This window comes from Salmo trutta, chromosome 17, assembly GCF_901001165.1.
Source record: "Salmo trutta chromosome 17, fSalTru1.1, whole genome shotgun sequence".
Classification (NCBI taxonomy): domain Eukaryota; kingdom Metazoa; phylum Chordata; class Actinopteri; order Salmoniformes; family Salmonidae; genus Salmo; species Salmo trutta.
The window spans coordinates 13,497,425-13,752,833 of record NC_042973.1 but is presented as its reverse complement, the minus strand read 5'-3'; the positions used below and the strand labels follow the sequence as shown (position 1 = coordinate 13,752,833).

The 255,409-nt window shown below is 42.3% G+C and overlaps 12 protein-coding genes, 1 non-coding gene and 1 pseudogene across 27 annotated transcripts; 8 read left to right on the top strand and 6 right to left on the bottom strand.

Annotated features, from left to right (window-relative positions):
- The first annotated feature begins 8,226 nt into the window (after positions 1-8,226).
- On the top strand, positions 8,227-24,801 carry LOC115151638 (multidrug and toxin extrusion protein 1). Of its 2 annotated transcripts, XM_029695738.1 has the most exons (16): positions 8,227-8,595; positions 8,826-8,927; positions 9,181-9,249; positions 9,452-9,600; positions 16,071-16,113; positions 16,213-16,257; positions 18,018-18,115; positions 18,214-18,311; positions 18,738-18,851; positions 21,945-22,012; positions 22,613-22,721; positions 23,044-23,119; positions 23,280-23,349; positions 24,197-24,329; positions 24,424-24,518; positions 24,676-24,801. In XM_029695738.1, exons 1-16 carry the CDS (start codon positions 8,260-8,262, stop codon positions 24,754-24,756), a joined length of 1,686 nt encoding a protein of 561 aa, XP_029551598.1. In that variant the 5' UTR covers positions 8,227-8,259; the 3' UTR covers positions 24,757-24,801. The 2 variants fall into 2 exon arrangements, with proteins under 2 accessions (XP_029551598.1, XP_029551599.1); XM_029695739.1 differs by lacking the exons at positions 24,424-24,518; positions 24,676-24,801 and having other exon boundaries at positions 23,280-23,444; positions 24,197-24,285.
- A 6,467-nt stretch (positions 24,802-31,268) lies between these two features.
- On the bottom strand, positions 31,269-38,101 carry LOC115151636 (B-cadherin). 2 transcript variants are annotated; one of them, XM_029695735.1, is made up of 13 exons: positions 37,915-38,101; positions 34,849-34,933; positions 34,698-34,735; positions 34,455-34,595; positions 34,210-34,365; positions 33,953-34,097; positions 33,651-33,823; positions 33,436-33,564; positions 33,096-33,281; positions 32,675-32,916; positions 32,329-32,468; positions 31,984-32,208; positions 31,269-31,844 (listed from the first exon to the last, which is right to left on the bottom strand). In XM_029695735.1, exons 1-13 carry the CDS (start codon positions 37,945-37,947, stop codon positions 31,681-31,683), a joined length of 1,857 nt encoding a protein of 618 aa, XP_029551595.1. In that variant the 5' UTR covers positions 37,948-38,101; the 3' UTR covers positions 31,269-31,680. The 2 variants fall into 2 exon arrangements, with proteins under 2 accessions (XP_029551595.1, XP_029551596.1); XM_029695736.1 differs by having other exon boundaries at positions 34,894-34,933; positions 37,915-38,100.
- Positions 38,102-45,777: 7,676 nt separating this feature from the next.
- LOC115151262 (B-cadherin-like) lies at positions 45,778-53,647 on the bottom strand (annotated as a pseudogene).
- A 966-nt stretch (positions 53,648-54,613) lies between these two features.
- On the top strand, positions 54,614-58,593 carry LOC115151261 (piggyBac transposable element-derived protein 4-like). The gene is made up of 4 exons (XM_029695215.1): positions 54,614-54,631; positions 55,693-55,747; positions 55,978-56,997; positions 57,569-58,593. The coding sequence occupies exons 1-4, from the start codon at positions 54,614-54,616 to the stop codon at positions 58,591-58,593; spliced, it is 2,118 nt and encodes a 705-aa protein (XP_029551075.1).
- An 8,632-nt stretch (positions 58,594-67,225) lies between these two features.
- On the top strand, positions 67,226-85,315 carry LOC115151635 (hippocampus abundant transcript 1 protein). 2 transcript variants are annotated; one of them, XM_029695733.1, is made up of 12 exons: positions 67,226-67,501; positions 71,149-71,244; positions 71,917-71,979; positions 72,076-72,203; positions 72,457-72,571; positions 72,821-73,039; positions 77,826-77,939; positions 79,510-79,581; positions 82,087-82,199; positions 82,291-82,388; positions 82,916-83,082; positions 83,843-85,315. In XM_029695733.1, exons 1-12 carry the CDS (start codon positions 67,421-67,423, stop codon positions 84,047-84,049), a joined length of 1,473 nt encoding a protein of 490 aa, XP_029551593.1. In that variant the 5' UTR covers positions 67,226-67,420; the 3' UTR covers positions 84,050-85,315. The 2 variants fall into 2 exon arrangements, with proteins under 2 accessions (XP_029551593.1, XP_029551594.1); XM_029695734.1 differs by lacking the exon at positions 67,226-67,501 and adding an exon at positions 69,727-69,820.
- A 5,912-nt stretch (positions 85,316-91,227) lies between these two features.
- Positions 91,228-103,639, bottom strand: sass6 (SAS-6 centriolar assembly protein). The gene is made up of 17 exons (XM_029695728.1): positions 103,449-103,639; positions 103,050-103,110; positions 102,381-102,460; positions 102,205-102,309; positions 101,946-102,120; positions 101,556-101,633; positions 101,305-101,424; positions 100,046-100,237; positions 99,598-99,792; positions 99,381-99,470; positions 98,965-99,144; positions 98,678-98,759; positions 98,403-98,536; positions 97,747-97,872; positions 97,310-97,413; positions 96,953-97,047; positions 91,228-91,926 (listed from the first exon to the last, which is right to left on the bottom strand). Exons 1-17 carry the CDS (start codon positions 103,511-103,513, stop codon positions 91,859-91,861), a joined length of 1,950 nt encoding a protein of 649 aa, XP_029551588.1. The 5' UTR covers positions 103,514-103,639; the 3' UTR covers positions 91,228-91,858.
- A 61-nt stretch (positions 103,640-103,700) lies between these two features.
- trmt13 (tRNA methyltransferase 13) lies at positions 103,701-116,739 on the top strand. The gene is made up of 11 exons (XM_029695729.1): positions 103,701-104,085; positions 111,458-111,507; positions 111,609-111,675; positions 113,086-113,148; positions 113,370-113,439; positions 113,531-113,637; positions 113,722-113,889; positions 114,014-114,086; positions 114,457-114,531; positions 114,711-115,134; positions 115,275-116,739. Exons 1-11 carry the CDS (start codon positions 103,951-103,953, stop codon positions 115,447-115,449), a joined length of 1,407 nt encoding a protein of 468 aa, XP_029551589.1. The 5' UTR covers positions 103,701-103,950; the 3' UTR covers positions 115,450-116,739.
- Positions 115,883-119,460, bottom strand: lrrc39 (leucine rich repeat containing 39). 2 transcript variants are annotated; one of them, XM_029695732.1, is made up of 9 exons: positions 119,213-119,304; positions 118,641-118,865; positions 118,393-118,498; positions 118,090-118,246; positions 117,734-117,870; positions 117,141-117,286; positions 116,881-117,033; positions 116,450-116,628; positions 115,883-116,060 (listed from the first exon to the last, which is right to left on the bottom strand). In XM_029695732.1, the coding sequence occupies exons 2-9, from the start codon at positions 118,760-118,762 to the stop codon at positions 115,987-115,989; spliced, it is 1,074 nt and encodes a 357-aa protein (XP_029551592.1). In that variant the 5' UTR covers positions 118,763-118,865; positions 119,213-119,304; the 3' UTR covers positions 115,883-115,986. The 2 variants fall into 2 exon arrangements, with proteins under 2 accessions (XP_029551592.1, XP_029551590.1); XM_029695730.1 differs by having other exon boundaries at positions 118,641-119,460.
- A 1,566-nt stretch (positions 119,461-121,026) lies between these two features.
- Positions 121,027-128,542, bottom strand: LOC115151630 (lipoamide acyltransferase component of branched-chain alpha-keto acid dehydrogenase complex, mitochondrial). 2 transcript variants are annotated; one of them, XM_029695726.1, is made up of 11 exons: positions 128,439-128,542; positions 127,651-127,792; positions 127,223-127,298; positions 126,862-127,043; positions 126,490-126,617; positions 125,688-125,940; positions 125,365-125,531; positions 124,915-124,992; positions 124,481-124,672; positions 124,164-124,235; positions 121,027-122,252 (listed from the first exon to the last, which is right to left on the bottom strand). In XM_029695726.1, exons 1-11 carry the CDS (start codon positions 128,481-128,483, stop codon positions 122,085-122,087), a joined length of 1,503 nt encoding a protein of 500 aa, XP_029551586.1. In that variant the 5' UTR covers positions 128,484-128,542; the 3' UTR covers positions 121,027-122,084. The 2 variants fall into 2 exon arrangements, with proteins under 2 accessions (XP_029551586.1, XP_029551587.1); XM_029695727.1 differs by having other exon boundaries at positions 127,651-127,777; positions 128,439-128,537.
- Positions 122,355-122,493, bottom strand: LOC115152531 (small nucleolar RNA SNORD94). Its single transcript, XR_003867531.1, has one exon. It is a non-coding gene; the product is annotated as a small nucleolar RNA SNORD94 (small nucleolar RNA).
- An 8,623-nt stretch (positions 128,543-137,165) lies between the features above and the next one.
- On the top strand, positions 137,166-151,764 carry LOC115151629 (RNA 3'-terminal phosphate cyclase). Its single transcript, XM_029695725.1, has 12 exons — positions 137,166-137,273; positions 137,361-137,872; positions 137,987-138,087; positions 138,617-138,760; positions 139,576-139,699; positions 141,259-141,317; positions 141,412-141,553; positions 145,675-145,796; positions 148,448-148,506; positions 149,188-149,282; positions 149,513-149,617; positions 149,736-151,764. The coding sequence occupies exons 2-12, from the start codon at positions 137,828-137,830 to the stop codon at positions 149,832-149,834; spliced, it is 1,095 nt and encodes a 364-aa protein (XP_029551585.1). The 5' UTR covers positions 137,166-137,273; positions 137,361-137,827; the 3' UTR covers positions 149,835-151,764.
- Positions 151,765-153,051: 1,287 nt separating this feature from the next.
- On the top strand, positions 153,052-219,937 carry LOC115151628 (dual specificity protein phosphatase CDC14AB). Of its 8 annotated transcripts, none has more exons than XM_029695717.1 (16): positions 153,052-153,197; positions 158,009-158,099; positions 161,865-161,940; positions 167,489-167,581; positions 171,455-171,534; positions 176,455-176,521; positions 189,866-189,928; positions 190,635-190,722; positions 191,049-191,279; positions 198,723-198,861; positions 206,972-207,140; positions 207,762-207,865; positions 208,672-208,719; positions 211,927-212,061; positions 214,484-214,883; positions 217,571-219,937. In XM_029695717.1, exons 1-16 carry the CDS (start codon positions 153,101-153,103, stop codon positions 217,598-217,600), a joined length of 1,911 nt encoding a protein of 636 aa, XP_029551577.1. In that variant the 5' UTR covers positions 153,052-153,100; the 3' UTR covers positions 217,601-219,937. The 8 variants fall into 8 exon arrangements, with proteins under 8 accessions (XP_029551577.1, XP_029551579.1, XP_029551576.1 ...); XM_029695719.1 differs by lacking the exon at positions 153,052-153,197 and adding an exon at positions 156,984-157,524 and having other exon boundaries at positions 211,930-212,061; XM_029695716.1 differs by lacking the exon at positions 153,052-153,197 and adding an exon at positions 156,984-157,524.
- Positions 219,938-224,133: 4,196 nt separating this feature from the next.
- Positions 224,134-229,888, top strand: LOC115151626 (vascular cell adhesion protein 1). Of its 3 annotated transcripts, none has more exons than XM_029695713.1 (6): positions 224,134-224,301; positions 224,402-224,689; positions 224,889-225,179; positions 225,658-225,915; positions 228,375-228,650; positions 229,181-229,888. In XM_029695713.1, exons 1-6 carry the CDS (start codon positions 224,247-224,249, stop codon positions 229,294-229,296), a joined length of 1,284 nt encoding a protein of 427 aa, XP_029551573.1. In that variant the 5' UTR covers positions 224,134-224,246; the 3' UTR covers positions 229,297-229,888. The 3 variants fall into 3 exon arrangements, with proteins under 3 accessions (XP_029551573.1, XP_029551575.1, XP_029551574.1); XM_029695715.1 differs by having other exon boundaries at positions 224,135-224,301; positions 224,589-224,689; XM_029695714.1 differs by having other exon boundaries at positions 224,135-224,301; positions 224,571-224,689.
- Positions 229,889-242,382: 12,494 nt separating this feature from the next.
- vcam1b (vascular cell adhesion molecule 1b) lies at positions 242,383-255,015 on the top strand. Its single transcript, XM_029695712.1, has 10 exons — positions 242,383-242,642; positions 242,982-243,257; positions 244,874-245,164; positions 245,561-245,821; positions 246,031-246,306; positions 247,286-247,555; positions 249,943-250,254; positions 250,602-250,877; positions 252,971-253,231; positions 253,622-255,015. Exons 1-10 carry the CDS (start codon positions 242,606-242,608, stop codon positions 253,780-253,782), a joined length of 2,421 nt encoding a protein of 806 aa, XP_029551572.1. The 5' UTR covers positions 242,383-242,605; the 3' UTR covers positions 253,783-255,015.
- Positions 255,016-255,409: the final 394 nt, after the last annotated feature.

The window sequence follows — 255,409 nt, the reverse complement described above, 5'->3', positions numbered from 1 at the left end:
TCCTGCTTAGCATTGATATTTGTTACTGACTACTACCAATGTGCTATCTTGAGAATTATTTTTGAGAGATCTCTTTATATCTGGTTCTATCGAAGTCATACCGAAGGATTAATTTAGCAGAGCAAATTAAATGTAACCATACTTTTTAGTCATATATAATCAATGATACTATACTGACCAAAAACATAAACGCAAAATGTAAAGTGTAGGTTCCATGTTTCATGAGCTGAAATAAAATATCCCAGAAATTGTCTATATGCACAAAAGTTTATTTCTCTCAAATTGGGTGCACAAATGTGTTTAAATTCCTGGTTGCACACACATTTGCTTTCATTGAATGTTCATTTCTCTACCATATGTCGTTTTAGAGAATTTGGCAGTATGTCCAATCGGCCTCACAACAGCAGACCACGTGTAACCACACCATCCCAGGACCCCCACATCTGGCTTCTTCACCTGCAGGATCGCCTGAGACCAGTCACCAGGACAGCTGACCAAACTGTGGGTTTGCACAACCAAAGAACTTCTGCACAAACTGTCAGAAACCGTCTCAGGGAAGCACATCTGCGTGCTCGTCGTCCTCACCAGGGTCTTGACCTGACTGCAATTCGAGGTCATAACTGACCCGTGGGCAAATGCTCACCTTCGATGGCCACTGGCACGCTGGAGAAGTGTGCTCTTTATGGATGAGTCCCGGTTTCAATTGGACCAGGCAGATGGCAGACAGCATGTATGGCGCCATGTGGGCGAGCAGTTTGCTGATGTCAATGCTGTGAACAGAGTGCCCCATGGTGGCAGTGGGGTTATGGTATGGGCAGGCATAAGCTATGGACAACAAACACAACTACAACCTCATGCTGTGGGGCAGCAGGTAGCCTAGTGGTTAGAGTGTTGGACTAATAACAGAAAGGTTGCAAGATCGAGTCCCTGAGCTGACAAGGTAAAAATCTATTGTTCTGCCCCTGAACAAGGTTAGTTAACCCACTGTTCTTAGGCCGTCATTGAAAATAAAAATTTGTTCTTAACTGACTTGCCTACTTAAAAAAATTAAATAATACTACAGCCTCAAAAGAGTTGTTTGGATTTCTCAAAATCAAATCTTTTCATTTCTGAATGTATATTAAAACTACATTATATCCGTGTGTTTAGCCCCTTGAAAATGTATTTTAATTAATTGTTTTGCCTTTCCTCTACCTCACTTCTGGCACTACATTGCTCCTGCCCTGGACTGGTGTATCCAGGTCTTATGTGTGAAATGCACATTCAATACAATATTCATGGACTTAGTTATGTCTTTTTCAAAACAAATATTGTACAGTTTTATCGATGGCAATTAGAATGCACAGAGATACCGTGACGAGATCCTGAGGCGCATTGTTGTGCCATTCATCTGCAGCCATCACCTCATGTTTCAGCATGATAATGCCTGGACCCATGTTGTAAGGATCTGTACACAATTCCTGAAAGCTGAAAATGTCCCAGTTCTTACATTGCCTGCGTACTCATCAGACATGTCACCCATTTAAGCATGATTGGGATGCTCTGGATCAACATGTACGACAGCATATTCCAGTTCCTGCCAATATCCAGCAACTTCGCACAGCCATTGAAGAGGAGTGGGACAACATTCCACAGGCGACAATTAACAACCTGATCAACTCTACTCGAAGGACATGTGTCGCACTGCATGAGGCAAATGGTGATCACACCAGATATTGACTGGTTTTCTGATCCACGCCCCTACCTTTTAAAGGTGTCTGAGACCTACAGGTGCATATCTGTATTCACTGTCATGTGAAATCCATAGATTAGGGCCTAATGAATTTATTTCAATTGACTGATTTCCTTACATGAACTGTAACTCAGTAAAATCTTAGAAATTGTTGCATGTTGCATTTATATTTTTGTCAGGCCTATATAGCTTTTGCGAAGTCATCAACAGCTGTTGTTTCAATTCAAACAGGGGTTCATCTAAAAATCGACAATACATATAGGCCTAGGGTTTAAAGATTTGGTTGACATCAAATGTAATCTTCAAGTTAATAATTAATATGTTGGATTCACGTCTCCATCTCAACCGAAAATCTAAGTTAAAGAATAGGTCTATATCAAAACAAACTTTATTTAAAGTGCATACATTTTTTTATTTGATTTAGTCCTATTCTTTAACATAGATTTTTGGTTGAGATGGAGACGTGAATCGAACGTATCAATTATTAATTTGTAGACAAACTGGATATTGAATTGTGTTTGGTTGTCAACGCAACTAAATATCAACATTTTAAGGAAATGTATCTTCTGCTTGGATAGTTCCATCTGTGCCACTAACTTAGTCTGACTTTAATTCCAGTTTGTCATTTGATTTAGTCCAATTCTTTAACTTTTATTTTAGGTTGAGATGGAGACCTGAATCCAATATATTAGTTTTTCATGACAAACTGGAATTAATGCCAGACTAAGTCATTGGCACAAAAAATACATCTCCTTCGAATGTTGCTATTTGGTTCTGTTGACAACGAAACCCAATTCAATATCACTTCTGCAATACAGTAAATAGCCTATTTACTTGTCGACAAGTTAACAAATTATACGTTGGATTCACGTCTCCAATTAAACCAAAAATAAAAGTTCAAGAATAGGATTAAGCCAGTGTCTCAGATGAAACTATCCAAGCATTAGATACATCTCTTTAAAATGTTGATATCTGGTTGCTTTGTCAACCAAACAATTCAATATTACTTTTGTAATACAGTAATTAGTCTAAAGTTAAGGCTATCTTACAAACTACTGTAACAGCATTTATTATAAAATGAGTAACACATCCATGGCCACATTCTGAAGTTACTGTAACTATTTTTGTCTTGTTATGTAATCATAGAAAGTATGCATGTTCAAGATGGCATGAAAGGTCACAGGTCAGTGGAGATCTTCACAATTGTTATAATAATCTGTGGAGAATCTCGAACTGCATTGATCAAATCAAATCAAATCAAATTTATTTATATAGCCCTTCGTACATCAGCTGAAATCTCAAAGTGCTGTACAGAAACCCAGCCTAAAACCCCAAACAGCAAGCAATGCATGTGAAAGAAGCACGGTGGCTGGGAAAAACTCCCTAGGAAAAACTCCTGAGAAAGGCCAAAAACCTAGGAAGAAACCTAGAGAGGAACCAGGCTATGAGGGGTGGCCAGTCCTCTTCTGGCTGTGCCGGGTGGATATTATAACAGAACATGGTCAAGATGTTAAAATGTTCGTAAATGACCAGCATGGTCAAATAATAATAATCATAGTAATTGTCGAGGGTGCAACAAGCACGTCCGGTGAACAGGTCTGGGTTCCGTAGCCGCAGGCAGAACAGTTGAAACTGGAGCAGCAGCATGGCCAGGTGGACTGGGGACAGCAAGGAGTCATCATGCCAGGTAGTCCTAGGGCTCAGGTCCTCCGAGAGAAAGAAAGAAAGAAAGAAAGAAAGAAAGAAAGAAAGAGAGAATTAGAGAGAGCATATTTACATTCACACAGGACACTGGATAAGACAAGAGAATACTCCAGATGTAACAGACTGACCCTAGCCCCCCGACACATAAACTACTGCAGCATAAATACTGGAGGCTGAGACAGGAGGGATCAGAAGACACTGTGGCCCCATCCGATGATACCCCCGGACAGGGCCAAACAGGCAGGATATAACCCCACCCACTTTGCCAAAGCACAGCCCCCACACCACTAGAGGGATATCTACAACCACCAACTTACCGTCCGAAGACAAGGCCGAGTATAGCCCACAAAGATGTCCGCCACGGCACAACCCAAGGGGGGGGCGCCAACCCAGACCGGAAGACCACGTCAGTGGCTCAACCTACTCAAGTGACGCACCCCTCCCATGGACGGCACGGAAGAACACCAGTAAGTCAGTGACTCAGCCCCTGTAAAAGGGTTAGAGGCAGAGAATCCCAGTGGGAAGAGGGGAACCGACAAGGCAGAGACAGCAAGGGCGGTTCGTTGCTCCAGCCTTTCCGTTCACCTTCACACTCCTGGGCCAGACTATACTTAATCATAGGACCTACTGAAGAGATAAGTCTTCAGTAAAGACTTAAAGGTTGAGACTGAGTCTGCGTCTCTCACATGGGTAGGCAGACCATTCCATAAAAATGGAGCTCTATAGGAGAAAGCCCTACCTCCAGCCGTTTGCTTAGAAATTCTAGGGACAATTAGGAGGCCTGCGTCTTGTGACCGTAGCGTACGTGTAGGTATGTACGGCAGGACCAAATCGGAAAGATAGGTAGGAGCAAGCCCATGTAATGCTTTGTAGGTTAGCAGTAAAACCTTGAAATCAGCCCTTGCCTTAACAGGAAGCCAGTGTAGGGAAGCTAGCACTGGAGTAATATGATCAAATTTTTTGGTTCTAGTCAGGATTCTAGCAGCCGTATTTAGCACTAACTGATTGATCACTTGCACCATGCACTTAATGTAATCTCATCTGCAATCCAGGTCATGTGGTTCTGCTATTAGATGAAGCACAGAGATAACACATTAAGTTATTGTATAAATACAAATGTCTGACATTGTATTCCCATTTGAACTTTGTTTTGCTTTTAAATGGTTGAAAGCGCAACAAAGATGACAATCATACCAACAAGCAGACATTGTTTCTCCATTGGAATTTGGTTGTGCTTTTCAAATGGTTCAAAGCATAGTGATAATACATTGGGAAACTTCTGTCTTATTTTTTTAAGTGGGCGAATAAAGGTTGAAATCTCAATGATCAACGTCTCAACCAAAAATGACCGAAATTCCACATTTAAATGATGTGGTGTGCCCAGTGGGTTCCAGTAATGAATCCAGTTAGTTAGTTAGGACATGAGGAAGACACGAGACTGAAGCCCTCGGGCGGCATGCAGGTGCAGCTGTTAGCCAGAGATTAAATCATGATGAAGACTTGGACAAACAACAAGGATTACGGAAGAGGGTCTTTAAATAAACTAGACCTTTGGGTAAATGTGGGTGTGGAAGCTACAATTGTTGTTAATGGCATGCTTTTGGCTAGTTTGCAAATCTTGTTTAGTTGTCTAATAAGGCTGAGGGTTGCATAATGCTGTCTGTGAGATGTACCTATCATGTAGGCATATAACCTTTTCTGTTACCTTCTAATTTCAGCTGATCATAGTCTGGTGGCTGTTTAGTTCAGTGGATAGGACAGTCTGGTGTTTTTCCCTCAAGATCAGGATTGGAACACAGAAAGAGGTGTCTGTCATTCTGCATCAGGGGTGGCTATAACGTCCTGAACTCAAAAGCCTGAGAGAGAAAATGTAAATTAAAGAAAGATGTTACACCAACATTAGAGTGGAAGATTTTCTCAGAGACTTGTAATGGTATAATATGTTTTAATGTACTGAATGTTCACCTGTTTCCATTTCCTGAAAAATACTGACCCCAATACCTCATGCAGATCATTACACTGGTCTCCCTCCTCTGAAGGCGGGATAGGTGAAAACTACACTATGTAATGGAACAAAGAAGGTTGTTTTATGCAGTGGAGGTTGTTGAGGGGAGGATGGCACATAATAATGGCTGGAACGGCGTGAATGAAATGGCATAAAATACATGGAAACCATGTGTTTGATGTATTTGATACCATTTCATTAATTCTGCTCCAGCCATTACCAAGAGCCTGTCCTCCCCAATTAAGGTGCCACCAACCTCCTGTGGTTTTATGTTAAAAGTATTCCATTGTTGACAAAAGGACATATCTACCCTAGTAGTGCATGTTTCCACTGGAGTACAGGAGCTGTGTGTCCAGCAGATGTCCCTGTGGTGCAGCGGATGAGGCTTAGCTGTCTTTCACCAGCCATGAACACTACATGGCCAAAAGTATGTGGACACCTGCTTGTCGAACACCTCATTCCAAAATCATGGGCATTAATATGGAGTTGGTCCCCCCCTTTCGTGCCATAATAGCCTCCACTCTTCTGGGAAGGCTTTCGACCAGATGTCGGAATATTGCTGCGGGGACTTGTTTCCATTCAGCCACAAGAGCATTAGTGAAGTCAGGTACTGATGTTGGCCGATTAGGCCTGGCTCGCAGTCAGTGTTCCAATTCATCCCAAAGGTGTTCGATGGGGTTGAAGTCAGGGCTCTGTGCAGGCCAGTCAAGTTCTTCCACACTGATCTCAAAAAAACATTTCTGTATGGACCTCGCTTTGTCGTGCTGAAACAGGAAAGGTTCTTCCCCAAACTGTTGCCACAAAGTTGGAAGCACAGAATCGTCTAGAATGTCATTGTATGCTGTAGCATTAAGATTTCCCTTCTGGAACTAAGGGGCCTAGCCAGAACCATGAAAAACAGCCCCAGACCATTATTCCTACTCCACCCAACTTTATAGCTGTCACTATGCATTCAGGCAGGTAGCATTCTCCTGGCATCCGCCAAACCCAGATTCGTCCATCGGGACTGCCAAATGGTGAAGAGTGATTCATCAGTACAGAGAACGCGTTTACACTGTTTCAGAGTCCGATTGCAGCGAACTTTACACAACTCCAGCCAATGCTTGGCATTGCGCATGGGGATCTTAGGCTTGCTTGTGGCTGCTCGGCCATGGAAACCCATTTCATGAAGCTCCTGATGAACAGTTCTTGTGCTGACGTTGCTTCCAGAGACAGTTTGGAACTCGGTAGTGAGTGTTGTAACCGTGGACAGACGATTTTTACATACTACGCGCTTCAGCACTCGACAGTCCCGTTCTGTGAGCTTGTGTGGCCTACCACTTCGCAGCTGAGCCATTGTTGCTCCTAGACGTTTCCACTTCACAATAACAGCACTGCTCTAGCAGGGCAGAAATTTGACGAACTGACTTGTTGGAAAGGTGGCATCCTATGGTGATGCCACGTTGAAAGTCACTGAGCTCTTCTGTAATGCCATTCTACTACCACTGTTTGTCTATGGAGATTGCATGGCAGTGTGCTCAATTTTATACACCTGTCAGCAACGGCTGTGGCTGAAATAGCCGAATCCACTACTTTGAATGGGTGCCCACATACTACAGCCAACGTTTGTCTATGGAGATTGCATGGATGTGTGCTCAATTTTATGCACCTGTCAGCAACGGGTGTGTCTGAAATAGATGAATCCACTAAGGTATCTGCCTTGCCTGGCTACCCAGACTCCTTGCTCCACCACGCCCACGGACATAAGTTTCTTCTCCACAATAGAGAGCAATAGTAATGGCGTCTTTTTGTAGGCAGTAACTCCGCCATAGTTCGTTGGGAAAATGTATGGAGTTTTTGTAGGGTTTTTCGATAAACGCAGGAAATAAGGTCTATGGTAAACACAGGCTTAGGAGATCTTATATGTTTTGTTCTATGACATAATCGCCATCAGCTAAAGTCACTTTTTCTGAATTTTTAAGCATTTAGGTAATAATAAAAAACACAAAGCAGAGATAAAAGCTTCATGACGGCCAAGGTCAATGCTCCTTACCAGATTGATGAGGAGAAACATGACAGCAAACCATTGTTGCCCGAACTGTCTGTGTCACTCAATCTTTACTTTGAGTGATAATGTAACATTCAACAGATAATGTAACACCCCCTTACAAAAAGTAATACAGGATTCCTGCAGGATTTGTTTGCCATTGTGAAGGAATTGCAGTGACTTGCAGGAGTCCTGTAGGGCTTTATTGTAAGAGTTAACACATAAGTTATAATGCCCTACATAAGTATATCCTCATTCATTTAGCATACAAGTGTTTTTGTAGCAAATTGTCTTGACATAAGACACACTCAGCAACTCGCGCACTCAGTCTTGACAGTCTTGGCCCTACAGGTAGAATATGTTCATGTGGACATTGGAACTCAGAGATCGACCTCTCCTGAGAGTCCCCTCATCAAGCTTCAGCCAGCAACTAAGGATTCTGGCGCGTTTGGTCGGTTTAAGGATGTGTAAAAAGACCAATGTCCCTTTCTGGTCGAAGCTGCTACTCTTTTGAATTCGAGCATTAAAAAAACAATCTGGACCAAGGCAATCTAAATATAATTAAAATGCCTTTATTTTAATGGCATGTTCAATGGAACAAAGATTTCAAAGCTCCGGCGCGTTTCGGCAGCATGGCCTTGATCATAGGCCTACAAAGATACAATGATGTCTTGTTTTTGAACAAACCATGTTCAGACCGTTTTTAGCTCCAGTAAAATAGTCACGCACACGCATTAGCGAACAGATGAAAATAGGGGTGTAATTCTAGGAAGGAAAATGGGAGGGATCTAGATGCATTTAAATAGAAACTTGTTTTCGTTGCAAAACGCAAATGTTTGGACAAATGATTGCACCCACGTTTTTGTTGGTACCAACGGCAACAATGATTTGAACTCAGCAAAATTATCAAAACGTTTTCAGTACATGGGCTGTGGTCAGTGCGGTAGTAAAATGGAAGAAGTTACAACATGTATCCCAGTGAACCCTGCCTCGAAAGGTAATCCACCAATTTATGGCTCCATCATATCTAAATTACCTGCAGAATGCGGATCTTGCAGTCGAGCAAGGAGGTGGATGTCAGTCGAAATAGAGGAGATGGTTGAAATTCTTAAACTGGCTGGACCAATGGTAAGCTTGATACTTCTAGAAAAAACGTTTAAAATGCACTTTGTAGATTTATTCTAGGCTACTTTTTTTTTTATTGGTATTATTTGATATTGAGTACCATAGCACTTTTACAACGTTTCCTTTTGATAATGACTGCATGGATTATGTATCTGCTGTTGAACGTGATGGGGAATTGTTGATTTAAAAACAAGGGAGCGTATGAATAAATTGATACAACTCTTTTCCCTCAGTTCATCTCCATGCTGATGCTCATGCTAATCAGTTTTGTTAGCACGGTGTTCTGTGGACACTTAGGCAAAACGGAGCTGGCAGCTGTGACTCTGGCCACTTCGGTAAGAGCAGCCCTTTGACTACTTTGAACTGAACAGTGTGTAGCCAATAGCCATGGCTTGCTTTGAGATCACTGTCTTCCTGAAAAAGCAATTCATACACTTCACAAGAAACATCAGCCTTTACCTGAAATCACCCAAAGTCCCTTGTGTGGTGGTGCTCAGCTAGGAGCTCATGAATAAAACAATTCTGTGCCTTCTGACCAGTGTGCATGTAATCTTAACTCATGACAGAATCTTGCCCCTATGTCAACAGGTGGTCAATATTACAGGCATATCTATCGGCACCGGGCTGGCATCAGCCTTTGACACACTGATTTCTCAGGTAAGGCGACTGACTGACTGAATTTGGGGGGGAGAGTAAGAATATTGGAATTTCAAAGGAGTTTCCTGAATTGACTTTAATTAAAATGGAATTGACCCCAAACATGTTAACTTTGTACCTAAAATGATAACATATCATTAGGGATGATCGTTGAGATCAGCAGCACCTTCACCGTCAATCCATCTCTGCTGTGTGACTGTAGATATTCGGAAGCAACAATCTGAAGTATGTGGGCGTGATAGTGCAGAGAGGGATTTTGATCCTGCTCCTGTCCTGCTTCCCCTGCTGGGCTCTCCTCATCAACACAGAGCCCATCCTACTGGCCATCCATCAGAGCCCGGAGGTCTCCAGGTCAGCCCCACCTTCACATACTATTTCACATCCCATACCTGGGTTATGTTCCAAGTAGGTGCGAAATGGGAGAACCAGTTTTAATTAGAAGAATGTGGTACTGGCTGAGCCCAGAGGTCTCCAGGTCATGCTCACTGTCACAGTCACATCCCATACCTTGGTCAAGTTCCTAGTAGGAACGAAACTGGATATTATAATTAAAGCATTTATTATAAGGACGAGGTACTGGCTGAATTTAGAATGCTCATTTAAAAATATATATTTTTTGATTAGGAGAACCAGAGATCACATTTTAATATAGGGCATTCTGAAGCCCAGTCAGACCTGACCTCCATTAATGCCTTGTTCTTTATAATTGAGCGATTGATGACAGGTCTAGACAACACGTACCAACTCCACAAGAGGGCTTAGTCCCCTAAGCTCAAACTTGAGCCCCCTCAGTTTTAGTTGCATCTCCCTATATAAAGGTAGCCAAAAAGAAGCAAATGATTGAGTGACTGGTTGGCACAAAAAAATATTCTATCTGCACTGTCAAATCAAATTTTATTAGTCACATGTGCCGAATACAACCTTCTAGTGAAATGCTTACTCACGAGCCCCTAACCATCAATGCAATTTAAAAAAATACGGATAAGAATAAGTGATAAAAGTAACAAGTAATTAAAGAGCAGCAGTAAAATAACAATAGCGAGGCTGAATACAGGGGGGTGCCGGTACAGAGTCAATGTGAGGCTAGTTGAGGTAATATGTAGGTAGAGGTATTAAAGTGACCATGCATAGATGACAACAGAGTAGCAGCAGTGTAGAAAGGGGGGGGGGGCATGCAAATAGTCTGGGTAGCCATTTTGATTAGGTGTTCAGGAGTCTTATGGCTTGGGGGTAGAAGCTGTTTAGAAGCCTCTTGGACCTAGACTTGGCGCTCCACTACCGGTTGTCTGACTAGGGTGGCTGGAGTCTTTGACAATTTTTAGGGCCTCTGTAGTGCACTACCCTCTGTAGTGCGTTGTTGTCGGAGGCCGAGCAGTTGCCATACCAGGCAGTGACGCAACCAGTCAGGATGCTCTCGATGGTGCAGCTGTAGAACCTTTTGAGGATCTGAGGACCCATGCCAAATCGTTTTAGTTTCCTGAGGGGGAATAGGTTTTGTCATGCCCTCTTCACGATTGTCTTGGTGTGTTTGGACCATGATAGTTTGTTGGTGCTGTGGACACCAAGGAACTTGAAGCTCTCAACCTGCTCCACTGCAGCCCCATCGATGAGAATGGGGGCATGCTCGGTCCTCTTTTTCCTGTAGTCCACAATCCTCTCCTTTGTTTTGATCACGTTGAGGGAGAGGTTGTTGTCCTGGCACCACACGGCCAGGTCTCTGACCTCCTCCCTGTAGGCTGGCTTGTCGGTGATCAGGCCTACCACTGTTGTCATCGGCAAACTTAATGATGGTGTTGGAGTTGTGCCTGGCCGTGCAGTCATGAGTGAACAGGGAGTACAGGAGGGGACTGAGCACGCACCCCTGAGGGGCCCCTGTGTTGAGGATCAGCATAGCGGATGTGCTGTTACCTACCCTTACCACCTGGGGTCGACCCGTCAGGAAGTCCAAGATCCAGTTGCAGAGGGAGGTGTTTAGTCCCAGGGTCCTTAGCTTATTGATGAGCTTTGAGACACTATGGTATTGAACGCTGATCTGTAGTCAATGAATAGCATTCTCACATAGGTGTTCATTTTGTCCAGGTGGGAAAGGGCAGTGTGGAGTGCAATAGAGATTGCATCATCTGTTGGGGCTGTATGCAAATTGGAGTGGGTCTAGGGTTTCTGGGATAATGGTGTTGATGTGAGCCATGCGGTGGCACCGCCTTTCGAAGCACCTTTCGAAGCACTTCATGGCCACAGACGTGAGTGCTTCGGGTCGGTAGTCATTTAGGCAGATTACCTTGGTGTTCTTGGGCACAGGCACTATGGTGGTCTGTTTAAAACATGTTGGTATTATAGACTTGGAGAGGTTGAAAATGTCAGTGAAGATACTTGCCAGTTGGTCAGCGCATGCTCGCAGTACATGTCCTGGTAATCCATCTGGCCCCATGGCCTTGTGAATGTTGACCTGTTTAAAGGTCTTACTCACATCGTCTGCGCCGAGCGTGATCAGTCTTCCAGAACAGCTGGTGCTCTCATGCATGTTTCAGTGTTATTTGCCTCGAAGCAAGCGAGCATAGAAATAGTTTAGCTCGTTTGGTAGGCTCGTGTCACTGGGCAGCTCTCGGCTGTGCTTCCCTTTGTAGTTTGTAATGGTTTGCAAGCCCTGCCACATCAAATCGAAGTTTATTTGTCACGTGCGCCGAATACAACAGGTGTAGTAGACCTTACAGTGAAATGCTTACTTACAGGCTCTAACCAATAGTACGAAAAAAAAGGTGTGTGTTAAGAAATAAAACAACAATAAAAAGACATTTGAAAATAAGAGTAGCAAGGCTATATACAGACACCGGTTAGTCAGGCTTATTGAGGTAGTATGTACATGTGGGTATGGTTAAAGTGACTATGCATATATGATGAACAGAGAGTAGCAGTAGCGTAAAAAGAGGGGTTGGCGGGTGGTGGGACACAATGCAGCTAGCCCGGTTAGCCAATGTGCGGGAGCACTGGTTGGTCAGGACAATTGAGGTAGTATGTACATGATTGTATAGTTAAAGTGACTATGCATATAAGATAAACAGAGAGTAGCAGGGGGAGGGCACACAATGCAAATAGTCCGGGTAACCATTTAGTTACCTGTCCAGGTGTCTTATGGCTTGGGGGTAAAAACTGTTGAGAAGCCTTTTTGTCCTAGACTTGGCACTCCGGTACTGCTTGCCATGCGGTAGTAGAGAGAACAGTCTATGACTGGGGTGGCTGGGGTCTTTGACAATTTTCAGGGCCTTCCTCTGACACCGCCTGGTGTAGAGGTCCTGGATGGCAGGCAGCTTTGCCCCAGTGATGTACTGGGCCGTACGCACTACCCTCTGAAGTGCCTTGTGGTCGGAGGCCGAGCAATTGCCGTACCAGACAGTGATGCAACCGGTCAGGATGATCTCGATGTTGCAACTGTAGAACCTTTTGAGGATCTCAGGACCCATGCCAAATCTTTTTAGTTTCCTGAGTGGGAATAGGCTTTGTCGTGCCCCCTTCACGACTGTCTTGGTGTGTTTTGGACCATTCTAATTTGTTGTTGATGTGGACACCAAGGAATTTGAAGCTCTCAACCTGTTCCACTGCAGCCCCGTCGATGAGAATGGGGATGTGATCGGTGCTCCTTTTCCTGTAGTCCACAATCATCTCCAATCATCTCCTTGAGCAAAAGCTCAATGCGGATGTTGCCTGTAATCCATGGCTTCTGGTTGGGGTACGTACGGTCACTGTGGGGACAACGTTATTGATGAAGCCAATGACTGATGTGGTCCCAGAACATATTCCAGTCTGTGCTAGCAAAACAGTCCTGTAGCTTAGCATCTGATTCATCTGATCACTTCTTTATTGATCTAGTCACTGGTGCTTCCTGCTTTAATTTTTGTTTGTAAGCAGGAATCAGGTGGATAGAATTATGGTCAGATTTGCCAAATGGAGGGCAAGGGAGAGCTTTATGTGCTCTGTGTGTGGAGTAAAGGTGGTCCAGAGTTTTCCCTCTGGTTGCACATTTGACATGCTGATAGAAATTTAGCAAAACAGATTTAAGTTTCCCTGCATTAAAGTCCCCGGCTACTAGGAGCGCCGCCTCTGGGTGAGTGTTTTCTTGTTTGCTTATGGCGGAATACAGCTCATTCAATGCTGTCTTGGTGCCAGCCTCTGACTGTGGTGGTGGTATGTAAACAGCTACGAAAAATACAGATGAACACTAGATAGTGTGGTCTACAGCTTATCATGAGATACTCTACCTCAGGCGAGCAATAGCTCGATACTTCCTTAGATATCGTGAATCAGCTGTTATTTACAAAAATACATAGTTCGCCGCCCCTTGTCTTACCAGACGCCACTGTTCTATCTTGCCGGTGCAGGGTATAACCAGCCAGCTGTATGTTGATGGTGTCTCCGTGAAGCATAAGATATGCTGTGTCAGCACAGTTAGGTATGACTCCTTTGGGTTTCCATAAAAAGGGGGAGGGGGGGACGCTCCTCATCTTTGATAGGGTAAGTTAATAACGTGATACGCCTCCACCAGTAACTTGATTTATAAGGGCGGGTCAAGTTTACTAGTTGGGCCCGGTTGAGGACACCGTGTAGGATGAACTCTTTCGTACTGTTCCTACAGGGGCCTGCCCTATCATGGGGTGTGTGAGGTTTTCATTCTGACATTGAATTGATAATGCCTGAGCAGTGGCGTGTATTCATGGAAGTCAAGGGACCCCCCCCAAACCCAAAAAGGTTACCAATGTATTTTGTTCAATTCGCAAAAGACGCTCAATGTATATAATATACATTCATACCATTCTCCAAGTGGAAAGTTTGTTTTGAGAGCTCACAAACTGCATAACACTCAAGATAAAGAACTTTTGGTTTATTTAATTGCATTTACTAGTTTACTGTCAAGTTCTTTGGTGAGCATGTGTCCGGTTTCTCCATGTTTAATATAGTGGCTGCAGAGACAAAGACCATGTTTGAGAGGATTTTAACAGCAATGTATCATAGGTGCGCTGTGACTGACTGATCTACAAATAATGAGTCGTTATTTAGGATGCAAGGTGATTTTGTAGATCAGTCAGTCGGAAGTCAACCTGTCATTTTGATCCTCCACACGGCCAATATTTTGCTAATTTCCTGCAACTCTACACATTTTGTCAAGGGGCTGAGATAAACAATTTCGGTTTTAAAGCTAATTTCTTACAATTCTACACATTTTGCCATGGCTTTTGCCATATTTTTATGATCTTTTGCCATATTTTTATGATCTTACACAGTTGAAGTTGGAAGTTTACATACACCTTAGCCAAATACATTTAAACTCAGTTTTTCACAATTCCTAACATTTAATCCTAGTAAAAATTCCCTGTCTTAGGTCAGTTAGGATCACCACTTTATTTTAAGAATGTGAAATGTCAGAATAATAGTAGAGAATTATTTATTTCAGCTTTTATTTCTTTCATCACATTCCCAGTGGGTCAGAAGTTTACATACACTCAATTAGTATTAGGTAGTATTGCCTTTAAATTGTTTAACTTGGGTCAAATGTTTCGGGTAGCCTTCCACAAGCTTCCCACAATAAGTTGGGTGAATTTTGGCCCATTCCTCCTGACAGAGCTGGTGTAACTGAGTCAGGTTTGTAGGCCTCCTTGCTCGCACACGCTTTTTCAGTTCTGCCCACAAAATGTTCCTTTACCTCCAAACACAACTATGGCCAAACAGTTCTATTTCTGTTTCATCAGACAAGTGGACATTTCTCCAAAAAGTACAATCTTTTTCCCCATGTGCAGTTGCAAACCATAGTCTGGCTTTTTTTTATGGTGGTTTTGGAGCAGTGGCTTCTTCCTTGCTGAGCGGCCTTTCAGGTTATGTCGATATAGGACTCGTTTTACTGTGGATATAGATACTTTTGTACCTGTTTCCTCCAGCATCTTCACAAGGTCCTTTGCTGTCGTTCTGGGATTGAATTGCACTTTTGGCACCAAAGTACGTTCATCTCTAGGAGACAGAACGCGTCTCCTTCCTGAGCGGTATGACGGCTGCGTGGTCCCATGGTGTTTATACTTGCGTACTCTTGTTTGTACAGATGAACGTGGTACCTTCAGGTGTTTGGAAGTTGCTCCCAAGGATGAACCAGACTTGTGGAGGTCTACAATATGTTTTCTGAGGTCTTGGCTGATTTCTTTTGATTTTCCCATGATGTCAAGCAAAGAGGCACTGAAGGTAGGCCTTGAAATACATCCAAAGGTACACATCCAATAGGCCATTTGACATCATGAGTCAATCAGAAGCTTCTAAAGCAATGACATTTTATGCAATTTTCCAAGCTGTTTAAAGGCACAGTCAAATTAGTGTATGTAAACTTCTGGCCCACTGGAATTGTGATGCAGTGAAATAATCTGTCTGTAAACAATTGTTGGAAAAATTTACTTGTGTCATGCACAAAGTAATGTCCTAACCCACTTGCCGAAAGTATAGTTTGTTGACAAGAAATTTGTGGCGTGGTTGAAAAACACGTTTTTATGACTCCAACCTAAGTGTATGTAAACTTCCGACTTCAACTGTAAATACTGTATGTAGCGCCATTTATGTTTTCTACATACAGTACTTTATCTGGTTTAAGTTTACACTGAACATGTTTTGCCATCCCGAACATTCTATTCGTGTGTATATATTATTTTCAGTAAATATTTTTTGGAGTGGCGACAACATTTTAGCAGCAGTGGCCCACCGCTGCTAAATGAATATAGGGGAAACACTGAGAGGACTGTTTGCTCCTGCATGTTCATTAGTTGGTATTTATTTTGTGTGTGTGTGTCCCTCAGGCTTACTCAACTCTATGTGAGGATCTTCATGCCTGCTCTGCCAGTGAGTTAACCAAGCCCGTAGTTCTTACAGAATTCTGCAAAGTGTTGGCTCATCCTACTGATATAAGATCTGCATCTCATGGCTGCAGTGTCTCCACAGGCATGCTTCATGTATCAGCTGCAAGGAAGATACCTTCAAAACCAGGTGCTGTATGCGTTTCAATGGAACTTGTTTGTCATTGTGGTCGCGACTGGGACCCAACAGACCAATCAGTGGGCGTGGTTAGGCCACCGTTTTCCCATTCCATCCTCATATGTCTAGTATATGTGCTCGTGTGTATTACTCACAATTAATTGACAGCGATTTTATATTAAGTTAAAATAAATGGCACCAAAATGCGTTGTACTTGATGCACTCACGAGCGGAAGTATTCCATACTTGTTTTGGATTACATGCCGTCTATTTTAAACGTTATGGTTATCCTTTTGAGGGGGAAATTAAAAGGGGACACCGTCTGCCCCACCCTCCGAGCTTATGAGATCTGAGGGGTATACTACAAAGCAGAACCAAATCAAATTTGATTGGTCACATTTATTTTATTTTTATTTCACCTTTATTTAACCAGGTAAGCTAGTTGAGAACAAGTTCTCATTTACAGCTGCGACCTGGTCAAGATAAAGCAAAGCAGTGCGACAGAAACAACAACAGAGTTACACACGGAATAAACAAGCGTACAGTCAATAACACAACACACACCATACACATGGTTAGCAGATGTTAATGTGAGTGTAGCGAATAACAATTCCCAACAACAACCTAATACACACATCTAAAGGGGTGAATGAGAATATGTACATATAAATATATGGATGAGCGATGGCCGAGCGGCATAGAAAGGTGCAGTAAATGGTATAAAATACATGTGATATGAGTAATGTAAGATATGTAAACATTATTTAGGGTGGCATTGTTTAAAGTGACTAGTGATCCATTTGTTAAGGAGTTAGCCAGTTAACTTGCCTGAATATTCTGAAATAACTTTTTGGTTTTTAGTGAGATACGCTTAAAATGGGCATGGTCTCTATATCTGTTAACATTAACTTGTCCAGTGCCGACATTTAGAAAGTTCGCATAGAACATTTGTTTGTTTTGAACTATCTTGTGTTGATTTAAAAACAGCTGGACGTAATGATGTCACATACAAAACATTTTTTCAAAAAAACCAACATTGTCGTTAAAAAAATAAATGTAGTTAGTGTTTCCATTATCCTTTTGGGCAAATTGCGCATTAATAAATTGGCTACAGCCTGTATGCGTTCCAACCTATCTGTTTCATGTCTCAGCTAACCTGCGAAAGCCAGCATGGATAGAATGCAATAATTGACAAAAATATGCCATATTCTTATGTGCCGACGTATCGCCACAGTCTGTGCCATGGTGAAATTCCCGTAGATCTGAAATAATTGTGTGGTGAAAGTTGCCAGCAAAGCAATTCAGGCATTCTTGAAAGTCAGGACAATCTTTATTGAAAAAAAAAAAAAAAAGTATTTAGCAAGCGGTAGGCATTTAGAATTAAACGTGGTGACATCATGATCTCCCGCATTCCTTCAAAACTATTCAGCAATCATCATTTATTCGAATAACACTGTTTCCATCATTTGTTGCAAAAAAATAAAGTTTATTCTATATCTGCCGTTTCCATTACACATGTCGCAAAGATTTTTTTGTTACGACATTTCTTTTGTAGAATAATCCTGGGTGAATGGAAACGTGCCTACTTACTCAACAACCAAAACCAAGTATATCTTTGGCTTTCTTAATGATCCAGAAAATGAACCGTTTTATAAAAAGTTAGCTGGCTAACTGATTGATTATGCTTTGTAGAATACCCCTCTGTTTCAACGCCCACTGTGACATTGTAAGAACAATGTTGTCCTGACGTTGAGACTGTATTTTTCCGACAGGGTATCATATGGCCCCAGGTGATAACTGGAGTGGTGGGAAACCTTCTAAATGCGATCACCAACTACACCTTCCTCTATCAACTCAACTTGGGCGTGGCGTGAGTTACATTTATAAAAACAAACGTTGTCATACAGCCATATCAAAAAAACATGAGAGATGGCGGTCACCCCTCATAACTTTCATCCTCCATCACAGGGGCTCTGCAGCTGCTAACACCATCTCCCAGTACACCTTGGCTATAGTCATCTATGTGTACATCCTATGGAGAGGGCTGCACAAAGCCACCTGGGACGGTGAGTCCCTGACCTCTGAATTCAGTTTGTATTGATGTGATGAAAGTCAATATATTGCTTTGCACAATAGCCAGGGGACAAGGTTGATATTGATGTGGTTAGTTTTAGATCATGTCATATAGATGGGGAAAGTCCACCAACCAACTGTAGTCAGACATTGCTGAAGCCAGTGATATAAGTGTACTTGTGAATAGAGATGATTAAAATGTATTTTCTCTTGGTCACTTGGAATTTTCATGATTAAAGTAGTTGTTTAACACCCCCCAAACCATGTGTACAATTACGATACTTCATTGACAGTGACTGATATTTTAATATGGATGTGTCCATCTAATGGCAGGCAGTCCAAATCGTAATGTATAAACAAGTGTTTGTTTACCCTGCTGTCAACTAAATGTCACCGTGCCCTGTCCTTTTGACCCCCAGGCTGGTCACGTGACTGCCTGCAGGAGTGGGGGCCTTTCCTCTACCTGGCTGTTCCCAGCATGCTCATGATGTGTCTGGAGTGGTGGACCTATGAGATTGGAGTATTCATGGCAGGTCAGGGGTCACATTAGGGCATCTACCTTCAGAACTACCATGTTTTGTTAAAAAAATATATGTATACACACACACAGCACACCTATTCTTTCCAGGTTTTTTTTTTTTAAACTATTTTCTACATTGTAGAATAGTAGTGAAGACATCAACTATGAAATAAAACATGGAATCATGTAGTAACCAAAAAAGTGTTAAACAAATAAATTATATTCGAGGTTCTTCAAAGTAGCCACTCTTTGCCTTGATGACAGCTTTGCACACTCTTGGCATTATCTCAACCAGCTTCATGAGGTGGTCCCCTGGAATGAATTTCAATTAACAGGTGTGCCTTGTTAAAAGTTAATTTGTGGAATTTCTTTCCTTCTTAATGCATTTGAGCCAATCAGTTGTGTTGTGACAAGGTAGGGTTGGTATATAGAAGATAGCCCTATTTGGTAAAATACCAAGTACATATTATGGCAAGAACAGCACAAATAAGCAAAGAGAAACAACAGTCCATTACTTTAAGACGTGAAGGTCGGTCGATACAGAACATTTAGAACGTTGAAAGTTTCTTCAAGTGCATTTGCAAAAACCATCAAGCGCTATGATGAAACTGGCTCTCATGAGGGCCGCCACAGGAAAGGAAGACCCAGAGTTACCTCTGCTGCAAAGGATAAGTTCATAGAGTTACCAGCCTCAGAAATTGCAGCTTAAATAAATGCTTCGCAGTTGAAGTAACAGACACATCTCAACATCAACTGTGTGAATCAGGCCTTCATGGTTGAATTGCTGCAAAGAAACCGTTACTAAAGCACACTAATAAGAAGAGAGCAATGGACATCATTCCAGTGGAAATTTGTCCTTTGGTCTGGAGTCCAAATTGAAGATTTTTGGTTCCAGTCACTGTCGTTGTGAGACGCGGTGTGGGTGAACGGATGACCTCTGCATGTGTATTTCCCACCGTAAAGCATGGAGGTGTTATGGTGTGTGGGTGCTTTGCTGGTGACACTGTGGTTTTATTTCGATTTCAAGGCACACTTAACCAGCATGGCTACCGCAGCGATACGCCATCCCATCTGGTTTGCGCATAGTGGGACTATCATTTGATTTTCAGCAGGACAATGACCCAACACACTTCCAGGCTGTGTAAGGGCTATTTTACCAATAAGGAGAGTGATGGAGTGCTGCATCAGATGACCTGGCCTCCACAATCCCCGACCTCAAACCAATTGAGATGGTTTGGGATGAGTCTGACCACAGAGTGAAGGAAAAGCAGCCAACGAGTGCTCAGCATATGTAGGAACTTCTTCAAGACAGTTGGAAAAGCATTCTAGGTGAAGCTGGTTGAGAGAATGCCAAGAGTGTGCAAAGCTGTCAATGGAAAGAGTGGCTATTTGAAGAATCTCAAATATAAAATATATTTTGATTTATTTAACACTTCTTTTTTTTCTCTTTTTGTCATACTACATGATTCCATATGTGTAATTTCATTGTTTTGAGGTCTTCACTATTATTCTACAATGTAAAAAAATAAAGGAAAAAACCCTTGAATGTATAGGTGTTCTAAAACTTTGGTGTGTGTATGCATGCCACACACACACACACACACACACACACACACACACAGTACGTTTGGAAAGTATTCAGACCACTTGACTTTTTTCTCATTTTGTTTCTCATGGTCTGAGAGTCCCTTAGGTGCCTTTTGGCAAACTCATAGCGGGCTGTCATGTCTCTTACTGAGGGGCTTCCATCTGGCCACTCTGCCATAAAGGCCTAATTGGTGGAGGGCTGCAGAGATGGTTGTCCTTCTGGAAGAATCACCCATGTCCACAGAGGAACTCTGGAGCTCTGTCAGATTGCCATTGGGTTCTTGGTCACCTGCCTGACCAAGGCCCTTCTCCCCTGATTGCTCAGTTTGGCCTGGCGGCCAGCTCTAGGAAGAGTCTTGGTGGTTCCAAACTTCTTCCATTGAAGAATTATGGGGGCCACTGTGTTCCTGGGGACCTTCAATGCTGCAGAATGTTTTTTTGGTACCCTTCCCAAGATCTTTGCCTCGACACAATCCTGTCTGGGAGTTCTACGGACAATTCCTTAAACCTCATGGCTTGGTTTTTGCTCTGACATGCACTGTTAACTGTGGGACCTGATATAGACAGGTGTGTGCCTTTCCAAATCATGTCCATTCAATTGAATGTACCACAGGACTCCAACGAAGTTGTAGAAACATCTCAAGGATGATCAATGGAAACAGGAGCTCAATTTTGAGTCTCGTAGCAAAGGGTCTGAATACTTATGTAAATAAGGTATTTTTGTTTTATTTTTAATACATTTGCAAAATTTTCAAACTTGTTTTCACCTTGTCATTATTGGGTATTGTGTGTAGATTGCTGAGGAAATTGTTTTATTTAATCAATTTTAGAATAAGCCTGTAAGGTACAAAATGTGGAAAACGTCAAGGGGTCTGAATACTTTCCGAAGGAAACTGTGTGTATTTACCTAAAAGGGAAGGAGAGAAACAAACAGGAATTTTCACAGAACCAGTCACAGCGACATTAGTTATGTTCAGAAAGTATTAATTTAACTGTCCAGTGAATCACACTTAAGCTCATTTTCTGTTAACCCAAATAATGTTGTTGACTTGTCCTATCGTATTTGTGGACAAAGCATGAATTGAAGAGAGAACACTTCAAAAACTTGTCTCAAACAGATTGAGGAAATAGCAAGCCTTTTTGAAACCTAGAATGTCATACTCCTGAGGAGAATGAGCTAGGAAATCAGGGTCTACTCGTATTAATATTTCGATTGACTGGTATACGCCCACACCATACTTAGTTTTCTTTCCAAATTTTATTTTATTTCACGCACATTGTAATTATTGGTCATGTTTCATATAAGTCTGGAAACACTGGACTGTTACTTTTTAAGATTACTGTTTATTTAAGGATAAAAGTGGCGTCAACTCTTGTTGGCATAAACTGGTAAAGTATATTAGTGCTTCAAATGCATTTAAGTTTTCTGTGAGCGTTTTCCTGTTTCACTTTCTCAACTTTTAGCATATTGAAAATATACTAGTTAAGTTGACAATTCCTCACATTCAGATTTCTCCAGGTCTTATCGGTGAAGCTGAGCTGGGAGCTATGTCAGCCCTCTACCAGGTGTCCAGCATCACATTTATGGTAAACTTAAAGGGATGCTCCGTAATTTCAGCCGGTAGTTTTGAAAGTAGTGCTCATTAACCAAAACGGGTCCCTGAAAAATGGTGTTCTATCTACGTTATCCATTTCGTATGATATGTTATGTCCTGCAAATCAATTCGTATGATATGTTACGAATTTGTAAGTGCTTAAGATCTCGGACTGCACCTTTTTTAAACGGATACTTCAGGATTTTGGCAATGAGGCCCTTTATCTCCTCGCCAGAGTCTGATGAACTAGTGGATACCATTTTTATATCTCTGTGTCCAGTATGATATGAGTTCGAGGTAGTTTTGCGAGCCAACGCTAGCTAGCGTTAGCGCAAATACATGGAAGTCTGTGTATATGCTAGCAGACACCCATAGATTTCCAGTCATTGCGCTAGCTCTAGTTGGCAACTTCTTTCAAATTGCACGCAGAGACATAAAAATGCTATCCATAATTTTAATCTGACTGGGGAAGTAGAAAAAAGGCCTCATTTATTTCCACTTTCTGGCTATCATGCCTGAACTTTTTTGCATTTACAACTGGTTGAGAGTTGCATGAATTAAATCATTTTAAAAAATCTCTTTCTCACACAAGTTTCCTCTAGGGTTTGCTGTAGCTGCCAATGTGAGGATGGGGAATGCTCTGGGTGCTGGGAACACAGAGCAGGCCAAGCTGTCTGGCAAGGTCTCCTTCATCTGTGCAAGTAAGAGCCCACCCCTGCTCCCTGGCTACACACTAACTTCTACTAACTAACGATAACGGAAATTAGCCACCTCACACATTTTCAGTAAAAAGGAAAAAAGGATAGTTTGATAATCTTTTGCCTGATTTAGTAACTTCTTTTAACTCGGACACCCTCTTGTAACTTCATTGTCAGCTGAATTGCAATCGTTAGGCAGTTTGTCAGATTTGGTGTTTGTCTCGGGCTTGATGCTATATTCTAACCAGCTGGTGTAAAAGTTCAACTAAACATCCTAGCCATAAAACATTCTAAATGAGCCTGTTTGCTACTTGTGCTCTGTCAGTCACAGTTTCCCTCGTCATTGCCATTATCCTTGGGTTGACTAAAGACGTGCTAGGATACATCTTCACCCAGGACCAGTGAGTAGAGCTGTGGGCTGCCGCTGGGCCAATGACAGATGATGTAGTCCTGCAAGGTCTTCAGCTGTGGCTATGTTACTGTGTATTGATAAATGTGTATAATGGGATCTGGGTATTGTTCATCACTAACTCTCGCTCTCTCGCTCTCTCTCTCGCTCAGGGATGTTATTAAAAAGGCAGCTCCGCTTTTACTGTTGTATGCCTTCCACCATGTATTCGATGCCATAGCGGTGAGGGCAGTGCTGCTTCAGCTAAAAGCCAATTGTACATCTTTACACTCATTGACTTGCTTTATTGGTGACTGAATCGTTACTCCAATTAGGATGTAAGTCCACAATGACCACCTCCCGTTGCATGTCGTGGTGGATAGGCTTGAGGTGTACAGTATATTGATGCAATCAACTACAGCCTAGAAAATAACTTTGGTCTAATAACCTCTGTGATTCAGATGACTCATCATTTTGTGCACATGATCATTGAACTTTGAAACCCCTTCATCTCTGGTCCTGCGTTATCCCACAACGCCCCTATTTTTTATGGTTAGACAAATCTAAAGGTAATTGCCAAAATAAAGGAAACCCTTGAGTAGGTCCACTCAAGGTGAACGCCAATAATTACAGAGCCATTTTGAGTGATTACCTTCAACCTATGGTGAATAATTTCTATCCTGATGGGAGTGGACAAAATTCCCCCCCCCCCCCATCCACAGGGCACAAGTGATCACTGAATGGTTTGATGAGCATGAAAATGATCTAAACCATATGCCATGGCCGTCTGTCACCAGATCTCAACCCAATTGAACACTTATGGAAGATTCTGGAGCGGCGCCTGTGACAGCGTTTTACACCACCATCAACAAAACTTAAAATTATGAAATTTCTCTTGGAATAATGGCATCGTATCCCTCCAATGGAGTTCGACCCTTGTAGAATCTATGCTAAGGCGCTTTGAAGCTCTTTTGGCAGCTCGTGGTGGCCCAATGTTTCCATTATTTTGGCAGTTACCTGTGTATGCACATATAACAGGGCATTTTTCCTCCTTGGGAAGCGAAGTAAAGCCTTCAGGGTGTTTCTACAGGTGTTGATGGGCGGCGTTGTAAGGGGAGCAGGAAAACAGATGGTTGGTGCTGTGTCCTACCTGGTTGGTTACTACATTATAGGCCTGCCCATTGCAGTGTCTCTCATGTTTCCCTTCAAAATGTGCATATTAGGTAAGGCATTAGACATTTGGAGACTGCAATAACCCATCATTGTGATGTACAGTGTAACCTTTTCTCACATGGTCATATTGCCCATTTCTCTCAGGATTTAGGATCGGGTTCTTCCTATGTAGCATTCTGCACTCTGTTTTCCTTATTGTCTACATGTGTAAACTCAACTGGAAACAAACCACCTACGAAGTAAGCAGACCCTCTTCTAACCTTTGTTCTTTTCATCCTGTTTTGAAATTGTTTTACCATCTTTACTGAACCAATGTTCTACTTCTGACGATAATACATGTGGATTGTTTGTCGGTGATGCATACTGAAGATACTTTTATAAAAAAAAAAATCTCAGGCACTGGTGAGGGCAGGAGTGCAGAGCCTTAAGGAGAACGCTCCCTGTCTGGAAAAGAGGGTAATTACAGGAACACTTTAACTTGTGCAAAGTCAACCATGTACACCAGCACTTAAAGAAACAATGAAGCTGCATTTCCTTGTCTTCTAACCCAATCTTTCCATTCCCCTCTGTCTCCTTATAGGCTCGAACCAGACCCTTTTGACCAATGAGCTGAGTCCGGTGGGTGTGGTTCTGTCTGTCAGGCATCTGGTTCTTCGGCGTGGCTTGGCTGTGGTCATCATGCTGCTCATCCTCGCCATCGGAATCGTCACCAACCAGCTGCTGACTGTTCCGCTGCCCACCATGCCTGCCCCCCAAGCCCACGTTACCCCTTCTATTCCCTAGTACAACACAAACACAACTTGCATAGACAAACTCACACAAACTTTAAACCTAGTTGGCCTTTATTATTTCAACCACATTGTGTGCTATCAGTAACTTGGCAGTAATAATGAGCCAGTAATGCCTTAATATAAAACCTGAAACTAATCCAACATTATTGCATGTTTCAGGGAGATTTCCACACACGGAATGTTTATAAAGGTTATTGATATCGTTCAGCTTAATAATGGTCTTCTGCTACGACAGCGTGGTTAGTCATTGGGGCTATGTTATGCATTGGGTCCATAGACAAGCGTTGGTGTCTGTCTCCACTCTGACTCTCATCAGATTATGGCCCTGCTGTGAAGTTATTGATTCATGAAAATAAAAAATGCACTGTTTGTCCCTGGCAAAAGACCAAACATCAGCGCTGGTCACTGTGGTCAGTCACCATTGTCATCTGATTGCTTTGAAGAAATGTGTCCGGACCATACAGTTTGTCCACTTAGTTGTGGGCTGTAGTACATATTTGCAGATTGAGCAACGTGCATTTGCAAAAACATTCATATAAGCACCTCAACAAAAACATACAATTGTTGAGTGCACTGACCTCTTACATCTAGACGTTCCGCTAGCGGAACAACCTGCTCCAATAGCCAATGATGGGCGTGGCGCGAATTACAAATTCCTCAAAAATACAAAAACTTCCATTTTTCAAACATAAGACTATTTTACACCATTTTAAAGACAAGACTCTCCTTTATCTAACCACACTGTCCGATTTCAAAAAGGCTTTACAACGAAAGCAAAACATTAGATTATGTCAGCAGAGTACCCAGCCAGAAATAATCAGACACCCATTTTTCAAGCTAGCATATGTCACATAAATCCAAACCACAGCTAAATGCAGCACTAACCTTTGATGATCTTCATCAGATGACACCCCTAGGACATTATGTTATACAATACATGCATGTTTTGTTCAATCAAGTTCATATTTATATCAAAAACCAGCTTTTTACATTAGCATGTGACATTCAGAACTAGCATACCCCCCGCAAACTTCCGGTGAATTTACTAAATTACTCACGATAAACGTTCACAAAAAACAATTATTTTAAGAATTATAGATACAGAACTCCTCTATGCACTCGCTATGTCCGATTTTAAAATGGCTTTTCGGTGAAAGCACATTTTGCAATATTCTCAGTAGATAGCCCAGCCATCACGGTTAGCTATTTAGACACCCACCAAGTTTAGCACTCACCAAAGTCAGATTTACTATAAGAAAAATGTTATTACCTTTGCTGTTCTTTGTCAGAATGCACTCCCAGGACTTCTACTTCAATAACAAATGTTGGTTTGGTCCCAAATAATCCATAGTTATATCCGAACAGCGGCGTTTTGTTTGTGCGTTCAAGACACTATCCGAAAGGGTAAATAAGGGTTACGCGCCCGACGCGTTTCGTGACAATTTTTTTTTAAATATTCCATTACCGTACTTCGAAGCATGTCAACCGCTGTTTAAAATCGATTTTTATGCCATTTTTCTCGTAAAAAAGCGATAATATTCTGACCGGGAAAGCGTGTTTACGTTCAAAGAGAGAGAAAGTAAAAGCATGGGATCCCCTTGTGCACGAGCCTCAGTCTGATGGCCCTCTGATCGACCACCATCCAAACGCGCTAAAGTTTTTCAGCCAGTGGCTGGAATTACATCATTCAGCTTTTTCCCGGGTTCTGAGAGCCTATGGGAGCCGTAGGAAGTGTCACGTTACAGCAAAGATCCTAAATTTTCTTTAAACAGAGCCAAGAAGCTCAAGGAATGGTCAGAGAGGGTACTTCCTGTTTGGAATCTTCTCAGGTTTTTGCCTGCCATATGAGTTCTGTTATACTCACAGACACCATTCAAACAGTTTTAGAAACTTTAGGGTGTTTTCTATCCAAAGCCAATAATTATATGCATATTCTAGTTTCTGGGCAGGAGTAATAATCAGATTAAATCGGGTACGTTTTTTATCCGGCCGTGAAAATACTGCCCCCTAGCCATAACAGGTTAACTGATTACATCAGCAAATGTAATTTTGATTAACTTGTTTGCATTCTTTAACAGATCTAAATACACATTTATAACTATGATTTGTTTCAAATATTAATTTAAGTGATTCTTACATTATTGTTTGCAAGTTATGCTGCATGTTACACGACTTCGTTATAATTTCCACATTCTATAACATTGACGACGCATAGCATACAAATGTGTAAGCTGTATTTACAGTTGAAGTCGGAAGTTTACATACACTTAGGTTGGAGTCTAGTTAGAGTCTAGAACTAGTTTTTCAACCACTCCACAAATTTCTTGTTAATAAACTATAGTTTTGGCAAATCAGTTAGGACATCTACTTTGTGCATAACACAAGTAATATTCCCAACAATTGTTTAGACAGATTATTTCACTGTATTACAATTCCCAGTGGGTCAAAAGTGTACATACACTAAGTTGACTGTGCCTTTAAACAGCATGGGAAATGATGTCACGGCTTTAGAAGCTTCTGATAGGCACATTGACGAGTCAATTGGATGTGTACCTGTGGATGTATTTCAAGGCCTACCTTCAAACTCAGTGCCTCTTTGCTTGATATCATGGGAAAATCAAAAGAAATCAGCCAAGACCTCAGCAAAAAATGTTGTAGACCTCCACAAGTCTGGTTCACCCTTGGGAGCATCTTCCAAACACCTGAAGGTACCACGTTCATCTGTACAAACAATAGTACACAAGTGTAAACACCATGGGACCACGCAGCTGTTATACCGCTCAGGAAGGAGAAGCGTTCTGTCTCCTAGAGATGAACGTTCTTTGGAGCGAAAAGTGCAAATCAATCCCAGAACAACAGCAAAGGACCTTGTGAAGATGCTGGAGGAAACGGGTACAAAAGTATCTATCCACAGTAAAACGAGTCCTATATCGACATATCTTGAAGGCCGCTCAGCAAGGAAGAATCCACTGCTCCAAAACCGTCATAAAAAAGCCAGACTACGGTTTGCAACTGCACATGGGGACAAAGATCATACTTTTTGGAGAAATGTCCTCTGGTCTGATGAAACAAAAATAGAACTGTTTGGCCATAATGACCATCATTATGTTTGGAGCAAATGGGGATGCTTGCAAGCTAAAGAACACCATCCCAACCGTGAAGCACGCAGGTGGCAGCATCATGTTGTGGGGGTGCTTTGCTGCAGGAGGGACTGGTGCACTTCACTAAATAGATGGCATCATGAGGTAGGAAAATAATGTGGATATATTGAAGCAACATCTCAAGACATCAGTCAGGAAGTTAAAGATTGGTCGCAAATGGGTCTTCCAAATGGACAATGACCCCAAGCATACTTCCAAAGTTGTGGCAAAATGGCTTAAGAACAACAAAGTCAAGGTATTGGAGTGGCCATCACAAAGCCCTGACCTCAATCCTATAGAACATTCGTGGGCAGAACTGAAACAGTGTGTGCGTGCAAGGAGGCCTACAAACCTGACTCGGTTACACCAGCTCTGTCAGGAGGAATGGGCCAACATTCACCCAACTGATTGTGGGAAGCTGCCTGAAACATTTGACCCGAGTTAAACAATTTAAAGGCAGTGCTACCAAATACTAATTGAGTGTATGTAAACTTCTGACCCACTGGGAATGTGATGAAAGAAATAAAAGCTGAAATAAATCATTCTCTCTACTATTATTCTGACATTTTACATTCTTAAAATAAAGTGGTGATCCTAACTGACCTAAGACAGGGACTATTTACTTGGATTAAATGTCAGGAATTGTGAAAAACATGGTTTAAATGTATTTGGCTAAGGTGTATGTAAACTTCCGACTTCAACTGTACATTTTAATATTGATCTCTGTTGGTCTCTTGATCTCTTTTTTTTTTTAAATGAGTCATTTAGCATACACCAGTGCCTTACTCAAGGGCACATCAACATATTTTTAATCTAGACTAAAGCAGCATTCACCTAAAGCTGTCATTTGAAGACATTGAACGGATGATAATCAGTGTGACAGCCCATCGTGTAAGCCTATATAGAAGTCTTTTTTTAATGTTTCTGTGATATACAGTGCATTTGGGAAAGTATTCAGACCCCTTCCCTTTTCCTACATTTTGTTAATTTACAGCCTTATTCTAAATTTGATTAAAAACACTTTTTTCCCTCAGTCTACACACAATACCCCAGAGACAAAGCGAAAACAGATTTTTGCAAATGTATTACAAATAAACAACAGAAACCTTATTTACATAGGTATCAGACCCTTTGCTATGAGACTTGAAATTGAGCTCAGGTGCATCCTGTTTCCATTGGATCATCCTTGATGTTTTTACAACTTGATTGGAGTCCACCTGTGGTGAATTTAATTGATTGGACATGATTGGGAAAGGCACACACCTGTCTATATAAGGTCCCACAGTTGACAGTGCATGTCAGAGCAAAAACCAAGCCATGAGGTCGAAGGAATTGTCCGTAGAACTCCAAGACAGGATTGTGTTGAGGCACAGATCCCGGGAAGTGTACCAAAATATTTCTGGAACATTGAAGGTCCCCAAGAACAGAGTGGCCTCCATCATTCTTCAATGGAAGTTTGGAACCACCAAGACTCTTCCTAGAGCTGACCGCCTGGCCAAACTGAACAATCGGGGGAGAAGGGCCTTGGTCAGGAAGGTGACCAAGAACCCAATGGTCACTCTGACCGAGCTCCAGAGTTCCTCTGTGAAGATGGGAGAAACTTCCAGAAGGACAACCATTTCTGCAGTACTCCAACCATGAGGCCTTTATGGTAGAGTGGCCAGACAGAAGCCAATCCTCAGTAAAAGGCACAACAGCCCGCTTGGATTCTCAGAATATGAGAAACAAGATTCTCTGGTCTGATGAAACCAAGATTGAACTCTTTGGCCTGAATACCAAGCTGCATGTCTGGAGGAAACTTGGCACCATCTCTACGCTGACGCATGGTGGTGGCAGCATCATGCTGTGGTGATTGTTTTTCAGCTGCAGAGACTGGGAGGCTAGTCCGGATTGTGGGAAAGATGAACGGAGCAAAGTAGAGAGAGATCTTTGATGAAAACCTGCTCCAGAGCACTCAGGACCTCAGACTGGGGCGAAGGTTCACCTTCCAACAGGACAACGACCCTAAGCTCACAGCCACTCGGCTTTGGGACAAGTCTGAATGTCCTTGAGTGGCCTAGCCAGAGCCCAGACTTGAACCCAATCTAACATCTCTGGAGAGACCTGAAAATAGCTGTGCAGCGAAGCTCCCCATCCAACCTGACAGAGCTTGAGAGGATCTGCAGAGAAGAATGGGAGAAACTCCCCAAATACACATGTGCCAAGCTTGTAGCGTCATACCCAAGAAGACTTGAGGCTGTAATCGCTGCTAAAAGTGCTTCAAAGTACTGAGTAAAGGGTCTGAATACTGAATAATATATTTTTTGCAAATTAAAAAAACACTTGACCTGTTTTTGCTTTGGCATTATGGGGTATTGTGTGTAGATTAATGAGGGGGAAAATGAGGCTGTAACAAATTGTGGAAAAGGTTAAGGGGTCTGAAGTTTCCAAATGCACTGTACATGTAAAAATACAACTTTGTATTTATTTCAAACCTACAAAGAGGAAAATGTGTCCTGTGACAGGCTGGTGGACTTGCCTTTTATGAGCATGGAAATTATGTTTTGCTTTGCCTTTTGAAGGGGCAAGCAGCAGTTCAATTACATTTGTTTACTTATAAATTAGTCTTGAACCTGATATTGGTGTTCATATTACTAACTGCAGAGCAATGGAGCTCCTTGTAAAAATGCTGCTGAAATCTGAATGAGGGGAATACCAGTAATAAACACATGGCTATGTTCTGAATGTTTGTAGATTCATTTGTAGAAAAGGGGGCTCACTGAAAATTAGCTCGATCTACCCATATTGAAGTTAAGCTTTCTAAATGAAACTGAAAATCAATAAATATATCAGAAAGGTTAGCTGGCTAACCTAATGATCCTGCTTTATGGAACAGCCAACAGATGGGAACTGATGTCCTACACAGTATACACAATAAGACAAAAATATCACTCCATGGTTCTGAAAAACTAGGCTATATTAAAAGGCAAGATGCAAATCAAGATTGTGTGTTGTATGAGGGCAGTTAACCAATAGGAAAGAGACACAGGTTTCAATGTACAAGGACAGAGAGACACGGTGAGAATGAACCAAATAGGCTTTATTCAACATGCATAAAGCTCTCTGCAAGCATGCAAATGATCATGTTCTCCATGGAAATAAAAAACAAGCAACCTTCTCAACAATGGTAAAATATCTCAACAGTTCCCTGGGAAATGTATACAAACCCATGTTTGCATTGAAATGTAAAAATGCACACACAACTAGCAAACACAAATAGAAAATGTGAACTAAAAAACATGTCTTGACATAAGTAATTCCGATAAATGTTCAGTACTTTGATGGAAAAAATACAGGCTAATTAGCTGTGAATTTTTCTACTAATTTCTGGCTTTGTGACATACCCCTGCTGTCAAATAAAGTGACAACCTTCCCAAAACAAGCAATCCAGCTCTGCAAGCTATAAAAATGCTAAGAAAATGTCATATATGTCAGGATATAACGCAGAAATCCCCCCAGGTCATGCAGCTGTCCTCATTCATGGTGACGTGAATGACATGGTCTTGGTTCAGCGAGCCAGCATCAGTGACCCTCAGATTAATGTAGAAGTTTCTCTGCTCCCTCATGGCCTTGAATGTCAATTCAACCACAGTTCCTGGGACAGGAGAAAAATGGGACACATTTCAACTTTGAATGTGAACAATGTTGTCAAAAGAACGTACTTGGTCTGTTGAAATTATTTTGAATACAAATGAACAGACTAATGTAGAGTGAATGTGAAAAGCAATACACACCTGTTTTGTCCATTTGGGCAGTACAATACATATTGGACCCTTCCAGAAGTTCTACACTGAAGGGTTCAGCAAAGCCTGGGCCGTCTCTGTCTGTCACAGCTAAACGCACTATACGGGGGTCTTGGTTACAGAGCTTCAACGGGGTGTCATCAATAGTCGGAGCATTGTCGTTTACATCTTCCAGCTCTATCAGAATGGTTCCAGTTCCAGTTGCAGGGATTTCATCTGATAACCCAAAACAAGATACTTTTATCAAAAGGAGTAATGAAGAAGTCAACTAAATGAACCTTGTTCCCAGGTTGAAGCCTGCTGGTGAACAAGATTACAACAAAATCAGAATTCCACCTTCGATGGCGAGAATGAGAACTTTGTATTTGCCATCTTTGACAAAGGGAGATTCTCTGTCCAGGGAGTGTTTGGTTTTGATCATTCCGGTCTCGTTGTTGATGTCCAGCCATTTAGCAGGATCTCTGTCCATGCGATACCTAGAACATACAGTATATTGAGTTAAAACGTCGCCATTCACAAGGCTTCTTGCAATCTTAATGCATATGCATCAATGTACTTTATCATAAAGGGCATGTATATCATTGAATTTACTTGTCAGAATAATGTCTCTGTCTCCATATTTATACCAGTACCTCAACTTAATTAAATCAATTGCAGATAGCAGAAAGTTTCATGAACTCACTTGAGTTTATGTGCCATGATGTCTGGATCAATGGCTGTATACAGAACCAAATCACTGTCCACTGGCAGGTGTTCAGATACGGAAAAAACCTTTTCCCCTGGGTCAAAGACAGGGACATCATTCCTATCCTCCACATTCACCTGGACTGTGGCAGTGGAGGAGGGCAGGGGGGTGGCAAATGGGACCTCATTCTCCACAGTCACCAACAGGGTGTAGTGATTGTCCTTCTCAAAGTCAAGGGGCTAAACGGGAACGAGACACAGCCAGGTTCATGACACAATGACAAAAACATCAACAATTTTGTCAAATATTTGTATTGTTCTACAGTGAAATTCAGACCTCTGTCAAATACGTATTTTCTGTAACTGGGTTCCATTCACATACTCATCTGAAAAAAGAAACAAAGAAACCAAGCAGGTACCTTGGCTGTGGTAATGATTCCTTCCAGTCTGCTAGGTCCAGTGCTTACAGTGAACATTCCACCTGGGTCTCCATCTACAATCCTGTACTTGGTGGCCCAGTTGGAAGAGTGTGGCTCATCTCCATCACTCACTGGCATTTTGACCACCAGGGCATTCACTTTATTCTCTGGGACAGACACTGTGTTCTGAAAAGAAAATACATGAAGAGAACATGTGCTGTATGCCATTCATCAAGTTCATCATATTTTCCTCACGTCAGCTCCTTCAATCAAAATATTTCCCTCTTCAAGTCACCTTTACTGTTTAATGAGCGGTACGGTTTGCTGATTGTACACTTACCGAAGACTTCTCAAATTCAGGAGCTATGTCATTGATGTCTGCTACAGTAATTATGGATTTTCCGAAAGATGTCAGACCATTACCCTCCAAATCAGCAGCTTGGATTTCCAATGTATATTTTGGAATATTCTGGAAAATGACACCAGATGGAGCACATTGTGAAATGTAGCGGTTACTGTAAGTTAAAATTGTATGCTGGTAGTATAGCCACTAACCTCTCTGTCCAGTCCAGCAGCATTGACCTGAATCACTCCTGTGACAGGGTTCATGACAAACATGTTGGGACTCGGCAGTTCAGGTTCCTGATTTATAATAGTGTATCTGACATCAGAATTGGCTGAGCCAGGCTCATCTGCATCGGTGGCTGTGACCTGCATGAACTTAAAGCCTGAGAAGAAAATATTTCAACGTAAATGATTTTCATGGATGACAATAAAAAATATATTGAATATTGATATTGTACTTTTATTCTAAAACTCAGCTGAGTGTATTTGACTCAATGTTGACTGAGACACACCTGGTACGGATGCTTCAGGGACAAGCCCTTTAAAAGTAACTAGAGTGAAAACCGGCTTGTTGTCATTCATATCAATTACTTTAACAATGATCTCCATGGGTTCTTCTGCTAAACCTGCACCAACTGCAACAGCATGAGCCAAAAGCTAAAGGGGAAAAGATAGAAAATTGTTAAAATGACATGCATTCAATGTTCTAGAATTCAAAAGGCAAAACAAACTGACATGACCAGATATTTGTCTTATTTACAAACATTACCACATAACGGTCTTGTCTCTCTCTGTCCAAAGGCTGGGTCACATTGAGAATCCCAGAGTTTCTGTCCACAGTGAACAGTCCCACAGGGGGTTGATCTGCTCCAGAACCAGTGATGTTGTACAGGATCTTCACCTCTTTATCATTGTGGGACCTAATCTGTATATATACATATTAACAATGTTAAAACCAGAGCAAAATCCTGAACCAACCATATTTCCTGCCAACATAATTCTACAATCACTCACCTGCACCATATAGTGGGGGAAAGGGCCTCTGTGGTTCTCTGGGAAGCTGACGGGAGGAATGACCCAATCCCTTTTCCTTCTCACCAGACCTACCAAAGGCTTTGGAAACTCTAGAACTGGAAGACTTGCAGGATATTTAGGCTGTGACAAAAATATTTGTACAAATGAGAAAAATTAGACCTGCCCTCTGATTAGAGTTAGAGGAATGAAACTGACACTAAGTTGTAAGATCCACATTCTCACCTGAAAGACAATGCCAGCATCCTCATGGCCGAAGCCCTCTGTGAGGAGATCAAATGAATATGAACAGTTTTAAAGCAAACAATGCCACTACAGTATGTTGCTACTACTCTGTATAATGCACTATAATATTCTAAACAGTAAAATAAGTCACCCTCAGTTTCTTCCCCTCCAGTCAGTGGATAGTCAAAGCCATTACCTGACTGTAAAGTCTCAGACATTCTCCCCAGGACCCAACCCTGAGGTTTGAAGGAAAACAATATTGAAAAACATGATATACACTTACCTTCGTATGTTATTGGACAGTGATGTTAAATGGTTTTATTTGGCTCTACATTCCAGCCTTTTACATTAGAGAGATGTTTAATATTAGGTGACAATACAGAAAGCCAGCTTTTATTTGAGCATGTTTTCATATACATCTGTTCCCCGTTTAAAGATGAAAGCACTTAAAGCATCTAGTCCCACTATTTGAAAAAGTATTTGGACATATTCACATTTAGGGCCGGTTTCATAATCTAAGCCAGGATTAGGCCTTAATGTGAACTAGTTAAATGAGGACATTTAAGTATAAAGACATGAGGCGAGACCCAGATGCAGACACTGGAGGCAGATGGTTTGAATATGATATTTATTGTATCCAAAAGGGGGTAGGCAAGAGAATGGTCCTGGACAGGCTAAAGGTCAAAACCAGTTCAGAGTCCAGGGGGTATAGTGTGGCAGGCAGGCTCAAGGTCAGGGCAGGCAGGTACAGAGTCCAGAAAACAGGCAAGTGTCAAAACCAGGAGGACTAGTAAAAGAGAATAAAAACAGGCAGGCGCACAGGAAACCCACTGGTTGACTTGGAACAAACAAGACAAACTGGCACAGAGGGAAAGATAACACAGGGCTATATACACCAGGGATAACAAGCGACACCTGGAGGGGGTGGAGACAATAACAAGGACAGGTGAAACTGATCAGGGTGTGACATGAAGTAGCTTTCATGAACGTAGCTTAGTTAGTAGGAGACTATGGAGTCCTGGAGTAAGGTAAGTAAACCTAAATGAGAACACCTGGGATTAGCCAGAGAATTTCATGAGAATGAAATGAAATATCTGAAGGAAGAACATGAAATGAAGATGACAATTCTACAAGTTGAATTGGATATGAAGTTGGAGGAGAGAGGTATGATCCCAAAAAATATGCGGTAATGAGACAATTGTGATTACCAGCCACGGTGAACAATATGACATGTAAAAAATAAATGTTTTGGATATTCATGAGTGAGTATTTTATTTATCACCACAAACTACATTTTAAACCAGCCTTGGTTTAGTCACTCATTTTAATTTTGCTGCACACTATTTTAATTTTGTACAGAACAAACATTATCAAAGCAAAAATTCAAAGCAGGTCAAAGTAGGTCATTGCCTGCCTCAGCCATGGGCACATCTGCTTGATCCTGATCTTCCATTGGAGGATCAGCACAGCAATGCTGCTTCAGGTAGTTGTGCAGCACAGCTGTAGCAATGATCACCTTGCAGCATCTTTTTGGCTTGAAACGAAGTGTATTGCGTAAACACTGGAATCGATTTTTCCGTACTCCAAACATACGTTCGACCATCCCTCTCGTGCAGATATGAGCTTGGTTGTATCTTTGCTGCTCAGTGGTTGTGGGATTTACGTATGGAGTGAATAAAAAGTTACTCTGACCATATCCACTGTCACCAAGTAGTAGTCCACTATGTTGTCCTCTCTGAAACTGAGTACCCAATGAAGAGCTGCACCTTTCCAACGAGCAACAATGTTTGAAAACTCTAAATTAGGTGTGCATACACCCTGAACATTGATGGAAAACCAGTTCTTACGGTTCCTGTACTCCTCAGCATCAGGAGTTGATGGACACTTGATGGGAACATGACATCCATCTATACAGCCAATCACTCCTGGGAAGTGCCCATATTCAGAGAATTGCACTTTATAGTTGCCTTGGCCAGCAGCATCAGGAAACTTGATGTAAAGACTCCACAGTTCACAGATGTCCCAGCAGACTTGGAACTATTCTACACAGTTGCTTCACTGGCACCACACAAATCAACAGTTTCACAATGAAAGATTCCAGATGCCAAAAACCTCAAAATGATCAGAACTTGGAGAGAATTGGGTAAAGGCCTTCCTCTTTGAGACCGAGAGGAAAGTCTAGGCTCAAGCAAAGATATTATCTCCAATGCATTTTCTCTCTACATACGAAAGTGGTAGTGTAATGGATTACTCCTATCCACAAGTACTCGTCTCGCTGGCCTCTGTAGTGCAGGTTGGTGTTCATTTAGATATTCCAAATAGTCCATACTCCCTCACAAACAGTACTAAGCAGAAGTTAAACCTGCCTCTTTGAAGGATTCATTTAAGCTGCAATTTAGTCTTAGAGTAGCTCTAATCCTCCCTCTTGCAATTAGCTTTGTTTTATCTAGATCCAGCTAAATCTACGACTATTTTATGTCGCTTTGCGTTAAGACAGCTCAAACAGACATTTTAGTCTGGGACTAGGCTTAAGCCTTGTCTAATCATGGCATTATCAGGATTTAGTTTGAAATGTTCAGAAACGTCTTAGAAGGAAATTATTTCATTCACTGTTCAGTTCCTACTGTGCAAAACAACATAAAACACAACAAAAACAAACTGCAAATGCATCCAACAAGTTTGTAGAGTCTCAAGCTTATTTTAGTCATTGCGTACATGGAATATGGGACCAAAACCTATACTTGTGACTATTTTGATACACTATAAGTGAATTTGTCCAAATACTTATGACTTACTGACATGGGGGGGACTAGATAAATAAAGTGCTTTCAGTTTTAAACTATAAACAGATATGTATAAAATAAAAGGTGACATTCTGTACTGTCACCTCAAGTCCAAAATGCTGTAGTATAGAGCCTAATTTAAATTGTAGCTTCAATGTCCAAAAATATATGGATGGGAGTGTACTTCACGTCACGCCAAAGAAGTACAGTAAATGATATCATATGCATGCATCTTCATATTCACAAATGTTGTTGTAAAGTATATAAGCACAAGGTATTGGATCACGCACCTGTGTGCCCCACATTCAGAAAAGAGTAAGAACGTAACATATCTTAATAAGCAAAACAGTTTTTAATTTCTTGATTTTACTTTGTAGTAAAATATAGACCTAAAATATAGACCTATTCATTAATCAAATTTAGCCAGAGCTCACCCAGATCAAGAAGATGGTGATGTCATATGCCATCTGTTGGAAAACGAGTAATTAAAAAACGGATTAATATTAAAAACGTGACAAAATAACTATATTTGGCTAAAGTGACAGTTCTCAACAACCAATTTTGCATTCAATGACAGTTTGTCAAGCCACAATTTCCTGATGGAAACAGGAAGTGACACTCTTCAAAAGACCACATGGTTTTGAAAAATGTTTGCATGGACTGAAGGATATATTACAAAACAATCACTACCACAATATTGAGAAAATAAATGCTGTATTAACAAGGCCTCAGATATATAAACTAATGACTGGACAAGCAGTCAGATGAAGGGCCATGATCAGTAGGGCACAACAATGTTTTGGAACAAAAAGCAAAAATGACACTGTCTTGCAGTCTTGGTAAAAAACTAATGACCAAGAGAGTAGACACATGTGTTGTGCATGTTTGCAGATTCAAGGGTTGTGTGGTAGCCACAGGCCACTGGGATACACCATGCAATTACAACAGGGATAATTGGGAGTTATTTGGTTGAGATGCTGATCAATGTGATTACAACCTATATTCACCCACTCAAAAAGACAGCCAAAAGTTAGTTGAATATCCAGTGTGTTATCACTATGCTTTCAACCATTTTTCAAATCAAATTTTATTGGTCACATACACATGGTTAGCAGATGTTATTGCGAGTGTAGTGAAATGCTTGTACTTCTAGTTCCGACAGTGCAGCAATATCTAACAAGTAATATCTATCAATTCCACAATAAATACCTAATACACACAAATCTATGTAAAGGAATGGAATAAGAATATATTAATATAAATATATGGATGAGCAATGTCAGAGTGGCATAGGCTAAGATGCAATAGATAGTATAGAAAACAGTGTATACATATGAGATGAGTAATGCAAGATATGCAAACATTATTAAAGTGGCATTATTTAAGTGTTCCATTTATTAAAGTGGCCAATGATTTCAAGGATGTACAGCCTCTCTGTGCTAGTGATGGCTTTTTAACAGTCTGATGGCCTTGAGATAGAAGCTGTTTTTCAGTCTCTCGGTCCCAGCTTTGATGCACCTGTACTGACCTCGCCTTCTGGATGGTAGGGAGTGAATAGGCAGTGGCTTGGGTGGTTGTTGTCCTTGATGATCTTTTTGGCCTTCCTGTGACATTGGGTGCTGTAGGTGTCCTGGAGGGCAGGTAGTTTGCCCCCGGTGATGCGTTGTGCAGACTGCACCACCCTCTGGAGAGCCCTGCGGTTGTGGGCGGTGCAGTTGCCATATAAGTTGGTGATACAGCCCGACAGAATGCTCTCAATTGTGCATCTGTAAAAGTTTGTGGGTTTTAGGTGACAAGTGACATTTCTTAAGCTTCCTGAGGTTGACACTGTCTGTGTGGGTGGACCATTTCAGTTTGTCAGTGATATGTACGCCGAGGAACTTAAAACTTTCCTTGTTCTCCACTGCTGTCCCGTTGATGTGGATGAGGGGTGCTCCCTCTGCTGTTTCGTGAAGTCCACGATCATCTCCTTTGTTTTGTTGATGTTGAGTGAGAGGTTATTTTCCTGACACCACACTCCAAGAGCCCTCACCTCCTCCCTGTAGCACAACCAAATTCCAATGGAAAAACAATGTCAGATTTTTTTGGTTCAGTTGTCACCCAAATGTCTATCACTGCGCTTTCAACCATTTTAAAAGTACAGAAAAGTTCAAATACAACAGATTAATTTATTATCACTGTGCTTCATCTAATAGCAGAACCAAATGACCTGGATTGCAGTTGAGATTACATTAAAAGTACATGGTGCAAGTGATCAGTACCGTTCGAGATTCTACATAGATTATTATAGCAATTATGAAGATCTCCATAGACCTGCGACGTTTGCATGCTATCTTGAACATGTTTAATCCCATTCTTTAACTTAGATTTTTGGTTGAGTTGGAGTCGGAAAGGTGAATCCAATATATGTTAACTTGTCCATGAGTTAATAGGCTATATATTGAATTTCAAAAGTGAAATTCGCATCTCCATTTCATCCAACACCCGGAATTCACTACATTGGTGTCAAAAGAGAGATGATGCCATTGGAGTGGCGAGTACAAGAGAGGGACTTGGTATAGAGAAATGACTGAATACTGTAGCGACATTAATCCAACACCTAACCACCTCATCAAGAGGTTCGGGTATTTTAGCGTAATGATTAAGGTGTTGGCTTGACAGTCACTGGACCCCGGGATGAGTCCCGGTTGGGCTACATCCTGAATTCCATTCATTGTCGTCAAAAGTGAGATGGCGCCCGTGAGGCCATCGGAGGGGTGTGTACAAGTGAGGGACTTGATTTAGAGAAGCGTGGGGACATGCTCTCCTGAAGGAAGGGCGTTCATATTGCGACCTTAACCCAAAACCTAGCGAAATCGTCAAGAGGTTCAGACCTCTTGGTGTAATGGTTAAGGTGTTGGCTTGACAGTTGATGGAACAAGGTTTGAGTCCTGGTTGGGGCTACCCCCTGAATTTGTTACAATATTGTCACATTTGAAATTAACCAGAGCTTGAAATCCTAGGCCTATTGTATGGTCTAGTTTGAGTTGAATTCTGGGTTGAATTGAAACAATAGCTGTTGATGACTAAGTAACATGTTTGATGATACAGTATATGACTCATAACGTATGGTTACATTTCATTTGCTCTGTTAAACCTACCCTTTGGAATGACTTAAATAGCAACAGTGAATCTATTTCGTTTTTAAGTGGAGATCTCTCAACAATCATTGTCGCGATAGAACTTTGGTAATAATCAGTGACAAATATCATAAACAGGGCTTGTTAAAAACCCTGGATGGGACACCAAAGGGTAGCCAAAGACAGTACAATGATAGGCAGAAACTGCTTCTACAATAGGAATCCCTGATCACACTTATAGGCGATGTCATGGCGTCATTGGCTAGCTAAACTCAGGCGCAGAAAAACGTCATTGGGTATAACGCTCATCTCGCACCAAACTGCGCATGTGCAAGCTGTCAAATCAAAGGCAGTCCTTTTGAAAGCATGTAATTTTGTCACATTCACAAGGTTGGAGTAATATGTTCAACTATTTAAGACATTTGCTCTAATCTAGGTTGTACCTTGTGCATTTAGATTTGGAGAAAAATTAACAATGAAGGGAAAGAAATCACTTCTCTCATTGACTTCTCAAACCCCAAACCCCGGCCTGGTCTGCTTGGTCTGTTTCGCAAGTGATCCCGGAAGTCTCGCGTTGTTGCTCCTCTGGGTCTAGAAACTCTGTGGGGTAGCTGTAGATAGATCAATTCTACTGTAGGAGTTGCTGCCAAGACTGTATTTTTTTCTAATAGTGGATATAAAGTTGAAGATCTGACATTGTCTCAAAGAAACAAATTCTACATATGTTATACAAGGATTGTCTATGTTGAAATGTGGCTATCATGACGACATGATCCTTTAGTAGAAATTCCCCTCTGATGACCCTGAATCCAATGTATATTCCAAGTCACAATACGTTGACAAATGACGTTGAAACAAGGCTGATTCAACCAGTTTGTGGCCAGTGGGAGGTTTCATTATACAGATTGGAGGTGACAAAGATGACTACGAACCAAACGCTTAATTCAAATTAGAATAAAAACAACAATTTTACCTTTTCCATAAAAGAGTCTGGTTTGAACATTTAGAAAAAGCATCTTGTTCTCAAAAATGATCACTGACAATGTGGAGTTTTTTAAAGAAACGTTTCCATCGTGTGGCTTTTTTGTTTTATTCAGCTCATTTACACATTTTGAGGAAGTAAGAACAGCTGTAATTTGAACTATTCAAACTGGCCTCTCATTTTCTATCTGTTAAACTCTGATGAAGTCTTCAGGCCGAAACAACATATTGGTTTTAATATTACAGAAGCATTATCAACTTCCACTGTCCTCAAAGACTTATTGTATTTCAATTTCCTCTTAACTATTCAAGCTGGACTCTTGGAAAAAAAGGATCTGCTTCATATATGGCACCATTTAAGGATCTGGTTTGGTTCCATATAAACTCAGCAAAAGGTACAGGATGGCAACAACATCTGCCTGAGTTACACCAGGAACGCACAATCCCTCCATCAGTGCTCAGACTGTCCGCAAAAGGCTGAGAGAGGCTGGACTGAGGGCTTGTAGGTCTGTTGTAAGGCAGGTCCTCACCAGACATCACCGGCAACAACGTCGCCTATGGGCACAAACCCACCGTCGCTGGACCAGACAGGACTGGCAAAAAGTGCTCTTCACTGACGAGTCGCGGTTTTGTCTCACCAGGGGTGATGGTTGGATTCGTGTTTAATGTTGAAGAAATGAGGGTTACACCGAGGCCTGTACTCTGGAGCGGGATCGATTTGGAAGTGGAGGGTCCGTCATGGTCTGGGGTGGTGTGTCACAGCATCATCGAACTGAGCTTGTTGTCATTGCAGGCTATCGCAACGCTGTGTGTTACAGGGAAGACATCCTCCTCCCTTATGTGGTACCCTTCCTGCAGGCTCATCCTGACATGACCCTCCAGCATGACAATGCCACCAGCTATTGTCCTCGTTCTGTGCGTGATTTCCTGCAAGACAGGAATGTCAGTGTTCTGCCATTGCCAGCGAAGAGCCCGGATCTCAATCCCATTGAGCACGTCTGGGACCTGTTGGATTGGAGGGTGAGGGCTAGGGCCATTCCCCCCCAGAAATGTCCGGGAACTTGCAGGTGCCTTGGTGGAAAAGTGGGGTAACATCTCACAGCAAGAACTGGCAAATCTGGTGCAGTCCATGAGGAGGAGATGCACTGCAGTACTTAATGCAGCTGGTGGCCACACCAGATACTGACTGTTACTTTTTATTTTTTCCCCCCCTTTGTTCAGGGACACATTATTAAATGTCTGTTAGTCACATGTCTGTGGAACTTCTCCAGTTTGTCTCAGTTGTTGAATCTTGTTATGGTCATACAAATATTTACACGTTAAGTTTGCTGAAAATAAATGCAGTTGACAGTGAGAGGACGTTTCTTTTCTTGCTGAGTTTCTAAACCTATATGGAACCAATTTTGGTTCACTAAAGAAGAACCCCTGGGGTTCTCAAAGAACCCTACGAAAGGGCTCTATATAGAAACTTTAGGGGTGCCATATACGAACTAAGCAATAGAACCCTTTTTGGTTAGTTTTAAGAGTGTGGGAAATAGTTTAATGTCCAAGCCAATTTCCCTGAACTACGCAGATGTCACATATTTGATTTATTCTTTAACCAGGACAGTAATTAACATGGACCACATCAGAGTTAAAATACAATTAAAGTGCACGGTGAGGACATGGGAGCAATGATAACGTGCATCTCAATCAGACATAGGTCTATACTACTCCAGGGTGGGGAAGAGGTTCCCATGGTCCCATCAGCTAACTATCTGGGATGGCACTTGGGATCTACTCTCTCTCATACTCAAATCAGTTCCAATGGAGATTAAATACAGTACAATTTATATAGAATCTCTGTGGGAGATGGCATCAATGTGTCGATGCAGATGGAACACACCATTCAGTGGATGACCAGTAGGTTCACTGCCCTTACCAGATCTGGGGAGTATGGTCATGTTCTGCTTGTGTGGTGTATTTATTTTATATTGTATTTTTATTTCACCTTTATTTAACCAGGTAGGCTAGTTGAGAATAAGTTCTCATTTACAACTGCGACCTGGCCAAGATAAAGCAAAGCTTTTCGACACATACAACAACACAGATCTACACATGGAATAAACAAACATACAGTCAATAATACAGTAGAAAAAGTCTATATACAGTGTCTGCAAATGAGGTAAGATAAGGGAGGTAAGGCAATAAATAGGCCATGGTGACGAAGTAATTACAATATACCAATTAAACACTGGAGTGATAGATGTGCCGAAGATGAATGTGCAAAAAGAGATACTGGGGTGCAAAGGAGCAAGATAAATAAATAAATAAATACAGTATGGGGATGAGGTAGTTGGATGGGCTATTTACAGATGGGCTATGTACAGGTGCAGTGATCTGTGAGCTGCTCTGACAGCTGGTGCTTAAAGCTAGTGAGGGAAATATGAGTCTCCAGCTTCAGTGATTTTTGCAGTTCATTCCAGTCATTGGCAGCAGAGAACTGGAAGGAAAGGCAGCCAAAGTAGGAATTGGCTTTGGGGGTGACCAGTGAGATTTACCTGCTGGAGCGTGTGCTACGGGTGGGTGCTGCTATGGTGACCAGTGAGCTGAGATAAGGCGGGGCTTTACCTAGCAAAGACTTCTAGATGACCTGTAGCCAGTGGGTTTGGCGACGAGTATGAAGCGAGGGCCAGCTAACGAGAGCGTACAGGTCGCAGCGGTGGGTAGTATATGGGGCTTTGGTGACAAAACGGATGGCAATGTGATAGACTGCATCCAATTTGTTGAGTAGAGTGTTGGAGGCTATTTTGTAAATGACATCGCCGAAATCGAGGATCGGTAGGATGGTCAGTTTTACGAGGGTATGTTTGGCAGCATGAGTGAAGGATGCTTTGTTGCGAAATAGGAAGCCGATTCGAGATTTAATTTTGGATTGGAGATGCTTAATGTGCGTCTGGAAGGAGAGTTTACAGTCTAGCCAGACACCTAGGTATTTGTAGTTGTCCACATATTCTAAGTCAGAACCGTCCAGAGTAGTGATGCTGGACGGGCGGGCAGGTGCGGGCAGCGATCGGTTGAAGAGCATGCATTTAGTTTTACTTGCATTTAAGAGCAGTTGGAGGCCACGGAAGGAGAGTTGTATGGCATTGAAACTCGTCTGGAGGTTAGTTAACACAGTGTCCAAAGAAGGGCCAGAGGTATACAGAATGGTGTCGTATGCGTAGAGGTGGATCAGAGAATCACCAGCAGCAAGAGCGACATCATTGATGTATACAGAGAACAGAGTCAGCCCGAGAATTGAACCCTGTGGCACCCCCATAGAGACTGCCAGAGGTCCGGACAACAGGCCCTCTGATTTGACACACTGAACTCTATCAGAGAAGTAGTTGGTGAACCAGGCGAGGCAGTCATTTGAGAAACCAAGGCTGTTGAGTCTGCCGATAAGAATGTGGTAATTGACAGAGTCAACGACTTTGTGTCATACCCCAGATGCCAAATAAATTCAACAGTCAACATTTGCAAAACAATCTAGCTCTGGTAGCTATATAAACGCTAAGAAAATGTCAAAATGATCATATGTCAGGGTCTAACACAGAAATCCCCCCAAATCATGCAGCTGTGCTCGTTTATGGTGACGTGAATGACATGGTCTTGGTTCAGCCCGCCAGCATCAGTGACCCTCAGATTAATGTAGAAATTTCTCTGCTCCCTCATGCCTTGAATGTCAATTCAACCACAGTTCCTGGGACAGGAGAATAATGGGACACATTTCAACCTTGAATGTGAAGAATATGTTGATGTTGTCAAAAGAACATGCACAAAACAATGACGTACTTGGTCTGTTGATATTATTATGAATACAAATGAACAGACTAATACAGAGTGAATATGTGAAAAGCAATGAACTGTGCACCTGCAGTGCAGTTTTAACACTAAAGATTGCAGAACCATTAACAGACACATCCCCCTATTTCTCACCTGTTTTGTCCATTTGGGCAGTGCAATACTTCTTGGACCCTTCTTGGACCCTTCTAGAAATTCTACACTGGTTTCAGTAATAATAATTTTAAAAGTATCCTTTATTTAGCTAGGCAAGTCAATTAAGAACAAATTCTTATTTACAATGACAGCATGCCGTGGAACAGTGGGTTAACTGCCTTGTTCAGGGGCAGAACGACAGATTTTTACCTTGCTAATGGCCCACTGCTCTAACCACTAGGCATCCTGCCGCCTCAAAAAGCCTGGCCCTTCTCTGTCTGTCACAGCTAAACGCACTAGGCGGGGGTCTTGGTTACAGAGCTTCAACGGGGTGTCATCAATAGTCGGAGCATTGTCGTTTACATCTTCCAACTCTATCAGAATGGTTCCAGTTCCAGTTGCAGGGATTTCATCTGATAACCCAAAACAAGATAAATTTTATCAAAAGGAGTAATGAAAAAGTCACAACTAAATTCATCTTGTTCCCAGGTTGAAGCCTGCTAGTGAACGAGATTAAAACAAAATCAAAATACCCTTTTCATTTCCGTTTACATTTACGTAATTTAGCAGACGCTCCTATCCAGAGAGACTTAGAAATTGGGGCATTCACCTTATGATATCCAGTGGAACAGCCACTTTACAATAGTACATCTATATATTTTTTGGGGGGAGGGGGGGTAAAAGGATTACTTAATCCTATCCCAGGTATTCCTTAAAGAGGTGGGGTTTCAGGTGTCTCCGGAAGGTGGTGATTGACTCCGCTGTCCTGGCGTCGTGAGGGAGCTTGTTCCACCATTGGGGTGCCAGAGCAGCAAACAGTTTTGACTGGGCTGAGCAGGAACTGTGCTTCCGCAGAGGTAGGGAGGCGAGCAGGCCAGAGGTGGCTGAACTTAGTGCCCTTCTTTGGGTGTAGGGACTGATCAGAGCCTGAAGGTACGGAGGTGCCATTCCCCTCACAGCTCCGTAGGCAAGCACCATGGTCTTGTAGCAGATGCGAGCTTCAACTGGAAGCCAGTGGAGTGCGCGGAGGAGCGGGGTGACGTGAGAGAACTTGGGAAGGTTGAACACCAGACGGGCTGCGGCGTTCTGGATGAGTTGTAGGGGTTTGATGACACAGGCAGGGAGCCCCGCCAACAGCGAGTTGCAGTAATCCAGACAGGAGATGACAAGTGCCTGGATTAGGACCTGCGCCACTTCCTGTGTGAGGCAGGGTCGTACTCTGCGAATGTTGTAGAGCATGAACCTACAGGATCGGGTCACCGCCTTGATGTTAGCGGAGAACGACAGGGTGTTGTCCAGGGTCACGCCAAGGCTCTTAGCACTCTGGGAGGAGGACACAATGGAGTTGTCAACCGTGATGGCGAGATCATGGAACGGGCAGTCCTTCCCCGGGAGGAAGAGCAGCTCCGTCTTGCCGAGGTTCAGCTTGAGGTGGTGATCCGTCATCCACACTGATATGTCTGCCAGACATGCAGAGATGCGATTCGCCACCTGGTTATCAGAAGGGGGAAAGGAGAAGATTAATTGTGTGTCATCTGCGTAGCAATTATAGAAGAGACCATGTGAGGATATGACAGAGCCAAGTGACTTGGTGTATAGCGAGAATAGGAGAGGGCCTAGAACTGAGCCCTGGGGGACACCAGTGGTGAGAGCACGTAGTGCGGAGACGGATTCTCGCCATGCCACCTGGTAGGAGCGACCTATCAGGTAGGACGCAATCCAAGAGTGAGCCGCGCCGGAGATGCCCAACTCGGAGAGGGTGGAGAGGAGGATCTGATGGTTCACAGTATCAAAGGCAGCAGATAGGTTTAAAAGGATGAGAGCAGAGGAGAGAGAGTTAGCTTTAGCAGTGCGCAGAGCCTCCGTGACACAGAGAAGAGCAGTCTCAGTTGAATGACCAGTCTTGAAACCTGACTGATTTGGATCAAGTAGGTCATTCTGAGAGAGATAGCAAGAGAGCTGGCAAAGGACGGCACGCTCAAGAGTTTTGGAGAGGAAAGAAAGAAGGGATACTGTTCTGTAGTTGTTGACATCGGAGGGATCGAGTGTAGGTTTTTTGAGAAAGGGTGCAACTTTCGCTCTCTTGAAGACGGAAGGGACGTAGCCAGCGGTCAAGAATGAGTTGATGAGGTGAGGTAAGGGAGAAGGTCTCCGGAAATGGTCTGGAGAAGAGAGGAGGGGATAGGGTCAAGCGGGCAGGTTGTTGGGCGGCCGGCCGTCACAAGTCGCAAGATTTCATCTGGAGAGAGAGGGGAGAAAGAGGTCAAAGCATAGGGTAGGGCAATGTGAGCAGGACCAGCGGTGTCGTTTGACTTAACAAACGAGGATCGGATGTCGTCAACCTTCTTTTCAAAATGGTTGACAAAGTCGTCCGCAGAGAGGGAGGAGGGGGGAGGGGGAGGAGAAGGTGGCAAAGAGCTTCCTAGGGTTAGAGGCAGATGCTTGGAATTTAGAGTGGTAGAAAATGGCTTTAGCAGCAGAAACAGAGGAAGAAAATGTGGAGAGGAGGGAGTGAAAAGATGCCAGGTCCGCAGGGAGGCTAGTTTCCCTCCATTTCCGCTCGGCTGCCCGGAGCCCTGTTCTGTGAGCTCGCAATGAGTCGTCAAGCCACAGAGCAGGAGGGGAGGACCGAGCCGGCCGGGAGGATAGGGGACATAGAGAGTCAAAGGATGCAGAAGGGAGGAGAGGAGGGTTGAGGAGGCAGAATCAGGAGATTGGTTGGAGAAGGATTGAGCAGAGGGAAGAGATGATAGGATGGAAGGGGAGAGAGTAGCAGGAGAGAGAGAGCGAAGGTTGCGACGGCGCAATACCATCTGAGTAGGGGCAGAGTGAGTAGTGTTAGAGGAGAGCGAGAGGGAAAAGGATACAAGGTAGTGGTCGGAGACTTGGAGGGGAGTTGCAGTGAGATTGGTAGAAGAACAGCATCTAGTAAAGATGAGGTCAAGCGTATTGCCTGCCTTGTGAGTAGGGGGGATGGTGAGAGGTTGAGGCCAAAAGAGGAGAGGAATGGAAAGAAGGAGGCAGAGAGAAATGAGTCAAAGGTAGACGTAGGGAGGTTAGCCTCTCTAGGGCAGGTGGCACCAAATCGTCCCACCTACGTAACAGCCAGTTGAATCCTGTGGCGCGATATTCAAATACCTTAGAAATGCTATTACTTCAATTTCTCAAACATATGACTATTTTACAGCATTTTAAAGACAAGACTCTCGTTAATCTAACCACACTGTCCGATTTCAAAAAGGCTTTACAACGAAAGCAAAACATTAGATTATGTCAGGAGAGTGCCCAGCCAGAAATAATCAGACACCCATTTTTCAAGCTAGCATATAATGTCACCAAAAACCCAAACCACAGCTAAATGCAGCACTAACCTTTTATGATCTTCATCAGATGACACACCTAGGACATTATGTTATACAATACATGCATGTCTGTTCAATCAAGTTCATATTTATATCAAAAAACAGCTTTTTACATTAGAATGTGACGTTCAGAACTAGCATACCCCCCGCAAACTTCCGGCGAATTTACTAACAATTTACTAAATTAGTCACGATAAACGTTCACAAAAAGCATAACAATTATTTTAAGAATTATAGATACAGAACTCCTCTATGCACTCGATATGTCCGATTTTAAAATATATTTTCGGTGAAAGCACATTTTGCAATATTCTAAGTAGATAGCCCGGCATCACAGGGCTAGCTATTTAGACACCCAGCAAGTTTAGCCTTCACCAAACTCCGATTTACTATTAGAAAAGTTTGATTACCTTTCCTGTTCTTCGTCAGAATGCACTCCCAGGACTTCTACTTCAATAACAAATGTTGGTTTGGTCCCAAATAATCCATAGTTATGTTCCAACAGCGGCGTTTTGTTTGTGCGTTCAAGACACTATCCGAATGGTAAATAAGGGTCACGCGCACGGCGCATTTCGTGACAAAAGATTTCTAAATATTTCATTACCGTACTTCGAAGCATGTCAACCGCTGTTTAAAATCCATTTTTATGCCATTTTTCTCGTAAAAAAGCGCTAATATTCCGACCGGGAATCTGCAATTAGGTAAACAGACGAAAGAAAATACAGCATGGGGTCGACTCGGGCACGCGCCTAAGCCCTTTGTCCTCTGATCGGCCACTTGGCAAAGGCGATAATGTGTTTCAGCCAGAGGCTGTCTCGATATCGTTCAGCTTTTTCCCGGGCTCTGAGAGCCTATGGGAGCCGTAGGAAGTGTCACGTTACAGCTAAGATCCTGAGTCTTCAATAAACAGAGGCAAGAACAACAACACCTTGTCAGACAGGCCACTTCCTGCATGAAATCTTCTCTAATTTTTGCCTGCCATATGAGTTCTGTTATACTCACAGACACCATTCAAACAGTTTTAGAAACTTTAGGGTGTTTTCTATCCAAAGCCAATAATTATATGCATATTCTAGTTACTGGGCAGGGGTAGTAACCAGATTAAATCGGGTACGTTTTTTATCCGGCCGTGTAAATACTGCCCCCTAGCCCTAACAGGTTAAAGTCACCCAGAATTGTGAGGGGTGAGCCATCCTCAGGAAAGGAACTTATCAAGGCGTCAAGCTCATTGATGAACTCTCCAAGGGAACCTGGAGGGCGATAAATGATAAGGATGTTAAGCTTGAATGGGCTAGTGATTGTGACAGCATGGAATTCAAAGGAGGAGATAGACAGATGGGTCAGGGGAGAAAGAGAGAATGTCTACTTGGGAGAGATGAGGATTCCAGTCCCGCCACCCCGCTGACCAGATGGTCTCGGGGTATGCGAGAACACGTGGTCAGACGAGGAGAGAGCAGTAGGAGTAGCAGTGTTTTCTGTGTTAATCCATGTTTCCGTCAGTGCCAAGAAGTCGATGGACTGGAGGGTAGCATAGGCTGAGATGAACTCTGCCTTGTTGGCCGCAGACCGGCAGTTCCAGAGGCTGCCGGAGACCTGGAACTCCACGTGGGTCGTGCGCGCTGGGACCACCAGGTTAGAGTGGCAGCGGCCATGCGGTGTGAAGCGTTTGTATGGCCTGTGCAGAGAGGAGAGAACAGGGATAGACAGACACATAGTTGACAGGCTACAGGAGAGGCTACGCTAATGCAAAGGAGATTGGAAAGAAAATTAACTAAACAACTGGGGAAGCGAGAGACCAGGGCCTCCCTCACTAACCATTTGCTGAAACACTCAAATATAACTATTCCAACTTCCACTTAGAAATTATAATTGATGTAAACTACAGTGGTTCAATGTTTCCAGGAATAGGCTCAAACTTAGTTTATTCAGCTAGATAACTTGGTACAGCATTCTTCCGTGAAACCCACCCAGTGCACTGTGTCTTATGACGCCGTAGCTAACTAGCATGCTAGCATCCAATAACACACGGTTAGCACCAATACTTGGTTACAACAAACTACCAATGTTTCATTCGTGTCCGTGTCTAGTTCCTTTCATAACGCAGAAGTAATTAAAGGTTGGCTAGCTAACACAAAGTCAGTCCTGCTAGCTACACAAGTGGACTACACAACTCGAAAGCTTACGTTGCAAAAATCTTATTGACTAAAAATGATACAGTACTGCTAGCTGGTAGCTGGTAGAGTTGGCTAGCTAGCAGTGGCTGCGTTTACCTTTATCTTTGATACAAAGACAACTATGTAGCTAGCTAACGGTACACTAATCAAATCGTTCCGTTGTAATGTATTTAGTTTCTACAGTACCACTAGTTGGTAAAGTTGGCTAGCTAGCAGTGGCTGTGGTGTTGTGATGTTGACGACGTTTGGAAAACGGCGCGAACGAACGAATACAGCTGGCTAAATGGCGGGAATGAGAATCTCTGTATTTGCCATCTTTGACAAAGGGAGATTCTCTGTCCAGGGGGTGTTTGGTTTTGATCATTCCGGTCTCGTTGTTGATATCCAGCCGTTTATCAGGATCTCTGTCCATGCGATACCTAGAATATACAGTATATTGACTTAAAACATCGCCATTCACAAGGCTTCTTGCAATCTTAATGCATATGCATCTAAATGTACTTTATCATAAAGGGAATGTACCGCATTGAATTGACTTGTCATTATAATGTATCTGTCTCCATATTTATACCAGGACCTCAACTTAATTAAATCAATTGCAGATAAAAGAAAGTTTCATGAACTCACATGAATTTATGTGCCATGATGTCTGGATCAATGGCTGTATACAGAACCAAATCACTGTCCACTGGCAGGTGTTCAGATACGGAAAAAACCTTTTCCACTGGGTCGAAGACAGGAACATCATTCCTATCCTCCACATTCACCTGGACTGTGGCAGTGGAGGTGGGCAGGGAGGTGGCAAATGGGACCTCATTCTTCACAGTCACCAACAGGGTGTAGCGATTGTTCTTCTCAAAGTCAAGGGGCTAAACGGGAATGAGACACAGCCAGGTTCATGAAACAATGACAAAAACATCAACAATTTTGTCAAATATTTGTATGGTTCTACGTTGAAATTCAGACCTCTGTCAAATACGTATTTTCTGTAACTGGGTTCCATTCACATACTCATCTGAAAAAAGAAACAAAGAAACCAAGCAGGTACCTTGGCTGTGGTAATGATTCCTTCCAGTCTGCTAGGTCCAGTGCTTACAGTGAACATTCCACCTGGGTCTCCATCTACAATCCTGTACTTGGTGGCCATGTTGGAAGAGTGTGGCTCATCTCCATCACTCACTGGCATTTTGACCACCAGGGCATTCACTTTATTCTCTGGGACAGACACCGTGTTCTGAAAAGAAAATACATGAAGAGAACATGTGCTGTATGCCATTCATCAAGTTCATCATATTTCCTCACATCAGCTCCTTCAATCAAAATATTTCCCTCTTCAAGTCACCTTTACTGTTTAATGAGCGGTACGGTTTGCTGATTGTACACTTACCAAAGACTTCTCAAATTCAGGAGCTATGTCATTGATGTCTGCTACAGTATTTATGGATTTTCCGAAAGATGTCAGACCATTACCCTCCAAATCAGCAGCTTGGATTTCCAATGTATATTTTGGAATATTCTGGAAAATGACACCAGATGGAGCACATTGTGATAGTAGTATAGCCACTAACCTCTCTGTCCAGTCCAGCAGCATTGACCTGAATCGCTCCTGTGACAGGGTTCATGACAAACATGTTGGGACTCGGCAGTTCAGGTTTCTTATTTATAATAGTGTATCTGACATCAGAATTGGCTGAGTCAGGCTCATCTGCATCGGTGGCTGTGACCTGCATGAACTCAAAGCCTGAAAAGAAAATATTTCAACATAAATGATTTTCATGTTGAAAACTCAGCTGAGTGTATTTGACTCAATGTCGACTGAGACACACCTGGTATGGATGCTTCAGGGACAAGCCCTTTAAAAGTAACTAGAGTGAAAACCGGCTTGTTGTCATTCATATCAATTACTTTAACAATGATCTCCATGGGGTCTTCTGCTATACCCGCACCAACTGCAACAGCATGAGCCAAAAGCTAAAGGGGAAAAGATAGAAAAATGTTAAAATAACATGCATTCAGTGTTCTAGAATTCAAAAGGCAAAACAAACTGACATGACCAGATATTTGTGTTATTTACAAACATTACCACATATTGGTCTTGTCGCTCTCTGTCCAAAGGCTGGGTCACATAGAGAATCCCAGTTTCTGTCCACAATGAACAGTCCCACAGGGATGCTGTACTGGATCTTCACCTCTTTATCATTGTGGGACCTAATCTGAATATGTACATATTAACAATGTTAAAACCAGAGCAAAATCCTGAACCAACCATATTTCCTGCCAACATAAATCTACAATCACTGACCTGCACCACAGACTTGGGGAAAGGGCCTCTGTCGTTCTCTGGGATGTTCATGGGAGGAACGACCCAATCCCTTTTCCTTCTCACCATACCTACCAAAGGCTTTGGAAACTCCAGAACTGGAAGACTTGCAGGATATTTAGGCTGTGCCAAAAATATTTGTTCAAACTAGAAAAATTAGACCAGCCCTATGATTAGAGTTAGAGGAATGAAACTGACACTAAGTTGTAAGATCCACATTCTCACCTGAAAGACAATGCCAGCATCCTCATGGCTGACGCCCTCTGTGAGGAGATCAAATGAATATGAACAGTTTTAAAGCAAACAATGCCACTACAGTATGTTGCTACTACTCTGTATAATGCACTATAATATTCTAAACAGTAAAATAAGTCACCCTCAGTTTCTTCCCCTCCAGTCAGTGGATAGTCAAAGCCATTACCTGACTGTAAAGTCTCAGACATTCTCCCCAGGACCCAACCCTGAGGTTTGAAGGAAAACAATATTGAAAAACATGATCTACACTCCCCTCCATATTTTATTGGACAGTGATGTTAAATGGTTTTATTTTGCTCTACATTCCAGCCTTTTACATTAAAGAGAATGTTTAATATTAGGTGACAATACAGAATGCCAGCTTTTTGAGCATGTTTTCAAAGATGAAAGCACTTTATGCATCTAGTCCCCCTATTTGAAAAAGTATTTGGACATATTCACTTTTAGGGCAGGTTTCATAATCTAAGCCAGGATTAGGCCTTAATGTGTACTAGTTAAACGAGGACATTTAAGTATAAAGACACGAGGAGAGACCCAGATGCAGACACTGGAGGCAGATGGTTTGAATATGATATTTATTGTATCCAAAAGGGGGTAGGCAAGAGAATGGTCCTGGACAGGCTAAAGGTCAAAACCAGATCAGAGTCCAGGAGGTATAGTGTGGCAGGCAGGCTCAAGGTCAGGGCAGGGCAGGCGGGTACAGAGTCCAGAAAACAGACAATGGTCAAAACCAGGAGGATTAGTAAAAGAGAACAGAAACAGGCATGCGCACAGGAAACCCACTGGTTGACTTGGAACAAACAAGACAAACTGGCACAGAGGGAAAGATAACACAGGGATATATACACCAGGGATAACAAGCGACACCTGGAGGGGGTGGAGACAATAACAAGGACAGGTGAAACTGATCAGGGTGTGACATGAAGTAGCTTTCATGAACGTGGCTTAGTTAGTAGGAGACTATGGAGTCCTGGAGTAAGGTAAGTAAACCTAAATGAGGACACCTGGGATTAGCCAGAGAATTTCATGAGAATTAAATGAAATATCTGAAGGAAGAACATGAAATGAAGATAGCAATTCTACAGGTTGAATTGGATATGAAGTTGGAAGAGAGAGACAGTAACGAGACAGTTGTGATTACCAGCATGGTGAACAATATGACATGTAAAAAATAAATGTTTTGTCGTTTGGATATTCATGAGTGAGTTTATTGATCACCACAAACTACATTTTAAACCAGCCTCGGTTTTGTCACTCATTTAAATTTTGCTGCACACTATTTTAATTTTGAACAGGACAAACATTATCAAAGCAAAAATTAGCCATAATGAATACATTCCATATTTAAATGCATTCCATCTAGTTGAAGTGCTGCAATGTGAAAGCAACTCTGTGCAAGTCCTCGTTGGTCATTGCCTGCCTCAGCCATGGGCACATCTGCTTGATCCTGATCTTCCATTAGAGGATCAGGACAGCAATGCTGCTTCAGGTAGTTGTGCAGCACAGCTGTAGCAATGATCACCTTGCAGCATCTTTTTGGCTTGAAACGAAGTGTATTGCGTAAACACTGGAATAGATTTTTCTGTACTCCAAACATACATTCGACCATCCCTCTCGTGCAGATATGAGCTTGGTTGTATCTTTGCTGCTCAGCGGTTGTGGTATTTACGCATGGAGTGAATAAAAAGTTACTCTGACCATATCCACTGTCAACAAGTAGGGATTTATGTTTGAATGTATTGATTAAATAATTCTACCCTTAAATTAACTAATAGGGATATGGTCTATATAGCATGTAGAATGAGTAACTAAAAGGTTAAGCATAAATCTAACAAGGTTGGACTGGGAACGAGAAGAATGTGTGTCTGTGTTTAACCACCAAGAACTGTTAAACTGTGGTTGACCTGCCCTAGCTTGAACTCTGAGGGTTTAAGATATGAGAGGGAGTACCCCTCAAGGTTTCCCTAATCTCAGGGGAATGAAACTGTTTGCTGGGTAATGATCTACAGGGATAACCCTCCCGTTGTCTCGGCCGGGTCAGAGCGACCCGCTGGCTCGGCCATGTGTTAGGAGCCATTCCCCCGCGTCCAGGCCGGGTCAGAGAGACCACCTGGCTCGGCCATGTGATAGCAATGTGTCGGCCATGTGTTAGGAGCCGTTCCCCCCCGCGTCCAGGCCGGGTCAGAGAGACCCCGGGGGAAGCGTTAGCAATTTGTATGTTATAACCCCCTCTGCAGTTGTCTAGGCCGGGTCAGAGAGACCCCCTGGCTCGGCCATGTGTTAGCAATGCGTATGTTGTAACCCCCCCTGCCGTTGGCCGGGTCAGAGCGACCCCCGGGCCGGGTGCGGTGCGTCAGCGTGCAGTCGGCCGGCCGTAGAGAGGCTACTAATATTGTCAGGAAGAAGAAGAAGAAAAAGAAGAAGAAAAAGACGAGGACGACGAGGACGACGGCGAGGAATACGACCCCGCCGAGCGTGAGGCCGACGCCTCGCCTCGGTCCCGGTTTCAGCGCGGCTCAGGTCCTGGAACAGATAGCCTCCAGTGTCGACCGAGAAGATGAAGAAGACTTTTGCGATTCCGAAGAGGAGGACGTTTCGGAAGACGAAGACGGCGAGGAATACGACCCCGAACGTGACGCGGACGACTCGGCCTTGCGGTCATGCTCCTCTTCTTCGGAGGAGGATGAGGAGGAAGAAGGAGAGCGAGAGGGAGACACGGCCGCCGCCCGAGAACGAGACAGAGAGCCAGAGCGAGAGGACACGGCGGCGGCGGCGGCCGGCCAAGCCCGAAGGGAGACGTTGCTGTCAAAAAACGGCAAAATCAAATGGTCCTCTGCGGCCTATCTGCCCCGCGCCGTCCGCCACCCCGGCCCCGCGGTGACGCCTGGCCCTACGGCCTACGCCGCGTTGCGCGCGCTCGACATCGAGTCCACCTTCCGGCTGTTTGTCACGCCGGCGATAGAAAGGATCGTCGTGGACATGACGAATCTGCAGGGGGTGAGAAAATACGGCGACGGCTGGCGACACATGGACTCAGTCGTCCTGCGCGCCTACCTAGGGCTGCTAATCCTAGCGGGCGTCTACAGGTCCCGGGGCGAGGCCGCGGCCAGCCTGTGGGACGCGGAGAGCGGCAGGACCATGTTCCGAGCCACCATGCCGCTCAAGGTCTTTCACAAGTACTCGAGGCTGCTGCGATTCGACGACCGCCGGTTGAGACCCGCGAGACTCGCCGCCGACAGACTGGCGGCCATAAGAGAGGTCTGGGACCTGTGGGAGGAGCGGCTGCCGGCCCTCTACAACCCGGGGTCCGACTTGACGGTGGACGAACAACTGGTCCCGTTCAGAGGTACCGTCTGCTCGTATCTGTGCGTATCTGTGTGTACGTACGTATGTACGTGTACTATAGAGAGGTAGCGTCGGCGGCATCATCATCGTCATCATCAGCAACAGCAGTATCAGCAGCGTCAGCGTGTAACATAAACGCTGTGCGCCCCCAATGATGAGCCAGCGGTAGTATAGAGGGGTAGCGGCATCAGCAGCAGTAGCATCATCGTCATCAGCAGCAGTAGCATCATCAGCATCAGCAGCAGTAGCATCAGCAGCAGCAGCAGTAGCATCAGCAGTAGCATCAGCAGCATGACGCTGCTAATCTCCTTCCTCTCAACCCGGGGTCTGACTTGACGGTGGACCAACAACTGGTCCCGTTCAGAGGTACTGTCTTTGTATCTGTGTATCTGTGTACGTGTAGTATAGAGAGGTAGCGTCAGCAGTAGCATCGGCAGCGGCGGCGGCGGCGTAACATAAACGCCGTTCGACCCCCGATGATGAGCCAGCGGTAGTATAGAGGGGTAGCGTCAGCGTCAGCATCAGTGACGCCGCCGCCGCCGCTAATCTCCTTCCTCTCCCTCTCCCAAAAGGGCGCTGTCCTTTCCGACAGTACATCCCCAGCAAGCCGGCCAAATACGGCATCAAGTCGTGGGTGGCCTGCGACGCCAAGTCCAGCTACGCTTGGAAGATGCAAGTCTACACCGGTAAGGCGGCCGGCGGAGCCCCCAAGAAGAACCAGGGCGCACGCGTCGTCCTCGATCTCACGCAGGGGCTTCCCGGTAGTCACAACGTCACCTGCGACAATTTCTTCACCTCCTACGAACTCGGCCAGCGGCTTCTCGAGAGGAACCTCACCATGGTCGGCACGGTGCGAAAGAACAAGCCCGAGCTCCCTCCCGCTCTGCTCCAGTCAAAGGGCAGACAGGTCTCGTCCTCCAGGTTCGCCTTCACGCCCACCGCCACTCTGGTGTCCTATCTGGCAAAGAGAAATAAGAACGTGCTACTCCTGAGCACGCTGCACACGGAGGCCGACGTTAGCGATCGCCGCGACCGGAAGCCGGCCCTCATCCTAGACTACAACCACAACAAGGGCGGTATGGACAACCTAGACAAGGTGCTCAGCACCTACAGCTGCAGACGGATGACTGCCCGCTGGCCCCTGGTCATCTTCCACAACATCCTCGACGTGTCCTCCTACAACGCCTTTGTCATATGGCGAGAGATCAAGCCCGACTGGATGCCTCGGAAGCGGAACAAGAGGAGGGTGTTCCTGGAGCAGCTGGGAAAGGCGCTTGTCAAGCCCTTGATACAAAGAAGGCAGCGTCTCCCTCGCACCGAAGCCGCGTCCGCGCTTGTCAAAGTCCTGCAGAGTGCCGAGCGCGACGCGGCTCCTCCGCCAGCCCGGGAGCACGCCGCTGGCCCGGACGCCGCTGGCCCGGCCGCCGCCCCGCTGGTGGCGAGTAAGAGGAAGAGGTGTCAGCTCTGCCCGCCCAAGAAGGACGCCAAGACACACACGGCGTGCTGCAGGTGTAAGAAATACATCTGCATAGGCTGTTCGCACGCCTACTGTCACACTTGTGCCCTCTGGGCCTTTAGCCGAGACGGGACAGGGTGACCCGCCGGGGACACGGGGAGTAGGCAAAATGGGAGGACAACGGGAGGGTTAATTATGCACAAAAGTAACTAGCCCAAAATGCTGGGCGCACCAAAATACAAACGCCCAATAATAATATCCACCACACAGAACACAGTGGAAGGAAGAATTAAGCCCGCACAAAGAGCAGGCAGGCGTACAGGCTTAAATAGCCCAACTAACAAGCCTAATACAAAACAGGTGAAACTAATTAGACCAAACAAACAGAAAAGGGATCGGTGGCAGCTAGTAGGCCGGTGACAACGACCGCCGAGCGCCACCCGAACAGGGAGAGGAGCCACCCTCGGTAGGAGTCGTGACAGCCAACTTGTAAATGCAGAGGGTCATTTACTTAATTATAAGGAATTCTTATCACTTTACAAGATTCCTGTAACATCTAAAGATTTTGCAATTGCTTTAGATGCCATTCCCTCAGGTGTTGCTTTATTATTCGGGAACGGGTCAAGACATGACCCTCAGAGCCTACCTTCCATTGACCCTGTTGACTCATCAGTAGGAAAGATTTGTTTTTCTTTAAGTCCATTGAACAACAAAGGAGCTATACGAGCCTTGTTTCAAAAGGATGTTGAATCTACACATTATGTCATGCCATATTGGAATGGGTTTTATTGATAATGTCTGTTGGGGAAAAGTTTGGATGTTGCCACACACATACCTACTTACTAACAAAATTAAGGAAGTTTCTTTTAAAATTATTCATAAATATTATCCTGCCAACCACTATATGAAGAAGTAAAAAAAAAACATAAATTGAAATTGTACCTTTTGTAATGACCACCCAGAAAAGTGTTGCATATTTTTTGCCATTGTATTCATGTAAGGAATTTGTGGCAAGACATCAGTAGATGTATAATTGAACACATTTTTGAATATTTTACACTATTATGGAGAGATCTGCTGCTTGGATTCTTTACTTTTGATAAAATAAGTTGAAACTATTTTATGTAATTAATTTCATTATTCTTTTGCCAAATGTCATATTCACAAATGTAAATTTACAAACAAAACACCACATTTTTTTACCTTGCAAAAATAAATTGAACTATATTTTAAATACTCTGCCAACAAAAAAGATGTTGGGATTGTAAATGTGTGTATGTCCCTTAAGGTCCTTGTGTAATGTGATATTGTACCCCCTAGCCCAAATGTCCTTTGTATGTTCTTTATATATACTTGTGTTCCTCATGTACTTTTTGTATTGATTTGTTGTTAATATAAGAAATTAAAAAATAGAAAAAAATTCTAATAGAAAAAATATATATATAAAAAAATGTTTAAACCTCAACGTCAATATGGAGTCAACATGCAACTGTAAGTAATAATGAATGTAAATAAGTTAGAAATTGTGCTACTAATGCACATGACGGCACAAACACGTCTCGTAAAAGTTGATGTTTTTGTTTGGTTACCTTTTGGAAATTGTAGAAATAAAACATTTTCCTTCTTCAGAAGTTCCAGCTAGGCAGACTCACGTTATTTCGCTAATTCATTTGCAAGCTATCATACAGATAGGGTTGGTCTTTTAAGTGTTTGGAATGCAGCCACCAACTCCCCTCAGCCCTCAAATTAAGTGGACACTTCTGATGACGTATTATGACATCTGACGAGTATACACTTGCAGGGCAAAGGGCAAGGGAGGAAGGAATGATTTTAAATGTTTTTAAATTTATATTATTTTTGCATTTTCCAATTAAGAACATTCAAAACAAAAGTGAAAAAATATTAGACAACAATATGACAAAGTGACAGTAACAGACGAGCATAACAAAAAATAAAAAAATTATAATAATTATATATACAAACATACTGTCACGTCCTGACCAGTAATAGGGGTTATTTGTATTGTAGTTTGGTCAGGACGTGGCAGAGGGTATTTGTTTTATGTGGTTCGGGGTGGTGGTTTGCTTAGAAGGGTGTTTGATTTACTATTTCCGGGTTTTAGGTTATGTTCTATGTTTTTGTATTTCTATGTTCTTTCTAGTTTAGTATTTCTATGTTTAGGTATTGGGTGTTGGACTCTCAATTGGAGGCAGGTGTTTCCTAGTTGCCTCTGATTGAGAGTCCTATAATTAGGTATGTGTTTGTGTTTGGAGTTTGTGGGAGATTGTTCTGTGTATAGCCTTGTGTCTTACCAGACTGTTATTCGTCGTTGTGTCTTTTGTGTACATGTTTATTTTGTTTTCCCTTATTTTCTTTAATAAAGAAGATGAGTACATACGATCTCGCTGCGTATTGGTCCGACAATGATTTCTCTTTATCGTCTGACGAAGAAGAATGTGACACATACAATAAATAAGTCATAATAAAAAATAATAATAATGAGACATTGGATCATATGGTCCTGCCGTAAGCTACATATTATACATTACGTGTGAAACACTATATAAGGATTATATAGAGATTCAATCAATGTGATGTGAGGGGAGATTCTCCATATAGTGAATAAAAGGCCAAATTCTGTAAAATGTCTTTAACTTATTCCTCAAGCAGTAAGTGATTTTCTCCAGTGGGATACAACTATTAACTTCAGATAGCCACATTGCAACTGGCAGGGGGAATCCGATTTCCATTTCAAGGCAATACATTTCTTGGCAATCGCTAGCAATATTTCTGTTAGCTTTATAGTATGACTTTGCCTAAGATTGGTGTTAGTATAGTTACCCAGTAGACAGACCTATGGGTCTAAAGGGAATGCAGCCCCGTGAATTGAGGATATGGTATTGCATACCCCCTGCCAGAAACCGTGTAGTTTTGAACACTGCCAAGTGGAATGGAGGAACTTGTCCTACCCATTCCCTCTTCAATTTCTTGTGTTCACTGGCTGTAAGATGTGTTTCTTGTAAAAACACAATGTTAGCCTTTCATTTCTTAAGGTATGTATAGACTATTTTCCTCTTTATCGGGCTGTTAAGACCCTTTATGTTGAATGTGACATATTTTAGTGGATTAAGCATAGGTTGGGTTTCAAATATGTAACCAAATGGAAATCTCTCATATGTAAATAGTCAGGAAAATTTTCAACTTTATTTTGAACACTGAAGTGACCTATGTGTCTCTTTAGGAAAGAAAAAAAAGAAACCCCACCCACCCCGATTGTCAGACTAAAACAACAATCCCAACAATCAAACATGAATACACTTGTAGAGATACGTTGTTGCTCGCTTTCCATCTTGCTCTTACTAGCTAAACCTTGGCGTAAACTAAAACCTGCGAGCTCTCTGAGTTGAAAACAAACGTTGTGAATAGACATTTATGGCTGAATATTTACTGCCCACAGTAAGGGCTGCTTGAGTCTCTTTTTAGGAGATGTTATGTCTTTGGCATCATTAAACTGAAGACATGTTTATCAAATAACTCTCTGTAATTATTATTACGCGATTAAACTGATTAATCGTGTAACTGTAATTAACTAGGAGGTCGGGGCACCAAGGAAAATATTCAGATCACAAAGTTATAATTTTCCTAATATAACTTTCAGATATTATAATATCTGATCTATTAGTCTTCTGATTAATGATGTATTAGTTTACCTCGTCAGTCTCATTCCAAACGTCGTAAATTGTTGGTTATCTGCACGATCCCAGTCTTCACTATGAGTCATCCATACATCAATTGTCTTAAAATCATTTATTTACTAACTAAGTAATTCACAGAAATGCATAACAAACAGTAGCTATGGTTACAAGGAAATGATAGGAGAATGTGCCCTAGTGGACTAAACCGGCATGGCGGCTTGTTAGACAAAAGGTTGATAAGAGTTGATAATTATAACAATTGATATGCAAATCCTTTGCACATGAACGCTCACTCATTCAGGAACAATTGCAATCAATACATATATTTACGCTCAGTGTGTCGTCGGGGTCTTTGTTGAAAAGTTTGTTCTGTTGGAGACTTTTGTCCCCGCGTTCTCTCTCTCTCTCTCTCTCTCTCTCTCGCTCTCTCTCTCTCTCTCTCTCTCTCTCTCTCTCTCTCTCTCTCTCGGTTAGAATGGATATTTCAAAGTGACATTCATTAATGTCGTTATAGGACAGATGTTTCGTCGGTCTTCGCGTTCAATGATACCGAATTCCTAGCTGCAGACTAGTAATCAATATCAAAGACTTGTTATTATTCTGTCGGTATCAATAGTCTAAGAGTTTAACCACGTGGTATGGTTAAAGTTCAGACAGAGTAATGCATGGTCTCCAACGTTTAGCCACTCGTAATGGAGGTAAGCTCGGTCTGGTGATAGAAACACTGGGTGGGGGTTATATTCGGAATTCGGAAAAAGGCTGTTTCATGACGCCAGGTCCCGTCTGTTCATGGGGGCGTGCCGATGACTTGGTGAAACTTCAAACAGAAATACAATTCTCTCACATTAACATCTTACAAGCATCCCAACATATTCCAAGTAGCTTTATCCTTATTCATTCATTTTATACAACCATTAGATGTAAGTCTCACAACTGAGGCTATTATATAAACAGAGTATATAAACAGCGCCATGGTAATATGGCCGTATTGTCTCTCATGAGTTTTACAAAATTGTACCAAACGGACCAGTTCGTAGCTGGATTCTTCACCGATCTTTTTTACCTTCTCCCGAACATAAATGTCGTTCGGTTCTCCAGTCCTGTGAGGTGGAAGAATTCATGGGTTCTTTCTATGAAACCCACTCTGTCTCAAAACTGTGGCCATGAGGCAGGACATTCTTTTAGGAATTTACGACTGCTCTCACAGAGTCTGGGTAGGGGGAGGTAGGGGGATGGTGCATAGAAAACCCAAAGAGGGCAACGTCATGACAGAGAGGAGAAACATAAATGGGGGGGAAACCAGTGGGCCTAAGCCCACTAATTTGCTTCGCCCAGTGGATATTGACTAAACCAAAATATACTCTCCTGTAAATGTAATAGAACTCACCCCGGGGAAAAAAACGGTTAGTTGAAAATGTACAACGACCGGATAGCGGGGTAACGGATCCAAATTCCAAGAAGATATCAGCAGTTCAGTCCCAGGACAGCACGGATAACAAAAAACAAACAAACTGCATCTTATCCCCCAGAGAGACCATCCTGGTTCAGACGTTGTTCAGTTCTTTGAGAAAAGTGAACACTTCTCCTGGTGTGTTGAAGAGATGGCTTCGGCCTTTGTACGGAACTTTCATCCGCTCAGGGTGGCTGAGGTAGCCGGTGATGTTCTTCTCCTTCAGTGCTTTGGCGGCAGGTCTGAACTGCTTGCGACGTCTGGCGAGATCCGCACTCATATCCGGGAAAAGGCTGACCCTCTTGCTATCGATGGTGATTTCCCCTTTGGCTCTTGGGAGTTGCAGTATCTTCTCTCTGTCCTGGAAACAGAGGAACCTGATCAGGACGGCCCGTGGGGAGTCATCTGGCCGGGGTTTCGACGCTGATGTTCTGTGGGCGCGTTCGATTTCCAGCGGCTTGGTGAAGTTGGTTATGCCTAGGACATCCGGGATCCATTGAGTGAAGAAACGGACCGGGTCACAGCCCTCGCTGTCCTCTTTCAATCCCACCACACGGATATTGCTGCGTCTGCTCTGGTTCTCCATCTGGTCTACCTTGTTTTTGAGGTAGGCATTGTCATTTTGCAGTTGTATCAGAACCTGGTCATGTCGAATGATGGTATCTTCAACTGTGTTAATGCGCAACTCAGCTTCAGTCATTCTCAAAAGGAGATCATTCATGGAGGATTTCAGTTCGTCAATGGAAGAATGGAGTTCAGCTGATTTCTTGTCAATTTTCAGAGAAAGACCTTTGCTACCATCCTGAATTTCCCGGAGGAGAGTAGCAAGCATGTCGGCAGGCTCGCTTGCTAATCTTGCTAGCTGAAGCGTTATCGTTAACTTGGGAATCAACAACGTTTTGGTCGTCCTTCTTGCCTCTCGATCGGAGGTCCCTGGCTCTTTGGGAAGGTAAGTACTTGACAATTTATCAGCCGATGTTAGAATATTGTTTCAACGTTGTTATTTAGGTAATAATGGAATAACTTTGAAGAGCTCGGTTTGTCAACGTCTGCTCAGCTCCGCGGCATCACGTGCTCCCGTAAGGAATGATTTTTAAATGGACTGCCCTTGCCCGGAAATTCGTCACTCATTCATCCCGCGATGATTGTGTTGTCAGCCACCGGTAGCTTGTGGGTGCTTTATATGCGCTACAGTCAATTATGATTGCATGTCTACTTATATTAACTATATAATTATTAATATAGGCCTACTTTGTGATAGCTAGCAAATTAATTAACTAATTGACGTTAGCCTGCCTAGCTGGAACTTCTGAAGAAGGACAATGTTTTATTTCTCCAAAAGCTAACCAAACAAAAACATAATTACTTTTACAAGACGTGTTTGTGCATTAGTAGCACAATTTCTAACTTATTTACATTTGTTTTTACTTACACTTGAATGTTGACTCCATATTGACATTGAGGTTTTAAGTTTTGGCTGACTTTTGTTAGTGGATGTACAATCATTGCAAATTTAATTATGGGGTGTTTCAGACCCCGAAGTGAACATAATTGTACACTCACAAACTCCATTAAAAACGAGGGCAGAGGGGCTTATGTAACCAATGTGAAATGGCTAGTTAGTTAGCGGTGGTGCGCGCTAATAGCATTTCAATCAGTGACGTCACTCGCTCTGAGACTTGAAGTAGGGTTTTGGGCTGTGGCTTTTGTGGCGCGATGGGTAATGATGCTTCGTGGGTGTCAGTTGTTGATGTGTGCAAGGGTCCCTGGTTCGAGCCCGGGTTGGGGCGAAGAGAGGGATGGAACCTACACTGTTACACTTACGTTGTAAACTTTTCTTGCTTGGCTAATCATTTGGACCGACGACAAAATGGCCGAGGGGATTCCCCCAAGGGCATAAGGCGAGGGTAAGTGGACTGGGTTTGTCTTTTATGAGTTTGAAATGCAGCTGGTGTGTCTGTTAAGTGTTTGGAATGCAGCCATGGTATCAAGAACAAGATTAAACGAGCTGAAACGAGTCACTTATGATTACCCACATGGCAGTTTCTATGGCCATCCAGTTGCCATATTTATACAATATAAACTTTTTTCCATAACGTTATCGAGCCAATTAAGAAGGAATATCACAGTAACTTGTAGGACGTTAGAAGCAAAATTCAGGTTTCCTCAAAATAATAAATATTGCAAGCTATGACATGACTTAATACAATCTATTTGAATAATGTTGCAAGAGAAAAAATAATTTGCCCTTATTTAGCTCGCCAGATTATTTGCACAAGGGGGTATGGTATATGGCCAACATACCATGGCTAAGGGCTGTTCTTAAGGATGCCGCAACGTTGAGTGCCTGGATACAGCCCTTAGCCGTGGTATACTGGCCATATATCACAAACCTCCGAGGTGCCTTATTGCTATTATAAACTGGTTACGAACGTAATTAGAGCAGTAAAAATAATTTTTTGGTCAAACTTGTGGTATACTGTCTGATACACCACGGCTTTCAGCCAATTCAGGGCTTGAACTACCTAGTTTATAATTGTAAATAAATCCCCTTTGTGCATGTGCATTACTATAGATAAATCCGACAGGAAAGTTTTAGGGATGAAAGTTGGACGGAGGATCTCAATCTCTGAGCAAGAAACACTTGGAAGAACATTAAAAAAAAATTATGCTAGGCTATTTTCTGGCAATTGTGCTGTCATTATGTGCCAGATGTTTTCATTTTTCTTTTATTTAACCTTTATTTAACAAGGCAAGTCAGTTAAGAACAAATTCTTATTTACAATGACGGCCTACTTGTAATGCCCCTCCGGCCAAACCCTCCCCTAACCCAGACGATGCGAGGCCAATTGTGGGCCACCCTATGGGACTGCAGATAACGGCTTCTGTGATACAGCCTGGGTTCAAACCCGGGTCTCAAGTGACGCCTCTAGCGTTGCGATGCAGTGCCTTACACCGCTGTGCCACTCGGGAGTTAAGACTTCAAACCGTTATAAATGGCCCATTTTCAAGATTTGCATTTTAATAGGCATAGGCTGCAGATTAAAATCTGGGTTTATGATTGTAATTTGACTTTGCTATGGTTTCCTTAGATAAAGGCAGGAAGCCTATAGCCCCTGATAGGCCTACATCTCATTTCAAGTAGTCTACAGTAGCCTAGAAAAGATGTAGGCAAAATGTAACCTGAACGATTAAGCAGCTTGCTTAAGATTAATTGCAAGGTAAGAAGTACTTGTTTCCCAATAGCCTGCTGGAATAGGCTACAGAGGATGGTGTCATAATTTCGATCACTGAATTAAATATGAATAATATGTATATGAACTGAATATGTTTGTCATGATTTGACCTTATATTTTTCCGAGATTCCAGTAGTTTTGAACGCGGCAATACGAGGTCAATTCATGACGTTAGTGATCTTCAGGTCTGAGCTCAAGAAAGAGGCCCGAATTCAGGAGATGGAATTCCGAGTTGGATGACCGTTCAAATGGACTTTTCCCAGTCGGAGCTCGTTTTTTTCCAAGTTCCCAGTTGTTTTGAACGCACAAGTCGGAAGTCGGAGAATTTCAAATTCGCAGTTGTTTTGAACGCGGCATAATCTTTGATCGCGGGTACATCCACGTCAGAACATCGTGTGATGAGACGTCATTACGTTTTAACAATGTTTTTGCAAAGATGGCGGTGGCTGAGTGAATGGACGAAACAGCCCTTTTAGTTGGAACATTTGATTTATTCCGTTTCTTATCCAACATAATCTGATTTAAATAGTTTGTCTTAAATTTCTTCACAGATATATTCTTATTAAACAAATAACTAGAATGGTAATATGACACAGAGCAAAAAGAAGAAACGGGCGAATCGCAGTCTCCTGCTGGCGAAAAAAATTATTATCAAGGATGGAGGAACGGTGAGTTTACACCAAAATCGCACTATTTGGCATCGAATTTCTTGAGATTAGTTTGCCGCATGTGGTATGTCTGTCTACAATATGTGAAATTTAACGCGCTAGCTCGTTCTGCTTGCCAGCGCCCTGGGGGAAGTTCCGATGCCTCTTCCTAGTCCTCTCAAAAACAACAGTGCTAGCTACGTCAGCTAGCTAACGTATCTGCTGGTGCTAACTAACGTTGGCTGCTTGTTTAGTTCCGTGTAACGTTAGCTAGTCATCCTCTAGTAAAGGTATAGCTTCTCACTCAGCAGTATGGTAGCTACACTACATGACCAAAAGTATGTGTACACCTGCTCGTCGAACATCTCATTCCAAATTCATGGGCATTAATATGGAGTTGGTCTCAACTTTGCTGCTATAACAGCCTCCACTCTTCTGAGAAGGCTTTCCACTAGATGTTGGAACATTTCTGCGGGGACATGCTTCCATTCAGCCACGAGCATTAGTGAGGTCGGGTAGTGATGTTGGGCGATTAGGCCAGACTCACAGTTGGCATTCCAAAGGTATTCGATGGGGTTGAGGTCAGGGCTCTCTGCAGGCCAGTAAGGTTCTTCCACACTGATCTCGACAAACCATTTCTGTATGGACCTCGCTTTGTGCACAGGGGCATTGTCATGCTGATACAGGAAAGAGCCTTCCCCAGACTGTTGCCACAAAGTTGGAAGTACAGAAACGTCTAGAATGTTATTGTATGCTGTAGCGTTGAGATTCCCCTTCACTGGAACTACGGGGCCTAGCTCGAACCATGAAAAACAGCCCCAGACTATTATTCCTACTCCACCAAACTTTACAGTAGGCACTATGCATTCTGGCAGGTAGCGTTCTCCAGGCATCCGCCAAATCCAGATTCTTCTTTCGGACTGCCAGATGATGAAGCATGATTCATCACTCCAGAGAACGTGTTTCCACTGCTCCAGAGTCCAATGGCAGTGAGCTTTACACCACTCCAGCCAATACTTGGCATTGCGATCTTAGGCTTGTGTGCGGCTGCTCAGCCATGGAAACCCATTTCATGATGTTCCAGACGAACAGTTCTTGTGCTGACGTTGCTTCCTGCAGCAGTTTGGAACTCTGTAATGGGTGTTGCAACCGAGGACAGGCAATTTTTATTTGTTTATTTTTTTAAACACGCGCCTCTGCACTCAGCGGTACGGTTCTGTGAGCTTGTGTGGCCTACCACTTCGGGGCTGAGCCGTTGTTGCTCCTAGATGTTTCCACTTCACGATAACAGCACTTACAGTTGACAAGGGCAGAAATTTGACAAGCTAACTTGTTGGAAAGGTGGCAGCTTATTAGGGTGCCACGTAGTGCTGGGCGATATGGCCAAAATACCATATCGCGGTATTAAAAAAAATGTTTACACTATTTTTTACTTTTTTTTTTGCTTTATAAGTAGTGCATGACCTCAGGGTGGCAACACATACATTCTAATTGATTTCAATGGGTCTTTCTCCATTCTGATTGTTTTATACTGTTCAATTCAACCCCAAATATTTTTTTGCATTTTCGTATATTTCTGCATTTACTGCACTCGTTTGAGATAATTTCCACTCTGCCATGAAGGGCTGCACTGTATAGGCAAACAATCTAAACCTTATTTTGAACCAAATATTGCAATAGCGATTTGACATATGATTTAGAGCAAAACACTCCAACAAAAGTTGGAATCATGGAAATAGAATGATTATTTTAATTCTATAGTTAGAATATGATAGTGGGCACTTTGAATAGTGTTGTTTGCCATGAAAACGAAGGAGAATGCCAGGGAGGAGTTATTGTGATAGGTAGGAACCAAAGTGTTGATAATTGTTTCCTAGGGGACCCTATAATCTTTGGCTACATTGACTGTTTTCTCTTAGCTACTTAATGTAGCTAACATATTAATGCTTCTTGTATTCCTCTTTGATTAAGAAGGTACAGTTGCACAAACAACATGCTGATTTTGAACTACACCATCACTGGTATTATCAGCCAGTATAACTAATTATGTTTATTCTGACTCCTGTACATTTATTAGCTAGCTACCTAGCGATTAGCATTAGCGGCTAACAAGATTTAGGCCCAACTTGCTAAGAAAAGACAAACTAGCTGTTTGCATATGTGAGCAAAACAAACTAATAGTGTAATTTATAGAACGCTATTGGATTTATATGAAGAAGCAGATTGAAAACAGCTTTGTTGCCATCAACATTGTTGCATGTGCTGCATTGACCATGCAGACTGAACGCAGGTGTCTTGTGGTCGAGGAACAACTAACAGTGTTGCCAACTCATTTTCAGGGTAAGTTGCTAGAGGCAGGTTGATTTGTTGCTAAATGACGTTGTGATGTCATTGCGTGATAATGTAAAACTGCGTCATTACGTAGAATACACAATAACGTTTCTCAAATTGACTGGCCATCTCAGCAAAAAATATGATTTGACATTTGTTCAGGTACAGACTCCCACTCTTTTCTGTACAATTTTGATTGAGACATGTTGATTGATGTTGTAAGTTCTGTTCAAGATCAAGCATTCGTGACCAACTATATTCATTGGGTTTGGCTCGTCGAATCTGTACTACTTCTGCTGCAGTCAGCCAACAATGATTTGCAATTTGCTGTAATTGCTGCTGGCCTGCTACTGCCAGTGTTCGAGATGAGCGCCTGCTGCTGACGTTACTCGCAATGCACTTTTGCAGCCAGGCACGTGTGTTGTGACTGATTGTGTGACAGAGAAAATCGTTTTTGTGTCATTTAGAGGGGAAATGCATGCATTTTAGCATTTGAGTCACTTTTCAAAAGTTGCTAAAAGTTCAAAATACATTTTTAAAAGTAGCTAAATTTGTTGCTAGGTGCTGTTTGAAAAAAAGGTTGCCAGGGTAGTCTGAAAAGTTGCTAAATCTAGCAACAAATTGCAAAGTTGGCATCACTGACAACAAATGCGCTTCTTGAGAGGCAGGGCGGGGCTTGGTCTGTGGAAAGCTACATGGAGAGAGAGCGGAGAGAGATGACTCAAGTAGCGAAATAAACTATAAAAATTGACATTAAACACGGCGTATCACATTTAACAAATCAAACATTCAAATGCCGTTATAGAAGGTAAAGTAAAAACCCAAATCAGTCCATGCATCAATACCGGTATATTGTAAAATACGGTACACCGCCCAGCCCTAGACTGCCATGTTGAAAGTCACTGAGCTCTTAAGTACGGTCCATTCTACTGCCAGTGTTTGTCTATGGAGATTGCATGGTAGTGTGCTCAATTTTATACACCCGTCAACAAGAGGTGTGGCTGAAACAGCTGAATCCACTAATTGGAAGGGATGTCCACATACTTTTGGCCATAGTGTATAATCATACACAGGGGACCATATTCCTGCTAACAAAAGTCAAATTTGCCAAGACTGCCACTACTGGCTCTTCCAATGTGGGAAATGTAACTTTAGAAGAGTCAATAGTGGCAGATATGAATTCTGTTGTTGATGACTGTAAGCAGGAAGTTGCCACACTGTGTATAATGATGTCCTATTGCTGAGTTTACCTTTAAATATATCTTATTTGAAAGTAAGATCATTGAGTATTGCTTGTTGACATACTTACATTGACATACTTCTACTCTGTTCACCAGGCACAAGGTTTCGGAGCTCCCAGCGTCTACCATGCTGTAATTGTCATCTTTTTGGAATTTTTTGCCTGGGGCCTTCTTACAGCACCCACTTTGGTGGTAGGTTGTCGTCTTTATTACCTATTATTTCAAACAGTATGATTTGTTGGCTGCTGATGAAACTGTTTAAACAATAAGGCCCCTGGGGGATTGGTATATGGACAATTTACAACGGCTAAGGGCTGTTTTTAATGCTCGATGCAACGCAGTGCCTTGACACAGCCCTTAGCCTTAGTATATTGGACATAGATCACAAACCCTGACGTGCCTTATTGCTATTATAAACTAGTTACCAATATAATTAGAGCAGTAAAAATACATGTTTTGTCATACCCGTGGTATACGGTCTGTTATAAACTGGGTGGTTCGAGCCCTGAATGCTGGTTGGCTGAAAGCTGTGGTATATGAGACCGTATACCACGGGTATGACAAAATATTTATTCTTACTTTTCTAATCACATTTTAACTAGTTTATAATAGCAATACGGCACCTCGGGGTTTGTGTTAAATGGCCAATATACCACGGGTAAGGGTTGTATCTAGGCACTCCGTGTTGCGTCATTCTTAAGAACAGCCCTTAGCCATGGTATATTGGCCATATACCAATCACCCTTGGGCCTTCTTGCTTAAATGTACCATGGCTGTCAGTCAGTCAGCATTCAGGGCTCGAACCACCCAGTTTATAATCACAATTAAGTCTCCACTATGTGTCCTTATCCCCTTGTTATCCAGGTCCTACATGAGACATTCCCGAAGCATACGTTTCTAATGAATGGCTTGATCCAGGGGGTAAAGGTATGGTGTTTGAACGTGTGTTATTATTTTGAACAGCACATCTAGTTACACTTCAATTCTATTTCCATTCATTGGGTGTGTCTTATTGTCTTTCAGGGCCTGCTGTCTTTCCTGAGTGCTCCTCTGATTGGTGCCCTGTCTGATGTGTGGGGTCGGAAGTCTTTTCTCCTGCTTACTGTTTTCTTCACATGCGCTCCCATTCCACTGATGAAGATAAGCCCCTGGTACGATGGCACGCAACCAGAGAGAGTCCATAGTTACTGAGATCACCATTCAAATGAATCCTAGTTCTATGGAATCTATTGTGGTTAAACAAATTGGGAAGATCTGAACTTCATGCTGAATTTCATACTGTTCTACTCTACACTATTCTATATTTTATGCAAGATTCATTAGCTAATATAATGTGATGTGTTGAGATGGAACTGAGAGTCAAGTGTAATAATAACTGAGTGCCATATCCTGCCTCTGTTTCAGGTGGTATTTTGCAGTTATATCAGTGTCCGGTGTGTTTGCTGTAACCTTCTCTGTGGTCTTTGCCTATGTGGCTGACATCACGCAGGAGCATGAACGCAGCATGGCCTATGGACTGGTGTGTATCAGACATTACCTACACAATTTATTCTAATCTTCAAGTTTACCACCTCACCTTTTTTGATTCAGTGATTTGTGGTCCATTTGTGGCTAAAATAGTTATATCCTTTAGAACCTATTTGCATTTTGGTCCCCACTAAACAAAGTAGACATTTTGCACAAACTCAAGAAAGTGAAACTCCAATTTGATTTAAAGAGTGGTAGTTGAAGATTTAGTCAGTAAACCACCTCTACTCTTGTCCGTTAGGTGTCGGCCACCTTTGCTGCTAGCCTGGTGACGAGCCCGGCCATCGGAGCCTACCTGGGCCGTGTGTATGGTGACGGCCTGGTGGTGGTGCTGGCCTCGGCCATCGCTATGCTGGACATCTGCTTCATCCTGGTGGCCGTGCCAGAGTCTCTGCCTGAGAAGATGAGGCCAGCATCCTGGGGGGCTCCCATCTCCTGGGAGCAGGCCGACCCCTTTGCTGTGAGTACATGGTCCACTTCTAAAGGCTGTCAGTTTCTGTACCCCATTAATTACCCAACTGTATTGTTTCTCTACCCCATGAATTATCCAACTGTTATGTTTATGTACCCCATTAGTGTGCTTTTAGAGTTCAATTTGGATTGGCCAAATGAGATGCCTTCTCTTGACATCAATAGGCTTTATGGCAAATTACATGAGGATTCAAGAAATAAAGGGTTAGCCTAGTCCTACCAATGTACAAATATATTGGCTTGTTTGGGAAACATTCTCAAACCTGTTGAAGATGTGTCCTTCACTTCTGCACTGATCAGTGGTAGTAGCTAGAATTTGGTGGGTCTCTGAGACCGAGGAGAACATGGACATTTCCTTTCTACCGCGTCACAGTCCTGATGATGGGGAAAGTTTAGAATTCAAAAATAACGTGTGTGGGGGGGACACAGACACACAATGGTATCAACGGAATTGGTGGTGGAGGCAGGTATTGTTCTTGGTAAAAAGAGGGCTCAGTAATAGAACGTGGTGAGAATGGCTGTGCTGCAAGACCTTGTCCTCTTGACTGACAGCCATGGCTTCCCTTATGGAAGCATTATAGCATCTGGTTGTGTGTTGACACTTTCAACTAGCTACTCATGTTACCAGTGGTCCTCTTCAGTCTTACCATTTGCCTCCACAATAACTCCATCACTTAATGTTTTCATTAGATTTCATAAAAGAACAAGACCAACTGAGATGTTGTATGCATTTGGGAAGAGAAACTGACCAATTGTAATGTGGTTAGTTGCAAGAGGTTACACCCTTACAACGAACCACATTACAATTGGTCAGTTTCTCTTCACAAATGCATACATCTCAGTTGGTCTTGTTCATGCATTTGGACTGAATTGTTTGGTACAGGCCATGTTAGTGTACCTCAGCTTTTAGTTCTGAACAATGTCTTTCTAATTGGGCATAGAAACCAACAGTGCCCTAAACTGGTTAACCGTGCTGAAATGGCACACAAACATCATTTTTTAAAACCACAATGGGATTTACCCAGCACAAGGAACAAGCGTTTAGACCAGGGTGTGTTCTACATCATGCAAACCTGACCTCTCCTAAAATGGGTTGTTTGGTGGTCCGTGCTATCTGGTATCCTTGGGATGTCCCGTCCCTAAACGTAACTCTTACCTTAACCGTTTGAAATGTAAGTTTCATTGGGGGGTAGGGACATCGCAAACTGTTGTTTGAAGGGGGGAGGGAGTGCTACATGGTATACACAGAGGCAAAACAGGGGAATTATTAACATACTATATACATAGAGAGGGGTCTGAAAAGCACATTTCATAATACTCCAAATCGCCGAGGGGCTGCGCCATTAAATGTTTGAAGCTAAATTACACAATGTACAGCAGCTACTCATGGCACAACTTAACAGGTCTTCCTCAGGCAATGTTGAGTGGGAAGGCTATGTTGCTAAAATAAATCAACATCACACAGGGCTCGACATTAACGCTTGTCCGGAACAAGAAAAGAAAATAGTCTGACTAGAAGAATTTAGATTTGAGTTGACCGAATAGATTTGTTTTACTTGTCCAAGGTCATATTAAACAATTACTCAGATCAGAATTGGGGGGGTACATTTTGTAGTTTTAAAGCAAATTTCCTGCAATTGTGCTCACTTTGTCATGGGGCTGAGAGAGAATTTCCTGAAATTCTACACATTTTGCCATGGCTTATGCCGTGTTCTTATGCTGAGTGAATCAAACATAACAATCAATGCCATGACATTTTTGGAATTTGATATTCTTCCTGACTGTCAATGTTTTATTTTGGTGGTTGTTAGTTCTCAAATATCTTGTTTTAAAAAATATATAGCGCCATAATCTTTTTCTACATACATTATATCTGGTTTTACTCATTTTAAGTTAACCCTGAAAAATTATTACAATTTTTATTTGTATAGATTTTTTGGAGTGGTCCGCAACTGCTAAATGAATATAGGGGAAACACTGAGACCCATGTGGGCACATTTGTTGATATTCCTTGCTAATTACTGAGTTATAGCTATTACTTGGTGTGCATCAGCTGTGTGTGTGCCAGAGGAGAGAGTTAGACTTTACAGCAGGTAGGCCTAGCCCATAAAAAAAATGACAGACTAAAGAGATATCCAATTCAACACATCGTGTAGCCTGGCTAGTAGTTTTTCGGTAGTTAACTATTAAGTGGGGGTGTAATGGTTCACCAAACCCACGGTTTGGTACGTATTGCAGTTTTGGGGTCACATTTCGGTACAGCGGGAAAATGAAATGCCAACAGTTACTGTCGTTAAATAAAAAATACAAAGGGCTGATATTCCTGATTCCATATATGATCATGTGTCATATAATGCCTGATGAGAACACCATCAGGAATAACAACTTTTCTTAAATGAAAACACGATTAATCAACAACACTAAAATAAAGTGCAATATGCGTGTGAAATCAATATGTAAACATGGCTCGGACATTGTATAGGCCTATGCTATAAGGTTTTCTTACAAAGACAAAAATATGCACACTTGAGACTCTCATAAAGGGGGCGTGTCTGTAGCACAGTACTTCTCCCACTCCGGGCGGGGCAATGAGATGGGCTGTCACTAAAGCCTTGTTCACACTGCAAGCCTTAATGCTCAAATCTGTTTTGTTTTTTAAATCTGTTTTGGACTACTGATGGTCAAAACAGCAAGTTACGAGTGACCAAATCAGATTTGTGTGTGTTCAGACAGCAGTCATTTACTGACAAGGCTATGCTAGTTGTCATAGTAATGACCGGTGTGCAGTGGTGTAGGCTGATTGGTGGCGGTACTTGTGCTTCCTATCACTCAGAAGTTATGTTTCAAACTAAGGTGACAACCCTTCTTATCATGGACGTTTCTCAGTTGCTTTGAATGTTCAAAATCATAGTGTAAAAACACTTTTAAAGCCTCAAAGGATAAGATGATCCAACTTTCAAAATTAGTCCTTTTTGGCTAGCCACAGCAGTCAACTAGGTAGCTGTTTAGCATTCTAGCACATTCACACATTTGTTTGTAAACAATTTACTAGGTAGTTAGCTACCACATGTTCTTGTCAAACTGTCAACAGTGTAGCTACCAAGCAACAAGATATGTTTAAGTCTAAAAACTACTTGAGGGCAAATAAATCAGATTTGACCGTTCAGACACAAGTCACATGGCCAGGAATCAGATTTCTATCTGACTTCAAACCACCTATGAAGGTGGCTTGAAATCAGATTCCAGTCTGTTCCAACTGCAGGAAAAATAACCGATTTGGAATCAGATATGCAAATAAATAGGATTAGGACTTAGGACTTACACAAGGTGCTGAAATCCCCTATTCTAAACCACCGAGAATGGGAGCATATCCGTGGCTATAGGCTAAACATACCTATCGCTATTGTAATTTATTTGGCCTTTTCAGAATCCGCTGCGAAGAGCTGATCGAATGCAGCGGGGAGATGACGTTTATTTATTTTTTGCGTTTCCGTCTTGCTCCTTCCTGGTGGTATGAATCCTTGGGTGATGTCAGCGTAAATGTGTCAACATATTTGAGGGGCTGGGAGCTGCATAGGCTATTCTGGTTGAGCAGTGGCTACATACTACTGTTAACGCTCTGTCCATTGCCAGTGTAATCTACTGTGAAGCCAAAATGTTCTCAAACTGGAGATTTAGACGATGATGGAGAATCCTGGTTTATCGACCCCACCACTCGTAATCGTACAGAACAAGTTCCCGAATTTTGATTACAACATGCATAGCCTATAGGCGTTGTTTGATTATTATAATTTATTTAATTTTATTCGGGTTCACCGTGCGGACCGAACCAAGGTCCCCATACCCAATGTTCAATACGAATACATTTACCCTTACACCCCTAATTCTCTGGATATGTTAGATGAAATAGCTTACTTTTTTAATCATAGGCTACCATCTGTTGTCTTACTTGTCACTGATAAAAAAATTATTCTACTGGCTATTGTTGATAGTCTATAAAGAGAAAGCTACAAAAAGACACCTAGCATTGGTCTTGGCTAGCCCACTGTAGGCCTTGGCTAGCCCACTGTAGGCCTTGGCTAGCCCACTGTAGGCCTTGGCTAGCCCACTGTAGGCCTTGGCTAGCCCACTGTAGGCCTTGGCTAGCCCACTGTAGGCCTTGGCTAGCCCACTGTAGGCGTACAGTATCAATATCTATTTTGCAGTCGGTCTTAAAGGGGCAACATCCTATTTTGAGATGTAATAAATAATTACAGACCTGCTTTAGAAACAAACATTTATGCAATTAATCTAATGCAGTTGTATGAAATAGAGTAATCTCTTGCATTGTAAAATTATATCATACAGCTTTTAATACATAATTAAATAATAACCACATGTAGCTGGATATAGAGAGAAAGCATACACCCCAATGCATTAACTGCCAGTGAGGGAAAAAAGTTAACATTGAACCCTGAGTAAATCTATCCAAAACAATGCAAGAACAGAAGGGCATGTGAAGATGGCTAGTCATTATTAGTCAGGTCATTTAAAAATTGGTGCGACCAAAAGGTTAGTGGAAAAAGCTAGTCTAGAGCCCTGGATTGACCTACAACAATGAGGCTAAAGGATTATTCTTTTTTTAGTCTGAGCGAAATCTCTCGCTTGCTCTCTGGTTGTGACCCAGTTCTCATAGAAGGCCTTCTTTCTGCCATGAGATGTGTGAAGGAGTGGATGGGTGTTCATTGTACATCATATTGTTATCACCAATCTAAACCTTTGCTTTCTGTCTCCAGTCTCTAAGGAAAGTGGGCCAGGATTCCACTGTGCTGCTCATCTGTATAACAGTGTTCCTGTCCTACCTTCCCGAGGCTGGCCAGTACTCCAGCTTCTTTCTCTACTTACGACAGGTCTGTCTGCAATGTATTCTGTCAAACGTGTGGCCCAAATAAACAGTGTGTGTGTGAGATGCATGTCAGATGTGTCCACCTCCTTCCTGTATTAAAATTATGCTCAAATGTTTATTCTATTCTACTACCATTTACTTTGTTTGTATTGTTATATTGTATTATTTCTTATTGTTGTTGCATTGTTGAGAAGGAACCTGCAAGTAAGAATTTCGTTGGACGGTGTATCCTGTACATAAGACAAACTTACCTTTTGAGTTGTTATTGCCATGATCAATGTCACGGAGGTCAAGTCCCCTTCAAAGTCAAAATATTTGGCAGACTTGTCGAGGGGGTTTGACTATAGTTCATTTGAAGAACATTGCAAAGTAATTTCATAAATGGTCCGTTACACTGTTCATTGCTGTTCTTTGCAGCTTGCAGCTACACTACATGCTCGTCGAACATCTCATTCCAAAATCATGGGCATTAATATGGAGATGGTCCCCCATTTGCTAACAGCCTCCACTCTTCTGGGAAGGCTTTCCACTAGGTGTTGCAACATTGCTGCAGGGTCTTGCTTCCATTTAGCCACAAGAGCGTTAGTGAGGTTGGACACTGATGTTGGACAATTAGGCCTGGCTTGCAATCAGCATCCAATTCATCCAAAAGGTGTTTGATGGGGTTGAGGTCAGGGCTTTGGCCAGTCAAGTTCTTCCACACTGATCTCGACAAACCATTTCTGTATGGAAGTCACTTTGTGCATGGGGGCATTGTCATGCTGAAACAAGAAGGGGCCTTCCCCAAAGTTGGATGCACAGAATTGTCTAGAATGTTGCTGTAGAGTTAAGATTTCCTTTCACCGGAACAACAGGGCCTAGCCGAACCATGAAAAACAGCCCCAGACCATTATTCCTCCTCCAACAAACTTTACAGTTGGCACTTTGCATTGGGGCAGGTAGCGTTCTCCTGGTATCTGCCAAACCCAGATTTTTCCGTCGGACTGCCAGATGGTAAAGCATGATTCATCACTCCAGAGAACGTGTTTCCACTGCTCCAGAGTGCAATGGCGGCGAACTTTACACCACTCCAGCTGACGCTTGGTATTGCGCATGGTGATTTTAAGCTTGTGTGTGGCTGCTCGGCCATGGAAACCCATTTCTTGGAAGCTTCCGGCAAACAGTTTTTGTGCTGACTATTTTTACGCGCTTCAGCACTCGGCGGTCCCGTACTTGAGTGGCCTACCACTTCGCAGCTGAGCCGTTGTTGCTCTTAGACGTTTCCACTTGACAATAACAGCACTTACAATTGACTGGGCAGAAATGTCAAACTTACTTGTTGGAAAGGTTGCATCCTATGGTGGTGCCACTTTGAAAGTCACTGAGCTTTTTAGTATGGGCCATTCTAATGCCAATGTTTGGCTATGGCGATTGAATGGCTGTGTGCTGAAAGAGCCAAATCCACTAATTTCAGGGGTGTCTACATGTAGTGTATATTCAGCTAAATCATTGTCTTTGCTTGATGATGGGTGTAGTTACTTTGGTCTCACTGGCAGTACAATCACATGCATTTTGTTAATTTTTTCCCCCTACAGATTATGGGATTTTCACCTGAAAGTGTTGCAGCTTTCATAGCTGTTCTAGGACTGCTTTCAATCGTTGCACAGGTTAGTTGTCATTCAATTAACATGTACAGTGCCTTCATAAAGTACTCATACCCCTTGACTTATTCTACATTTTGTTGTGTTACAGCCTGAATTCTAAATGGATTAAATAGATTATTTTCTCACCCATCTACACACAATGCCCCATAACGACAAAGTGAAAACGTGTTTAGAGATTATTTTTTTTGTGCAATTTTATTGAAAATGAAAAATAAATATTATTTTATAAGTATTCACACCCCTTTGCTATTACACTCCAAATTTAGCTTGGGTGCATCCAATTTCCTTTGATCATCCTTGGGATTTCACTACAACTTGATTGGAGTCCACGTGTTGTCAATTCAATTGTTTGAACATAATTTAGAAAGAAACTCAACTGTTTATATAAGGTACCACAGTTGACAGTGCATGTCAGAGCAGAAACTATACCATGAAGTCCAAGGAACTGTCCGTGGGGCTCTGATATAGAATTGTGATGAGGCATATACCTGGGGAAGGGTATAAAACTATTTCTACAGTGTTGAAAGTTTCCAAGAGCACAGTTGTCTCCAACATTGGGAAATAAAATTTAAAAAATATGGAACTACACAGACTGCCTAGATCTGGCTGAGCAACCAAGGAAAACATTTGTTTAACCCTTATTTTACCAGGTAAGTTGACTGACAACACATTCTCATTTACAACAACGACCTGGGGAATAGTTACAGAGGAGAGGAGTGGGGAAGAATGAGACAATTGGAAGAAGGACCTTGGTCAGGGAGGTGACCAGGAACCCAATGACCACTGACAGAACTGCATAGTTCCTTGGCTAAGATGGGAGAACCTGCCAGAAGGAGAACAATCTCTATAGCACCTCACCAATCTAGGCTTTATGGAAGAGTGGCCAGACGGAAGACACTCCTGAGAAAAAGTCACATGACCGCACGCCTAGAGTTTGCAAAAAGGCATGTGAAAGACTCTGCGAGCATAAGGCAAAATATTCTGTGGTCTGATGAGACAATGTAACTCTTTGGTCTGATTGCAAAGCGCTATGCAAAGCTAATCACCCATCTAAAACCATCCCTACCATGAAGCATGGTGGCAGCAGCATCATGCTATGGGGATGCTTTTCAGCAGCAGGGACTGAGACTGGATAGAGGAAACAATGAAAACAGGCAAATCCTTGATGAGAGCCTGCTTCAAAGTGCAAATGACCTTAGACTGGGGGCAAAGATTTACGTTCCAACAAGACAATGACCCCAAGTATACAGCCAAAGCAATGCTGGGAAGGCTTACATTTACATTACATTTAAGTCATTTAGCAGACGCTCTTATCCAGAGCGACTTACAAATTGGTGCATTCACCTATAATATCCAGTAGAACAACCACTTTACAATAGTGCATCTAAATCTTTTAAAGGGGGGGGGGGGGTTAGAAGGATTACTTTATCCTATCCCAGGTATTCCTTAAAGAGGTGGGGTTTCAGGTGTCTCCGGAAGGTGGTGGTTGACTCCGCTGTCCTGGCATCGTGAGGGAGCTTGTTCCACCATTGGGGTGCCAGAGCAGCGAACAGTTTTGATTGGGCTGAGCGGGAACTGTGCTTCCTCAGAGGTAGGGAGGCGAGCAGGCCAGAGGTGGATGAACGCAGTGCCCTTGTTTGGGTGTAGGGCCTGATCAGAGCCTGAAGGTACGGAGGTGCCGTTCCCCTCACAGCTCCGTAGGCAAGCACCATGGTCTTGTAGCGGATGCGAGCTTCAACTGGAAGCCAGTGGAGAGAGCGGAGGAGCGGGGTGACGTGAGAGAACTTGGGAAGGTTGAACACCAGACGGGCTGCGGCGTTCTGGATGAGTTGTATGGGTTTGATGGCACAGGCAGGGAGCCCAGCCAATAGCGAGTTGCAGTAATCCAGACGGGAGATGACAAGTGCCTGGATTAGGACCTGCGCCGCTTCCTGTGTGAGGCAGGGTCGTACTCTGCGAATGTTGTAGAGCATGAACCTACAGGATCGGGTCACCGGCTTCAGAACAAGAATGTTAAAGTCCTTGAGTGGCCCAGCCACAGTCCAGACTTGAATCCCACTGAAAATCTGTGGAAAGACTTGAAGATTGCTGTTCACTGCCACTCCCCATCTAACTTAACAGAGCTTGTGAAAATATGCAAGAAAGAATGGGGGGGAGAGAAATCCCCAAATCCAGATTAATAAATATAAGCAAAGGTGATGCAGACATGTCCAAGATAACTGAAAGCTGCTTCTACAAATTATTGACTCTTCAAAATAAATGTGTTAAAATTTATAAAAGTTTCCACTTAGTCATTATGGGGTATTTCATCCATTTTGAATTCAGGCTGCAACACAACAAAACGTGGAATAAGCGGTATGAATACTGTCTGAAGGCGCTGTAATCCCAATCTCTGCCATGTTATGTTAACCTGGTTTGGGCATTAATGAGAACATTCATTATATGCAATATTAACATTCAAATAAATGGTTTCCAATTTTATATATATCTTTTTCTTTCTTTTGTCAGACAGTAGTATTAAGTTTACTCATGCGTTCCATCGGGAACAAGAACACTATCTTGCTCGGCCTCGGGTTCCAGATACTACAGCTCGCCTGGTATGGGTTTGGCTCCGAGCCATGGTAAGCTTTTTTAAAGTGACTCATCTGATTCAGGTCAATGAAGAGATACTCTTTCAAGTGAATTAATCTGTTTTCTCTCATCTCTCTACAGGATGATGTGGGCAGCAGGGGCTCTAGCAGCCATGTCAAGCATCACTTTCCCAGCAATCAGTGCTTTGGTTTCCCGCACTGCTGAACCAGACCAACAAGGTTTGTACTTTGTTATAGTTTTATTTTGCACCTATGCATAGTCACTTTACCCTCTATCTACATGAACATATTAGCTAAATTACCTTGATTAACCCATACCGCTGCACAGTGACTCTGTACTGGTACCCTTTGTATATAGCCTCTTTATACTGTAGTTATTTTATTACTATTTTTCCTTTAGTTTATTTAGCACATTGTTTCTTACTTTTTAACTCTTCATTGTTGGTTAAGGGCTCATATGTAAGCATTTCACGGTAAGTTGTATTCAGCGCATGTGACAAATACATTTTTATTTGATTTTGCACGTTCTTCGATTCATCTATTGGCCTGGTCGTAATTGGAAATGAGAAATGGTTCTCAGTTAAAGGGGGAGTTCAGTGAAATGACATTTAAGATGTTTGTTTCCTTCAAGGAAAGGAAATAATTATAAATATGTAATTTTTCTGAACTATCCCTTTAACTTGCCTGGTGAAGTAAAGGTTGAATGCAATCCAATCGATAAATTATTGTTGGCTCTCATCTCACAGGAGTGGGCCAGGGGATGGTGACAGGTATCCGGGGGCTGTGTAACGGCCTGGGCCCAGCGCTCTACGGCTTCATCTTCTACATCTTCCACGTGGAGCTGGATGCGCCCCCAGATGGCAACGGGGACACTCCGGTCCATACTCAAGCCCACCTTCAGCTCCTCCCTCAGGTTAGCCACCAACATCACATCCCTAACCCCAACCTTTTCTGCTCCTCCCTCAGGTTAGCCCCCAGTGCCACATCCCCAACCTTTTCTGCTCCTCTCTCAGGTTAGCCCCCAGAGCCACATCCCCAACCTTTTCTGCTCCTCCCTCAGGTTAGCCCCCAGTGCCACATCCCCAACCTTTTCTGCTCCTCTCTCAGGTTAGCCCCCAGAGCCACATCCCCAACCTTTTCTGCTCCTCCCTCAGGTTAGCCCCCAGTGCCACATCCCCAACCTTTTCTGCTCCTCCCTCAGGTTAGCCCCCAGTGCCACATCCCCAACCTTTTCTGCTCCTCCCTCAGGTTAGCCCCCAGTGCCACATCCCCAACCTTTTCTGCTCCTCCGCCTTATTGTTTAGATCTTTAGCCCGAACCCGATGGGGCTTGAATTTTCAGGCCCAATCAAACCTCTACTCGGCCTCACAATACACAACCGGAACCAGACAGATAATACATTTGACTTAGTTAGCGTAGACTTTGAAGGTTAGTTTTGACAGCCAGGATACCTCCTCAAAAATGACCAGACAGTTTAACAAGGTTCTATCCCTGTCTTAAAAGTTACTATGATTATTTAGACACTATGCATACTTAGAGGGTTTTGGGCGCTATTTAATGTTAACTAGTTATCATGTATCAATACACTTGTGTAACTCTAATTTGTTAAATGTTCCTAATTTTGTCACTTCAGGTATGGAAAATGTGAACCTTTTATTTCGTCCTCTCCTCAGAGTTCCATCATTCCTGGCCCGCCCTTCCTCTTCGGAGCATGCTCAGTGCTACTAGCGCTCCTGGTGGCACTCTTCATACCAGAGCAACCTCACCTAGGCCTCCGGCCCGGCAGCTGGAAGAAGCACAGCTCTCCCCACGGACACCCTCACAGCCTGCGGCCGCCCGGGGAGGCCAAAGAGCCCCTACTGCAGGACTCAAACGTGTAACACTGGCTACTTAGGCCAGATGCCCTCCCTCTTCACAAAGAAAGAGAGCTCCTTATATAGGTATAACAGACAGCAATCTAAAAGCTATATTAAGAGTTACCACTATATATGTATACATAGGAGTATATGTTGTTGAGAGAAAGTTCTATCCAAAGGCACTATTTGCAATGGCTTATATTTATTGATTTTTTGTGTTTTCCTTGAACTTTTACAACAACAACAAAAATATTCCCTGGACCGTTGTTTTGATGATATTGAACAGGGGCATAGCTCACTCAGGGACATACACCTGGTAAGACGGGGCTGTTTCTGAACAGTGTTCCACAATCAGAAGAGGGCATCTCTGCACAACAAAAGCAACCGAGAAAGATAAACGCATCACAAAGACTGGTTTGTCCTCTAGAATTGGGCATTCAGCTTTACGGAACGTGGTGTGAGAAAGACACTGCGGGGCCGAGTCGGAAATTCAGGTGGCATTTCCCCAGATCTCAGCATAAAAAGCCTTAATCCACATAACCATGGAATGTGAAAACGCAATGGACTTGGAATGGTACAGCTGAATTTTTAAAGCAACCTTTATTTTGACGCTCATATCAAACTGCTGCCTATATGAATTCCTACTACCACTTCGTCAGACTGACTGGTGCCTTCCCTTGGCTTTGAAAATGCTGTTTGGGGGGTTGGGAGTGTGTTACTTTTTGACGGGACCACAATGAGATCTTGAATTGCCCCCTGATCGCTCTCTGACATCACGGAATGTGTGACAGATTGGCTTGGTATTTTTAGTCTTTTATTCTCATTTGTACGTGTACACGGCCAAGTCCCTGACATGTACAGATCGTACAGTTACAGGAAATGATCATACAAGAAGGGTTTGCCTTTTTTAAATATCTCGTCGTCAGCCAACACGTTGCATAGTTACGGAATCCGTAGATCCATCTCCAGTGGCCTTCTATAAACCATTTCACTTGTACAAACAATGCGCTCTTGTTTTAACTTGCTAATTGACCAAATACCAAAAAAGTACATATTGAATCATGAAAGTTGTGAAATATTAGTTGTGTGCTCTAGTTATTTATGAGTTGGTGTTCTGTAAAACATTGCAATTTCTTAATACTGTATGCTGTTTTCTTTTTCATGTATTGTAATATTGTTTTGCTGCCTTATTTCAACCTTTTAAACATAATTGTTGACTGACCTTGTAAATATACATTAAGTATAGAACCATGCATTTCAATAAAGTGGAATATTTTGATGTATGTTGGATTTATGGCTGGGAAACCTGTGCTGTTTTAGGTGAACAGAACATTGAGCCAAATCCAAACCAGTATGACAAGTCTATACTGTAGTTAATGCATCTGGTAGTCAATGCATTTTAAGGTTCCACCCATATCCTTTAATTGTACACTCTAAGATAATATTTTTTTATGTTTGTTTTCCAAGTTATACTGTGTTGGGCAGCAGACTCCATCTCGCCTGTTGTCAAATATACATTGCAGGCAGTTATTTTCCCAAGAAAACATTTAACCTTGTGCTATGTTTCTTATCTTACAATTTCTTTTAGGTAAGGTAATTTTGCAATGCAACGATTTCAGGAAATCCACAAGATGCATATCAACTTCTCAGTTTGAAGATGACAAACCAGCTAATGTATACTGAACAAAAATATAAATGCAACCATTTAAAAGATTTTACTGAGTTACAATTCATAAGGATATCAGGCAATTTAGTCTGGTTTTAGACCCCATCATAGCACTCAGACTGCACTTGTGAAGGTGGTAAATTACCTTTTAATGGTGTCAGACTGAGGCTCTGCATCTGTCCTCGTGCTCCTAGACCTTAGTGCTGCTTTTGATACCATCAATCACCACGTTCTTTTGGAGAGATTGGAAACCCAAATTGGTCTACACGGACAAGTTCTGGCCTGCTTTAGATCTTATCTGTCGGAAAGATATCAGTTTGTCTCTGTGGATGGTTTGTCCTCTGACAAATCAACTTTAAATTTCTGTGTTCCTCAAGGCTCTGTTTTAGGACCACTATTGTTTTCACTATATTTTACCACTTGGTGATGTCATTCAGAAACATAGTGTTAACTTCCAATGCTATGCGGATGACACACAGCTGTACATTTCAATGAAACATGGTGAAGCCCCAAAATTACCCTCCCTGGAAGTTTGTGTTTCAGACATAAGTGGATGGCGGCAAATTGTATACTTTTAAACTCGGACAAAACAGAGATGCTTGTTCTAGGTCCCAAGAAACAAAGAGATCTTCTTTTGAATCTGACAATTAATCTTGATGGTTGTACAGTCGTCTCAAATAAAACTGTAAAGGACCTCGGCATTACTCTGGACCCTGATCTCTCTTTTGACAAACATATCAAGACTGTTTCAAGGACAGCTTATTCCATCTACGTAACATTGCAAAAATCTGAAACTTTGTCTAAAAATCATGCAGAAAAATTAATCCATGCTTTCGTCACTTCTAGGTTAGACTACTGCAATGCTCTACTTTCCGGCTACCCGGATAAAGCACTAAATAAACTTCAGTTAGTGCTAATCACGGCTGCTAGAATCTTGACTAGAACCCAAAAATTTGATATTACTCCAGTGCTAGGCTCTACACTGGCTTCCTGTTAAGGCAAGGGCTGATTTCAAGGTTTTACTGCTAACCTACAAAGCATTACATGGGCTTGTGTAACCGATGTGAAATGGCTAGTTAGTTAGCGGTGGTGCGCGCTATTAGCGTTTCAATCAGTGACGTCACTCGCTCTTAGACTTGAAGTAGGGTTTCCCCTTGCGTTGCAAGGGCCGCGGCTTTTGTGGCGCGATGGGTAACGATGCTTCGTGGGGTGTCAGTTGTTGATGTGTGCAAGGGTCCCTGGTTCGAGCCCGGGTTGGGGCGAAGAGAGGGACGGAACCTACACTGTTACATTGGTGCTGTGACCCGGATCATTGGTTGCTGTGGAAAAGGAGGAGGTCAAAGGGGGGGTGAGTGTAACCGATGTGAAATGGCTAGTTAGTTAGCGGTGGTGCACGCTAATAGCGTTTCAATCGGTGACGTCACTCGCTCTTAGACTTGAAGTAGGGTTTCCCCTTGCGTTGCAAGGGCCGCGGCTTTTGTGGCGCGATGGGTAACGATGCTTCGTGGGGTGTCAGTTGTTAATGTGTGCAAGGGTCCCTGGTTCGTAGGTGGTGGTGTAGGTGGTGTTATATCCTGCCTGTTTGGCCCTGTCCGGGGGTATCGTCGGACGGGGCCACAGTGTCTCCCGACCCCTCCTGTCTCAGCCTCCAGTATTTATGCTGCAGTAGTTTATGTGTCAGGGGGCTAGGGTCAGTCTGTTATATCTGGAGTATTTCTCCTGTCTTATCCGGTGTCCTGTGTGAATTTAAGTATGCTCTCTCTAATTCTGTCTCTCTCGGAGGACCTGAGCCCTAGGACCATGCCTCAGGACTGCCTGGCTTGATGACTCCTTGCTGTCCCCAGTCCACCTGGTCGTGCTGCTGCTCCAGTTTCAACTATTCTGTCTGCGGTTATGGAACCCTGACCTGTTTACCGGACGTGCTACCTGTCCCAGACCTGCTGTTTTCAACTCTCTAGAAACAGCAGGAGCGGTAGAGATACTCTGAATGTGATCGGCTATGAAAGCCAACTGACATTTACTCCTGAGGGGCTGAGCTGTTGCACCCTCGACAACCACTGTGATTATTATTATTTGACCCTGCTGGTCATCTATGAACATTTGAACATCTTGGACATGTTCTGTTATAATCTCCACCCGGCACAGCCAGAAGAGGACTGGCCACCCCTCATAGCCTGGTTCCTCTCTAGGTTTCTTCCTAGGTTCTGGCCTTTCTAGGGAGTTTTTCCTAGCCACTGTGCTGTGTTTCTGTACAGCACTTTGAGATATCAGCTGATGTAAGAAGGGCATTATAAGTACATTTGATTGATTGACTGAATTTAAATAAATACATTTGTCCCTATGAATTTTATCTATGAATTGTAAATGACTGGGAATAGAGATACAGTGCATTCTGAAAGTATTCACACCCCTTCACTTTATCTACATTTTGTTACGCTAGAACCTTATTCTAAAATGGATTCAATAAAAATAAAAAATCCTAATCAATCTACACAAAATACCCCATAATGACAAAGCGAAAACAGACTCGAAATTGAGCTCAGGTGCTTCCTGTTTCCATTGATCATCCTTGAGATGGAGTCCACCTGTGGTGAATTCAATTGATTGGACATGATTTGGAAAGGTACACAGCTGTCTATATAAGGTCCCACAGTTGAGTCAGAGCAATGAGGTCAAAATAATTGTCCGAAGAGCTCTGAGACAGGATTGTGTCGAGGCACAGATCTGGGAAAGGGTAACAAATACATTCTGCTCCATTGAAGGTCCCCAAGAACACAGTGGCCTCCATCATTCTTAAATGGAACAAGTTTGAAACCACCAAGACTCTTCCTGGCCAAACTGAGCAGTCGGGGGGAGAAGGGCCTTGGTCAGGGAGGTGACCAAAAACCCAATGGTCACTCTGACAGCTCCTCTGTGGAGATGGGAGAACTTTCCAAAGGGACAACCATCTCCGCAGCACTCCACCAATCAGGCATTTATGGTAGAGTGGCCAGATGGAAGCCACATGTCAGTAAAAGGCACATGACAGCCCGCTTGGACTCTCAGATTATGAGAAACAAGATTCTCTGGTCTGATGAAACCACACTGGCGTGAATTCCAAGCGTCACATCTGGAGGAAACCAGGCACCGCACATCACCTGGCCAATACCATCCCTACGGTGAAGCATGGTAGTGGCAGCATCATGCTGTGGGGATGTTTTTCAGTGGCGCAAGGGAAAGATGAACCGATCAAAGTACAGAGTTCCTTGATGAAAACCTGTTCCAGAGCGCTCAGGACCTCAGACTAGCGAGAAGGTTCACCTTCCAACAGGACAACGACCCTAAGCACACAGCCAAGACAACGCAGGAGTGGCTTTGAGACAAGTCTCTGAATGTCCTTGAGTGGTCCAGCCAGAGCCAAGACTTGAAACCGATCAAACATCTCTGGAGAGACCTGAAAATAGCTGTGCAGCGACGTTCTCCATCCAACCTGACAGAGCTTGAGAGGATCTGTAGAGAAGAATGGAAGAAACTCCCCAAATACAGGGCTGCCAAGCTTGTAGTATCATACCCAAGAAAACTTGAGGCTGTAATCGCTGCCAAAGGTGCTTCAACAAAGTACTGAGTAAAGGGTCTGAATACTTATGTAAATGTGATATTTCCGTTTTTTTAGTTGTAGTACATTTGCTAAAAATAAAAAATGTTTTTGCTTTGTCATTATGGGCTCCTGTGTGTAGATTAATGAGGGGGAAAAAACAATTTAATCAATTTTTGAATAAGGCTGTAACGTAACAATGTGTGAAGGGGTCAGAATACTTTCCGAATGCATCTGTTGGTCACAGATACCTTAAAAGGTAGGGGTGTGGATCAGAAAACCAGTCAGTATCTAGTGTGACCTTTTGCCTCATGCAGGGCAACACATAGGGTTGATATTGTCCCACTCCTCTTCAATGGCTGTGTGAAGTTACTGTATATTGGCGGGAACTGGAACACACTGTCGATCCAGAGCATCACAAATGGGTGACATGTATGCTGAGTATGCAGGCCCAGTGGCGACCCGTCATTCAATGCAGGAGGGGAAGCCAGCGGAAAATACAGAGCGTAGGGGTTGGTCATGTTCTCTAGTTGTGCAATGCTTGGCTCAGTGTTCTGTCACTCATGGGGACACTACGTCATACAAAATCTATGGGGGGTACCTCAAATTCAAGCCTCTTGGGTGCTGCCATAGAGTTCCATTAGAAGTACCCATCTAAGATCGTTGGCCACAAATAAAATGACGTCAAATCACATATATACTTACATCTGTTTTCGTCATTTCTACCAGCGTGTTAAATGTAAAACTAGAGAAGAAAAAAACTCTAGACCACCTTTACTCCACACACAGAGACGTCTACAAAGCTCTCCCTCGCCCTCCATTTCGCAAATCTGACCATAATTCTATCCTCCTGAGTCCTGCTTACAAGCAAAAACTAAACCAGGATGCACCAGTGACTCGTCAATAAAAAACTGGTCAGATGAAGCAGATGCTAAGCTACAGGACTGTTTTGCTAGCACAGACTGGAAAATGTTCTGGGATTCTTCCGATGGCATTGAGGAGTACACCACATCAGTCACTAGCTTCATCAATTCATCGTCCCCAAAGCAGCAGCTACTCTTCCTGGGGTCCAGCAAAATTAAGGCAGTTTATACAATTTATTCACAGATTTCACAACACACTGTGTGCCCAGGCCCCTACTCCACCACTACCACATATCTACAGTACTAAATCCATGTGTATGTATAGTGTGTATGTTATCGCGTGTGTGTGTATGCATGTTTGTGCCAATGTTTGTGTTGCTTCCCAGTCCCCTCTGTTCCATAAGGTGTTTTTTAAATCTAATTTTACTGCTTGCGTCAGTTACTTGATGCGGAATAGAGTTCCACGTAGTCATGGCTCTATGTAGTACTGTGTGCCTCCCATAGTCTGTTCTGGACTTGGGGACTGTGACTTTCCACACAATCAGAATAGAAAGGAGTGGGAGGCCCCGGTGCACAACTGAGCAAGAGGACAAGTACATTAGAGTGTCTAGTTTGAGAAACAGAAAGCTCACAAGTCCTCAACAGGCAGCTTCATTAAATAGTACCCGCAAAACACCAGTCTCAACGTCAACAGTGAAGAGGCGGGATGCTGGTCTTCTAGGCAGAGTTGCAAAGAAAAAGCCATATCTCAGACTGGCCAATAAAAATAAAAGATTAAGATGGGCAAAAGAACACAGATACTGGACAGAGGAACTCTGCCTAGAAGGCCGGCATCCCGGAGTCACCTCTTCACTGTTGACTTTGAGACTGGTGTTTAATCAGCTTATTGATGTGCCACACCTGTCAGGTGGATGGTATATTCAAAGGAAAAATGCTTATTAACAGGGATGTTAACAAATTTGTGCACAAGATTAGATAAGCTTTTTGTGCGTATGGAAAATTTCTGGGATCATTTATTTCAGCTCAAGAAACCAACACTTTACATGTTGCGTTTATATTTTTGTTCATTGTAGCTAGTTGATCAGAGAGACTTAACAGATTCTGAAAACAAAACTTTAATCTACAGATATATACACACATTAATGATCCATTTCATACACCCATATGTACAGTTTTTACACAGCAAACACTTCAGTAGCAATCATTCTGTGGTTGAGGCTCTGTTCATCAATACGCTGGTGATGACTTGCGATTAGCATGTACATGTTAACCATAGAAAAGTTATCTTTTATCAAATTGTTGCACCATGTGAACAGACGGCAGCTTTTCTTGAGAAACACTCGTTGGTAGAATGTTTTCACACTGGCTCAAGTATCATTCGTACCAGGACTTGAGTACTATTGAGTGTTAAAAGTTATGAAAACACCCAGAGCAACATGATGACAGCATTAGTTATGTCAATGCTAATTACAAGTAAGACGTGATGACAAAGCTATTTTTTTAAACAAACCAACAACCGTAATATTTGGCAAACCGATCAAGTGGCTTAATTACTATTTATTGGTTATCTTTTTAATAAATACTTGGAAACACAGCACAGGTTAAAAACATTAACATAGGTGGAGGTACTGTGAGAATCTGTGGTTGGTCTAACAGTTCACTCTCCTTAGTCACTGTTGTATTCAGTGGTGTGGAGTGGATATTACAGTAGTTCTTGGCTCCATTCCTTCTCAGCCAGGGAAGTAAGCGGACGACAGAGAGTGCAGGCCAGGCTTGGCTGGTGGTGGCCTTGGAACATCTAGAGGCAACAGGGGGGGAAAATGAAGTTGTATGACAGACAAAATCTGAATCTTAATTCAGCAAGGTTACTGACATAATGTGCAAGACAATAGCTGTGTTCAAATACACATACTAACTGCACTATTTGTGACGTTAATTGAGTATATAGTATGCTTATTATTAATATGGATAGTTAGTATGCCAAAGTTCCTGGCTGTCGTACTAAATTCACCAAAATATTAAGTATACATGAAGAGGACACTATTTCTGTACTTTATGGACCATAATGCAATTCTTCAGGAAATGGGCGTGGCTTCACATCATTTTCAGATTTTAAGGAAATGGCGGAAAATATGCAGCCAAAGTACAACGACAGCAGATACAAATTCATTGCTTTAACTAATTAGGACAATGTTAAACCATGTAAAAAAAGTAATGACTTTTCAAATACCTTACATGTTATGTTGGCTGACAAATTGTTAGTTACGCTGTCCTTACGAACCACATTACTTATCATTACAACCGTATGCTAACGTCAGTTGGCTAATAATACAGCAAACTTGACAGTATGATAAGTATAGGCTAACTACCCAACGTTTTGACTTGATTATTCACGTCATTCTCAGCTAAATGGTATCGTCGTTGTGCGTTCAATGGACATTCTGCTGCTTTCGTAAATTCGCTCTGGCTATCTACTCCGATTTCAGAGCACTCTCGTCTGAGTGTACCAGAGCGCAGACTAATGAATTTACGAGCGCTCCAACACCCATTGAATGTGGCCGGTGTCAGTAAACGTCGGCAAAAAAAGCGTAATTAAATTGTTGCCAGCAGCACAGTTACAGTCACAAACGCTCTGGATAATAAACTGCCTAACCGGCTCTGCTAGGGCGAGTAAAATGGTCAGAGTCGTCTCACTTGTGTCTGGAAGTAGCTAGCAAACTAGCCAACATTAGCTTGACTCCCGCTGTAAAGTCAGAACGCTCAAATCAACCCTATTCCTCGGCGGAGCGTCCAGTGTGCGCTCCGGGAACGAAACGCTCTGAATTTACAAAAGGACAATCTGACAACGCTCGAATTTACGAGCGCACTCTGGGACTCCAGATTGAATTTAACAGCACACCCGAAGTCGTAAAATGTTTAACTAGTCATTTGTAATGCTAACTAGCTAGCAAGAGGTTGCATAGCAACAGCATCAACTTCCGGTAGACCGGCAAAGCGCTAGTACGCTCAACTGAAAGGATACTGTTCGTTTACAGTATACTAAAATTAACGTATAGTATATACACTCATTAAGTACGTAGTATGTTAGTATGGGTATTCGAACACAGCTAATGTGTATGATTTAAACTCACGCTAAAAAAGAAAAAAAATGCAGAACAAACCCACCGGGCACAAACTGGTTGAATCAACTTTGTTTCAATGCAAGTTGTCAACGTATTATGACATGGAATCTGTGTAAAGTACATTGGACAACATTTTTTTTTAAGTGCTTGGAATCATTGTTCTTCCTCTGTCAACCATGGTTACCTGCAAGGAAACACGTGCCATCATCATTGCTTTGCACAAAAAGGGCTTCACAGGCAAGGATATTGCTGCCAGTAAGATTGCACCTAAATCAACCATTTATCGGATCATCAAGAACTTCAAGGAGAGCGGTTCAATTGTTGTGAAGAAGGCTTCAGGGCGCCCAAGAAAGTCCAGCAAGCGCCAGGACCGTCTCCTAAAGTTGATTCAGTTGCGGGATTGGGGCACCACCAGTACAGAGCTTGCTCAAGAATGGCAGCAGGCCGGTGTGAGTGCATCTGCACGCACATTGAGGCGAATACTTTGAGGATGGCCTGGTGTCAAGAAGGGCAGCAAATAAGTAACTTCTCTCCAGGAAAAACATCAGGGACAGACTGATATTCTGCAAAAGGTACAGGGATTGGACTGCTGAGGACTGGGGTAAAGTCATTTTCTCTGATGAATCCCCTTTCCGATTGTTTAGGGCATCCGGAAAAATGCTTGTCTGGAGAAGACAAGGTGAGCTCTACCATCAGTCCTGTGTCATGCCAACAGTAAAGCATCCTGAGACCATTCATGTGTGGGGTTGCTTCTCAGCCAAGAGAGTGGGCTCACTCACAATTTTGCCTAAGAACACGGCCATGAATAAAGAAATGGTACCAACAGATCCTCCGAGAGCAACTTCTCCCAACCATCCAGGAACAGTTTGGTGACGAACAATGCCTTTTCCAGCATGATGGAGCAACTTGCCATAAGGCAAAAGTGATAACTAAGTGGCTCGGGGAACAACATCGATATTATGGGTCCATTAAGTGCCTTTGGACAGGATATGGTAGTAGGTGCCAGGCGCACCGATTTGAGTGTGTCAAGAACTGCAACGCTGTTGGGTTTTTCCACTCTAAACAGTTTCCCATGTGTATCAAGAATGGTCCACCACCCAAAGGACATCCAGCCAACTTGACAACTATGGAAAGCATTGGAGTCAACATGGGCCAGCATCCCTGTGGAATGCTTGACATCTTGTAGAGGCCATGTCCCGAAGAATTGAGGCTGTTCTGAAGGCAAAAGGGGGGGTGCAACTCAATGTTAGGAAGGTGTTCCTAATGTTTTGTACACTAATTGCAAACTTGTACAGGCTGGGCAGCACCTCCTACTGATTTGGTCTCCCATCCAAGGTAAAAAAATGTTACCCCTTTTTCCTCCCCAATTTTGTGATATCCAATTCGTAGTTAGTCTTGTCCCATCGCTGCAACTCCTGTACAGACTCGGGAGAGGCAAAGGTCGAGAGCCATGTGTCCTCCGAAACACGACCCTGCCAAGCCGCACTGCTTCTCGACACACTGCTCGCTTTACCCGGAAGCCAGCCGCACCAATGTGTCGGAGGAAACACTGTACAATTGGCGACCGTGTCAGCGTGCATGCGCCCGGCCCGCCACAGGAATCGCTAGAGCACGATGGGACAATGACATCCCGGCCAGCCAAACCCTCCCCTAATCCGGACGACGCTGGGCCAATTGTGTGAACCCGGATCTGTAGTGACGATGCAGTGCCTTAGACCTCTGCATCATGGAATCAGGCAGAACTCCTATCAGCAATACGAGGTTTACTCGAGCAATTGCAAGGATGATCTCCCTCTCAGGATAAACCCAGATAGGATCTTGACTATTTACAAGTCCCTCAGTCTTTATATGCTCCACCAACACAAAAAGCTTCTTATCCCTCAAAGAGGGAGGCAAGCTTACAAAAGAGATACATAAGGGTAATTAGTTATACTGCCTTAAAGCATTCAAACAAACAAAAACAGGTTCTAACCAGTTCTTACAGCCTGTGTGTCTTAAGATAGGGGAGTGATGAGCTTTAGAGCCTAAACAGAGATAAGTGCCACAGAGATAAGGAACAAATAACAAATCACTCCTTTGTTGAGTGTATGACGAGGATACTGGACAGCTGTGGGAAATGACCAGTGACTATAACAAAAACATTTTGCAGTCTCAACAGCATTAGACTAATACAATTATTTTGCTCCAACACTGTCACAGACTACTACCAATGTGCCATCATGAGAAAGTTATTAAGAGATCTCTCAATAATCAAAATATATTTATTGTTCCTATCGAAGTCATTCCAAAGGGTGGGTTTAACAGAGCAAATTAAATGCAACCATACTTTAGAAGTCATATATAATCAATGATAGTATTTAGGCCTATATAGCATTTGCAAAGTCATCCTCCACTAGTTTCAATTGAACCAAGGGTTAAACTAAAAAAATTGACAATAGATATAGGCCTAGGGTTTCAAGCTTTGGTTGATTTTAAACAAAAATCTAAGTTAAAGAATAGGAATAAATCAAATCAAACTTTATTTAAATCTTATTAGATTAAGTCCTATTCTTTAACTTGGATTTTTGGTTGAGATGGAGACGTGAAGCCAACATATTATTTATTAATTTGTAGACAAACTGGATATTAAGTTGTGTTTGGTTGTCAACGCAACCAAATATAAACATTTGAAGGTCCACCTGGACCAGATAGGTCCACCTGGACCACTGACTTAGTCTGGCTTTAATTCCAGTTTGTCTACAAATAAATAATATATTGGCTTCACGTCTACATCTCAACCAAAAATCAAAGTTAAAGAATATGACTAAATCAAATCAAACTTGAAATAAGGTTGGATTTTATTTAGCGCTATTCTTTAACTTTGATTTTTGGTTGAGATGGAGACGTGAAGCCAACATATCAAATTATACATTTTTTGATAAACTGGAATTAAAATCAGACTAAGTCAGTGTCAAGATACATATCCTTCAAATGCTGATGTTTGGTTGCGTTGACAACCAAACAGTTCAATATCACTTTTGCAATACAGTAAATAGCCTATTAACTTAACAAATTATGTGTTGGATTCCTGTCTCCAACTAAAACAAAAGGTTAAAAGAATAGGATTAAACCAGTGGCTCAGATTAAACGATCCAAGCATTAAAATGTTTATATTTGGTTGTGTTATCAACCAAATATAATATAGTAAATAGCCTAAAGTTAAGGCTGACTTACAAACTAATGTAACAGTATTTATTCAACCTTAAAATGAGTAACACATCCATGGCCACATTGAGGTTAGCCTACTGTAGTAGCCTAACTAGAAATGTCTTGTTATCTAAATCATAGAAAGCATGCATGTTCTAGATAGCATGCAAATGTTGCAGGTCTGTGGATTGCTATAATAATCTGTGCAGAATCTCAAACAGCTTTGATCTCTTGCACCATGTACTTTATTCACCCATTTTAAGTTTCACTGTGCTTCATCTAATAACAGAACCACATGCCCTGGATTTCAGTTGAGATTACATTTAAAAGGTTGAAATCTCATTGATCAACGTCTCAACCAAATATTACCCACATTTCCATGTTGAAATGATGTGCCCAGTGGGAAGGGACTTATTAAGAGGCATGTAGAGTGAACTTCCCCTCATAAACTGGCATGAATCACTCAAAAACAAATAACCCCCAGTGTCTACAAAGCAGGTATGGATGTGGTTTTACCTCTGTTGAGGTGCATGCCAGACAACAGACCACGGAGGGGAATGCTGTCGTCTCGCTTCTCGAAGTACTTGGACTCCAACCCAGCAGGCTCGCCACTACAAGTTCAAAAAAGAGAAAGAAGAATAAGACAGTTATGAAGGTGGGAAAAAGGCAGTCTGAATGGAAGGTCCAGAGAATAAAGTAGATGGTCTTGGGCTCTTGCTGATGGTGATGCACCATCCAATAAACCGGGAGCTACTTTCGTGTAACAGTGAGCAGAGAAAACGTTTCTGAACACTTCCAAGTTAATTCTGATGCTGAAAGCACAACGTAAACTGGAACCACACATGGAATCGCCAAACAAAGAGCTGGACTCACTTCTCTTTGTTGGAGGGCTGAAGGGGATGCTGTACTGTGGGGCTCCCGTCCCTCACATCCAGAGGAGACATGCCGGGCTTGGTACTCATGGGGTTAAACTGTACCTGCAATTCAGTCCAGGTCAACAAAAAAGTCTGAATTCAAGCAAACCCCCGAATACAGTTGAAACGAGTTAGAAACCACAATATACAATTGAGTTCAAGCTGCCTTAACCCACACCTCATAGAATTGTATTGGTTCTTCCAGGATGAAATTATCGTCGACGTAAGGAAACTTAATTATTAGTGTTTAGGTAAATCATCCAGGTTGCTATTCATGATGTGGCCCAAATTCAAGGCTGTGTCATTGCAAAACCACACCTATTTCAACACACTTCTAAATATAGCATGAAAGTTTAATTAGAATTCAGAGTAACAAAGGAGAAAAGATGAGCCTGCCTTGGCTCCAGGGCCCTGGTTGTGTAGTGAGAAGACGGAGCGGCTGGACAGAGGGAGTTTGGAGTTCAGCGTAGATGTGATGGGGTAGCCCTGTCCGGCCGAGGAGGGACATGCTCGGCTGTCCAGCTGAAAACAAAGTCAAGCACATGTGACTTGAGCTGATCTGATTGTGTGCACTTTGCTGGTTGAATCGTAACTTTAAAAAAGGTAGACCTGACAATATGATGGCATTCACAACATTGTCGAACCTTGCAGATAGAAATACAATGAATAGAGCCGACATGATTCCTTGTTACACATATCGGAGGCAAGTTTATTCATATATCTGAAAACTCCAAATCTTTGTGTCTTGCTGCCTGCGTAACGCGTCCCTACTAACAGAAAACAATCATATTTAAATCTGCCAAATGCCAATAGCAGCAGATAGTCTTAGCAGATGAAACTTTTATTGAAGTCTATAAGCAGGACGTTTCCCTGCCTGTGTATGATGTCATATTGCAATCTGCCTTTAAGATGCATGCATACAACTCAAATTAACTTTAAAAATCGACACACGCATCTAAAGCTGCAATTAAAAACACAAACACAATACCCGCTGCAACTAAAACATATCAAACCAATATCTTAACGTGTACTATGACATGTTTAGTGCTTACCATGTTGTGAGATGCACTGCCCATCCTCTGTCCAGCTGAGGCTGAGAGAACTGAAGGAGTCTCAAACTTTCCAAGGGTCTCCGGCTTCCTGGATAACTGGTTCTCATTCAGCTGTTTGTTCAGCCACATTATAACTGAAGGATAAAACAAATCCAATGTTGAGGGGGAAGACTAAAGGAATACAAACAGTAGGTCATTTGATAACAGCCAAGGTTAAGCGCAAAATCATGTAGTTGTATTTTTTGTGAACCATTTCTTTAAAAGACCTTCCATACCATTCTCGTTTGTTTTCAGCACCTCCCTGCTTTCGTCTAATTTCTGAACCGTCTCTTCCAACTGTTTTTTCAATTTCGACACCTACAGTGGAAGTTACAACAAAAAAGATCAGTCCAAACTTGACACCAAGAATGATGTCAGCGCCCACTACTCCTCAGAACTTGGCTTGCACACACACACACACACACACACACACACACACAGGGTCTTTCGGCAGCCATTTCTGACAATTTTTGTTATCCTCAGATTCGCATTTAAGGTAGTGGACACTAATGGAAACACACACCTCCTCGTCTCTATGCTTGAGCTGCTGCTGAGTGTCCTGGAGGTCTCTCTGGGCATTGTGCAGCCTCTCCTGGGTCTCCTGAAGCACCTTCTCCTGAGACACCATCACAGTGTTTTTCACCTTGATCTTCCCCACCAGGCCCCTCAGCTCTCCCTGCAGCTTCTTGATGATGCCGTTGGCCTAGGAAGTCAACACGAAGTAGTGTCAAGACGATACTTCACCCCCAATGTGTTATTTCTCAAAGGGGACGTGATCAGACCCAAGACAAAATTGGTATCAATATTTAGACTCAAATAAGTGCATGAGTGGACGAGGAGCTGTGGATTTGAACTAGACTATATTGAGTCTGTGACCATGTATTTTCAGACCATGACATGCATAACAAAAAGCCATGACTGGAAATGTAAGTAACCCACCTTTATAAGTTCCTCAGACAGGGATTTCACTGTGGCTTCCAGTTTTCCTATTTGGAGTTGTTTGCTTTCGGCATTTCCTTCAACTGAGTTCTACAACAAACACAGAATGTCATAATTGACATAATTCATTAATATTCATTTTAACAAAGATCCTGGCTTTTCTGACAGTATTGAGGGGGTAAATGCTCTCCATTTGCTCGGGGGACTGACTACATACCTTCTGTTGCTGAGTGGCTTCCAGCACTTCCTTGGTGCGGAGCACGAGCTGCTCCTTATCTTTCATCTCCTGCTCCAGGACTGCCACGCGCGTCTGCAGCTGGTTCACCTGACGCTCCCTCTCGTGACACTCCGTGTCCAGGGTGCCGTTCTCCCTCCGAAGAGACAGGGCCTGCTGCTTCGCTCGCTGAGACTCCTGTTCTCACACACACACACACACACGTCAGCAGGTTATTTAGACATTGGTGGTCAACATGGAGGCAAGATTTCAATTTCTCTATCAAATCAGGAATTCAATATGGATGTCCAAAAAAAACACGCATGATATGAACCGACAGATACTTATCCTAGGAGCGTTTCAGACTTTAAAATTTTAACTGTTCACAAAAGTGCCAGTTTTTGTGAAATTTCCCCCACTAAATGAAGGCCCCTTGCTTCCTCCCCCTCACCTCTTCCAGTCCCACTAGTTTGGCTTTGAAGTCGCGGATGGTGGACTCGCTCTTGTATCTCTTCTCAGTCAGGTCCCTGTTGGAGGCCTCAAGCTCGGCCAGCCTGCTCTGCAGCTGCTGGGTGCTCTTAGCGTGGGCTCCCTCGAGCTCCCGGCGCAGCTGCTCGTTTTGCTGCTGCAGCCTGGTTTGTGTCTGCATAGGGCAAGATGAGAAACACCACAAGAGAAAACCACTTATTTTGAGAGAAATCATATAAAACCTAGCATGAGAACTACTTTAAAAGAAGAAGTGAGCTTCTCAGTACCATGTTTTCTGTCAATATACATAGTAAAATAATGGTTTATTAATAAACAACTCTAAGGGGGCCCCTTTTTCTCTCCCAAATTCTGTTTTATATTTTCCCAAATTCTGTTTTTCAGTTTATTTTTCCAGGTTTTAGATTTCTTTTGTTTTTCACTCTCAAAATTACAATAGTTCATAAAGAAACAGATGTTCTGGGTTGATGTCAATGCTTAAATCACAGAACACCATTTCTTTTACGTCTGGGTAGATTTTTTGTGTAATTCCCCTTTAATTGCGCATCTGGCCCTTTAATTGTGCATCTAGCGAGTGAGGAATGTGCCATTGAATGTTCTGGTCTAGTGATGGTTCTGTGCTGCTGCTGCTCATTTCACAGCAAAGTTTACAAATAAATAATAGATACAAATGATATACTTACTCATTATATAATTCTCCCAGGTAAACCTACTTTGCAGTTAACATTTAATTGAGAAGGTTTTTGGGAAAGTTTCTGTCAACCCACAAGACCATTATCACATCAACTGGCCACACATGGAGTGATAGACAAACACGCGCACAATACAGACAGACAGGGGCAATATTTCTGGAAATGAATTGGCTGAGTGTTAGGTTTGGCTTTTTAAGCCAATAGTGGCTAACCAAGGGCGGGATAATTTCAATGTTGTGTTGATTAGATAGTAGCTGGGAGCTTGCGGTGTCTCCTTGTGAGATTTGTTCATGACAGTTTTCGGTGGAACACGTGAAAATTGCTTGTAATTTCAGAATTGTTTGGCAAGCTTCTCATAGGTGGGCTGTGAGCTACTGGTAGCTCGCTATAAACCTGTTGGAGACCCCCGTCATCTCAAATAGATAAAAAAAACATTCAAGGTTTTATGGCTCCTGATAACTGGAATAGCACTTAGACTACTTCAGGCAGTTAACTAAACATCAGACTTATAATATGAGAAGTTACTTGATACCTCCAAAGCGTTCTCCCGCTCTGCAGTGAGGTCCTGAGAGTGGCGGCTCGACAGAGTGCTTGTTTGGCTGGTCCACTCAGACCGAAGCTTGTCTAGCTCTCTGCTCTTCTCCGACAGAGTCTGTAAGACACGTTTATATGAAAGGTGACCGTTTCAAAAATCGGGACCCACTTAAGATGTTACTTAAGACGTTACTTCTCCCACCTACATTTTTAGATGAATCAATCAATTCAGATCAACTACTGCTTTACCTGTTGTGTGTAGCTGAGCTGCCTCGAGAGATCATCTTCAGTCTTCTTCAGCCTCTGTTCCAACTGCTGCTTCTCCTCCTGACAGATCAAAATGGGGGGATAACTTAAAATACAACAAAGAAGTTTCTCAGACTTTAGTATACTGCAGTCTGTGTTGCTTCACGGAATCTCCTTCATAGGTCTGCTATCAACCATTCCCAAGACTGAGGTCACAAAGACAACTAGGGGTGGTTTCCCAGACACAGATGAATCCTAGTCCAGGACTAAAACCAACCTCAATGGAAAAACTCCACCAAAAATGTATCTTTTTAAATTTTTTTATCCAGGACTAGGCTAAATCTGTGTCCCTGAAACTAGTGTTTCTGAGGTAGTTACAGGAGATTCACTTACCTTCACACAGGAGAGACAAACTGCCAGGTACTTCTTGATCTCCACGTCAGTGCCATGTAGCAGCTTCAGAGACAGGTGAGTGAGGTGCTTGAATGCGTTGGTCTCCACAACATTGAGGTTGGCAGGGCTGTGGTCTAATACTGGGGATGATGGAGATGACAACTGGAGCAGAAATCTAGGGAAAGGAGAGGAAAGAGACGTCACGTCCATGATCTCACAGTTAGTGAAGACATTCAAAAAGCTGAGAGAGTCTTCTCACCTTGGATTCTCTTTGTCTTGCTCCGAGATACACTGGTTTAGCAGGTCTATAAACTTCTGAGGAAAGGACGCAAAGTCTACCAACAGGCCCTGTTGAACTTTCAAACTGATGACAGAGAAGACGTAGGATTAGTGTATGCTCATTATAGTGGGCACAATGACTTAATTGTAAGATACCTTTGAAAGTCCTCCTCTGATATGGCAAGGTTGTACAGAAAATAAGGGTCGGTGTCATCTGTCAGTCTCACCAGCAGATCCTAGAACGCAAAGTTGTGTTACAGTGGCTTTGTCACTAACTACTTATTACCTTGAGGGAAGGACTGACATTTGGGAAAAGCAGACATGATAGGAAATCCCTTGAACAGGTGCATCGTCAACTAACATCAATCATTATGCAGAATCCAGTCGCTAATGTTTGTAGGTCAGCCCTTGAAAACCATTAAGGTCCATGAATAGCCTAATCCATACATGCCTCCCCAGAAAGCCACCCTTTTGCAACTTTCACTTCCATTAAAACACCCACTAACAGTTAAGTGGCTGTAACGCTGCATTGCTAATTAGGACTGGTGCTTCTCCATGGTGTTTTACCATGAAGTGAGAGACTGGAAACATTGTGTTGATGTCTGTTCTGAGGAAGTTACCCCGCTGTGGTATGATGTTGTATTGATGAGTCTATCTTTAAGTTGGGTATTTATGCATGCCCACAGTAGTAAGCAATGCATTTCGAGATCAATGCACTGGTTTCTGAAACACTGCTCATTCACACTATATAAAAGGAGGGAGGGTGATGATGGGAAAATAATCCAGTCTTGTAAAACACCAACCAAGTTTGTGAGCACCACTTACCCTTTTGTGGACTGGATTAGTAGTTAATTGAAGCTCAATGCCGACTCTGATATTTCCTCTCCTGTAATGTAAAGTTAGCAAGAAAGATTCAATCAATGTATTTTTAGTCGTATATTTAGTGATATATTTGTTATCATCAAGCGCCATCTGGCGAGTGGCGAAGATGACATTTAACGTTACTGAACATGCTAACTTAGCTAGCTAGCAATGTAACACGTAGCACAGCTTGCTGGATAGTCTGTAGCTAGTTGATGCCCAAACACGGCTATATCAAATTGATGAGCTATCTAGTTAGGCCGCAAGTGTCGATATTGCTTGATATCTAGCTAGTTACAGTAGCTAGCTAACGTTAATTATGCTAGCTAGTTTACGGTAACGTTAGCAATCAATCGAACTTACCTTTCTTCGCAATCTTTGCATTTGACGTGCACTTGCAATCGCTTGTTAAAAAGTGTTTCTGTCATGATTGTTTCATACTCCCAAAAATGTAGTGTCTAAATTGCAAATTCCAAGGTTAGATTTGTATGGCCTTTGTTAAAAAAAATAGGCTCTTCAATTTCGAGTTTGGCGCTTCTCTCCCGCGAATAACCGTTGGGGAAACATTCACTCGAGAAAGAGGCGACGGAAGTAACGTCGAAAAATAATGTGCGCGTTCCAGATCGTCTAGATTGCAGACGAGTTGTGGAGTAGCACAATGTGCTGCTTCACTTGTTGGTCGTTCTTACAGTCAAACTACTACAACACCAAATTAAAGACACGCCATAGCTACTACTGGATATAAATGTGTAAAACATACTCAGTCATTGAGTTGCCGCTTCGTGAAATGTAGACCACCTGGAACGCGTCCCCATTCTATGGTACTGTAGTTTGATGACGCGGTAACTATACGGAAGTTGTAAACATGGAGCTCCCCACCGCGGACGGCCTGTCTGCACCTCTGCCTGGAAGATGTGCTTTTTACGTGGAAAAGAAAAAACGATACTGCAAAATGATAGTTGGAAGTGGAAAAGCATATTGTGGGGAACATGCTAATGCGGTAAGTAGAGCAGGACACCAGCACACTGTTTGACACAACTGTCAAAGTATTCCCAGCCAGGGCTAGCCCCATAAACTACCACCTGACCGTGGGGGATTGGTGTAGGCTACTGTTATGGCAACTGAAGATAGTTGACTAAACTCCACTCCATGGTGAATAAAGTTTCAGATTAACTCCACCAACGGAGTGATGCAGAGACCAGGCTAAGTGAAATTAATCTCCGACTACATCGATTCGGCCATAGACTGTAACAAAATATGGATGAAGCAGATGCCGCGTTCATGTGCCAGTCGGAACTAGGGACCTCAAATGTTAGACGCAGCACGTGTATAACTACAACCAATTAGCAAGTCGGCACTTCCGAGTTTCCTAGTTCCGACTAGAACGTGAACCAGACTGTAAAAATCAATATGGATGAAGCCATCACCCCATTGTTTGTTATGAGAATGCTCAGTGGCACATTTGATTATCAGGAAGTCATTTCAGCAGGTCACCATCTTACTACATGGAGGAGTTTTTGGAAACGTTGCATGTACAGTTTGAGTTACTCTAGGACAGGTTTCCCCAACTGGTGGCCCGCAGGACGAATTTGGCATGCAGGTGGTTTTTATTTGGCTCCACAACTTTTCTAAGCATAAAAGACTGTAAAAACACCAGGAAATCAGCTCCAAGTGATTTTAATTTAGGAAATCTGTTCCCAAGTATTCACACGCATAATAGAGAGGAATGTGTTTGTATACAAATGTAAGCAAGGTTTGAAATGATCTATTTGGGATTCTTGCTGTCAAATTGCAATTTACAAATTATTTGTAGTTATGTTCCGGCCCCGACCATCTAATCAAGAAAAAAATCGGCCCGCGGCTGAACCTAGTTGATGATCCCTGCTCTAAGAAGTGATGTTGCAGGCTAGCTCAGTGCTGCCACCTCTCATGGAGTAACTCAAGTTGAATGCTGACCAAGGTACTGCAGGCTGGCATTAGCAACAAAATTATCCTTATAACATTGTCTGTGTATGATTTTAAAGTAATCGGTTCAAATAGGGATGCACAATATATCGGTGAACATATCGGAATCGGCCGATATAGCTAAAAATGCCAACATCGGTATCGGCCCGATGTCTAGTTTAACGCCGATGTGCAAGACCGATGTCAAAGCTGACGTGCATACCTATATAACGTAGGTACATGATGTAATGACGCCACGTAAAATGTTGCGTTACATGTGCAACACAGCATTCCTAACCTAGCCCACAACGTCTGCTGTGTGGATCGAGCAGTCAACAAGTCAAGCAATCATTTGAAAGAGTAAGAAAATTTCAGCGAGACAACTCAAAGGTGAAATCCATTAAAGCCAAGATAATGGAATTCATTGCCCTTGACAATCAACCGTTCTCTGTCGTGGGTGATGTTGGCTTTCGCGACTGGTTGAGCACCGGTACACACTACCATGCACGCTATTTTTCAGATGTTGACCTACCGGAGTTACACAGTAATAGCGTCACTGCTATTAGCTTCACGACATACTATGGAACGCCATTTGGGTCTTTGCGTGTCAAAAAAGACACACGTCAAATAACACTATTTGACGCATTAAATAAGATTTTAATTTGACACTTGTCAAATAACACAGTTCTATTATAGAATGTTGTGTGCTCTCAATTTGCACATGCAAGCCAAGCTCCACCACTACTATCAGTAGCACTGTCAAAGCTGTACAAAAAAGTCTGAAAACAAGCCACAAACGATGTGTTTACAATACCGCATTGGTAATAAAGCATTATTTGTTCGACCGCAACTTCTGGGGTAGCTAGCTAGCTTTACCTTGGTACCTTACGAGCACCAATACAACCACCCTGAAAACAATTTACCAGTAGAAACTGCAGTCATTTTCATTATCAGTTCATGAAAATAAATAGCTAGCCAGCTACTTAACCCTGTTGCCCAAAGCTAACGTTATAAGCAGCCAACTAGCTTCATCTGGCTAGTGATGCTCGACCGGACTGGGTTATATGTTGTGAAGCTAGCCACAATAAGGATTAGGCACAATAGTGGAATTTGTGATTTGCCTTCAAAATAAAAGTACCTTTTTGAAAGTGATGCAGAAGGTTACAATTGGTGGAATCATACCATATTTAGACTAGATAATATTAAACAAGATTGGAATGTGAAGCAATGAAGTGGGTATCCGTCTACTCGGTGACACTCACAGAACACAACTGGGAAGAGTTTCCGCAAATATTAGCATTGTAGCTCTTATCACAGAAATGTGACTGTGAAATCACCTCCCCAGTCAGCCAATTGTGTATTGACATTCATATTGCACTGTACAGCTTTACCTAAGGATTGGGAATCAATGAAATGGGGTATCAGTCTACTCAAAACCCAATATATTTTTTCCACACAGTATTGTTTTTCCTCTGGAATACTGTTCAATACACATAGGTTGACAATAAATGTGGCTCAATTCAGTTGTTTCAGAGTCCCGCAATAAGAGCTACGACGCTAATGTTCTCTGGGTGTCACTGAGTAGACTGATACCCATGTCATTAATCCACAATCCATAGGTAAGGCTGTACAGTGAAATAAGTATGCCCCCAATGCAATTATAAAGTATAATACATCCAGTGTGATTTCAACAGATTTGTCAAATTAACACATTATTGTCTTTTGACATTATATAACATTCCAACCTTGTTTTGCATGATTTATTCAATTATAGCATAATTCTACTATTTGTATTAATTTGCATCACTGTCAATGACATATTTTATTTTGAAGGCTAACCGCAAAGTCCACTACTGTGGCTAATTCCTATTGTGGCTAGCTCCACATAGATTGGTCCGACCACAATTAATCAAATAAGAACTGTCTTATAAATTAGGGTTATTTTAAATCATGACACCTAGCTATATAGTTACAGTTGAAGTCGGAAGTTTACATACACTTAGGTTGGAGTCATTAAAACTTGTTTTTCAAACACCACAAATTTCTTGTTAACAAACTATAGTTTTTGCAAGTCGGTTAGGACATCTACTTTGTGCATGACATGTAATTTTTCCAACAATTGTTTACAGATAGATTATTTCACTTATATTTCACTGTATCACAATTCCAGTGGGTCAGAAGTTTACATACACCAAGTTGACTGTGCCTTTAAACAGCTTGGAAAATTCCAGAAAATTATGTCATGGCTTTAGAAGCTTCTGATAGGCTATTTGACATAATTTGAGTCAATTGGAGGTGTACCTGTGGATGTATTTCTTGGTGACTCTTTGCTTGACATCATGGGAAAATGAAAAGAAATCAGGCAAGACCTCAGAAAAAAATTGTAGACCTCCACAAGTCTGGTTCATCCTTGGGAGCAATTTCCAAATGCCTGAAGGTACCACGTTTATCTGTACAAACAAAAGCACGCAAGTATAAACACCATGGGACCACGCAGCCGTCATACCGCTCAGGAAGGAGACATGTTCTGTCTCCTAGAGATGAATGTACTTTGGTGCGAAAAGTGCAAATCAATCCCAGAACAACAGCAAAGGACCATGTGAAGATGCTGGAGGAAACAGGTACAAAAGTATCTATATCCACAGTAAAACGAGTCCTAAATCGACATAACCTGAAAGGCCGCTCAGCAAGGAAGAAGCCACTGCTCTTAAACCGCCATAAAAAAGCCAGACTATGGTTTTCAACTGCACATGAGGACAAAGATCATACCTTTTGGAGAAATGTCCTCTGGTCTGATGAAACAAAAATAGAACTGTTTGGTCATAATGGCCATCGTTATGTTTGGAGGAAAAAGGTGGGAGGCTTGCAAGCCAAAGAACACCATCCCAACTGTGATGCTTTGCTGCAGGAGGGACTGGTGCACTTCACAAAATAAATGGCATCATGAGGAGAGAAAAGTATGTGGATATATTGAAGCAACATCTCAAGACATCAGTCAGGAAGTTGAAGCTTGGTCGCAAATAGGTCTTCCAAATGGACAATGACCCCAAGCATACTTCCAAAGTTGTGGCAAAATAGCTTAAGGACAACAAAGTCAAGGTATTGGAGTGTCCATCACAAAGCCATGCCCTCAATCCTATGGAAAATTTGTGGGCAGAACTGAAAAAGCGTGTGCGAGCAAGGAGGCCTACAAAAGTTTCTAAAACAGTTTGAATGGTGTCTGTGAGTATAACAGAACTCATATGGCAGGCAAAAACCTGAGAGAAATCCAAGCAGGAAGTGGAAAGTCTGAGAATTGTAGTACTTCTTTTGATTCTTTATCGAAACTACAGTGTCTGTGGGGGACGTTGCACTTCCTAAGGCTTCCATTGGCTGTCAACAGCCTTCAGAAAGTGGTTTGAGCATTATCCTGTCACTGGGCAGATAATAGGAGCTCAGTTACTGAGTGGTCTGCCTGGCAACAAAGGGATTGGATATGCGCGGTCACGCGAGCGCGCCATTCCTTCTTTTTCTTCTTGAATGAATATGCTATTGTCCGGTTGGAATATTATTGCAATTTTACGTTAAAAATACCATAAAGATTGATTTTAAACAGCGTTTGACATGCTTCTAAATATGGTAATGGAACATTTTGACTTTTCGTCTCTGGTTCCGCGCTCGCACGTTATGCCTTTGGATAAGTGATCTGTACGCACGAACAAAACGGAGGCATTTGTACATAAATATGGATTATTTCGAACAAAAACATTTCTTGTGGAAGTAGCAGTCCTGGGAGTGCATTCTGACGAAGATCAGCAAAGGTAAGAGAATATTTCTAATACTAATTCTGAGTTTAGGTTGCCCCGAACTTGGCGGGTGTCAAGTTTTGGTGGGAATACATTTTCTGAACATCACGCGCCAATGTAAAATGATGTTTTTGGATATAAATATGAACTTTATCAAACAAAACATACATGTATTGTGCAACATAATGTCCTTGGAGTGTCATTTGATGAAGATCGTCAAAGGTTAGTGCTTCATTTAGCTGTGTTTTGGGTTTCATTGACACATGTCCTTGCTTGGAAAATGGATGGCTGTGTGATTATTTTTGTCTATGTACTCTCCTAACATAATCTAATGGCAATCTTCGTGGTCAATATTCATGGATATATATATAAAAAAATAATAATCAGAACACAATCATTGCTTCTATTTCACTAGATTTTTGTATTTGAACTAGTGATGCACTGATATGAAATTTTGGGCCGGAACCAATAAACAGACACCGATAACCGATATTTAACATTTTAGCGGCCTTTTAAGCATTCTAGTACAGTTAAATAGTTAACACACGCACACGGACGCAGCGGTCTAAGGCACTGCATCTCAGTACAAGAGGTGTCACTACAGTCCCTGGTTAGAATCCAGGCTGTATCACATCGGGCCGTGATTGGGGGTCCCATAGGGCGGCACACAATTGGCCTAGCGTCGTCTGGGTTTGGCCTTCATTGTAAATAAGAATTTGTTTTTAACTTCTATGGGCTACGTGGGATGCTAGCGTCCCAACTGCGGGACACAGCCAGTGAAATATCAGGGCGGCAAATTCAAAAACAACAAAATGTCATAATTTAACTTTCTCAAACATACAACTATTTTGGGGGTGTGGGAAAACCCCCTCTCTCCCATCGCTCCATGGTGTGCAGCACGCGATCCATGGCTGTGCCAAGATTTTGGAGCATCGTCGCGTGCTGCTGGACGCGCTCCTCCACTGGTAACGGAGGACTAGATGCACCTGCTGACTCCATATTAGGTGCGTATTTCTGTCTGGTGTCAGTGTGCAGCGGTTAGGACGGAGTCGGGCGCAGGACACAGAACTGAGTAAAAGACGTATTTTACTCAAAAAGAAACAACAACAATTTCCACGCAGGGAAAAACACACCAGCTCACAGAAGTCTTGAACACTAAACAAAGAACAAACACTCACAAAACCATGATCAGTGATCAGCTAGAAAGCCGGTGATGTCGAACGCTGCCCGAACAAGGAGAGGCACCAACTTCGGCGGAAGTCATGACACTGCGGTACCGCGGTCGGCCTTCAACCTGAAATCCTCAATGCGAGGTGGCAGTCGTTTCTCCCTGGATTCGTTCAAGGTCAATACTTAAAAAAAGATTACATTCTGAAACACTTACCTTGTACCTATGTTTATCCTCTGGTTCCGTGGCTTTCTTTGTTAGCAGAAACCATACTTTTTCAATAAACGTTAATCAAATACAACCACGACTGTTTCCTTGTTGAGATTCAATTGGCACATGTGCATTTGCGCTGAGTTGCCATCTTAGAGCAACAGCAATGCACAAACAGTCAGTTGTATTTGATTAACGTTTATTAGAAAATTATATATTTCAGCAAACAAAGAAAGGAACGCAACTACAGAGAACAAAAATAGGTACACGGTAAGCGTTTAAGTTTTGACATTGGACGAATCAATGAAGTCTGAGCTGAATTCCATAAAGCTGATAATGTTGATCAGACACTTCCGGCTCCATGGAGTGGAATTTAGTCAGCTACTGTGGTTGATGTTTACAATACAAGGAGCAGCTAGCTAACTCATGAGATGGCAACAGTAAGCAGGTTTCCATCTCACCTTTTTTAATGCGAGTACAGTACCTTTTTTTATGACCGCCCTGATGGAAATGGGAAAAATGTTGAGCTTTCCAAATGTCGACAAAACAAAATACGCTAGACAAGGTATCTTTGTGTCTGTAAAATTAATTATGCGAGAAATGTTGGTGGAAACACCTTTATTCGCAAATATTGATATAATAACATATCGAAGTAAACTTGGAGTCACGTGATGACGTGTGGTCCTCCTTCAACTCGTCAGGAAAGCATGCTGTTTATTAGGATAGAGATGAAATAAGTTATGATGACCTTCACAGGGTGGTGAAAGTGCAAGGTGATGAGCTTGATGCTCCTTTCTATTAAATATCCAGGGTTTCAGGTGACATGATCATCGATACTAGGCTGCCGTTTGACAAATAAAAATAATCTTGCCCTTTTGTCCATAATAATCCCCTGATATAGGCTATAGCTGCGCTCTAGCCAACAGCATGCAATACTGTATCTGCATTCTTTTGGCTAGAGCCAATCTAACATTTATGTGAGAACCATCAGTAGAGTTGAAAATGCGATGGAAACCCATTCAACTTTGAGTTTTTATTCGGTACATGGGAATTTAACTGCAAAAGGTATTTTTATGTGCATGACGTCATCACGCAGAGCCTTTTCTTTGCACATTTGTACATTTGATGGAACATCAACATCTCATATGTTTTTATGCAGATTTTAGAATATGCGCATGAAAATCTGTCGCCAATTGGATGAAAACCTAGCTAGTGGGAGTGATATAAGTTTCATATGGCAACTTCTTCTCTTGTGCTGTGTTTAGGAAAAGGACTGTGAGAAAAAAAGAATACCATGTCCTCTGGATCCAAAACAGTGAGTTGGCACTTGGGAGAGACAAAATCCAGAATTTTAAAAAGGTAAATTGTACAATTTCAGGAGAACCTCTAAATCTATGATTTCTTCTGTCTTTGTAGCACTGTATTCGAAGACCTTTTAGCAAAACATCTGAAGAAGTGCAACTCCAGAGAGAAACCCAAACCTGTAAGTTGAATATACACTGACCAAAAATATAAACGCAACATGTAAAGTGTTGGTCCCATGTTTCATGAGCTGAAATAAAAGATCCCAGAAATTTTTCCAAAGCACAAAAAGCTTATTTCTCTCAAATTTTGTGCACAAATCCGTTAGTGAGCATTTCTCCTTTGCCAAGATAATCCATCCACCTGACAGGTGTGGCATATCAAGTAGCTGATTAAACAGCATAATCATTACACAGGTGCACCTTGTGCTGAGGGCAAAAGGCCACTCTAAAACATGCAGTTTTGTCACACAACACAATGCCACAGATGTCTCAGGTTTTGAGGTAGGGTGCAATTGGCATGCTGACTGCAGGAATGTCCACCAGAGCTGTTGCCAGAGAGTTTCATGTTTATTTCCCTACCATAAGCTGCCTCCAACGTTGTTTTAGAGAATTTGTCAGTACGTCCAACCGGCCTCATAACCATAACCACGCCAGCCCAAGACCTCCACATTCGGCTTCTTCACTTGCAGGATTTTCTGAGATTAATTTCTGGACAATTTGTCAGAAACCATCTCAGGGAATCTCATCTGCGTGCTCGTTGTTCGCACCAGAGTTTTGACATGACTCGAGTTTGATGTCGTAAACGCTTTTAGTAGGCAAATGCTCACCTTCGATGGCACACGGATGAATCCCAGTTTCAACTGTACCGGGCAGATGGCGTCGTGTGAGCGAGCGGTTTGCTGATGTCGGTGTTGTGAACAGAGTGCCCCGTGTTGGCGGTGAGGTTATGGTATGGGCAGGCATAAGCTACGGACAACGAACGCAATTGCATTTTATCGATGGCAATTTGAATGCACAGATACCGTGACGAGATCCTGAGGCCCATTGTCGCGCCATTCATCAGCTGCCATCACCTCATGTTTCAGCTTGAAAATGTCGCAAGGATCTGTACACATTTCATGGAAGATAAATGGCCCAGTTCTTCCATGGTCTGCATACTTACCAGATATGTCACCCATTGAGCGCGTTTGGGATGCTCTAGATCAACGTGTACGACAGCGTGTTCCAGTTCCCACCAATATCCAGCAACTTCACACAGCCATTGAAGAGGATTGGGACAACATTCCACAGGCCACAATCAACAGCCTGACCAACTCTATGCAAAGAAGATGTGTAGCGCTGCGTGAGGTAAATGGTGGTCACACTAGACACTGACTGGTTTTCTGATCCATAACCCAATTTTTTTTTTAAATTTTTTTTTAAGGTATCTGTGACCAAAAGATGCATATCTGTATTCCTCATTTGTTCAGTGTAATTATGAGAATACATACCCGGGTATCTCAAATACCAGGTATCTCAAATACATTGGCCTAAATGTCCCTTCTATCAGCCTAAAATTATTAATCTTTCTTTCTCCTATGCAAATGTAGCTGTTCTATGTGCAAGATATTAATGCTGGACCAGCCATTGTTGAGGACACCCCCAAAGATGAGGTAATGTCAAAGACGCATACACATTGACATGAAAGGGAATTCTCAACATTTTGCTAGTGTTGGAAGCTTAGCTGATTTCAGCATTTAGTCACTAAAGTGACATTATTTACTAGAAACTGGGTGTATGTCTTATGAGCAGAACCTTAGAAAGATGCTGACATTACCTACAATAGAGACACACCATGATTAAGGCCATACTTACATGATTCACTTTTATTTAGGTACCTTTATCAGATCGCAGCAAAGCAGAGTTGAACCTGCTCATAAAAAAACTGAAGACTGCCGTCAAAGGTAAGCAATACCTAACAGTATTAGCACTGACATGCTTAACATGATTCATCCAATGTGGTGTTTAATGTATGAGCCCCCAATGTTTCTGCAGGGTTCAAATGCAAACATGAAGAAAAGATACAATCTCACCCTGCTCTCCATGAAGCTTTGAATGATCCAAAGAATGGGGACTCTGCGTTCAAACACCTGAAGCAACAGGTACTTTAATCTCACATGATTTGCATTTATTTATATACATAATCTTTCAATATAAATTAATGTATGATTTGCCTGTTTTAAAAGGCGTCCCTTTTAGGAAACATGGAGGATTTGCACCTGCTTGGACCTAACAGGTGTTTTGTTGAGTTTGGTGCCGGGAAAGGCAAGCTTTCCCACTGGATCCATGTCGCTCTGAAAGCCTATGACGACATCCATTTCCTGCTTGTGGAAAGATCAAGCACTCGTTTTAAAGTAAAACACCACCTGTTAAGCAATGTTTTATCTTTCAAACCGTTTATACATAAAGTGATTTATTTGGCTGTGCACACATCTTCACTGTTAGGTAATTGTCCCCCCATTTCATTATCTCTTTCAGGTAGATGGCAAACACCAAAATTCTGATACCAAATTTGAAAGACTACAAGTGGATATTCAGCACCTTGATTTGCGTAAGTAACTAAATTAAAAGCCACATTTAATTTGAATAATATTTATTCACATAAAACAGTCAGTCAGTTATCATGTAAGACTTCATCACATACAGGCACCCTACCCTGTTAGTGTTTTCTGGAGGTGAAGTGGATTATACTTTTCAACATAGTGAAAGAGATGCCACACCCTCTAAAAATGTACGTGATGAGATCACCCTTCAAACACAAGTGGGCACTGACAAATTGCCTGGGAAGCACACTTATATATTATGAAGATTAGAAGGATTTGTACAGCCAAGTTGAGAGTTGATTTAAGAATTGAACAAAGCACTAGCAGGCACGATGAGTTGAGCTTTTCTGAAACCTTTTCCTGTTATTTGCCTTTTAGGTAAAGTTCCTCTCCTCCAAGAAAAGGGACTTCCAGTGGTTGGAGTGGGCAAACACTTGTGTGGCGCAGCAACAGGTAAGACCAGGCACTACATCTGAGTACTAGGTCTCAGCAGGGGGGAAAGATCTTGTACTGGAATCTTGAATGGTGTTGAATTTTGAAAGGCATCATAGAAGTGGTTCCAAAAAGAATAGTTATTGATTAATGCGTCTTTGATTCACTCCTTGCTCTCTAACCTCCACCGCACTGAATAGACCTTGCTCTTCAATGCCTACTGGGCAACTCGGAGACTGCGCCCCATGGGATTGAAGATCAGCCACCCAGCAAGCGTTCAAAGCTCCAGCAGCAGCCTGGAGAGTCTACAGGACCAGAGCTACAGCCCATTCCCAGGGCGGCAGGGGAGACTGCTGCTGGCCAGGAGCTGAGGGTAGGTGGGGTGGCCATCGCCTTGTGCTGCCACCACCGCTGTGACTGGAGGCATTATGTAGGCAAGGAGTTCTTCAAGGAGAAAGGACTAGGTGCCTCTGAGTTCGCTGCCTTCCTGCGCATGTCAAGTTGGGCGACCTGTGGCTTGAGACAAGCAAGACAGACCTCTCCACCACAAGGTCAAACTGACCAAACGTTTGAGGAAGAGGAGCACGAGGCGACAGAAGAGGCTGAACTAGACAGCTTGGAAGGGTGAGTATTGCCGTTGAGCTGTAGACATAAATTGCACCCATGTCGCATAGTCATTGTAACATAGACTGAAGACCTGTCGTCACATTGTGTCCAACATAAACAACAATTGCGTCATCTTTTTTTTTCTTCTGTACTATTAGAGTGTTGAATGCTGAGGACCGTGAACACATAGGGCGCCTGTGCAAGCTGCTGATTGACCAGGGCAGGGTTCACTTCCTGCAGCAGAAGGGATTTGACTCCCGCCTACTCTACTACACCAGCTCAGACGTTTCTCTAGAAAACGTGTTGCTAACTGCACTTCCCGCCTCGCGGTGAAAATAAATTCCATTGATGGTGCAACCTGCGCGGTGCACGGACAGCACAACTCTCTATTTTGAGCAGTGCAATTTATCTTGATACTTTTCCCTTTTTTTTAAGCCAAGAAAGCAAGCAACCTGTTTGCAGTTACAGAAAACAGACTGTTAACAGAAGAAAACAGACTGTTAACAGAAGAAAACAGACTGTTAACAGAAGAAAACAGACTGTTAACAGAAGAAAACAGACTGTTAACAGAAGAAAACAGACTGTTAACAGGGCAAAAAGCTCAGGACATAGCAGACAAGACTATGGTTGGAGTCAATTCCATTTAAAGTCTAGTCAATTGATTTTTGTAAATTATTTTAAAAATGTCCAGGAAATTTAAGTGGATTTGACCCCAATGTTGGACAAGTTAGATTTCCCAAAAAGAGAAAGAAATGCTCAGAAGGACATGCTTGACAAGACCAGGCCGTCACCACACGGAGGACGAGACGCTGTCCACAACAGACAAGGCAGGAACCGACAGAGGCCAACATGAATGACTGCTACAGTAGGTCACAGTGACGGTGCAGATTCTGCCACAGCTTCAAGGATCACATTTAGTTCTGAGGTGTAGTTTGACTCAGGTGCTGAAACAGACATTTCAAAAGGACAGTGTCATTAAAGAGCAATTCCGGGGGTGGGTCTACAAAAATGCAAATACCTTTTGGCATGATTTGTTCCAGGAACAATTAGTAATATCCCTCATAAATATTCATAGTAGTCAGCAAATGACAACGTGTCTTGGAAGCTAGCTAGTGAGTCAAACTGCACTAGATGGCACCGTTCGCTTTGATACAGAACGTAACGTTAGCTGGATGAGTTGAGGACTTTTCTCACCTCTTGGACTGAGTGGTAACGTTAGCTTGTTTTTCTGCGTGCATTAAACTGGAATAAACTTTTCAATAAGATGTCAGCTTACCCTGCTATTAGTCAACAGATCACCATACAGTTCAAGTACATATTTGTTGGTACATACGATTTACACGATGCATATTTAGCATGGCGTTAACTCTTTTCCGTGCCTCCTGGCAGTAGACACGCATGAAATCTCGGCCAAACATCTCTCTGTCATCCTCTTCCTCATCCTCAGATTTCTTCGGGGCAGCAGGCAGCTCCACTTCATATGTTAGAGGGTTGTCTCTGAAATTCACAAACCTGCAAGTATAGCGAACATGATGAATGAAGATTAATTTGTTTTGATATACAATACATTGGTGGAAATCTTTTGCTAGTTTTAATATGAATAAAAAGCATTTGTAAATACAATTAATGACTCCTGGCTTACGTATTTGTATACCCACTTTTATTAGGTTAATTGTTGCCGATCTGGGCCAATACATTTGTTTGTCTACAGTCCACTCACCCCCAAAACAACCAATATCTCCCACCCCTAGACATGACTCTCACCTGAGGTTGTTCATATCCTCCATCATTGAGGGAATGTCATGTAGCTTATTGTTGCTAAGCACCAGCGTGTCCAGGCTTCGCATGTAACAGATGTTGTCAGGCAGGAACTCCAGTTCGTTCCTCTGCAGCCACATAGTATGCAGCTTCTCCATTCTGGACAGAGCAAGCACATATGTATGTCGTTTTTTTTTCTTTCTCGTGTATTTCTATCAATATGCTGTGCTTGGATATATGGTTATGGTAGATGTGTGTAAGCCTACCTGTGGATGTCATGTGGTAAGCTCTGCAGCCGATTTCCACCCATATCCAACCATTCCAGGGCAGGCAGACTCACCACACTCTCTGGGATCTCTGTGAACTGGTTCATGGAGAGATCCAAGTGGCAAAGCTTCTTCAGGTTGCTAATCTGAGGACAACAGAACGGGAAATTAGCACAGTGAGGGACACGCACATTAATCATCATGTACCTAGAAGGTTCCATTAAAGGAATATAAAAAAATGTAAAACACTACTTCATATTCATAATCTCCAGCACCACCCCAACATCAACATATGTGAAAATGGCGCGTTTCTATGTTTTGTAGTAACAAATATTGAGAAAGATGAGCGTTTCCAATGACATCAACAAATTAGTTGGCAATGCCTACTCACAATTGGTCAAAATCACACGATGCACACCAATGATGTCATTGGAAACACTTAAATTCCTATATCCTTTTTATTACAAAACATAAAAAAGCACAATTTTCACATATGTTGATGGTGGGGTGGTGCTGGAGAGCATGAATATGAAGTTGAAAAATGGTTTAGTTTCCCTTTAACATTAAACCAACAATCATGCCATGTTGGGTACCTCTGAAGGCAGCTCGTCAAGGTCCCTGTTCATTGCCAGCTCCAGTTTCTCCAGGTTCTCACAACAGCCCAGTTCTTCTGGAACACTTTGCACTCTATTGTAGCTCACCAGCAGCTCCCTTAGCCTGGTCAGTTTACCTAGAGAGAGAAAGCTACACAGTAGGCCATGTGTTCTGACATGAAGCACAAGTCATCACCCACTGGGCACAGACGACAATTCAATATCTATTCCATGTTGGTTCAACATACTTTCAATGAAATTACGTGGACACTACGTGATTCAACCAGTGTGTGCCCAGTGGGCAGCGCCTGTGATACATTCATTGAGGGCATGTTACATGTAACTGGTTTACTGACCAATCTCTTTTGGGATCTCTGTGATGGCATTTCGGGACAGGTCAAGAACAAGCAGATTCTCAAAGCTGGAAATGAAGCGGGGGATTGTCTGTAGTCCAACCCTGTGAAGCTGCCACTCCATGAGCTGAGGAAAGTGAACCAAGGCTCGAGGCAAAGTCTGTCAAAGAAGAGTAGTCAACATAAAAAAGGGTTATCTGGTGCTATGCTTGTCAATTTTCCCCAAAAGTAGAGTTTGTCATCAAAATAGAACAGCAAGTGTTTTTACACAATCATACGACATAGAGTTAAGATGACGGAAGGTACCTTCCATTCTTCTTTCTCTATCCTTAAAATGACACGTCCTTCCTCTGTCACCACCTTCTCTTTCAGCTTGGCCAATATTATCCGATCTTCCCAGTTATGTCTCACCCTTTGGTATAGATGTAGAGCAATAAGTCATAGACAGGTCCAAGTTATCTCAGTGGGTTTGGGCTCATTCACTTTCAATTAAGCCTATTGGCTTACCCATGGATATTAAATATTCAATAAAATTATGGATAAATATCACTCACCTACCTACACCGGCCCTTTGTTCTTGTTGCTTCTGCAGATCTTGTTTTGTTTTCTTAATTCTAGTCTCCCAAAGGGACTTGATAGAGCTGACAGAGCCACTGCACACTGCCACCCCGGTCATGGTGACCCTACACCAACTGTTCAAACAGCTCCCAAAAAAGTCTAAACTCAAAACAGGACTGGAGTCTGGTTGATCACTGCTTCCCTTAATTAGATGGACAGAGCTAGACAAGGACAGATGCAGGAAATTCTCTGTTCAGATTTCTTCACTGCAGAAGGAAACTCGCTCATAATGATGATTGATAACATAAGATTATGTAGCCTGTTTTTTATTAGGATCTTCATTCATCTTCCATATCAAGAGTAGATAACTCTTTCACATAATTGACAAAAATGATTAAATACATATGTCACCCCAAATAGACTGTAAAGTTCAAGGAAGCACTAACACAATGTGCGAGTTCAAAACCGATTGGAGCACAGCTGTAGTAGTCCTGTAAGAAATTGTAAAATAGTACTTTCTAGATTGGACAAATTTGCATCAAGAAAACCCTTGTAATAAATTCCTCACAAATCTCTTCAGTGTATTCCATTGTGTTGACGGAATAGCTTATTTGCTTTGAAAATCTTGTAAGAGTAGCAATAGACCTCGTCCCATGTCTGTCAGTGGTGTTCCTTGATGAAACGTGACCCTAGAGGAGGTCTAATTTTAGTCAGGGGTAGAACACTGAAAATAGTGTTGGTGGTCACATGCTAAACTTGGCACATGGACTTCTGTCTCCCCTGACAACACATACGTTCAGAAGACGGTAGGAAGAATAGAGTGAAATAGTTTGTGGTGGAAAACCTTCAATGTCCATGCAACATGTTTGTCCTCTGTTTAACGGGGAGTGAAATAAGAATAATTTAGGATCAGCTCTATTTGTTTCAAAATCTGAAAGATAGACTAAAAGAGTGAGCAATGGTCAATAGAAAGATGGTTATATTTTAAATAGACTGTAGGCCTATGTGATCTACAGACCTTTTATTAGCCATAAAGAAATACTGGGAATTTTCAACCTGTACTTCTGTCCCATGCTTTACTTTCAGGTTTGGTAACAACTGTTCAGTTCCTATAGATCAGGGCAGTCAAACTCATTCCATGGAGGGCCTAGTGCAAGGTTCGGGACAAATTTGCCCCCCCCCCAAAAAAAATATATATATATACTTTTTTTTCATTATAGTTAGACAGAAAATATTGTAAAAACACCAGCAAAATTGTGATTTTAATTTTGGAATACTGTTCCAAATAATTCCCATCATAGAGATATGTGCTCGTATACAAATCTAAGCAAGGTTACAAATTATTATGTTTCAGTCACATATTGTATGTTTGGGCTTCTTGTGGTAAATGTGCAGGATTACAAATTATTAGCAATTCTGTTCAAGAACAAAATCGGCCCACGGCTGAATCTATACTGAACAAAAATATGAACACAACATGTAAAGTGTTGGTCCCATGTTTCATGAGCTAAAATAAAAGATTCCAGAAATGTTCCATATGCACAAAAAGCTAATTTCTTTCAAATGTTGTGTACAAATTTGTTTACATCCCTGTTAGTGAGCATTTCTCCTTTGCCAAGATAATCCATCCAGCTGACAGGTGTGGCATATCAAGAAACTGATTAAACAGCATGTCATTACACAGGTGCACCTTGTGCAGGGGACAATAAAATGGCACTCTAAAATGTGCAGTTTTGTCACACAACACAATGCCACAGATGTCTCAAGTTTTGAGGGAGCGCGCAATTGGCATGCTGACTGCAGGAATGTCCACCAGAGCTGTTGCCAGAGAATTGAATGTTTAATTTCTCTACCATAAGCCATTTCCGTCATTTTAGAGAATTTGGCAGTACGTCCAACCATCGTCACAACAGCAGACCACGTGTAACCATGCCAGCGCAGGACCTCCACATCCCTCTTCTTCACCTGCGGGATCGTATTTCTGTCTGTAATAAAGCCCTTTTGTTGGGATAAACTCATTCTTATTGGCTGGGCCTGGCTCCTCTATGCCCTCCCAGGCCCGCAACTTTGCCCAGTCATGTGAAATCCATAGATCAGGGCCTAATGCATTTATTGAAATTGACAGATTTCCTTATGTACTGTAACTCAGTAAAATCTTTGAAATTGTTGCATTTATATTTTTGTTCAGTATAGTTGATCCCTGTCCTAGTGTCTGCTGTTTTTTTCCTTTCAATGAAGACCTAGGGCTCTGTTCAATCTGTATTGATGAAACGTTACAGAAATGAAGGTCATTTCCAAATTGAGCTGACATACATAGCTGTAGATCGATAAGGAGAAAACCCGCAGACCCTCCGCCCTTTGTGGAATGAGATTGACACGTGATATAGATAAATGAAATGCTTTATTTTACCAAAATAGTGAGCTTCACGAGTCTTGGGGAACATATAATGTACAACACAAGAACAAAGCAAATCTTTACGCATTAAATTGATTTAAACTTTTTTTCAGGAGCCACACTATCAGAAAGAACAGTGGTTGTTGAGTCAGTCTGTATTATTTGAAGGGACAGGAGAAATGCCAATCTCACTTAAGTACAGAGAGATCACAGTACACATTTCCCAAAATCCATTCCCTCAAATCCTACACTAGGTGTTCACTTCCAACCATAACTTTATACTTTCTTTTTTAAAGCAATACATTATCAGACAGCAATAAAAGCACCATTCTAGAAAAGCAGCAACTGTAACAGATACATTGATCAAACTAACAATTGTGGAACTATTGTAGGAGCCTTATGTCCATTCTCATAGCAGATGTGTACACTCACAAGTGCGTGTTGTGCAATGATGCTTTTCAAGGGGAATCACTAAAACACACATTCTCTTGAAAAGAGCTTTCTAGTGTTGAGGGAATGTGTGGGGCCATAAAAACATCAAAAAGGCCCTGCACCTTTAAGGTTATTCCATGGTTTCGGCACCACTACCCTTAAAGGTGCAGGGCCTTCTTTTTTTTTCTTTTTTTTTTTACAGAGACATACAGTATTTCAGAAATACAGGTTTACTAAAGGTCTGTTTTCCAACATTCAGCTCTTCAGCAAAAATCACTACTTTTTATAACCATCCTATATCAGTAAGGCAACCGGAAGAGAGAAATAAAACTAAGGCCACACACAAAGATAAAACAGCCTGCAACTAGATATTAGTTTCACAATGTTGAGTAGTAGGTAACTTGTAGTGTCTGTGGCATGTGCAGCCATTCATATTCTGAGGAAGAAAGGTTTTGGAAGGCCAAGGAGGCGGGAGCAGTATGGGGACCAGTAACACCCAGTCAATGTGACTCCCCAGAGAGTCAGAGTACAGTAGACCATTTTCACATAATCACGGTGACTGGTTTGTGTTGCAGGGCTGCATCCAGAGGAGGCCGTCCAGGGTGCCGCAGGCTCATTTTAGGTCCAGGACCATTGATGCTGGGTTCTCCAGGTAGTCCCTCCACAGGTTCGAGAACCGCGCCATTGTGGCCCCGTCGATGATCCGGTGGTCTGCTGACCAGCTGACATTCATGATGTGAGCTTTCACCACCTCGTCCCTCGAGTTAAGCCTCGGCAGGGCCTGAAAGGGGCATGAACATGTCAGGAGACTATTATTCATAAAGCAATCAAGATATCCATAACCACCAAATAAATATAATGTAACAAGTACATAGAGAGTCATGAGGCTCAGTCAGGCGTCTGTATTGTGTTTGCACCTCCCAGTCAGCCGGACACATGCCCACTGAACTAAGAACCAACACCAACACTCAGCTCCCATTATCAGCAGAGTTCCGTACCCTTGTGCTTCTCACCATAGCCATCATGGACAACATACAGTTGAAGTCAGAAGTTTACATACACTTAGGTTGGAGTCATTAAAACTCATTTTTCAACCCCTCCACAAATTTCTTGTTAACAAACTATAGTTTTGGCAAGTCAGTTAGGACATCTACCTTGTGCATGACACAAGTAAATTTTTCCAACAATTGTTTACAGACAGATTATTTCACTTATAATTCACTGTATCACATATCCATTGGGTCAGAAGTTTACAAACACTAAGTTGATTGTGCTTTTAAACAGCTTGGAAAATTCCAGAAAATGATGTCATGGCTTTAGAAGCTTCTGATAGGCTAATTGACATAATTTGAGTCAATTGGAGGTGTACCTGTGGATGTACTTCAAGGCCTACCTTCAAGCTCCGTGCCTCTTTGCTTGACATCACGGGAAAATCAAAAGAAAGCCAAGACCTCAGAAAACATATTGTAGACCTCCACAAGTCTGGTTCATCCTTGGGAGCAATTTCCAAACGCCTGAAGGTACCACGTTCATCTGTACAAACAATAGTATGCAAGTATAAACACCATGGGACCACACACCCGTTATGCTGCTCAGGAAGGAGACGCGTTCTGTCTCCTAGAGATGAACGTACTTTGGTGAGAAAAGTGCAAATCAATCCCAGAACAACAGCAAAAGACCTTGTGAAGATGCTGGAGGAAACAGGTACAAAAGTATCTATATCCACGGTAAAACAAGTCCTATATCGACATAACCTGAAAGGCTGCTCAGCAATGAAGAAGCCACTGCTCCAAAACCACCATAAAAAAGCCAAACTACAGTTTTCAACTACAGATGGGGACAAAGATTGTACTTTTTGGAGAAATGTCCTCTGGTCTGATGAAACAAAAATAGAACTGTTTGGCCATAATGACCATCATTGTTTGGTGGAAAAAGGGAGAGGCTTGCAAGCAGAAGAACACCATCCCAACCGTGAAGCATGGGGGTGGCAGCATTATGTTGTGGGTGTGCTTTGATGCAGGTGCACTTCACAAAATAGATGGCATCATGAGGTAGGAAAATTATGTGGATATATTGAACCAACATCTCAAGACATCCGTCGGGAAGTTAAAGCTTGGTTGCAAATGGGTCTTCCAAATGGACAATGACCCCAAGTGTACTTCCAAAGTTGTGGCAAAATGGCCTAAGGACAACAAAGTCAAGGTATTGGAGTGGCCATCACAAAGCCCTGACCCAATCCCATAGAAAATTTGTGGGCAGAACTGAAAAAGTGTGTGAGCAAGGAGGCCTAAAAACCTGACTCAGTTACACCAGCTCTGTCAGGAGGAATGGGCCAAAATTCACCCAACTTATTGTGGGAAGCTTGTGGAAGGCTACCCGGAACATTTGAGCCAAGTTAAACAATTAAAAGGCATTGCTACCAAATACTAATTGAGTGTATGTACACTTCTGAGCCACTGGGAATGTGATGAAAGAAATAAAAGCTGAAATAAATCTCTCTCTGCTATTATTCATTTCACATTCTTTCCCATTTCACATTCTTAAAATAAAGTGGTGATCCTAACTGACCTAAGACAGGGAATTTTTACTGGGATTAAATGTCAGGAATTGTGAAAAACTGAGTTTAAATGCATTTGGCTAAGGTGTTTGTAAACTTCAGACTTCAACTGTAGCTGATAAAGTCATTTACAACCTGGATCTTTCCCAGAGCGCCAATCGCCACCTCAGGAGGCAAAATCACTGGCTTTGCATACGTGCCTCCGATCTGATTCAAGGGAATACACAAATACATGACATGTAAATACTGAACAAGCGACCCAAGCAAGCATAGGAAACAAATAACGCAGTAGCTAGCAGTCAATTACTATTCAAGTAAGCATTACTAGATGGCTACCACAAAGGCCAACCAGCTTGATTTATCAGTATTACTTATTGATCAAGCTCATCCTCCCAGGTTTAGCATAAGTTTCTCCCAAGGCCCCCAAACCCCACCCCCTCTCCCCAGCTCACCGAGCCGATGTTGGAGAGGGTGAAGGTGCCTCCTGTGAGGTCGGCCGTGCCCAGCTGGCCCGTGGCGCCCAGGGTCTGCATGCGGTTGAGCTCCACGGCGATCTCAAACACACTCAGCACCTGCACATTCTTCACATTGGGTACCAGCAGACCCTGGCTCGTGTCCATGGCCAGGCCAATGTTGTGGGACGCCTGGTGGAGGAGACGAAAAAGAAGTTCAGACCCAGTTTGGGTTCTCAATCTTTTCGACGGGGGGATCTGAGAAGTTTAAACTCTCTTCGTGTTCATGTTAATGATTCATTATATTTCTACCGTCCAGAATTGTGCTCGCCATGAGCAAGCACAAATACACCATTTATTTGAATATTTTGATGCATCATTGTCTACAATAACACTGCAATATCTAGATCTGGGGGACCTTCCGGCAGCCTTACCTTGTAGGTGATGTTCTGAACAGCCTCATCCACCGAGGCGTTGAGGATGGGGAAACGGAGTAGGCCCAGAGAAGCAGCCTGCTCAAACAGACAAGATATTTATCACCATCACAGCAAACAGACTATTTCTCCAAATCCTCCAACATAGTCCTTTTGGTATGGCATGATGCATCCCACTGCATCATGAGACTTATGACACCCGTTGCAGTGAGGTTGCTCTCCAAGATGTTAAATCACTTCAGTCATAACAGAAGCCATTTAATTTGTCATAACAATAATATGTCATTTGGCATGGGTGGTCATAAATTGACATGAGCTTATAACACTCATTTCAATGTCATAACAATCATGTCAAATAAAGTGTTATAGTGCATTTTCACAATAGTGCCACCTTGACACCCAAATGTCACCTTACAACGTCATTATATTATGTTGGGAGTCAAAGGTCACCTTGATGAAGAAGGGCATGTAGCTGAGCTTGACACCACGAGCCTCTGATAGGCCCTTCAGCTCCTTGCGCAGCTGTACCAGCCTGGTCAGGTTCACCTCATCACAGTACCCAAAGTGGGGGATTTTCAAGGCAGCAGTCATGGTCTTTACCATCGCTTTGTGGAAACCTGGTCGTTCCAAGGAATACAATGGGAAAAAGGGATAAAGTTTTGATGAAAGAGCAACCCATCACCCATAGTGATTATTATCTGAATCAGAGATGTATCCCAGAAAGCAAATACATTTAATGGAAGCATTAACCATCTCTGTAAAACTGCCTCTACCTTTCAGGGGCTCAGTGCTGTCCGTGCCCGAGAAGACGGGCCTGGACATTGCAGGGAGCGGGATACTTGGTGGGGGCTTCGCCTTGGGCTTGACAGCCGAAGAGGGGGCGGATGCTGTGGGAAGTGGGGGCTGAATCTCGTGGAATGGGGTCAGGGGTAAGATGGCCCCTGTCTGTTTGGCCAGAAAGTTGAGGATGTCCTCTTTGAGGATCCGTCCGTCTCTCCCCGTTCCGACCACTTCACTCAGCTTGATCTGAAAAGGAGTAATGAGACAGACAGGTGGACATGAGGTAAAGGAATAATGGGGAGTGGCAATGAAGTAAAAGGACAGACAGGTGGACATTAGTGATGGTGGTGGGGGTCGATACACTTACATATCGCAATGTTATTTATTTGTTTTATATATATTTTTACTGTAGATAGCGCTAGTCAGCTGTACCTGCGCCAAAATGGTGGTATTTTCCTAACTATAACTTGTGGTCGATCTTCTTTTTAAAACAGTGAGACACCATGTTTTTAGCACTTATTTTCCTGACTGATCAAAACGAATTTTCTCATGCTCTCTTGTCTCTCTGTAGTAGACATATAGCGAGCAATATGTTTGTAACATCATAATGCAATACATATCAGCACCTAGGTATCGTGATAACATCATATGGTCCCTGGCAATTCCCAGCCCTAGTGGACATCCACAAAACCCTGCACACCCATTAGCTCTCTAGGATGAGCATTGGTACCACTGGTTTAAAGGGGCAGTGTGCTGCTATACTTTGTGTTGACAGTGTGTGTTTTAATAACTCACGTTGTTCTCCATAGCTAAACGACGGACTGCAGGGGTGGCCTGGGTCTTGTGTCCCTTGATTTCCTGGTGTGTGTGCTCATCGTGTGACATCGCCGGGGTCTCCACAACATCCTCCTCATTGGCCACCTCTGAAAGATCGACCACAAAGTCATCATCACCACCAACCAATGGGAGTCAATGTTGTTTTCGGACTTCCAGATATTCTGTTGTGTTCCTAAATGTTTATATTGATGATGAACGGTAATATAAAAAGGTAAAGGAAATGGTTTCAAGGTTTCCAGTTCCAACTGTTCTGAAAATGTTCACTGTCAACGACTTCATACGTAAGAAGTTGGGAGATTCCCATTACTCTAGTGTTGGTGCCGTACCTACCCGGACCGGACTCTGTCTCAATATCCACCAGCGCTGTACCCACTAAGGCTGTAGCATCCACCTCATAGTAGAGCTTTTTAATGACACCGTCATAGCGACTTGTGATGGTGACTGATGCCTTGTCACTCTGTACCTCACAGATGCTGTCAAACTGAGACACCTTGTCTCCCTCCTTTACATACCTACAGAAAGAGAAAGAGACATTGAACCTAAACAAAATATGTATCTTGGAGCAGCAAATCTTGGAGCAGCAAAGCCCTGTAATAATTGAACTTGTGTGCCTTCTAGTGGCAACTCTTATAAAAACCTAATTCATAAAAAAGTGGTGCTCACATCGGTGTACCATATTTTGAAAACATACCATTCCTTCACCGTCACCTCCATGATGCCCTCGCCAATATCTGAAAGTTTGAATGGCACAATTGGTCCTGGTGTGCCTGTAAAGAGAACAAGTGATCATTAAAACAACATTAATTCTTTAGCCTATAACTTCCACATAGCCTTATGTCTATAACATCTGTTGTAATAGAACCCAATTATTTAAAATAAAATATTTTTTACATAATTTGAACCTGTAAGATTGATTGTTTACAGCCTGTGTGTACACTGTCAACAGCGTTCTTCCTCATTGGGCTAGTTCATTTGAATGGTACAATGCCCGGGTGGTTGGAGATTTAACTTAAGGACCAATGGAATGGTCTAAAAAAAAAAAAGCAAACCCAGCCCCAGCAACGGGACCTACAAAAAGAACTCAGTTGGAATATACTGTTAGTGCAGAAGCCTACCTACCATAACTTGTGCGAAAAAACCTAGCGCTGCACAGCTGAGGGACGAAGACAGGGTGGGGATGGAGGGTGTAGTCTGGTCGGCCAGTTTGGACCCTGGAGCAGCAACGCTTGTGCCGATGTTCCAAAATCTGGGATGATAAACGCTGACAATAAATAGATCCATGTGATTATCATTAATTTGATGGGGCTGGGCACTGCGGGAGCTCGCTACTTCTATACACAGCATCTTCAGTTATTATATTGCATGACTGTTGGGTAGCTATCAAATGTTAACTAGATGCAAAGCAAGTTAAAGTTACTTATTATCTAACAAACCTAACATCCAACAAAGTTAAATCGTCAATCCCAAAGTGTTGTAGCCATTCATGGCTAAATTGTTTATCAAAGTTACTTTAGCTAACGTTAACTGGAAACTTGTTGAAAAGACATTGTAACCGAGGTTTGACATTGGCATTCATGTTCAATTCTGTCATCACACACATCGGCAAGAGTTTGAGTCAATTTGTTGGCTAGCTACATATTTTGGCTAGTAGTAGCGAACAGATAGCAATTTTTGTCAATACAAAGCAATGGCGAAACATTTAATTTCAATCCCACTGTAATGTAGACTAGTTAACTAACGTTAGCCATTCAGCTAGGTAGCTTGTTTGCTAGCAGCTGCATGGGTAAAGTCTCTAGATTGAGGTATAGTGGCAGATTTTCTAAATGTAGGATACTTGTGCGTCATCAACTATTTATGCAAAGCTTTCAGGTGGGGATTAACATTTGGAAAAACTCAAACAAACATACCATGCGTCTCATAAATGTGAATGAGCCTCTAGTAAATGCCGCCATCTTTGTTCCGTCCGGATCTGACGAACAATGCACGCCCCTTTCAATGGCCAACCAGAGATCGGTCGCCGTAGGGGAACGCCTCCCTCGTGAATTGCTCGTCAAATCTATAAAACTAAGTGCACTGTGATTTTAACATATTCTAGTTTAAGGAACATAAATGTATTTACTGAGCTAAGTAACCCGTGACTGGACTGCCTCTCACTACCATATTCGGGGGTGAGAAAACGTTCTAAACGGATGCTTCAGCCAAAGAGTTTTACAACTGAACCAAGATAGACCACAGCCTATTGTTTTCAATGGGAATAAATGAGTCATAGTGGACAGAAAAAGCAATGAGGTGGGCAGAGCCAAGCACGAGCTAGCGAGATCCTATTGGCACGTTCCAGCATATATCTGCATATTTCCGTTAGGGAACGCATATTATGTGAATTGCGCCTGTGCAGAAACTACATTCGCCTTTGCACTCCTAAACATTGCGATTTTTTAAAACTTTTGCAAACGGTAAAGTCTACAAAAACGTTGTCCACTCTGTTCATAACAGATTTTAGTTTTGGGCTAAGAAAACGGTTTTGAAATAAAATGTTTAATCGACGAGAAAATGTGCAGAATGTCGGCCAAAATCCATCTCGTTCCATCTCACACTCTGTCTTGGGTTAGTTATAAAAAAATATTTGCCTTATGTCTGTGTTACAACTTTACTTGAGGCGATGTTAATGGGGTTAATAGTGATGGGCCAGTAATTGAAGGTTGCTGGTTTGAGTCCCTGAGCCGACTATGTGATGAGGTAAACCGACTAGGTGAAAAATCTGTTGATGTGCCTTTGAGTAAGACACTTACCCCTAATTGCTCCAGGAAGTAGCCCTGTGTATGAGTGTCTGCTAAATTACTAAAATGTCAAATGTAATAGCACGTTCATAACACATACGCAGTACAACTATTTGAGGGGATGTTCATGTAAAAGATGCCATTGTACTTTGTAACTCTCTTGTGTTGTGTTTTTAAAGATAGGACTGTCCAGCCAGCGATCGAGGTTTATTGGTGTTTATTCTGACGATAGACACAAGGAAGCACATTAGATGTGCAGGACAACAGTATGTTGATGGCTGTAGATTTGTGATTCGTTGCTTGTCAGTCAGTATCAGACTAGGTTTTTTGTAATCAAACATCAAAACAATGACAAAAATAGTACAAAATACAATCAATGTCAGTACCTGATGATAGTTAGAGGAAGCACATTAGATTTTTAGGACAGTATGTTGATGGCTGTAGATTTGTGATGTGTCTTTTGGCATGGAAATACAGTGCCTTCAGAAAGTATTCACACCCTTTGACTTTTCCCACATTTTGTAGTGCTACACCCTGAATTTAAAATGGATTCAATTGAGATTTTGTGTCAGTGATATATACACAATACCGCATACTGTCAATGTGGAATTCTGTTTTTAGAATTTTATACAAATTAATAAAAAATGAAAAGCTGAAATGTCTTGAATTAATAAGAATTCAACCTCTTTGTTATAGCAAGCCTAAATTTAAAAAAAATGTGCTTAACAAGTCACATTATAAGTTGCATGGAATCACTCTGTGTGCAATGATAGTGGTTAACATGATTTTTGAATGACTACCCCACCTCTGTACCACACACATACATTTATCTGTAAGGTCCCTCAGTCAAGAAGTGAATTTCAAGCACAGATTCAACCACAAAGACCAGGGAGGTTTTCCAATGCATTGCAAAGAAGGGCACCTATTGTGAGATGGGTGAAAATAAAAAAAGCAGACACTGAATATCCCTTTGAGCATGGTGAAGTTATCAATTATGCTTTGGGGATAATCCAACACAACACATCACTGAGTACCAGTCTTCATATTTTCAAGCATGGTGGTAGCTGAATCATGTTATGGGTATGCTTGTCATCGGCAAGGACAAGGGAGTTATTTAGGATAAAGCAAACATAATAGTATGCCCAGGAAAAATACTTGAAGAAAAACTAGTTCAGTCTGCTTTACAACAGAAACTGGGAGACAAATTCACCATTCAGCAGGACAATAACCTTAAACCTAAAAGGCCAAATACACACTGTTAGTTGCTTACCAAAACGACATTGAATGTTCCTGAGTGGCCTAGTTACAGTTTTGACTTAAATCTGCTTGAAATCGATGACATGAAAATGGCTGTCTAGCAATGATCAACAACCAACTTGACAGCGCTTGAAGAACTTTGAAAAGAATAACGGACAAATATTGTACAATCCACGTATGCAAAGCTCTTACCCAAGAGAGACTTACCCAAAAATACTCACAGTTGTAATTTTCTGCCAAAGGTGATTCTAACATGTATTGACTCAGGGGGTTGAATACTTATCTAATCAAGTACAATAGTATATAGTATAATTTTTCTTCCACTTAAGACATTACAGAGTATTGTGTGTGGATCGTTGACCCTTCGTGGTTGAGAGAATGCCAAGAGGGTGCAAAGCTGTCATCAAGGCAAAAATATAAAATATAAAATGTATTTTGAAGATGTATCAACAACATATATATATATATATATATATATATATATACACACATAGCTAGCTACATAGTTGTCTTTGCTGTCTTTGTATCAAGGATAAAGGTGTAGCTTTGAGAAACTAACAAGGTTAGCTAGCCAGCTGTATTCGTTCGCAGCCATTGCTAGCTAGCCAACTCTACCAGCTAGCAGTATTGTATCATTTTTAGTCAATAACATTTTTGCAACCTAAGCTTAACTTTCTGAACTTTCGAGACGTGTAGTCCACTTGTGTAGCTAGCAGGACTGACTTTGTGTTAGCTAGCCAACGTTTAATTACTTCAGCGTTATGAACTAGACACGGACACGAATGATCCATTGGTAGTTTGTTGTAACCAAGTATTGGTGCTAACCGTGTGTTATTGGATGCTAGTTAGCTACGGCGTCAAAGGATACGGTGCACTGGGTGGGTTTCAGGGAAGAATACTGTACCAAGTTATCTAGCTGAATAAACTAAGTTTGAGCCTATTCCTGGAAACACTGAACCACTGTAGTTTACATCAATTATAATTCTAAAGTGGAAGTTGGAAAAGTTATATTTAAGTGTTTCAGTGAATGGTTAGTGAGGGAGGCCCTGCGCTCTCGCTTCCCCAATTGTTTAGTTCATTTTCATTCCAATCTCCTTTGCATTAGCGTAGCCTCTCCTGTAGCCTGTCAACTATGTGTCTGTCTATCCCTGTTCTCTCCTCTCTGCACAGGCCACACAAACGCCTCACACCGCGTGGCCGCTGCCACTCTAGCGTGGTGGTCCCAGCGCGCACGACCCACGTGGAGTTCCAGGTCTCCGGCAGCCTCTGGAACTGCCGGTCTGCGGCCAACAAGGCAGAGTTCATCTCAGCCTACGCTACCCTCCAGTCCCTCGACTTCTTGGCACTGACGGAAACATGGATTACCACAGAAAACACAGCTACACCTACTGCTCTCTCCTCGCCTGACCACGTGTTCTCGCATACCCCGAGAGCATCTGGTCAGCGGGGTGGTGGCACTGGAATCCTCATCTCTCCCAAGTGGACATTCTCTCTTTCTCCCCTGACCCATCTGTCTATCTCCTCATTTGAATTCCATGCTGTCACAGTCACTAGCCCATTCAAGCTTAACATCCTTATCATTTATCGCCCTCCAGGTTCCCTTGGAGAGTTCATCAATGAGCTTGACGCCTTGATAAGTTCCTTTCCTGAGGATGGCTCACCCCTCACAGTTCTGGGTGACTTTAACCTCCCTATGTCTACCTTTGACTCATTTCTCTCTGCCTCCTTTCCACTCCTCTCCTCTTTTGACCTCACCCTCTCACCGTCCCCCCCTACTCACAAGGCAGGCAATACGCTTGACCTCATCTTTACTAGATGCTGTTCTTCTACTAATCTCACTGCAACTCCCCTCCAAGTCTCCGACCACTACCTTGTATCCTTTTCCCTCTCGCTCTCCTCCAACACTACTCACTCTGCCCCTACTCAGATGGTATTGCGCTGTCGCAACCTTCGCTCTCTCTCTCCTGCTACTCTCTGCTCTTCCATCCTATCATCTCTTCCCTCTGCTCAATCCTTCTCCAACCAATCTCCTTATTCTGCTTCCTCAACCCTCCTCTCCTCCCTTTCTGCATCCTTTGACTCTCTATGTCCCCTATCCTCCCGGCCGGCTCGGTCCTCCCCTCCTGCTCCGTGGCTTGACGACTCATTGCGAGCTCACAGAACAGGGCTCCGGGCAGCCGAGCAGAAATGGAGGAAAACTAGCCTCCCTGCGGACCTGGCATCTTTTCACTCCCTCCTCTCTACATTTTCTTCCTCTGTTTCTGCTAAAGCCACTTTCTACCACTCTAAATTCCAAGCATCTGCCTCTAATCCTAGGAAGCTCTTTGCCACCTTCTCCTCCCTCCTGAATCCTCCCCCCCCTCCTCCCTCTCTGCGGATGACTTCGTCAACCATTTTGAAAAGAAGGTTGACGACATTTGATCCTCGTTTGTTAAGTCAAATGACACCGCTGGTCCTGCTCACGTTGCCCTACCCTTTGCTTTGACCTCTTTCTCCCCTCTCTCTCCAGATGAAATCTTGCGACTTGTGACGGCCGGCCGCCCAACAACCTGCCCGCTTGACCCTATCCCCTCCTCTCTTCTCCAGACCATTTCCGGAGACCTTCTCCCCTACCTCACCTCGCTCATCAACTCATCCTTGACCGCTGGCTACGTCCCTTCCGTCTTCAAGAGAGCGAGAGTTGCACCCCTTCTCAAAAAATCTACACTCGATCCCTCTGATGTCAACAACTACAGACCAGTATCCCTTCTTTCTTTTCTCTCCAAAACTCTTGAGCGTGCCGTCCTTGGCCAGCTCTCTTGCTATCTCTCTCAGAATGACCTTCTTGATCCAAATCAGTCAGGTTTCTAGACTGGTCATTCAACTGAGACTGCTCTTCTCTGTGTCACGGAGGCTCTCCGCACTGCTAAAGCTAACTCTCTCTCCTCTGCTCTCATCCTTCTAGACCTATCTGCTGCCTTTGATACTGTGAACCATGAACCTCCTCTCCACCCTCTCCGAGTTGGGCATCTCTGGCGCGGCTCACTCTTGGATTGGGTCCTACCTGACAGGTCACTCCTACCAGGTGGCGTGGCGAGAATCCGTCTCCGCACCACGTGCTCTCACCACTGGTATCCCCCAGGGATCAGTTCTAGGCCCTCTCCTATTCTCGCTATACACCAAGTCACTTGGCTCTGTCATATCCTCACATGGTCTCTCCTATCATTGCTATGCAGACGACACACAATTAATCTTCTCCTTTCCCCCTTCTGATAACCAGGTGGCGAATCGCATCTCTGCATGTCTGGCAGACATATCAGTGTGGATGACGGATCACCACCTCAAGCTGAACCTCGGCAAGACGGAGCTGCTCTTCCTCCCGGGGAAGGACTGCCCGTTCCATGATCTCGCAATCACGGTTCACAACTCCATTGTGTCCTCCTCTCAGAGTGCTAAGAGCCTTGGCGTGACCCTGGACAACACCCTGTCGTTCTCCGCTAACATCAAGGCGGTGACCCGATCCTGTAGGTTCATGCTCTACAACATTCGCAGAGTACGACCCTGCCTTACACAGGAAGCGGCGCAGGTCCTAATCCAGGCACTTGTCATCTCCCGTCTGGATTACTGAAACTCGCTGCTGGCGGGGCTCCCTGCCTGTGCCATTAAACCCCTACAACTCATTCAGAACGCCACAGCCCGTCTGGTGTTCAACCTTCCCAAGTTCTCTCACGTCACCCCGCACCTCCGCACACTCCACTGGCTTCCAGTTGAAGATCGCATCTGCTACAAGCCCATGGTGCTTGCCTATGGAGCTGTGAGGGGAACGGCACCTCCGTACCTTCAGGCTCTGATCAGTCGCTACACCCAAAGAAGGGCACCGCGTTCATCCACCTCTGGCCTGCTCGCCTCCCTACCTCTGCGGAAGCACAGTTCTCGCTCAGCCCAGTCAAAACTGTTCGCTGCTCTGGCACCCAATGGTGGAACAAGCTCCCTCACGACGCCAGGACAGCGGAGTCAATCACCACCTTCTGGAGACACCTGAAACCCCACCTCTTTAAGGAATACCTGGGATAGGATAAAGTAATCCTTCTAACCCCCCCCCCCCCAAAAAAAAGATATAGATGTACTATTGTAAAGTGGTTGTTCCACTGGATATCATAAGGTGAATGCACCAATTTGTAAGTCGTAATTACTCCACAATTTGTAAGTCACTCTGGATAAGAGCGTCTGCTAAATGACGTAAATGTAAATGTATACACAACATTAAGAACACCTCTTTCCATGACATAGACTGACCAGGTGAATCCAGGTGAAAGCTATGATCCCTTATTGATGTCACTTGTGAAATCCACTTCAATCAATGTAGATGAAGGGGAGAAGACAGGTTAAAGAAGTATTTTTAAGCCTTGAGACAAATAAGACAGGTCCTTGCGAAAGGGGCAGTGCATTATCATGCTGAAACATGAGGTTATGGCGACAGATGAATGGCGCAACAATGGGCCTCAGAATCTCGTTCTATTTGCCATCAATAAAATGCAATTGTCTTCGTTGTCCGTACCTTATACCTTATACCTGCCCATACCATAACCCCACCACCACCATGGGACACTCTGTTCACATCAGCAAACCACTCGCCCACAAAACGCCATGTTATATGTGGTCTGCGGTTGTGAGGCTGCTTGGATGTACTGCCAAATTCTATAAAACGACATTGGAGGTGGCTTATGGTAGAGAAATTAACATAACATTTTCAGGCAACAGCTCTGGTGGACAGTCCTGCAGTCAGCATGCCAATTGCACGCTTGCTCAAAACTTGAGACATCTGTAGCATTGTGTTGTGTGAGAAAACTGCACATATTAGAGTGGTGTTCTATTGTCCCCAGCACCTGTGTAATGATCATGCTGTTTAATCAGCTTCTTGATATGCCACACTTGTCAGGTGGATGGATTATCTTGTCAAAGAAGAAATGCTCACTAACAGAGATGTAAACAAATTTTTGCACAAAATTTGAGAGAAATTTGCATTTTGTATATAGACTTAAAAAAAAGTATTTATTTATTTAATTTAAAAAAATTATACTGTATTATTGACTGTATGTTTGTTCATTCCATGTGTAACTCTGTGTTGTTGTATGTGTCGAACTGCTTTGCTTTATCTTGGCCAGGTCGCAGTTGTAAATGAGAACTTGTTCTCAACTGGCCTACCTGGTTAAATAAAGGTGAAATAAAAATAAATAAATACAATTTGGTGCATATGGAACATTTCTGGGCTCTTTTATTTCAGCTTGCGTTTATATTTTTGTTCAGTGTATATACATCAGGACATTTACATAGTGAACTCGTACACATTGTAAATATGAAAATAGAATATAGAATTTCAGAACGTGACCTACCACTTGCATGTCAATATCAGACTAAGAAGAATTTACGTTTGCAATCTTCCCCTATCTGCAAATGTAACCAATGGCATAAAACCTTATTGATTTAAATTCAATCAATGAATATAAATATATTTCTGCTGTGTCAAGTGGAAACATAACCAACCCTGTTACATTAATAAAACATTCATTATCAATAACAACCACAAGTTGATATTTTGAGTATATCACACAGTAAATGTAGTTTGTTTGTTATACAGCAGATTTGAACTTGCAAAATGATCTAGTGCTGCTAATAAATGTGTTTTGCATGGGTTATGAATGGGTTATGTATGGGTTATGTATGTTATGAATGTGTCATGTATAGGTTATTAATGGGCTATGTATAGGTTATGAATGCATTATGTATATATTTTTAATGGGTGAAATATGAGTTATGAATGTGTTATGTATGGGTTATGAATGTGATATGTATGGGTTATGTATGGGTTATGATTGGGTTATGATTTGGGTTATGTATGGGTTATGTATGTTATGAATGTGTCATGTATAGGCTATTAATGTGCTATGTATGGGTTATGAATGGGTTATGTATAGGTTATGAATGGGTTATACATTTTAAAACTGGGAAACAATCATACAATGGGATGCCTATCCGAAGACAAGGTCTGCAAAACTTTGTGTTTGATGCATCTCAACAACAAAGGGATGTGTTGCTTACTCCAATAAGAGTATCCAACCTGATCAGAGGAGGAGACAGAGCCTTGACTGCATAGGAAAATCTTCCTAATAGAATGTCTGTGCTAACGTATGGATATGTTTCATGGGTGCAAGTACAAACAGTATTATGTTTGGTGTGCTGAATGGGGCAAACACCTGGATCGTCTGACCCCAAGACAAATATTCTACTTGCTACTAGCCAAAATGCCAATAATAATAGGAACATACTGTACCTATGTGGTAGTGTTTATTAAGGTAGACTCAGCAATATGACGTAGATGCAGAAAGTAAACAGCATATTAGGTCAATTTCCTTCAACAAGCGCGAGGCTCAACTTCTCCGCTGTTTCAGTCCCGTGGCTTTTAAGCTGTTACAGTGTGAAGCGAACACGTGCGCTTGCGCAGATACTGTGTGTGACCGTGTGAGAGCGAAGTCTTGCATCTCGCTCATCTCAATATCTGCGGTTATGCTCGTTGCAATGCCATGACTTAATAAACGCTCTCTCGCTCTCTTTCACACACACACACACACACACTGTAATGCGTATTAAAGTGCGGTTGAATTACACAATTCATTTTTAGATACTTTAGGATGATTTGGTCATGAAGCACGAAAATGCTAAATATCTAAGGTAAGGAAACCAATGTAATGTTGGTGAACCATCCCTTTAATGCCTATGCATTAATTAATTGTTATGATTTTTATTATTTTTTTCTAGGCCTTTCCCACAACTTTTCCAACTTTGAACAGGGAGGGGGTGAGTCAATGGATTGCTTGCTGATCACAATTGCGCATGTGCTAACAGTCAATACGATCAAGAGTAGCAGCCTTAATGCTGAGCAACAATTCATGGAAAAATGTGAATAACACGTGAACATCGCAGTTCAAATATAACCCGTTTTTCCGTATGGTTGTGGGATTTTCCTTTTTTTCTCTCCCAAGTAATAAGAAATTGCTTTCATTGATAACTACCGCACTGCGCAGTGACGGTTGGGGGAAGTTCACAATTGGAGTAGCTACCCCAGACGCCGGCGGAGTGTCTGTTACATCAAGCGCTGTAAAAAGCTACTTCAGAGCAGACCATCCACATTTGCGTGTTTTGACATCTTTAGGGACAGACATCATACATTTCGTATAGTGGGGAAGTCATTGAAAAACATAAATATTTTTCTTCTTGTTTCAAAAATGGCCGCAGCAATGGTGGAAATGGACGGAAGTATAATGGAGGGTGTGAGTATTTCACACGATTAAAATACACTTTCTACTACATATTTTATCAACATGATTTGACATTGAACTTAGAATATGTCTTTACTATGTATATTATGTTTTGTCCTCTTTCAGGGCGGGCAAATTTTGAGAGTATCTGCCGCACTGAGTTGCATCAACGGCGCTTCCATCAGAATAAACAAAATTCGCGCAGGTAGAGGTACACCAGGATTAAGGTATTCATTTCCTAAATCCATGTCATGATATTGTAGATTATGTGGCTAGATGACAACAAAGGCCACATGTCATCCTACTAATATAAGAAAGCTTCATTCGAGTTGTAGTCTATAGCCCTGGGGCAATCGCCGGCGTCTCCAGACTGAAGTTCAGTTAATCAGAAAACAAAGCAAAGTTGGTTTAAAGGACCTTTATTTTCCAAGCAGATAGATAGAGCGTCAACTTTAATCTCTGACAATTAATAACTGTTTTACAGCCCATGGTACTTAACTTTTGTTTCATATTTAATGGCAGATGCCCACCCTCATAGCTACATTTTTCATCTGATCCTTTGTTGGTAATGTGCAAGCACATGGCAGTTGACTTATTTCTATCAACAACTGAACTAGAAAACTTTTCCCTCATTGCCTTGTGTTATTCAGCGCAGATAATATCATAGCCTACATATTGTCATTATTCAATTGAAATAGCTAAGTCTTTTTCCTTTCATTGTTAACCCCTTGCCCCCCTTCCCCATTTCACTACTAGACCACAGCATCTGTCAGGGTTGGAGTTGGTGAGGGACATTTGTTGTGGAAATCTTGAGGGAGGCTCAGTGGGATCTACAGAAGTCACACTCACCCCTGGGAAAATAAAAGCTGGGAAGCACACCGCAGACCCACAAACGGCAGGGTAAATCATGTTAGGCTGCACCACCGTTATTCCTGACGGCACACATTCAATGGGAGTATGGGACAGACAGTTTTGGTTCCGAATCTCAGACAATAATTATTTTAATTTATTTATTTAACTAGGCAAGTCAGTTAAGAACAAATTCTTATTTACAATGAAGGGCTAGGAACAGTGGGTTAACTTCCTCGTTCAGGGGCGGAACAACAGATTTTTACCTTGTTAGCTCGGTGATTCGATCTTGCAACCTAGTGCTCTAAACACTAGGCTACCTGCCGCCCCAAAGAAAGACAGAGCTGTGGATGGCTATCCAAACGCACTTGTTAAAAACCTTGTTACTATCAAGCTGACATGATACTTGATACCCATATAAACATTACCCAAAACTATGTAGAGTTTGACAATTTCACAAAATAGCAGAAAAAAACCAATTTTGCCTCAGATGATACAATATACTTCACTGTCAAATGATGGGGGATATTTACATTTGGGAGTATGGAACCCCCTGTTAATCTGCTGGGGCGGCAGATAGCCTAGCGTTTAATGGCATTGGGCCAGTAACCAAAAGATCGCTGGTTTGAATCCCCCGAGCTGGCAAGGTAGAAAAATCTGCTGTTCTGCCCTTGAACAAAGCAGTTAACCCCCAACAACAACTGCTCCCTGGGCACCTATGATGTCGATTTTAAGGCAGCCCCCCACACCTCTCTGATTCAGAGGCTTTGTGTTTATTTTGTTTGAATGCATTTAGTTGTACAACTGACTAGGTATCCAATTTACCTTCCCTATCTATCTCATACTTCTATCTTGCTCTGTTCCAGGAGTGTGGGGCTGCTGCTGCAGGTCTCTCTACCTTGTGCCCTGTATGCTGATGGCCCCTCTGAGCTCTGTCTGAAGGGGGGCACCAACGCGGACATGGCCCCGCAGATTGACTACACCATCAAGGTATGGCTAACCTTAACCTGTGTTGGGAGAGGTACCAGTGGTTGTAATTCATTTTTTTATTTTACCTTTATTTAACTAGGCAAGGCAGTTAACATTTCTGGGAAGGGGGTTCCGCTAGTGGAACACCTGGCCGACAGCCAGGGAAATTGCAGGGCGCCAAATTCAAACAACAGAAATCTCATAATTAAAATTCCTCAAACATACAAGTATTATACACCATTTTAAAGATAAACTTCTCGTTAATCCAACCACAGTATCCGATTTCAAAAAGGCTTTACGGTGAAAGCACACCATGCGATTATGTTAGGTCAGCGTCTAGCCACAAAAAACCATACATCCATTTTCCAAAGAAGGAGAGGTGTCAGAAATAGCGTTAAAATTAATCACTAACCTTTGATCTTCATCTGGTGGCACTCCCAGGACTCCATGTTAGACAATAAATGTTTGTTTTGTTCGATAAAGTTAATCTTTATGTCCAAAAACCTCATTTGAAATTGGCGTGTTATGTTCAGAAATGCATTGTCTCAAACAAACATCTGGTGAAAATGCAGAGAGCCACATCAAATTACAGAAATACTCATCATAAACATTGATATAAGATACAAGTGTTATACATACGATTAAAGATACACTTCTTGTTAATACAGCCGCTGTGTCCGATTTCAAAAAGGCTTTACGGTGAAAGCACACCATGTGATTATGTTAGGTCAGCGCCTAGCCACAAAAACCATAAAGCCATTTTCCAACCAAGGAGAGGTGTCAGAAATAGCATTAAAATGAATCACTTACCTTTGATCTTCATCTGATGGCACTCCCAGGTCTCCATGTTAGACAATAAATGTTTGTTTTGTTCAATAAAGTTCATCTTTATGTCCAAATACCTCCTTTTTGTTCACGCGTTTAGTTCAGTAATCCAAATGCACAAAGCGCGGGCACAAAGTCTAGACGAAAAGTAAAAAAAGTTCCATTTGAATTTGTAGAAACATGTCAAATGATGTTTCTAATCAATCCTTAGGGTGTTTTATCATAAATATTCAATAATGTTTCAACTCACAGACATTATTTTAACAGTTTTGGAAACTTTAGAGTGTTTTCTATCCGAATCTACTAATTATATGCATATTCCAGCTTCTGGGCCTGAATAACAGGCAGTTTACTCTGGGCACGCTTTTCATCCAAACTTCCCAATGCTGCCCCCTATCCCTAAAGGGGATTTTCAATGACGGCCTAGGAACTTCAGGGACTGCCTTGTTCAGGGGCAGAACGACAGATTTTTACCTTATCAGCTCCTGGATTCGATCTTGCAACCTTTCGGTTACTAATCCAATGCTCTAACCACTAGGCTACCCTGCCGTAATGTGGGTTGTGTTCCTGGGAAGTCATGAATTTTAGTTCTCTCAAATTCTTAAATACCTTGTCTATAGATAGGCCGAAGATGGACTGCTTGGTTTATGACTGTCACTAAACATCCTCTTATTTGCCATCTACTTATTTTTAAGTTAGTTTCTTTGTGTTACCATTATATGTACTCCTGAAGTCAGTTTTACATTTTCCTCCAGGTATTCAAGCCCATTGTGGAGAAGTTTGGTGTACATTTCAACTGTGACTTGAGAATGAGGTTAGTATCGTCCCCCCTGTTAGATTAGTGTTGGTGTAAAAAAAATACTGCCTGGTCCCCAAAATATGACCATACGTGTTCTTGTCTTGAATAGGGGCTACTACCCCAAAGGTGGAGGTGAGGTGGTGGCTAAGATTAGCCCAGTGAGCGAGCTGAGCCCTGTCAACATGACCGAACGAGGAACCATCTCCAAGATCTATGGAAGGTCCTTTGTTGCTGGGGTTTTACCCTATAAGGTACCATACCAAGCAATGGCTTTGGGTTAGTTGCCTATGAATTTTACTTTAAGTGCCTATAGAAAGTCCACACCAGCTTGAACTTTTTTCACATCTTGTTGCGTTACAAAGTGGGATTTAAGAAGATTTTAATTGTACTTTTTTTGTAATTGATCTACACAAAATACTCCATAATGTCAAAGTGAAAAGAGAATTCTACGCATTTTACAAATTACACAGTTTGTTTAGGCAAACTGGCTTAACAAATCACAAGTTATATGGACTCACCATAAGACCATTAGAGATTTTAAAACTGATACAGTGTTCAATGGCAATGATGGTAGAAAACCGAGGAAGAAAAAAACATGGCAAAGGAATGCTATTTTTGGCCTAAATGCAAAGCCTTATGTTTGGGGGAAAATCCAACACATCACTGAGTAACTGCCTCCTTATTTTCAAGCATGGTGGTGGCTGCATCATGGTATGGGTATGCTTGACATCGGCAAAGACTGGGCAGTTTTTCAGGATGAAAAGAAACAGGATTGAGCTAAGCCAGTGTTTCCCACATTCGGTCCTCAGGACCCAAAGGGGTACACGTTTTGGTTTTTGCCCCAACACTGCACAGCTGATTTAAGTGATCAAAGCTTGATGATTCGTTGATTGTTTGAATCAGCTGTGTAGTGCTTGGGCAAAAACCAAAACGTGCACCCTTTCGGGTCCAGAGGACCGAGTTTGGGAAATCCTGAGCTAAGCACAGGCAAAATCCAAGAGAACCTGCTTCAGTCTGCTTTACACCAGACACTTGGAAAGGAATTCATCTTTCAGCGGGACAGTAACCTACAACATAAAGCCAAATCTACACTGCAGTTGCTTATCAATAAGACTGAATGTTCCTGAGTGGCCAAGTTACAGTTTTGACTTAAATCTGCTTGAAAATCTATGGCAAGACTTTTGTGAAGTGCAAGTGCTGGTTCAGGAAAGTTGTTTTATTGTATTATTAAAAACAAGGTATTTGGTATTTATTAGGATCCCCATTAGCTGTTGCAAAAGCAGCAGCTACTCTTCCTGGGGTCCACACAAAACATGAAATAATACAGAACATCATTAGACAAGAACAGCTCAAGGACAGAAATACATACATTTTTAAAAAGGCATACGTAAAAAGGAGAGGGGTTATTTAAGATGCTCTTTGAAGAGGTAGGGTTTGTCTTTTTGTTTTTGTCTTTTGTCTTGATCATGGTGAGGGAGAGGATGTTGTCCTGGCACCACATGGCCAGGTCTCTGACCTCCCTATATGCTGTCTTGCCGGTGATCAGGTCTACCACTGTTGTCATCGGCGAACTTAACGATTGGAGTCGTGCCTGACCATCCAGTCATGAGTGAACAGGGAGTACAGGAGGGGACTGTGCACGCACCCCTGAGGGGCCAATGTGTTGAGGATCAGCGTGGCGGATGTGTTGTTACCTACCCTTACTACCTGGGGGCGGCCCATCAGGAAGTTCCTGATCCAGTTGCAGAGGGAGGTGTTTAGTCCCAGGGTCCTTAACTTATTGATGAGCTTTGAGACACTATGGTATTGAACGCTGAGCTGTAGTCAATGAATAGAATTCTCACATAGGTGTTCCTTTTGTCCAGGTGGGAAAGGGCAGTGTGGAGTGCAATAGAGATTGCATCATCTGTGGATCTGTTGGGGTGGTATGCAAATTAGAATGGGTCTAGGGTTTCTGGGATAATGGTGTTGTGAGCCATGACCAGCCTTTCGAAGCACTTCATGGCTACAGACGTGAGTGCTACGGGTCGGTAGTCGTTTAGGCAGGTTACCTTGGTGTTCTTGGGCACAGGCACTATGGTGGTCTGCTTAAAACATGTTGGTATTACAGACTTGGACAGGGAGAGGTTGAAAATGTCAGTGAAGACACTTACCAGTTGGTCAGCGCATGCTCGCAGTACACGTCCTGGTAATCTGTCTGGCCCCATGGCCTTGTGAATGTTGACCTGTTTAAAGGTCTTACTCCCATCGGCTGCGGAGAGTGTGATCAGTCTTCCAGAACAGCTGGTGCTCTCATGCATGTTTCAGTGTTATTTGCTTCGAAGCGAGCATATAAGTAGTTTAGCTCATCTGGTAGGCTCATGTCACTGGGCAGCTCTCGGCTGTGCTTCCCTTAATCGTCTGTAATGGTTTGCAAGCCCTGCCACATCCAACGAGCATCAGAGCCGGTGTAGGACGTTTCGATCTTAGTCCTGTATTGGCGCTTTGCCTGTTTGATGGTTTGTCGGAGGCCATAGCGGGATTTCTTATAAGCTTCCGGGTTAGAGTCCCGCTCCTTGAAAGCGGCAGCTCTAGCCTTTAGCTCAGTGTGGATGTTGCCTGTAATCCATGGCTTCTGGTTGGGTATGCACGTATGGTCACTGTGGGGGGGACGTCATTGATGCACTTATTGATGAAGCCAATGACTGATGTGGTGATCTAGTCACTGGTGCTTCCTGCTTTAATTTTTGCTTGTATGCAGGAATCAGGAGGATAGAATTATGGTCAGATTTGCCAAATGGAGGGCGATTTTAAAGTTTCCCTGAATTAAAGTCCCCCGCCAAGAGTGGCGTCGCCTCTGGGGGAACGTTTTCCTGTTTGCTTATGGTGGTCTTAACGCCAGCATCAGTCTGAGGTCTTATGTAGATAGCTACGAAAAATACAGAAACTCTTGGTATATAGTGTGGGCTACAGCTTATCAAGAGATACTCTAACTCAGGTGAGCAAAACCTTGAGACTTCCTTAGATGTTGTGCACCAGCTCGTTTACAAAAATACATAGTCCGCCTCCCCTTGTCTTAACAGACGCCGCTGTTCTATCCTGCCAGTACAGCGTATAACCAGCCAGCTGTATGTTGATGTTGTCATTCAGCCACAACTCCGTGAAGCATAAGATTTTACAGTTTTGAATGACCCGTTGGTAGTTTAATCTTCCGTGTACGTCATCGATTTTATTTTCGAAAGATTGCACGTTTGCTAGCAGAATGACAGGCAGTGGGGGTTTATTCGTTTGCCTACGAATTCTCAGAAGGCAGCCTGCCCTCCAGTCCCATTTTCTCCGTCTTCTCTTCATGCAAATGACGGGGATCTGGGCCTGTTCCCGGGAAAGCAGTATGTCATTCACGTCGGACTCGTTAAAGGGAAAAAAGGATCCTGCCAGTTCGTGGTGAGTAATCGCAGTTCTGATGTCCAGAAGTTTTTTTCGGTCCTAAGAGATGGTAGCAGCAACATTATGTAAAAAATATAAGTTCCAAACAACGCAAAGAAACGAACAAAAAAAACTCAGTCTGTGCCTGTGTATGAAAGAGATTCTGTGTACTATGTCATTGCTCTCCGGCTCTCTCTCTGCTGTGTCCACTGAGCTGTTGGGCCAGCCCTGCAACCTCATTGGTTAACCCTGGGTAGGCCTTTTGGTAGCTGTCACTCAAATGCGAGGGGCTGAAGCTCTTTGGGTGGAACTCAAATTCCTAGGGGGCTGGCCCACATGGGGTGGAATTGTAGGGAAAATGGCGCAGCTTCAAGAAAACGTTTCTTTCAAACTAGTGATTTCGTGGCTAATTGAGGTAAGACATTATGCTTACAATTGGCTCATTCACCCCTCTCCCCTGTAACTATTTCCGAGGTTGTTGCTGTAAATGAGAATGTGTTCTCCGTCAACGTACTTGGTAAAATAAGGGTTAAATAAAAAATCTTAATGTATGACCTACACATTGACACATCCAGCCCAAAGAGGGAGGTAGTCACCAAAATACCAGAGCATGTCTTTAATGTAGTACTAAAGAGATTACTTTTAGCCCTACCTACATGTACATATTACCTCAACTACCTTGTACCCCAGCACATTGACTCAGTACCGGTACTCCTTGTATAATCTTTTCACGGTGAAGTCCACACTTGTTGTATACGGCGCATGTGACAAATTAAAGTAACATTTTAATTTTACGGTTTGGTCCTTATTCCACTTGTGTACTTACAAACAACAGATTAGACCTTTCTGGACAGGTGACATGCATGTGATGGAGCAGTATCCCTCTGGACTTAAATGCACATGATGATAAAATGAAGTAGTTTCTGAGATCAAATTTGAGTGAGCTCTCATACTCCTTTTCCTCCAGCTTGCCAAGGACATGGCAACGACGGCAACAAGAGTTATCAGGCGAGAGATAAAGGACCTTTACATCAACATCCAAACACTGCAGGAGAAGGACATGGCCTGTGGAAGCGGCAACGGCATCATGTGAGTGTATTTACGTGACATTAACCATTGCATTATCAATCAAATGCATTTATAAAGCCCTTTTTACATAGGCATATGTCACAAAGTGCTTATACAGAAACTCAGCCTAAACGCCAAACCGCAAGAAATGCAGATGTAGAAGCATGGTAGCTAGGAAAACTTCTTAGAAAGGAAGGAACCTAGGAAGAAACCTATAGAGGAACCAGGCTCTGAGGGGTCCTCTTCTGGCTGTGCCGGGTGGAGATTATAAGAGTTCATGGCCATTAAGGCCAGATTGTTCTTCAAGAAGTTCAAACGTTCGTAGATGACCAGCAGGGTTAAATAATAATCAGTGGTTGTAGAGGGTGCAACAGGTCAGTACCTCAGGAGTAAATGTCAGTTGGCTTTGAGGTCGAGACAGCAGATGGGGTAGGTGTAGGGAGAGGGAGGGTCGAAACAGCAGGTCAGTACCTCAGGAGTAAATGTCAGTTGGCTTTGAGGTCGAGACAGCAGATGGGATAGGTGTAGGGAGAGGGAGGGTCGAAACAGCAGGTCAGTACCTCAGGAGTAAATGTCAGTTGGCTTTGAGGTCGAGACAGCAGATGGGGTAGGTGTAGGGAGAGGGAGGGTCGAAACAGCAGGTCAGTACCTCAGGAGTAAATGTCAGTTGGCTTTGAGGTCGAGACAGCAGATGGGATAGGTGTAGGGAGAGGGAGGGTCGAAACAGCAGGTCCGGGACAAAGTAGCACCTCTGGTGAACAGGTCAGGTTTTCCATCGCCACAGAAACTGGATCAGAGGCACAACCAGGTGGACTAGGGACAGCCAGGGGTCATCAGTCCAGATGGTCCTCCGGGAGGGGAAAGCGATGGGAGAATTAGAGGGATACCAGATAAAACTGTAAAAACAGTTAAAAGATGTCTATACCTGTATGACCCCAGTAAACCTGGATCAATCACAATCAATGGCAATGTTTTCTGTGAAGATCTTTGTCAAAACAGTTGCACTAGTGGAGGATCTTGGATGTCATCTGAACATGCTTCATTGGTAGTGACTATCGTGATGGTTATTTTATCAAATCAGTTAACGGTTTAATTATTACGTGATTCAATTAATCATGTAACAATTAACTCATTAGCAATCTTGGGGCACCACAAAGTTTGTTTAATGAGTTACCGTTTCCCGAATTAACTAAAGAATATATTGTAAAATTAGTCATCCATTAATTATTATTACCTCATATCAGTCTTTCTGAACGTCGTTGACTTAAAATCTGCATGAACCCTAGTCTAAATGATTCAGTGATACACAAATTGGCTTCATTATTTACTAACTAAATAAATAATCACACAGAATTACATAAACACACGATAGATTATATGTTGACTACTAACATAATGCAATGAAAAGTCCCTAGTGGACTAAACTGATATGACAGCTTGGTACACAATGAAAAGGGAGGGGCATATAAGGAGAAGGAGAGACAGTCAATTTATTGTACATGCATGTGGAAGCTATGCTCATGGGAATATGAATACTTTGCACATGAACGACCGCTCATTCGAAAATAATTGCAATGTGTGTATATATTTACGCTTGTATGTCTTTGTTGTCTCTGTTGAAATCGCCTGGTCCATCTATTGAGTCATTCGACAGAAGTCTCTGGTTTGTCCACCAGAGGTCACAATGTCCTTTGTATTTGTTGTCGTCTTTCTTTGTTTTGGAAGTTTTCGTTAGAATGGATACATCAAAGGTACACAATGGTCGTTTGCTGAGATCTCCCTCGTGTCTTTGCTCAAAGTTCTAGACTACATTACCCAGCTGTATACTGAGAATGTTTGGTATAGTCTATGCCTTCACTTGTCGAGAGTGTCTTGTAGTTTTAGACCATTTGTCACGTATTCAGCTCGCGCTGCACGTATACCCGGCAATGAACTGGTGTATATTTAAATTGCAACCATTTCAACGTGTTCTGGTCTACTGTAAATTTCATTAGGAGTCCTTTTATGCACTCGCCTTCGAAGGGCATGGTTACTGACTTGGCAAAAAGTTTTTATATAAAAACTATCTAATTTAGATGGCTAAAATCACATTTCATCTTCTCACAAATAGTTTCATATTTAATCATCTAAGTTGTACAACATTTAGATGTAAACCTGACCCTGTGAATGCGTACACTTTCAGAGATAGTTATTTAGTTATACCGTCCTTAAATTATTGCGGATCAGTGCGCCAACATCCGGTGAAATTGCAGAGCGCGAAATTCAAAACACAAAATTTGTAATATTAAACATTCATGAAAATACAAGTGTCTTACATCGTTTAAAAGCTTAACTTCTTGTTAATCCAGCCGCTTTGTCAAATTTCAAAAAGGCTTTACGGCGAAAGCAGACCATGCGATTATCTGAGGACAGCGCCCCGCGTACAAAAGCATTACAAACATTTTCCAAACAAGCGTCACGAAAGTCAGAAATGGCAATTTAAAAGAAATAATTTACCTTTAAAGCTCTTCCTCTGTTTGCAATCCCAAGAGTGTTCGATAAAGTCCTTTATATCCCAAAAAAAGTAAGTTTAGTTGGCGTGCTTGATTCAGTAATCCACCGGTTTCCCTCGCTCATCTTAAATGCTATCCACCTCTACCACATTTTTAATATGGTGTCTCTATTCTCCCCAGAATCATCGCAGAGTCTTCCACAGGCTGTATATTTGCAGGGTCTGCTCTTGGCAAGAAAGGTGAGAAATCCATTATTGTTGTGCTAGTTTGGTCTATGAAGTGAAGTGTACAGACCAATATGTACCACTAGTGGGCAACGTTCAACAAAGAAAGACATGCTAGGCAATGTTATGATGTGAAACTGTATATAAGCTTGGATGGTGAGTAAAGTTGTGCTTCAACATAAGCATTGCTAAGGCCATATAAGGTAAGCAGTCAACAGCAGAGAATAGGGAAATTTTGAGAAAAGGGAAAATATTGTTGGCTAACGTTTTCAAATTGCTATCATATGCATCTGTAGGTTGTTTTTTTATGTTGTGACCGTTACATGAAGAACACAGTTTGTTCTATTGGGGGCAGAGTTAGGAAGTGTATGAATCTGAATGATTTAAATATCCAACCCAGCTCTATCCAATGACCTGGTTTGCACCTCCCCTGTGATTCTCTGGTACCCCCTCGCACATCGATAACCTCTGGGCCAGTATTCTCAAATCTTCTAAGAGTAAGATATCTGTTGATTTTGAGTCAGTTTTGCTTTTTAGATCATAATATGATTAGATTATTCTAGGGAGGCCTGATCCTAGATCAGCACTTCTGCTCTTAGACACTACAAATACGGGCCCAGATAAAATAGTTGGGGAAAAATTATAACAAATGCTGAGCGGATTGGCTGTCTAACGCTGGTCCCCCCAATGTCTCAGGTGTTTACCCAGACAAAGTGGGCTTCGAGGCTGCAGAGATGCTGCTCAGGAATATAAGGCACAACGGCTGTGTGGACGAGTTTCTGCAGGACCAGGTTAGCAATGTACCACGCACACACACAGGGGTATTTCACAAAGCAAGCTTAGGTGTCCTCCTGTAAGTAATCTAGAATCATTGTAATTAACGTGTACTTCCAAATTCAAGTGAAGAATAGGTGCTTGACAACACACCTCTCCTTGCCTCACTGTCCATCTCACCGCAGCCACTTGAACTTACTCTATTTGGAGTCAGCTGCTGAACTCTTCTTCTTTCACTCTCTGGCAGCTCATCCTTTTCATGGCCTTGGCGAACGGCATCTCCAGAATCCGCACTGGCCCAGTCACCCTACACACGAAGACTGCCATCCATGTGGCAGAACAGCTCACCCAGGTGGGTCCAAAACACATTTTAATTGATTTCCAAAGACTCAATTGATGGGAAAATGAGTACTCGGTGCATGGTTTTATAAAGTCAACTTTTTTATATCAAATTCTTTCCTTATTCCCAGGCCAAGTTTACAGTGACCAAGGCAGATGACGAGAATGCCAGCAATGACACCTACATCATCGAGTGCCAAGGAGTGGGTGTCACCAACCCTCATTTCTAGCCACGCCCATGTGTCTAACCGCCCCTTTTATGTTGTCTCCACCTGCAGCCGTGGATAGAAGAGGCACTGGAGACACTACTGTGATGTCACCTAACGGTCGGATGCTGCTTCTATTTATATTAGGATTTATTATGGCACGATATTCAAGCAAATGAATTATTGGTTTACAAATGCACAGCCACATGACAGTTGGTCATCGTTGTCCTTTCCCCCTATTGCATTAACTGTCATTACCCTCGTAGCTTGTATAACTCAGGGTATTAATGCCTTACACTGTTATAATAAAAACATTAGATTTCTGTGTAGAAGGGGTGTACGTTTCAGCAGTCTGTTGAAGTGCCTCAGTGCATACAGGCTTTTATGGCAAAAAAAACATTGTTCATGGTCTCTGTCCCTAGTTGATCATTGTAGTTCCATTTTGCTTCATACGGGGAGGATTTCTGTATTTTGAAAGATATGTCTTGAAAACGTGATTGCTAACAAGCAACATTTTGGGGCTATGACAACAATGGACTTATGAAACAAAGACCAATATGTTGTTTTTGGGTGGAGTTTTCCTTTAAGTCAATTATTTCACTTATTATAATTTTTTTTGGTGCATTGTTTGTCACTCAGGTAATGCAGATTAGACTGCAGAGTTGTGTTGACTACTGTATTAGTCAGATAATGTTTAAAAGACAATTTGGAGATTTGTTTTCCACATTGTTTTGAGAAAATATGAATAAAATACCTTATTTTTGCCTGATCTGAACAAGAGGTGATCTTGAGTAAAGGATTTCTGACAGATCATGGATTAATTCAGATATCTTCTCACCCCCAGAAATGTGTAGCTGGACATCTGTCATCACTCATAGCCCCTTCATAGCATTAAAAAAGTAAATCCATGTCTTTACATATCATGGTAGTGATTCAAACTGTTTTAGTACAGGAGACTATTTAATTCCAGTGAATGACTCGTTCCAGGAATCTTAGATGTGCTGAAGAGTACATAGCCATAGCATGGAGTTGCTTGTCTGATAGCTAATAACTGTCTAGCTGACCCAGCTTGATAGCATGGTCATGTAATACTTGGAAACTAATGATTCACCAGCAAGAACCTTTGCTTTTTGCCATTACAACTGTTGAGGTGCTTAGTGATCTTATTCCAGATCATTAGCAGAAATAGCTGCAGTCAGACACCTTGAGCATTTCACTGTACTTGTGCATGTGACAACTTGAAGTCTTCAGGAGTGAAGTGTAGACCTGTGAAAAACCTTATGTAAATTCTCTCAGCAAAGCTGACTTTTTGTCCTCCCGTCTGCAACTACTTGACAATTTTTCGACAAGCTCTCAAAGTAATGAGAAGGTAAACTATGGTATGTTTTAGCTTTGCTTGTTGAGTGGTTATGAAAGTGGTGAATGTGAGGGCATGAGGGTTGACTGCAAGGCTTGTTGCTTAGCTATTTTTGTGGCCTATTCCAATTCTCTTCACTCACCACCAAATGTGTAGACTTGTCATTGGTGAGGTTGTTGTGAACATTGAGCTTTTTTTCAATCTCCAGTTATTCACAACAGTAATCTACGTGTGTTGCTGGTAGCCACAAACTTCCTAATTTTACGCTATTGTTTTAGATTGAAACTAATATTGTTTTTATTGGTAGCTCAGTCATTGTATACTGATTTTACAGTACATAAAACTACAAATTCTCATGAATAAAAACATAGTCCAAAAGTACTACACCCATAATAGCAGCACTATATAAACTTTAGGCTGCTTTGTCTATTTCAGGGACACCCCAGGTCCTGGCTATGTATTCACGGCAGGGGATATTGTGTAATCTTATCAGTTATCATCTCGTCCTGTTTCCTTCCATCTTTTCATTGTCCTTCCTTTTTCTCCACCCATCCTGTTTGTCTGTTCTCGGATGCAATAAAAAGTTCCAAACCTTAAGCTCCCTAAATGGTCTTTATGTAGAAGGACTTGAAAGTATGATAATGAGAAAGATTTGTTTGCTACAGTACAGCAGGCCTACAATCAGTCATCTCTGTGCGTTCACAAACCGTGGCGGTGCTGATAGATACAGTATGTCAACACCTCATGACTTTAGGGCCGTTGTGGCATTTTTACTGCAGATAAAGCAAGAAAAACAAACTATAGACATCTTATCAGGTTCATAGTGTAGGATGACATGAAAGAACAGGCCTGAAAATGTACAATGTAAACAATATACTGTAACCTGTATTTGTCAAATATACACACTTGTATGTTGTTCCTCGTCAACCATTGCGTAACCTTTCTGAACTGCCCTTACAATGGTTGCATAAGGGATTATTGTCAACACACTTCTGAAGTGAAAAGATTTACTCAGAGTTGGCAGAGCCATAAAAGCCTATGTTTCAAAACCAGTACTAACACTGAGAGGTTGGGGAAATTGCATCACGTCACTGTTTTAATTTCACAAAACACCCTGTCAAGACAACTCTCTTGATCTAATACTTCTATTGTCTGGTGGTTCTTTAGAATAAACTGATGAGAGGAAACTATGCACATCCAAACATTCTCTTGTCTGAAATTGCTTTCCTTGTTGCACAGTGCAGGTAAGCCATCTCTTCACAGCACAGAGGTTGGTGTCACCTTAATTGGGGAGGACGGGCTTGTGGTAATGGCTGGAGCGGAATCAGTGGAATGGTATCAAACACATAGTTTGATGCCATTCCATTTGCTCCGTTCTAGCCATTCTTATGAGCCGTCCACTGCTTTACAGGTACAGGTTTGCTTGTCCTTCTTCTCCATGATGTCAGACGTGGAGAGTATTAAGTCGTCTCAACATGTGCCCGATTGACACAACACCAAATACAAACAACTCGTCAATGCATGGTGTGTGTGAAATACTGTAATACACAGCACAGCAATTAGATGACAAGTGAGCAGCATTTATTGGGCAGATGGATTTCTATCTACATAGAGGAAATGGCACATTAGTGGTTGATCAATCGGAGAGGGAACTCAAGGAAGCTTGAAATTCACACCTTGGCTGCTATGTAACAGGAACAGGAGCCCCATGTGAGGGCTGATCACATTGCAGTAACCTGAGGTGGTTACCTGATCTCACCTTGCTAGCTTTGTGTTCCTCTGGCATGCTCAGGGGTACAGCACTCACAAAGCCCCTCTTTCTATCGTTTGGTAAACATCGACTTGTTTTGGAGCGGCACAGTGATCCATAGAGTTGTCGCTGAGGTCCCGGGTGGCCCCCAAACCTCCCGTGTTGCTGCACCCCAATGAAGGCATGTCAGACGTTGCATCCTGGAGGACCCAGGAGCACGGTGACTGGAGCCAGCCTGCAGCATCAGCCCCCCAGCGGGTCTGGATCTCTCTCATAGCAGGTGAGCTAGATCCATGGAAAACCACATTCTCTCCCTAACTGCTGCCAGAGGCATCAACCTTTACTAGGATCAATGAGTATTATATCTGGGATTGGGCTTTGTTTTATGTGGTATCTCTTCTAAGCTCCACTTATTGATTGGCAATAACTGTATTATGGGACTTTGTGAGGCGAAAACAGGCACGGTCTTTATTGCAATCCTGTGATTGAATGAAAATGAAACAAACAGCTACTATTATAAAGGCATGCTATTACAGATAGTGAAACTGCCACGTCCGTTTGTGATATTACAACAAAGAGGTTACTGTATACAATGAACACTTTTTTTCTCCCTTGGACATCATTCCCGATGCTACAGAACAATAGCAACAACCAAAAAATTTGCGCAATTTGCGACGCTCCTCAGCTCTGCTTCGTCAACAAAACAAAAACAACAGCCGAGGGGTGGCCAGTGACGCTGTTTCCCTACTGCGGATTCCGTCTTTAAAGGACAGTTCATTAAAATTCAAATGTATATAATTTTGTACTTACCAAATAAACCTGAGTATGCACATAGGGTTGATACAAGCCTAGGTAATAAGCCTACCTTGAAAGGCCAGAGTTTGTCCTGGTCAAGTTCTGGATTATATTTCTGTCAATTTAGGGGACTTTTTTGACTCAAGAGCAGCTCCGGAGGCATACATTCTGTGTAGTCCCAAACTGTGCATGATGGCAACAAAAACAAGGGGTTGCTTTCAGTTCACTCACTTACTCCCTCTCATTGGGGGTGACCCACATAAATACTGGCACGAGAGGATGATACCCATGGAGATCCTATTAAATTCCTATCAAGTGACATACAGTTCTTTTCGGAATGTATTCAGACCAATTGACTTTTTCCACATTTTGTTAGGTTACAGCTTTATTCTAAAATGTATTAAATATTTTCCCCCCCTCATCAATCTACACACAATACCCCATAATGACAAAGCAAAAACAGGAAATTGTTGCAAATTTATTTATTTTTAAATAAAAAAATATTCCATTTACATAAGTATTCAGAGCCTTTACTCAGTACTTTGTTGAAGTACCTTTGGCAGTGATTACAGCCTTAAGTCTTCTTGGGTATGATGCTCCAAGCTTGGCACACCTGTATTTGGGGAGTTTCTCCCATTCTTCTCTGGAAACCCTCTCAAGCTCTGTCAGGTTGGATGGGGAGCGATGCTGCACAGCTATTTTTAGGTCTCTCCAGAGATGTTCGATTGGGTTCAAGTCCAGGCTCTGGCTGGGCCACTCAAGGACATTCAGAGACTTGTTCTGAAGCCACTCCTGCGTTGTCTTGACTGTGGGCTTAGGGTCATTGCCCTGTTGGAAGGTAAACCTTCACTCGAGCCTGAGGTCCTGAGCGCTCTGGAGCAGGTTTCCATCAAGGATCTCTCTATACTTTGCTCCGTTCATCTTTCCCTCAATTCTGACTAGTCTCCCAGTCCATGCCGCTGAAAAACATTACATTTACATTTTAGTCATTTAGCAGACGCTCTTATCCAGAGCGACTTACAGTAGTGAATGCATACATTTCATTTCATGCATTTTTTTGTACTGGCCCCCCGTGGGAATCGAACCCACAACCCTGGCGTTGCACACACCATGCTGGCGTTGTAAACACCATGCTCTACCAACTGAGCCACAGGGAACATCCCCACAGCATGATGCTGCCACCACCATGCTTCACCGTAGGGATGGTGCCAGGTTTCCTCCAGACGTTATGCTTGGCATTCAGGCCAATGAGTTCAATCTAGGTTTCATCAGACCAGATAATCTTGTTTCTTATGGTCTGAGAGTCCTTTAGGTCCCTTTTGGCAAACTCCAAGCGGGCATTCATGTGCCTTTTACTAAGGAGTGGCTTCTGTCTGGCCACTCTACCATAAAGGCCTGATTGGTAGAGTGCTGCAGAGATGGTTGTCCTTCTGGAAGGTTCTCCCATCTCCACAGAGGAATTCTGGAGCTCTGTCAGAGTGACCATTGGGTTATTGGTCACTTCCCTGACCAAGGCCCTTCTCCCCTGATTGCTCAGTTTGGCTGGGGGGCCAGCTCTAGGAAGAGTCTTGGTGGTTCCAAACTTCTTCCATTTAAGAATGATGGAGGCCACTGTGTTCCTGGGGACCTTCAATGGACCTTCAATGCTGCATAATTTTTTTGGCACCCTTGTCCAGATCTGTGCCTCGACACAATCCTGTCTTGGAGCTCTACGGACAATTCCTTCGACCTCATGGCTTGGATTTTTCTCTGACATGCACTGTCAATTGTGGGACTTTATATAGACAGGTGTGTGCATTTCCAAATCATGTCCAATCATTTGAATTTACCACAGGTGGACTCCAATCAAGTTGTAGAAACATCTTAATGATGATCAATGGAAACAGGATGCACCTGAGCTCAATTTTATAGCAAAGGGTCTGAATGCTTATGTAAATAAGGAATTTCTAAAAAACTGTTTTCTCTTTGTCATTATGGGGTATTGTGTGTAGATTGATGAGGATTTAAAAAAAAAATCTATTTTAGATTAAGGCCGTAACGTAACAAAATGTGGAAAAAGTCAAGGGGTCTGAATACTTTCCGAAGGCACTGTAAATCAACAATTGACAACAATCCATTCATTTCAATTTAAGCTATTATATAAAATACTTGATACAAAAAGGATGCTCAGTATATGGGGCATTGAACAGTCAGCCTTGTGCAGACTCTGACACAAGGAAACATAATCAAATAACATATTTCTGGTACTGTTCATCGGTGAATCGCTTTTGGAGTCCGGCCCGTGAATGGTTGTTATGTCATAATATCAGAGTTCAGATTGACCTGCAAACTGTATTGTTAGGGGATCTGAAAAAATATGATCAGTCAATGGGAAATATCATTATACTCTTGGGTAAAGTATTTATTTTTAGGGCAACATCAGTAGACATTTTACAAATAGGGAGGTTCAGGACCATGTAAGACATCATAGTAAAATGGAGGGATGTATAGTGTACCACAGTATAAGTCATAATACCCATAAAACCTAGCGGTCAAACAGGAAAATAGTTCCAATGGTTTTTCCACCATTCATTTTCCCATAGGGGATTTTAGAAACACTTAAAATAAGGGATGTGTTTCATGTAGGCTTAACCTGGTGTGACTTTTTGATAACCGTGTAAATTTCTCAAGTACAAGGTTACTTTTATCAATATGTTCGGCTCTATTTTCCTCTCAGATTCAAAAATGCTGAAGAGTTTTGAAATCTGCCACACCCCTTTTGAATCAGTTTTTGTTTTGTCAGAAAAAAACATGCACACATTTAAAAATAATATGCTACCTATTGTTTTATCTATAAGATGTCTTGCATAAAAAAAGGTCTTTATTATTACTATACTATTATAGCCCCGACTTATAGCCCCGACTCCATCATCCTAGGTCCAGCGAATCAAATCTAATCAAATCAGCAACCAACATTTTGTTACTCCAAGAGGTCTGAAATTATTGATGAGGTCGCCAAGTAGGCGTTTGGCAAATGTTGTTACAATATTAACAGAAGTTTCAGTTGCTCATCTCGAACTATATATTTATTTACTTATATAGTTCTGGGGCGGGGTTTATAGCATGTCATGATGTTTTTTCCTGCATCCTATAACTTTTGTATGTAATCCACTGGGCCATGCTGAACAGGCATAATAAAAGTGTGTTACTGTGTCCTTCCCTCCATTGTCGATTTCAGACAACGTATTTGATCGCTGATTGGTTGAGGGAGACCATTCCCTGGCAACGTGCCTTTGTGTGGCGATTGGGTTTCTGTGTGATGTCTCTTTAAGATGTTTGCTTGTAGTCGAATGACTATCCGCAATCATGGCAGGGATTCAGGGAAAAGATTTGTGCACTGTCTGGGTAGGAAATAAGTCAAGAGGACATCTGCTGTTTGTAATGCATGGATATTTTCCTCAGCGCTGAATGAAACCAAGAGGCACGCAAATATTTTCTGCTGCAGACCTTTACTTTTTCTTGGTCATGGATTTCATATTGGCAAATTACGTCTAATTTATTATTTTGGCCAGAGCAAAGTGCGTGGCTGCTAGCAAACCGCTAACTTAGCTACTAGTTGGATAGAAGCTATCCAAACTTCACTAGCTACTCTGATTTAAAAAAAATGTTTACTAATATCATTAAACTGGTAAAAAAAGCTAAATAGTTAGTCAGTCTTAGCAACTTGTTTGTGTCGATGACTCTCGACAGTCTTAAACATTCTCCTATCCTTCCAACTTTGTTTAAAATGGCAGACGACATTGAATTGATAGGAGCCTGTGAATTAATAAAAGGTAAGTGAACATTTGCTAGTTAGCTATGTGTAAACTTTCTGCTAATTAATTAACAAGTCAACGCGAGTATTTTCGCCAACCTGGCTAGCTAGCCTTCTTTTGCATCTCGCGAGCCAGTCTAAGCAGTCTGTGATTGACATGAATTGGTTTGAGAACTACTAGCTATGGCTAACGTTACTGGCTAACTTGAAACGTATATTTTCTTATTTTCAAAGTAAACTAAGATAGCGAATGAATATGATATTTTGAGATTAATGTAGTTTTGTACGGCAAGTCAGCTAGCTACCTTGTAATCACAGCTCGCGGAAAGCGAGTGACAGTCGCATGAGTAAACAATGTTGCCAAGTCTTCCTTGGTGAAGTGTGTTTATAGATTTTTTTTATATTTAACTAAACCTCATAGTTCTATGTTGTGATGTCTGTTTTTATGGCCCCTGAAGGTTTGCTGTTCATACATGTATGTGCCCATGTTTTTTCTTCTTCAGATCGATTATATTTTGCTACCCTAAGAAGCAAGCCAAAAAGCACTGCAAACACGCACTACTTCTGCACAGATGACGAATTTATCTATGAAAAGTAAGTTTTGTTCTCCCTCGCAGTCTCTTCGCACTTTCATTAGCTTCAATGCATTTGTTTAGCAACGGTCCACTGGACAGAGCCAACAAGTGTCGCTGGGGCTGCTGAAGAGCTTTCACTGCAATTATGTAACAGCTTTTAATTGAACGTTTTCCAATTCAGATTAATAAAGCCATTGTGTTCCACTCGGCTTGGAGTAGACCAATGGTTTACATCAGTGGTTCCCAAACTTTTTATAGTCCTGTACCTCTTCAAACATTCAACCTCCAGCTGCGTACCAAGGCACCAGGGTAAGTGCACTTTCAAATGTTGTTTTTTGCCATCATTGTAAGCCTGATGGCAAAAAAACAACATTTGAAAGTGAACTGACCCTGGTGCCTTGGTACGCAGCTGGAGGTTGACTGTTTGAAGAAGTGTGAGTTTGTCACAACCCTGCTCGTGGGAAGTGACAAAGAGCTCTTATAGGATCAGGGCACAAATAATAATAATAAACCATTTTGCTCTTTATTTAGCTATCTTACATATAAAACCTTATTTGTTCATCAAAAATGTTGAATAACTCACCACAGATTAATGAGAAGGGTGTGCTGAAAGGATGCACTTAACTCTGCAATGTTGTATTGGAGAGAGTCTGTCTTAAATCATTTTCCACACAGTCTGTGCCTGTATTTAGTTTTCATGCTAGTGAGGGCTGAGAATCCACTCTCACATAGGTACGTGGTTGCAAAGGGCATCAGTGTCTTAACTATAGGTCGATTAATTAGGGACGATTTCAAGTTTTCATAACAATCGGTAATCTGCATTTTTGGACACCAATTATGGCTGATTACATTGCACTCCAGGAGGAGACTGAGTGACAGGCTGACCACCTGTTATGCGAGTGCAGCAAGGAGCCAAGGTAAGTTGCTAGCTAGCATTAAACTTATCTTATAAAAAACTATTAATCTTAACATAATCACTAGTTAACTACACATGGTTGATGATATTACTAGTTTATCTAGCTTGTCCTGCGTTGCATATAATTGATGCGGTGCCTCGTAATTTATCATCGAATCACAGCCTACTTCGCCAAACTGGTAATGAATTAACAAGAGCATTTGCGAAAAAAGCACTGTCGTTGCACCTGTGTACCTAACCATAAACATCAATGCCTTTCTTAAAATCAATACACAAGTATATATTTTTAGACCTGCATATTTAGTTAATATTGCCTGCTAACATGAACTTCTTTTAACTAGGGAAATTGTGTAATTTCTCTTGCGTTTTGTGCAAGCAGAGTCAGGGTATATCCAGCAGTTTCGGCTGCCTGGCTCGTTGCGAACTGTGTGAAGACCATTTCTTCCGAACAAAGACCGTAATTCATTTGCCAGAATTGTAAATAATTATGACATTGAAGGTTGCGCAATGTAACAGCAATATTTAGACTTAGGGATGCCACCTGTTAGATAAAATACGGAACGGTTGCGTATTTCACCAAAAGAAAAAAGAAACGTTTTTTATTTCTAAATTATATTTTCCGGATTTGACCATATTAATGACCTAAGGCTCGTATTTCTGTGTGTTATTATAATTAAGTCTATGATTTGATATTTCATAGAGCAGTCTGACTGAGCTGTGGTAGGCAGCAGCAGGCTCGTAAACATTCATTCAAACAGCACTTTCCTGCATTTTCCAGCAGCGCTGTGCTTCAAGCATTGCGCTGTTTATGACTTCAAGCCTATCAACTCCCGAGATTAGGCTGGCAATACTATAGTGCCTATAAGAACATCCAATAGTCAAAGGTATATGAAATACAAATGGTATAGAGAGAAATATTTCTATAATAACTACAACCTAAAACCTCTTACCTGGGAATATTGAAGACTCATGTTAAAAGGAACCACCAGCATTCATATGTTCTCATGTTCTGAGCAAGGAACTTAAACGTTAGCTTTTTTACATGGTACATATTGCACTTTTACTTTCTTCTCCAACACTTTGTTTTTGCATTATTTAAACCAAATTGAACATGTTTCATTATTTGAGACTAAATAGATTTTATTGATGTATTATATTAAGTTAAAATAAGTGTTCATTGTTCATTCAGTACTGTTGTAATTGCCATTATTATATCTATATATATATATATATATCTCTCGATCGATTTAATCGGCTTTTTTTGGTCCTCCAATAATCGGTATCGGCGTTGAAAAATCGTAACTGGTTGACCTCTAGTCTTAACAGCGCGATTTTCCAAGGCAGAATACTCTGAGCGCAGCCCAATCCAGAAATCTGGCAGTGGCTTCTGATTAAATTCAGTTTTCACAGAACCGCTTGTTGCAATTTTCATGAGGCTCTCTTGTTCAGATATCGGTAAGTGGACTGGAGGCAGGACATGAAAGGTATAACGAATCCAGTTGTTTGTGTCATTCTTTTTGGGAAAGTACCTGCGTAATTGCGTACCCAACTCACTCAGGTGCTTCGCTATATCACATTTGACATTGTCCGTAAGCTTGAGTTCATTTGTACACAATAAATCATACAAATGATGGAAAGACCTGTGTGTTGTCCTTGTTAATGCAGACAGTAAAGAACTCCAACTTCATAGCCTCAATTTTGTACCACACATTGAATATAGTTGCGGAGAGTCCCTGTAATCCTAGATTCTGATAATTCGGGCAAGAAAAAACTTCACCCAGATAGGCCAGTCTAATGAGAAACTCGTCATCGTGCAAGTAGTCAGACAAGTGAAAATGATCATCTGTAAAGGAAACTTTTAAGTTCTTCTCTCAATAAAAAAAAAAAAAAAAACTTGTTAATACTGTGTCAATACTTTGCCCCTTGATAAGCAAAGCGTTACATGGCCGCTGCCCATATCATTGCATAATGCAGAAAATACAGGAGACTTCAGGGGCCTTGCTTTAACAAAGTTAGCCATTTTCACTGTAGTGTCCAAAACGTCTTTCAAGCTGTCAGGCATTCCCTTGGCAGCAAGAGCCTCTCAGTGGATACTGCAGTGCCCCCAAGTGGCATCAGGAGCAACTGCTTGCATGCATGTTACCACTCCACTATGTCTCCCTGTCATGTCTCCCACTCCACTATGTCTCCACTATGTCTCCACTATGTCTCCACTATGTCTCCACTATGTCTCCACTATGTCTCCACTATGTCTCCACTATGTCTCCACTATGTCTCCCTGTCATGAACCGTTACAGATACCAACATGAGCAGCAGCTACATATGGACCGTTAGTGTAATTCCCGCGAGAGAGTAACGGTTCATGCGATTGGATGTTAATTATTTGACTAGGCTACCTGTATTTTACATTTTGTTGTTATTTCGCTGAACACTAGATGGTTTAATTTTATTTTTGGCAGTGAAACGAGGATACTCAGGCGAGAAAAAAACCTCACCCAAATGTATAGCCCCGTTGGAAAATATAAATGGACTGTTTGAAAATGTGAAGGGGGAAAAAAACTATATATATTTTTTAAAAGGGAATCTTATTTTTATTTGCTTTAGCCCCGGGTCTACGTGTACCCGTTTGGGAATACCGGGTTTACATAATGCAAGCGTTTGATAACTCTCCCTGTTGAACTTGTGAACAGGAAAGTAAAACACAAAATTGTAGTTCAATACAATAATTTAATTGATAAGAAATATAACAGATGGGCTTCATTCCTGAATTAGGATAGCTAAGTCATCTCAATATTAGGCAGTTCTATCATGAATGAAAATGTTTTAACCAGTCCAGTCTGACATTTTTTAATGTTAATTATATTTCAGCTTCTATGCGGATTTTGGACCACTCAATCTAGCCATGCTATTCAGATACAGCTGTAAACTCAACAAAAAGCTGAAGGTAAGTCATGTGCCTCTCTGTTCATGCCTTTCTTCCCTCATTAAGAATGTACATTATGGATCTGTGAAAACAAAACCAATTTATGTAGTTCTACTTCACACGCCCTCATTGACAACAACCGCAAGGTCTGTGGCATTTGAAAACATGCCAACACATACAGTAGTGTAGTTTATGGGGTTAGTTATTAGATAATTACAAAACCCACACACTGCCCCCTCGGCTAGAGTTTAGCTACTTGCTAGGACAATACTAAATACAGAGAGGCCTCTAGCTGTAGTATATGAGCATCTTTTTTTCTCTTTGTCTGCGTGTCATTTTAAAACCATTGTGAAACTTGAAGGGTAGGTATGGAATTAATGGATAAAGCACAAGTCCTCAGACCATTTAAATCAAAGCTTTGGCAAAGTAATTGGCTTTCTGTTTTTAGCCACTGACTCACCTGTCCCAAAGCTGTGTTGGCACTTTCCCTCAGACACAGAGTCATTAGAGATGCCAGGATAATCTGTGTGGGCTGACACAATCTGCTCCAGCTCGTAGTGTAGACTACAATATTCACTCATTGGCCAGTTTATTAGGTACACCCATCTAGTACTAGGTTGGACTCCCCTTTGCCTCCAGAACAGCTTGAATTCTTCAGGGCATGGAGATGTTGTTCGTTTGGTATCAAATGACCTAACGTGTGGAAGAAAAACATTCCCCACACCATTACACCACTGCCACCAGGCTGTACCAGGCAGGATGGGGCCATGGAATCATGCTGCTTACGCCAAATCCTGACTCTGACATCAGCATGACGGAACAGGAACAGGGATTCGTTGGACCAGGTGTTCATTTTCTACTCCTTAATTGTCCAGTTTTGGTGATCACGTGCCTACTGGAGTCGCTTCTTGTTTTTAGCTGAAAGGAGTGGAACCCGGTGTGGTCGTCTGCTGCAATAGCCCATCCGTGACAAGGACTGTTGCGTTCCGATATGCTGTTCTGCACACCACTGTTGTACTGCTCTGTTATTTGCCTGTTTGTGGCCCGCTTGCATGATTCTTGCCATTCGCCTTTGACCTCTCATCAACGAGCTGTTTTTGCTCTCAGGACTGCCACTGACTGGATGTTTTTTATTTGTCGCACCATTCTCGGTAAACCCTAGAAAATGTTGTGCGTGAAAAACCCAGGAGGCCGTCCGTTTCGGAGGTACTGGCACTGACAATTATACCACACTTACTTAGGTAACTCATTTAGCCCATTCTAACATTCAATCAAACAGTATCTGAATGCCTTGATGCCTGTCTGCCTCACGAACATTGTTCCTTCTAAGCTGTGTGCCTGCACAGGTGTGAAGTAGCCATAGACTGCCGCGCAGCTCCCCGGGGCAAGAGTGCAGAACAACTATCAGCTCATGGAGAGAAGCACGAGATTCAATTTCACTCACCTTTCTAGAGTTTTCCCTGTTAGTTAACACTATCAACATTTCCCCTTACTGTGGCAAGTGTGATAGAATCTGCCCAATATTAGCCACTTTCGATGCAACTTACAGAAACTAAACAAACTACGCAAGAGGTTTTGTTATATGGGTCTCATGGTCATGACTCGGCCTGTACTCTACAGTACACAGACCGGCATAAACAATCAAAGTTGCAGTAGGCCTATATGCAAATAGACCATGCAATATGTGGATCTGTGTCGTTTACTTTGAACTGGACTGTGTTTACAGCTGTGGTCATGAGTAGATGTGCTTCTTTTGAGATCAACCTAAGAGCTGCATGCAGCAATAAACAACCCAAACATTTTCAGTCACCTCCTTGTCTGACGGACAAGTGGATGAACAGGTTCATGTCGAGCCCTGCGTGTTTCAGAAGTCTCATGGAATGTAGGCCTACATTGAACACCACACATTGCTACTGTAGGCTGAAGGAAATAGCTCTTCTATCAATGTTATGGGATGCATTTTCTCCATTGTTTTTGATGGTAGGACACTCCGGTAGGCCTACATTATGATCAAATAGCCACAGTAGCCAACTTGGTCACTGTTAAAACTCTAACTTAAAGCGGGTACAGACTCAGTGTTCACAGTAAATGCACGTTGGAAGTTGCACAGCATTTTCTGAAAGTTGAAGTTTGTGCTCAGCAGACCTGAAATTTGCTCTATGACGAAAATTTGAGGGAACATTGGTCACAAACCAATTTCAGGAACATAGGTAAACTGTATATTTTGTTTTTTTCTGGAGCCTCCCCGAAGTATGTTTAGATACTACTGTTTGTCATGTTCGGTGCAACCAAAATCTGCAGTGATTTATTAGGCTACCACTATTGATAAGTGTGTGGTCGACATCCAGAAAAAAAAGTCCATGCCTATTGGCATAGTCAATTAAAATGAAAGTATTATAATTTTTTTTTAAATCTATAAATAGGTTTCCATCTTACCTTTTTATGCGAGTAAAGTAAATATCTGATAGAAATTCTCATTACAGGCCTGATGGAAACAGAATATTTGTCGGTAAACTTTCCAAATGTTGACAAAACAAAATATGCTAGACAAGGTGGGATCGTTCTGTCTGCGTAAAATGTTGGTGGAATCGATATGACTATCAATATTTGCGCATAAAAGTGAAGTAAACTTGGAGTCACATGATGACATGTTGTGTGGTCCTCCTTAAACTCGTCAGGAAAGCATGCTGTTTATTAGGATAGAGATGAAATAAGTTATGATGACCTTCACAGGGTGGTGAAAGTGCAAGGTGATGAGCTTGATGCTTCTTTCTATTAAATATCCATGGTTTTATTCAGGTGACAGGATCATCAATGCTTGCCATTTGACAAACAAATAATCTTGCCCTTTTGTCCATAATAATCTCATGTAGGCTATACCAGCACAGTATATGCGAGCTGTTGGCTACCTCGCACATGCCAATATTAGCGTGGGGACACTTGCTATGTAACGCAAACATTTTTGTGAGAAAACTGTCAGTAGAGTAGAAAATACAATGGAAACCCATTTAACTTTATTCGTTACATGGGGGATTTAACCGCAAAAAGGGATTTTTATGTGCACAACGTCATCACGCACATTCTTTTATCCCCATCAAGTCAATTTGATGGAAACACATCTCCGGTGGGAAAATGTTGTTTAAATGCATATTTGAGAATATTTGCATAAAAATCTGTTGCCGATTGGGTGGAAACCTAGCTAGTTAAAATCATTTTAGTGGTCATGCCTGTCAAGTACATGGCATGTTGTTTATAAAGCTGTCTTTGTTCTTGTTTGTGGATGTGCATTATAAATAATTTGAGTTCAATCAGGGCCTGTCTTTTATCCAGGAGGCGTAACAACAATTCTGCTGTTCACGATTTATGACACTAATGCCAATTTTTACATGAATTCAGTTGCTGTTAGGCTAACCTGAGTATTTGAGTTATTGTTGTCATTCTGGGTGCTTAAATTCTCCCAATATGTTTATTGTTCAGCAATCTCAATTATATTCAGAGGTATGTGAGGTAAAGGAGATGTGAAGTTCTCGCTATGCCTACTCAATTTTTAGCTCTCAATTGCCCTTTTTAAAAGCCCACCTGGCCAAAACCTTCTCATAAGACCCTGGTCAAGGGGAGCTCCCAACTTCCCAGACACGCACACCAATAAAGTTGCCAATTTTGTCTAACTCATGCCTTTCTACCCCCATGTGAATGTTGCTCTCAGAAGGAGAGTTTCATTAATAGAGGTTCTGCGTCTTTTTGTCCTGTCATTTTTCTGTTGAAGCAGACGATCTGTAGGTCTGTCATATGTAGGTGTTGGTCAGTGTTGAAGGTAAAGTCTCAAGCAAGCATGATGTTTTTATGGCTGTCTCTCCCTCCCTCCCCGTCCACGCCACCACGCTTTGCCCTCCAATGTTTGTGTTGTGAACAGTGTGTTGCCTTAGGGACAGCATTCCTTAGATCCTCCATTGGTTTGGATCTGGTACATGAAAGCTGAGATGTAAAAAAAACGACAGGAAAAGTGGACAACCCTGATTTGAGAAATGACACCGTTTGGAGGATGTGAACATCCCACAACTGTGGGACTTGATCTGGGGCTTACAGAGCCCATTTGATATGTGTTGCCCCCACTCACCTACCCTATTTCCACATCCTCTCACCACTCATGCTTGTGTCTGGCCTGGCTTCCGGTTGGTCTGGCTTAACCTGCTTAGCGACGCAGTTCACCTGTTTTAACCCTGACCTTTACCCAGAGGCCTACATCCTCTAGAAGCCTTGTTAGTCTGTTGAAGTATTTTACATATAAAGTGAAAGTATTAGAGCAGATTGGGTCTATTTCCCCCACAGTGCATTGTAGGCTATGTCCTATTGCTCATAGCCATCAATGTACTGGAAACACTGACAGTAGGCTAAATTTTTCTGTGATATAGCATTTTTTTCCTATGAAGACTAGCATATTGTTGCCATTGAATGCAAGAACTAGGTTGCTTCCCTCAGGCTTAGATGATGGTATTGGCATTTTTCTCATTTGTGCAAAAGTCCATCCTCCACCCTCTCACCTCCGTCCTCTCTTCTCTGTGACCAAGAAACTGGTCAAAGTGACCTCCCCTCCTCGATGGCCACCTTTTCATTGAGGATAGTCCTTTGTGGAAGAGTTTTGAAATCTGCCACACCCCCTTTGAATCAGCTTTTGTTTTGTCATAGGAGGAAAAAAAGGCAACATGCTACTTTAACTATAAAATGTCTAGCACAACTGACTTAATTAGTTTATCACTTTACACATGTATTTTGGGATCCACCCCTGTAAACATAATTTGCATGATGACCCACAATGGGTGGGGGGGGGACTGGGTTTGTCCTTACAAGCCTTTGTGGTTTCATTTCCATACCAAACTTCACTTAGGCTAGAGACTCAAGCATGCTGTTCCTCATATTGCTGATTTAGCCGTGTGTAGTAGTGACTGTGTGTATGGATGGATGCGTCTATCTTCTAGCTTGCCTGTGCTGCTTCTGAGTGCTTTGGCCGACTCGGGCAGTGATTCTGAACGAGAACACTGACAGCGGCACACACCGGCAGCCCACCTGTTCTGCCAGCGGCTCCTCTTCCTGCATCCCTAGCAGATCGGTGGTGTCCTGAGCGTCTGAGCAGCAGCTACGTCAGCGTCTATCTGCATCTGTCCAAATAATATAGCCTAATGTAATATCATATACAAGCCAGAACCAGATGTGCCTTTAGGTCTATTAATTAGACCCAAACTTGCCACATTCTTGCGTCTTTCTCTTTGAGTGCAAAATAGGAGGCTGCCGAGTTTATCGTTGTTGATTTCTGTATGTTTCATTACCACTAGTATTTATAGGACTAGTGTATTTCTAAGCTAGATAGAAATACATCATACACAGTACTGTACAACCTTTGGTCACCTAACAGTTGTTGTTTAGACGTGGTTTAGTTGAGTTTGCTGTGAGTCATCCAGTGTTTGTGCATATCTTTATTAATGATTCTAATCTAAATAACTTTAATGTGAAGAGGTTCTAAATGAATGTGATTTAGTTTTTTCTGACGTGTATTTTCTCCTTTTGTCTGCAGTCGTTCACACTGACCAGAAAGCGAATCGTACACTACACCAGCTTTGACCAGCGGAAAAGGGCTAATGCAGCGGTTTTAATCGCTGCCTATGCTGTGAGTATTCCCTCCTATCTCTCACTGTCCTCTCTCTGCAGGGAAGGAAGTTAGGCAAGGAGAAAAAAGCTTATTTTGGGCCGTTGCGTCATGCTGCACTCCTCAAAAAAATGCAGCTCAACTCATTTTGCATTAGTATCAATGTACCCAGATGGCCCCAATGCACTTTTCCCCTAGCATGTTGTTTTTGTTGTATCTGCAGTATTGTTGTCGACCCAGGCCTTTTTTTCAGGTCTACTTTCAGTCAGTGTTGATTTTCCTTTTAAGGTGGCACAACCCCTTCCAGCCAGGTCTCTCTCTGACTCTTGGAGAAACGGATGGGAGAGGACTGCAATAGACAGCCCTATTGTCCTGCCACAGTGGCCCCATCTTCCTGCCCCCTTTGAATGCCCAGCAGCTCCTGTTGCATTAGTCCCTATTCATTTGGTCTCTTGCTGCCAGCCATGGTTGAAGGCTGTCCTTTCACTCCGTCAGATACCAGCCTTGACTGTAATGTGTGACGGCATCCCTTGCCAGCTGGCCGCTCTGTCACATGGCAGTAAATGAGGGGATTTATCCGGTTCTTCTGTTATGCTATGATGAGGACATGCCTTATGACAGAGCCAGGCGATGGCATGATGATGATCTTCTCAGGCAATGTGGGTCACTAGTATTTACTCAGTGGACTGTGCCCAGTCCTTACCCCAATGGAACAGACAGAGGAACAGCAACTGTCATGACATACTTTGCATGTAATTTAAGGCCCTTCTCTGAATATTTTTCCATTGTGATGCCCTGCCTGGACTAGAAACATGATATAGGCTATATCAACCCTTCTGGTTTTGGCCCTTAATGGCTATGACAGTGATTGGTAAAATGCAGTTGTTGAGTTTCTCACGGTAAACATGGTTTTCTTAACTAGCTAGTCTATATACATCCCAATGTGTATTCTTATAATGGCCAGGGTTGGATTGAATAAGGACCTTGGTCCCCAGAACTGTCTTGTTAGCAACCCAGGCAGGGCCCCAGTCTCATAGCTCTGGGAGGAGAGTTGAAGCATCGTTGCAGCAGGGGCCTTGCTGGATTATAATCTGGATTTGGCTTCTAATCCTGGTTGACAGTGGCAGGAGGACAGTTGCATGCCATAATACCCCCCCGCCCCCAAACACACCCACCCCTGAGGTGAACCCAGTACAACATGCTATCCTAGCTGTTCACAAAGTCCCATGCTAGTTTAGTCCTGTCAGCATGTCTAGACACTAGCCATATTGACACATGATCAAATGCTTGTCAATGTCTGTCCATGCTAGAAATAATGTATGTACAGTGCTTTCCAACCAAAAATAGGATTTGATCCACTCACCAAATAGATCCTGTCACTATTCCGTTTACATTTCCTGTATTGGCCAATAGGAGACTGACCTTGTGGGTTGTGGGAGTTGAATTGCAATGATGGTGTGTCTAATCTGTCACTCAGTGACCCTATTAAAGCTGATGTCATTTATTCCTTCCTAGACAATCTCTCAAGGGTAGATGCACAAGGCGAAACGCTCCGCTAAATTTAGCCTGAACCCTGACCCGAAGCCCAATATGAACTCCTCATTCAATGACACTGAAATATCAGCACCTCTTTCAAAACCAGGCCACATAATTTCTTCCCTCTGCACGAGTCATTGGCTCACAAATGCACGCAGAAGACATAGCATTCAGAAATCAATATCGAGCCTGACGAACTGCGTTTATCCACTTAGATGGGATGTGAGGTTTGTCTGCAATGTTGTAATCTCTGTTCTGCTGTGTGTCTAGCTATTTAGCCTAGGGGGATGGTGTTGTCTTTAATAATGAGAGAACGTGCAGGGAAGGTGGCAGGGCTTTCCTCCCTGTTTTTCTCTCCAAGTGGGTCAACATTGATCCGGTCAGGTGATTGTGTGGGCTCCGTTGAGTCCTGGCCCTGCTCTCGTTACAGATGTTTTAATACAAATGACCCGCTTTGAACCCAAGAGGATTATATGTGTGGGATGAACAGCTGTCCCTGTGGGACTCCAAATTCTGTGTCACGTGGATCACGTGGGACAACACACACACAAACACCAGCAGTAGAATTTCAGCTGGTGCATTTCAGCAGTATCCAATTGTCTGACTGGTGAATATTTCATGAAGTGGGAGCAGGAATAACAAAGCTCTGTTCTATTTGCTGAGGGGACACAGGCTTCATGCACTGCTTGGCCTCCATGTCACCAGACCTACTGACACACAAACTGCATACACAAGCCCACTCTCCCATACAAGCCTCCTAGTCAAGGCAAATCTTTCAGTCGACCTTTGCAAAATGGCCAGATTTTCACACCGGGGCTGTTCGGACCTGTTATTTCAGCCTGGTCTCCTAGACTAAACTTAACAAAGTAAACAAATCCAATTTCAAGAATTTTACTGAGTTAAAGTTCATATAAAGATATCAGTCAATTTAAATAAATTCATTAGGCCTTAATGTATGGATTTCACATGACCGGTAATACAGATATGCATCTTTTGTTCACAGCATGATCATGCTGAAAGTTGAGTTGATGGCGGCGGATGAATCGCATGACAATGGGCCTCAGGATCTCTTTACGGTATCTCTGTGCATTCAAATTGCAATCGATAAAATGCAATTGTGTTCGTTGTCCGTAGCTTATGCCTGCCCATAACCCCACCACCACCATGGGGCACTCTTTTCACAACGTTGACATCAGCAAACCGCTCGCCCACACGACGCCATACACGTGGTCTGCCATTGTGAGGCCGGTTGGACTTAGTGCCAAACTCTATAAAATGATTTTGGAGGCGGCTTATGGTAGAGAAATGAGCATTCAATTCTCTGGCAACAGCTCTGGTGGACATTCCTGCAGTCAGCATGCAATTGCGCTCTCGCTCAGAATTTGAGACATCAGTGGCATTGTGTTCTGTGACAACACATTTGAGTGGCCTTTTATTGTCCCCAGCACAAGGTGCACCTGTGTAATGATCATGCTGTTTAATCAGCTTCTTGATATGCCACACCTGTCGGATGGATTCTCATGGCAAAGGAGAAATGCTCACTAATGGGGATGTAAACAAATTTGTGCACAAAATTTGAGAGAAGTAAGCTTTTTGTGTGTATGGATTTTTGGGATCTTTTATATCAGCTCATGAAACATGGGACCAATACTTTACATGTTGAATTCTTATTTTTTTAAATGAAGTGTCCCGGATTTACGTACAGAATAATACGAAATGCTCTGAGACCAGTTTTGTTATTTCCAGGGGTTTGTCAATGTTCTTTGTTTACTTTGTTCATAGTTCTGCCTAACTCTCTACATCTTCAGTGGAACTGAAATAACAGACGTGTTGCTTGTCTCTGCCCTCCACTCTCTGTCGTTACAACTCCTTGTATGGATGTGGGATGCCGAGGTGTTGATTCAGATGAGCCCTGCTTTTCTGACCTGGGGTTGGGAGAGCAGCACGTTCGTGGATGGATGAGTTGGCTACCGTGTGTTTATGTATGGCCTCCATTTGGAGAGCCTGTCGTGCTGTGACCATGCCGTCTGGCCCCTTACTGGCCTATTTAGGCTGATGCCTGAGGAATCTCATGTGACACAATGTCTCCATGTCTCTCTCTCCCTGTTATATTGCCTGTCCTCATTATATTCACTGTTTTATATTAGTGCTCTAAGAACAAATATTTTCAAAACCAGAGTAAATCAGGAAGCTGAAGGATTACCAAAATGAGGGAATGAAAACTGTGGCTTCAGTGATTCCAAGCCATGGTTTACTAACTGCGTTCTTTCACACTTCCTCTGTCTCGCTCTCTCGCCTCGCTCTCTTACTCTCTCTCACTCTTTCTTTTTCTCTCTTTCTCTTCTGTCTATCTACCAGGTAATCTACCTAAAGAAGACCCCAGAGGAGGCCTACAGGGCTCTGATCTCAGGCGCCAATGCTTCATATCTTCCCTTCAGGTAAGACCAGACCAGCCATGTCCACTCTACTACACAGCAGCATGATTTCTAACCACAGAAACAATGATTTGTTATTTGTCTAGGAAGCACATCTTGGCTAATTGCCTTACATCACAGTTCCACCTGACAAAGACCTGGGTCACAGCTCCACCTGATGACAAAGACCTGGGTCACAGCTCCACCTGACGACAAAGACCTGGGTCACAGCTCCACCTGACGACAAAGACCTGGGTCACAGCTCCACCTGACGACAAAGACCTGGGTCACAGCTCCACCTGACGACAAAGACCTGGGTCACAGCTCCACCTGACGACAAAGACCTGGGTCACAGCTCCACCTGACGACAAAGACCTGGGTCACAGCGCCACCTGACGACAAAGACCTGGGTCACAGCTCCACCTGACGACAAAGACCTGGGTCACAGCTCCACCTGACGACAAAGACCTGGGTCACAGCGCCACCTGACGACAAAGACCTGGGTCACAGCGCCACCTGACGACAAAGACCTGGGTCACAGCGCCACCTGACGACAAAGACCTGGGTCACAGCGCCACCTGACGACAAAGACCTGGGTCACAGCGCCACCTGACGACAAAGACCTGGGTCACAGCGCCACCTGACGACAAAGACCTGGGTCACAGCGCCACCTGACGACAAAGACCTGGGTCACAGCGCCACCTGACGACAAAGACCTGGGTCACAGCGCCACCTGACGACAAAGACCTGGGTCACAGCGCCACCTGACGACAAAGACCTGGGTCACAGCGCCACCTGACGGCAAAGACCTGGGTCACAGCGCCACCTGACGGCAAAGACCTGGGTCACAGCGCCACCTGACGGCAAAGACCTGGGTCACAGCGCCACCTGACGGCAAAGACCTGGGTCACAGCGCCACCTGACGGTAAAGACCTGGGTCACAGCGCCACCTGACGGCAAAGACCTGGGTCACAGCGCCACCTGACGGCAAAGACCTGGGTCACAGCGCCACCTGTCATCATCCTCTTATTAACAGGATGTGTGCATCTTACAGTAGATTGGGCCTGTGTGTACACAGTACCATTCAAAAGTTTGGACACCTACTCATTCCAGGGTTTTTCTTTATTTTTACTATTTTCTACATTGTAGAATAATACTGAAGACATCAAATATGAATTAACATATTATTTAATGGGATTATGTAGTAACCCCAAAAAGTGTTAAACAAATAAAAAATATATGGAACTGGGCGCTCGAGTGGCGCAGCGGTCTTAGGCACTGCATCTCAATGCAAGAGGTGGCACTACAGTCCCTGGTTCGAATCCAGACTGTATCACATCCAGCCGTGCTTGGTAGTCTCATAGGGCGGCACACAATTGGCCCAACGTCATCTGGGTTTTGCCGGGGTAGACCGTCATTGTAAGTAAGAATTTGTTCTTGATTGACTTTCCTAGTTAAATTAAAAAAATTTATTGCCACATGATTCCAAGTGTTATTTCATAGTATTGATGTCTTCACTATTATTCTACAATGTAGAAAATAGTAAAAAAAATAAAAAGCCTTGAATGAGTAGGCGTGTCCAAACTTTTGACTGCTACTGTATGTGTACGTAATGACGTATTACCTGTGAGGCTCAAATAACTTCCGAAGTGTCTTGTGTCGTTCAACCAGGTCAGGTATTAGACCTGAAAAAGCAGTTGCTTCGATGCCCTCTCGGATAGTAGTTATACTTCATATAGTAAGGTCTGTGGTTTTCCCAGGTAGGTTTGAGGCAATGACAAAACATTTTCTATATCCTACAAGTTTAGCCAGAACATTTTTTCTTCTTCAGTTATTAGATCTGCCCTACTCTGAAACAGAACACACATTTGTTATTTTTTTTTACTCCAACCGCTCTCTCCCTAGCATAACATGGACTAATCTGCTTTCCCATAGCATAAGATATCTATGCCTATTGTGGATCAGCGGACTCACTCTTTTTAATAGGATTGGACTGCATTTCAGAGGAGTGAAAGTGACAAATGGAATAAAAAAGATTTATCACTCACACCGCTGTTACGTGCACACGTTCTTTAATCCTGATGTTAGCCTGGTTTGTTTGTCTTGTCATATAACACAAACAACCAGTTTTCATGCATCTGGATGGAGTGGACTGTTTAGAATAGATAACTGGATTAGATTAGGATCTTTAATTTGGAATTATGAGGATGGGGCTACTGTTATCCAAGCTATCATCTTGGGTTAGGATTGTTTTTGCAATTGTTCACCTCCGTGTTAGTTTGACCTTTTTCCTTGATCAGATAACAAATACCAGGATTTGACTCACTGTGGAGTGAGTCACACCCTCATAACCACCGTCCCATCGGCATTCCAACCCAGCTCCACATAGAGGTCAGGAATTGGGGTGGAGGGGAACATTTAATGTGTTGCGGGAAAGGGACAGAGCGCGGTTACGTCATATGGTAAATAAAGTGAAGGCATGTAGAGATGTTTTACACACTCTCTGCCACTACATTGACTTGTATGACTGCTTTCTTTACTCTTGTACACAAGGACTGTGATTCATTGCCCAGTGACACGGGTTGGCAGCCAGGCTCTAGGATTGATTTGGGTATTGTTGGCTTGAGTTATGATAGTGACAGATATTGGCCCTGCGGGCTTGTCTCAACCTGCCTGCTTGTTTGGAGGGAGAATGGAGCTTTTGACAGATTACTTGACACGTTGTAATGGGCCTCTAGCAAATGGGATGGCACTTGCATAATATGTTGAAATTGGTGAAGAATGAATAAGGGGAGAATGGCGAATAAGGGGGATGGTGTTCTCATCATTCCATTATTAGGCTCTCTGGTCCAGCACTTTAAACTAATGTTCATTTAATTTCTCCCAGTGGTAGCTTGAGGAATTACGAACACAAACGACTAAAGTCAAACAGCAATTTTAATTGCTTTAAGAGCTGTGTGAGCATTCCCAACTAAGCTATAACATATAGGCCTCGTTTTACATAGTTGTGCAAAGAGGCTGGACCAACCCTCCCTCCACTCGGCGAAGCCAGCACTTTTTTTAGTATCCTTTTGAACTGGGTTTGATGGATATCTCTGAGCTACTTTTAGAAAGTCTATTTCTAACTGGGCCTTTGACCTTGACTTTTCCTCCGTCTCTCCCCAGTGGTTCCCTTCAGAGGGTCAGTCGGTGTGGTTAGAATGTTCGCAAGGGGGTGATGGAGGGAGAGGGTCGTAGAGGGGGTGATGGAGGGACAGGTTCGTAGAGGGGGTGATGGAGGGACAGGTTCGTAGAGGGGGTGATGGAGGGAGAGGGTCGTTGTGGGGGTGATGGAGGGAGAGGGTCGTTGAGGGGGTGATGGACGGACAGACGGTACCCTGATCCTCAGCTCCCATAATTAGTAGGGCAGGGACGATATCTGTATTGCGATATTCACTCGTATCGTGGCAAAGAAATAAAATAGGAAGCGGATTTGAATTGTTTAGGGAAACGGCCCAAATGTTGGAAACAATTATCATTATGTTGTCATCCAGATTCACATGTATTTATTTTCCAAGCTATAGAATGCAATATTTTACATACTGCAGGTTTTTAAAGGACCAAGGAGTTTGACCTGCATTGTGTTAATTTTTGACATGGAAAAATTATTACGCTACTGGTATCATCACAGCCCTACTAATTAGTGGTTGACTTATTTTAGCTGTGTGCAGACTGGAGTTTGAGATGGGATTGTTACACTGCCATGACAGGGAAACGGACGGACCCACACATGCACATAGATGCACATTACGGTACAGAGACTCAACACATTGTGGCATATAATCACACACATGCACAAATGTTTTTTCTGTGTGTGAATGTCTGTGTGTGGTGTCACGGTAACTGAGCTCCTCATGCTTCCGACGCATTGCTTTGTGTAGGTGGCCTCTTGAAGGTTCTTGGTTGAACTTCTCCCATTCACGTTGATGCTCTTGTCAGTAGCAGAACACTCACAGCCTGCAGCTTCACTCCAACCTAGAGAGTGGAAAGGGAACACAACAGCTGAATTTGACCCAGATTATTTCTGACATCTACAATATGCATATGAAATGAGGAATCAAGTAAACTCGCGCATAATGTACATTAATTTTGTGTATGCGTAAATAGTTTCTGTCTCAAAAACCCATGTTATTGGCTATGCCAAATAGGGCTGCAATGCAAATGCTTGGATTTTGTGAAATATCTGTAGAAAGATCTCTCCCACATTGTCTGGTGTCCTCTCTCAGGGCCAACTCTGCACGCTACATCACTATAAGAACGTCTTACGCTTTGCACCATGAATATACAGAGTCCTGTTTCAAGCTCTGTTTTGAAAACAATGTATTTTTTTTTTAATTCTCCTTTGTCACTGGCCTATTATTTAGTGTCCATCTATCACATAATATGAGACACTCCAAATGGTAATTGTCTCCAAGGTGACTGTGTCACCCACAGCCTGTATATCAGGGGTTCTAGATCTAGGATGTCATCTGAGAAGTGTATGGTGACATCGAAGTTTTCCTGGCGCAATGCCTGGTTCAATTGGAGCATTTGTCTTGGTACCCATGTCCCACGAAGATGATATCATGATTTTATAGGTTTGGATAGAAGGTTGCTTATTTGTGTCTGTGTGCAATGTGGATGTTTGCTGTATTTTGAATCTGATATGGGTGTGTCTCTGGAGGGTTGACATGAGGATGCTACATTGGCTGTCCTCTGCCAATCTCTCTGAAGTACTTAGGAAAACATGGAGAATATATAGCAAAGAGCACCTTGTATACCCTCTTATCCATCCATAGCTCTACCTATACAGTACCCATGTGTGGGCTCCAGTTTTTCCAATCTCTGATGTGTTCATTGTGACACTCTTATCACTCATTTTTCAATGAATCGTTCACTCATGCCTTCATCTCTTTGTTTTTTCAGGGATGCCTCGTTTGGAAATTGCACATACAACCTGACGATTCTCGACTGCCTACAAGGAATCCGGAAAGTGAGTTTTGTGTATTTATGGAGTTATTGGATAAACGTAAATTAATGTTAAATTGAACTTAATCATTTTTGTAACATATCTTGATTGCTTTCCAGCTGCGCCCTCTCTTCCTCTCTCTATCACCATTCTAAGTACTTTCTTATATCCAAGGCAAGCCAACACTTTACAGGAAGTGATGCTGGCCTTTAGTTACCCAGTAACTACCATGGTGGCCTAAATATAAACACAGTACTTATTTTAGTTCTGTCCTTAGGTCAACATTGACATGCGTAGTATGTGTAATTACCGTAATTCTGAATGAGTTACCAAATTATTTGAAACCCCAAACATCTACATGGTATTTGTGTATCATAACCTGAAGTTAGTGACACCTTCAGCCTAAACTGAGGAAATCTAGACCTATTTCAACTTAATGGGTTAGGATGAGTCTTGGAGTGCGACGGGGTTACAAATTAGTCTTTCATCTGTCTCATAGGACCAATTATAAACTGTGTGGTTCGTGGCCTGAATGCTGATTTGGCAAAACAACATATATTTTTACTGTTCTAATTACTTTGGTAACCAGTTTATAATAGCAATCAGGCACCTTGGGGGATAGCCAATATACCACGGCTAAGGGCTGTATCCAGGCACTCCGCGTTGTCGTGCTTAACCTCTATGGGCTAGGTGGGACGTTAGCGTCCCACTCTATTCAACAGCCAGTGGAATCGCGTGGCGCGAAATACAAATACCCCAAAAATGCCATGACTTCAATTTCTCAAACATATGACTATTTTACACCATTTGAAAGATAAGACTCTCGTTAATCCAACCACATTGTCCGATTTCAAAAAGGCTTTACAGCGAAAGCAAAACATTAGATTATGTCAGAGTACCCAGCCAAAAATAATCACACAGCCATTTTCAAAGCAAGCATATATGTCACAAAAACCCAAACCACAGCTAAATGCAGCACTAACCTTTGATCTTCATCAGATGACACTCCTAGGACATTGAACAAAACATGCATGTATTGTATTGTATAACAATCAAGTTCATATTTATATCAAAAACCAGCTTTTTACATTAGCATGTGATGTTCAGAGCTAGCATACACACCGAAAACTTCCGGTGAATGTACTAAATTACTCATCATAAACGTTGACAAAATACATAACAATTATTTTAAGGATTATAGATACAGAACTCCTTTATACAATCGCTATGTCAGATTTTAAAATAGCTTTTCGGCGAAAGCACATTTTGCAATATTCTGAGTACATAGCTCGGCCATCACAGGCTAGCTATTCGGACACCCGCCAACTTTGGGGCTCACTAAACTCAGAATTACTATTAGAAAAATTGGATTGACTTTGCTGTTCTTCATCAGAATGCACTCCCAGGACTTCTACTTCAACAACAAATGTTGTTTTGGTTCCAAATAATCCATAGTTATATCCAAATACCTCCGTTTTGTTCGTGCGTTCACGTCACTACCCAAAGGGTAACGCGCGAGCGCATTTCGTGACAAAGAAATTCAAAATGTTCCTTTACCGTACTTAGAAGCATGTCAAGCGCTGTTTAAAATCAATTTTTATGCTATTTTTCTCGTAAAATAGCGATTAATATTCCAACCGGACAACGTTGTATTCATTCAAAGAGGGAAAGAAAAAAATTGCGAGGTCTCGTGAACGCGCATCTCCGGTCTCTGTCACCAGGCAGTCCACTGACAAACTCTGCTGCTGTTATCTGTCCAGAGACAGGAGACGCGTCAATCCGGTTTCTGAAGGCTTTAGAGAGCCAATGGAAGCCTTAGAAAGTGTCACGTAACAGCACAGATACTGTAATTTCGATAGAGATGCAACAGAAGGACTACAAATTGTCAGACAGGCCACTTCCTGCTTGGAATCTTCTCAGGTTTTTGCCTGCCATTTGAGTTCTGTTATACTCAGACACCATTCAAACAGTTTTAGAAACTTCAGAGTGTTTTCTATCCAAATTGACTAATACTATGCATATTCCCGTTTCTGGGCAAGAGTAGTAACCAGTTTAAATCGGGTACGTTTTTTATCTGGCCGTGAAAATACTGCCCCCTATCCCAGACAGGTTAAGAACAGTCCTTAGCCATGGTATATTGGCCATGTACCACACTCCCTCAGGTCTTATTGCTTAAATAACCTGCTTTTATCCAACCAGAATAGCATTGAGACTCCATGGTCAACCAAACCTGCCATAGCAGTCTAAAGAAGTGTCTTTGTTTACAGCTTTGCCCGCACATCCTGACCTAGCATTATTAAGACCATAATCCCAGACTGAGGGCAGAGTTCTGTAGTCCGGGGGGGTGGAGGATCCTATGTTGTGTGTAGTCTATGGGGTACGAGGGTGTTCTACTTTGTTGGGGATGGTGAGCGGTAGGAAGGTAGCATGGACTCACGTGGCACAGCATGTGGGGCACACTTACCTGCAGGTACATGGACAAAGGCACGCTCGCTCTCACTTTAGGTTACACAGTGGCTAAGCTGGGGACTTATTGTGCCAGCAGTGTGTGCCTCTCGGTCTGTTCTTATCATTGCTTACTTATCCTCCTCCGATCGGCCATGGAGGTCAGTATTTGGGTAGAACGTACCCTGTCGATGCAGCGTCTCTCAGAACGTTCCCTGTAGATGCAGCGTCTCTCAGAACGTTCCCTGTATTTAATGGCAAATCTCCTAGTGGTCAAAAGGGAATGAGAACTATACAAACAAAACCCTTAACATCTTTATGGTGCCACTTTAGGCTTTTTTTTCTGTTAAATTCAATATATTTCTGTGTAGTGTGTGCAAACCTGGTTCTATTTAGTTGCTGGAAGTCATGGAGAAAGCTTTACAGTTCTTGTGCTGTGTTTTTAGCTACAACAGTTCCGTCCATGTTTTGACATGGAACGGAGGACCTCTAGGTAAAATGGGATGATGTGAACTTCCTTATTACGTACATAGCATCAACACTTGGTGGAAACGTACTACAGCTGAATCTGTCTGTCAGTGTGTGTGTGTGTTTGGCCATGTCATTCCAGAAAGATTTGTCAGACAGCCATTGGACAGGAATTTCTCAGATCCCTCTGCACATTCCATTTTTTTCCGCCATCTTCCCCAAAAGGCCCTAGCTCCCACCTACCCTAATACGTTACTCCCCAAAAACCTAGAGAATGTCTCTTCCCATTGTGAGAGGCAGGGAATAACAACTTAATCCGTGGCAATATTGAAACTTTCGGGAGATTTTTAAATTCATGTGCCCATTTATTTGAAATGAGGATTTGGGGTGAATTTAAATGTGCTTCTTTAATTGTCATGAAATGTATACAAGTCCTGGTATAGGCTAGTATATAGCCCTAAGAACAACTTGCCTACTTCCCTTCGTTGCTGTTTTGCTGGTGCTTTAAGCGGCCATTTCCCCAACTCTTTATGGCAGGTTTTTGCCTGCCATATGAGTTCTGTTATACTCAGACACCATTCAAACAGTTTTAGAAACTTCAGAGTGTTTTCTATCCAAATCTACTACTAATATGCATATTCTAGTTTCTGAGCCAGAGTAGTAACCGGTTTAATTTGGGTACGTTTTTCATCCGGCCGTGAAAATACTGCCCCCTGTACTTTAAGAAGTTAAGTTGTCTGGAGAAAAATATAAAAAATCCATTGCAAAAATAATGTTTTTTATTCATTCATGGAAATACCAGTCGATATCCTCCAACTTCAAAGTCAAATATACTTCATAGGCTAATAAATCCTCAAGCTGCTTGGAAATTAGTGTTGGGTGTGTTCTATTTTTACTCACGCAAAAGATGTGAGGTCCTCATAGCTATAGTGCCTAAGTGTACCCTGACTGGGCAAAAATGGCATAAATTGTGTTGATTATCCCTGTGTCCAGTGTGCCCGCCGAGAGGGAATTATTTTTCCAAAACCAACCAAGACTGCCTCACGATCGTGCCTTGAGGACAAAGTAACGAGGCTGATGGCTGTAAAGCTGTACCAAGGAGTTGACAGTTTTTACTTCCCAACTGCAGTGGTTCACTTTGATCAGGCAAAGGTCCGCTGCAAACGCGAGAAAATTAGAAGCACATTATTGTGTTCATCAGGCCCAGTCCTAGCAGTTCTGCTGCCACCCTAGGCCAGATCAACATATGCTGCCCCTCATGTATAGTATCAAGTTTTGGAATGGATTGATAGACTAGAGTAATAATGTGTATCATGCGCAATTGGTGCATTTCAGTTGAGCTTATTCAGTCGCACTTGGAAACTAAACATTGTTGCCAACTAGTCACATCGGAGAGTTGCAATCATTAGGCTGCCTATAGTATGAAACAGAGTTGTTATCAATAAGCCACCTATATCACACATGACACCAGTCATGACCCCACGATAGTTCAAATTACAATAAACATAACATGAATTAGCATGTTTCCTTTTGTAAATGCATGGCGCTGGCCTCGTTTCACAGGAGCATTGTAAAATAAGCTTTCTCTCAATGAACCAGCCTTAACAAATGTTTATTTACATATCGAATTTGATTGTCTAACATCAGTTTTAGAACTTCTTCAATTTTTGGCCGCCTGGAGTGCATTGGGCTAAATTAAATTAGAGAGGCCCAAATTGTATTTTGAAACTGCTGTGTTTTGTCATTTATTAATTAATCTGTTTGTACAAATAACATATAGGCCAGGTCATTCAAAAATGATACATTTATATAACAAAATCCGGTATGTATTTTTTTAATTTCACCTTTTAAACAGTTAGGCCAGTTGAGAACAAGTTCTCATTTACAACTGCGACCTGGCCAAGATAAAGCAAAGCGGTGCGACAAAAAACAACAGTTACACGTGGGATAAACAAAAGTACAGTCAATAACACAATAGAAACATCTATATACAGTGTGTGCAAATGGAGTAAGGAGGTAAGGCAATAAGTAGGCCATAGTAGCGAAGTAGTTACAATTTAGCAAAGGTGTTGGCTTTGGCGGTGTTGGCTTTGGGGATGACCAGTGAGAGATACCTGCTGGAGCGCAGGTATGGAGGGTGGGTGTTGTTATGGTGACCAGTGAGCTAAGGCGGAGCTTTACCTAGCAAAGCCTTATAGATGACCTGGAGCCAGTGGGTCTGGAGGCGAATCTGCAGCGAGGGCCAGCCAATGAGAGCATACAGGTCGCAGTGGTGGGTGGTATATGGGGCTTTGGTGACAAAACTGATGGTACTGTGATAGACTACATTCAGTTTTCTGAGTAGAGTGTTGGAGGCTATTTTGTAAATGACATCGCCGAAGTCGAGGATCGGTAGGCTAGTCAGTTTTACGAGGGTATGTTGGGCAGCGTGAGTGAAGGATGCTTTGTTGCGAAATAGGAAGCCGATTCTAGATTTAACTTTGGATTGGAGATGCTTAATGTGAGTCTGGAAGGAGAGTTTACAGTCTAGCTAGACACCTAGGTATTTGTAGTTGTCCACATATTTTAAGCCCCGAACCATCCAGAGTAGTGATGCTGGGCGGGTGCGGGCAGCGATCGGTTGAAGAGCATGCAATTCGTTTTAAGAGCAGTTGGAGGCCATGGAAGGAGGGTTGTATGGCATTGAAGCTCGTTTGGAGGTTTGTTAAGTGTCCAAAGAAAGGCCAGATGTTTACAGAATGGGGTCGTCTGCGTAGAGTTTGATCAAGGAATCATCTGCAGCAAGAGCGACATCGTTGATATATAAAGAGAAAAGAGTCGGCCCGAGAATTGAACCCTGTTACCCCCATAGACTGCCAGAGGTCCGGACAACAGGCCCTCCAATTTGAAAAACTGAACTCTATCTGAGAAGTAGTTGGTGAACCAGGCGAAGCAGTCATTTGAGAAACTGTCACGAGAATTTTGCTATCTCAATGTTATAACTGAACTATTTTATACTCCATCTGTATCTTAGAGGTTGTAAAGCTCTAAGTGTTAATAAACAGACAAAGTCCAGCATACAAAGGATCAGCACTTTATTCAGAGAGCGCTCTGTCCCTCAAAAGCAGAGCCAGTCTTTTATACACACACAAATCCTTATCTTTGGCTACTCCCTGTTCAAACAAACAGTATTTTTCCACTGACCACAGAATAGAGAAAGAACTATCAATCTTGTCACATTCTTCAAGTCTTTCATTTCTCCTCCCCCGTTGGGGCCCCTTGGTTTGAAAACCTCTAATGGTTTGAAAACCTCTAATGGTTTGAAAACCTCTAATGGTTTGAAAACCTCTAATGGTTTTCTGTTATCTGTTTTACAACTGCACCCTGCTTGCATATCTACATAAGAATATAATGCCCTAGTTCTAGAATTCTAACAGAGTTACACACATCCTCAGATTATCTTCTTTTGATTCTAACACATTTCACAGTTATACAGTTTTGGGTGGAATGCTTTAGTCATTACCTTTAAACATTAAAATTCTTCTATCAGAAACCAAGGCTGTTCAGTCTGCCGATAAGAATACGGTGATTGACAGTCGAAAGCCTTGGCCAGGTCGATGAACACTGCTGCGCAGTACTGTCTTTTATCGATGGCGGTTGTGATATCGTTTAGTACCTTGAGCGTGGCTGAGGTGCACCCGTGACCAGCTCGGAAACTGGATTGCACAGCGGAGAAGGTACAGTGGGATTCGAAATGGTCAGTGATCTGTTTGTTAACTTGGCTTTCGAAGAGTTTAGAAAGGCAGGGCAGGATGGATATAGGTCTGTAACAGTTTGGGTCTAGAGTGTCACCCCCTTTGAAGAGGTGGATGACCACGGCAGCTTTCCAATCTTTAGGAATCTCAGACGATAAGAGGTTGAACAGACTAGTAATAGGGGTTGCAACAATGGTGGTGGATAATTTTAAAGCGGGTCCAGATTGTCTAGCCCAGCTGATTTGTACGGGTCGAGGTTTTGCAGCTCTTTCAGAATATCTGCTATCTGGATTTGGGTGAAGGAGAAGCTGGGGAGGCTTGAGCAAGTAGCTGCAGGGGGTGCGGAGCTTTTGGTTGGGGTAGCCAGGAGGAAAGCATGGCCAGCCGTGAGAGATGCTTATTGAAATTCGTGTATTTATCGTGGATTTATCAGTGGTGACAGTGTTTCCTAGCCTCCGTGCAGTGGGCAGCTGGGAGGAGGTGCTCTTATTCTCCATGGACTTTACATTGTCCCAAAACTTTTTGGAGTTAGAGGTACAAAATGCAAATTTCTGTTTGAAAAAGCTAGCCTTTGCTTTCCTAACTGACTGAGTATTGGTTCCTGACTTCCCTGAAAGGTTGCATATCGCGGGGACTTTTCGATGCTAGTGCAGTACACCACAGGATGTTTTTGTGCTGGTTGAGGGCAGTCAGGTCTGGAGTGAACCAAGGGCTATATGTTCTTAGTACTACATTTTTGGAAAGGGGCATGCTTATTTAAGATGGTGAGGAAATTACTTTTTAAAGAACAACCAGGCATCCTCTACTGACGGGATGAGGTCAATATCCTTCCAGGATACCCGGGCCAGGTCGATTAGTAAGGCCTGCTCGCAGAAGTGTTTTAGAGTGTTTGACAGTGATGAGGGGTGGTCGTTTGACCGCGGATGCAGGCAACGAGGCAGTGATTGCTGAGATCCTGATTGAAAACAGCAGAGGTGTATTTGGAGGGCAAGTTGGTCAGGATAATATCTATGAGGGAGCCCATGTTTACGGATTTAGGGTTGTACCTGGTGGGTTCCTTTAGGATTTGTGTGAGATTGAGGGCACATAGCTTAGATTGTAGGACGGCTGGGGTGTTAAGCATATCCCAGTTTAGGTCACCTAACAGAACGAACAACAGTGAGAGACTTATTTCTGGAGAGATTCATTTTTAAAATTAGAAGCTTGAACTGTTTGGGCATAGACCTGGAAAGTAAGCCTGCAAACTCTGTCATTCTTTGCAGTAGATTGCAACTCCTCCCCCTTTCGCAGTTCTATCTTGACGGAAAATGTTGTAGTTGGATGGAAGTCTCTTCCTAAGCCAGGATTCAGACACGGCAAGGACATCAGGGTTGGCGGAGTGTGCTAAAGCAGTGAGTAAAATAAACTTAGGGAGGAGGCTGATGTTAACATGCATGAAATCAAGGATTTTACGGTTCCAGTATTACTGTCGGCAACTTGTTCTACTAGGATGTTTTTTTTTTTTCTTTAAATGAAAATTAATTTATAGCGGGGATGAAGACAACTTTTCAATAAACCCTGTCGTTGGTATAAGGTCATTCTACTTTTTTATTACAACTTGAGGCTTTTTTCTATTCTGATGAATGACCATAATCTAAATGTGATTCTGAGCACCGTGGGTGGACGTCCTAAAGCCGCACACACCCAATGCATATGGATGTTCGGTAAATTTCTCGAATGTATGGTAAATTAAAATCTTGCCGGTCACGTTGTCCGGCGCCTAATTTTCCTAACGAAAACCGTGGTACACACGCACAAATGTACATAGGTGTACACACATACATACAGCACACAGAGACCGGTGGGTCAGACACCACAGTATAAACTATTTAAAACCGCTACAGGATCGGTGGGTCCCCCGCGGGACGGTTGAGCTAACGTAGGCTAAAGCGATTAGCATGTTGTAAGTAACAAGAACATTTCCCAGGACATAGACATATCTGATATTGTCAGAAAGCTTAAATTATTGTTAATCTAACTGCACTGTCCAATTTACAGTAGCTATTACAGTGAAAGAATACCATGCTATTGTTTGAGAAGAGTGCACAGTTATGAACGTAAAGTTATTAATAACCAAATAGGCGCATTTGGGCAGTCTTGATACATTTTGAACAGAAATGCAGTGGTTCATTGGATCAGTCTAAAACATTGCACATACACTGCTTCCATCTAGTGGCCTAAATCTAAATTGCGACTGGGCTGGAATAATACATTAAGGCTGTTCTTTTGCATTTCAAAGATGATGGTACAAAAAAATACGAAAAACGTATTTTGTTATTTGTATTTTCTTTTACAAGCTCTGTTATTCTCCTACATTCCTCTCACATTTCCACAAACTTCAAAGTGTTTCCTTTCAAATGGTATCAAGAATTTGCATATCCTTGCTTTAGGTCCTGAGTTATAGGCAGTTAGATTTGTCATTTTAGGCGAAAAAAAAGCAACAAAACAAAAGGGTGGATCCTTAAGAGGTTTTAAAGGGATTTCCTTCCTTTGTTAACCTTAACATGGCACAGAGCAGGAGTAGTACATATTCACCGTTGTTTACTGTGGCTGGCAGAGGGCTTCATTCACTGTGGTACCTACTGCCCAGGAGAACTGAGAACAGGTACTTAACACAGACCTGGGGGAGAGAGCAGCTCACAGACAGAGGTCAACACTACAGACCTGACAGGGAGAATAGGGGATGGAAAAAGACTGTGTGCATGCACGTGCCCACGGCACGTTCACGTATCTGTTTGTGTGCATCTTTGTCCACTCTGTTTCCCTGTCTGAACTGGGTAGTCTCCTACTCTGCCTTTCTGTTGATTTCTGTTTTATAAAGTGATTTGACATTTCATTGTTTTTTATGAATTAATAAAAAAAATGTAAGGTCCCTAAGAACACAGTGGCCATTATTCTTAAATGGAAAAAGTTTTGAACCACCAAGACTTCTTAGAGCTGGCCGTCCAGCCAAACTGAGGAGAAGGACCTTTGTCAAGGAGGTGACCAAGAACCCAATGGTCACTCTGAAAGCGCTCCGGAGATCCTCTATGGAGATTGTTTTCCTTCTGGAAGGTTCCCCCATCTCTGCAGCACTCCACCAATCAGGCCTTTACGGTAGAGTGGCCAGACGCTAGCCACTCCTTAGTAAACGGCACCTAAAGGACACTCAGACCATGAGAAACAAGATTCTATGGTCTGATGAAACTAAGATTGAGTACTATGGCCTAAATGCCAAGCGTCACGTCTGGAGGAAACCTGGCACCATCCCTATGCTGAAGCATGGTGGTGGCAGCATCATGCTGTGGGGATGTTTTTCAGCGGCAGAGCCTGGAAGAGTAGTCAGGATCGAGGGAAAGATGAACGGAACAAAGTACAGGGAGATCCTTGATGAAAACCTGCTCCAGAGTGCTCAGGACCTCAGGCTGGGGCAAAAGGTTCACCTTCCAACAGGACAATGATCCTAAGCACACAGCCAAGACAAGACGCAGGAGTAGCTTCTAGAAAAGTCTTTGAATGTCCTTAAGTGACCCAGCCAGAGCCCGGACTTAAACCCAATCGAACATCTCTGAAGAGACCTGAAAATAGCTGTGCAGCAACGCTCCCCATCCAACCAGACAGAGCTTGAGAAGATCTGCAGAAAATAATGGGAGAAACTCCCCAAATACAGGTTTGCCAAGATGACTTGAAGCTGTAATTGCTGACAAAGGTGCATAAACAAAGTACTGAGTAAAGGGTCTGAATACTTATGGAAATATATTTCAGTTTTATTTTTAATACATTTGCAAACATTTCTAAACCTATTTTTTTGTAATTTTTTGTTATTATGGGGTGTTGTGTGTAGATTTGATTGGGGGGGGACGACAATTGAATCCATTTTAGAATAATGTAACAAATGTGAAGGAAAAGAATGTGGAATAAGTCAAGGTCTGAATACTTCCTGACTGCGCTGTACACTACATCTTATTATTGACAGCCAAGTCAAAGGGTCGCAAAATGCGACTAAATGGTTGCGAAGTTCACCAACAATGTTTCAACTAAAGCCTTAATAAACTACTCAAGTCTTATTAAACTGGGACAGGGGAATGGTGATATGAAGATGTGTGACGAGTGCCTGTAATGGCCTGACCGGAAAGGAAATGCGTAACAGAGTAGCTCATGTTGGTGTTATGTGAGGAGCAGAGTTGGCCATCTAGCAATTCTGGCAAATGCCAGATGGGCTGCACTACTTGTTTAATGGGCTGGTCAAAATTGACACACAAAAATATTTGATAAAGGGAGAGAAAAAAATAAAAGGTGACATGGCCAGCGGCCCATGGGCCTGCTAATATTGTTTTATTTTTTTTGCACAATTTCTTTACTTATAATGAGCTTTTGGCTGATCAGCTGCCCACTGACCAAGATGGACCGGCCTGGGTTTCTCACATTCAAAGTTAAAAAGCGGCATCAGCGAAGAGACGTCATCCGACTCTCAGCTCAGATTGTGGTTTGTAAAAAACGGGAAGGCTCCCTATAAAAGTAGACAGAGCACATTCTACATTGTCACCTCACTCAAAACAACCTATTTTTGGGGCTGCTAAAACCCTGATTTTATCAAACAGTAAAGTGCATTGTCATCTTTTAATGAAAGTTTTTGCCCTGTGCCTGTTTCACCTGGGCATGCTGCTGTGATGAGCAAACCACTCTCCTCCAAATGCAAAAAAAACGTGCTCTGATTGTATAACATTTCAAAATGCAGTTGCAGGAAAAAACACCTCTTTGGAAGCTTTGTCCCCTTTTCCCTGTTGAAGAGAGGAGGGTCTCAGATTTCTGGAGGTATCATTTCTGTATGTCAACTCTATTTGGCTTAATACCAACTATTTTACAACCAAGATGTTTGATATGGAGCGGCGCCCTCCCTGAAATGTGCACCGGCCATTGCAATTTGAACTTCCTTCAAGCAGCACACACAAATAAATTGTATCAGTGAGTAGAAAAATGGCTTAATTGCCAAAGTCTCGCACTATCCCTTTAAGACTCAACTGGTGACATGACATGCTATAGACTAATAAACTATCTGGTTCGCATGGAAACCGCCGCCTAGCCTGCTCAGTGTAGAAGTTTCAAGTTTTATTAGTCATATGTACGGGATACACATGGTATACACCATCCAACGAAATGCTTACCTGCAGGTTCCTTCGCGACAATGCAACAACAACAAAAGATAAGAATACGAAAATAAAGTAAATGGCTCTGACTATAATAAACATTTTAGCATGAGTATGATACAGGAAGGTACAGTTTATAGTCCAATATTTACACATTTGTGGGTGTGTGAGTGCATGTTTGCTAAAGTGCAGAGAATCAGAGCAGGTGGTCAGTCCAGTTCAAGTGTTCGGCAGTGTGATGGCTTGTAGATACCAACAGGCTCAGAGACAGTTTCTATCAGACCTCATGCTCTGATACTGTCTGCCCGACGGTAAGGGAGTGAACAGCACATGGCTGGGATAATTTGTTCACAACCAGTTTTGATTTAAGAACAAAGCCCTGGTCTTCCCGTCTATCTCACTTTTTGGATTATCAACTGGATAAAAGTAAATAAAAAAAATCTCTTAGGCTATTATACTGACTTTGGAGTCTGTGACTGATCTAGACATGAGAAACCAGAACTGTGAAGTCGGTGTCCAGTCCATTAAACCAGTTGATAATTGATTTCCGGTGGATAAAGAACCAGTCTAAACTGCCGGACCTCCAGGACTTGAGCTAAAAAATAAAAAGAAGGGGGCGTTCAGCCGAACAATAAAATTCACTAAATAATTTACTTCCTTGTACAGTGTTGTGAATCACGACCACCTAATACTTATCGATAACAGTTCACAGCATATGGCTCTTACAGTGTAGTACTGGGGGGGTGTGTGTAACTCAATATTTGGTGTTCCTATTGTTTGGTATACTCAGTGTATTAGAGGTTAAAGTGCACAAATAATTATCTTTAGTGATTTAGCCTCGTACTTAGCGACCGCATCGTGTCACGTTGTCCTGCCAACAATTACAGTACCACATACCATCTTGTTTTTATTATTGCTTTACTATCCCTGTCCTTTTAAGCAACAATTATCAACATGGCTTAGTTTGATACAGCTGTTAATGTCTGCGGGGGTCACTTTGCTGATCTCCGCCATAACAGATTATAATCCGTCATCATGATGCTGCATCAGGCTTCCCAGCAGACCGAGGGTTTGAGGTCAATGTAGTTCTGGGGCTGCCTGGGTCACTAGTTTTGCTTGGTCATGAATCAGTTGAGACACACACAGGCCTGGCCTCCACAATCACCCGACCTCAATCCAATTGAGTTGGTTTGGGATGAGTTGGTCCACGGAGAAAAGGAAAAGCAGCCAGCAAGTGCTCAGCAGATTTGGGAAATCATTCTAGACTGTTGGAAAAGCATTCCTCATGAAGCTGGTTGATAGAATGCCAAGAGTGGGCAAAGGGTGGCTACTTTGAACAATCTCAAATATCAAAAAATATTCTGATTTGTTTAACCCTTTTTTTAGTTACAATGTGATTCCACATGTGTTATTTCATAGTTTTGATGTCTTCACTATTACTCTACAATGTATAAAATAGTCAAATTAAAAACCCTTTGAGTAGGTGTGTCCAAACTTTTGGTACTAATATATATATATATTTTTATTTTAAACGGTCTCTGCTCTCTTTTCTCCAGGCCCTGCAACATGGATTCTTTGACTTTGAGACATTTGACGTGGACGAATATGAGCACTACGAGGTAATGTTGTCATGGTGACCTTGGACCCGCTCCAATAATAAGTGCCCGCTCATCAGTTTGAATGGCGAAACATCTGTAAAGGCAAACCGCAGCACCCCTACAATATTCACAATCCCACTCTAAGATGTTACGAAACTTTGAGCTCCACTGACGACCTGACGTGACCTTTTAGATTCATGAATAGTCTTCTGTGAGCGTTATCAGTTTCATTTGACCCAACTCTGCAAAAACAGACAGAATATTGTCACCAAAAAAAGTGTTTGGCACTTGGTCACTAAAACAAAAGCAGCAAAGAAGAGGGAATTGTCCTTTGCAAATTGAGCGCTTGTTGATAATGACCTATTGCATACCAAACTAGCCTGTCTGTGCCGTCTTGCCATTGTTGCTCCCAGATCGGTTTGTGCAGTCTTGCCCACCTGCAGTGTAAGGTTACTGAAGATGGCTACTAACTGGAGGCCAATCTGATTAAGTAAAGGCTAATGTCTTAGGAACATTTTTCAGTCAGAGCAAAATGTCCATATCAGTCTAGGCCCCTGTTTGATGTGTCCTTTTATTTTTTATTTTTGTACCTTTTTTATTTAAACAGGGAAATCCCATTGAGACCAAAGCCTTCTTTACAAGGGATCCCTGCATATACACAATTATACAGATTCACATTTCCAATCAGTCGAGTCAATCAGTCTTCTCCCTTCTCTCTGTGTTATAGCGAGTGGAAAACGGTGACTTCAACTGGATCGTGCCGGGGAAGTTTCTGGCCTTCAGTGGACCCCATCCCAAAAGTAAAATAGAGAACGGTGAGACGAGTTTTGGATTCAGTCCTTGACCTTTTATGTGCTCTTCCCCTTTTAAGAAAAACAACCACTGTTCCAGAGTAATTTAGTACAGTTGTCTCGACCGATGAACCTTGACAGGGTTCAGGTTTAGATTCACGTAGACTTTCCCTATGCATCTGTTCTCGCTAATCCTTTCTCTTCTGTAACAGCAGATGGCACCATTAGTGTAGTAATACATTTGACAACATACTAAGGAAGATTGCTCTATGCTTCAACATAATCAGTTTTCCTTACCTATGTTTTACACAAATTAGCTTACCTTTAATCTCCTCCCCATCCCAACCCAGGCTACCCTCTCCATGCCCCAGAGGCGTACTTCCCCTACTTCCGGAAACACAACATTACCACGGTGGTGCGGCTCAACAAGAAGATCTATGACGCCAAGCGCTTCACGGATGCCGGCTTCGACCACTACGACTTGTTCTTTGTGGATGGCAGCACACCCAACGACGTCATCACCCGCCGATTCCTGCACATCTGCGAGAGCACCGATGGAGCCGTGGCCGTTCACTGCAAGGGTGAGACACATACACACACACACACACACTGCAGTATCTGTTGAGATGTTTAAAATAGCTTGCCTGGCATATGGACTCTGATTTTTTTGGGACTATATTGATGTATTGCATTGGTGTGCCTGGCAAGCTAAATCACGCGCACCCTGACTATTTAAAATATGTGAAGAGGGATTTTAGAGTTCACTCTTCAGTTCAATGTAGTTTGGCTGCCATGTTGGCGGAGCCAAGTTAATTAGTAATGCAACGCTCAACTGTAGGCTAAATTTTGTATTCTTGGCCCTGAAGGGCTGTTTTATGCAGGTCTGATACTTTGCTTAACAAGTCACATAATAAGTTGCATGGACTCATGCTGTGTGCAATAATAGTGTTTAACATGATTTTTGAATGACTTCCTCATCTCTGTACCCCACACACAGAATTATCGGTAAGGTCCATCAGTCGAGCAGTGAATTTCAAACACTGATTCAACCACAAAGACCAGGGATATATTCCAATGCCTCGCAAAGAAGGGCACCTATTGGTAGATGGGTAAAAATAAGAAAAGCAGACATTGAATATCCCTTTGAACATGGTGACGTTGTTAATACAAAGTGTTCTGTTTGGGGCAAATCCAATACAACACATTAATGAGTACCACTCTCCATATTTTCAAGCATAATGGTTGCTGCATCATGTCATGAGTATTCTTGTAATCGTTAAGGACTGGGGAGATTTTCAGAATAACAAATAAACAGAATGGAGCTAAGCACAGGCAAAATCCTACATGAAAACCTGGTTCAGTTTTCTTTCCACCAGACACTGGGAGATGAATTCTCCTTTCAGCAGGACAATTTTTATTTATTTCATCTTTATTTAACCTGGTAGGCTAGTTGAGAACAAGTTCTCATTTACAACTGCAACCTGGCCAAGATAAAGCAAAGCAGTGCGACACAAACAACAACACAGAGTTACACATGGAATAAACAAACATACAGTCAATAATACAATAGAGAAAGTCTATATAGACAGTGTGCAAATGAGGTAGGATAAGGGGGGTGAGGCAATAAATAGGCCATAGTGGCGAAATTATTACAGTATGGCAAATTAAACACTGGGGTGATAGATGTGTGCAAGTCGCGATACTGAGGTGCAAAGGAGCAAAATAAATAACAATATGGTGATGAGGTAGTTGGATGGGCTATTTACAGATTGGCTATGTACAGGTGCTGTGATCTGTGAGCTGCTCTGACAGCTGGTGCTTAAAGCTAGTGAGGGAGATATGAGTCTCCAGCTTCGGTGATTTTTGCAGTTCGTTCCAGTCATTGGCAGCAAAGAACTGGAAGGAAAGGCGGCCGAAGGAGGAATTGGCTTTGGGGGTGACCAGTGAGATATACATGCAGGAGCGCATTCTGCGGGTGGGTGCTGCTATGGTGACCAGTGTGCTGAGATAAGGAGGGGCTTTACCTAGCAACGACTTATAGATGACCTGGAGCCAGTGGGTTTGGCGACGGATATGAAGCGAGGGCCAGCCAACGAGAGCGTTCAGGTCGCAGTGGTGGGTAGTATATGGGGCTTTGGTGACAAAACGGATGGCACTGTGATAGACTGCATCCAATTTGCTGAGTAGAGTTTTGGAGGCTATTTTGTAAATGACATCGCCAAAGTCGAGGATCGGTAGGATGGTCAGTTTTACGAGGGTATGTTTGGCAGCATGAGTGAAGGATGCTTTGTTGCGAATAACCTAAAACACATGGCAAAATATATACTGGAGTTAATTACCAAGATGTTTCTGAATGGCCGAGTTACAATTTTCACTTAAATTGATTTAAAAATCTATGCTACATCAAATTTAGTGGTCATATACATGTGTTTAGAAGATGTTATTGCGGGTGTAGCGAAATGCTTGTGCTTCTAGCTCTGACAGTGCAGTAATATCTAACAAGTAATATCTAACAGTTTCACAACATATACCCAAAATACACGTAAATCTAAGTAAGGAATGGATTAAGAATATACATAATGTCAGAGCGGCATTGGACTCCGATAGAGTGGCTTAATATAGAATACAGTGTATACATATGAGATGGGTGACGCAATATTTACACAAAATTAAAGTGACTAAGATACCGTAGAATAGTATAGAGTACAGTTTATACAAATGAGATGAGTAATGCAAGGTACGGAGACATTATTAAAGTGGCTCGTGTTTCATTTCCTTAAAGTGGCCAGTGATTCCTAATCTATGTCTATAGTCAGCAGCCTCTGATGTGCTGGAGATGGCTGTTTAACAGTCAGTGGTGTAGTATAGAATACAATACAGTATATGCATATGAAATGGGTGACGCAATATGTCAACACAATTTAAAATTGACTAAAATAGTGTGGAGTGCAGTTTTATACATATGAGATGAGTAATGCTAGATACTAGGGTTGCAAAGGGTCGGAAACTTTCCGGTAAATTTCCGGAATTTTTCCGGACATTTTCCGTGAGAAGTTAAGCCCGGGAATTTTGCTTAACTTCTTGGGGCTATGTGGGACGTTAGCGTGCCACCCGTGGCGCACCCTATCAACAGCAGTTGCATTTCAAGAGCGGCAAATTTGAAACCAAATAAATGTCAAAATTCAAATTTCTCAAACATACAACTAACTTACAGCCTTTGAAAGATAAACATCTCCTTAATCTAACCACGTTTTCCGATTTCAAAAAGGTTTTACGGGGAAAGCATAAAGTTAGGTTATGTTAGGAGAGTACATTGACAATAGCTGTGTGTAGTGTATTGTCGATTCAAAGACAGGCGTCACCAAAACCATAAAATCAGCTAAAATTATGCACTAACCTTTTACAATCTCCATCAGATGACACTCCTAGGACATTATGTTAGACAATGCATGCATTTTTAGTTCTATCAAGTTCATATTTATATCTAAAAACAGCGTTTTACTATGGCGTTGATGTTCAGGAAATCGTTTCCCTCCAATACCGGCAGTCAAGTCATGACAACAAAATAATTAATTAATATTAGAAAACATTGGTAAAATATTATATTGTCATTCAAAGAATTATAGATTTACATCTCTTGAACGCAATGGACTTGCCAGATTTAAAATTAACCTTACTGGGAAATCACACTTTGCAATAATCTGAGCACTGGGCCAGAAAAATACGCATTGCGATACAGACTAACCACCATGTTGGAGAGATCTAAAATCGAAAATACTATGTAAATAATCCATTACCTTTGATTCTCTTCATCAGATGTCACTTCCAAAGAATCCCAGGTCCATAACGAATGTAGTTTTGTTCAAAAAAGCTCATCATTTATGTCCAAAAACCTCCGTGTTGTAGCACATGATCTAAGCCAGCCGGACTTCACTTCAAGAACGGAAAAAATATATTTACGTTCGTTCAAACATGTCAAACGTTGTATCGCATAAATCATTAGGGCCTTTTTTAACCAGAACATGAATAAAATTCAAGGCGGACCATTGGGTTCTCTTTTAAAACGTTTCGGAATGAGAGTACCCACCATCAACTCGCGCGCCAGGTGTCTAATGGGCCATCACGTTCCAAGGCTCTTCTTCAGTCAGATCTCACTGTAGAAGACTCAAAACACTTTGTAAAGGCTGGGGACATCTTGTGGAAGCAATAGGAAGTGCCAAAATATTCCTCAGCCCCTTTGTTTTTCAATGGTATAGGCTTAAAGTCAATACAACACATCAGGTATCCACTTCCTGTCAGAATCTGTCTCAGGGTTTTGCCTGCCAAATGAGTTCTGTTATACTCACAGACACCATTCAAACAGTTTTTGAAACTTTAGGGTGTTTTCTATCCATATATAATAAGTATATGCATATTGTAGTTACTGGGTAGGATTAGTAACCAGATTAAATCGGGTACATTTTTTTTATCCAGCCGTGAAAATACTGCCCCCTATACCCTAACAGGTTAAACTCTCTAGGGGAGGTGGGACGAAATCGTCCCACACTATTCAACAGCCAGTGACAAATCAGAGCTCTAAATTTAAACCACAAAATGTCATAATTCAAAGTTCTCAAACATAGGACTATATCACACCATTTTATAGATACACTTCTCCTGAATCGAACCACGTTGTCCGATTTCCAAAAGGCTTTACAGCGAAAGCAAAACATTAGATTATGTTAGGAGAGTACATAGACACAAAAAACCACACAGCAATTTCCAAGCAACTAGCATGCATCACAAATACCCAAAACACAGCTAAATGCAGCACTAACCTTTGATGATCGTCATCAGATGACACTCCTAGGACATTATGTTATACAATACATGCATGTTTTGTTCAATCAAGTTCATATTTATATCAAAAACCTGCTTTTTTTTGTTGTTCAGAACTAGCATACCCACCGAAAACTTCTGGTGAATTTACTAAATTACTCACGATAAACGTTGACAAAATACATACATTTTTTAAAGAATTATAGATACAGAACTCCTTTATGCAATCGCTATGTCCGATTTTAAAATAGCTTTTCGGCGAAAGCACATTTTGCAATATTCTGAGTACATAGCTCGGCCATCACGGCTAGCTAATTTGACACCCACCAAGTTTGGGACAACCTAAACTCAGAATTACTATTAGAAAAATTGGATTACCTTTGCTGTTCTTTGTCAAAATGCACTCCCAGGACTTCTACTTCAACAACAAATGTTGTTTTGGTTCCAAATAATCCATAGATATATACAAATACCGCCCTTTTGTTCGTAAGTTCAGGTCACTATCCGAAGGGTAACGCTCGAGCGCATTTCGTGACAAAAAATATTATTTTGAACATAAATAAGCCGCACGTCTGTCTATAAGTACATTGAAAAAAATGAACTTTACACAGGCTTTAACGAAACACGGCTTGTAACAAAAATAAATAGGCTTTAACGAAACACGGCTTGTAACAAAAAATAAAAAATTAGCAGTAAGCTTTATTTGTCTTTTTGCACTGAGTCAATTCCTCACGCTGCTGTTTCCAACGTCTTATCATCGACTCATTAAGACCAAGCTCCCGTGCAGCAGCTCTATTACCTTTTCCAACAGCCAGATCAATCGCCTTCAACTTGAAAGCTGCATCATATGCATTTCTCCGGGTCTTTGCCATGATGAGGGTGACAAAATGACTACCGTAATCAGAATGATGGGAAGTTTGAGAGCGCTCGATTTAATCTAAACAGTGAACAAAAAAGTTGTTTGACCTTAACCCGTTCGGCAATTTCATTGGTGTAATGAAAGCTTCATGCCGCCAAAAAACTGAGCACATCACAGAATGTGTTTTTTTGAGGAGAAAAAAAATTGGAAGCGGGAAAAATCCATATATTAGCTGCGTCATTGTTTAAGCCGCGATGTACAAAGCGTGGGAAAAAAGTTGCGGCTTATAGTCCGGAATTTACGGTAAAAGGTTTATGTTTCTGTCTCCGTATGATATGGTAAATATATCCAATGCAAAAAAAACATCTACATTAAAATGGTATTAATATTAATTTGCATATATTTCTGTTAGTTCCCATATATTCCTGTTAATTCCCACAGTATGTTTCCACCTCTGAATATTCCCCAAAATGTGCAACCCTACTAGATACGTAAACATTATTAAAGTGGCTAGTGATTCCTAATCTATGTCTATAGACCGCCGCCTCTGATGTGCTAGTGATGGCTGTTTAGCAGTCTGATGGCCTTGAGATAGAAGCTGTTTTTCAGTTTCTTGGTCCCAGCTTTGATGCACCTGTATTGACCTCGCTGATAGCGGGGTGAACAGGCAGTGGCTCTAGTGATTGATGTCCTTGGTGATCTTTTTGGCCTTCCTATGGCATCGGGTGCTGTAGGTGTCCAGGAGGGTGAGAAGTTTGCCCCCGGTAATGCGTTGGACAGACCGCACCACCCTCTGGAGAGCTTTGTGGGATGTGGGCGGTGCAGTTGCCGTACCAGGCGGTGATGACCAAAAGTATGTGGACACCTGCATGTCGAACATCTCATTCCAAACTCAAATTTGGATTCATCAGACCAAAGGACAGATTTCCACCAGTCTAATGTCCATTGCTCGTGTTTCTTGGCCCAAGCAAGTCTCTTCATATTGGTGTCATTCAGTAATGGTCTCCTCTGAACAGAGGATGTGTCTGTCTGTTGAACTCTGAAGCATTTATTTGGGCTGCAATCTGAGGTGCAGTTAACTCAAATGTTTTATATTTTTATTTAACTAGGCAAGTCGATTAAGAACAAATTCTTATTTACCATGACTGCCACACCGGCTAAACCCGGACGACGCTGGGCCAATTGTGCGCCGCCCTATGGGACTCCCAATCACGGCCGGTTGTGATACAGCCTGGATTCGAAACCAGGGTGTCTGTAGTGACGCCTCTAGCACTGAGATGCAGTGCCTTAGACTGCTGCGCCACTCGGGAGCCGTAATCAACTTATCCTCTGCAGCAGAAGTAACTCTGGGTCTTCGTTTCCTGTGGCGGTCCTCATTTAAGCCAGTTTCAACTTAACACTTGATGGTTTTTGTGACCGCACTTGAAGAAACTTTCAAAGTTCTTGAAATGTTCCGCATTGACTGACCTTCATGTCTTAAAGTAATCTGTCGTTTCGCTTTGCTTATTTGAGCTGTTTTTGCCATAATATGGAGTTGGTCTTTTACATAATAGGGCTATTTTTTTTGTATTTTTGGGGTATTTTATTAGGATCCCCATTAGCTGTTGCTGAAGCAGCGGCTACTCTTCCTGGGGTCCACACGAAACATGAAACATAATACAGAATGACATAATACAGGACATCAATAGACAAGAACAGCTCAAAGAAAGAACTACATTTTTTTTTTTTTAAAGACATGTAGCCTACATATCAATGCATACACACAAACTATCTAGGTCAAATAGGGGAGAGGTGTTGTGCCGCGAGGTGTTGCTTTATCTGTTTTTTGACACCAGGTTTGCTGTTTGAGCAATATGAGATGAAAATAATCCTACCACCCCTACCTTGTCACAACAAAACTGATTGGCTCAAACACATTAAGAAGGAAAGAAATTCCACAAATAAACTTTTTACAAGGCACACCTGTTAATTGAAATGCATTCTAGGTGACTACCTCATGAAGCTGGTTGAGAGAATGCCAAGAGTGTACAAAGCTGTTATCAAGGCAAAGGGTGGCTACTTTGAAGAATCTCCAATATAAAATATATGTAGCTTGTTTTACACTTTTTTGGTTACTACATGATTCCATGTGTTATTTCATAGTTTTGATGTCTTCACTATTATTCTACAATGTGGAAAATAAATCAAGAAACCCTGGAATGAGTATGTGTCCAAACTTTTGACGTGTGTGCATATAATCTCAATCAAGTCTGATGATGACATTGTTACTTTTAATATGTTCTATTCAATTCCTTATTTATGAAACATTTTATTCTAATTATTTTCACTCACTCATTCTTGTCATCAGCTGGCCTTGGGCGTACTGGCACCCTGATAGGCTGTTACCTAATGAAGCACTACCACTTCACGGCAGCAGAGACCATTGCCTGGATCAGGGTCTGCCGACCGGGCTCCGTTATCGGCCCTCAGCAGCACTTCTTGGAGGAGTAAGTACTCCTAATAGCTGGTCCTAGATCAGTTTCATTCAGCTACATGTCTCATTCATATACACTGAACAAAAATATAAATGCAACAATGTTAAAGATTTTAATGAGTTCCATTTCATATAAGGAAATCAGTTAATTGAAATAAATGAATTAGTCCCTAATCTATGGATTTCACAGGACTGGTAATACAGAGATGCATAAAAAAATTGAAAATATTCTCCAGCATGCCAGTGTCCATCGAAGGTGAGCATTTTCCCACTGAAGTCGGTTATGACGCCGAACTGCGGTTAGGTCAAGATCCTGGTGAGGACAACGAGCACGCAGATGAGCTTCTCTGAAACTGTTTCTGACAGTTTATGTAGAAGTTCTTCAGTTGTGCAAACCGACAGTTTCATCAGCTGTCGAGGTTGCTGGTCTCATACAATCCCTCAGGTGATGAAGCCGGATGTGGGCTGGCGTGGTTACACGTGGTCTGAGGTTGTGAGGCTGGTTGGACGTACTGCCAAATTCTCTAAAACATAGTTGGAGGCGGCTTACGGTAGAGAAATTATCTGGCAACAGCTCTGGTGGACATTCCTACAGTCAGCATGCCAATTGCAAGCTCCCTGAAAGCTTGAGACATCTGTGGCATTGTGTTGTGTGACAAAACTGCACATTTTAAAGTGGCCTTTTATTGTCCCCAGCACAAGGTGCACCTGTGTAATGAGGTATATCTATTTTTTTATTTTATTTTTACTCCCCAATTTTGTTGTATCCAATTGGTAGTTAGTCTTGTCCCATCGCTGCAACTCCCGTACGGACTCGGGAGAGGCAAAGGTCGAGACCCCACCAAGCCGCACTGCTTCTTGACATACTGCTCGCTTAACCCGGAAGCCAGCCGTGCCAATGTGCCGGTGGAAACACTGTAAAGGGAAAGGGGGATACCTAGTCAGTTGTACAACTGAATGCCTTCAACTGAAATGTGAATGAATCAGAGGTGCGGGGGGCTGCCTTAATCGACATCCATGTCTTCGGCACCTGGGGAAACTGTACAACTGGTGACCATGTTTGGTAGCCGGGACCACCTGTGACACAGCCCGGGATCGAATCCGGATCTGTAGTGACGCCTCTAGCACTGCGATGCAGTGCCTTAGACCGTCATCCTGTTTAATCAGCTTCTTGATATGCCACTACTGTCAGGTGGATGGATTATCTTGGTCAAGGGGAAATGCTTACTAGATGGGATGTAAACAAATGTGTGCACAAAATTTGTGAAAAATAAGCATTTTTTTGTGTATGGAACATTTTGGGGATATTTTATTTCAGCTCATGAAATATGGGATCAACACTTTACATGTTGCGTTTATATTTTTTATATTCTTTTTTAAACATCTGACATTATAGTATTTTAGAAGACATTCTTGTCCAGAGCGAATTACAATTAGTGCATTCATTTTGGGATAGCTAGGTGAGACAACCATATCACAGTTGAGCAAGTACATTATTCCTCAATAAAGTAATTATCAGCAAAGTCAGTGTTAGTGGGGAATTACACTTGTTATTTTGGGGGGGTCGTGGGGGTTTATTTAAGATACTCTTTGAAGAGGTAGGGTTTCAGGCGTTTTCAGAAGATGGGTAGGGACTCTGCTGTCTTGACGTTAGAGGGAAGCTGGTTCCACAATTAGGTGCCAAGACTGTCATGATGTTGTTTTCTTGCCTTTGACTGCCAGTTCGACTTGTTCTTTCAGTTCGTACAGGTCACTCAGTTGATGCTGTCGAGGGTGCCTGAAAATGTTTGCAGTACCAATTGTTCGTGCCTCAGGTTATGACCAGTTTTGAGCAATGTTTGATTTGTAAATCGGGACGTGCCGGAACAAAAAGTGAGCGAGATACGAGGGTGACCTGGGGGGCTCTAAGGTACCGGATTACATATAAAAAAAATCACCTTTCATAATAAAGCATTGCATGCATTATCATCGCTTTTGTGTACTGGCATAGAGCAGTAGTGTAGAGGCACTTGCAGAAGTTGCACACATGGGGATTTTTGTTGTTGTTGTAGCCTATTGTCCAGGAATAATATGGCCTTTTTATGAATGCATTTTTTTTAATACCTCAGAAATGATTGAAATGACTGGGTACTTAGACACTGACAAACGCAGAATCTGAGATCAATAAAAACGACCTCATGATGAATCCACCTGTGTGTGTGGAGACGCACATATTGTACAATAGGAGGAAATTACCGTCCTAAAAAAGCTTGTCCGATGACCGGAGGGCTCGTTCCAAAAGCCTAATCTCTCTTGTTTTACTTTGTAAAACAATGCAACGACATGCCTTTTTGGAAGTTGGTCAAATCTTTTGGTAGCCTACAGACAGATTGGTCTCCTCTTTTCATCAGGATCCGTTTGCTTTCCAACCTGGGTTTTACTGCATTTGTATTTGAAATATTGCGAAAGGCCTGTTTTTGGCTGCATGCTGTTCACTGACAGATTTGTCACGCGCTCCCGACTAGGCTATGCCTTGTGATTGAACTACACACAATCCACAGCTAGGCCATTTATTTTCTTTTTATTTATTTGTTTAACTTTATTTAACTGTAGATTCTGCAGATTCAGATTCTTCTCATTTACAACTGCGACCTGGCCAAGATAAAGCAAAGCAGTTCGACACATACACATGCAGTCAATAATACAATAGAGAAAGTCTATATACAGTGTGTGCAAATGAGGTAGGATAAGGGGGGTGAGGCAATAAATAGTCCATAGTGGCGAAATTATTACAGTATGGCAAATTAAACACTGGAATGGTAGACGTGCGGAAGATGAATGTGCAAGTAGAGATACTGGGGTGCAAAGGAGCAAGATAAATAAATACAGTATGGAGATGAGGTACAGTGAGGGAAAAAAGTATTTGATCCCCTGCTGATTTTGTACGTTTGCCCACTGACAAAGAAATGATCAGTCTTTGATTTTAATGATAGGTTTATTTGAACAGTGAGAGACAATAACAACAAAAATCCAGAAAAACGCATGTCAAAAATGTTATAAATTGATTTGCATTTTAATGAGGGAAATAAGTATTTGACCCCCTCTCAATCAGAAAGATATCTGTCTCCCAGGTGTCTTTTTATACAGGTAACGAGTTGATATTAGGAGCACACTCTTAAAGGGAGTGCTCCTAATCTCAGTTTGTTACCTGAATAAAAGACACCTGTCCACAGAAGTAATCAATCAATCAGATTCCAAACTCTCCGCCATGGCCAAGACCAAAGAGCTCTGCCAAGCAGCTTGGTGAGAAGGTGACAACAGTTGGTGCGATTATTCGCAAATGGAAGAAACACAAAAGAACTGTCAATCTCCCTCGGCCTGGGGCTCCATGCAGGATCTCACCTCGTGGAGTTGCAATGATCATGAGAACGGTGAGAAATCAGCCCAGAACTACACGGGAGGATCTTGTCAATGATCTCAAGGCAGCTGGGACCATAGTCACCAAGAAAACAATTGGTAACACACTACGCCGTAAAGGACTGAAATCCTGCAGCGCCCGCAAGGTCCCCCTGCTCAAGAAAGCACATATACATGCCCGTCTGAAGTTTGCCAATGAACATCTGATTGATTCAGAGGGCAACTGGTGAAAGTGTTATGGTCAGATGAGACCAAAATGGAGCTCTTTGGCACCAACTCAACTCGCCATGTTTGGAGGAGGAGGAATGCTGCCTATGACCCCAAGAATACCATCCCCACCGTCAAACATGGAGGTGGAAACATTATGCTTTGGGGGTGTTTTTCTGCTAAGGGGACAGGACAACTTCACCGCATCAAAGGGACGATGGACGGGGCCATATAGCGTCAAATCGTGGGTGAGAACCTCCTTCCCTCAGCCAGGGCATTGAAAATGGGTCGTGAATGAGTATTCCAGCATGACAATGACCCAAAACACACGTCCAAGGCAACAAAGGAGTGGCTCAAGAAGAAGCACATTAAGGTCCTGGAGTGGCCTGGCCAGTCTCCAGACCTTAATCCCATAGAAAATCTGTGGAGGGAGCTGAAGGTTCGAGTTGCCAAACGTCAGCCTTGAAACTTTAATGACTTGGAGAAGATCTGCAAAGAGGAGTGGGACAAAATCCCTCCTGAGATGTGTGCAAACATGGTGGCCAACTACAAGAAACGTCTGACCTCTGTGATTGCCAACAAGGGTTTTGCCACCAAGTGCTAAGTCATGTTTTGCAGAGGGGTCAAATACTTATTTCCCTCATTAAAATGCAAATCAATTTATAACATTTTTGACATGTGTTTTTCTGTATTGTTTTGTTATTCTGTCTCTCACTGTTCAAGTAAACCTACAATTAAAATTATAGACTGATCATTTCTTTGTCAGTGGACAAAATCAGCAGGGGATCAAATACTTTTTTCCCTCACTGTAGTTGGATGGGCTATTTACAGATGGGCTATGTACAGGTGCAGTGATCTGAGAGCTGCTCTGACAGCTGGTGCTTAAAGCTAGTGAGGGACATATGAGTCTCCAGCTTCAGTGATTTATGCAGTTCATTCCAGTCATTGGCAGCAGAGAACTGGAAGGAAAGGCGGCCAATGGAAGAATTGGCTTTGGGGCTAACCAGTGAGATATACCTGCTGGAGCGCGTGCTACGGGTGGGTGCTGCTATCGTGAACAGTGAGCTGAAATAAGGTGGGGCTTTACCTAACAGTTTGGCGGCGAGTATGAAGCGAGGGCCAGCCAATGAGAGCGTACAGGTCGTGGTGGTGGGTAGTATATGGGGCTTTGGTGACAAAACGGATGGCACTGTGATAGACTGCATCCAATTTGTTGAGTAGAGTGTTGGAGGCTATTTTGTAAATTACATCGCCAAAGTTGAGGATCGGTTGGATGGTCAGTTTTACGAAGGTGTGTTTGGCAGCATGAGTGGAGGAGGCTTTGTTGCAAAATAGGAAGCCGATTCTAGATTTAATTTTGGATTGGAGATGCTTAATGTGAGTCTGGAAGGAGAGTTTACAGTCTAGCCAGACACCTAGGTATTTGTAGTTGTCCACATATTCTAAGTCAGAACCGTCCAGAGTAGTGATGCTGGATGGGCGGGCAGGTGAGGGCAGCAATCGGTTGAATAGCATGCATTTAGTTTTACTTGCATTTAAGAGCAGTTGGAGGCCACGGAAGGAGAGTTGTATGGCATTGAAGCTCGTCTGGAGGTTAGTTAACACAGTGTCCAAAGAAGGGCCAGATGAATACAGAATGGTGTCATCTGTGTAGAGGTGGATCAGAGAATCACCAGCATCAAGAGCGACATCATTGATGTATACAGAGAAGAGAGTCAGCCCGAGAGGTCTGGAAAACAGGCCCTCCGATTTGACACACTGAACTCTATCAGAGAAGTAGTTGGTGAACCAGGCGAGGCAGTCATTTGAGAAACCAAGGCTGTTGAGTCTGCCGATAAGAATGTGGTGATTGACAGAGTCGAAAGCCTTGGGCAGGTCGATGAATATGGCTGCACAGTAATGTCTCTTATCGATGGCGGTTATGAGATCGTTTAGGACCGTGAGCTTGGCTGAGTTGCACCCATGACCAGCTCTGAAACCAGATTGCGTAGCTGAGAAGGTACGGTGGGATTCGAAATGGTCGGTAATCTGTTTGTTAACTTGGCTTTCGGAGACCTTAGAAAGGCAGGGTAAGATAGATATAGGTCTATAGCAGTTTGGGTCTAGAGCGTCTCCCCTTTGAAGAGGGGGATGACCGCGACAGCTTTACAAACTTTGGGAATCTCAGATGATACGAAAGAGAGGTTGAACAGGCTAGTAATAGGGGTTGCAACAATTTCGGCAGATCATTTTAGAAACAGAGGTTTCAGATGGTCTAGCCCGGCTGATTTGTATGGGTCCAGATTTTGAAGCTCTTTCAGAACATCAGCTATCTGGATTTGGGTGAAGGAGAAATGGGGGAGGCTTGGGTGAGTTGCTGTGGGGGTGCAGGGCTGTTGGTAGGGGTAGTCAGGTGGAAAGCATGGCCAGCCGTAGAAAAATGCTTATTGAAATTCTCAGTTATTGTGGATTTATCGGTGGTGACAGTGTATCCTAGCCTCAGTGCAGTGGGCAGCTGGGAGGAGGTGCTCTCATTCTCCATGGACTTTACAGTGTCAGAACTTTTTAGATTTTGTGCTACAGGATGAAAATTCTGCTTGAAAAAGCTAGCCTTAGCTAGCTGGCTGGAGTGTGTCAGCAGTTCCTGCAAGAGGAAGGCATTGATGCTATGGACTGGCCCGCCCGTTCCCCAGACCTGAATCCAATTGAGCACATCTGGGACATCATGTCTCGCTCCATCCATCAGGAACTGCTGACACACTCCAGCCACATGAGGTCTAGCATTGTCTTGCATTAGGAGGGACCCAGGGCCAACCACACCAGCATATGGTCTCACAAGGGGTCTGAGGATCTCATCTCGGTACCTAATGGCAGTCAGGCTACCTCTGGCGAGCACATGGAGGGCTGTGCGGCCCCCCAAAGAAATGCCACCCCACACCATGACTGACCCACCGCCAAACCGGTCATGCTGGAGGATGTTGCAGGCAGCAGAACGTTCTCCACGGCGTCTCCAGACTGTCACATGTGCTCAGTGTGAACCTGCTTTCATCTGTGAAGAGCACAGGGCGCCAGTGGCGAATTTGCCAATCTTGGTGTTCTCTGGCAAATACCAAACGTCTTGCACGGTGTTGGGCTGTAAGCACAACCCCCACCTGTGGACGTCGGGCCCTCATACCACCCTCATGGAGTCTGTTTCTGACCGTTTGAGCAGACACATGCACATTTGTGGCCTGCTGGAGGTCGTTTTGCAGGGCTCTGGCAGTGCTCCTCCAGCTCCTTGCACAAAGGCGGAGGTAGCGGTCCTGCTGCTGGGTTGTTGCCCTCCTACGGCCTCCTCCACGTCTCCTGATGTACTGGCCTGTCTCCTGGTAGCGCCTCCATGCTCTGGACACTACGCTGACAGACACAGCAAACCTTCTTGCCACAGCTCGCATTGATGTGCCATCCTGGATGAGCTGCACTACCTGAGCCACTTGTGTGGGTTGTAGACTCCGTCTAATGCTACCACTAGAGTGAAAGCACCGCCAGCATTCAAAAGTGACCAAAACATCAGCCAGGAAGCATAGGAACTGAGAAGTGGTCTGTGGTTACTACCTGCAAAACCACTCCTTTATTGGGGGTGTCTTGCGAATTGCCTATAATTTCCACCTAATGTCTATTCCATTTGCACAACAGCATGTGAAATTCTTGTCAATCAGTGTTGCTTCCTAAGTGGACAGTTTGATTTCACAGAAGTGTGATTGACTTGGAGTTACATTGTGTTGTTTAAATGTTGCCTTTATTTTTTTGAGCAGTGTATATATATATATATATATATATACCAGACAATGCACACACACAGAGTAGTCAGCAACTTGAAAGAAGCGGTCAGGTCACACCTTTAACTGAACTGATATATATATATATATATATATCAGTTCAGTTAAAGGTGTGACCTGACCGCTTCTTTCAAGTTGCTGACTACTCTGTGTGTGTGCATTGTCAGTCCATTTCCTGTTAGAATTTCCACCATGGAGGAGTGTGCTCTCCCCTTAACACACACACACACACACCAGTAGGATACTTTTGACAGCTTTTCAGGCTTACCCAACAGCCGTTCTGTGGGAAGTGTGTGTCTGCTCAAGTGTTTGTTTCTTTAAACCAGGAGTTGAAACCTAGCTGTCTTAAGATGAATGCACAAACTAAGTCGCTCTGGATAAGAACGTCAGCTAAATGACTACAATGTAAATGTTGTTTTCCTAATTCTCCAATCTGTCCATGTTCTGGGGTGAACAAAGGGGTAAAGATTAAATGGGGTTCTGTTTCCTCCACTCCATTCAATCCTTCAACAGCAGTTATGGTCTTATCTCTTGGCATAGTTTCCATCCCAGCGCAATGGAATGGTATGGATGGACAAGCTGGTCTGTATCGGTCTCTCTCTGGTCAGGCCACAAGTGACACAGTGTTATAGACTTAATGTCACATGGTAGGCGAGGATTTCCTAATGCAACCTCTCCATCTTTCCATCTCTCTCCTTCCCTCCCTCTCTCTCTTTGTCTCAGGAGGCAGGCAGCCATGTGGATGCAGGGGGACATGCAGCGTTCGCAGCCGAGGGGCGTGTCTCACCTCATCTCCAGCATGGACGATCTCACCCTCAGACCAACCCACACCTCTACCACCAGCAGCCCCGCTGGCATCCTCAGGTCCCACAGTACCGACCACCTTCAAGAGGTCAGCGCCACCCACAACCCTGCCCTGGGTCCTGTTCATTAGGCAACAAACGGAATAAAACAGGCTTAAACAAAAATTTGAGTTTCTCTTCCGTTTTGTGCCTAATGAACCAGACCCTGACAATGCCCCATTTTCCCTGTGGATCTGATGTACATCTGCATTGTTTCCAGCTAAGAGGCTGCAGATATTCTCCTACCTTTTTAGTGTTCTCTCTGTTGATTGGAGAAAATCTGTGATGTCTGCGGTGTATTATTTAGTACATACCTGTAATGGAATGTGTTTAATTTATTAATCAAACCAGCACTAAACAGACTACAGCAGCGTTTCGCAAACTCTGTCCTCGGGACCCCACGTTTTTGTTTTTGCCCTAACACTACACAATCATCAAAGTTTGACGATTAGTTGATTATTTAATCAGCTATGTAGTGCTAGAGCAAAAAACTAAACGTGCAGTCCTTGGGATCCCGAGGACTTAGTTTGGGAAACCCTGGACTAGAGGATTTATTTTTTTATAAACAGTTGTTCTTATACACAAAACAGTACCATATTCTGGTCTGTTAATCCAATCTACTGTAGATACTTAGCCACATTATCTTATGTGGTCATGTGTTCTCTCCACAGAACGACTATATTGGGGAGAACGGCCTATGCATGACCCAAGGAGATAAATTGCGTGCCTTAAAGGGCCGGCGCCAGCCCAGGTCGGCCACAACAGGAGCCCTAAGGTAAGAGCTGCCTGGGATACTCCAAACGTCCCCTTTAAGATCCTCCCACCTTATTAGTTTCCACCTTTTTGAGATCTCAAGGACTTTTCTCCTTTAGCTGTATAGCTTGTCACGTTTGAACTCTGCCCTCCGTTCTATGGAAAGTAATACATATTTAATAAGTATTTCAGTTAGACATTTCAGTTAGACACGTTTCAGTTAGTGACCATTGGGTTCTTGGTCACCTCCCTGAACAAGGCCCTTCTCCCCCGATGGTTCAGTTTGGTCGGGCTGCCAGCTCTAGGAAGAGTCTTGGTGGTTCTAAACTTCTTCCATTTTAGAACGATGGAGGCCACTTTGTTCTTTGGGATCTTCAATGCTGTAGACATTTTTTGGTACCCTTCCCCAGCTCTATGCCTCGATACAATCCTGTGTCGGTGTTGTACAGATAATTCCTCTGACCTCATGGCTTGGTTTTTGCTCTGACATGCACTGTCAACTGTGGGACCTTATATAGACAGGTGTGTGCTTTTACAAATCATGTTCCACAATCGAATTTAGCACAGGTGGACTCCCATGTTATTTCTGATTTGTATTTTTAATACATTTGCAAACTTTTCAAAAACCTGTTTTCGCTTTGTCATTATGGGGTATTGTGTGTAGATTGAGGAAAATGTTTTATTTAATCCATTTTAGAATAAAGCTGTAATGTAACAAAATGTGGAAGAAGTCAAGGGGTCTGAATCCTTTCCGAATGCACTGTAAGTGTGCAAACATGCTATTTCTGGAAGTGAACCCTCATTAATCTTTCTTGCTCTTTTTTTCAGACTTGAAGACATGAAAATGCACACCAGGTCACCGTCCCAGCCTTTTAGGTACCTTTACAATAGACAAACCGCATAGTCAACACTAAGTGGCAGGGGGGTATCCTAGCTATCACAAAACAGTCTCCTCAATATAAGTGGCATCGACACCTCTCTCTCGAGTCTCAACACATATCTCTGCACACACAATGTCCTTCACACATGCTACCATGCCTGTCTATATTTCATTGAATTCGGTGCGAAGTATAGCTCAACTCAAGCTGTAACTAGGCTACCTGCAGCAAAGTGCTGGATGGTCAGAGGTAGAGGAGGAGAGGCGACTTGGGAGTGTGAAGAGGGATGGAAATGGAACTCCCTCTTTTGTGCTAAAGTACAGCCCTTAATTAATTTTCCTCAAAGAGGCTCTACACAGCTCTCCGTCCTCCCACTCCTTTAGCCCTGGTTCTTTCACCTACTCAAAGGTTAGCGTGTAGGTGTGTTTGTCTGTCTGGGTGTCTGTCTGGGTGTCTGTCTGGGTGTTGTCTGCACGCGAGTGTGTGTGTGTGTGTGTGTGTGTCACTGAAAGAGGCTGAGGCTACTCAGACTAGCACAGTCTCCTCTAATTGCTGTACCGTCCTGAATGACGTTGGAAGTTCTTCAGCCCAGTACTGACAGACAGATCACAGACATCCACAAGCAGCGGACAGATTGCTTTAACCTGTTACGACTGGGGGTTCCACTAGCGGAAGGTTTCCACAACATCCGGTGAAATTGCAGAGCGCGAAATTCCCAAATAAATATTTGAAATATTTAACTTTCATACATTCACAAGTGCAATACACCAAATTAAAGCTTAACTTCTTGTTAATCTAGCCACCATGTCAGATTTCAGAAAGGCTTTACGGCGAAAGCAAACCATGCGATTATCTGAGGACAGTACCCCATCAAACAAACACATGACAATCATATTTGAACCCGCCAGGCGTGACACAAAACTCAGAAATAAAGATATAATTCATGCCTTACCTTTGAAGAGCTTCTTCTGTTGGCACTCCAATGTGTCCCATAAACATCACAAATGGTCCTTTTGTTCGATTAATTCCGTCGTTATATCTCCAAAATGTCAATTTATTTGACGCGTTTGATTCAGAAAAATATCGGTGCCAACTCGCCCAACATGACTACAAAATATCGAATAAATTACCTGTAATCTTGGTCCAAACATTTCAAACAACTTTCCTAATCCAACTTGAGGTATTTTAAAATGTAAATAATCGATACAATTTAAGACGGAATACACTGTGTTCAATTGCTGCTAAAATGAAAGTGGAGTGAGCTTCAGGTCGTGCGCCCCAAACAAGAGTACACTAGGCTGGACCTTTGTTCTGAATAGCCGTACTTCTTCATTTCTCTAAAGAAAAACATCAACCAATTTCTAAAGACTGTTGAAATCTAGGTTCCCATAGAAAACTAATTGAAAACACAGTGAACTCAAAAAAAACCTTCCTAGATGGTTTGTCCTTGGAGTTTCGCCTGCCAAATAAGTTATCTTATTATCACAGACATTATTTTAACAGTTTTAGGAACTTTAGAGTGTTTTCTATCCAAATCTATCAATTATATGCATATCCTAGCTTCTGGGCCTGAGTAGCAGGCAGTTTACTTTGGGCACACTTTTCATCCGGACGTGAAAATACTGCCCCCTATCCCAAACAGGTTAACCTCTCTGGGGTATGTGGGACGCTAGCGTCCCACCTGCGGGACACACTATTCAACAGCCAGTGAAATTGCAGGGCGGCAAATTCAAAACAACAAAAATCTCATAGTTCAAATTTCTCAAACATATACAACTATTATATCCCATTTTAAAGATACACTTCTCGTTAATCCAACCACATTGTCCGATTTCAAAAAGGATTTACGGCGAAAGCATAACATTAGATTATGTTAGGACAGCACCTAAACAAGAAAAACCACACAGCCATTTTCCAAGCAAGGAGAGGATTCACAAAAACCAGAAATACAGCTAAAATTAATCACTAACCTTTGATAATCTTCATCAGATGGCACTCATAGGACTTCATGTTACACAATACATGTATGTTTTGCTCGATAAAGTTCATGTTTATATCCAAAAACCCCATTTTACATTGGCGTGTAATGTTCAGAAATGTTTTTCCTCCCAAAACTTCCGGTGAATGAGCACATCAATTTACAGAAATACTCATCATAAATGTTGATTTAAAATATGAAACTGTTATTCAAAGAATTATAGATACACTTCTCCTTAATGCAACCGCTGTCTCAGATTTCAAAAAAACTTTACAGCGAATGCACACTTTGCAATAATCTGAGTACAGCGTTCAGACACGAAACCAAACCCGCCATTTTGTGGAGTCAACAAAACTCAGAAATAACATTATTAATATTCACTTACCTTTGATGATCTTCGTCGGAATGCACTCCCAGGAATCCCAGTTCCCCAATAAATGTTCATTTGTTTCGATAAAGTCCATATATATGTCCAAATACCTCCTTTTTGTTCGCACGTTCGGTCGAGTACTCCAAATGCGCTGTGCTTGCGCATTAAATTCAGACAGTCAAAATAGTTCCATTACAGTTCGTAGAAACATTTCAAACGATGTATAGAATCAATCCTTAGGGTCTTTTTATCATAAATCTTCGATAATATTCCAACCGGGCAATAGCGTATTCATTACAGAGGAAAAAGAAGGAACGGCGCACCTGCGTGATCGCACAGTAAACAACTCATTGGCCTCATGCAGTCCACTTGTTGAGTCAGCTCTTATTCTCTCCCCAGTCACAGTAGAAGCATGAAACAACGTTCTAAAGACTGTTGAGATCTAGTGGAAGCCTTAGGAAGTGCAAAATTAACCCTAAATCACTGTATACTGTACAGGCAATCACTTGAAAAACTACAAACCTCAGATTTCCACACTTCCTGGTTGGATTTTTCTCAGGTTTTTGCCTGCCATATGATATCTGTTATACTCACAGACATCATTCAAACAGTTTTAGAAACTTCAGAATGTTTTCTATCCAAATCTACTAATAATATGCATATCCTACCTTCTGAGCCTGAGTAGCAGGCAGTTTACTACGGGCACGCCTTTCATCCGGACGTCAAAATACTGCCCCCTACCCTAGAGAAGTTAACAGCTCTTACTTTTATTTCACCTCACACTATGTATATCCAATTATTCTTCCTTTCCTTCTGTCTCTCTCTCTCTCTCTCTTCCCTCTCTTTCTCTCTCCCAGTAGGATGAACCTTGGAGTGGGCACTCAGGGTACCATCTCCCCCCTCAAGTCCTCCAAAGTCCCATCATCCTCTGCTTCTGCCACGGCCAAGAGAATCAGCCGCAGCTCCTCCTCCTCGGCGTCCAACCTCAAGAGGTGAGCCCGACCCCCTCCCCCGACACGTCTTACTCTTTACTCCTCTTTTATCTACTCACTTTCTTTTTTCCATTCTTCCCCCTCCTTCCTTTTCTTCCTCCCTTTTCTTTCTGTTTCATACTGCGCAGCCTCCCATCCCTCCATTTATCCACTTACCCTTTCTCTTGACTCCTGTAGATTTTGTCTTTTACTCCTTTAACATTTCTCTTTCCCTCTCTTTCCTGTCCTGTCCTTTTGTGGCTGTCTCAGTCCCCTGGTTGTGTTTCTGCCTGTCTGTGACTACCCCATGTCCTGAGAGCAAGTGGCAGGTGGAAGGATACGCAGGGCAGGACAGGGAACACGTGTGCAGTGTGTCTCAGTGACCAGACCGATTCACAGAGAGGGTTGACGCGCTGCAGGCTGTGAGCTTTCCCAACAGACCAAATCTAAATCCCCCGCATTCTGCACCACTAGAGACAGGGACTAGCAGATAACACAACACAGAAATATGCCACAACAATCTCTCCTCTGGAGCCTTACCAGACCTACTGTACTTTGTGCTCTTTTCAGGATTTGTTATTGTCTTTTTCTACCAAATTATTCAACAGTAAATGTGTATGTAGGTAGCCATGGCAATATAGATTGGCTGAATCAATCTGCTATTACTATCCGACTCAATCCACTATTGTAGACTGCTTGCCATCAGTGTAAATCGGTTGTGTGTAATATGGCTGATCCCATTTAGTCGACTGGTCGATTGTTTGGTCGATAGGGTTTGTCGAGCAGTTAATAAATAAATAAAAGATGTTTACGCCAAGTCTTGATTGACGCCTGTCTCAGTAGACTAATCCATTGCAGAGGTGGCACACCAGTATCACAAGTAGTACATTTAATGTTAATTCCCATAATTTCTAACCTACAATGTCTGTTTGGTTACCGCCATTTCTGTTAACGCATTACATATATTATTACAGTCTTACTGTTTTCATTGTAGGAGTGGACACATTGTTTGCAGAGAGCACAATCTAGGCTACACTTGTGAGAAACAAGTTTTGGTTTATTTCATTCCATTTATGAGTTGTCAATCTATTCATTTTGTTTTGTTTTTGGAGTGCTCCTGTCAATGTTGAGTAAGGACATGCACCTGATTACACATAGAAGTAGGACTAGTCTACCTGGCCTGCGTGCAAATGTAGTCTTATAAATGTTCCCATTTGGGGATCTGATAGTTCTGATTGTCATAACTCACCACCACTAATAAGCTGTGGATCTTCTCAAAGTTATTTTTTCATCACTTCAAACAGCAAGTAAACAAAGTCTGTTTTTACATCCATTGAGAATGACAATAGTTCCTCAATGTAGCCTATTTGAAAGATCTTTCCAGCTCTCTCACTTTCAATAACCACCACTTGGTGTGAATTGGGGAAAAAATGTCATGCTCTGATCCGGTGGACGCGTCATAAAATAGCCTACCTGGTTACTTGTTATCCCCTGCACAAATACAGCTGTGTCTGTCCAGGATCACTGGCCAGGAAACTCTGAGGGTCCAGAATATTTTATACAATGTTGCAATATCATTAATGTAAGCTTTGGGCTGAACCAAGTTGATAGTTGATACAATGTTTCAAGTTCCCTGCAGACAGGCCATGCATAGGCGATGTGATTTATTTTTATCAGGATCTTTTCTACCTGCAGGATGCAATGTTTTTATTTGTTGCCTTTATGTCAGCTATTTTTACATAGTTGGCAATAGAAGTTACTTTTAGATTTGTATAATTTTCATTTCGATATAATTTTTATTAATCACATGACAAGGATTTTGAGATGTAAAGACTTTATTATAAAATAAATGAAACTGTTCCACGAAAGTAAGTGGCACGCAGATTGGTAGAAATGGTAAGATAACTTTACACTCCGAATGGAAAAGGTTTCTGACCCCTGGTGTAGCCTATTACCTGCAAGGAGCTAATGGCAGAATCTGAGAAGGCCAGCAGCAGGAGGAGGTGGTTCGGGAACAGGTTTCTTTCTTCTGGTTAGGCTGTCTTGATCTCGGAATCCCTCGTGTCATTTGTCTTCATTATTTAATCACAGTGCGCTTATGTAGACTACTCAGACAAGCTGAGTAGCTTACATATAGTTCATTTTATTTAAACACATACAGTGTGTCTATATATGGAAAAATACATGTTTTAACATTTCGTAGATTGGTCGAAAGAACAGATGGCACTTGGTCGACCAAGATTTTGTTTTAGTTGGTGACAGCCCTAGTGAAAATATAGTAAATCAATCCACTATTAGATCCACAGTACCAGTCCACAGTAGGCAGCCGTCCTCTCCTGAGCCTGTGAAAGAAGGCAGTCCTCTTGTCATTGTTTGTTTGGTGTTTGGGATGTGTCCTGTGTATTTATGTCCCCTTCCCCGCTCCCATCTACCTTTCCCTCAGCTCCTTCATTAACTGCAGGCTAGCCAGCTCCTTAGGCAACCTGTACGCAGCTGACGGGAGCGAGGGCAATAGGAAGCTGCCGTACACGCCCTCTTCATCCCACTCTTCCTCCTCTCCTCCCTCCATCGTCACCACCCCCATCCCTCCGTCGGGCTGGGCCGTCTCCGTTCACGGCTACGTGGCTAATGGCGTGTGCGGCGCCAATTACCACCATCATGAGGTCAACAACAATCAGTATAACTCCTCCCCTACTGGGGTGTTCAGCCCCGCGGGGGCCCCCCAACATGCCGCAGGCAGGCTGGGCCCCGGGCCTGATAAGTACAGCCCATTCAGACCCCAGCAGGAGGGCTACTCCGGGCTCAGCGGACCCTCCGGCCGCTACCTCAGCCGCTCCATCCCCGTAAGTGTGTGCCCCGCCCCCCAAAAATACTCCAACATCACCATCTTTTTGGTATTTCTACTCTCTTACCCGTATTTTGAACTGTCTTATTTCCTCTCTGCACTTCTGTCAAACACGAGTGTCTTCCCTTTTTGTGTAGATGTTGTCTATTTATAATCGTAGCCAGTCGGAATTCTTGTCCTATCCCTGCTGCTGCTGCAGGCTCTCCACTGTGTGTGTCTAACTCTCTGGCGGCTCCACTGAACTCCTCTCTGTTCCTTGTCTGTTGTCTGCATGGTGCTGAAACAGGACCTGCGATGGCCTAGTTCCAGTCTAAATGCCTACTTCATACACACTAACCATGGCTATTAGGCCATTTCCCACTAGCTACCCGTCTCCAGTTAAAATAATTTACTGGCACATTTGGGCAGAGGTCTAATTAGTGTTATGAACGATGGTGACTCTTTAAATGTGTGTTGGTGGAGAGTTATTTTGCGGCTCTGTTCTTCCTAGGCTTGTCACTGTATTCACCTCTATTGAGTGGATCTTGCATCACATACCAATTAAAAATAATAAGCTCATCAACAGAATGAACACTAAACTGAAAATGTGCTTTAACTACTAACCAGGTGGATTCTGGGTAAGCAAATTTTATTCGACACTGGCCTCATTGGCTGATGTGCGAGGTAATTTCATTGGGTGATTGGCTGGATTTCAGGGTGATTCATTTTGGTTTCTGGGTTTGGCTTTAACATGAGGACATCTAATATCTGAGCCATCTAACAACACTTGAAACATAAGAACTGAAAGATATTCACATGTGTGTTCGATAGATGCAAGGGAAGGCTGATCACACCATCATTTCCCCCCCCAACGTCGTAGGCCATCATATGCCTAAGAGAGATTATAGTTTGACTCATTTCCACTTCCAATTGATTCGGTCCTGGAAACTTTTTTAAATCGCTTTCATCCTGACTTTTGTGCTTTTTTTCCATTTGACGCTGGCCAACCGAAGGCCTTTGTATACATATTACTAATTTAAACTTTTTTTCCCCCAAAGATGCACTTTCTGTAACCATTATTATTAAATCTAGACTATGTGGATAAGAGTGTGCTAAATAAAAAAATGTACGTTTTTAGGCTGTCAGTCTGGTGCTGCTCTCTGCTATTACAAGGATTTGACACGCTCAGCCATACTGTAGCGCTCACTCATTCCCTGAGAGGCCAGCCCAGTAATCCTCTTCCTTTATAATGAATATTTGGAGGCCTCGACCACGAGGGGGACTTTCATAGGCCCCGACCAAGAGGGGGACTTTCATAGGCCCCGACCAAGAGGGGGACTTTCATAGGCCCCGGCCACGAGGGGGACTTTCATAGGCCCCGGCCACGAGGGGGACTTTCATAGGCCCCGGCCACGAGGGGGACTTTCATAGGCCCCGGCCACGAGGGGGACTTTCATAGGCCCCGGCCACGAGGGGGACTTTCATAGGCCCCGGCCACGAGGGGGACTTTCATAGGCCCCGGCCACGAGGGGGACTTTCATAGGCCCCGGCCACGAGGGGGACTTTCATAGGCCCCGACCACGAGGGGGACTTTCATAGGCCCCGACCACGAGGGCCAGACATCTAAGGCTAATTCCCAGAACTTCCCACACTTGATTCCGCTCAGAATAGAAGGACTCTGTTCAGACAAATAAGGTTGGTGCAGTATCGCTGTCTTTGGATTACACCAGGTAAGCTGACGTTATTTCTCATTCTACACCATTGGTAGCATTTTGGTCATATAGGAATGCTGCTTTGTGCCAGCATTCTCACCACTGCTTCTCAGGCAACCTAGAGTGTTGCACCATTATCATTAATTTAGCATTGGAGGAGGGACAGACTCAAAAGCTGCTACCCTTGCACAGATATCAAGTTAATTCACGTTTGTTCGCTATCACCTTGCCGACAAAATAAATAAAGTGTAGATGAAATCGCATCATCTTCTAATCTACTCCCCTAACCCTTCCTAGGTGATAGTGGCACACCATTCTGGCAGCCACCGGCCCACACACCGTGTGACTAGGAGGTAACCGGTGATGTGACGGATAGTGAGGGGTTATGGCAGAGGGAGTGGTTGACAATGGGGAATATTGGATGACTATCTGTTATGAATGTCTCAGCTGTCCTCTCGTCTCTTTGTTTTGCCAGTCAGTGGAGTTGTGGCTTCATCAGAATAACATAAGCTTTTTCCTTCTCTCTCGTTTGCTCCCTTCTTGCAACATGCCTCCCACCCCCATCTGTTTGTCAGTCCTGCTAATTCCTTGTCTAGCTGCATACACACAGAGACACCCTGTCTGTCTTGTCCACCATAAATCTATTCATTAGTTCAGGAAAATGCATTTGGAATTTTAAGGATTGTCTATTTGAATGGCTTTTCTGGACCTTTGCAACCAACAGTTCTATTGTACCCTGTTAGAATATAATATTTCATGCAGGCTTGTTATATAACAACCTTCTCCCTGCATGTTCTTTGTCTGCCGTCAACACTTTGAAAACAATTACATGCAGCAATGTGCTTTTACATTTGCCATGGAGCCATAGGTTGTATTATGATGTCATAGGTTGTGTTATGATGCCATAGGTTGTGTTGTTATGATGCCCTGTGATTCACGTTCATTATACTCAACGTCATATTGTGTCTCTGTCTCCCCTCTCCACCTCTTGCAGTCCCTTCAATCTGAATATGTTCAATACTAAAGCTGCGGTTCTGCGTTGACCAAGACCGGACAGCCATCGTGACAACTGAACTGGGGGCGATGGAGTCTCCCACCCCTCTCCATTTCCCCCTTCTTCCCTGCTTTCTCCCACATACTGAAAAGGGAAATGAATAAGCCAGGAGGCGCTATATGACTTATGACATTTATTCTTCTCTCTTGGCATCTGGATGGCTGTGATCTTTGGGGGCAGGCACATAGACAGCCACAAACTCACAAGGGCTTATGGAACTTTGAGTTTTGAGCTTCTTCTGTCAGCTTCAGACGGCCTCGATCCACCTTAACTGAAGTCACTGTTTGTATAATGCTAACAAAGGGAGATTACCCGGCTGTAGTTAGGCTTGGCCAGGCTGTAACTATGTGAGTGCTCTTTAAAGCTGAGATATGGCCATATACAGTAGACTGGAGGCTCTCTGCTTCCCTGCATCACACATTTCCGTTTTTATTTATGTGTACATGTGCTATGCAAAATTACTGTGTACACAACACATGACATGTACTGAAAAAATAGGATATTTTTAGACGAGAGGATTTTATACAAGAAACATGACAATTGTGTTGCCTGGATAAAGAAATATGTTTATATTTACAAGTGGGTTAATGAACATGTTTTGGTTTATCACAATTCTATTTTTGTCTGAGTGTTACTACTTCACTAACAACATCCAAATATGCGAGGGGTTTATGGAGAGGTTCCTTATCAGCAATGTATTGGCAGCACAGGCTCAGGCTCAGGGTGACGTGCTCTTGCATTTCTGATTCTGTTTTGTGTGTGAGAATGTAGACCGCGTGTGCGTGCACGCTAATGCATGTACCATAGACTGTATGAAAACCTGTAGGTACATACCTATGTGAGCGTGTGTGAATGAGACAGACTGAGCAGTGAGTGTGTCTGGAAACCATGTGTGTGCAGTCCTCTGCTCATGGAATGAAAGGGTGACGTGGTCTCCAGAGAGAAGAAAATGACGTATAGGGAAGAGATGAGTGTTGTCTCCTCTTCACTATTTTAAATCGTTTTTTATTTTTATTGATTCAATCGATTCAATGAACTGGTGGGATTTGGTAACCCCCAATTGGAACTAATTAATGCTTAATGTTCTCCTCTGTCGCAAGCCTACATCACTCCATTGGAAAAAAAGATTTGCATCTCAATGGGACTCACATGGTCAAGTAAAGGATAAATACAGAATATTATCACCAAAAAGGATGTAGCTGATTTCATAAACCCTCACAGGTCAATGATTTGACAACTAAAGTCATACCAATAACCAGACTAGGTTATTGTGACTAGGTGTGTTGAGCATGATGAACAGTGGTCATTAGTAGAGAAAATGTAGCGTTGTGTTGTTGGACCAACACCACCCACAACATAAGCCTCAGTCCCTGCAGTATACCATACACCAGGCAGCTTAGCAATCCCCTCCACAGACACAAGATCCCACTGCAATAAGGCTCTTTGAAAGGAAAAGGAGCACATTTTCAGTGTTATTCGACACGCTGTGGATGATGGAACTTGATTTGTGGCAGCCTATTTTTAACACATACCTACTGTAGAACCAGTTATGTTAGTTGTGTTATCGTCAAGGCACATTGGTAACAGATGTTCGTCGCTATTACTGAAATATTTCCCAGTTTTTGTGTTTGTGTCGAGAATGTAAAAACAACGCAGAAACTTTTCCTGCGTATTACGATTCTTTCAGACTGTAGAAGAAGAAAAAAACATTTCCGCTTTGCAGGTAGAGGTTCCTAAAAAAACTGAAAAGCACAACTGTCCCCCAAAATACCGTCTTTAAAATCCCATTGCTGAATGTCATTGTGTGTACAATGCAGCAGTCATTATCAAAGCTTGTTTTTTACCAATGAATATGACCTACTGTGGCTCGACTAACTCGTCCATTTTCTGTTGGACCTTATAAGAGTCCCTATATTTCTATGCTTTTTACTTTTTAAACTTTTGAATTTCAAAGTTGATTTAAATGAATGTGTACCGAAGCGTCTGTTCATGGCTGCATGGATTATTATTATTTTTATTCTGTTAGAGCTCTGTACATTCCTGGCAGTGAAATGCATTTCTTTGTTTCAAGATGGGAGAATCTTAATAATGCAGGTATTCTACCTCCTTGAAATGTACAATTTATAGCTGTAAAATTCGTACTTGCATATATTTTTTCAAGCAGTATGTAAAGAAAATGTATAACTGTAGATTAGTATTTCGTTTTCATACAGTAAGCATAGTAAAATGTCTACTGTACTACATGTGTATATTTTACGGGGAACAGAGGTTGCTGAAGGAAGTAACACAATTAAAAAAAGACTTAAATTCTTGCCTCTGTAAATGATTTATTCTTGCTCCTACTGTCTCTTTAGAACATCTTGACAGATAAGAATTAACAATTTTTATTATAGCAAAGGAAGGAACACAAGCTCTGACTGATTCTGGTTGTCTTGGTTTGACAGCTGTTCTGTCCTTTCAGCTGTCAAAAAGGTTAAATGCTTTATTTGAAAACGCTAACTGAACATAGCATCTCTTTATAAATAGCATATTTATTTCCAATGACAACAACTAAGGCACATCAACTCAGAGCATTCTATTGCAATAACAGCTCTGCATCAACTGCTAAGCTGGGTAGTAAACCTACATTTCTTATCTTGAAAGAGATTTTAAACAACCACAGACAATCGTTATCGTCGATGACCAAATACCTTTGTATAATATTCCACAAAGATGCACTTGAAATAGTTACTATTTTTTTTAATGCATTATGTTTGCCATACTACATAGTCAATCGAAACCGAAAGGGTCAATTAGTCTCTTCTGGTGCATAAATAAACTCAGTAAAAAAAGAAATGTCCTCTCGCTGTCAACTGCATTTATTTTCAACAAACTTAACATGTGTAAATATTTGTATGAACATAAGATTCAACAATTGAGACATAAACTGAACAAGTTCCACAGACATGTGACTAACAGAAATGGAATGATGTGTCCCTGAACAAAGGGGGGGTCAAAATCAAAAGTAACAGTCAGTATCTGGTGTGGCCACCAGCTGCATTAAGTACCGCAGTGCATCTCATCCTCATGGACTGCACCAGATTTGGTCCCAGACGTGCTCAATGGGATTGAGATCCGGGCTCTTCGCTGGCCATGGTAGAACACTGATATTCCTGTCTTGCAGTAAATCACGCACAGAACGAGCAGTATGGCTGGTGGCATTGTCATGCTGGAGGATCATGTCAGGATGAGCCTGCAGGAAGGGTACCACATGAGGGAGGAGGATGTCTTCCCTGTAACACACAGCGTTAAGATTGCCAGCAATGACAAGCTCAGTCCAATGATGCTGTGTGACACACCGTCCCAGACCATGACGGACCCTCCACCTCCAAATCGATCCCGCTCCAGAGTACAGGCCTCGGTGTAACGCTCATTCCTTCGACGATAAACGAGAATCCGATCATCACCCCTGGTGAGACAAAACCACGACTTGTCAGTAAAGAGCACTTTTTGCCAGTCCTGTCTGGTCCAGTGACGGTGGGTTTGTGCCCATAGGCGATGTTGCCAGTGATGTCTGGTGAGGACCTGCCTTACAACATGCCTACAAGCCCTCAGTCCAGCCTCTCTCAGCCTTTTGCGGACAGTCTGATCACTGATGGAGGGATTGTGCGTTCCTGGTGTAACTCGGGCAGTTGTTGTTGCCATCCTGCACCTGTCCCGCAGGTGTGATGTTTGAATGTACTGATCCTGTGCAGGTGTTGTTACACGTGGTTTGAACACTCAGTGTATATTGTAAAGATAACAGGTTGTTCTTAACCAATCAAACAGAAATAAATGGAGTGCTTGTTTTCAATGGAAGGATTTGAACCTTACCAGAAAGTCTACAACATAGATTGTGTATGGGCTTTACTGTAATGCTATACCATCTCTATTGCAAATATGATCGGTGCCCTCCCCCCCCCCACCCCAAACACACACTTGTTATATTTCTGTAATGTTTTGAAGCAAGAAGATTTCCAAGTTATGAATAGTAATCCAGATGTAAAAACAATTCAAGGAAGTTCAAAAGGTCCTTTGTTTTGCTTCTGATTGTTTCATATCAGATTGCAATCAAAGTGTTTTATAGCTTTTCTCCAAGAAGCGCCACTGTGCTTTTAGCTGCCAGTGTTTTGTTGTTTATGGTTTTATAGAAACAACCCAGTCGGTAAAACCTGGTTAAAAAGACGTCAGTATGACTTTTTCTGATAACCATACGACCAGTTGGTCGACATTGTGACCTCTATTTGACCAGCTGGTCATAATTCTGACCACAATATTAGGTGCTATATTATGTAGCCTACTGGTCATAGTTAAGACCTCATCATAACCTGATAATGACCACCTTGCTACAGCTTATTACCTACTGTAAAAAGTAATACAGAGGATAAAGTTGGATGTTGAAAATATTGTTAATCACATTTCTATTTGTTTCCATAGTCACTCATTTAAGTTTAAATCTGCAACATAGTCTTACATTTAAAATAGATCATGGGGTATTGATGGGGTAGATCCTCATCAAGGACCTCTGAGCACATAAGGCGATCTGGAGCGTTGTGGCCCTCTTAAAGAGGGGTGTGATTGGTTAGATCTGCGGTGAAGAGAATCAGCGGATTACAACTTTATCAATTTGAGATTTTAAAACAAAACAACAAGAATAGGACATTCCTGAAGAAACTTTGTGCACTCAGCTGGCTGAAAGTTATTATTAGAAATGATGAACACGGAGCACTCTGTGTACTAGACTCTCTGTGTCTTTTTCAACAAGTAAGACTGATTTAGAGTGTACATTCTATACCAGAGCAGTGCTCTTCCACACCCTCCAGCCCCCCCTGAAATCTCATTGAGATACCACAGCAATTTCATACGATCCAAAAGGCGCCTGACCATAGCCGCGGGAAGTCCTTTGGGGGTGGGGGTGCAGTATTTATTTTGCCGACTGGGGGGGTGGGGTTTCAGGGGGTGCTGCAGCACCCTCAGCAACATGACTTCCCGCGGCTATGTGCCTGACCCATAATAAAAAAAAATACAGGCTAAATATGAGTAAATACTCAGTTTAAATGCTTATGATTAGCCAAACCTAAGGGAGATCTCACACAGACTCACGTTCTTGTGATTCAGTAGCATAATGCCTGTAGAAGGAAACACCCCCTTTGCTGCCTCAGCTTGGAATTTACACATACAAATCAAAAGGTTGTAGATATAAAAAGTGTTAGGGCTGCCATTTTCTGAAATAGGAATGACAGGTTGTGACTTTATGTATCCAAAATACAGGATGAAAACAAAACATGTGTACACGACTGTATGTCCATCATGGAGGGTATTGACTCAGGAGTACCATCCTTTATCTCCCCCTCTGCCTGGTTTCATAATCTACTTTGCCTGTGCTATTTCTTATCACGAACAGTGCTCACCATTTCTGGGAATTTGTGCTCAGGAAGGAAGTCCATTCTCTCTGACCCATTTGAAGCTGGTACCCTGGTGTGTTGACTATTATTGGTGTGACAATGGTCGTTTTGTATTGCTATTTCAAAATATTTTGAAGGGTGCAGATCAGTGTGAAGATGGTCAGCATATTACATTTTCCTATCGTGAATAACCTTCCCTATTCGCTCCCCAGAAAGGACAAACGTTTGGGGTTCTACGTGTTGGCAGTGTGTTCCATATTCATCCTCACTACAGAGCCCCTTTTCTGGGTGTTATTAACAGCACTTTTTACCATGGTTCCATTGGCACTTAGTGCAGAAAATCATCCATGAACATGTCCTATCTTTGTTACAAACCCATTTCTCTACACGTGGAAGAACGAGGAGTTTAGGAAAGATCCGTGCTCAAGGGAGAATTTTGGAGAGGGTCTGCAGTTGGGGTTGAGCCCATTACGATGAATACAATATCTCACCTTCTCCCAAGACAAAATAGTCACATTTTTGGCTGAACGTAATCTGAACTGCTTTGACATTGGTTATTGTAAGGATACAGCTGCTACAGTGTTTTAGAAAGCCTACCTGACAACTCAATCAAAAATGACACTATAATGTTGCTCTCAATTGGAAAATCTTAGTGATCGTGTTAAAGCGTTATTCTGTATTATGTCCATTATGGAATACACTGTCAACTGGAAGCACACTCAACAAATTAGTCAATGATTTGTAAAAACATTGTGTATAACACTAGTTTGTCTAGTTTCATGTATTTTTCATTATACTGTTTTATGGACCATGGTTGTAATGGTGTTATATGCAAATTGTAAATCAGTTTGTGTTCATTTTAATAAAGCAGAATTTTTAAGTGCAACACTTTTTGTCACATCTGGCCTTTACAGGAGACTAGGGGCTTCTTTATCATCACTTTCTCTCTCTCTCTCACACACACACACACACACACACACACACACGGTTTCCTGTGGCCATCAATGTTTTCATTTGGAAATGGCTTAAGGAGCCCATAATAACAGGAAAAGATCTAGCTTATCCCTTCTTGGCATCAGAATCATGGAATGTCCAGTCCGGTCTTTTTAAAGTAAAGGGTGGATACCTTACACATTGAGTGGCCAAGCTCTGCAGCAAAACTATACATTCAAGCTCAATATTCTACCTGAAAAATGGATATGAAAAAGATGCAACTTCTTCAACTGTGTGCCTTCTTCCATGTCACAGGTAAACATCATTTCTCTGATCAATAAATGAATATTATTCATTCCATTTATGCTATGGATATTTTATGTATTCAATGAATGTATGTATTGTTGTTTTGTAGTCTGTAGTCAGATAGAAGAAGTCGCCATTTCACCTCCTGGGAGTGAGGTATTTGTGCTGGCAGGTTCAGCCTTCCAGTTCACCTGTGCTTGCGTTAGTAGTTGTAAGACACCACAGTTCAGGTGGACAAGAGCTACTACTGACTCTGATGGTATGCTAACCAAAAACAGCACTCTCAAATTTTCCAGCGTGAGGATTGAGGATGCAGGTCGATATACCTGCGATGCAAAGTGCGATGACAGTTCAGAGAAAGAGAAAAAACTAAAAACTGTCAAGATGACTGTCTATGGTAAGTAGAATAATTGTAGCATGTGATGACATAACCTCAAAAACTACTGTCAATGCCTTGAATAATGTCTTGAATAATTTGACATATTTACACTGTAAATTATAATGCTAGTCTACTTCAGCCAAGGCCTAAATAACTTGTTTTGCCATCATGTGAAAGAGCAAAATCAATCTATATCAACTTCTCTCTGATTTTACAGCTTTTAGTCAACCTGTGTTGGTGATGCCAAGTATTTGGACGGAAAATGTGGCTTGTGATGTAACATGCAGTGTTGATGCATTTGACCACGTTGACCGTGTCCACATAAGCTGGTATCTAGGAAGTGATCTTCTTAAAAATGAAACGCAGCAGACTTTGGATGCAGCTAACGTGTCAGACACACTGACTCTTACTGCCCTGAGGGACCATACTGGGAAGAATCTGACCTGTGAAGTGAAAGCAGACATGAGAAATAACTCAAAACAGGTTTCTTACTGTCTCGACATACATTGTGAGTACCTTATTACAATTCAGATTCACTTCAGAATGGGTATACGGTGTCTTAGTGAATTTGTGAATAAATAATGGTAACACGTTACTGAAAGCATCCATGTATAATGCATTATGATGCAGCTATGCATTGTAAGACTTGTTATAAGACATTATAAAGGCTCCTACATGCTTTTAACAAGTTAGAAACCATTTTACCTGGATGCTCTCGGTAGAGTGTTAGCGAAATGATTCACTGTGTTCAAAGATGTCTCCTTTCAGCCTTGATGGCAATACGGTACACTTAATCACTTAATCCTTGAGCTATTGAACTGTTTGACTTATGCTGAATTTCTAATCGCCCTAAAGGCGCCACTCCCTGGGCACTCGTAGATCAGACAGGATCAGATAGATCCTGAAGCATTATGATAATAGGCTGAGGTATAAAAGCCTTGTAATCGTCCTCAGATATCTCATAGTAACGTGTTGTTGTGTTCCAGATGCACCCAAGATCAACATCAGTGCTTCCTCATCTGGGATGGAAGAGGAGGAAGTGGTGATGAGCTGCAGAAGTAACGGCCACCCCACCCCCACTATTGAGTGGGAGAGAAAAGGGGAGGTCTGGCCCAAGAATCTGCATCGACACGCACAAGGAAATGTCACGGGCCGGCTACACCGCAGCAACCAAGGGGTTTACCAGTGTGTGGCCAAGAATGTGGTGTCCGAGGCAAAGGAAGAGATGAAACTGGAGGTGCAATGTAAGTGTACTACTAACTACTTTAGCCAGGGGCCAACAAGCAGGGGTTCCACAATGCTAAGCTTAAGATACCTTATCTGATGGTATTGGAACTGTAATAATATCCCCACGCTAATTGTTATGACAATGCGTTTTTGATTTTTTGATTTCACCTTTATTTAACCAGGTTGGCCAGTTGAGAACAAGTTCTCATTTACAACTGCGACCTGGCCAAGATAAAGCAGTGCGACACAGACAACAACACAGAGTTACACATGGAATAAACAAGGGTACAGTCAATAACACAATAGAGAAAAAAAAGTCTATATACAGTGTGTGCAAATGGAGTAAGGAGGTAAGGCAATAAATAGGCCGTAGTAGCAAAATAATTACAATTTAGCATATTAACACTGGAGTGATAGATGAGCAGATCGTGATGTGCAAGTAGAAATACTGGTGTGCAAAAGAGCAGAAAAGTAAATAAAAACAATATGGAGATGAGGTAGGTAGATTGGGTGGGCTATTTACAGATGGGCTATGTACAGCTGCAGCGATCGGTTAGCTGCTCAGATAGCTGATGTTTAAAGTTAGTGAGGGAAAAATAAGTCTCCAGCTTCAGCGATTTTTGCAATTCGTTCCAGTCTTTGGCAGCAGAGAACTGGAAGGAAAGGCGGCCAAAGAGGTGTTGTCTTCGGGGGTGACCAGTGAAATATACCTGCTGGAGCGCGTGCTACGGGTGGGTGTTGTTATCGTGACCAGTGAGCTGAGATAAGGCGGAGCTTCACCTAGCATAGACTTATAGATGACCTGGAGCCAGTGGGTCTGGCGATGAATATGTAGCGAGGGCCAGCCGACTAGAGCATACAAGTCGCAGTGGTGGGTGGTTGACCGTGTCCGCATCATCTTTTGATTCATAATTGTACTATTTGCATTTACAAATGACAACATTTTGACAGCTATACTCAACAAAACTGTAAACACAACATGTAAAGTGTTGGTCCCATGTTTCATGAGCTGAAAATAAAATATCCCTGAAATTTTCCATACGCACAAAAAGCTTATTTCTCTCAAATTTTCATACACAAATTTGTTTACATCCCTATTAGTGAGCATTTCTCCTTTGCCAAGATAATTCATCAACCTGACAGGTGTGGCATATCAAGAATCTGATTAAACAGCATGATCATTACACAGGTGCACCTTGTGCTGGAGACAATAAAAGGCCACTCAAATGTGCAGTTTTGTCACACAACACAATGCCACAGATGTCTCAAGTTTCAAGGGAGCGTGCAATTGGCAACACAGACTGCGGGAATGTCCACCAGAAATGTTTCCCGATAATTTAATGTTTATTTCAATACCGTAAGCCACCTCCAATATCATTTTAGATAATTTGGCAGTATGTCCAACCAGCCTCACAACCGCAGACCACGTGTAACCACGCCAGCCCAGGACCTCCATATCCGTCTTCTTTACCTGCGGGATCATCTGAGACCATCCACCCGGACAGCTGATGAAACTGTGGGTTTGCACAACCGAAGAATTTCTGTACAAACTGTCAGAAACCACATCAGGGAAGCTCATCTGCGTGCTCGTTGTCTTCACCAGGGTCTTGACCTGACTGCAGTTCGGCGCCGTAACCAACATCAGTGGGCAAATGCTCACCTTCGATGGCCACTGGCATGCTGGAGAATTGTGCTCTTTACGGATTAATCCCGGTTTCTACTGTATGGGGTAGATGGCAGACGTGTGGGTGAGCAGTTTACTGATGTCAACGTTGTGAACAGAGTGCCCCATGGTGGCAGTGGGGTTAAGGTATGGCCAGGCATAAGCTACGGACAACGAACACAATTGCATTTTATTGATGGCAATTTGAATGCACAGACATACCGTGACGAGATCCTGAGGCCCATTGTCATGCCATTCATCCGCCGCCATCACATCATGTTTCAGCATGATAATGCATGGCCTCATGTCGCAAGGATCTGTACACAATCCCTGGAAGCTGAAAATGTCCCAGTTCTTCCATGGTCTGCATACCCATCAGACATGTCACCCATTGAGCATGTTTGGGATGCTCTGGATTGGCGTGTACGACAGCGTGTTCCAGTTCCCACCAATATCCAGAAACTTTGCACTGCCATTGAAGAGGAGTGGGACAACATTCCACAGGCCACAATCAAAAGCCTGATCAACTATATGCAAACATGATGTGTCGCGCTGCATGAGGCAAATGGTGGTCATACAGATACTGTCTGGTTTTCTTATCCACAGGTATCTGTGACCAACAGATACACAACTGTTTTCCCAGTCATGTGAAATCCATAGATAAGAGATTAATGAATTTATTTCAGTTGACTGATTTCCTTCTATGAACTGTAACTCCGCAAAATCTTTGAAATTGAAATATAACATTTTTGTTCAGTGTATATACTTTCATATTATCTATGCATTTTTACAACATTTGTTTGATCTTTGCAGACGGACCAGAAAACACAAGTATCCAGTCCTTCTCACTGCAAGCCATTTCCTTTGGGGTTCAGCTGAACCTTACCTGCTTGTCAGACATGTACCCGAAAGCCAAACAGTACATCTGGACCAGGATCCCAGATATGGCCCTACCCAAGGAGGCTGTGGTTACAAACAGCCATTTAATAATAGATAACTTCCAAGAGCACCACCAAGGCATCTATGAATGTAGAGTGATTCACCACAGTGGGAATACAGAGAGAGCATTCTACACCGCCTCTGTACAAGGTACGATATAGCCACCCGTGTGTTGTCATATTTGCTGCCTTGTAATGATTTCCTCCATCAATAAGTTGATATTGATTCACAAAATGATCAGTCTATGTATAAGTCAAGACTCTCCAACCTTCTTCTTGGAGCGCTACCGTCCCGTTTTCAATCCAACCCCAGTTGTGACTGATTCAGTTTATCAACCAGTTAATTATTAGAATCAGGTGCGCTAGATTAGGGTTGGAGTGAAAACCTACAGGACGGTATCTCTCCAGGAACAGGGTTGGAGAGCCCTGGTATAAGTAAATAGAAAATGCTATCAAGGAATTAAGTGGTTAAAGAGAACTGATTTATAGATTGATAGTCATTTGTAAAAAGGAAACATGGAGGTTTTTACATGGAGACTAACCAGTCAAAGCTTAATGCTGTTAATATTGCCAGTTTCACATGTTTAAACAGCTTAGTAATACAGGCTTTTGCACTACTTGCACTCCATTCCCTAAAATGCCATGTTATTTAACTGTGGTGTCCCTCTGTTGTCCCTGCAGCGGAGCCCGAGTCTAAGGTGTTCACTCAGTTGGTGGGCGCAGTGGCTGGCAGTCTTGTCAGCGGAATCACAGGAGGGATCGTGGCAGGATTCATGTTAGCTAAATGGCTGAAGTGATGCTACCTTAAATCACCTCACTGTGTGGGATCTATTGCAGAGCCATTCAGATGGTCTCAACCAGAGTGCCTTACTCAATTCATACAGCAGAGCTTAACAGCGATTAATGTACAGTACTTTCAGAAAGTATTCATACCCCTTAATGTATTCCACATTTTGTTGTGTTACAGCCTGAATTCAAAATAGATTAAATAGATATTTGTTTTAAGCCAGTTTAAGTCCAAACTGTAACTAGGGAACCCAGGAACCATTAATGTTGTCTTGGCAACTCCTGTGTATATTTGGCCTTGTGTTTTAGGTTATTGTTCTGCTGAAAGGTGAATTTGACTCTCAGTACGTATCTGTTGGAATGCAGATCAAGTGCAAATCAATCCCAGAACAACAGCAAAGGACCTTGTGAAGATGCTGGAGGAAACAGGTACAAAAGTATCTATATCCACAGTAAAACTAGTCCTATATCAATGAGTGTCATAGACAGCTACTTGACAACACCTTTTACAAGAAACTCAGAAGTGACCCTACTTCCCAATTTCAGAATACTATCTTTTCTGTCCTAGATGGTTATTTAAATTCTGGTCAGATAACCAAAAAAGAACATGACTTTCTGGCCATCCAACACCCTAAAATTGCCACTTTCTATACTTTGCCGAAATTACACAAGAACATAACAAACCCTCCAGGGCGCCCTATTGTAGCGGACATTGATGCAGTAACGGCCCCTCTATCTACTTTTGTTGACTTTTTTATTAGACCACTCGCAGAACAACTCCCCTCCTTTGTAAAGGACACCAGCAGTATGATCTCTATCATTGAATCTCTTGATCCTCTGCCTGAGAACACCTTGTTAGTTACTTTTGATGTTGAGTCGTTATACACAAATATTCCGCATGAGGGCGGTATTGAAGCCATGGAACATTTTCTTTTGCAACGTGACCCTAATGAGCTACCTTCCAGTGCCTGCATTGTAACGTTGGCTGAAATAGTACTCACACACAACTACTTCATGTTTCTAAATGATTTCTTTATTCAGACGAAGGGTACTGCTATGGGATCTCCCATGGCTCCTAACTATGCTAATTTGTATGTGGGTTACATGGAGAAACAATCCATTTTTAACCCTCTCAAAAATGTTTTCTTGCCTAACATCATTATTTGGAAACGGTATATTGACGATATTTTTGTTCTATGGAGGGGTGATGCAGAACTGCTCCAGTCGTTTTATGCTTTTCTTAACTCCTGTTCTGAACATTTGAGATTTACTATGCAATCTGATACACGTCAAATCAGTTTTCTTGATCTTCTGATCTTGTGTGAAGATAATGTTTTATACACTGATCTTTACAGGAAACCTACTGATCGTAACAGTTTGTTGAGGGCTGACAGTTGTCACCCACTTCCCTTGAAAAATAGTTTGCCCTACAGCCAATTCTGTCGAATCAAAAGAATTTGCATTAAACAATCAGATTTCGACAGAAATATGGCTGAGACTCAGGATAAGTTCAAGGAGAGGGGGTACAACAATGATCAGATTAATATTGCCATTGAGAAAATTCAAAACAAAACGAGACATGACCTTTTTCAAGGTCAGTCTCGCAAAAAGACGCATTCATGCGTTCTTACTACCCGCTATTCAAAGTGCTCTGAACAAATTAAAGGAATCGTTCACAAACATTGGCACATTCTGAAATATGATGATAGTCTTGGTAATGTGTTTTCTGATCTTCCCCTGGTCGTATTCTCGCGGGGCAGAAATCTCAGAGACCAATTGGTACACTCTGATTTACCAGCCCAAGATATTCCTGAACAACGCCTATTTGCGCCCATACTGGATGGAAATTACAAGTGTAATGGCTGTGCTCAATGCAATGGCACTTACAAATGTAGATCCTTCAAACACCCCCAAACAGGGAAATCTATCCCAATTAAAGGTGTTATTACGTGTTCCACTAAGTCAGTTATTTACCTTATAACTTGTCCCTGTGGTAAAAATTATGTGGGTAAAACAAAGCGTGAATTAAAAGTACGTATCTCAGAGCACCGTAGCACCATTAGGTGCAAAAACCTGACTTACCCAGTTGCGGCCCACTTTTTGGAGGCAGGCCATTCGATTTCGTCTCTGCGTTATATTGGCATCGAACATGTCACCCTCCCGAGGAGAGGGGGTGACCTTGATAATTTATTGTTAAAACGAGAGGCTGCCTGGATCTTTAATTTAAAGACACTTGCTCCCTTCGGTCTCAACATAGACTTTGATCTGAAGCCATTCTTGTGATTATTGTGATTTTGCCATTGTAATTGTTTGTTAGATACTTTTTAGACTACAAATGCTATGATCATATGTTATCCATTTGTTTGTCTTTTTGTATGTTCCTTGTATACCATTTTTTTAATATTTCAGTTAACCAATGATATTAGGCCATACTTGGCCATGATTACAAACACCTGTGTGTCTCTTGACACTATATAAATGACTCATCTCTCAGTGTTTGTGATGATACCCTGATGAAGACAGCTTAGCTGTCGAAACGTTGGTTATTAAAATTTTTGCATCTGAGCTCTTAGAGTGTGCGGCTTTCCTTTATTTTCTAGTGTTCTGCTCCGCTAGCCAGCACCTCGCCTTTATAGGTGTGCGTTTCTTTTTTCTAGAATGCAGACTGAACCAGGTTTTCCTCTAGAGTTTTGCTTGTGCTTAACTCTATTCCATTTCTTTTTAACCCAAAAAACTCCCTAATCCTTGCTGATTACAAGCATACCCATAACAATGCTTGAAAATAGGAAGAGTGGTACTCTGTGATGCGTTGTGTTGGATTTGCCCCAAACATAACGCTATGTGTTCAGGACATGAAGTTAATTTCTTTGCCACATTGTTTTGCAGTTTTACTTTAGCACCTTTTTGCAGACAGGATGCATGTTTTGGAAAATGTTTATTCTGTACAGACTTCCTGCTTTTCACTCTGTCATTTAGGTTAGTGTTTTGGAGTTGTGGATCCATCCTCAGTTTTCTCCTATCACAGCCATTAAACTCTGAGTTAGGAAGGAAGCCTGTATCTTTGTAGTGACTGGGTGTATTGATACACCATTGTTGGATTTAGGATGAACTCTGAACATTGAGATATTACATAAATGATCAGAAGCATTGAATATAAGGAGTGAAAGAGACTGGGTTTTATGTCAGAAGTTAATGGTTTTCTGTAGAAAGAGAGGGGCTTTGGAATGTGTTGGGTGGACGGGAGGAGATCACAGGATTGCTATAAGGGAGCGGATGGACATCTGTGCATTAGTCGGAAGTTTACATACACGTAGGTTGGAGTCATTAAAACTCGTTTTTCAACCACTCCACAAATGTCTTGTTAACAAACTATAGTTTTGGCAAGTCGGTTAGGACATCTACTTTGTGCACGACACAAGTAATTTTTCCAACAATTGTTTACACACAGATTATTTCACTTATAATTCACCGTATCACAATTCCAGTGGGTCAGAAGTTTACATACACTAAGTTGACTGTGCCTCTAAACAGCATGGAAAATTACAGAAAATTATGTAATGGCTTGAGAAGCTTCTGATATGCTAATTGACATCATTTGAGTCAATTGGAGGTCTATCTGTGGATGTATTTCAAGGCCTACCTTCAAACTCAGTGCCTCTTTGCTTGACATCATGGGGAAATCAAAATAACTCAGCCAAGACTTCAGAAAAAAAATTGTAGACCTCCACAAGTCTGGTTCATCCTTGGGAGCAATTTCCAAATGCCTGAAGGTACCCCGTTCATCTGTACAAACAATAGTACGCAAGTATAAACACCATGGGACCACGCAGCCATCATACCGCTCAGGAAGGAGACGCGTTCTGTCTCCTAGAGATGAACGTACTTTGGTGCGAAAAGTGCAAATCAATCCCAGAACAACAGCAAAGGACCTTGTGAAGATGCTGGAGGAAACAGGTACAAAAGTATCTATATCCACAGTAAAACTAGTCCTATATCAACATAACCTGAAAGGTTGCTGAGCAAGGAAGAAGCCACTGCTCCAAATCCGCCATAAAAATGCCAGACTACGGTTTGCAACTGCGCATGAGGACAAAGATCATACGTGTGTCATCTTGACTCAAATAATGTCAATTAGCCTATCAGAAGCTTCTAAAGACATGACATCATTTTTTTGAATTTTTCAAGCTGTTTAAAGGCACAGTCAACTTAGTGTATGTAAACTTCTGACCCACTTGAATTGTGATACAGTGAATTATAAGTGAAATAATCTGTCTGTAAACTGTTGTTGGAAAAATGACTTGTGTCGTGCACAAAGTAGATGTCCTAACCAACTTGCCAAAACTATAGTTTGTTAACAAGAAATTTGTGGAGTGGTTGAAAAACGAGTTTTAATGACTCCAACCTAAGAGTATGTAACTTTCTAACTTCAACTGTATATTGAAGCAACACCTCAAGACATCAGTCAGGAAGTTAGAGCTTGGTTGCAAATGGGTCTTCCAAATGGACAATGACCCAATCATACAAAGTTGTGAAAAATGGCTTAACGACAACAAAGTCAAGGTATTGGACTGGCCATCACAAAGCCCTGACCTCAATCCCATAGAAAATTTGTGGGCAGAACTGAAAAAGCATGTGCGAGCAAGGAGGCCTACAAACCTGATTCAGTTATACCAGCTCTGTCAGGAGGAATGGGCCAAAATTCACCCAACTTATCGTGGGAAGCTTGTGGAAGACTACCCAAAACATTTGACCCAAGTTAAACAATTTAAAGGCAACGCTACCAAATATTAATTGTGTATGTAAACTTCTGACCCATTGGGAATGTGATGAATGAAATAAAAGCTTAAATAAATCATTCTCTCTAGTATTATTCTGACATTTCACATTCTTAAAATAAAGTGGTGATCTTAACTGACCTAAGACAGGGAGTTTTTACTAGGATTAAATGTCAGGATTTGTGAAAAACTGAGTTTAAATGTATTTGGCTAAGGTGTATGTAAACTTCCGACTTCAACTGTATGTATGGCTGATTTCCTTTTGTGTTTTTTGTTTGGATACAAATTTCACCAGATTGGGATCCTGGAGTGGGGAATTCTGCGAGGGGTTAGGGTGCTAACTTCATAATCTGCGAACTCTTCCGAGAGGTCGCCGGTAGACTAAGGGAGTATGGACTAATTGAGAAAATGGTTTTAGCAGTAACAGTATGTTATGCTTTTTGACATTTGTCTTAGAGACGTTATTAAGAAAAGGTTAATGTAATAATTTGTCAAATAGTTAATGTTTGTCTGAATTTCCTGTAAACAGAAATGAAATGAATTTAACTGTTGTTATGATCTGTGTTTTATTTTTGAGGTTATCATGGGAGGTGACGTCAGATCGTGTCTTAATGCATGGTAGGGATAATTTGACCACAGGCAGTGTGTGTAAACCTCAATACCCTCCCTAACCGGCTGAAGAAAGACCGGCGAAGGCGCGCAAGGAGAGACAGTGACTTTTACCACTCCTATCTGAGTCCGAGCCATAAACCGGGGCAGGGGTGCTGAGAGCGCGTGTGGAGTGAGCGTGGAGAGAGAGGGAACGGCTCAGGTGAGAGACTCGTGTACATGGGAGAAACGGAAGTATCTACTTGGATATTAAAATCGGGACATTATCAAGGGCCATGAAATGTGACAGGCAAAAGTGACATGTGCCGTTGGGAAAATGAACTGTAAATGATATCTGAAGAAGACACGCTAGAATGATAAGTGCCGGGTGAAGGAAAGGGGTGGTGGTAGTGGTAGACACCCTGCTAACTATTTAGACTAAGAATGCATTAAGATACTGATCTTTCATTACCAGGCCACTCGTGACAGGAAAACAGGGACCAGGGGGGGCTGTAATGAGAAGAGTTATTACCAGCAAAAAAAGGTTGCTTATAAATGTATTTTCTAACAGGGATGATGTGTGCTAAATTGAGAAGCTGGAATTCGAGTCCTAGACTCAAAGTAAGTATTGAGGACTGTCATTCTAAATTTGGGTTGGATCATTTATAAAATGTTTTAATTGTGATTGGGTGTAACGGCTGTCGTTGGGAATGGATGACCAAAATGCAAGCGGGATGTGGATACTCATCTTTAATGATAAAGAATAACGCAAACACGAAAAACAATAAACAAGAACGACTCACGACATGCTAACAGGCTATACATACAAAATAATAGCAGTGCTAGCGCAACAACCCACAAACCCAAGTGAAAAACACACACCTAATATATGACTCCCAATCAGGAACAACGATAACCAGCTGTCCCTGATCGGGAGCCACACAGACCAACATAGAAACATACAACACAGAACAAACATACACAGACATCTTCTGCCACGTCCTGACCAAAATACTACACAACTACACCCTCTGCTGGTCAGGACGTGACATTGGAATACAGCGAGAGAGAATTTCTACAGAATGATGAGGGGTGGGGGCACCGAGAGAGTCTCCAGAAACCTTACCTCTAAGTGTCATCCTGAAGGGAGGTGGTTTGTTAGGGGACTCACTGGATGATAGCTTGGGACAACCATGAAAGTTTCTTGTTCTCTTTTGTTTTACCCTGTATTCAGAATTTTAATGTTACATCGCATCAATGGATGGCGTTAAGTTATTAAACATGTACTTTTTTTCTCTTTCAAGTCAATATGTTTTTAGGTTTCGTGGAACATGAGGGTGTTCATTGTTCCAGAGGAGAAAATGATGTATATTGACTAACTGATTCGAGAATGTGTTAGTATGTTTATAACTGTAGAACATGCATTAGGAGTAGTGACTAGTGTGTTATGGCTTAGATGTAATGATAGAGGAGTATCGTGTGTTATGGGTTAGATGTAATGATAGAGGAGTATCATTCCCAGAGACTGTATATTGTTACAGGAGATAGCTCATAGAAGAGGGAGGACAGCTAACTGTACACAATATGGGGAATTAGTTGAACATTACACATACCTAGTTCATGGTGAGAGTAGAAGAGATAGTGGTGGCATTGCAGACACTATGGTAAACTTTCAGGACACCTGTGACCTGTGAGTTTTGTTAGGTTGGATATTTTTCCCAAATCATTAATCTTTTCCCCAATTTCTAACAGCCGGCAAACATTTGACAGATTACATGCAGGAGTTATTCTCATGGCAATCGCGGTAGGGACAGTAACTGAAGAAGCAGTACTAGTAGCGAAGGATGCCATATTGACAGCATGGAACTGGACTAGTGTGCAAATGAGGGGTATTGTGAGACTATAATCATGGACCATGTTGGTAGTAGCAGGGGTTACTTTAGTAGCATTGTTGGGATCACAGTTTATGAGGACTTGTGCCACATGGTTTGATAACTGGTAACTGGGAGACCGATGGGAGGATAGGGGAGGCTGTTATTCAAATGTCACAAATTAGTGATCTTGCCATAGGAGGAGAGTTTATGTTGTCAGGAAATGACCCATGTGTTGCAGTGTGTATATCCTCAGTGAAAGTAGCGATAACCAAGTGCACGGGCTGAATTCTGGAGATTGAGTGTACATCAAGAGACACCAGGCGGGGGTTTTGGGACAGCGTTGGTTTGGGCCACACATCCTACTCCGTACAGTACCTGCAGCATTAAAGATCGTCATGTCTCTCCTTGGGGGGTGAATAGTTCTCACGTGAAGTGAGGTCCAGCAGCATAATGGGTGAGCTTGAAGACACCATGACAGAGGAAACAGAGCGAAAGAGAGAGACTAGATTCCACTGTAAGACATACAGATGGGTTGGGTCTGGGAGCTACTTTAAACATCATAGTTTGGTTAGGGTTAGCTGCTTTATTGGTTAATGCATCATATGATAGAGGATAGATGTTTGGGTAATTGTACAAAATGTTGAAGGCATTGATGTGAAAGCATATACAGTGCTACGTTGATTAGGGATACGCACTTGCATATCAGGTGACGTGCCTATCTGGTGAAATGGAGGAGATAAGGACAAAGTGAAAATGACATGACTTGGGAACACCTCTCGGAACCTGGCGGCCAAAAGGGGAAGACTGGGCGAAAGCATGAGGAAGTTTTTTTTAGAGCTTTCATTTTTGTGGAACCCAACAGGAAAGTATCCTGGAGGCATAGAGTCAGGTGAAGAGAGAATGGGAATTGTCATGGTCTCAGACTTTGGTTTTCATGCGTATATAACTATGCATAGCTTATCACATTGTTAATACTGTTATGTTTTGTGTGTCTTTTTGTTGCTTTCCAAGTCTTATGCTATCACTCTCTTAGGAACCAGAAGGCGAAAGTGGAGAAACAAAAAGTGTTCCATCTGACATGGAACAAGACAGCAGATTCAGCTGGAATGGCATTTTGTTGTGTGATGAGAGATGGAAATAAAAATGTGTATGACGTGATCATAGTACAGAGGTCATAAATCTCTGAATTTGTAAACCTCACGGTGAATGTTTGTTCATTGTTTGTTCCATTTGTTAGTTTGTTTAATTCATGTTTTATAATCATTTGTTAGGTTTTTTTTAAATACATGTTTTATTATCATTGTTTATCCATTTATAAGTCATTTCCAAGTTTATGTAAATTGAACATTAGGACGCTATTGTTCAAGAAGAGGGACTGTTGGAATCCGGATAACTCTGAACATTGAGATATGAAATGAATGATGGATCAGAAGCATAGACTATAAGGAGTGAAAGAGACTGGGTTTTATGTCAGAAGTGAATGGTTTTCTGTAGAAAGAGAGGGGCTTTGGAATGTGTTGGGTGGACGGGAGGAGATCACAGGATTGCTATAAGGGAGCGGATGGACATCTGTGCATTACGCAATGGAGTGGTTGAGGTCAGGAGGTCAGGTCAGATCCCCTGAAGGGAGTAATAAGGGTTTATTACCCTATTACCCGCTTCCTGTGGAACCATTAGATGTAAGGATTGGAGAGCAGGAGGAGAGTCTAAAGTGGGGTATATATAATTGTGATGGTGAGAAATGTTATTTTGTCTGAATACAGCTGTAACGACCCTTTGGGAAGAATTAAACTTGGTTAAGCTTCTCTAGTGTCCGTGAGTTATTTACTCTGAAAAATTAGAACCTAACACCATCCAAAGTGTAATTAATAACTTTACCATGCTCAAAGGGATATTCAATGTCTGGTTGTGATACAGCCCGGGGTCGAACCTGGGTCTCTAGTGACGCCTCTTGGACTGAGATGCAGTGCCTTTGACCGCTCGCCACTCGGTACCGCAGGAATTGAGGCTGTTCTGAGGGCAAAAGGGGGTACAACTCAATATTAAGAAGATATTCCTAATGTTTTGAACACTCAGTGTATATTGTAAAGATAACAGGTTGTTCTTAACCAATCAAATGGAAATAAATGCAATGCTTGTTTTCAATGGAAGGATTTGAGCCTTACCAGAAAGTCTACAACATAGGTTGTGTATGGGCTTTACTGTAATGCTATACCATCTCTATTGCAAATATGATCGGTGCCCTTCCCCCCCACCCCAAACACACACTGGTTATATTTTTGTAATGTTTTGAAGCAAGAAGATTTCCAAGATATGAATAGTAATCCAGATATAAAAATAATTCAAGGAAGTTCAAGAGGTCCTTCGTTTTGCTTCTGATTGTTTCATACCAGATTGCAATCAGTGTTTTATATCTTTTCTCCAAGAAAAGTTACAGCTTATTACCTGCTGTAAAAAGTAATACAGAGGATAAAGTTGGATACTGAAAATATTGTTAATTACATTTCTGTGTCACGTCCTGACCAGTATAAGGGTTATTTGTTATTGTAGTTTGGTCAGGACGTGGCAGAGGGTATTTTGTTTATGTGGTTCGGGGTGGTGTTTTATGTAGTAGGGTGTTTGATTTAGTATTTCCGGGTTATGTTCTAGGTTTGTATTCTATGTTCTTTCTGGTATGTCTATGTTTAGGTTGATGGGGGGTTGGACTCTCAATTGGAGGCAGGTGCTTTCTCGTTGCCTCTGATTGAGAGTCCTATATATGGGTAATTGTTTGGTTTGGTGTTGTTTTTCACTGGCAGGGACTGGGAGACCAGTCAGGATTGAGGGAAAGATGAATGGAGCAAACTACAGAGATCCTTGATGAAAACATGCTCCAGAGTGTTCATGACCTCAGACTGGGGCGAGAAACTCCCCAAATACAGGTGTGCCAAGCTTGTAGCGTCATACCCAAGAAGACTTGAGGCTGTAATAGCTGCCAAAGGTGCTTCAACAGAGTACTGAGTAAAGGGTCTTGCGTAAATGTGATATTTCAGATTTGTATTTTTAATAGATGTCACGGTTGTCGTCGGGAAAGGAGGACCAAAATGCAGCAGAAATAAGTATACTCATCCTCTTTATTAAATAAAGAAGGAAAACTGAAAACAACAAACATGTGCACTGAAACACTACGACAAAATAACAGTCTGGCAAGGCACACGGCTAAACACAGAACAATCTCCCACAAAATACAAATACACCCTAATATATGGGACTCTCAATTAAAGGCAAATAGACCACACCTGCCTTCAATTGAGAGTCTCCACCCCAATTACCTAAACATAGAACCAGACTCACTAGACTAAACATAGAATTACATGAATATCAAACAGTGCCCAAAAACCCCGGAATACATAAATCAAATGCCCTTCTAGAAAAACACCACCCCGAACCACATAAAACAAATACCCTCTGCCACGTCCTGACCAAACTACAATAACAATTAACCCTTATACTGGCCAAACTACAATAACAATTAACCCTTATACTGGCCAGGACGTGACAATAGATTAGCAAAAATGTCTAAAAACCTGTTTTTGCTTGGTCATTATGGGATATTGTGTGTAGATTGATGAGGGGAAAAAACTATGGATTGAATTTTAGAATAAGGCTGTAACGTAGCAAAATGTGGAAAATGTCAAGGGATCTGAATACTTTCTGAATGCACTGTATGTGGGACAATACTGGTCTGTAAATCAGACTGGTCTTATCACATGGACGTCTATATCCTCAGATGCATTGGTGTTGTCCTAGAAATACATTCTAGTGTCATGACGTTGGCCTGTGGGTAAGGTTTATGACCCCCCCCCATAAATACCTTTCTCCCTTCCCTCTCTCTCTGACTCTACTGAAGGACTCTTGAATAGCCTTTGTTAAACATAGAGAGTCTGGGAACATCAAACATGTGGGGGGAAAGGAACCATATTTTGGTAATAGATCCAGTTGAAAATATGCGTTGGTACTTAATGAATATGATGTCTGTTCGGCTGTCATCATTATGACTGATGACAGGACGACATAAACTGTATCTGGGAAAGTCTACACATTATAGTTATCAGATTTGCATGGAATTGTTGTGCAATTTAAATGAAACTATTTGTGAAAAGATTAAATGTAATTTTAGCTTCCAAATGAGAGAATTGGGTTTTCATAAGGTTAGAGCTCTGCTTAATCAGTGGCCCGCCCCTGTGAAGAGACATTGGTTATAAACTATGAAACACACCCTTCTCTCCCTCCACTATATAAGCCCTTTACGAAAGAATCAATTTCTGTTCCGAGTACGCGAGGCCTGCAGCCTCTGCGTTAAAAGGGCGAATAACTTTCTGTTCCGAGGACGATAGGACGACGGTCCATACGTTAAAAAGGACTAACATGTCAACTACAGAACTAAGCCAACCTCAGCGTGAGCTTTGGTTGTGAATGGTATGAACTTTGAACTCTTATTCACTAAAGAAGTGAGACATCCTAGCCGTTGAGTTAGCAACAGCAGCTGTAAACGTGGGCTAGGAAAGGACGGACGAGGTATCCAGTCTAACACACAAAGAAGATACTACAACGTATACAATTTACCACCAGAGACATTCTTCCGAGGACAGGAAGATCTCTGTTGGCCAACACGGCCAGCATCTACGACCAACCTACCGAAGCGCAGCTCAGAGTAAATATTTATTGCATTTTCCTTTTCCAAATGGGCGGTAATTTAGAATGCATAAGATACTGTATTTACGATAGCACAGCTTCTCCCTTTGTTCCTCAGTCTTCCCGCTCTTTCATTCAAGCCCAACCCCCCCTCTTTGAGTAACAAGCCATCATACGTCCCTGGTGGACGTTTTCTGTATGACATAATTTGCATTCTGTGTATATGTAATTCTGTGTGATTAGTTAGGTATTTAGTAAATAAATATTGTATTGCTGATCCAATTTTGTATTGCTGATTCAACTTGTTAGCCAGGGCTCGTGAAGATAACCAAGAATTTACAACTTTCAGATGAGACTGAAATAAGGTGACGATTAATATTGACTGCTATTGATGTAAAATATTACGAGGTCTTTAAGAGTTTATTCGGAAGATAACAGCTCTATAAACACTCTTTCGTGGTGCCCCGACTTTCTAGTTAATTACATTTACATGATTAGCTCAATCAGGTAATATTAATTACAGAGAAAGGATTTTATAGAATAGCATGTCATACCACTTAATCCGGCATAGCCAAAGACACGACACTAGTTATATTGCTATTGGTATACTTAATGCTACATTTAGGTGGTAAACCATAGAGATAGCCTACACATATTTATCTTAATGGAGATTTAATTTAGCTCAATACATGTTGTATACATTTAGGCTCCCGAATGGTGCAGCGGTCTAAGGCACTGAATCTCAGTGCTAGCGGTGTCACTGCAGACCCTGGTTTGATCCCATGCTGTATCACAACCGGCCGTGATCGGGAGTCCCATAGGGTAGTGCACAATTGGCCCAGTGTCGTCCGGGTTAGGGGAGGCCAGGGTAGGCCAGGGTAGGCTGTCATTGTAAATCAGAATTAAATCAGAATTAAATCATAAATTAAATTAAATAAATACATGACAGACAGACAGGCAGGCAACCAGACAGATCAAATACATCAATATAGTTCATGTATGGAACATGTCTATGTCAGTTAACATATCATGTCTGGGATTTTCAGAGGGATCCCAAATATCTTGCTCCTCTGATAAAATATAATTTAATCACGTTTTAAAGGAAACCATCTTGTGTTCCATTTAAACCAGCAGAGGGGGTTGTCATTCACAACCAAACCAGACAAAGAGAGAGAGAAAGAAGAGCGAGAGAGAAAGAGACAGAGACCGAGACTAAAGGCCACTCAAGGAGTGGGGGAATTCATCCTTGGTATTTTAAGGGGGTGTTTTAAATATATATTTTCCCCCTGTTGGTATCCCCCCTATTACAAGTGATAAATCCACAGGCTCTGGATCTGGACACTGGGCAGACCAGACACAACATCCACAGCCTAACAAAGGAATACTAAGGAAATTTACAGTCTAGCTCAATGTCTCTGTTATGGATATTGATACTACCAGTAACAGGTAAGCTTATTTTTCTTTAATTCCACAGATTTATACTTTACAATCAGTGTGACTTGTCTTCAATCTATATACTGTAGGTAGCCTACTGTGTTTCATGCATTTTAATATGATTATGGGTAGGCTTGCGATATGAACTAATCAGAAAATGTCAGTATTGTACTTGACAATATGTACATATGCAGCCATAATAGGCTAAATATTCTAGTTTACGAAGATGCCTACCTTATAACTAATAATTGACTGTCATGACCTCAACGTTCCTTAGACTACTTTATAGTTACCGTTATGTGTTATTGATTATGAATGTGAATTCTAATTCATTCTTATTTTACATTTCAGCCTTTGCATTTCATGTGGAGCTAAAACCAAAGAGTGCATTTTTCAGAGTTGGTGATAGGCAGGAGCTGCAATGTTCGGTGAAGGATTGTAATGAAAAGGTTACTATGTCCTGGGCTTTGCTGGGGGATAAGCCCATGTTTGCTAAAATACACACCTCAGGGTCGGAATCCGTGGCGGCCTTTGACCCTGTGATGACAGTACATGATGACATTCTTCTCTGCAAAGTCAGTTGCGGAGCATTGACCAAACAACAGCGTGTGGTTGTCAAAGTGTACTGTAAGTCCATTAAACTTCATTCACTAAGCCATCATAAACCATTGTAATAAGCCAATATAAAATGCATATGAATGCTTATAAGTTTTTCAATGATTATTATAAATATTATGAATGCTTATGAATTGTAATGCTTATCATACTTATAAATGCTTATAAATGAAGTATGAATGGATCAATAAATTGTTTATTAATACTTTAATAATCACACAACATATAAAGTCAGCAGTATATAACTTAATACATTAGTGAATTGAATCAGTCCAATTGAATCAGTTCTACAGTGACTTCAGAAAGTATTTACACCTCTTGACTTTTTCCACATTTTGTTGTGTTAGTGTCTGAATTTAAAATTGATTAAATTTGGGTTTTGTGTCACTGACCGACACACAATACCCCATAAAAGCAGTTACAGAGTTTAATAGCTGTGATAGGAGAAAACTGAGGAGTTACATTGTAGTTACTCCACAATACAAACCTAAATGACAGAGTGAAAAGAAGGAAGCCTGAACAGAATACAAATATTCCAAAGCATGCATCCTGTTTGAAATAAGGCACTAAAGTAAAACTGCAAAATATGTGGCAAAGAAATGTACTTTATTTCTTGAATACAAAGCGTTACGTTTGGGGCAATTCCAACACAACACTGAGTACCACTCTTCATATTTTCAAGAATGGTGGTGGCTGCATCATGTTATGTGTTTGCTTGTCATGTCAATGGCAAGGACTAGGGAGTTTTTATGAATACAAATACATGGAATAGAGCTAAGCACAGGCAAAATCTTAGAGGAAAACCTGTTTCAGTCTGCTTTCCAACAGACACTGGGAGACAAATTCACCTTTCAGTAGGACAATAACATAAAACACAAGGCAAATATACACTGGACTTGCTTACCAAGATGTCATTGAATGTTCCTAAGTGGACTAGTTACAGTTTTTACTTAAATCGGCTTGAAAGTCTATGGCAAGAATTGAAAATGGCTGTCTAGCAATGAACAACAACCAATTTGACAGAGCTTTAAGAATTTTTATAAAGAACACATACTGTACAATTCAGGTGTGCAAAGCTCTTAAAGACTTACCCAGAAAGACTCAAAACTGATATAATCACTGGCGACAGTGATTCTAACATGTATTACTTAGGCAAATTAGATATTTCTGCATTTTAGTTTCAATAGATGTGCTAAATTATTATGAAAACATGTTTTTACTTTGTCATTATGGGTTATTGTGTGTAGATGGGTGATCAATTTAATCCATTTTGAATTCAGGCTGTAACACAACAAAATGTAGAATAAATAAAGGAGTATGAATACTTTTTTTACCTTTATTTAACTAGGCAAGTCAGTTAAGAACAAATTCTTCTTTTCAATGACGGCCTAGGAACAGTGGGTTAACTGCCTTGTTCAGGGGCAGAACGACAGATTTGTACCTTGTCAGCCCAGAGATTCGAACTTATAACCTTTCGGTTACTAGCCCAATGCTCTAACCACTAGGCTACCCTGCCGCCCCAGGGGCACTGAAGGCACTGTACATGTACAGTACATGTTGAAAGTAGGTCTACGAATTTCAGTTTCAAACATGTGTAGCTGCCTTACGATCGACATTTTATATTCCAGCATTTCCAGAGGCTCCTGTCATATCAGGCTACGACCATCTTCTCTTGGGCCAGTCCAACACTCTGACATGTGAGGTGATAGACGCTTATCCCGCGGAGCACCTGCGACTTGAGTGGCTGCGAGGAGACAGCATGCTCCAGACAGATGTAGAGTCCGTTGTATCTACCTACAGGTTCATGCCCACCCCAGAGGACAAAGAGGCAAGCATCACATGCAGAGCCTCTCACGATCAGGATGGTGTGCCTGATGAAGAGAAGACCAAGGAAACCACTGTGTCTCTCACAGTGCTTTGTAAGTTACTAAAGTGTAAATGTTAGACAAAGGGTAATCTCTGTTAACCCAGTGTAAAATCTTGCGGAATTTGGTCAGCTGTGCGATTATTTTCTGTTTATATGTGTTAGAAATTGAGAGTTCTGTCTCCACCCTCACAAAAGGAAAATCACACACCCAGGACTCCCCCAGGACAACTGGTTCAAGTGAACTACCATACAGTTTGGAAACATTTGGAACTTAACTTTCATAACGGCAACAAATAATATTTTGAATACAAAAGATACACTTACCATGTGCAGTTTAGCAATTAGCAATGTCTCAATGGAATGCAATGGAATTTGAGTCATGAATAAGGATTACATTGAGGCCTACCTACAACAACCACATCAAAAATGTATTCTTTATTTTCTCCAGATGCACCACAGAATATATCAATATCTGAGCCGACTGCTGTGAGAGTTGGCTCCAGTCTCACGTTGTCGTGCCATGCTGAAGGGAGCCCCAGACCAGATACACAGTGGAAGGCCATTGGTCCAGATGGACAGGCTGTTATTGTGGGGCAGAGCGAGGAGCTTGTTCTTACAGAGATGACACTGGTGGATTCTGGTCAATATGAGTGTGTGGTGAGCAACACCATTGGAAACATCACAGCCAGCGTGAACATCCTTGTTCAAGGTAGGATGACTTTGAATTTCCCCTTGGTTTTGTATTTTGGATCATTACTGTTTGGTGTCACTTTGTGATAGTTTAATAATTAGGAGTAATCTTTACAGCTTTGTCTAAAAAGTCTGTTTGGAGGAGAAATCTCAATAAAGCAACGTCTAAACTAGCAAGCTAAAGTTGTGTTTTGTGTTCTCTGTCCTGGATGATTTCCCTTCTGGCAGCTCCCCCAACCAACACCACCATCACAGTGAGCCCAGCCAGTGAGGTGAAGGAAGGGGAGAGCGTGACGGTGTCCTGCCTGTCGGACGGAGCTCCGGTGGGACGTATGGTGCTGAGGAGACTCTCTGAGGACCAGGATGTAGAACTCCAGTCCAGCAACGGCTCCTCCACCTCCTTCACCCTCTCCTCTGCCCTGCTAGCAGACTCTGCTCTCTACCAGTGCCAGGCCTTCAACGAACACGGCAGTCAGAAAGTCAGCGCCTTGCTCTCTGTTGAAGGTGAGATTTTTTTTTACATTTGGGTAATATTACATTTTAAGTTGATTTTGCGCAGTAGTTACTATAACTACTTTAGTTACCAGATTCAAATTATGTCATTGCAGCTTTGTACATTAAACAAGGGCAGGATTCTAATAATGGAAACTGGACAATTTTTTTTCAAAATAGTTGCCTTGTTACAGTATATTACATGTAATTACCCAAGTAGCTGCATAATATATTTCAATGTAAAGTGTAACCTAAATACAGTAGAACAATAGAACAATACATGTTCTATCAGGAATGGGGAATTTGTCTTAGTAAACGTACTGACAACCCAAATTCTCTGGGGAGCAAACAGTGTTGCATCACCAAGCCAGTAGGTTCCCCTCTGGGTAGAAGAGCCATAGAACAGTGGCATAGCAGATAGCAGAAATAGTAAATGATCTGTTCACACTCGTACAGACGTTTGAGAGACTCTCCAATGTGGATTGCTGCTATTTTTACTCTGAGGATAGGCTTCACACCTCCAGGTAAGTTGAGATAAGTACAGGAGCTGCTGATGTGCCCTTGAGCAAGGCACGTAACCCTAATTGCTCCTGTAAGTTGCTCCGGATAAGAGAATCTGCTAAATAAAGTACATTTTTCTAGTACTATTGTTGATGATCATGTGGAGTGGAGGGCTCTGGCAAAATGTTCATTGTGTTACCAATCAGATTATTTTTGTGATGAAAGTTTACTTTGTGATGTGTGTTTACTCTTCTTAATATACTGTAATGTTTGCCTTGTTTTTTCTTTTGTCGATTAAGATGTAAAGATATTTGATTTTGCTAAGAGCTTTTCTTGCAGGATAGTAGTTTTAATTTAATTCAAATAACTGAACAGAATTTTCCCGAAATGGAACTGAATCAAATTGAACTGAATTTATCTCTATTCAATTGAACTGAGCATAGAAACTGCGACGTCATCTATCCTCTCTCCTGTGGTTTTATTCTCTCAGAGTATCCCCTGGAGGTGGCGATGGATGTGGGGGTGACGGCTGAGATGGGATCCAACCTGGTGCTCTCCTGCCGGGCTTTGGGCTGTCCCCAGCCAGCCTTCTACTGGAGGAGCATGCTGGACATGCCCGTCCATAGCCGTGCACACACCCAGGACTCCCTCTCCCATCTCCACCTGGGCCCACTTGGGCTGGTCAACGAGCAAGCCTACACCTGTGAGGCCAAGTGTGGCTCTGTCATCAAGGCCAAGCACGCTGAGGTCAAGGTCTTCTGTGAGTATACTATACAGTGGCAAGAAAAAGTATGTGCACCCTTTAGAAATACCTGGATTTCTGCATAAATTGGTCATAACATTTGATCTGATCTTCATCTAGGTCGCAACAATAGACAAACACAGACTGCTTAAACTAATAACACAAACAATTATATGTTTTCATGTCTTTATTGAACACACCGTGTAAACATTCACAGTGCAAGGTGGGAAAAGTATGTGAACCCTTGGATTTAATAACTGGTTGACCCTCCTTTGGCAGCAATAACCTCAACCAAACGTTTTCTGTAGTTGTGGATCAGACCTGCATAACGTTCAGGAGGAATTTTGGACCATTCCGCTTTACAAAACTGTTTCAGTTCAGCAATATTCTTGGGATGTCTGGTGTGAACTGCTCTCTTGAGGTCATGCCACAGCACCTCAATCGGGTTGAGGTCAGAACTCTGACTGGGCCACTCCAGAAGGCGTATTTTCTTCTGTTGAAGCCATTCTGTTGTTGATTTACTTCTGTGTTTTGGGTTGTTGTCCTGTTGCATCACCCAACTTCTGTTGAGCTTCAATTGGCAGACAGATAGCCTAACATTCTCTTAAAAAATGTCTTGATAAACCTGGGAAATCATTTTTCCGTCGATGATAACAAGCTGTCCAGGCCCTAAAGGCAGCAAAGCAGCTCCACCATACTTTACAGTTGGGATGAGGTTTTGATGTTGGTGTTCTGTGACATTTTTTATCCACACATAGTGTTGTGTGTTCCTTCCAGACAACTCAACTGTAGTTTCATCTGTCCACAGAATATTTTGCCAGTAGCGCTGTGGAACATCCAGGTGCACTTTTGCAAACTTCAGACGTACAGCAGTGGCTTCTTCCGTGGTGTCCTCCCATGAACACCATTCTTGTTTAGTGTTTTACATATCTTAGACTCATCAACAGAGATGTTAGCATGTTCCAGAAATTTCTGTAAGTCTTTAGCTGACACTCTAGGATTCTCCTTAAACTCATTGAGCATTCTGCGCTGTGCTCTTGCAGTCATCTTTGCAGGACGGCCACTCCTAGGGAGAGTAGCAACAGTGCTGAACTTTCTCCATTTATAGACAATTTGTCTTACCGTGGACTCATGAGCATCAAGGCTTTTAGAGATACTTTGGTAACCCTTTCGAGCTTTATTCATGTCAACAATTCTTAATCTTAGGTCTTCTGAGATCTATTTTGTTCGAGGCATGGTTCACATCAGTCAATGCTTCTTGTGAATAGCAAACTCAAATTTTGTGGGTGTTTTTTATAGGGCAAGGCAGCTCTAACCAACATCTCCAATCTCGTCTCATTGATTGGACTCCAATCCTGACCCCAATTAGCTTTTGAAGAAGTCATTAGCCTAGACGTTCACAAACTTTTTCCAACCTACGCTGTGTGTTAGTAGTTTAAGCACACTATGTTTGTCCATTGTTGTGACTTAGATGATGATCAGATCAAATTTGATGACCAATTTATGCAGAAATCCAGGTAATTCCAAAGGGTTCACATACTTTTTCTTGCCACTGTACATCATCAGAAAGATGGCTTGGTTAAGTTCAATGTATTTGCTTTGAAACGTGCTTTGCATCGGCCACCTTTTTACAGAAGTCCAATGCCAGATTGATACGATGAATTCAAGCATATTTGGAAATGTCCAGTTGAAAACAAAGTTAGTTGGGGTTGTGTGTTTTTTTGCCTTACACTTGTTCAGTGGTACCATGGCCACATTCAATTCTACAGGTTTATGTTGATACAGTAACTGTTTTGCTCAGTTTTGGGTAATGCTTAGGTTCACTTCACTGACTTGGAAAGAGTACAGTGACGCTTTGTAGGAGGTTAGAAGTATACTCCTCCTCTTATGAAACCAAATGTAAGACTTAAAGCTTGAATGATCCCTCATGCTGCTCTTCCACATAACATGGGCAGAGGTCCAGTTTGCTTTTGTCGGATTGCACTGGGATCAGTAGTCTGGTTCAATGTGAGAGAGGGATCACCAAGGAGTGAAGAATGATAAATACACTCCAGGGTCACTGAAGTGAAGACATTTCCTATTTCCTAGATGTGAAAGTCATTGTGTTGAAGGGGGTAAGGGTTGCTGTATTCCAGGTCTTTGACCCACGATTATATCCAGAGGGATGTTTCACAAGTTGTGTGGATTAATGCCTCCCTTACTGGAAGTAATTAAAAAAAACGGTATACTATGGGAATTTGTCAGGTCCCAACATTAGGATCTGAAACACCCCATCTATGAACCTTCAAAGTTAAGAGTCTACCGTTCAACATGCCTGACTAACTCGCTCACATCTCTATCTGGTCTCAGGTTCTTTTAGTCACATATGAATATTTTAATCTACCCATTTCTCTCTCCTCCCCCAGCTTTCCCCTCGGACCCTATCATCGAGAACACTGGCCCCTTTCTGGAACACGGTGTCGGCACCTTTTTTTGTTCGGTAGCCGACGTCTACCCAGCCAGTCTCCTGCAGATCCAGTGGCTCGATGGGGAAATCGAGCTAGCCTCCGAGATGGGACAGTATTCCAGTGAACTCCAGAATGTGACGTCAACGCTTTCTTTCTCGGTTGGACCGGAGGACCAGGGCAGACAGATCACCTGCAGAGTCAGTCTTCAGATGGACGAAATCCCTCAGAGTGGGAGAGAGAGGCAGGCGGTGACTGTACTGGAGCTCCACTGTAAGTGGTTGAAGTCTGAATAAAATCATTAACTTTTTTATGGCCATGGGGTAGATAAGGATTGGGATGGTCCTAGAAAGCCACAAGGTGGTACAGGATTTGTTCCGCCCCAGCATTATAACACACCGGATTCCACACATTGTGTTCTGAACAGAGGACCATGAACAGTTAATTGCTTGAATCACTTGTGTTTATGGTGGGGTGTCCACCCCCTTGGTGCCTTCAACTTAAGGAATCCGTTATGCCGAACGTCAGTCCTTGAGGTATGAATGGCAGTTGTGTAGTGAGGGTTTATAACCTATGTCTGTGTTTATAAACCTAAACTGAGTCTGATGTTTGCTGTGCAGATGCCCCCAGGGGAACCACCATCACAGTGAGCCCAGCCAGTGAGGTGAAGGAAGGGGAGAGCGTGACGGTGTCCTGCCTGTCGGACGGAGCTCCTGTGGGACGTATGGTGCTGAGGAGACTCTCTGAGGACCAGGATGTAGAACTCCAGTCCAGCAACGGCTCCTCCACCTCCTTCACCCGCTCCTCTGCCCTGCTAGCAGACTCTGCTCTCTACCAGTGCGAGGCCTTCAATGAGCACGGCAGCCAGCGAGCTAGCACACACATTACAGTCAAAGGTGGGTGCCATGCTTCTGGCAAGAACACACCACATCAAGTCTTTATTCCGCTCCCACGCATTCATACTGGCAACAACAGTAAACTTTCCCTAACCCTGATTAGCTTTTTTTTGCTTCTTCAATGAAGTTACTGTTCTCTACACCCACAGATCTCTTGTTTTCGCTTCTTATTTATGGTCTTGTATTTGCTCTCATTTGTTGGAGTGTGGCCGTTCTATTGTCATGTGGCAGCTGCAGTGGTGTACTTAAGTACTTTTTTGGTATCTGTACTTTACTATTTATATTTTTGCCAACTTTTACTTCTCTACATTCCTAAAGAAAATAATGTACTTTTTACATTTTGATTGTCCAATTCACACACTTATCAAGAGAACATCCCTGGTCATCCCTACTGCCTCTGATCTGGTGGACTCACTAAACACAAATGCTTTGTTTGTAAATTATGTCTGAGTGTTGGAATGTGTGCCTGGTTATCCGTTTAAAAAAAAACAAGACAGAAAATTATGTTTTTCTTAATATAAGGAATTTGAAATGATTTATACCTTTACTTTTGATACTTAAGTACATTTAAAACCAAATACTTTTAGACTTTTACTCAAGTAGTATTTTACTGGGTGACTTTTACTTGAGTCATTTTCTGTTAAGGTATCTTTACTTTTACTCATGTATGACAATTGAGTATTTTTTCCACCCCTGGGGAGCTGTCAGTATCTAAGAACATGCTCTATAAGTTTGTCATTGGCTGAGCTGTTGTCACACTGTACCAAAATAGAATATCACACTTATACCACACTTAACACTGCACAGGAACTCAACAACATGAAATTACATAAAGTCATTCTAGATAATGGGTTCTATAGAACATTCCTCATTGATATTTCACACACTGTTGTCAGTAGTTTCACACATTTTGCTCAGTAATCAACAATATAACAAACGGTAATTGCTCATTCCAAAATCATGGGCAATAATATGGAGTTGCTGCTATAACAGCCTCCACTCTTCAGGGAAGACTTTCCACTAGATGTTGGAACATAGCTCTGGGGACCTGCTTCCATTCAGCCACAAGAGCATTAGTGAGGTCGGGCAGTGATGTTGGGCGATTAGGCCTGGCTCGCAGTCATTCCAATTCATCCCAAAGGTGTTCGATGGGGTTGAGGTCAGGGCTCTGTGCAGGCCAGTCAAGATCTTCCACACTGATCTTGACAAACCATTTCTCCATGGACCTCGCCTCGCCTTTGTGAACGGAGACATTGTCAGGCTGAAACAGGAAAGGACCTTCCCCAAACCGTTGCCACAAAGTTGGAAGCACAGAATCATTTAGGATATAATTGTATGCTGTAGCGTTAAGATTTCCCTTCACTGGAACTAAGGGGCCTAGCCCGAACCATGAAAAACAGCCGCAGACCATTATTCCTCGTCCACCAAACTTTACAGTTAGCACTATGTATTGGGGCAGGTAGCGTTCTCCTGGTGTCCGCCAAACCCAGATTTGTCCATCGGACTGCCAGATGGTGATTCATCACGCCAGACAACACATTTCCACTGCTCCAGAGTCGATGCTTGGCATTGCGCATGGTGATTTTAGGCTTGTGTGTAGTTGCTCGGCCATGGAAACCCATTTCATGAAGCTCCTGACGAACAGTTCTTGTGCTGACGTTGCATCCAGAGGCAGTTTAGAACTTGGTAGTGAGTGTTGCAACCGAGGACAGACAATTGTTATGCGCTTCAGCACTCTGCGGTCCCGTTCTGTGAGCTTATGTGGCCTACCACTTGGTGGCTGAGCCTTTGTTGCCCCAAGACGTTTCCACTTCACAATAACAGCACTTACCAGATGACCGGGACAGCTCTGGAAGGGCAGAAATTTGACAAACTGGCTTGTTGGAAATGTGGCATCCTATGACGGTGGGGTGTCCACATACTTTTGTATAAATATTGTATGTTGCATTGTAAACTGCCAATAGACTAAATGTCGTACAGTATTTCAGACTATAACTGTACTATATTCATACAATTTTTTCCTTTGTTGTCTCAAGGCAGTCTCAAGTGTCTTCCCTCAGTATTGATGTGTGTTCTATTTTCCTTGTGTCCAGCACCTCCTAGGAACACAACAGTTCTGATATATCCATCTGCTGAGGTGCAGGAAGGCCAAAATGTCACAATCTGCTGTCGCTCTGTCAGTTTCCCCCCACCTGCTGTGGTTTTAAGGAAACTGGATAATGGCACAGAGCTCTACTCCCCAGATGGGAACTTCCTGCTGGTTAACCTTGTGCCCAATGATACAGGCTTATACCAGGTGAATGTTACCAATGACCTGGGTTACGAGACCGAGATCTTCAGCATCAACGTCATAGGTGAGTGATGTGGTTCAGTGTTCGCTCTTTAGCTTGGCATGCTAGAAGAAACAGGAGAGCTCTTTATTTCCCTTCACCACAAATATAATTATTATATTTGTTATTATTATATAAAATATAATTCACAGTAAAACCAGTTACTTGAAACCACTTTGAACCCCATGTTGAACTGAGAAATTGGGAACAGTGACTACGGAGATAGACCCGACAACAGTGTACAGTAGTTTGAGAACAGTGAAGCTTGCAAAAGCCAAGGAAATTCTATCCACCAATAACACTGGTGTTATTTGAGATGACTCGAATGCTGTAAAAACATTAAATAAAAAATGTTAGCAAATCTGTCTCATCCTCACTGTCTCCCTGTTCTTCCCCTCCTCCCTTGGCCTCCAGAGAAGCACTCCAGTACTTCACCAGACTGGAACCACATAGTCATTCCTGCTGTCTGTGTGGGTATCATGGTGACCACCACGGGCCTAGTCCTGGACTACCTGAGGAGAGCCAGGAGGAAGGGCTTCTATGAGCTGGCCAAGTGTAAGCCCGGGTCTGCATAGACTAGAGGAGTCTAAAACCTGCGGTCCGGAGCCAGATTGTGGCCCCCACTTGTGCTACCACAATGACCATGTACTGTATGAGTATCACATTGGTGAGTGTTTTGTGGTTCCTCAGGCAAAATGACTTTTACACTGTGTGCAGAGGCATACCAAGGGACAGACTTACCTGGAGGGGAGAGGGAACAGACGAGAGGTTCGTCCAGTGTCAGGTCTCATATGAAGGGCAGAGGACAAGGCAGTATGACCTTTGGATGTTACTGGTAGAGGAAAAGAGTGTGGTCTTCTGGATGTTTTTCATTTCTATTAAACCTAAGCTAAAAGTCAATAAAATGTTTAATAATCTAACTGTCTGCAACTAACTATCATTTGCTCCTTTTTTCACTTTTTTGCAGCTATTGTTGAACCCATTGATGTCTAAGTGTCACAACTATTGGATAAATGCAATATGCTACATGTTTTTAAACAAAATTATACAATTTGTAATTGGCTGTGATAAAAAGTTGAACTGTTTAACGAGTTAATTACAATGCATTTGAAAAGTACAGTTTAAATTAACTTTGTTATATCAGTATGGGAAGGTGGTTTCCCAACAATAGGTGAAGTCAGTATTGTGGTAATGTAATATAGAGAAGCAAGCCAAACTGTATTTGCCTCATAGGCTTTTTTGTATATAGGTCTTTAAAGATGGAATCCACAGTAGGGGAAACAGCGCCACTGTCCGCCCCACAGCTGTTGTTATTGTTTTTGTTTTGTTGACGAAGCAGAGCTGGGGAGCGTCGTAGTAACAAAAAAATGCAGTACATATGCTGGTGTTCTTTCGCACGTGCAATCATGTCCGCGGGGGAGAAAAAAAGTGTTTGTTGTTTGCATTAACTTATTTGGTTGTTGTAATATCGCAAACGGATGTGGCAATTTCACCATTAAGGATTCCAGCTTTAATGTGGACACTTACTAGAAGTGTTTGCATGTGTGGAGAGTGTGCAATGTGCATGGAGTATTTTTGTCCCACACCATTTACTTTATTGCTGTGGGATATTAGAGCTGGTTTGGTACGTGATTAAAGAAGCTGTTGTTTTTAAATCAAAGCCTATATAGAATGTATTTGTTATGTTTGTGACTGTTCATACTCCTTTGTATGTTGTGAATATGTTTTGCCCTATTTTTTGTGAATTGTGTTTGAATTGTACGTTTGTAGAGATGTTCAATATTAAATATTTATTTCCATAACTAAAATCTGTTCATTGAAATAGGAGCTTTGGGGTCTCCTGTTGCAGTGGGGAAAGCCAGGGAACGTTTCAACAATGTAACGTTCGTCATATTGATGGGACCAAAATGCAGCGGGAATGTGTATACTCATCATCTTTTATTAGAAGGAAAAAACACAAACAAAATATTTATAAAAAATAAACGACGAAGACAGTCCTGTAAGGCAACACGCTATACGCAGAACAACTACCCACAACCACAGTGACAAAAAACCCTTACTTAAATATAGCCTCTAATTGAAGGCCAAACCAAAAACCCTGAACATAGAAATAGACACAGACATAGAAATATACTAACATAGACCATTGCCCAAAACCCCCGAAACACACAAAACAAACACCCCCTGCCACGCCCTGACCAA

What these genes read in the sequence shown, in the direction of transcription:
- LOC115151630 (XM_029695726.1), bottom strand. Translation starts at nt 128,483, where the DNA reads ATGGCGGCATTTACTAGAGGCTCATTCACATTTATGAGACGCATG. An exon ending in GTTTAGCTATGGAGAACAAC is followed by an intron (nt 125,941 to 126,489) that starts GTGAGTTATTAA and finishes ACTCCTTTTCAG; the next exon opens with ATCAAGCTGAGTGAAGTGGT. An exon ending in CAGCACTGAGCCCCTGAAAG is followed by an intron (nt 125,532 to 125,687) that starts GTAGAGGCAGTT and finishes TGGAACGACCAG; the next exon opens with GTTTCCACAAAGCGATGGTA.
- LOC115151261 (XM_029695215.1), top strand. An exon ending in TTCCCCCGCGTCCAGGCCGG is followed by an intron (nt 55,748 to 55,977) that starts GTCAGAGAGACC and finishes TGGCCGGGTCAG; the next exon opens with AGCGACCCCCGGGCCGGGTG. An exon ending in ACAACTGGTCCCGTTCAGAG is followed by an intron (nt 56,998 to 57,568) that starts GTACCGTCTGCT and finishes CTCTCCCAAAAG; the next exon opens with GGCGCTGTCCTTTCCGACAG.
- LOC115151636 (XM_029695735.1), bottom strand. Translation starts at nt 37,947, where the DNA reads ATGGCATATGACATCACCATCTTCTTGATCTGG. An exon ending in TCCCCCACTATATGGTGCAG is followed by an intron (nt 34,366 to 34,454) that starts GTGAGTGATTGT and finishes GTATATATACAG; the next exon opens with ATTAGGTCCCACAATGATAA. An exon ending in TCTCATTCTCGCCATCGAAG is followed by an intron (nt 32,209 to 32,328) that starts GTGGAATTCTGA and finishes TTGGGTTATCAG; the next exon opens with ATGAAATCCCTGCAACTGGA.
- LOC115151638 (XM_029695738.1), top strand. Translation starts at nt 8,260, where the DNA reads ATGCATTTAAATAGAAACTTGTTTTCGTTGCAAAACGCAAATGTTTGG. An exon ending in TCTTCATGCCTGCTCTGCCA is followed by an intron (nt 16,114 to 16,212) that starts GTGAGTTAACCA and finishes GTGTCTCCACAG; the next exon opens with GCATGCTTCATGTATCAGCT. An exon ending in TACATCTTCACCCAGGACCA is followed by an intron (nt 23,120 to 23,279) that starts GTGAGTAGAGCT and finishes TCTCTCGCTCAG; the next exon opens with GGATGTTATTAAAAAGGCAG.
- vcam1b (XM_029695712.1), top strand. Translation starts at nt 242,606, where the DNA reads ATGTCTCTGTTATGGATATTGATACTACCAGTAACAG. An exon ending in ATTGATACTACCAGTAACAG is followed by an intron (nt 242,643 to 242,981) that starts GTAAGCTTATTT and finishes TTTACATTTCAG; the next exon opens with CCTTTGCATTTCATGTGGAG. An exon ending in CGCCTTGCTCTCTGTTGAAG is followed by an intron (nt 246,307 to 247,285) that starts GTGAGATTTTTT and finishes TTATTCTCTCAG; the next exon opens with AGTATCCCCTGGAGGTGGCG.
- LOC115151626 (XM_029695713.1), top strand. Translation starts at nt 224,247, where the DNA reads ATGGATATGAAAAAGATGCAACTTCTTCAACTGTGTGCCTTCTTCCAT. An exon ending in TGTCAAGATGACTGTCTATG is followed by an intron (nt 224,690 to 224,888) that starts GTAAGTAGAATA and finishes CTGATTTTACAG; the next exon opens with CTTTTAGTCAACCTGTGTTG. An exon ending in TTACTGTCTCGACATACATT is followed by an intron (nt 225,180 to 225,657) that starts GTGAGTACCTTA and finishes GTTGTGTTCCAG; the next exon opens with ATGCACCCAAGATCAACATC.
- LOC115151629 (XM_029695725.1), top strand. Translation starts at nt 137,828, where the DNA reads ATGGCCGCAGCAATGGTGGAAATGGACGGAAGTATAATGGAGGGT. An exon ending in AGAGGTACACCAGGATTAAG is followed by an intron (nt 138,088 to 138,616) that starts GTATTCATTTCC and finishes TTTCACTACTAG; the next exon opens with ACCACAGCATCTGTCAGGGT. An exon ending in AGATTGACTACACCATCAAG is followed by an intron (nt 139,700 to 141,258) that starts GTATGGCTAACC and finishes ATTTTCCTCCAG; the next exon opens with GTATTCAAGCCCATTGTGGA.
- sass6 (XM_029695728.1), bottom strand. Translation starts at nt 103,513, where the DNA reads ATGACAGAAACACTTTTTAACAAGCGATTGCAAGTGCACGTCAAATGC. An exon ending in TCAGAGGAGGACTTTCAAAG is followed by an intron (nt 102,310 to 102,380) that starts GTATCTTACAAT and finishes CTCTGTCATCAG; the next exon opens with TTTGAAAGTTCAACAGGGCC. An exon ending in GCAGTGCATCTCACAACATG is followed by an intron (nt 97,873 to 98,402) that starts GTAAGCACTAAA and finishes CTTTGTTTTCAG; the next exon opens with CTGGACAGCCGAGCATGTCC.
- trmt13 (XM_029695729.1), top strand. Translation starts at nt 103,951, where the DNA reads ATGGAGCTCCCCACCGCGGACGGCCTGTCTGCACCTCTGCCTGGAAGA. An exon ending in AGGACACCCCCAAAGATGAG is followed by an intron (nt 113,149 to 113,369) that starts GTAATGTCAAAG and finishes ACTTTTATTTAG; the next exon opens with GTACCTTTATCAGATCGCAG. An exon ending in TATTCAGCACCTTGATTTGC is followed by an intron (nt 114,087 to 114,456) that starts GTAAGTAACTAA and finishes TTTGCCTTTTAG; the next exon opens with GTAAAGTTCCTCTCCTCCAA.
- LOC115151628 (XM_029695717.1), top strand. Translation starts at nt 153,101, where the DNA reads ATGTCAGACGTTGCATCCTGGAGGACCCAGGAGCACGGTGACTGGAGC. An exon ending in CTGGATCTCTCTCATAGCAG is followed by an intron (nt 153,198 to 158,008) that starts GTGAGCTAGATC and finishes TTTCTTCTTCAG; the next exon opens with ATCGATTATATTTTGCTACC. An exon ending in TCGGCGTCCAACCTCAAGAG is followed by an intron (nt 212,062 to 214,483) that starts GTGAGCCCGACC and finishes CCTTTCCCTCAG; the next exon opens with CTCCTTCATTAACTGCAGGC.
- lrrc39 (XM_029695730.1), bottom strand. Translation starts at nt 118,762, where the DNA reads ATGACCGGGGTGGCAGTGTGCAGTGGCTCTGTCAGCTCTATCAAGTCC. An exon ending in TTGACGAGCTGCCTTCAGAG is followed by an intron (nt 117,287 to 117,733) that starts GTACCCAACATG and finishes TGTTGTCCTCAG; the next exon opens with ATTAGCAACCTGAAGAAGCT. An exon ending in GAGGATATGAACAACCTCAG is followed by an intron (nt 116,629 to 116,880) that starts GTGAGAGTCATG and finishes CTATACTTGCAG; the next exon opens with GTTTGTGAATTTCAGAGACA.
- LOC115151635 (XM_029695733.1), top strand. Translation starts at nt 67,421, where the DNA reads ATGACACAGAGCAAAAAGAAGAAACGGGCGAATCGCAGTCTCCTGCTG. An exon ending in CTGATGAAGATAAGCCCCTG is followed by an intron (nt 72,204 to 72,456) that starts GTACGATGGCAC and finishes CCTCTGTTTCAG; the next exon opens with GTGGTATTTTGCAGTTATAT. An exon ending in TGCTTTCAATCGTTGCACAG is followed by an intron (nt 79,582 to 82,086) that starts GTTAGTTGTCAT and finishes TTCTTTTGTCAG; the next exon opens with ACAGTAGTATTAAGTTTACT.